Raw genomic sequence first — 288,358 nt, forward strand, 5'->3', positions numbered from 1 at the left:
AATGAACTTTTGCACGATATTCTAATTTTTCGAGTTTCACCTGTATGTGTTAATTGTGGCTGGTTTAGCTCTAATAAGGACAAAAAGTAACATAAAACCACAGTAAATGTGATCAATATGAATCATCGGGGGCATACATTTCTGGTCCCCAATAATAAAAACAAGCAAGTACAACCCCCTCAATATTTATACCATGATCAATGGAAACATGTAAATGCTTCACGCTGCAACCTAAACTAAATTTCAAATCTTCTGAAGCCATACAATGAATTTGTGATAAGAACTGAAGGAAATTTAAGGCGTTATTCACTCTCAAATGAAATAAAATCAAATAATCGCTAAATACATGGCAGCTACATTGATAACATCAAAGGTTACAACAAAGGTCATCGCATCTCATGACCAAACGGCATGACACATGTATGCGTTAAATCCTTTTACTGTGGTTTTATGGTGTTTGTGTCCTTTTTCAAGACAGACTGGAACCACTTTTTACTTTCATTATGTGGAAAAAATTTACCTTTTGTGTTCTACAGAAGAAAGAAAGTCACACAGGTTTGGAGCAACATTAGAATGAGTAAATAATGACAGAATTTTCATTTTTGGGTGATTTATCAATTTGTTTTTCTTAAAGGGACAGTTCAACCCAAAAAATAATATTATCTCATTATATACCCTCTTGCCAACCAATATGTGTTTGATTATCATTCTTCTGCTGAACACAAATGAAGATTTTAAGTTCTGAAAAGCACATAAAGGTAACATAAAAGTAATCCATAAGTCTTTTTTTAACAATAAATTATCTTCCCTGTTTCTCACCCACACCTATCATATCACTTCTGAAGATATAGATTTAACCACTGGAGTAGTATGATTACTTTTATGCTGCCTTTATGTGCTTTTGGAGCTTCGCAATTTTGGTATCCATTCACTTGCATTGTATGGACCTACAGAGCTGAGATATTCTTCTCATAATTTCCGTTTGTTTTTATTAGAAGAAAGTCAAACACATCCAAGATTGCATGAGGGTAAGTATCTTTTTATAGTGAACTATTCCTTTAAGTACTGTATATGTTAAAGATAATCTCATTACTTTCCTGTAACAGTCCTCTTCCTCTGTCCTGAGGTCAAGACCATGCAGAGCATTTGCAAAATATCAATCATCACCTTTTGTTCTCTGATTTGAGCTTCAGTACAGAGACAAACTGTTATAATCTTTGGGCTGTATTCTGGTTAGTATAGATGGAACTTGTTAATACTTTTTAGTAACTGGTCTCTGTTGTGAGTTCAGTGTTCTTGGTTAGTAACAGGTCTCTCTCATTTGTTAACTGTTTAATCTTTGTATTGATGTGAACACATAGCGATATGATGACAGCCACCAGAAGAACACACAGAAGCCCCAAACACACTGCAGCTGCTCTGTAGCTTCTGGTCCTCACAAAGACACTTCCTAAACATAAAAGACATGAAAGTAATGTTACTTATTTTTACTCACATTTACAATATGTTTGTGTGTGTTTTGTTGTGTTATTATGAAATTAGTCTCAGTACCTGTGTATTGAGGTGTTTGATGCCTCTTTAAGTTATCTGTCTCTGTCCTTACATCCTTACAGCGTATAATGTCTGCATTGTATACTGCAGTGGTATAGATATCCATATCCTCTCCATCTTCTGTGTCCATCACCCATGTTTCAGCAGTATCCACATTGCCATAAGCATACTCAGACATCTCCGGTCTCTTAGAGGCACAGTACTATGTTGGCATAGAGCAAGGAGAAAAAAAAAGAAAAAGAAAAAAAAAAAGAGGAAATTGTGCCTGGTCTGTGGTTTCGCTTTCTCGCACCTCCTGCAAAGCAAGATAAGACAGTTTACATGACAACTATTTCTACAGAAACGTGTTTTGTACTACATGTTTTTCAGACCAAAGTTGCTTACATTTAAATTTATATTTAGTCATTTTGCAGATGCTTTTATCCCAAGTGACTTACAAATGTAACACATTGCAAGCAATTTTTCATACAAAAGTCAACAATATCTGCAGTACCGCACTGCCAAGTTCTCAAAGTAGCTGGAGTAGTATAGAAGCGAGTGCAGAAAAAGAGAAAGACAGGGAAAGGTTTATTAATTTAGACATTTATTTTGTATTATTATTGTTAAATAGTAAGTGCAGTTAGTGTTGACTTGTTAAGTGCTCATGGAACAGATGTGTTTTCTGCTGGTTCTTGAATGTTGAGATAGTATCAGCAGATCGAGTGGAGGTTGGAAGCTCATTCCACCACAGAAGAATAGAAAGTGAATGATTGTGAAATGGACTTTGTGCCTCTTTGCCATGATACCTACAGGTGCCACTCAATCATTGAGATTGTAGTCTGCTGATGCTTGCTACTTGTCAGTAAACAATGTGGTAAAGTCATCACAAATCAGAGAAGCAGTGGATGATGTGCAGGTGGATAGCGAAGAGAAAGTTGAAAACAGAGAACTGGATGAATAGTTTTACTATTTCCACCAACAACACATATAACAAGATTTCAATGTTCATAAAGAAGGAGGGATTGTGATCCTAACTGAGCAATTTATATTTCTGCTTATTCAGTTTGTAATTCTGTGTGTGGTTAGAAATCTAACAAAGCACTGAATAGCAACCCAAAATCAATTTGAGCTGGATAGTAGCTTTTGCACCATTGCATCTTATTAATTGAAACAAATCTCTTTAAACAATATCATTGCTAACACCAAGTGTCTGTCTTTCAATGTTTCAAATAACAAAGCTTGTCTAACTAAATGTTTGCAGCAGTTCTGTTTTGGTTGGCTACATTACTTTGTTACTTTTCTCAAAATAAAACACCCTCACAATCTGCAAAGAAGTACAAGATCATGCAACATCAAACCGCTAAAGTTATGCAGAATGTATTTACACTGTTTTAAAAACAAAATGCTTATTATTGATTTCATTCATCTCTCTAAGGTTGCCAATCACAGAACCAGCTGGTAGTTAGCTGTTAGCTCCCCGGCCTCAAGAGGCGCTCTAGCGACTGACACTAGAAGCTGTAGCCTGTAGCCTCCTTTGGGGCTTTTCCACTGCACGGTACAGCTCCACTCAACTCGACTCTGCTCGCTTTTTGGGGGTTTTCCACTGTGGAAAGTACCTGATACTTTTGTTAGTACCACCTCGTTTGAGATTCCAAGCTAGCCGTGCCGATACTAAATGTCGAAACCCTGCAGATCACTGATTGGTCAGAGAGAATCGTCACTAACAGCGTGACTGGATTTGGATTTGCGACGCGGAACATCAACCCGCTAGTTTTAAAGTAAGCAACAGCTATAGCAGTATCATTTGTTCACGCAACTTTCGAATTGTAAAAAGAAATGTCTGTACGCAAAGCCCCACCATGGTCGATAAACAAGGTTTACGACGAACGAAATGATGCGAAATGAAAAAGTCTTTCAGGAAGTATCTCAGCTGTTGTCCACACAGCTAATACCGGACCAACCAATAGTGTAGGGAAAAGTAAAGAAAAACTAAAACAAAACTTAAAAGTGGCTACACAACCATCAAGGACCACAACAGCCGTAGTGGTTCTAACAGAAGAAAGTGGAAGTGGTTCGACGAAATGGACGCTATGGATGGTACATTAACTCTATACTCCGCTTGAAAGCTTCTATGCCGCCCTTAGTCACAACGAAGGCTGAGGTTCTTTTCTTACAGATGTTTAATGCATTCATCGACACCAACACCATAGAACTGAATAAAAAAAAGTGTATATTAAAGAATACATCAGTAACACATTGGTTACAAAAAACACACATATGACTTTAGACTCAAAATAAACAGAAAATAAATCTACATACCACTTTTGCCTGCTTGTGTGCTAAGAGAAGGATTTGTGTCTTGAAGTTACTTAATCAGATGGCTTATGCTTGTAGAGAAAAACACCTTAAACTTAGCGATGATAACATCATAAAATCTCTTCATGCCAGAATGCACGACGGGAATAAAATAAAATATAACCAAAAACTATTAGAAAGAATGAATCGTTCTCAAATAAATGACAGTTGAGTTTAAAATTACAATAAGTATAATGAAATAGTCAAAATATAAAAACAAAAACAAATTAAACTAATCATATGTTACTGAAATAAACGAGGGTTTAAGCACACACATGCCATCTAGTGGACATAAACATCATAGACACATACGTCTTTGTGACTGCAATTACAGCTTCACTTTATTTAGTTGACCAGCTACTGGAAAGCTTGCTTGTAAAACAACAACAACCAGGCCAATTTAACAGTTACACTTGTGTAAAATCACCATGCAAGAATTGCTTTATGCAGCACAATGTGCTAGTAGCTAACAGCTAGCGGTTGTTATGTTGTCTTATGGTTCAAGTTGTCTTGAAGAATTTGTATGGTCCTTCTTACCTCTGGTCTTTGGGAAAACCTTTGGATGGGGGTTTGAGATATTGCTAAGAAACCACTAATGGACCAATGAGAAGTCTTTTCTAATGTGTTGTAAGGTCGAGGGTCTTGTTTTTGAAGTATCTGGTAGTTGTCCGAGCAGCTTATTGGATGGCTGTACTTGGCGTTGGTTTGTGTTGGTCCTGCCACAATCATATCAAAATGGAGCCACTCTTCTTTGCCTTGACATTTAGAGAGGGGCTCTGCCATAAACTGTCATAATCTATAAACATATAGCACACCACTGTACCAACCTTCATGACAGTGTGTTATACATCTCACTGGCACTATTAGGGGCTATTTAACACATTTTTGGTTGAATTTATTGGGGCCTAAGCTACAGATCTCCTACTTGTTTGAAGAAATATAGATTTAACAACATATGAGTAACAATGCGTCTGTAATTATTGCATGGGACATCAAAATGCAGGACACAAAAGGCTTAGAGTAAGGAAATTAGGGTAAGGATCTCTTCTATCAAAAAGGCATTTTGTTTCTCTTTTTTACTGTGAGACAATTAGGATGATCAATCATGTACATTCATTAAAAAGCATAACTTAATCAACTTAATTTACTTTTAAATTAAAACATGTGTCAGCTGTTATGAGTTTTGCTAACCACATGCAACTACAGTATTCTTCAACAGTTTTCTTGTAATTGACTGTTAAAGCTATGTTTCATTTATGCCCATTGTTTAGGCTAAAATAATCATTCGCTAGCAGTTTAATGCACTCGGAATTTACATTTGTATATGTAATGTATATTGTAATGTATATTTGTATATTGTATATGATGGTGACATCATATTTGACATTTGAACTATTGTTTTAAAGTACAACCATATCACACTCCAGATGTTTAAAGTGTCAAAACCTTTATTTTTCTATACAGTGTAAATTGCCAACATCTTTAGGATTCTTGTAGAAAATTTTGTTACATACTCCACAAGCCAAAAGTTTGGCCACACATATTAATTATTTTTAGCCTACTATTTTCCACATTCATTAAAGCACAGTCATCAAAACTGTGAAATAACACAATTTGAGGTGAAAAGAATTTTAGTGGCCGACTAAATAAATTCAGTTTTGTAAATTGAGTTATGCAAATAATTTTTTTTGCACGATTTATATTTGTCTGTAAGATTAATTTCAAGCATTTGAGCATAAGCTTTTAGATCAGAAGCTTTTTAAGAAACATAATTTCAGTCAATGCTTCCAAACTTGTTAGGCTACTGAGAGTGCGTGTCTTAAATGGCCACATGGTGGCACTATCTACTAGCAAATTAAAGAAAGTCGTGTTCCTGTAGCGCTCCGCCTCCACCTTGCACGCATACCCAATCTAGAGCTGAGTGTCGTGATTATTGTCAGTTGGAGAAGGCAGATGAAGACCAGGATTTTTCTCTGACCAAATCGTGTACTACATATAAGCCGGTTGAGTATAAAGAGCTACCTAACAGAAGGCTTCTGATAATGGATGCGTTCAAAAAGACTACGATTGAATTGATTTTCTCTACATTTTTGCTCTCCTATGCGATGTCGAGGCAGATTGTTTATACGGTGTCCGAGGAGGTGAGTCCAGGAACATTTGTTGGAAATCTAGCAAAGGACTTAAATCTGAGAGTGGATGACCTAGAATCACGCGGGTTTAGGATTGCTTCAGGGTCGTCTAATAATTATTTTGCAGTGAATTTTAAAAATGGTGCTCTCTATGTTACAGAGACCATGGACAGAGAACTGTTGTGTCCCAATATTCACACTTGCACAGTAACTTTAGAGACCATAGTTAATGATCCTTTGAATGTTTACAACATAGAAGTGAAGATATTGGATATCAACGATAACTCACCACTTTTCCCTGAAAAAGCACAATATATTCTAATATCTGAGCTTACATTACCGGGAACAAAATTCCCTCTGCTGAGTGCAGAAGATCCAGATGTGGGAATCAACTCGGTTACCACATACAAAGTGTCAAATAATCCCTTTTTCAATCTGGAGGTGAATACAGAGGCAGACAGTCCTTCTCCTGAGCTTGTGTTGCAAAAAGCTCTGGACAGAGAGAATCAGTCTACAATACACCTGACTCTGTCTGCAATCGACGGAGGAAAACCTTCACGGTCAGGCACGACAAATATTATTGTAACCGTTTTAGATGCAAATGACAACGCACCAGTGTTTTCCAAGGCTGTGTACAAGGCGCAAGTCTTAGAAAACGTGTCTCGTGGAACAACCGTTATAAAGCTGAACGCCACCGATCCAGATGAGGGCGTCAATGGCGAGGTTGTGTTTGGGTTTAAACAAGGCCAAAAAGGAATTGCAGATAAGTTCGCCATCAACAGCAGCAGCGGTGAAATATCGGTTATTGGTACATTGGATTACGAGGACATTACTGCGTTTGAGATCCGCGTGGAGGCCCGAGATAGGGGTCACACTGCAAAGTTCTTGTAGAGATACTTAACGTAAACGACAATGCGCCAGACATTGCACTCTCTTCGCTGTTGGATAGTGTAAGTGAAGATGCAAAACAAGGCACTGGAGTAGCCTTCATCACAGTCCGAGACAAGGATGGGGGTAAAAATGGAAAAGTGCATTGTTCCATTCCCAAGGACTCTCCTTTTGCATTAGAGTCCACAGAAGGGAAATACTACTCGCTTGTTTTAAGGGAAGCCCTTGACAGAGAACACATCGCACAGTACAATATTTCAGTTACTGCTACAGATGAAGGCACCCCACCTTTATCAAAAACCTCAGTACTAACTATTGATATTTCTGATGTGAATGACAACGCTCCTCGGTTCCAGGAATCTATAATCAATATCTATGTAAAAGAGAATGGCCCAGCTGGTGGTCATATAGCCACTGTTTCTGCCCAAGACCATGACACTGGTGAAAACGCTCATGTGACTTACGCATTATTTGACAGCTCCAACATGCCTTTATCGACAGCCATCAGCATAAACTCTGTGACTGGTGAGATCTACTGCATGCAGACCTTCAACTTTGAGCAAGTAAAGACCTTGCAGTTTCACGTTCAAGCAACGGACTCTGGCGTTCCACCCCTCAGCAGTAATGCATCTGCAAACGTTTTTATTCTTGATGAGAATGATAACGTGCCAGTTATTTTGCCACCATATGCTGAACCCGGATCAGTTAATACAGAGAACATTCCCTACTCTGCTGAAGCGGGATACTTTGTGGCCAAGATCAGAGCTGTCGATGCAGACTCTGGATATAACGCACTACTGTCTTATCACCTAACTGAACCCAAAGGAACGAATCTTTTCCGAATCGGAACCAGCACTGGAGAAATACGCACTAAGAGGCGAATGAGTGACAATGACTTAAAAACTCATCCTCTTATTATTACAGTGTCTGATAATGGAGAGCCATCACTCTCAGCAACTATGTCTATGGATGTTGTGGTTGTTGAGAGTTTAGATGACATAAAGACATCTCTCAGTCCAGTTCCAGTTAAGGAAGACAGTTTTTCAGATCTGAATCTGTATCTGCTAATCGCTATTGTCTCTGTGTCAGTCATCTTTTTACTGGGTCTCATGGGTTTAACAGCAGCAAAATGCTTCAGGACAGACGGCGGTTTCAGCAGGTATGGCGCTCCAGTGATCAAAACACATCCAGATGGGAGCTGGTCCTACTCTAAATCCACACAACAATATGACGTGTGTTTTAGCTCAGACACAATAAAGAGTGACATGGTGGTTTTCCCATCGTCGTTTCCACCAGCAGACGCAGAACTCATCAGCATTAGTGGAGAAGACACTTTAACATGCACCCAAACATTTACAACAACAGAGAAGGTAAGATACTTGGTACTTCAAAATTTAAACTTGCTTCAAACGTTCAGGTTTCACGTTTAGCGTTTTGATTTTCTAACCTCTTAACATGTTTTTAGTTTGGTTGTTTATGTTTTTAGTTGTTTATAACATTTTTTTTAGGTTTGCGCGCACCCAAAGTCAAACGACTAGGCCTTTTTAAAAAGTAAAAAAAAAAAAAAGTTAAAGCAAGTAGGCTAATAATAATAATAAACACTCATTAAAAGTGTTGAGGCCTGTACCATGAAGGTTGCTGAACGAACTCAGGGTTTCATGATTGGTTTATGGTAGACAAATTCAAACCAATCCAATCAGGTTTAATTGCTACCATGATGCAGCTCATCACTTTCTGTGTCTCGTTTGGAAGGCTGCGTCGGAGGTCTCATTTATCGGCCGCATACGTCATCTCGTTTAAATTGTTATTTTATTATTTTTTTTTTTATTGGGAATGCATTAAAGGTTGACAATTGTATAAATGTAAGTGCATATACATAAAAGGCATTGACAACAGATTAAAAAAAATTATAAGCAGAAAAAGACGTCGATGACGTATGCGGCCGACAAATACGACCTTCGAAGGACGCAGCCTTCCAAACGAGACACCGCTGTCGATCCTGAATATAAGGTTAGAATACACGCTCGTGCACATGAATGATTGACGTTTGCAGCGCACAACCAATGGTCTGAGAGAAAGTGATTTGCTTCTCGCGAGAGACTCAGCGGGATTTACCTCTCTGCTGAAAGCTGATGATTATGAATTATGAACTGTGCAAAAGACATTGTTTTAAAACAAATATAAAATAAATAAAATGCATTTATACTGCTCAAGAGTTCAGAATGAAATTATGAAGACTTAATACACATTATTTACACAGTGCAGGGGATAACTGTAAAATTATGAAGCAATTAAAGACATTTATACAAGAAGAAACAGCGGCTGGTACGAGAGCTCAGGAGGACTGCTGCAATTCAATTCTTAATGTGATTTAAAAAAAATCAATGAGTAAGTGAATTCATAGGCCCATAACAAGAACACACAGGCTTATTAATTTTAAAAGCTTAGATTTATTTAAAATATAAAAGCTTTTATATTTCTTTGAATTTAAAACTTTATATATAATTAAAAACTATTACAAATAAATATAGGCTACTATTCATTAAAAAACGAATTTAGACAACAGAATATGCTACCTTGTAAATAAATATGGGATAATAGGAAACCTTAAAAGTCTTAAAATTCTTAAGTTGTCAAAAAAGGCTTGGAGGACTGGAATTTGCAGATTTAATAAATTATTAGAGGAAGATGGACATTTATCATATGGGGGATCTTATTAGTAGCTATATCCCTGTTCCTACCCAAAACAAAGCAACACATTTAAATCAATAGATTATATTTGTATTAATAGTACTTTTAGAAGTTGGTTAGAAAGATATAGTTAATTTACAAGAAATTTCTAAAGATCCTGATTTCATGCCAAATAGATTAGATAATACATTTAAGTTTTGGGCAAATAGAGGTCTGAAAAGATATCACCAACTGGTCACTGATAAAGGAATGGATACATTTTCAATCCTAGCAAAAAAAAGTATGAGCTTCCAAATTCACATTTATTTAATTATTTACAGGTAATAAGATTTTTATTAACAGAAGTTAAAGTAAAATAAATAAAAAAGGAAATGCATCCATAAATAAATTATATAACTGATACGTACAACAACTAATACAAAAAACATCTTAGGAATCTTAAAGAGTGCACTTGAAAGAGATATACAGGACACAGTAAAATGATATGTAGGTGGAAGGATGAATAAAAATAAAGTTTAGTCAGCAAGACTGGAAGAAATCTCATATAATGCATTCATACAGCTCAATCCAGAGTTTAATATGCTTGGAAGGTAAAAATTATATATTTTTTATAACACCTGTTATTCAAAGTAAATACAATAGCATGGTAAAAGGGGTTTGTTTGAGAAATTGTGGAGAAAAAAAGGCTCATTACATTCAAATTATATATGAGTTCCCTTACTTGACAACTTATTGGAATGAAGTGATTAGACGGGTTAATTTAATATTTAACTTCACAATAGAAATACATCCAGAAATCCTTATGTCGGGTAAAATGCCATTGTCCATAAGAAATAAATATATTTTAGGTAATCAGAATAGCAGCTTTGAAACATATATATGGCTTAAACCAGAACCCTCACAATTTCAAAGATGGAGAGAAACGATTTTGGAAATGTAACATTTATAATTAACCAAATAACATTTATAATTAATAATACAAGTCTGGAATGTGAACAAAAATGGTATTTGCTTACAGATATTACAAATTAATTTAGATCGTCTCCTTCAGATTCTTTATTGTTGAACAAAATTAGTTAAATATGAGGTATGATGTCAGATCTCATTTAATATAAAAAAGGAGGTGATGCCTTAACTTTCTTTCCACTTTATTTGAAATAAAATGCAATATGTAAATTAATTAATTACACATGTTATTTATCAAATATGGTGTTAATGGTTATTTGATATGGTTATTCAAAATAGCATCGTTTTTTTTTTTTATTTCTCTTTCTTGATATACAATTTGAGTATTGGCTTTAGTGAAACAAAATACAAAAATAAAAAGCATAAAAAAGGCTACTATTGATTAATAAAAAAGTGAGTACTTGCAATACTGTATGCAAAAAAATTGGTATACAATAATACGAATTTTGTGTACTGCTTGTATTGCTTATTCCTTATATTATTATAAATTAAAGTAAAATACTGTTAATCTCGAGTCCATGAAGTTCCATAGCAATCTTGAGCTTTTAATATTTTAAAAACTATTATTTTTTGCTGGTATCATATTAATCCATCTTGCTGGCTGTTTTATAGATGGTCTAATATATTATGTTTAAAGATTTTCAAAAATATTTTTGTTAAAGAGTGTAAATGAAAATCAAAATACAACACTATCTGCTGAAAATCTACATTTATATTCTCAAATAAATAATTTTTCATAATGGGTCAATTTTGTGGATTTCTAAGATTTTATTTGTGTATGTGTGAGTGAGTGACTTGATTGCGTCAGAGATGCCATTTTACTCACAGCTGATTGGTTCAGCATCTGTTAGCGATCTGTAATCCAAAAGGAAAGCTGCTACGGAGCAGGTTAGCCGTGTACCGTAAGTTGCTATGGCGATGAACACCACTAAAAACCGACCAACTTTCATGTTACTTAAAATCTGGGGTTGAGGCAAACTAAGCTAAAACTTACCTGGCTATCCACCGAAACCGGCTTCATGGTACAGGCCTCTGGAATTAGTGGTTTGGAATATTAAACATATGCAATTAAACTATTTTTTGTTTTTGTATATTATTATTTGAAAAACATTTGTCTACCATGTCAAAGACAGATTGTGTAACCATAGCCATTATGGCGTCATGTCAAAATGATTAAATAAATAACAAAAGAGAGGATCCATTTAATTAATTATTTTACCTTGAAAAATAATTTAGAAAAATATGTTTGTAAAAAAAATAATTAATTATTCAATTGTTTACGTTTATTAAAGGTGCAAGAAGAGTATTTTCAAACCCTTACTGGATGTTTTCACCAATTCTACAAATATCTTTTAAAAATGTTTGAAACCAACATGGAAAAAAGATTTTACTGAACTTTCTGTTTTTTAAGGATGATTATTTTTATTATAATGTTGTATACAAATTACTGATACAATACTGCTGTTTGTTTGTCACTGAGCTTGCTTCATTGCTTAACTGCATTTAAAGAATACAATCCCTTCAGTACCATGGATAGCGGTCGCCACGCTATATTTATTAACGGTTATCTAAAACTGATTTGGAATCGGATGTTTCTTGAAGATAGTGATACATTTAGTTTACACCTTTTCATGTAGCATATAGAGGTTGTTATATCTCCTTTTCTTCTCACGGTTTCAACACGTGGTGGCACTGCAGACCGTGACTTTGAGGGAGTTTTCATGGCTCCTCCTACGGTACAAAGATGTCAGTGTCAGTAAGCAAGGCTTACAGAAGCATCTGCATCGTGATGCTAGATTGTATCGAGATAAGCCTGATAATTGGTCGTACATTAAATAAATCTTAGGACAATTTATCGAACAGTCATGGATTTCATAGAATCGTATTGCGTCTGGATGGTTTTATTTGTGTGTTTATGGGAGTGTTCGCTTGGCCAGATTGTAAATAAAGGAACCGTGGTCGGAAATATTGCGAAATACCTAAAAATCGGTTCACAGGAACAAGAACCGCGGATGTTTCAGATTATGCCTGGATCGCATACAAAGTATTTTGACGTAAAGCTGAAAACACGGGCAATGTTTGTGAAGGAATAGGATTGCTCGTGAAGTCCTGTGTAGCACTAATCAGAAATGCATCTTAAATTTAGAAGCCCTCGTTCAGGATCCTCATTGTCGGCATGAAATTACAGTTGTGGATGTGAACGACAATTCGCCATTTTTTCAGGGTAATTCTTTTATTGTGAACGCTACAGAAAATGCAAATGAGGGGGACAGATGTGTGTGTATGCTGAGCTAGTACTACAGAAGGTTTTAGACAGAGAGAAACAACACGTCATTTATTTATTGCTTTCGGCTATTGATGGAGTAAAACCACCCAAATGTGGAACCTTAAGTATTGCTGTAGACGTCTTGGATGTAATAAGCCCATTTTCAGCAGACCTTTGCAGGCTACAAACTTAAAGTGAAGGAAAACACACCAATTGGATCTAAAATAATATCTCTTTCTGCCAGTGATTTGGATAAAGGCATCAATAGTGAAATTCACTATTCAATCACCGGACATATCAACACGAATGAAATGAGCTTGTTTACCTATATACATTCAACCTCAGCAGACAAATTTGTTCATGGACAAATTGATTACGAGGAACAGACTGCAACTGAGTTACGTGTTCAGACGTGGGATAAAGGCAGTTCTACTAAAAGTACACACTGTAAAATGTTTATAGAAGTTGTGGATGAGAATGACAAGGCCCAGAGATTGTTACAACTCCTTTGAGGGAAAGCGTGAAAGAGGGCGCAAAACAGGGAACTGTTGTTGCTTTAGTTGCAGTTTCTGATAGAGAAGGGGGTAAAAACAGCATTGTGCTGTAGCTGTACAAGGCTCTTTTCCTTTCAAACTCGAATTGTCATATAACAACCATTAGTCTAGTGGTAAAAAGGACCTCTGGCAGAGAAGATGTTTCTGTGAACATTATCACAATTACAGCTACAAAAGAAGTAGCTCCGCCCCTTTCAAGTTGCAATGTTATAACTATTTCCCGTCAGTTTGAATATACTAACTGGTTTGAATGGAGACATTTTTCACGCACCCAAACTCTTTCTGCAATGAAAAAGTGTTGTTTGGATCATTTATTATTTCATTCATTCATTGTAATTTTTAGTTTATGATAGCCTGGTGTCTCTAGCATGTTTGTTGTTTTTTTTGTTCATTTTTTCTGCAACTGAGCAACCTACTATTTCAGCACTGCTGTAGTGGACAGCGCCCAGCTTCTGACGCTGAGTGCGCCGGATTCACGAAACATTCTTAAGATCTACTTAACTAACGTCAGAAAAATATTTAATAAATTACAGATATTTTACTTCTTATTTCGTACTACTTTTAATGTATCTTACGAACTTTCTTAGTTACCCCCTGTTCTCTGACACTATGTAGGCCTGGTTTAGAAACTCAATGAATTAATTAGGAAACAAGCTTCTGAGTTTATTTTTAATTTTTTGGAAGTGTAGACTAAAGAATATGGCTTGTCTTCTCCCACAAAAAAATACGTATTTTAATGTAAATTATATTAATAAACATTAATTATCTCGATTACAATATAAAGGTAAATAACTATTATGATGTTTATCATTATTGTGCTGCCCTGGGATACTATGATACATTTGGTGAACACATGAGATCGGATTAATACAAGGTAGAATAAAAAAACGGTATAGGCGCTCATTAGTTAGATTAAAGCGACTTTGTTGTTTTAAGACATTTTGTTGTTGCAATGTTTTCAGCAATACCGCAATTGTAACCGTTTATATTCTCGATGAGAATGACAAAAGTCAGTTCTTATAGGCTCTTTATAAAACTAGAAAGGATGCTGACATTGGTTGTTTATATATATATTTTCATAGTTTGCTCATTTGTGCTTCTTTCACGACACAAATTCGACCGAATAATATTAAGTAAATAGTTTAATAGTTAAAAGACCCCCCCCCCCCCCATTTTCCCCCATCGACACATTGTTTGTGTCAATGGGGGAAAAAAAGTTCGTTGTTATATTTTACACGTCATACTGAATGTGTTTAATGTTGCACCTACTTATTCAGCGCTAATTCGATTCAAAGTTATTTTGCGCAGGTGTGTTGTATTTATGTGGTGGGTTTCTCAAGCCATTGTAAGCTCAAATATGACGGGTCGGGCATCATGAGAATTTGGGCGCATTAATTAATGTTGAGTAATTTCAACGGCAGTGGTTGGTTAATAGTAGCAATACTTCTAGGCTACTTGACTTGTGCTCTGACTAGACAGACCTGCACGATGGACAGCAATATTTTGTATGTATGTAACAACCATCTCTTAGCTCTAAAAAGCCTCTGTACATTTCCATGTTGGGATGTTGCTACATACGATTATTATGATGTTTTATGTTGTGCACGTTGATTACTATTTATTGTGGTTGTTTCGTCCCAATATTCTTTTTTTGTTTTTTTATTTATGGTCAAAGATATTGAAGATTCGGAAAATCGTTGTTATTACTTAGTTCCAGCACATGGTGTCACTGCAGACCGCCATTTATAAGTGCACCGTCTGTACTCCGCAGGCTCTCCTTCTGAGTCTTGCTTCGTGCATTTGTTGTGTCGTATTTCTTCAATGCTAAGGATCGATGACTATGCGCTCGCGTTTTTACTGTCCTCAAACCAATCCATGAAAGACCGTGACTATGGACCTTACGAGATGTTTCGGGTGCGGACTTATATTTTTTCTTTCTTTTTTGGATTCTGCATTTGCTCAGATTGTCTATTCCGTCCCAGAGGAGGTAAATAAGGGAACCGTTGTTGGGAATATTGCGAAAGACCTAAATATAAATGTTCACGAGCTTGAATATCGTATGTTTGAGATTGTGGCTGGATCTAATAAGAAGTACTTTGACGTAAATCTGAAAACTGGTGTGCTGTACGTTAGTGAGAGAATTGACCGTGAGGAGTTATGTCTGACGAGTCAAAGATGCTCTTTGAATATAGAGGTCCTAGCTAAAAATCCTCATAATCTTTACAGAGTGGAAATTAAGATATTGGATGTGAATGATAATGTACCACAATTTCCCGTCAAAGTATTTACTTTGAATATTACTGAAAACGCCAGCCCAGGAGAAAGATTCCCTCTCCCTGTGGCCGAGGACTCTGATGTTGGCAGTAATTCGCTGAAAGAGTACAAACTGAGCCCGAATGAACATTTCAGTCTAGATATGCAGACCGAGGAACAAAGTGTGTTTGCAGAGTTGGTTCTTAACAAGGCTTTAAACCGAGAGAAGCAAACGAGAATTAAATTGGCTCTAACTGGTGTGGATGGAGGGAAACCACCTAAATCGGGTTCTTTAAATATAATTATAAACGTCATGGATATTAATGACAATAACCCAGTGTTCAGTCAACCTCTTTATAAAGTAAAACTAAAGGAAAATGTTGCTGCTGGCACTAAAGTCATATCTGTCTTTGCGTCTGATTTGGATGAAGGCATAAACAGTGAAATTGTGTACTCGTTTGTTGGTCACGGAAAAAAGCAAGACTTGTTTTCCATTATCCCAAACACCGGAGATATTGTTGTGAAAGGGCAAATAGATTACGAGGAGAATCCAGCTGTTGAGTTGCGAGTTCAGGCTAGCGATAAAGGCAATCCTCCAAAGAGCACACACTGTAAAGTTTTAATAGAAGTTATGGATGAAAATGACAATGTGCCAGAGATAAATATGACTCCACTGTTAGAAAGTGTGAGAGAGGACACAAAGTCAGGAACTGCAGTTGCTTTAGTTACTGTCTCTGATAAAGATGGAGGTAAAAATGGCATTGTACACTGTGCTCTGAAGGACTTGTTACCTTTTAAACTGGAGTCGTCGTATAGCAACCATTATTCTCTTGTGGTAGATGGACCTCTGGACAGAGAGAATGTTTCTGTGTATATTATCACTATTACAGCTGTAGATGAAGGAACACCATCTCTTTCCAGTAGCAATGTTATAACTGTACATATTGCTGATGTTAATGACAACTCCCCACATTTCCCTGCATCCGTTATTAATGCTTATGTGAGTGAGAATGGCCAACCTGGTGGTCTTGTGACAACAGTGGTAGCTGTTGATTTAGATGCTGGTGAGAACGGTGCACTTTTATATTCATTGTTTGATATTTCCAGCTCCAATGTCCCTATAACGTCAATGCTAAATATAAACTATTTAAGTGGTGAAATATTCAGTTTGCAATCATTTAATTGTGAAGAAACAAAAAGATTCCAGTTTCAAGTTCTGGCAACAGACTCTGGCGTTCCTCCTCTGAGCAGTAATGTGACTGTGAACATTTATATTGTCGATAAGAATGATAACAGTCCGGTTATTTTGCCACCATATGCTGAACCCGGATCAGTTAATACAGAGAACATTCCCTACTCTGCTGAAGCGGGATACTTTGTGGCTAAGATCAGAGCTGTCGATGCAGACTCTGGATATAACGCACTACTGTCTTATCACCTAACTGAACCCAAAGGAACAAATCTTTTCCGAATCGGAACCAGCACTGGAGAAATACGGACTAAGAGACGAATGAGTGACAATGACTTAAAAACTCATCCTCTTATTATTACAGTGTCTGATAATGGAGAGCCATCACTCTCAGCAACTATGTCTATGGATGTTGTGGTTGTTGAGAGTTTAGATGACATAAAGACATCTCTCAGTCCAGTTCCAGTTAAGGAAGACAGTTTTTCAGATCTGAATCTGTATCTGCTAATCGCTATTGTCTCAGTGTCAGTCATCTTTTTACTGGGTCTCATGGGTTTAACAGCAGCAAAATGCTTCAGGACAGATGACGGTTTCAGCAGGTATGGCGCTCCAGTGATCAAAACACATCCAGATGGGAGCTGGTCCTACTCTAAATCCACACAACAATATGACGTGTGTTTTAGCTCAGACACAATAAAGAGTGACATGGTGGTTTTCCCATCGCCGTTTCCACCAGCAGACGCAGAACTCATGAGCATTAGTGGAGAGGACAGTTTTACCCAAACTCTTCCTACCATAAAGAAGGTAAGACTATATGGAACCCTAGTTGTGAAAATGTTTATCATTTAAGCTAATTTAAGCCATTCAAACAGAGTTTTGCTTTACTATTTCGTCCTTTTCTATCATTGTCAGAGAAGTTAGTGTTTGTGATGTATTTATATCGCTGAATTAAATTACACTGACTTCTTTGCCAATGCTTTTTGTCATTGACATGGTGTTTGAATTTTATGACCATTGACACATGCACCAAGGCCTACGTTGGAATTCTTTATATGGGTATTTCTTTATTTTTAGTAGTCTTCAAATGCCTTGGCATTTATGTGTAGATTTGACTTTCAGTCTTGTCCCATACCCGGGACTTTCAATATCAAATTATGAAAATCTTTCATAAAAATAGGCAAAGTTAGGTAAAGGTAAAGTAAGCTTTGATGTGCTGTTGTTGAGATGGTCAGATGCAAATGTCTACCACAGTGTGACATCAAAATGTGGAGGAAGTAGAGAACAAGTTGTTTTGGCAGCTTGGCTTCAACAAATTTCCTTTTTGCAATGAGGAGGAAGTTGTGAGCTCTGAAACTTACAGTATGTTTTTATAATAGGCCACAATGATATCTTGTATGTCAAAACAAAAAGGAAATTGTGATTCCTCATGTCATGACCCATTTCAACAAAGAGTGAATCAAACATAAACCATTTAAATATTTATTGTCTAAAAATGATTTCTGTTACTTTATTATTATTATTATTATTATTTTTTTGGCATCATTACCTCCACACAAAACAATTTTAACCCTATTTGTTTTTTTTAAGTTAGTGTAGCTACTTGTTATACAAGTCAACAAAAGTGTCAGTAAAGAGCTCCAGATTACATGTGACAACTGATTTCTGAAGGAAACAAAGAAAAATCAAGGTAAATATTAATAGAATATATAGGGTGTCTTTTCTAATAAAGCTGTAATTTTACCAGATTATGCAATGAACATATCATATAATTGTGTGTACTTTACATAAATTGCTACATATAAAATGCCATGCAATTAGCCTGAGCAATACAAATTAGTCAGCATTTAATTTCAAATTCCAAAACTTTAAAAATGGTATTTCCATCACTGTCATTTCGACCACAGAATTCAATTTAACACAATACAGAATTTGAGATGTGGTGGAAATGACACAGTAGTGGGAATTTTCATGACTTTTAGAAAAACTGACAAAAATGACATCAATCTCCTGTGATGCATGTATGATTGGACATTAAGTAATGATAATAATAACAATACAAAGTAAAAGTGTGAATTTATTTTATTTATTTATTTTTAAAGAGAGTTTTCTTACTGGAAGTTCATAGTAAATAAAGGTGCACTCAGAAACTTTCGTCATCTTGGACTTACACTGACACCTAGCGGCTTGGATGCAGCATCATTTTAAATCAATAGTTTTCAGTTTCAGATGTCATTGTAGAAATGTATTATTCACAGCCATGATTACTTTAATCAATGAGTGAAAGTGTCAAATAACAGGAGGGTTACTGAGATTAAGCGAGAAGTATTCAGCAAGTCATGTGATTCTAACATGGCAGCCCCCATGTGCGGACCCTCTCCATGTAGAATAAAACAACTTTTATAAAGTTACTGATATTACTGGAGTCTTCATTTTAATGAGAGTGCTCATGATTTCCTGCATATTGTAAAAAAAATTAATGTCTTCAGAAGTGAAACTTTTTAATAAGAAAAAAAAACGACTGAGTGCAACTTTAAAATGCCTGAATTTGTAGTCACAAGTAGTAAGCAGTTGTAAGATAAAGGAATATGAAATGTTTGACGACACGCATGATGCAAAGTGCAAAAAGGATGCGATTTAACAAAAACATGAACAAACATCAAAATACTACTACTAGCTACAACTACTAACAGCCTAATAATAATAATTATTATTATTTTACGTAATTAAATTCTCTTTAGCTTAGATTCTATATAAAAATTATCAGTGCTGTTTAATATATATATATATATATATATATATATATATATATATATATATATATATGGGGTTGTTTCATTTGCTTCCTATTTCGATCTGGATTTATGTTAACCAGTACTGCATACCTTTATAAAAAAATAAAATAAATTAATTAATTAATAGAAAATTATATTTGTAGGCCTATGCTTTGCAATCCACTGCCTTCTCATTTAATTATTTGTATTATATAATTTTATACCATTATCATGCTGAACATTGTACGTAGTATAAATAATACAGGTGAAACTCGAAAAATTAGAATATCGTGCAAAAGTTCATTAATTTCAGTAATTCAACTTAAAAGGTGAAACTAATATATTATATAGACTCATTACAAGCAAAGTAAGATATTTCAAGCCTTTATTTGATATAATTTTGATGATTATGGCTTACAGCTTATGAAAACCCCAAATTCAGAATCTCAGAAAATTAGAATATTGTGAAAAGGTTCAGTATTGTAGGCTCAAAGTGTCACACTCTAATCAGCTAAACACCTGCAAAGGGTTCCTGAGCCTTTAAATGGTCTCTCAGTCTGGTTCAGTTGAATTCACAATCATGGGGAAGACTGCTGACCTGACAGTTGTGCAGAAAACCATCATTGACACCCTCCACAAGGAGGGAAAGCCTCAAAAGGTAATTGCAAAAGAAGTTGGATGTTCTCAAAGTGCTGTATCAAAGCACATTAATAGAAAGTTAAGTGGAAGGGAAAAGTGTGGAAGAAAAAGGTGCACAAGCAGCAGGGATGAACGTAGCCTGGAGAGGATTGTCAGGAAAAGGCCATTCAAATGTGTGGGGGAGCTTCACAAGGAGTGGACTGAGGCTGGAGTTACTGCATCAAGAGCCACCACACACAGACGGGTCCTGGACATGGGCTTCAAATGTCAAACGTCTTACCTGGGCTAAAGAAAAAAAGAACTGGTCTGTTGCTCAGTGGTCCAAAGTCCTCTTTTCTGATAAGAGCAAAATTTGCATCTCATTTGGAAACCAAGGTCCCAGAGTCTGGAGGAAGAATGGAGAGGCAAACAATCCAAGATGCAGAGTCAATGCAGCCGTCTACCGGGACATTTTAGAGCACTTCATGCTTCCTTCAGCAGACAAGCTTTATGGAGATGCTGACTTCATTTTCCAGCAGGACTTGGCACCTGCCCACACTGCAAAAGTACCAAAACCTGGTTCAATGACCATGGTATTACTGTGCTTGATTGGCCAGCAAACTCGCCTGACCTGAACCCCATAGAGAATCTATGGGGCATTGCCAAGAGAAAGATGAGAGACATGAGACCAAACAATGCAGAAGAGCTGAAGGCTGCTATTGAAGCATCTTGGTCTTCCATAACACCTCAGCAGTGCCACAGGCTGATAGCACCAATGCCACGCCGCATTGAGGCAGTAATTAATGCAAAAGGGGCCCAAACCAAGTACTGAGTGTACTTACTGAGAGAAACAGAGCTCACGTTGCATGAATCAATCAAAATTTGTCAAGCCAGTGAACTTGCTCAGCTGCATGTGAAAACATTTGGTGAAATGATGCCGAAAAGCGTGTCTACGAGCTCAGATGCAGTAATCGGTGCAGTGTCATTCAAAGGAAAGCGATACATGTCTAAAGCTGTAAAACAGACGGATGATGTGTACAATTGCAAACGTTGTGGTACAGAACATCAACCTAAGCAATGTCCAGCTTTCGAAAAGTACTGTGTGAAGTGTAATGGTAAAAATCATTTTGCAAAACAATGCTTTTCCAAAAGGAAAATGAGACAAAAAGAGAGATCTGTCAAGATGATAGAGGAGACTAACCTCAGCGATACCTTCTTCGTCGGCATGGTTAATTGCCAAGAAACACAGGATTCTGAAAAAACTGAAAAGTTGATAGAGCATGTACAAAATCAAGAGGGTGCTGACAGAAGTGACAAATGGAGAACACCGCTAGAGATCAATGGAACGCTGGTTGTTTTCAAGCTTGACACTGGTGCAAAAGCAAATCTAATCAGTATGACAGACATCAAAAGGATGAAAGAAAAACCTAAAGTAAGGAAAAAGTCGATACTTCTCAAAGACTATAATGGACAAATCATTGACTCTCTTGGCGTATGTAAACTGAAAGTAACGGTGAAAGAGAAAGTGCACCACCTGCTGTTCTCTGTTGTGGCTGAAGGGCTGGAATCTCTGCTAGGTGACAAAGCATGTGAAAACCTGAATCTTGTCAAAAGGGTGTATCACATCAACCAAGACTACTCAATGGTGAGTACAAGTGATTCTGTGGATGACATAATGGAAAATTTTACAGACGTCTTCAAAGGGTTTGGTGTTTTGCCTTATGTTTACAAGATCCAGTTGAAAGAAAATGCGATCCTGTAGTGCATTCTGCTCGTCGAGTTCCTGCACCTCTCAAAGATCGTCTAAAAAAAGAGCTAGACAGGATGATCGCACTTGGGGTAATCAGAAGAGTCGAAGAGCCTACAGACTGGGTGAATTCCATGGTGTGTGTAAAAAAAAGAATGGAGAGTTACGAGTATGCATGGATCCAAAAGATCTAAATGATAATATAAGGCGTGAACACTTTCAGATACCAAAACGTGATGAAATAATGAGTGAAATGTCAGGTGCCAAATATTTTTCAAAGCTTGATGCTTCACAAGGATTTTGGCAAATACGTCTGGACGACGACAGTTCAAAGTACTGCACCTTCAATACTCCATTTGGTAGATATTCGTTCCTCAGACTACCTTTTGGAATTGTCTCTGCATCAGAAATATTTCATCGAGCGATGGAGAATATCATCGAAGGGCTTGAAGGAGTCAGAGTATATATTGATGACATCATCATTTGGGGATCTTCACTGCAAGAGCACAATAGAAGACTGACTGACGTGTTGCAGAAAATAAAAGTGAGTGGTTTGAAACTCAACAAAAGCAAATGTCAGTTTGGAGTGCAAGAACTGGTGTTTCTTGGAGATAAGCTATCAAATCAAGGAATACAGCCAGACAGCGAGAAGATCAGGGCCATAATTGAAATGGAAAGTCCCACTGACAAAAAAGGTGTGCAGCGAGTAATGGGCATGGTGAATTACATAGGAAAGTTCATTCCGAATCTTTCTGCAAGAACATCACACATACGGCAACTCTTACAAAAGACATCAGACTTTAAGTGGACAGATGAACATGAGACTGAGTGGCAGCAGTTGAAAGTAGCATTGACATCCGCACCTGTACTGCAATTCTTTGATCCCACAAAGAAAACTAAAGTGTCCACTGATGCATCAAAAAATGGTCTTGGTGCTGTTCTATTGCAAGCTGATGATGAGGTTTGGAAGCCAGTAGCATATGCGAGTAGATCCATGACTGATTCTGAGTGCAGATATGCACAAATTTAAAAAGAGTGTTTGGGATTAGTTTTTGGGATGGAAAGGTTTCATGGCTATGTGTATGGTCTTCCTACTTTCGTGGCAGAAACAGATCATCGTCCATTGATTGCAATAGTGAAGAAGAATCTGACGGAGATGACACCAAGGATTCAAAGGCTGATGATGAAGTTGCAAAGGTATGATTTTGACTTGGTGTACATGCCTGGCAAATACCTGGTGATGGCAGATACACTTTCGAGAGCACCGACAGGAAATTGTGTGAGTGCAACAGAAGATGATGTAGAGATACATGTCAACATGGTTCAGTACTGCGCTTCCTGTATCAGATGAAAAGTCAAAGCTGATAGCACAAGAAACCAGAAAAGATGCTGAACTGCAAGCTGTTGTTGACAACATGCATAATGGATGGCCAATGGGTGAATCTTCAAAATATCGTGAAGTCAGGGGTGATCTGAGCGTAGTGGATGGAATGCTTTTGAAACAAAACAGAATTGTAATTCCACAAAGTTTAAGGCAAGACATGTTAAGCAGGATTCATGAAGGTCATTTAGGAATGGAAAAGTGTAAAAGGAGAGCAAGAGACACAGTCTTCTGGCCTGGGATGAATAAAGACATTGAGAATCTGGTGAAAAAGTGTGAAACATGTCAGAAATTCAGAAGCAAGCAGATCAAAGAACCAATGATGATACCAGACTTACCAACATCAGCCTGGGAGAAAGTTGGAATGGATCTCTTCCATCTGAAAGGTAATAATTATTTAGTGATAATTGATTATTACTCAAATTACCCTGAACTAGCCTTACTTTCTAACATGTCCACAAGGTGTGTGATAACACATGCAAAATCGATTTTTGCGAGACATGGAATACCACAAACTGTCATGAGTGACAATGGTCCATGTTTTAGTAGCAAAGAGTGGCAAGATTTCTCAGTGTGTTATGACTTCAAACATGTTACCTCGAGTCCAGAATATGCCCAATAAAATGGCAAGGCTGAGAAAGGTGTTCATATTCTCAAGCAACTGCTGAAGAAAGCTGCAGATAGTGAGTCTGATCCGTACCTCGCTTTGCTCAACTACAGAACATCTCCTTTGGAATGTGGTATGGCTCCAGCTGAAATTCTGATGAACCGAAAAATTCGTACTACATTGCCATGTTGTTCACAGCAAAGAAAACATGTGAAGTTAAAACAGAAGTTCAACCAACTGAAAGGAAAGCAGAAGCTCTATTATGACAGAGCTGCAAAACATTTGCAACCATTGATGATGGATGATGTTGTGAGAATCAGAAATTATGAGAACTGGAGCAAGAAAGCTGTGGTCATGCAAGAAGTAGCTCCGAGATCTTTTCCGGTGAAAACAAATGATGGACAAATTCTCAAAAGAAACAGACGTGATTTGTTGAAGACTGAGAAAGAGTCACAAGTATTGAATCAAAGCAATCCTGAATCTGTGTCGACTGCATTGTATGCAAGTGTTGAATGTGACACTAATTCAAACACAGACAGTCAAACATCAAACAGTCATACAGTTACACTTAGAAGATCTGCAAGACAAATTAGAAAACCTGAGAGACTGGATTTGTGAGAAATTGCTCAAAGTTATAGCAATGAAAAGTAATTTTGTTTTAGTTTAACAGTATACCTTTATTTCGATAGGTGTATACAAACTTTGAGTTAAGATGTTGTACTGAATGCAAATTTAGACATATAGGAAAACATTATGTTACTGTTTTATGTTTTCTTTAAAGAAAGGGGGATGTAACGATATCAGTTTATGTTGTTTGTAATGATATCAGTTTATGTTGTTTCCTGAGAAAACCACTAGAGGTCACTGTGTGTGAAGGGTAGGGGTAACATGAAAAAGACAAAGAGAGGCTTGTAGTTACTGCACTGCAGATTGTTTAATAAAGAAAGAATTAAACAAAACACTGAGTACATATGCATGATTATACTTTTCAGAGGGCCGACATTTCTGTATTTAAAATCCTTTTTTTTTATTGATTTCATGTAATATTCTAATTTTCTGAGATTCTGAATTTGGGGTTTTCATAAGCTGTAAGCCATAATCATCAAAATTATATCAAATAAAAGCTTGAAATATCTTACTTTGCTTATAATGAGTCTATATAATATATTAGTTTCACCTTTTAAGTTGAATTACTGAAATTAATTAACTTTTGCACGATATTCTAATTTTTCGAGTTTCACCTGTACATGTCTAATCATCATGCGCTTAAAACGCGCGATGTCGCTGCAGACCGTGAGTTTGAAGAATTGTTTTATAAAAACGAGGCTCCTCCTCTACAGTTCCCACACAGTGCAAGAGGACCCACGTTTAGTGAAGGGAAAACGAGAAGGTATTATTGCAGCTTAAGTGACGAAGAGTCTCACAGCAACGGGACAAAAATTTCCCACTTTCTTGTTTTAATCGAAATAAATCTGTAAGGCTTGGAAGAAACAACCATGGAAAGCTTAAGATATTTTTACATCGGAATAGTGTTCTATTTTTGTTTATGGGAACCTTCATTCTGCAAGACTGTCTATTCTATCTCAGAGGAGGTAAATAAGGGAACCGTTGTCGGAAATATAGCAACAGATCTTAAGATCAGTGTCCAGGAACTGGAAACTCGTGTCTTGCAGCTTGTGTCTGGATCCAACAGAAAATATTTTGACGTGAATTTTAAAACGGGATCGTTGTTTGTGAATGAAAGAATTGATCGAGAGGAGTTATGCGTCTCTCATCAGCAGTGTGCTTTGAATTTGGAGGCCGTTGTTCAAAATCCTTACAGTCTTAATAGAATTGAAATTATTATTCTGGATGTTAACGATAATTCCCCATATTTTGTGGACAGCCTTATAACTATAAACATAACCGAGGATGTTGTTCCAGGAGCTAGATTTCACCTTCCTGTAGCTGAAGATAATGACGCTGGCATTAATGCTCTCAAAGACTACAAACTGAACAAGAATGAACACTTTTCTATTGATGTACAAAGTGAGGAGCAAAGTGTGTCTGCTGAACTGGTGCTCCAAAAACCTTTAGATCGCGAAAAGCAATCAGTAATTCCTCTTGTACTGACAGCTACCGACGGGGGAAAGCCTGCAAAGACAGGAACATTAAGTGTTATTATTAATGTGTTGGATATAAATGACAACTGGCCTGTCTTCAGTAAACCTTTGTACAAGATCAAGGTGAGAGAAAATGTTCCTGTCGGCACAAAAGTCACATCTTTGACTGCCACTGATTTGGATGAGGGCACAAACAGCGAGATGATTTACTCCATAGCTGAACATGGAATCATAAAAAAGCAGAGTCTATTCACTGTGATTCCTGAAACTGGGGATATTGTTGTGAAGGGCCAAATAGACTATGAGATAAATCCTGCTATTGAATTGCGCGTTCAAGCGAGAGACAAAGGTAGTCCACCAAAGAGCACACACTGTAAAGTTTTAATAGAAGTTATGGATGAAAATGACAATGTGCCAGAGATAAATATGACTCCACTGTTAGAAAGTGTGAGAGAGGACACAAAGTCAGGAACTGCAGTTGCTTTAGTTACTGTCTCTGATAAAGATGGAGGTAAAAATGGCATTGTACACTGTGCTCTGAAGGACTTGTTACCTTTTAAACTGGAGTCGTCGTATAGCAACCATTATTCTCTTGTGGTAGATGGACCTCTGGACAGAGAGAATGTTTCTGTGTATATTATCACTATTACAGCTGTAGATGAAGGAACATCATCTCTTTCCAGTAGCAATGTTATAACTGTACATATTGCTGATGTTAATGACAACTCCCCACATTTCCCTGCATCCGTTATTAATGCTTATGTGAGTGAGAATGGCCAACCTGGTGGTCTTGTGACAACAGTGGTAGCTGTTGATTTAGATGCTGGTGAGAACGGTGCACTTTTATATTCATTGTTTGATATTTCCAGCTCCAATGTCCCTGTAACATCAATGCTAAATATAAACTATTTAAGTGGTGAAATATTCAGTTTGCAATCATTTAATCATGAAGAAATTAAAAGATTCCAGTTTCAAGTTCTGGCAACAGACTCTGGCGTTCCTCCTCTGAGCAGTAATGTGACTGTGAACATTTATATCGTCGATGAGAATGATAACAGTCCGGTTATTTTGCCACCATATGCTGAACCCGGATCAGTTAATACAGAGAACATTCCCTACTCTGCTGAAGCGGGATACTTTGTGGCCAAGATCAGAGCTGTCGATGCAGACTCTGGATATAACGCACTACTGTCTTATCACCTAACTGAACCCAAAGGAACGAATCTTTTCCGAATCGGAACCAGCACTGGAGAAATACGGACTAAGAGACGAATGAGTGACGACTTAAAAACTCATCCTCTTATTATTACAGTGTCTGATAATGGAGAGCCATCACTCTCAGCAACTATGTCTATGGATGTTGTGGTTGTTGAGAGTTTAGATGACATAAAGACATCTCTCAGTCCAGTTCCAGTTAAGGAAGACAGTTTTTCAGATCTGAATCTGTATCTGCTAATCGCTATTGTCTCAGTGTCAGTCATCTTTTTACTGGGTCTCATGGGTTTAACAGCAGCAAAATGCTTCAGGACAGACGGCGGTTTCAGCAGGTATGGCGCTCCAGTGATCAAAACACATCCAGATGGGAGCTGGTCCTACTCTAAATCCACACAACAATATGACGTGTGTTTTAGCTCAGACACAATAAAGGGTGATATAGTAGTTTCCCCCTCGCCATTTCCGCCAGTAGACGCAGAACTCATCAGCATTAATGGAGGAGATGATTTTAATCAGACTCCAACACTTCCAAGTTCTTTCAAGGTAAGATAAAACTTAAATCATAAAGTTTGAAAACATCTTCATAATGCACATTTGAAATGCATAAATTCTTTTTTGGTAGTTTTGATGGGAGGGTAAGGAATGTGCCCCCCAATGTTCACATGAAATCTATGCCACTTGTTTAATGCAAATTTCATAGTGACAACTTAACCCCATATAATGAGAAACCTTGCCCTGCTATTGGGGCATGTTGTCACAGAAGGTGAAAGTGTGTTAAATGAACCATCTATTTTTTTGTTCTGGGCAATAATGAAGAGAATGCTTAATAGGTTTTGTTTTTGTAGCCAAGACTTCAAAGTATATTGTTATGCAGAAATTGACATAAATATAAACCTGTCCTGAGAAATATTCAATAGAGTTAAAAATTTGACAACTAGTCTGGTCTCCCCTATTGTGATGTACTGCAAATGCATTAGACGCTTGTTTCCTTAATGCACAATATGGGTGGCCAGAAAAAATAAACCTCTCATTTGTATTGAGAGGTTTATTTTTTCTCAACGATAACGTTTACTGATCTCAACGATAACGCTCTAGTTGTTCGCAGTTTACTTTCTAAGGTCCATGTGACAGAGAACACACTACAAGGAAAGAAGATAATTCAAATGAATGTTACTGACATGGATGAAGGTCCAAATGGTGAGGTAACATGTATTTAGCAGGCATGGCCAGGAAAATTATTTTGATACACTGTAAACAAATGTCTGTAATTTTAACGGTAAAAGACTTTAAAAATGCAAAAAAATAAATACAATGTTAATTGATTAATGAGTATTAACTATAAAATATACAGTAAAAATTTTAATATATTTTAAAAGACAATACAGTAGTTTTTACAATAAAATATTGTAAAAATCAAATTTTTAGATGTAAAAAGTATGATGTTCCTGTATAATTTATGGTAAAAATTTACATTGTTTAACAAGAGATGTACTTTTTACTGTAAATTATTGTAAAAGTACAGTAAAAAACAATCAGGCGTTCCCACAATTCCCTGCATGACCCATCATGTTTCTTTATATTTTATGGGAATAGTTGTTTCTTCTTTTGTATATATATATATATATATATATATATGTGCATTGGTGTGTTCTGTTTTATATTTAAATATAATTAAGTTAATGTTTAATTAATTGTTTAAATTTGACATGTGTTACCCTGATGGTGTTTAGTGTTTGTGTGAGTGACACTGAGCATGTCTCTAAATGTTCATTGGTCACTGCTCCAGAAAGAGACAATATTGGTGAACTTCATGTCATCATGCGCTCTTCTGCAATTTTTACGATGAATAACAATACCTTATTAAGTAAAAATCAAAATTTTTACAGTTTCAGAAGGTTTGCATCAAGTTTATGACAAGTTTTTACTGTAAATTTAACATTATATTTTTTTTATTTGATTTTTTTACCTTGCCAGTGTGGTCATGTAAATTACAACAGTTTTAAATAGTAAAATTTACAGGTTGTTCTGTGAAGTTGTTTCATTTTTTAGTGTATATGTTACATAATTATTCTGGCAAACACAGCTGCCAACAACAGAATATTTTTTACAGTGTAAATTTGCAATCATACCTGATACAGGGGAGATTGAAGAAAAAGGAATGATTGATTTTTAGAACAGAGCTTTTTATGTACTCCAAGTGGAGGCCCATGATATGAGGCCCTAATTGCAAAGTAGGCCTACTAGTCCGAAGTTATAGATATTAATGATAACGCACCAGACTTCTTTAAGGGAATATGTGACTGCACTGCTCTACTGTGACTCATAACAGTTTCCTACATGGATGACAGAATGAATGGGAAAGTGAGTTGGAAGTTGCTTGGAGACTTGCCTTTCAAACTCGTGTCTTCAATACAAAAATTATCACCAGCTCGACAGGGAAACCATCTAAGTGTAATGCTACACTCATAGCTGTAGATGAGGGAACCCCAACTCTTTCCAGCACCAGTGTGCTTTATGTTGAGGTTTTAAATGTGAATGACATGCAATTTAAAGATAAAAGCATTAACGTGTTCTTGAAAGAAAACACCCCGGGAACCCTCATTCACACTGTGTTAGCAGTTGATAGAGACTCAAATGAGAATACCGACAGTTCTTATTCCATTGTGGACAAAGCAACAGGCATTGATTTTGTTAGTTGAAAAACTAACAGTCTTTCAGTGTTGAAGAACAGAATATTCTCAGTTTCCATGTTCAGGTGTCCCTCCTCTAAGTAGTAACGCAACTTTAAATATGTTTATTTTCGATGAAAATTATTATTTTTTTGCCTCCTTATTCTAAACCCAGATCAGTTAATACAGAGAATATTCACTACTCTGCTGAGTGTGATATTTTAGCCAATTTCAGAGCTGTTGATGGAGACTCTGGATATAACACACTACTATCTTATCACCTAACTAAACCCAAAGGAACAAAACTTTTATTGACTCAGTGTCAGTCATCTTTTTACTGGGTCTCATGTATTTAACAGCAGCTAAATGCTTCAGGACAGATGACGGTTTCAACAGGTATGGCGCTCCAGTGATCAAAACACATCCAGATGGGAGCTGGTCCTACTCTAAATCCACACAACAATATGACGTGTGTTTTAGCTCAGACACAATAAAGAGTGACATGGTGGTTTTCCCATCGCCATTTCCACCAACAGACGCAGAACTCATCAGCATTAATGGAGAAGACACTTTAACATGCACCCAAACATTTACAACAACAGAGAAGCTAAGACACTTTAACGTAAACCCAACCTCTTCTTACCAGTGGGAAGGTGAGGACTATTTCAGAACTTGCAACCATTATTTTGACATATTTAAGTTTATAAAGTAATGAAAACATGACTAGACATATGGAGTTAATCATGAATTATTTTTATTTGTGTTAATAGTTGGTAGTTGGGGTACAACGGGGCTAAAGGCACCTCTTAAAGAACATGTGCCCTTTTTCTGGTCGCAAAGTAAGACTGAAAAAACAACAACAAAAAACAAACAAAAACAACAACAAGTTATTTGTATTGAACATTGATGGAGCATGATCTTTTTTTCTTCTTTTAAATAAAACATATTAAAAAAATGTATTGGATCAGTCGATGCGAGCCTACTTTGAACATTGTTCATAACAAATACACCGGTCCACCTGTTTTGGGTGCCTCACTACTTTATTCTACTTTATAGTTTGCTTTTTAGTATTATGCTAAAATGTAGCCAAAATCATGCACGTTTGTTGTAACAAGCAATCTATTCTACCCAAGCTAACAAATATTCGCCCTTTTAACCACCCTCCCCAAATAAGATGAAATAAAAATAAGAGGTTTTTTTTCTTTCCCTGTGTTGATTATTACCGCCACTCTTGCCCGTTAGTATCCTCCACTAATGTTCTGTGCATTGTGGTTTCAGCACCAGCAGTGCTGGACAGCGTCACCTCACTGCCATTCAGCCTCTTCAACAGTTTAATGGCAATTCTGCTGTCATTTCAAACTCAATCTTTAATGATTTGATTATTAATTTATCAAAGAAATCTGTTTTAGTTATAACTCTTTAATGACATTAAACTGTAGTTGCAGAAGCAAGCAATTTCAACAGCTTTGATGCTGCTCAGTCTTCAAAGAGAATTTAAATGATCTCTAATAAGCTTCACAAACTGCTTTCAGCCCTCATAATAGATTTGCGTTGGTATATTATTGAAGGGTTTCGTAGAGTTTGCATGTAGAAGTAAAATAATTCCAGACTTAGACTTTCTGTAACAGCCTCAGTAGAATGTAGAAGTAAAAGTGTCAGTACATTCTTCGTTTTGTACGTGCATTACATTCTCGCAATGCACGTAGTGATGCTCATGCATTTATGCTATCAACACATACACAATCAGACTTTTCATGCTCCCTTTTCTAACTGTGTCCCTCTCTCCAAATTTCTCAGTGTTCCTACTAGCTTAGTCTCACTGGGCGAGGACAGGCCTGTGTAAATTTCTGTGCAATTGGGTCAGTATTGAGTTCTGCTTTCTGCAGCTGGCTGACTGAGATAGATGGATTAAAAGTCTATGAGTCTCTGGGCTGCTGGAGTGCTGCAGTCCCTCCTGCATTATGCTGAGACTTCTCAAGCCCCCTCTCACTCAGTGCATTAATAAGGGAGAGATACTGCAGAGTCTATGAGTGAGAGGCTGAAGTTGTGACTATGGCCTTAGAAATACAAGTTCTGTCATCATTTATTCATACTCATGTCATTCGAAACCTGTACGACTTACTTTCTATGACAGCCTCTGTCATCATTTACTTAGCTTTTTTTCCTCCCCCATATCAGGAAAGTGAATGGTGACTGAGGGTATCTGTCCCCAACTTTTTGTATACAAAAAGTAGATCTGGCGCAACTTTACCCACACACATGGTGCATGGATATAAATCAGCAAGTATAGAGGAATCCAGCAGCACTTATGGTAAATAAGACTTCAATTAAATAAATAAAACAAACCAGCACGTTTCAGCACATAGGCCTTCATCAGGTATGAATGATAAAAATCCTATGTGCCAAAATGCATTGGTTTGTTTTATTTATTCAATTAAAGTATTTTTTTACTACAAGTGTTGCTGGATTCCTCTTCTCTATCCTTACATTCTGCCTAACAAATCTTTTGTGTTTCAAGGAAGAAATATAGTCAAATGGGAAATACGTAAGGGTGAATAAATGACGACAGAATTATAATTATTTTAATCTATATCCATTTATGTTGTATTATTTCACCATCTTTTTCAAGTTCTATCTGCCTTGTTTCTTTCTTGTTCTCTCTCCTGAGTTTGACAGATGGAATAGTGGCTCCTTGGCATTTTACTCTCCACTCCTTGTTTCTTAAGTTCCCATTTAATATTCTTTTGTAGTGGAAATTATGTGTATATTTTTGGATTTTGTAGATTTGAGCTGTCAATGTTTCAGGTACTTTCATTCCAGCATCTGTACTAAATTTCCCTGCTGCTCCCCAAGCTAATTTGAAATGACATTTGATATCAATGCATTATCATCACTAGAACCCTAGAATCACTAGAGCTTATTTTAGTGACTAAACCAAGAATATAGTTTTCTAAGTATTACATCTCTGTCAGGATATTTTTGATCATCCATTAAAAAGCAGTTATCATTTGTGGCAGCACACCTGGATACAGACAAACTGTATGCAGCACATCACATTTATGTTTAACAATCACTTTATTTCTCCTAGACATTATTGACACATGAATGTGATGCAAAAATTGTTATTGGTATTTGGTATATTCTTGGAAATCATTTAATTTATGCTCTTTTATAGATCTACAGTAGATCAGGTTTGACAGAATCTCAGTTTTGTTTAATAGCACCTCATTTGTCCTCAATCTGTGCACATGAATATCACCTGCTTCCTCTACCGCTCATCACATGTATTATTTAGTGGGAGTCATAAGGATTGTGTTTTAGTTATGACAGTACTGCTGTGGATAATGGGCACACTTTAATGTCTATTTGAATGTAATGCACTGAGGTTAATATATGAAAAGTATGAGTCTTTGTGCATTTTATTCATAAAAGGCTTGGCAGAGTCTTGGATTTGAGTCAGTGCTTTAGCATTGTGATAGACTATGAGTCATAGTACAGACTGTGGGTAAATACAGATGCTATCATCACTTCAGTGTTATTTATTGTGAGCTGACTGTAAACGGCTAAGCCTGTTGTCTGCATGGTGCAAGACATAAACAGTGCTTGTGGCTGGCTTCTGTTTTATCAAACAAAGAATGACCTAAGACTTTTGTTAAGGTCGCACTGGGATTTCTCTCCCTCTAGCTGTATCCTTACTAGCAAACAGAGTGCATGCAACAGATTGCCATGAATGACAAATGTTCTTTTCATGGTTTCCTCAAATTCCCTTTTTGTCTTCAAGTCTCTGCTCATTTTGAAATGTCAAACAGGTTATGTAAATTCCCTAAAGCTCACATTTGTGAGGATTGATTTGCATAATTTCTCATTTTATGAGGATGTCAACAAGGATCCAGCAGTTATAGATCATCTCTGTCACCAAAAATATCTTCATGTTCACAATATTAACATGTGATTTGTAGCTTTGTAGAGATTCATTAGCTTCCCATTATTGTTAAAAATAAAACACTAATGCTTTCTGCAAAACACGTAGCACTTGATCGTGCTATAAATGTGTTACTTAATTATGTCACCTTTCATTTGTATTTGTGCACATGCATGCTGGTTTACAAATCAATTTTTCATGTTCAGTTGCAGCACACATTTTCAGATGCATCTCCCATGTTGCTGGGTTTGGCAGTAGAAGGAACATTCCATGATTCCCTGCAGTGTGTATAAGTGAGAGGATGGGTGGGTCATCTCTGCAGAGGGCTGCAGGTGGCAGAATGAGTCAACTGAACAGAATGCAGAGAGAGAGAGAGAGAGAGAGAGAGAGAGATAGATAGAGAATATGGCTTGCTATCGCCCTCTGTTGGCTAAGATGATTTCCTGAGACCCCTAATGTATAGTCCTTATTTCCTGCCTCAGCCAGCAGAGGTCTATCTCTTACTCAATTCATCTCAATCATTTAAGATGCCCCTTCTCTCCCTCTCCCTCTTTCTCTCGAACTGTCACTTTGTGTTATATGCAACATGCCAGCTGCTCCCTTGATGCTTTACTGCTCTCTGTTTTGAGGATACACATTTATTTTACACCCCTCCCTCTCTTGTTACTGTATCTTATGACAAAGCTTCTTTGTGAAAAGTGTCAATTATAGCAGTCTATGGAGGTCTACTCATGTTCCGTCAAAATGTCTTATTTAATTTTCTATTTATGTATGTTTTTGCAGCATTGTAACCAATCACAGACAAGTCTGTTGATCGTTTCTGTGTATAATGTATTCATCATTTTAATAACCGCATTTTATTTCATGCTTCTAATAGGGCTAATGTGAAGTTGACAGTTTAGGCACTGCCTGAATTTACTGATAAAACCGGTATAAAGTAATACAGTAAACAGTTCTTGTGTTGTTTTGGATGTGTGGCCTACCTAAAGTATTTGACATACGGTTGATCAACCCAAAATAAGTATATTATAAATAAGTGATTTATTTAATTAGTTGCAATTACAGTATCATGGAAAATAATTGACAATAAATAATTTTACTTTTCAGAAGTGTAGAAGAATATAAAGCATCTGATCTTACCAGTCTGTTCTCATGGCCTACATCATCAACACCAAACACAGCCACAAATGGCAGAATAGAGAATGAGGGAGAAATATAGAATGAGAAAGTGAATGAAAGGGGGATAGAGATTTTTAAGCTCACACTGCAGTTGGTGATGTGCCTCTGGATGACCTTGCTGAGGGCAGTGTTTGTGCAGGCTGTCTGTGCGGTGTCTCTCAGATGGGTGCATCTCTTTTACAAATCTAGCACACTTATGTAAGTGAGGTCAGGAGAGGAGGAATATGTCTTTGCAAATGGAGCTCTGCCCTGCCTAAGGTCAAAGTTCACAACTCAAAGCGCATATTGCTGACAATCAATAGTAGTGAATTAATATCATTCAACAGTATAAAAAGCTACAAGATAAGAGGAGAAATGTTTCTTCTATTGCCTTTCATCGTATAACTTGTCAAGCCCCCAATTAAAATGCAAAATGTCCCCAGTATTTATAGCCAGCTAGATTATGTCATTAGGATGCAGGGAGGAAACTTTGCTATTTATCTCTTTTGTTAAAAAAGTGGTGTCTTTGTCCTGGTATTTTCTCATGAGAGGAAGTGATGTCTCAATTTGTTTCACCGATGCAATTGCAATAACAAAGGAACTAAACCTTAAACACCATTAAATGTAGAGCAGGTGAGAATTTGATGATGTCGCAACATAGGAACCTTGTTTTGGAGTTGTACTGTGTAATTGGCAGGCTTGCTCTCATCCATTTTATAGATCATTCACAACTAAACAAACTCAATTCCCTAAAGCTCCAAATCACTTCTGTAAATGTCAAGGCTGTCCTGTTACTGCACAGTGATAGTACATAGAGACAAACCCATGCATGTTAGGACTGCTTGAGCTTTAAACGGCACATGTTTGCTGAATGAGAGACCATGTGCCCTTGAATAGATCCAATAGAGCATTTTTAGTTGACAATTGGCTTCGGAAACCAAATCAATCTAAGCTGTTGTGAAATGGATTGAGATTACAGATGATACTTGTAACTGATTGTCATGAGTCTGCTTTTTAACATTGTTTTTGCCAGTGCAATAAAGTGTTTCAAATAGACATTGTTAACTATCTCTTTAAGAGATGCCTGTTTAATGTTATTCAATTAACAGTTTTATATTCAGCAAAAAATTTAAATTAACAACAAAAAACCCCCCCCACATAAATCAATGTGCATTTCTTAATGGAATCCGCATTCAGTTTGGATAAACATGCATATATGTATTGGGTGGGTTCGGGAGAGAGAAAGCAGGTGGGCCCAGAAGCTAAATGTGGAGTATACTTAACTTAAAGTCATAAAACAAAAGTGTAAACATTTGGCTACATTTACATTTATGCATTTGGCAGACGCTTTTATCCAAAGCGACTTACAGTGCACTTATTACAGGGAAAATCCCCCTGGAGCAACCTGGAGTTAAGTGCCTTGCTTAAGGACACAATGGTGGTGGCTGTGGGGCTCGAACCAGCATCCTTCTGATTACCAGATTACCAGTTATGTGCTTAGACCACTACACCACCGCCACTCCTAGCCGACACAGTTGCTTACACAGGTGCTGAAAGCAACTTTTCATTGCATTATGAAAATCGCTGTTTTCCCCATTTTACAGTACCACACAGACTATTTTATACACTGATTAATCTGTGCTGCAGTGGAACATTTTGGAAACTTGAAGTGCATACAGTACATATATATTCAGCAGTCAGGGAGCGAGCAATGATTTGATTGTCATGTGCTGTTCTGAGTTTCAGTAATATTGCAATACCAACTGATATGAAAACTAAATATTATCATCAGCTATATTTGTACTGAGCCAAAGCTTTGACATCCATGGAAGGCCTGCTTTATTCACCAAATATAATGTTCTGAAGGAAAGTAAATTTGATTGTACTAAAAGTTGATGTTTCTCTGCAGAGTCTGTAGCACACAGCTTTATTTCCAGCCGAGGAGTCACACATCTCCAATCTCCATATTTATATTTAGATGTTACCACACAAAGCACATTTAAGATTTACTGATGTGATATTAATATTTCATTCTTAATACATTTATGGAATGTATGTATCCTTGTTTATAAGTCTGAATGTTTTAACTGTAGATGTGACAGAGGAAACATAGTCCACTGAGTGATTATCCAATTTACGATCTTGGGATGCCTGTATAAGCATCTACACTCTTTGATTCACTTCCAATTTTAAGGCAAACAAGTTTATTATTTTTACTTTTTGTCATTTCCAACTGGTGCATGATATTAGATTGAGATTATGAAATGTAAATTTCCCTCACATCAGTAAAATGTAAATGTGCCTCATATGGTAACATCTAAATTATGTCAAAAAATATTTAGCATAATTGAATAACCTGACTGATTAGGTTATGCTAGCAGAAGTAATTTAGAAATTACTAAATCAGTTAGAAAGCGCTTTGAGGTAACAACTGCAACTGTGTATGCTTTGGAAAACGTTCAATATTACCTTAATATGTCAGGGGCCTGGGTAGCTCAGCGAGTATTGATGCTGACGCAGTTGCGAGTTCGAATCCAGGGCGTGCTGAGTGACTCCAGCCAGGTCTCCCAAACAAGCAAATTGGCCCAGGATTTTACATAGAAACTGGAGTTGAGCGTGGATTGTGGAGAGTAGCATGAGCCTCCACACGCAGTGAGTCTCCACTGTGTCATGCACAGCAAGCCACGTGATCAAATGCGTGGATTGACAGTCTCCGAAGCGGAGGCAACCACGAGGAACACTAAGTAGTGGGAATTGGGTATTCAAAAAAAAGGGGGATGCAAAAAAATAATAATATAATAATATCTTAATATGTCCAGTTAATGTTCAACACAAAGTTAAGTATAATAAAAAATAAGCAGAAGTCTTTTCTCAATGAAGATAGTACTGTATCATGCCTGCTTTGTATGGATATGACATGAGGGGACCCTAATGCGACGGGTTTATGCTTACAGCGTCAGCATCAGTCTGCCCTGACTTAGTTTATGTCATCGGTTTCAGAGTGACACGCTCCCTCTCTGTGGCGCATTTTGACGGATGCACAGCGATCGCGCCTGGGGCGCGCACGCCCGAATGACCCGGTCTGTCTGAAGTCAAAGCCACAGACGAGGGAGATTTACAGTAGATGAAGAGAAAAGCGCATGCTGTGGTGATACTACTAATAATAATTATATTATATTTGTTTTCATTATTATTATTATTATTATTATTATTATTATTATTATTATTATTATTATTACTGGAGTATTGCCTCTAAAAAAGAATATTGAAGACACGCAATTTGTTTTTGTTTTTTTACATTTTGTATAACACTTGCAAAGAGAGCCTCCTGGTATAGTGATTTGGTTTGCTGACAATCACAATCATGTTTGAGAAGTCTGAGCGAGATTGGCAGAGGTTTATTTGAGAGCAGCAACCTAAAAATGATTATTTATGGAAAGCATCACAGCCAATCATATGAATCAAAAGCAGTCTCTTTCAGAAAACCACATGAACGCATTTCATTTCGAGTGTTTATTGAATCCGTGGCTCTCCTAAAGTAATGAACTCAAGTTTAAAAACGCGTTGTCCTCGTTCTGGGAAATTCTTTCCAAATTAATGTGTAGCTGAATTATTTTTTTTCCCACCAAAATTACAGGGAACCTTTAAACGACGATGATTTGATAAATGTCGATGTTGATTTTTGGTTGCTTCCATCTTTTCTTACAAAGATTTGAAATTCAGAATGTTTTATTTGAGTAGGCAGCCCTTCCCCCGGTGTGCCGCAACAACACCATTGAGCATGAAGAGGAGCAGGAAAATGTATTCGAATGGGAGGGGTGGCTTGAGAGAGAGAGAGAGAGAGAGAGAGAGAGAGAGAGACAGAGACCGACCAGTGGCAAGGAAACACACCCGTCAGCGGCGCGCGCAAAGGGGAAAAAAGGATAAGTGCGGACAAAGAAAACATGGGCGCATCCGAGAAGTATCCGTGCGCTTCTATAATGGACTTGACACTTAGGCCATTGTTAACATAAATGGAAAACAAATTAGTTGCATTTAATGCTGAAGTGGGAGGCGAGGTATTGCAAACTGAAAAGGCGGAGTGCTGTTTTTAATCCATCTGCGGATCCTATGATCTTGCGATGGCTGTTGCAGGGATATGTGATTGCCTAGGGAAAAAAGTGCCTCTTTCGTTTTTGTTATTTTTATTATTTTGTGGCCTTGCTTTTGGACAAATACGATATTCCGTGCCAGAGGAATCCGAGAGTGGAACGATTGTAGGTGAAATTGCACAGGATTTGGGTTTGGATATTCGAAAGCTCTCCAACCGAAAGATTAAGGTAACCTCTAACAGCGGCAAAAGGTACGTGGATTACAAGAATGGAAAATTATTGGTGAACGAGAGAATTGATAGAGAGACACTGTGTGATGCGAGCACCGCGTGCATTTTAAATCTAGAGATTCTTCTTGAAAATCCGCCTGAAGATCATAATGTCGAAGTGGAGGTAACAGACGTGAATGATAATACGCCGCAGTTTCCCAGAGACGAGTATCAATTGGAGATCACAGAGTCGGCTTTGCCAGGCTCTCGTTTTCCAATCGAGCACGCGCAAGATCCAGACATCGGCATCAACTCGGTCCGGTTATACCGGCTCAGCCCAAACGAGCATTTCGCTCTTGATTCCAACAAACCCTCGTTGAATACCAAGCACATCGAGCTGGTTCTCAAAAAGCCCTTGGACCGCGAGCTCACCCTTTACCATCAGTTAATCCTGACAGCGACAGACGGTGGCACACCAGCACGAACAGGTACCGCAAAAATTAACGTACGCGTCTTAGATTCTAATGACAATAACCCGGTGTTTGACAGTACAGTATACAAAGTGAAATTGCTCGAAAATTCGCCAAAAGACACCCTGGTTATCAAACTGAATGCCACGGATCAAGATGAGGGAACAAACGGGGAGGTGCTTTATTCATTCAGCAGTTACACCCCAGACAGGGTCAGGCAAATATTCAGCATGGACACCAACACTGGAGAAATCCGAGTGAGGAGCAATGTGGACTATGAGGACACCAATTCATATGAAATGTATATTCAGGCCATGGACAAAGGCCCAGCTCCAGTGGCAGCCCATTGCAAAGTAGTGGTGGAGGTTGTAGACATGAATGACAACGTGCCAGAGATTGTGCTTTCCTCTTTGTCCAGTCCAGTGCGTGAAGATGCCCGTGCAGACACAGTGGTGGCCCTAATCAGCGTTACAGACCGGGACTCGGGCCCAAACAAACAGGTGACCCTTGAAATCCCACCTGGCCTTCCTTTCAAAATCAAGTCCTTTAGAAATTACTACACCTTGGTGACCTCTGCCTTCCTTGATCGTGAGACCACAGCAGCCTATAACGTAACGCTCAGTGCCACCGATGGTGGTAATCCTCCCCTTTCTTCTAAGAAAACCATTCAGGTGGATGTTGCAGATGTGAATGACAACCCTCCACGCTTTGAGCAGACGTCCTACACTGTGTATGTCATGGAAAACAATGCACCTGGAGCTTCGCTCTGCACCGTCAAGGCTCAGGACTCCGATGTCAATGAAAATGCTCGCATCACCTACACTGTCCTCAATGACAACAATCATGGCATCCCTGTCACCTCTTATGTGTCAGTAAAAGCAGACACAGGTGTTGCCTATGCCCTTCGCTCCTTTGACTACGAGTCATTACGAGAGTTTCACTTCCAGGTTAAAGCTCAGGATGGGGGTATTCCACCTCTAAGCCGTGTTGCCACTGTCTACATCTACATAATGGATCAAAACGACCACCCACCCGAGATTGTGAATCCCCCTGCCAATGGAACCCGCTCAACAGAAACTGTGCTAAAAAACGCAGAGCCTGGTACCCTGATCACAAAAGTGGTGGCCTATGATGCTGATGCAGGACAGAATGCATGGGTAATCTATCTATTGGACCAGGCCAGTGATCTGGACCTATTTAAAGTGCACGAGCATACAGGAGAGATTCGCACCACACGTCGCGTCTTAGAAGACAACTCCACTTCTTTTAGCCTTACTGTATTAGTAAGGGACCATGGCGAACCATCCTTGTCATCCACCGCCACCATCAACGTTGCCGTCATGGAGGTCCCACCCAAAGTCATGCCTGACCCCAAACGAATCATCCGCCCTCACAGCACTCTTTTGTTTTCCAACGTGACTTTGTACCTCATTGTGGCTTTGAGTGCCACCACCTTTGTGTTCCTTGTGACTGTGGTTGTGCTGGCTATTGTGCGTTGCCATGCCTACTGCACCCAACCTGGGTCCTGCTCACCCTGCTGCGTGTCCCAGAAGGCCCAAGCAGAGGGTGGAACTGGAGGGGGAGGTGGGGGTGGTGGCTCTCAGCCCAATAACAATGTAGTGCTCCGCCGAGACCTTAAGGTTGAACCTCATTATATTGAGGTCCGTGGTAATGGCTCGCTGACCAAGACCTACTGCTACAAGACCTGTATGACTGCTACTTCAGGCAGCGACACCTTCATGTTCTACAACACAGGCCGACCCATCAGTGGCACCTGGGGCTCCGAGCGCTTTTTTACAGGAGGGAGCGGATTTGTTCGCAGGCTCAGTATGCCAGATGCAGCAATGCAGGTGGGTCTCACCTTAGTATTTCTTTCTATGATTTAGTTTCTTTAAAATGAACATGCATGACTTATACGCTACCCAGATAACACTTGCATGTCTCCAGTATGTCTGTTTTAGAGTGTTTCATATTGAAGGTATTGCATTCTAACTGTACACATCTGATGAACATTTTAAAAAGAGCAGATTTGCAAACATTCTAAATTCTAAACATCTTAAATGTATCTGCTGAATGCCATTTGGGAGATGTACATGTGCTATCTGGGTAGCTCAACTCCTGGGTAGATCTAGTTTAAGTGGAAAAAGTAATTTATTGTGAAAATAAAGAGGAGCAGTCACACCATGGTTTGAGATTAAGCTCTGTGCCCACGTGTCAGATGCTTTTGACCTTGTCATCTCCTGTCGCACTGTGTAGTTATCTAGAGCAGCTTTACAGTGCTTTGCTTCAACCTGCATAAGTGTCAAGCATCAAGACTTTCTGGAGTAGCAAACTGCATTTCTGATGAATCAGGCATTTGCTCCCACATTTGAGGCTGTCATCACATTTTCCTGTTGAGGATCTTTTCCTTCGTCCTTCTGCTATACTGTCCATATCACAGTGTCTTAGACAGCCACTGTGTATGCACTGCATTCAAGAATATTGTGTGCATACTAAGGCAATGACCACATTTACAGTATCTGTTTTTATTTGAAAACTCTGTTTTCACTTTCCTACTGACATTGCTTTCCAAAGTATGAATTATTTAGTAGCTTTTTTGAAAGTCTCAGTTTCTGGTGGAGGAAAATGCTGTTAGTGTAAATGAGATATACAAACAAAGCAAAGTCAATGTGTTTTCCAATGAAAACATTAGTGTGGGCATGGCCTAAATGGTTTTAAAAATGTTCTATGGCTCGTTCCACAGCTGGTGATTTTACACAACTTTAAAAGTTTTTACGTCATAAAAGGTTTTATGAAGATAATCTTTTTGCATTTACAGTTTTTTTTCTCTTTTAATTTTTTGTCAAAAACTCATAGTTTATGAGTTATAGTTCACCCAAAAGGTTTATTCTAAAAAATTGACACTTATGCCATTTCAAACTTGTATGACTTTCTCCTGTGGAACACAAACAAAATAACTTTTTCCTTATTTTGAAGGATACAATATACTGTATTATGTCTTTGTGACTTTTTTGGAGCTTAAAAGTTAATGACCCCATTGACTTGCTTTATATTGACAAAAAGGCAGCATAAAGGTAAACCTCATGACTTGAGTGGTTTAATTATTTCCGGGTGATGCAATCCTTCAAAATAGCTCTGTTTGTGTTCCATAGAAGAACGAAAGTCATTCGGGTTTGAGACAGCATAAGGGTGTCTAAATTATGAGAGATTAATCATTTTTGGGGGAACTATTCCTTTAAGATAAAACATGCCATGTTTTGGTGAAGTGCTTGTGCAATGCATTTGCTGTCATAGAGATTTGTATGTGTTCCATTGATGTGTTTTTGTCTTTGTTTAAGTATGATGGCAACAAAATCAGAATATTATTTTTGCTGCTCAAGAATAGCTAAAGTTCACAGGCTCAACATCATCAGATTTTTTCAGATGTGTTGTGGTGGTTGTAAGAGGCTACCCCATCACTGCAGCACAGTCGACACTGCATAGGATTTAGAGCAAAAGCCGTCTGCCAGAGAGGCAGCAATGAAATTAACCTCCAGCCTTTGATTCTCAGCCCTGTAAATTATATTGTGAGAGAGAGGCAGAGTTGCTCTGCATGCTTTCCATCCCCCCTGAATTCACCTGATTAAAGAATGTTATTTACTCAAATTATCTGGGCCATTCTCTAATGCCTCATCCTATCACATATTCGCCAACCCAGTTTTTACTAGGGCAAATATAAAAAGTGTGGCTTGCTTTAGCTCAGAAATTACAGGCTTGTGCTCTCCCTCTTTCTGTTGGACCAATTAATGCTTTGCCTGTGAATTGCTGAAGGAACAAATTACTGTCTTATATTTGGGGATTTCTTAATGGGGGTTTTGTATTAGGTTACAAGGTAAATGGTCTTCTTTTGACCAGTTCTTAGATTGATTATTTGGCAGGAAATGCTCAAGTATCATTTTACAGTTGGTCAGCTTGTATTGCAGGATGATATCATTCTTGTACCAAGGGTTTGGTGTGGATGCTGGGAAAATAGAAAGATGTTTATGGACTTGATCTTGAGAAAAGTTGGACATTTAGGGGGGTTGGGGGGTAATTAAATATGTGTGTGGTAATGAGTTGTGTATGTTATTAGATGAACGTCAAGGGTGCTTCATGTGCTGTATTATTATGTATCCTCTATGCAAACACACACAAGCACACACAAGTTATACCAGCAAGTCATGGGCCATGGCTAAGTGCCAGTACTTTCTGTAGGCCTGGTCTCTTTCAGCTGCAGTTCATATTAAAATGCAAGACAGAGACACACAAGTACCATGATTTATGCTCATTGAGTATTGATGCTGACTACCACCCTTGGAGTCACGAGTTTGAATCCAGGGTATGCTGAGTTACTACAGCCAGGTCTCCTAAAATACCAAATTGGCCCAGTTGCTAGGGTGGCTCCACGGTAATGTGCTCATCAAGCCATGTGATAAGATGCGCAGATTGACAGTCTCAGATGCGGAGGCAACTGAGATTCATCCTCCACCACCCGGATTGAGATTTGTCACCTCTTTTATATTCAATATACACAGATGATTGCACATCACACACTGAATCTGTTAAAATGTTTAAATTTGCAGATGATACAACAATAGTGGGGCTCATTTCTGGGGATGACGATGTTGCCTATAGGAAAGAGGTCCTCGCACTGATTGAATGGTGTTCCAACCACAATTTAGAGTTAAATGTCTCCAAAACTAAGGAGCTAGTGGTTGACTTCCGTAGAAGGGGGAAGTTGTCCCAGCCCCTGTACATTAATGGGGAGGTGGTGGAGCGGGTGGACAGTTTTAGGTTTTTAGGTACTACGATATCATCATCTTTAAAATGGGATAATAACATAGCTACCATTACTAAAAAAGCTCATCAGAGGCTTTTTTTCCTTCGACAGCTGAGGAAATTTGGAGTTGCTTGCAAGGGTACCTTGCAGTTCTACCAGGCTGCCATCGAGAGTGTCCTTACTTTTTCTATTACTGTCTGGTATGGCAACTCTACTGTCCAGCAGAGGTCTCAGCTAGACAGGATAGTGAATACAGCCTCAAAAATCATTGGCTGCAAACTCTCCCCAATCTGTGAGATCTACTGAGGCCCGTGATTCGTCGCAAAGGCCTTAGAATCCTACAAGATGACACTCACCCTGCCAACTCCCTTTTCTCCATACTTCCATCAGGAAGAAGGTTAAGAGCTATTAAGACAAAAACCTCCCGCTTCCTCAATAGTACATATTGCAGAGCTATAAAATCTCTTAACAGCCCTCAACCCATGAACCAGTCACTTATGGAAAAAAGGCTCTCTTAACGAGTCTGCAGTATTTGCATATTTTTGCATTATTGGCACTCATTTTTTTATAGTGTTTTATTATACTTTTTATATATTTTATGACAATCATCAGTGTTTTTTATCGATTCTATCTATCTATTGTAGAGTTGTGGATTTTCGCTCTGTATTCATATGTAATTGTCACTCATATCTGACATCAGCCACTATAGTATCCTGGACTGTCATCCAAGTACGTGGTGAGCGATGTATTCCTTTTACTTTTATCTGTCTGTGTTAAGTGTCATCCCGTAGGGGATATCGTTGTGTATATAATTGTTCTATGTCTTTGGTTGCATTTTGTTGTTATGAGCACACTGAAGCAAATCCCTAACAACTTGTACTGAGTTGTATGGCAATAAAGTATTGAATCTTGAATCTTGAGGCGAGTCACTACACAACCACGAGGACTTGGAGCGCATTAGGAATTGGGCATTCAAAATTGGAGAGAAAAGTGGAAAAACAAGTACCATGATTTATAGATGAGAATATATCTAACCCTTTTCTGTCCTTCTACCCCTTCTTCTTCCCTCTCTCTCTTTCTCTTCCTCTCCAGCCCAAAGGGCCAAATGCTGACTGGCGTTACTCTGCGTCGTTGAGGGCAGGAGTACAGAGGTAAGCACTTTTGCTGTTAATAATGTCCTCAAAGAGTTTATTAATGTTATATTATTAGCTTATTAATAATCTGGCCTTTCTTTCTGAGAAACCTGAGAAATTACATACTTTTGCACAGTAGTGGTCTCCTTTTGTTTGTTTGTAAGAACTCAATAAAATAACGTGGGATGAAAGATTTCAGAGGACAGCAGGTAAATAAGAGAAACAAACAGAATGTCAAGTTTCCATTCAAGTTGCAAATGTAATTAATGACCAAAAATATGAAATATTGCAAAAACCGATTTGCAAAGAAAGCAGCGTTTCCATGTGTTCAAGAGAACAAAATCATCACTTCTGGGGAAATTGGCACAAAATAGAATGGAAATGGAAGTTGTGGCCTCTAGGGAAGCCACTGAGGCTTTTTTATTTAATGTAATAAATTACTCGTTGTTTAGAGTGCATTTTATGTTTGCTAGTGATCGGCAGGTCAAAATTCCTACACTGCATGATATTAAAACATGTTTAGCATATATTTGTAGAAATGTTTGTAAAATACAGTAAATTATTCTCTCTTTTCACAATCGTACACATGTAAAATGAAAGCTAGCTTTTCATTGCTACTATTTATCCTCTGCAATTTGGTCGCTAAAAGACATTTCTGTTGACAGTCAAACATTTGCTAAGCTAATGCAAGTGATGCAGTACATAATTTTCCAAGCATTGGTTAGTGGAATGCCTTTATGGTTGGAGATAAGCGATATCAAGTAGTAATATCGCCCACCCAACTTTGAATGGAACAAAGCATAATGCTGCATTCCATTCAAAGTCAGATGTGGGATATTCCTATTTGATATCTCCGATCTCCGACCATAATGGCATTCAGTTGCAAAATGCTCTGAAGACGATGGCAAGGAAACAAAACTACAATGCTCCCGTTTGGTTAGCAGGTATTCGACTGTCACCAGAGACATCACCTAACAACCTATTTTTGATAACTAACTCTGCAATGCTAGTATTTGTGATACAGGTGCACAATCATCAAAAGAGTGTGTCATTTACCACGTTTTGTACACCTGTCCCTGCAAAAGTTTTTTTTTTTGGCAGAACACAAATTAAGATTTTTAGAAGAATATTTCAGCTCTTTTGGTCCATACAATGCAAGTGAATAGAAAAAAAAAAAAAACACATAAATCAGCATAAAAGTAGCCTAATCCATGTGACTCCAGTGGTTAAATCAATGACTTCAGAAGTGATATGATAGGTTGGGTGAGAAACAGATCAATATTTAAGTCAATTTTTGCTAGAAATTCTCCTCACTGCTCAGTCAATCTCCATTTTAAATTTCACTTTCTTCTGTAGAATCTGTTTCTCATCCACACCTATCATATTACTTCAGCAGTCATGGATTTAACCACTGGAGTCACATGGATTAGGCTTCTTTTATGCTGCCTTTATGTGCTTTTTGGAGCATAAACATTTTGTCATCCATTCACTTGTATTGTATGGACCAGAGCTGAAATATTCTTCTGAAAATCTTAATTTGTGTTCTGCAGAAATATTAAATTTACCTATCTGGCTTGAGCAAGTTAAACTCACAAGATTTGATCATGCAATTGGCCTTTTTCAATGCAAAAAGCCCTTTCAGGTGCTGCTGTTATGTTCAGGTGTTGAACTGTGCTTGAGGCATTCTCCACAGTTGGCACCAGATCCGCAGCTGCCGTTCAAGTTTTTTATGTGTGATTTGATTTGACGGGAGACACGAGACTCTCCCTAGCCAATCACATTGATAGATAACAATAAACTCAGGACAGGGAAGTAGCAAACACAGATGGATGGAAAATAGCGCAGTAAAAGTACAGTTACAGCACTTAAAATCTACTCAAGTAAATGTAAAAGTAAATAAAAATTTTAAACTACTTCAAAAAGTACAATTCTTGGGAAAAAGTAGTTAATTACAGTACGTGAGTATTTGTAATTCATTACTTTACACCCCTGTGAACTGATTATTCATTCTCATGACTTGCTTAGGCGAAGTCTCGCAATTTATTGGCAAATGTGTTTCCATCGTAATTGATGTGAATGTCTTTTTACCGGATAAAAAATGTATCCGCCTATAGAAAGTGTATGCATTTTTGTATGCACATTATGGAGATTGTATTTGCATTGTGGCATTTCCATCCATAATTGTTGCTATATCCCAAAATTTGCATACAAATACTGGAATGGAAACCCAGCTAATGACTTGCAGTATCTACATTATATTAAAGAGCAATCTAGACACCAGAACAATGACCACCAGGAGCTCTCTGACTTCATCCTGACCCTCTGCCCTTTCTTCTGTGGACCAACTGTGCACTGTCTGTCTTCATCATACACAAACACTAGCTCTGGAGCGTTTGCTAAGGGCCTTTCCCTGGCATTGTGGCTCTCTGCAGTCTGGTCTTGAGTATGTAGGTCATCAGCATTCTCCACAGCAGATGCACAGTCCTTCACTACCAAGCATAAAGGACAAGCTAGCTGATGAACTGAGCATGTGAACACACACACACACACACACACACACACACACACACACACACACACACACACACACCTAATACAAAGGCAAGTCAACTCTCAGAGGAAGCATTTAGACGCATAAATATCGACAAAATGAGTCATCTCTAAACCTCTAAATATTTACACACACACACACACACACACACACACACACACACACACACACACACACACACACACACACACACACACACACACACACACACAGATATATATATTTAGAGAGAACAAGACCCCCTCCCATCACACACAGTTTCCAAAGGTTGAAGGGCTGTCTGTTTTTTTGTTTTTATAATGTTCTGCTACCCCATGGACTCATCTCCAGGCTGTGTGTTTGTGTGTGCTTCTCTGTGTGTGAAGGCTGGTGCAAAAATACACAAGGGACATCACACACAGGGTACATATTAAATGAAATTTCACTGACCCATTCAGAGCAATAGTACCATATAAATACAGTACAACACTGAATACAAATAAACTACATTATTAATTATTTCAAGTTCAACCATTGCTTGAGGCTTAATTCCAGGAGAAGCTATTATTTGTTTGTTTTATGTTATGTTTACATTATTTACTTATGATCATTTTCACTGACACCGAGGGGCCAAAACTAAAGGAATAGTTCAACCACAAATTACATTTATTTCATCATTTACTCATCTCATGTCATTCCAAACCTGTATAGCTTTCTTTCATGAAACTCAAAAGAAGACGTCAGGCAGAATGTTAGTCTCAGTCACCATTTGCTTTTATTGCAAGGAAAAGAGATCCAATTAAAGTGAATGGTGACTGAAACTAACATTCTGCCTGACATCTTTTGTTTTATGAAAGGAAGAAAATCATAGAGGTTTGGAAGAACATGAGGGTGAGTTTCACCATCCCTTTAAGATGATTCCTAATGTACCGAACTGAACTCTGTGTCAAATTTACTTCAATTTACGCTCATTCCAAACACCTCAAGTATTTTCTCTCAGTGTATTTACTCTCAGATTTGCCCTCCCCGTGAATTTAATCCACACCCCTCAATTGACAAGCTTTTCCTCAGGCTAGAAATTCACTGATTTACTCAGCCACAGTGAACTGGGTGCATTTCAGCTTGAAGGGAATTAAAAAGATCTATCTTGCTAACAAACACAGGATCAGAGTTATGAGAGCTGTAGAAGGCAGGGCACACCCTGTGCTGCATTGCAGATGCCCTACTATACCCACTTCCTTTCTTCTCTTCATGGCTGTACATTTATAATGGATGTATAGGAGTGCTTTGGCACAATTCACAGTCCTGCTGATTATGTAGGTGCTTGTCTGATCGTGGTTTCCATGGCGATGAACACAGTGAAAAGCTGGAGCCCGTCAGTTGGAAGTGTGTATAGAAAATTAAATGTCCCTTTTAACGTAATGCTTTCTAATATATACTCACAGCTCTGGGGTACAGCTTGGCATTCGTTGAAATTTTAAGTACATAGTACATCTTCAGCTGTCCACCACAAATTTTCAGGCATATGTTATACTGTACATAGCCTGCTGAGAGAGCAAGAGAGAAATGGCAGAATGGATGGAGGATGAAGATGGTAAAGAAACTAAACAATGAATTAGGGAAATCAAATTATGAAATGGGTCTTTGCGTATAGTGTTAAAGGAGAGAGAGATGTTCGGAATTGAATACATTTATATTGAATCCACATATATTTCTCTCAGATGAACGTTTTTCATTCATTAAAGAATAGTTCACTTAAAATGAAACTTCTGTCATAATTTACTCACCTTCATGTCGTTCCAAACCCATATGACCTTCTTTCTTATGTGGAACACAAGAAAAGATGTTTTAATGAATATTCTGGTCTGACTCAAAAATATTATACAAGTAGTCCATGTGACTGATGCATATACCAAGTATTTTGAAGACATACGATAGGTTTTGTTGAGGAAACAACCTGAAATCTAAGTCATTTTTCAGTGCTATTTTTTGTTCATAAGTACTATAAGAGAAGCTCATTCATGTTGCATGCTTGTTCATGTGAGATCTTGCATTTTTAGCATTAGCCCGCAATGGACACAAATGATAAATAACTTAAATTTTGTGCGGTTTCTCACTAAGACCAGTTGCATGCCTTCAGAAGATTTGGAATATGATGCACGACCCACATTAATTTATTCTATCAATTACCATTGTATTGAAAAGATATATTGAGCTATTCATTAAAATGTTTGTATTTCACATAAAAATGAAAGTCATATGGGTTTGGAACGACAAGAGAGTGACTAAATTATGACATAATATTTCGGTGAACTATTCCTTCCTATTTCCACATCTATTTCATTGCCATTCTTCTCTTCCTGACTTCTTTCCTGTGTCTATTTAGACACTTTCTCTGTCAATGTGCTGTATAGCTAACATGTCTGAAGGAGTTAAAGTATCATAGAGACACAATGCAATGACCCATGACAAGTCACACTACACACACACACACACACACACACACACACACACAACACCTCACGCACAGACATATCAGATCACATACAGACACATCAGATCACACTCACTCCAGGACACATTGTCACATGTACATTCGCCATCTCACACACCTTCAGGCCTAAAAGCTCAAAGAAACACAGCAATTCTTGACACATAACCCAACTGTCCCTCTCACATTCATTAATGTTCTTTCACGGCTAAAAGCCAAGCCTCATTTTACTGTTCAGACTGTTCAACCAAAAATAAAAAAAATGTCATAATTTATATGTGGTTCCAAACCTGTATGACTTTCCTCAGTGGAACACAAAAGCAGATGTTCTGGCAGAATGCTTGTCTCAGTCACCATTCATTTATATTGTGTTTTTTTTATCAAATGGAAGTGAATGGTGAAAGGCTAACATTTTTCCAAAACATCTTGTTTTGGTTGAAAGAATTTTCCTTTTTGGGTTGAACTATCCTATTGATGTGAAATTTGTTCCATGTTTTAACTAAAATAAATATTCTAGGTTCAATACAAGTTAGGCTAAATCAGCAGCATTTGTGTCGCTCCTTTTCTTTATAAAACAAAAGCAAATAAATGAGGTTACAGTGAGGCTCTTACAATGAAAGTGAATGGGGCCAATCTTAGGAGGGTTTAAAGGAAGAAATGCTTATTTTTAAATGCTTATTCTTATAAAGTTCTTTATGCTGTAATTTTTTTCAGTCATATAGAGGTTTATGGCATTACGTCATCATTGCAACTAAGTTGAATGGAAATAACTTTACACAGTAAAGGTTAGGAAGCGATTTTATCACATTTAAATCATGTTAACGCATATTGTTTACATCTTGTGGCTATGCTTTTAAAACAGTATTTTAGCATTTATGGATTGGCGCCCATTCACTTACAGTGTATTGTAAGTGCCTCAATGTAACCCAGATTGTTGCTGTTTTTAAAGAACACGAAAGGAAATGCGAAATATATGTTTGTGGTAATCAACATTTTTCAACAAATGCTTTCGATTGAGTTTAAATTGAACCCATTTCTTTAATTTTCAAATTCTTAATTTCATTAAGCATTTTCGATGCATTTCTTAATATTTAATGGATATTTAGTATTACAAGACAAATGACATTTTGCTTTCTTTTTAGTTCTGTGCATATGGAGGAGACTTCAGCTGTGATGCAGGGAGCACAAGGCATGCTTGTCCAGAACTGGCCCACAGTCTCCAGTGCTGCAGGTGGGGTCACATCTTAAAGACGTCCACACTGTAACTAACTGTAATTACACAGAAATCCTAATCAACTGAAACTGGAAACTTTATCATCTTCTGACAGAACTTCATGCTCTTGCTAATCTGAAGTAATTTGCCCTCTAGCAAAATCATCATGTTAATCAACCTATTACATCTGTCCAAATTAATATGCCCGATTCATACACTGATTTAAGATTAATCAAGAATCTCAGAATGAATCTAGGCCAACAAAAATGCCTAAAACGTTTGACCCAAAATGAAGCTGACTTAAAATGACATGACTTCATGCATGTTTAAAATAACATGTCTAAGGTTACATTTATTCATCCACAATTGTCAGCTGAGTCTCTCTCTCTCTCTCTCTCTTTGTGCATACCTCATGCTCTTTTACTGTCTGCATGTACTGAAAGATCTCAGATGCAATTACATGGCGTTTTTCCCTTTGTCTCTATGTATTGTTCACTCAGAATATAGTATTTGAGATTCAAAATGTGAACCCAAAATAAAACATTCACCCAAAATGAAAATTCTGTAATTATTTACTCACCTCATGTTGTTCCATTGCCATATGTCTTTTGTTTTTCTTTGAAACACAAAATGAGATTTTTTTTTAGCTGAATGTTAGCCTCAGCCACCATTCACTTTGATGGTTTGGAAAAGAGATGCAGTGAAAGTGAATGGTAACTGAAGCTAACACGTATTAGAAAAAACGAAATCATAAGGTTTTTGAACAACACAAGGGTCAATAAATGACGAAAAAATATAAATATTTGGTGAACTAAACCTTTATTCAAGCAGATACTCTCCAACTTGTATTTCAAGTAAAATCAAGTAATTTTTATTTGTGTAGCACTTTTCACAACACAGATAATTTCAAAGAAGCTTTACAGTGTGCTGTTTTTGTTTATATCGCCCGTGCTTGAGGGAATGGACACTAATGCTACAATAACCGGAGAGGAACCTCTGAATTAATTTGCACTTGACCCAGTCCATTAGTGCGTTACATGCACAATTTCACCAATCCCACTTGCACCTAGACTTGGCGCATGCTTGCACAAAAATACCTACATTTCATGGACTTGCCCTTGGCCATGCCCACTGACTTTGTGCTTATGACTTAAGGTATAACACTGCGGTTAGTGCTAGTGCTCTTAAAAGAGGGCCCTAAATGTCTTTGAAGTCCATCCTGAATTAACTGCAGAAGTTAACTGCCATTCTCAAACATCTGCAAGTATATTCTCATTTACTTCATACATAGCTTACCCATATAAAATAATGTTTTTATTAGTTATTATACAAGTAGCGACATATCAAGACAAATCTTCACCTGACAAGGTCTAATTTGTCATTAAGTGCTGCTTCTCTCAAGTGGCCATTTTTGTCCTGGCCTATTACTAACACATAATTATGCAACATAAGCACCTAATCATTAGTTGACACAATGAACCAAATGTGTTTATTTTGGGTAAGACCACAACGTGCAATTTTCTGGTGCCTTAGATCATATCTTTCAACTATACTGCTGTAGCTGAGAAAATATGAGGTTTATATCTAAATATTGTGAATTTTCCAACTATAGGCGTGTTCGGGGTTGGTAATTGAATTTGGATTACTCAAATATGCTTCTCCTTAAAGATCAGCCAGATAGACAGAGAATGATCAATCTAATGTGCCATTTGAGAAATGAAGGAAGAGCAGCAAGTCTCCCGGGTGGCGTATGGTAGCAATATTGACAGACTGATAGAGCAGAGCTGGACAGAACTGATTGTAGTCAGGGGAAGAAATGGAGTATGTGGGACAGATGGCAAACACAAGAGTGTTAGAGAAAGAAATTGTAATGCATTGATTCTTCATTATTGAGCTGTAGAGAGTTTTGACTGCATACTGCTCTAATGTGTAAAATTGGATAGACTTATAAAACTCAGCTAATGTGCTATGTTTATTAGTAGGCCAATGCTCTAATATTGAGCCAGTGCAGGTGTGTTTTATAAGCTCTGGTTTAGTACTTGTAGGTTGTAATGTCTTGTGCACTTGAGGGTGGCGGAATAGCAGGAACAAGGAAAAGGCCAGAGGAGATTAGCAGGGAAATGAGGCATAGATTAATGTGACATAGAAAGCAAAAGATGTATGAGAATGCATACTGAGAGTAATTTGACATATAAAGCATGTGGGATAGAGAGAGACAGCAAGTAATAGAGAAGAGCAAAAAAGATGATAGAATGAGAGTGGTGCTGAAAGAGAGAGAACGGGGATGCGGGGGTTGGAGATGCACAGAGGTTCAGGATTGGCAGACCCCTCCGGTGGTCCTGTTGCTAAGAAACACTGTGTGACTTGTTGCCTGGCAACAACAATGAATCTTAGATACTGCAGCAGCTGGGAGTGGGCGAGCAGGGATGGGGGAGGAGGTTTCAATGGCAACCATTCATACTCAAAATGGAAGAATGAGCAAGGTGTGGAAGGGGAGAAGAAAAGATGGTAGAAAAATAGGGAGGTAGAACCAGCAGGAAAAATGGATGGGAAAAAATTAGGACTGGGGGCTAAAGACCTAAAAGGGCCAAAAATAGCACATATGACCTCCAACACACAAATGCATATTAGAACACTTATGTGTCTGTAAATGTAGTTTATCCGGCTGCATTTTTAAATATTATATAAAAGAGCAAATAATACAGAACATTTGGATGCTACAAAAAAAAAAAAAACATTTTTTTAAGTTATTCTGTCAGCGCAAAAAGAAGGGGTGTGGCTAGGGTTGGGAACCAAAAACCAAAATAAGAAATATGAATATGAACCGGTTCCATAAAAAAAATTAAAATAAAATAATAATAATGGAACTGAATGAAGTTCAGGAAGTTTGGTTCAGTTAACGGTGCGGACAGAACACTGTACTACAATACTCTGACATTGTTTCCATCGCTACCATTCAGTGACACTGCAACACCCTTACTAAATCAGCAGCACAAAACTTTTCCAAATTACTCTTACTGTATGAACCCTTTCATTGGGTTTACTGAATTATCCTTTGTTCACATAACTTAAAAAATGCGTTTAACCAAGTAAACTTACTGTAATTTAACTGAATGCCATGAAAAAAGCTTTAATCCATTTGTTAGGATAATGTGAATATTTTTTGTTTAGTTAACTCAAACTGGGCAGGGGGTTCCCAGCATGCTTTGCATGAGAATTGATAGGGAGATTATATGTTAAAATTTGTGTTATTTTATGAGTTTTTGCGCAAGATGAATAGAAAGAGTGTTTAAAGAGATTAAGGGAAAGGAGGCAGCGAGAACCGGCTTGACAATATAAATAATATTTAATAAAGAACTTGAACGAAAAGACACAAATACACACACATGATGGACAGCTGTCCGTAAATGCTCTCTCTCTGTCGCACCACCGTCCGCAAACGGCCCTTATCCCTCTCGGAGGCTTGATTAGCCTGATAAGGGACTGGGTGTGTAGAATCACGACCCGCCCCCGCCCTCCGCCCTGTCATATAGTGATACATGTTTTTGTTTAATGTTTTGTTATGTTGAAATTTAGAAGTATTTTATTTATGTTGGAATGTTGGGTGTTACAAATACAGTGAGGAGTGGAGCTTGATCTTAGGATCAGGAAAGGAATGAGGGTGTGTGATATTTATTTTTCTCTTTATTCAGCAGTTGCTGTGCTACCCATAGAATAGTCACCAAGCTGCACTCTGTAGTGCTTCACATTAGCATGTTTGCTAACATTCACTGTCACTAGCTAGTATAGAAAGAAATAAAAGATTCATTTGAGTTGCACTGACATGTCTAATTTCTTTTTGTCTAATTTTGATTTTACAATGTAAACCATGCAGCGTAACCAGTCTGATTCCTGAACGAGTGACTCTTATTGGTTCTTTTGAATCTACACAGCAAAACATTAAGCGTTTTATCCTGAACAAATGACTCTTATTAGCCGGATCTTTATTGTGAATATCTTACTGAACTGCAAGTCGTTAATTTTGTGATGACTGGAAATACAGTATACCAAGATTTGTTACTGTGCTATGTGTGCATAAGACCTTTAAGACTTAAACCAGAGCAATAACTAGATAATTACTGTTATGAGAGTGTGTTATTAAAGATACATATTATGAGTTTGTTAACTGATTAGTAATTAGTGATTATTGAAGATGTCTTAATTAGTCTATGTGAATACTTTTTGCAAGAATCTGTTCAAATTTAAAATGATCTTAACATTGTATGTACTACTTCCAAATAGCTCTTCCTCTAAAATAATATAATAACAGTTTAATGGAACTGTTAAGATACCATAAGCATTCAGAGGAATCAAAACTGGAATTGTTCATTTTATTTTACGATGCCCATCCCTTGCAAACTTGATAGAGTTTTGTGAATACCTAATTAAAGGGATAGTTTTCCCAAAAACTTAAATTCTGTTATCATTTACTCACCCTCATGTTGTTGATTTTCTTTCTTTCATGGGACACAAGAAGAAATGGAGAACTGAGTAGCTGTGGCTCAGGTGGTAGAGCGGGTCAGCCACTAATCGCAGGGTTGGCGGTTCGATACCCGGCCCACATGACTCCACATGCCGAAGTGTCCATGGGCAAGACACTGAACACCAAGTTGCACCCAATGGCAGGCTAGCGCCTTGCATGGCAGCTCTGCCATCATTTGTGTATGAGTGTGAGGATGAATGGGTGATTGGGACACAGTGTAAAGCACTTTGGTTACCGCTAAGGTTAAAAAGGGCGCTATATAAGTGCAGACCATTTACATTTCTCTTTTCCTTGAAAAACAAAAGGAGATGTTTGGCAGAATGTTAGGTAACCATTCAATTTCATTTGACCTAAAACAAGGTATAACACTGTTCTCAAAGGAGAAAACCATCAAGCTATAAAATCTACAACATGTTCTTGGAGCATTAACAAGACCGAAGATAAAGTCACAGTGGGTTTACATGTAAGAAACAGAAAGAAATGCAATGAAAGTCAGGTTTTGGACTGTCATTTCCAGCTCCACTCTCCAGATGCACTCTCTGATCTTATGAGGAAGAGAGCTAGTCTGCTCAGTTGACCTGCTCTGACATGCAACTTAACACACAGACACACATGCACTGATATTACTGCCATAATGAAAGCCATGGGGAGATGGAGTGAGGTGTGACTAACACATGAACACATGAGTTACTCTCTCACCAGAGATTTGACCACTCTGCAAGTAAACGCTACCAATGTAAACCACAATATCTGACCTTCTCAGCCAAATGTGCTCTGTCAAGCCCAGAGGGCAGCACCCAGCACTCTTGTGTATGTGTGCGTATAAACGCTCCCTCATTGACTCTTTGCTGTACCATCTGTGCTCCATGAGAGTTCTGGACACATTAGAGGTGGTGTATTTTCAGCATGGTCAAGAATTTTCAGCATGTAATACAGAGTGAAGAGAAAAAGAGCTGCTTGCATATTAATGGCAGGATTTGACATGTCTAAATTTAGGGGACTGCTTGAAATTGAGAGCGAGAAGAATTCCTAATTTAGTCTAGTGCAGCACACTCGCATTGTCACACAATCCACCCATGCAGATTCATATACTTTAAGCTGAGGAAAGAATATCAAAATGGATAATCCCTGCTAGGTTTGGCATTTATTGAAATAGGCAGTGTGGCACAATCATAAACCTACGGATAAACAAATTCAGGGCCACAGTTAGATCTAAATAAAACAGAAATGAAAGTAGGTCATAGTACAACTGGTGTGGCAAAGAGCCCTGCTTCTGTAGAGAAAGTAGTACATAAGTCTCTCCCTCATGGGGTAGTACACTTTTAGACATGAACAAGTGCACTGAATGTGTATGTTATCTGTAGGTTTAGATCAGTGTTTAAGCAAACCAAGCCATGCTCTGTTGCAGATTTATTTTACCATACTCCAACATTTTACAGCACTGTCCTGATTTAGAAATGCCTTTTATTGTGACAAAACAACTACCCAGTTTTACAATTTAGAAAGTCTTATTTCCAAAGACTGTCCTTTCTTTGGAAACAACTGTATGGAGTGGTGTTTCCACAACTGGCTCATATGGAGCAATTGCATTTGAACATGGTCAGGGTTGGGAGGGTTACTTTTGAAATGTATTCCACTACAGATTACAGAATACAAGCTGTAAAATGTAATTTGTAATGTATTCTGTTAGATTACTCAAGCTCAGTAACATATTTTAAATACTTTGGATTACTTCTTCAGCACTGGTAGATTTCTTCACTTGTTTTGACTATAAAAATTCTGCCAGTATAGTAAGACAAAATATACATGTTAAAAATACATTCTCTGAAAAAAAACTAAATATCTTATGCAGTGTTGTTTCTAAAACAAGATCAATCAAATTGATCTAATTTTAAGGATTTTTAGATATTTTTACAGGAAAACAATAAAAAAAGTATTATGAAGTATATGATTTTTGCCCTAATATCAAAGGTCTTACTAGAAACAAATAAATTATGATCCACATGTGAATTTTCTTGATAAAAAATATGATTGTGTCTGGTAACATGTGCATGTAAAATGGCTAGAAATAAGATTTTAGATTAGCGTAAAGCTGACAATTTACACAAGTTTTATTTCTATTTCTTCTGCTCAACTTACTTCAGACTTACTTCTCTGTCTGCTTGTATGAATGTAACACATCATAAGAAAGTGTTTCACCGCTGTTCAAATGCACTTTAGATCACATCATTTATATGTGTAAATGTTTTCCATCTGAAAGGACTCAATATTAAATGAAACAAATGACAATAAAATGCAAAGTAATCTCTTCGGTTATCAAAATACTTTTAGAATGTAACTGTATTCTAATTATCAATGATTTAAATTGTAACTATAATGGAATACAGTTACTAATATTTTGTATCTTAAATGCGTAATCCCGTTACATGTATTCCGTTACTCCCCAACCCTGAACATGGTGCATTTTCTCCCTCAGTTTGGTTTGTTGAGGCATATGAACATGGCAATCACACTCAGTTCTGCACCAAAACAATCAACTGATACCACCTCAATGATATAGTTTTGTCAGATATCGAGCAAAGTCTGAAACAGTTTACTTGAGGTGGTGAGTATGCAATCCGAACCCAGTTGACCAACGAACCAACCAGTATGCCTATGATAACCATGTATTTACCAAAAGTATCTTTGGAGAATAAATCTGTGATCAATACATCACTGAATTTCACATTAAACACAGATTAGATTTATCCTACCATTAAATAGGGAAACTTTTTTTCAGACTATGGAGTATAATAGATATAATTGCACTTTTAATTCCTGATGTAATTTACTCAGTGCGATTCTTTCCGTGTTTGCGGCAAAACTCTTAAAGAGTCTTTGAGAGCTCTCCAAGAAAGACACTTTTTAAAAGCAGAAATAAAGCAAAAGTCGATAAAGGCCGATAAAATTAACCATGACGGACATTTTGCAACTCGATATAAACACAAAAGAAAAACTTTAAAATTGTAATTGTTGACACATTTCTACTGGTATACCTTCACCCCCCACACCCTTTGTGGGTGCTTTCTTCATCCAAATCTACTCATAGTACTACAAATGCAAGTAAATCCCCCTGGAGAAACCATAAGTGTCTATGTCTCAAAGACATAGAGTTAGTAATAAGGTCACTTTTGGTTTTTAATCTACAACAAGGATCCTAAAATGATGATGATACAGTCTTACAATTTCCACTTTTCTTTCTCAGATGGAGAGGGAGATGGACAGCTGTCCCCTCCTGTTGGAGCCGGAATCAACAGTAACAGTTGGAGCTTCCGCTATGGAGCCGGCCCCGGCTACGGGCCTCCACAAGCCCTGAAGCCTGGCGAGATTCCCCCTGAAGCCTTCATAATTCCTGGCTCTCCTGCCATCATCTCCATCCGACAGGACCCAGGTGCCGTGGATGATAAGGGTGAGTTCATCACCTTTGGAAAAAAAGAGGAGTCCAAGAAGAAGAAAAAGAAGAAGAAAGAAAAGAAAGACAAGAAGGAGAAAGGAAAAGAGGATGGGGACGAGTAATGAAGACTGGGCAACTTAAAAATTTGAGCTATCAACTCGGTTGAAAAAACTGACCGAATGAGAGAGCCAAAAATATGGAAAATGAAGGCAAAATCTCTTTCTACAATGTCCAGTCCTGGCCAGAAGAGGATTTGTGCTCTATGCACAAACGTTCAAACCACAAATTTAACCTGCAAACATGTCTCCATGACATTTATTGGCTATTTTCCTTGTTCTAACACTGACTTGGTGCAAGAAAGCAACCCAGTCTGCAAAATGTTAAATAAACATACTTGTACCTTTGTAAATCTTCCTCTTTTAAAAGGATTTAACAAAGTTCCAGTTAAGATGGATATGAACTCTCATGCCTTAAGTGGCATTTTTCTCTGACTCCATCCCTGCCTCCCTCGCTCAACTTTCAAAGGAGAGGAAACTCCCATCCACCCCATCTTATGCCTTGATCTGCTACAAACAAAGCTGTTACAGAAAAAGACAAAAAACCTAACTGAGCTGGACACAAATTATGTGTATCCAATTGCAAATAGAGCAGATCTAAATTAAATGCCTGCAGAGATAGAAATCTAGCAGTGTACTCCAAGACAATTGCTTTTGCAAAACATCCTAGAACAGGGTACAGAGATCGCTAACACCCACCTCTTTCTTACTGAAATCTCAAAAAGAGGGCTTTATCCAGTACAATTTATAAGAGCAAATAAATGTCTGCTTATTCAATCCAACAATCATGCACACCTGTGTTTACAAATTTGTACACACAGAAGGATGTGCATACAGCTTCAAGAGAGTTTCTTAATTTCTAATGCATAACACCTACTTTAGATGGGACTACAGGCCGTTCACACCCTGTACAGCTAAGGCCACCATAGGACTGAAGCACAGCAGCCTTTGTAGGCATTCCAAAACACACCTACTTCCTTGCCACTGTTTTGAGTGTTTGATTGATTTTCATCCTGCTTCCTGCTGGAGTTTTGTCTCAGTCCTGCTATTTATTCTCACACACTGCATGTCATTTCTGCTAATCTTAAATTGCTGACCTCCCTTACCAATGCTGTGTGCTGGCCTAAGTCAGTACTGCCCCCTGGTGATTCATATTGTACAATGCTACAAGAAGGACCAGAAATGTCTTGTGCTGTAAACACAATTTAACGAATAGTTCACCCAACAATGATAATTCTGTCATCATTCAGTCACCATTCTCTGTCATTGTATGGAAAATAGAGGCAATGTTACTGAATGGTGACAGAGGCTAACATTTTGCCAAATGACTCCTTTTCTACATTTGGCAAAATGCCTGTATCCAATGTTAATGGTTTCAGTTTCCAAGACCACACTTTTCCTGGAAAATATTAGCACATCATGGCCCCTATATGTACACACAATCTCAGACACACCAATGTTTCTCTCTCAGCAGTGGAAACACCATAGTCTATGCAGCCATACTTGTGGAGATGGCAGGATATTTTGCGTCTGTATTATTGTGCTTTCTAAGGCAAAGATGGAGGGTGAGCAGAGATTAGACTGGGACTTGAGCAGACTAGTAATGGGCAGTAAAGTTTTTTGTTTTGTTTTTTACTGTATATAGCAACAGTTCCATAGTTATTGATTCAAATTTTGTAAATAATCAGAATGTTTTCTTAACATTCAGATATGCTTTAATTTTATTTTGTTTTTTAGAGAGTGCACATGTTGTTTTTCTTTTCAGTTTTCCATCTTGTCTGTAGAGATACTGTTTAGTAAGTAGAGATGTTTGTTCTGCTATGAGGATGCATCATCGCAAAGCACACACACTGTCACTTAAGTCTCTTTCAGGTGTGGTTTAGTGCTGTCAGATCACCAAGTGACTGTTTGCATGTTAAACGCAGTTAAAACAAACTATATATATATATATATATATATATATATATATATATATATATATATATATATATATATATATATATATATATATATATAAATGAACAAATATGTTTTTCATAATTATTTTTTTTCTAATTTATGATGAAATTGGAGATGCGTATTGTCTCTTGAAGTATGTGGACATAAATCGAATTATTCACTCAGACATACACAAACATACACTGATTATGTACACACATAGAGAAAGAAACACACAGAGCATAAAAAGATGACACAGGAACCATGTCGGCTCTGTGCCAATCGACGTTGACATTAACATTCTAGGTATATGTAATGCTGTAGTGCTATGGTCTAATGCTCTTTTCTTTACAACCTTATAATTTTAGCAATTGGAAAGAAACAATCCTTCGTTTTATGATAGGCTTTTAAATCAATAACACTGTAATGTGAAACCAATTCATACATCCCTATAATATAAACATATTAAAAAAAAAAAAAAGAAAGAAAAGAAAAATATTCAAAAATTATAAAAGGAAAAATAAAAAGGGTCTATGTATTCTGCCTGTGTGTGGTAATTATCTATCAATTCATCCAGTGCCAAGGTGGCACGATGCTTTTGACTTTGACAGTGCAAATCTGTTGAAAACATTTTTTGTACACCTGCTCATCAGTGTAATAGTGCTTATTATTTTATATATTTTTTGAAATCTGGTAATGTGTTTTGTTTATAAATCACAAATAAAGGTTTCTTTCATAAGTATTGAAGATTTTTCTGCGTTCTTATTTCAATAGCCTATATTTAATAATAACAGCTAATAGTAATAACAACAATATTGCTCATTATAGTCATTAGAGTATAGCAGAGTAGCCTATGACGTTCACTCAATACCTTCAGGTCTTCAGGTATTATCATTTTTTACTACTCTTATAAAACATATAAGCAAGGGTAAGAAGTGTTTACCAAACGAAAGGACAAAACAATGACAAAGAAATAAATGTAAATAAAAATGACATGGAATATTCAAATAAAATTGATAATATTAACTGCTCGTCTTTATTACAATTCGTCATCTGTAATCTCAGAGCATGAGAACAGGCACTAGCGCCACACTTCGGTAGAAGCACTTCATTTCATGGTTTCTCTGACTTACTGGTAGAAGTTGCATTGTTCACCACCTTGACATTCAATACTGTGCGTTCATTCTGATCAGTGGTTCTCAACCTTTTTGACTCCAAGGCCCTCCATTGACCAAGAGCTATCTATCCATCCATCCATCCATCCATTGCATGTGTGAAGTTTGATCACGTCTTACACGCACACATGTAAGAACTGTGTGTGTAAATTTAATATTAATCATATCGTATTTAATTATTTATAGCCCATAGTGCTTTTCAAATAAGTGTAATAAGGGTTGTGTGTGAAAATGTGAGAATTCTTATGTTTTAAACTGTTGTACATGTCCTTAAAGACTGGTTTAAAATATATACAAATCTTTGAGTGATATGAGCAAGTGCTAGTACATACAATTACAATTCTGTCAGTATGAGCATGTATTAAGGTGATGTATGCTGAAACATATGGGCAGATAATGCCTTGTTTGTATTTTCTTTTGATATTAGCCTCTACAGAGAGATTATAACTATAAACTGATTTTCATTGATTAAAGTCTCTTTTAATACCTGTTCTGTTATTTATAGTATTATCCAAGCCAAGTTATTTTTTGTAATGTAGGGCAAACTAGCAGTTATAGCAATGAATAGTATAATAAACGTTTTGTACAACAGCCCTTTTATACAAAGCTTAACCATATAAACCCTAACATATTAAATAATAGGCCAACAATTCTAAACCTATTTGTCTATAAAAGAATTAAATGTTAAGCACACGTTGCTTGAATTCAATAAATACTCATTCTGAAATATCAGTAACAATAAAAACGTAATTGTTCATTTTACTTTATCAAAATCAGCAAAGATTTCACATAAAAAATATGAGTGCATCAAAATATGAAGGTAGCTATTTTGAAAATTATTTTACAAGTTCTTCTGCTTCCAGAAGAGCATGGAAACTTTTACCAGGTGGCGATATAATATTTCAATGTGGCTTAATTCGGCCCGTTTCGCGGCCGACCCACCGGCCCGCTCGATTTTCCCGATGGCCAGTCCGTCCCTGATCGGCCCCAAAGTGCGGCGGCCCACCCGGAAAAGTCCCGGTTCTCCCAATGGCCAGTCCGCCTGCTCCACATGCTGTGAGTCTCCATGGTGTCACATACGAGCCACGCGATAAAATGCGCGGATTGACTGTCTTAGAAGCGAAGGCAACTGAGACTTGTCTTCCGCAACCCCGATTGAGGTGAGTAACCGCGCCACCACGAGGACCTACTAAGTAGTGGGAATTGGGCATTCCAAAATTGGGGAGAAAGGGGATAAAATAGGGGGATCTTAAATATTATATACGATTATATAATGTAATATCACACTAATATAAGTAGGCCTATAATAAAACATTGGTTTTAAGATTGAAAGATTGATAGGCTAACTGATGGCAAATTTTTCGCGTTGAAAACAATGGGGTTACCCACCGTAACAATGAGAGGACGCCAGGGGGCACAGTATATATATTCGACCGGCACATTACGATATATATATATATATATATTGCAATTGCAGTTGTATGCAAATTCTGTTCCAGCATACTGAAGTTTTGTTCCGCGACACTGGAGTTCCCTGTCCATGGTGCTGAAAATGCAAGCTCTCGTTTGTGGAGGGTGTATTCAAATGGAATACATGAACAAAACACTCTGTCAGCTACCAAAAACAATATTTAATAATTCTTATTATGTTGTTTCGAAGTTACAAGTGATACAGAAATTGTTGAGAAGGTATCAAAATATAAAAGCCTTATCGGTCCGTAAGCTCATACATACTAGGCCTACTTTTGGTTTATTTATGACAAACGCCTAAAAACACAACAAAAGTCTATTTTGTTTGTATTGAATTTGAATACGAAGCAATTAGCATATCCATATTTATTTATGAATTCATTATTTTAAAATGGTCGATGCATTAGATTAAACCTGTCGTCATTTTATTGCTTCTAAAGGTGGTGTGTCAGTAACTCAAATTTGAAATATTTAATATTAATCAGATATTTACTTACAAGATTTTATTCTCTTCTTTGAAATGACAGGCCAAAACGCAGCTGTGATTTAAACCCACATTGACAACATTTCCATATTTCTAAATACTCTGTATTTATGCGTGCACGAACTAAAATCTCACAATGCGTTTACGGTATATAGGCTATTTCAAAATAACCACACAGCGTCTAACTCTGCTTTCTTGTGCAAAATAACAGGGTAGATCCGATACATAAATCAGTTGTTTATGAGAGGGATTTCATACAACTATTTAGCTTCAGTACACATAGAACATATGGCAAAGAGACATTAATTTGGGTGTAATAGCAGCTTTGCGTATCATCACTTATCTTCTGCGTTTCTGGTGCAGACATTCGTTAATTTGTGCCAGAAGAAATGAAGACAAAATACGTTATTTGAATTCTGAGCAAGGAACTTCATTTGGACCCTTCAGCTTTGGAAAACCCCATTGGTTTACCAAGGAGATGGCAATCCAATCGTAAGGTTTTGTGGTTTTGTGAATTAGATACGGATTTTGGAGATTTTGTTTGGGAAAGGATCGACCGAGATGTGTAACTTAATTAACCCACCTTGTCTCACACATTTCGAATTTATTCTTGTAAATCCGTTAGAAATTCATAACGTTGTTTTGGAGGTCCAGGACAACAATGGTAACCCTCCCTTTACCCAAATAATTAATAAAGCTTGAGATGACTGCATTCATTCAGTTCAAAATGACTTTCTCAGCCAAAGCGAACTTTTTGTTCTGGATACAATATTCAATAAAGACAGAAACACGCATATTGTTTTAAAAAGTAGCCTGGATCGAAAGACAAAGGGGGAGCGTTCCTTGATATTGTCTGTGGTCGATGGGGAAAATCCTAGATCTGAAACTGTTGTCATTGACGTATTTGTGATAGACGTGTCACGTGAATAAAAAACTAGCGCTGGCTCGTTTGTCTGAAAATATAAATAACATGTATTTTCCATAATCGTGGAATTCAAATATGTAGGGCGAATATGGGAAGTGAAACAGTTAAGCACGATATTATATCCGTATGCATTTTCTAAAATGATAAAAATTACTATTACTAAACTAATCTATGGGAAGCACACAATTCACTTTTTGGGTTCCAAAGTTGATGATGCAACATCGGGGGTCGTAGCAGAATTCGTTTCACGACCACCGGTGTGGAAAGCAATTGTATGGAAAATGACAAACATCTAAGCTTCAACTGGTTAAGGTTATACAAAAGTAAAAGTTGACAATGTTTGTAAATGAAACATATTATGAGTTATGATGTGAAAGCGTATCAGAAAATATATAGAGACATTCCAAATAATTTGTAATAATTTGTTAATTTAAATTGATTAAATAATATTCATGTAAGCCTATAAGTTACAAATGTATATTCAAGTACAGGCTCTTGTCTAGCTTGTTTAAGAGGGGGGAAGTTAAGTGTCCCACTTTACCAGTATATTGGCTGAAAAATTTGGGATTTGGTCAAAGAGGGTCTTTAAAAGGTTCTTCCTAGTATTTAATATTTTTAAATGTTTGATTTTGACTAAGGTAGAAGGCCATTTTGCCCATATTTATTCTATGTTATTATTATACTGTTTCTTAAAATATGTTCATACATGACCATATGGTTAATGAATAATAAGTTGAAAAAAAAAAAAAAAATAATAAACTGTCTGGTAGGACTGATAAAAAATCTGACCTATAAAAATTCATAAACGAGGTGTTTACTTCTGCCACTGAATCTGTTGAACTCGATACTTATTTCTCACAAGTTATAGCATCTTAAAATTATTTTAGACAAGAGTATCCACAAAACTTAAATAAACAATAATATTTATTAGTATTGATAAATCATAATTATTAGGCCTACAAATATTATTATTAATAATAATTATTATTATTTATGTCAATAATAATAATAATAATAATAATAATAAAAAATTAAAAAATAAACGTGTTTTATATATCATACTTAAATATCAAAGGGACATTTGCACTCTTGACTTTTACATATAATTTCGACTTCAGATAGGTTTACACTACACAGTGTGTCGCTGTTGACCTGCACTGGGAATATTCTAATGGGTCCGCCCACGACTTGTTCTGGCATCCTACTTTCAGATCACATTTCTCCAACTCTACTATAGTATTATATAGTAAAACACTGATGTCCTGACAATAATATACTTTAGCCAATTAAACTGTCTTGAAGTTTGTGTGTGTGTGTGTGTGTGTGTGTGTGTGTGTGTGTGTGTGTGTGTGTTTTATAGTTTATAGTTATAGTTTTAGACATATAATAAATAGTATTTTTATAATGAAGTTTTGTTGTCTAATATTGAAAGTCAGGCACAATAATTAAACATTAAAATAAATACATAAAAGGCATCTAAGAAGTGCCAAAAATAAATTAGATAAGGTAAAAGTTTCACATTCAGTTTTAATGTGAGCTTAATAACAAAACAAAAAGTTAAAATCATTAAGTTTTAATAAATAAAAAACTTTAGGACATGAAATTGCCTGAAGTTAAAGAAACACAAATGTTTACAAATAAAACCCATAGCTTGTTTTGTATGATATTGTTATCACCTCCCTTTTCTTCTGTCAGTGTAGCAATAAAACAGGTCTGCAACTGTAGATTGTTGTCATATTACCCACAATGCTTTTCCAAACCCTTTTTAATATTGTGTCTTTGAAATCTGCCAACTCTACAGTTTTGTGCATTTGTTTTTGTGATTTACTGTTGATGTTTTGAGATCACATTGAGGCTTGTGTGCAGTTCACATTATTGAAGTGAAAACTTACTATAGGATAATGTTTGGTAAAAGGTCAGAATAGAGTCATTCACTCACTATATTTAAGATTGATACCCTCGTGTTTACTATTTATAAATTTAAAGTCACGTTTGTATTTTCTCATTCATTCTCTCTGCGGAGATTTTAATTTTCAGCACCACACAGATGGACAGCGCCCGTGCTGACTTCAGTATTTTTGCTAAGGATTTCACCATTGTTAGTTATTTTATAACATAGCGGATTTTTTAAAAGCCACATAAAAATGTCATATTAAAACTCTTCAGGGAACAAACAGACTAACTTGGTCGGTCCCTGTCGTCTTTTGAGAAAATGCCCGAATGCTGCAATGAACAGAAAATCCTCAGAGTGTCGCTCTTTACCAAGAGTGCAGACTGAAGCGTCTCTCCTCCCACACTTAATGTATGCAATAGAAACTCTGTCTGTTAGAAGAAACGCAGCACAAAATGGAGTAAGAGTCCGTGTATACCGACAGAATTATTAGAATATCACTCGAAAAAGAGTTGCTGTATAGCAGTGTTGGGCAGATCAACCATAGATGCAACATCAACTCTTCAAATATGGATTGCAAATTATTTTCCGTTCCTTTGTGTTTCGTGGCTCTCCTTCTCTTCCCTCGAGGACCGTCTGTGCAGATCTGAACTACAATATTCCAGAAGAAATGAAGCGCCAATATGTGATTGGGAGTCTTGCCAAGGATCTTAAGATTGATGTTAAACAGTTGTCTGCTCGAAAGGCTCGGATTGACACAGAAGATAGCAGCAAGCGGTATTGTGATATTAATGTGAATACTGGTGATTTAATTGTGGCAGAGACAATAGACCGAGAGGAGCTTTGTGGTTCTCGAATCTCCTGCGTTCTCAGTTATGAGCTCGTCCTGGAAAACCCTCTTGAAATACACCGTGTGTTCCTGAATATTCAGGATATAAATGATAACGCACCTCGTTTTCCAAATGATCGTATTAACTTTGAAATCACAGAATCAGCAGATAAAGGTCAGAGATTCCGTTTGCACGAGGCACATGACTCAGATATTGGACAAAACGCAGTTAAAGGATATTCACTGGAGAAAAACACACATTTCGTTTTGAATGTACATGATACTGCAGATGGAGGAAAATACGCCGAACTTGTTTTGGAAAAGGAGTTGGATCGTGAACAACAGAAGGTGATTGAATTGATACTCACAGCAACTGATGGTGGTACATCACAGAGGTCTGGCACTGCTGTCATACACATCACTGTTCTAGATGCTAATGATAATGTTCCAGTATTTAGTCAGCCTGTTTATAAAGTGTCTCTGGCTGAAAATACACCAGCAGGAACAGAAGTAATCCGAGTGAGCGCCACTGATGCTGATGAAGGTCCAAACGGGGAAGTAACTTATGAATTCAGTCGAATATCAGATAAAGCTGCAAAATTATTTTCCATTGATAAGACAACTGGACAAATTGTGGTGATTGGAGAAATTGATTATGAAACAGAAAATAAGTATGAAATGGGAATTCATGCACAAGATGCCTCTGGATTATCATCAACTGCTAAAGTTATCATAGATATAACTGACGTTAATGACAATGCACCTAAAATCATTATTAAATCTTTGAATAACCCGGTACCTGAGAGTTCTGTGCCAGGTACTGAGGTGGGTATCATTAATGTTCAAGACAAAGATTCAAAAGAAAACCGGCAGATTCGTTGCTCTGTTCAGCAAAATGTTCCTTTCAAGCTGAATCCATCTGTTAAAAACTATTTCTCTCTAGTAACAACAAACGCTCTAGATCGAGAGCAAGTTTCAGATTACAACATAACTGTCACAGCCACAGATGGAGGATTTCCACCATTATCCACTTCAGTGATAATACAGGTGTTTGTCTCAGATGTGAATGACAATCCTCCTGTATTTGAGCAGCAGTCCTACAGTGCTTATGTAAGTGAAAATAACAAACCAGGCACCTCTATTTGTTCTGTTAGTGCAAAAGACCCAGACTGGAGACAGAACGGCACTGTACTTTACTCTCTGGTATCCAGTGAAGTCAGAGGTGTTCCAGTATCCTCATTGCTATCTATCAATGGTGATACAGGAGTGATCCATGCTGTGAGGTCATTTGACTATGAGCAGTTCAGAAACTTCACCGTCCAAATTAAAGCCAAAGACAATGGTTCTCCTCCCCTCAGCAGCAACGTGACTGTGAAAGTCTTCATAACTGATGAGAATGATAACTCTCCACAGATATTATATCCTGTTCCAGACGGAAAGTCTCTGATGACTGAAATGGTCCCTAAAACGGCTCTTTCAGGCTCTCTAGTCTCCAAGGTGATTTCTGTGGATGCTGATTCTGGACAGAATGCATGGCTGTCCTATGAGATTGTGAAGTCTACTGATCCGGGACTTTTCTCCATCGGTCTCCATAGTGGACAGATCAGAACACAGCGAGACATTTCTGAATCTGACAGCATGAAGCAGAACCTTGTCATTTCAGTGAAGGACAACGGGGAGCCCTCTCTCTCTTCAACCTGTGCTGTATATTTACTCCTTTCTGACAATCTTTCTGAAGTCCCAGAACTTAAAGATATGACTTACGAGGACAACAATTCTAAATTAACGTCATACTTGATTATTGCATTAGTTTCCGTGTCCACCTTCTTCCTCACATTCATCATACTCATCCTCGCTGTGAGGTGTATTCAAAGGCGAAAGCCCAGAATGTTGTTTGATGGAGTCGCAGTTCCCGGCACATATCTCCCTCCCAACTATGCAGAGGTGTATGGAGGAGAAACTCTCCGCAGTTCTTACAATTACGACACATATCTAACAACGGGCTCAAGCACCAGTGACTTCAAGTTTGTTAGATCTTATAATGAAAACACACTTCCTGCAGGTGGAACTCTGAAACACGAATACAACAGACAATTTGGCCAAAACATGATAACACTTGAGGTAACAGGAAATGAAGATGAGGTAAGAGAGGTTTAAGTCCTCTGGATGCTCATTTATCACTGCAAACTATGTTGTCTCAGTTGATTAGATTATAAATATATTTCCAGCTTCTTTAATGAGTCAGTTCTTTTTTTTCTTCAAAACTCAGTTTTTTCATAATTCATCCCAGGCATGCTCTGCAATGAAACTTTTTCAACTTGGTAAACAAGTATTCTGTATTTTTGAATAAAAAAGATTTGGGTAAAATTGGTTAAAATAGTTTAAAATTATATTTCCATCTTCTCTATTGAGTCAGTTCTTTATTTCTTCAAACATCACTTGTTTTATATTTTACATAAAGCGTGTTATTCTCTGACATTTCTGTTCAATTTCTTAACAAGTATAGTCTGCTAGGTTTTGGCAAAAGTAACAATAAAATCAATCTATCTATCTATCTATCTATCTATCTATCTATCTATCTATCTATCTATCTATCCTATCTATCTATCTATCTATCTATCTATCTATCTATCTATCTATCTATCTATCTATCTATCTATCTATCTATCTATCTATCTATCTATCTATCTAGAGTGGGCAAAGTAACACAGACATTGGAAACAGATAATTGGAAAAGAGTGTTATGGATCTTAACCCCATTGAGTGTTTGTGGTATCAGCTAGACTGTAAGGTGCATGAGAAGTGCCCGACAAGACAGACACATCTATGGCAAGTGCCAGGCACCTGAGTATCTGTACAATCTTACAGCTAGAATGACAAAGATCTGCAAAGCCGTCATTGCTGCAAATGGAGGATTTTTTGATGAGAACTCTTTGAAGTAGTTTAAGAAGTTCTGAATAATTTCAAAATTGTAATAGTCATTTTTCATGTTATTAAAGTCCTGAACATACATTGTGATCAGTTGAATGCCACTTTGGTGAATAAAAGTACCAATTTCTTTCCATAAGAGCAAAATCTGTACATTATTTCAAACTTTTGACAGCCAGCATGTATGTGTGTGTGTGTGTGTGTGTGTGTGTGTGTGTGTGTCTGTGTGTGTGTAAAAATTGTATGATGTGATGGAAATGACTCCCCAAATGGGATATTCATATTAAAAATCTGATATAAATAATTTTCACACAATAAAACTTGTAATGGTTTATGATTATTTTACCCTTTGTTTATATTATTATAGTTTTAGACATATAATAATAAGTATTTTCATAATGGAGTTTCGTTGTCTAATATTGAAAGTCAGGCACAATAATTAAACATTAAAATAAATACATAAAAGGCATCTAAGAAGTACCAAAAATAAATTAGATAAGGAAAAAGTTTCACATTCAGTTTTAATGTGAGCTTAATAACAAAACAAAAAGTTAAAATCATTAAGTTTTAATAAATATAAAACTTTAGGACATGAAATTGCCTGAAGTTAAAGAAACACAAATGTTTACAAATTAAACACATAGCTTGTTTTGTATGATATTGTTATCACCTCCCTTTTCTTCTGTCAGTGTAGCAATAAAACACGTCTGCAACTGTAGATTGACCAGATTTTTGGACAGCCAGTATTTGATAGCATTTGTTTTTAAGCCTACACATTCAGCACTGACATGAGGAAATTCAATGTTGTATTAAACAATTCAAGTTAAAAAAATATTCACAGGTCTACTTTTGAGACATTTCTCTGTGTTTGTTTGTTGTTTTTAATTAGGGCCCAAGCCTTGAAAAGGCAAGGCCCTATTGTTTTCGTTAGGATGACTATGATTATTATTTTTTTTACGACTATTGGGGCACTTTTGGGGCTCTTAACGTGCTCGAAAACTCTTGAAACTTTGCACACGGGTCAGAACCCGTGGCCATTAGGGCCGGGCTGAAGCTGGTACCGGGGCGTGGCAGGGGGGCTCGACGGCGCCCCCTGGAACGGGGTCTGAAAACTTGGTCCATAAATCAAACACGCTTGCATGTAATAATATGAAACTCGGTACACATATAGATCTCATCGTTTCATATATCCTTCATACTTTTACTTTTTACCTCAGCCCAACAGGAAATTGTCTATTTAGGGTTTTTGGAAACGCATGCAATGGAATTTGAAATACTCCTCCTGGAGAATTCCACCAATCGCCACGAAACTCGGTCAGCATGAAGTCAAGACATTGAGGATGAAAAATTGCCGGTGGAATTTTGATATGTCGAACGGTTTGGCCGTGGCGAGAAGCGAAATGATGGCGTGAAAAGAGAAACAGGAAGTGAGTTATAACTTCTGCATACATTAATTGATCTCGATGAAACTTCAGTAGTGTGTTCGCTGTAACAGGCCGATCGCATGGATGTGACTATTGTGAGTCAAAGTTATAGCGCCACCAACTGGCAGAAGGACGTGTGTCACTTTCAAAATGCTTTGAAATCACCCTCTTATTTTTACCCGATTTACTTAAAACTTTTGGTGTGTAATGTAAACACACGGCAGATGTAGACATGGGAAAGGATTATTGATATCTTGGATACTGTTGCCGTGGCAATGCTTCAAACTCGAATATTCTTTTTTGATGCTTTTGAGACTCTTAGCATACTTGAAATTGCATGAAACTCGACAGACACATCACATTTATTAGCCAGTAGACATGTGCAAAGTTTCAGAAACGGGCGTGGTGCAGGGGCTCAGTAGCGCCACCTTTGACAAAAGTGAGGGGTTGGTTTTATACTTTGACCCACAGTCACAAAACTCAGTAATTATATTGATCTCATCGAGCCGGACAACTTTCTAATTTACAGTCATTAGCTCAGACCAACAGAAAGTCAGATATTTTGGTTTGAATGTGGATTTTTGGAGAATTTTCTCTGCCTCTCTCACTGACCCTACGTCTCTCTGTGTCTGGGGGAGGGGCTGATTTTGCTGATGAGTGAAATGCTTTTATTTTTGTTTTCAAGGTTTTGGGGCCCTTAACGTGCTCGAAAACTCTTGAAACTTTGCACACAGGTCGGAACCCGCGGCCATCAGGGCTGGGCCGAAGATGGTACCGGGCGTGGCAGGGGGCTCGACAGCGCCCCTGGAATGGTATTCGAACACTTGTCCGTATATCAAACACGCTTGCATGTAATAATATGAAACTCTGTACACTTGTAGATCTCATCGGGCGAACAACTTTCGTGCTCTAAGTTTTACGCCAGCCCAACAGGAAGTCGGCTATTATGGGTTGTTTGGAAACACATGCTCTGGAATTATATATATTTCTCCTAGAGAATGAATCAATTGCCACCAAACTCGGTCGGCATGAAGTCAAGACATTGAGGATGCTACATTCGGACGGATTTTTGATATCTCGAACGGTTTGGCCGTGGCGAGGAAATTGATTTAGGACTAAAAAGGACACATGAAGTGTGTTATAACTTAGTTAGTTCTATCTACAGTTACAAAACTCGGCGTGTATATTGTTCTCGTCAAGCTGAACAACTTTCTAATTTACAGTCATTAGCTCCGACCAACAGAAAGTCAGATATTGTGGTTTGAATGTGGATTTCTCTGAATTTTTCTCTCTCTGACAGACAGACCTGCGATTCTGTGTGTGTGTGTGTGTGTGTGTGTGTGGGGGAGGGAGGGAGGGGAGGGGAGGAGAGGGATTTCTCTGTTGGGTAAGATTTGCATTAAGATATTGTTTTTCAAGGTTTCTGGGACTTTTGGGGCCCTTAACGTACTCAAAAACTCTTGAAACTTTGCACACAGGTCAGAACCCGCGGCCATCGGGGCCGGGCTGAAGCTGGTACCTGGGCGTGGCAGGGGGCTCGACAGCGCCCCTTGAACGAGGTCTGAAAACTTGGTCCATATATCAAACATGCTTGCATGTAATAATATGAAACTTCGGTACACTTCTATATCTCATCGGGCTGAACAACTTTCGTGCTCTAAGTTTTACGCCAGCCCAACAGGAAGTCGGATATTATGGGTTGTTTGGAAACACATGCTCTGGAATTATATATATTCCTCCTAGAGAATTAATCCAATCGCCACCAAACTCGGTCAGCATGAAGTCAAGACATTGAGGATGCTACATTGCCGACAGATTTTTGATATCTCTAACGTTTTGGCCGTGGCGAGAAATTAATTCATGACTAAAAAGGACACATGAAGTGTGTTATAACTTAGTTCTATCTACAGTTACAAAACTCGGCGTGTATATTGTTCTCGTCAAGCCGAACAACTTTCTAATTTACAGTCATTAGCTCCGACCAACAGACAGTCAGATATTTTGGTTTGAATGTGGAACACATTGCAAATTAATCTTTGAAGCTCCAGAAAGCACATAAAGGCAGCATAAAAGCAATCCATACTCCATTGGTATAATTCATAATTCCACGAGTGTACTTGCTTGTTATATTAGCTACTACAAAATATATAAATACATTTACTATCTTAACTTTAATGATGTACTTAACATAATGATAAATAATCTTAAAATATTATATTGTATGCTATGTATTGTGAATACACCCATGTTAAACATAAAAATGTACTTCCATTGCATATCATAGGAACACATAAGCGTAAATTATAATTACATTAATAAACCTGTACAAAGACCTCCAGATAAATACTGGCCTTCTGGATTAACACATTTAAGTGCTGCAAAAGATATTGACCTATGACATCCATTGACATAAAAATTTATTCTACATTTGAATTGTGACTATTGTGGTTCACGGTCATAGGCCCTGTCCCAAATGGCACACTTCATATGAATTTTCAGTCTTGTGTACTTATTTCATGTGTCCATTAACTCCATGAGACCGTAGGGTGTCTCATTTTTCATTTTAGGTATCGGAAGGGTGCTCACGCATACTTTGTGGTCGATATGTGCCCTCAATGCGCACTTTTGCAGTGCAAGCTCTACAGCACACATCTTCTCGACAGTTAAATCGAGGTTACGTTATTGCCCATCGTGCACAGCGACCCTAAAGGCACGGGGGTGGCGGTGCCACCAGCGCCCCTAAAGGCACGGGGGTGGCGGTGCCACCGGCTTGGGCCCGCCATCGCTGCTTGCAGCTATATTTATTATTTGTGTTCTTTACTAGTCAGTGTCATATTACCCACAATACTTTTACAAATGCTTTTTAATATTGTGTCTTTGAAATCTGCCAACTCTACAGTTTTGTGCATTTGTTTTTGTGATTTACTGTTGATGTTTTGAGATCACATTGAGGCTTGTGTGCAGTTCACATTATTGAAGTGAAAACTTACTATAGGATAATGTTTGGTAAAAGGTCAGAATAGAGTCATTCACTCACTATATTTAAGATTGATGCCCTCGTGTTTACTATTTATAAATTCAAAGTCACGTTTGTATTTTCTCATTCATTCTCTCTGCGGAGATTTTAATTTTCAGCACCACACAGATGGACAGCGCCCGTGCTGACTTCAGTATTTTTGCTAAGGATTTCACCATTGTTAGTTATTTTATAACATAGCGGATTTTTTTTAAAAGCCACATAAAAATGTCATATTAAAACTCTTCAGGGGAACAAACAGACTAACTTGGTCGGTCCCTGTCGTCTTTTGAGAAAATGCCCGAATGCTGCAATGAACAGAAAATCCTCAGAGTGTCGCTCTTTACCAAGAGTGCAGACTGAAGCGTCTCTCCTCCCACACTTAATGTATGCAATAGAAACTCTGTCTGTTAGAAGAAACGCAGCACAAAATGGAGTAAGAGTCCGTGTATACCGACAGAATTATTAGAATATCACTCGAAAAAGAGTTGCTGTATAGCAGTGTTGGGCAGATCAACCATAGATGCAACATCAACTCTTCAAATATGGATTGCAAATTATTTTCCGTTCCTTTATGTTTCGTGGCTCTCCTTCTCTTCCCCTCGAGGACCGTCTGTGCAGATCTGAACTACAATATTCCAGAAGAAATGAAGCGCCAATATGTGATTGGGAGTCTTGCCAAGGATCTCAAGATTGATGTTAAACAGTTGTCTGCTCGAAAGGCTCGGATTGACACAGAAGATAGCAGCAAGCGGTATTGTGATATTAATGTGAATACTGGTGATTTAATTGTGGCAGAGACAATAGACCGAGAGGAGCTTTGTGGTTCTCGAATCTCCTGCGTTCTCAGTTATGAGCTCGTCCTGGAAAACCCTCTTGAAATACACCGTGTGTTCCTGAATATTCAGGATATAAATGATAACGCACCTCGTTTTCCAAATGATCGTATTAACTTTGAAATCACAGAATCAGCAGATAAAGGTCAGAGATTCCGTTTGCACGAGGCACATGACTCAGATATTGGACAAAACGCAGTTAAAGGATATTCACTGGAGAAAAACACACATTTCGTTTTGAATGTACATGATACTGCAGATGGAGGAAAATACGCCGAACTTGTTTTGGAAAAGGAGTTGGATCGTGAACAACAGAAGGTGATTGAATTGATACTCACAGCAACTGATGGTGGTACATCACAGAGGTCTGGCACTGCTGTCATACACATCACTGTTCTAGATGCTAATGATAATGTTCCAGTATTTAGTCAGCCTGTTTATAAAGTGTCTCTGGCTGAAAATACACCAGCAGGAACAGAAGTAATCCGAGTGAGCGCCACTGATGCTGATGAAGGTCCAAACGGGGAAGTAACTTATGAATTCAGTCGAATATCAGATAAAGCTGCAAAATTATTTTCCATTGATAAGACAACTGGACAAATTGTGGTGATTGGAGAAATTGATTATGAAACAGAAAATAAGTATGAAATGGGAATTCATGCACAAGATGCCTCTGGATTATCATCAACTGCTAAAGTTATCATAGATATAACTGACGTTAATGACAATGCACCTAAAATCATTATTAAATCTTTGAATAACCCGGTACCTGAGAGTTCTGTGCCAGGTACTGAGGTGGGTATCATTAATGTTCAAGACAAAGATTCAAAAGAAAACCGGCAGATTCGTTGCTCTGTTCAGCAAAATGTTCCTTTCAAGCTGAATCCATCTGTTAAAAACTATTTCTCTCTAGTAACAACAAACGCTCTAGATCGAGAGCAAGTTTCAGATTACAACATAACTGTCACAGCCACAGATGGAGGATTTCCACCATTATCCACTTCAGTGATAATACAGGTGTTTGTCTCAGATGTGAATGACAATCCTCCTGTATTTGAGCAGCAGTCCTACAGTGCTTATGTAAGTGAAAATAACAAACCAGGCACCTCTATTTGTTCTGTTAGTGCAAAAGACCCAGACTGGAGACAGAACGGCACTGTACTTTACTCTCTGGTATCCAGTGAAGTCAGAGGTGTTCCAGTATCCTCATTGCTATCTATCAATGGTGATACAGGAGTGATCCATGCTGTGAGGTCATTTGACTATGAGCAGTTCAGAAACTTCACCGTCCAAATTAAAGCCAAAGACAATGGTTCTCCTCCCTCAGCAGCAACGTGACTGTGAAAGTCTTCATAACTGATGAGAATGATAACTCTCCACAGATATTATATCCTGTTCCAGACGGAAAGTCTCTGATGACTGAAATGGTCCCTAAAGCGGCTCTTTCAGGCTCTCTAGTCTCCAAGGTGATTTCTGTGGATGCTGATTCTGGACAGAATGCATGGCTGTCCTATGAGATTGTGAAGTCTACTGATCCGGGACTTTTCTCCATCGGTCTCCATAGTGGACAGATCAGAACACAGCGAGACATTTCTGAATCTGACAGCATGAAGCAGAACCTTGTCATTTCAGTGAAGGACAACGGGAGCCCTCTCTCTCTTCAACCTGTGCTGTATATTTACTCCTTTCTGACAATCTTTCTGAAGTCCCAGAACTTAAAGATATGACTTACGAGGACAACAATTCTAAATTAACGTCATACTTGATTATTGCATTAGTTTCCGTGTCCACCTTCTTCCTCACATTCATCATACTCATCCTCGCTGTGAGGTGTATTCAAAGTCGAAAGCCCAGAATGTTGTTTGATGGAGTCGCAGTTCCCGGCACATATCTCCTCCCAACTATGCAGAGGTGTATGGAGGAGAAACTCTCCGCAGTTCTTACAATTACGACACATATCTAACAACGGGCTCGCGCACCAGTGACTTCAAGTTTGTTAGATCTTATAATGAAAACACACTTCCTGCAGGTGGAACTCTGAAACACGAATACAACAGACAATTTGGCCAAAACATGATAAAACTTGAGGTAACAGGAAATGACGATGAGGTAAGAGAGGTTTAAGTCCTCTGGATGCTCATTTATCACTGCAAACTATGTTGTCTCAGTTGATTAGATTATAAATATATTTCCAGCTTCTTTAATAGATCAGTTCTTTTTTTTTCTTCAAAAATCAGTTTTTTCATAATTCATCCCAGGCATGCTCTGCAATGAAACTTTTTCAACTTGGTAAACAAGTATTCTGTATTTTTGAATAAAAAAAGATTTGGGTAAAATTGGTTAAAATAGTTTAAAATTATATTTCCATCTTCTCTATTGAGTCAGTTCTTTATTTCTTCAAACATCACTTGTTTTATATTTTACATAAAGCGTGTTATTCTCTGACATTTCTGTTCAATTTCTTAACAAGTATAGTCTGCTAGGTTTTGGCAAAAGTAACAATAAAATCTATCTATCTATCTATCTATCTATCTATCTATCTATCTATCTATCTATCTATCTATCTATCTATCCTATCTATCTATCTATCTATCTATCTATCTATCTATCTATCTATCTAGAGTGGGCAAAGTAACACAGACATTGGAAACAGATAATTGGAAAAGAGTGTTATGGATCTTAACCCCATTGAGTGTTTGTGGTATCAGCTAGACTGTAAGGTGCATGAGAAGTGCCCGACAAGACAGACACATCTATGGCAAGTGCCAGGCACCTGAGTATCTGTACAATCTTACAGCTAGAATGACAAAGATCTGCAAAGCCGTCATTGCTGCAAATGGAGGATTTTTGATGAGAACTCTTTGAAGTAGTTTAAGAAGTTCTGAATAATTTCAAAATTGTAATAGTCATTTTTCATGTTATTAAAGTCCTGAACATACATTGTGATCAGTTGAATGCCACTTTGGTGAATAAAAGTACCAATTTCTTTCCATAAGAGCAAAATCTGTACATTATTTCAAACTTTTGACAGCCAGCATGTATGTGTGTGTGTGTGTGTGTGTGTGTGTGTGTGTGTGTGTCTGTGTGTGTGTAAAATTGTATGATGTGATGGAAATGACTCCCCAAATGGGATATTCATATTAAAAATCTGATATAAATAATTTTCACACAATAAAACTTGTAATGGTTTATGATTATTTTACCCCTTGTTTACATTATTATAGTTTTAGACATATAATAATAAGTATTTTCATAATGGAGTTTCGTTGCCTAATATTGAAAGTCAGGCACAATAATTAAACATTAAAATAAATACATAAAAGGCATCTAAGAATTACCAAAAATAAATTAGATAAGGAAAAAGTTTCACATTCAGTTTTAATGTGAGCTTAATAACAAAACAAAAGTTAAAATCATTAAGTTTTAATAAATAAAAAACTTTAGGACATGAAATTGCCTGAAGTTAAAGAAACACAAATGTTTACAAATTAAACACATAGCTTGTTTTGTATGATATTGTTATCACCTCCATTTTCTTCTGTCAGTGTAGCAATAAAACACGTCTGCAACTGTAGATTGACCAGATTTTTGGACAGCCAGTATTTGATAGCATTTGTTTTTAAGCCTACACATTCAGCACTGACTTGAGAAAATTCAATGTTGTATTAAACAATTCAAGTTTAAAAAATATTCACAGGTCTACTTTTGAGACATTTCTCTGTGTTTGTTTGTTGTTTTTAATTATTATTTGTGTTCTTTACTAGTCAGTGTCATATTACCCACAATACTTTTACAAATGCTTTTTAATATTGTGTCTTTGAAATCTGCCAACTCTACAGTTTTGTGCATTTGTTTTTGTGATTTACTGTTGATGTTTTGAGATCACATTGAGGCTTGTGTGCAGTTCACATTATTGAAGTGAAAACTTACTATAGGATAATGTTTGGTAAAAGGTCAGAATAGAGTCATTCACTCACTATATTTAAGATTGATGCCCTCGTGTTTACTATTTATAAATTCAAAGTCACGTTTGTATTTTCTCATTCATTCTCTCTGCGGAGATTTTAATTTTCAGCACCACAAAGATGGACAGCGCCCGTGCTGACTTCAGTATTTTTGCTAAGGATTTCACCATTGTTAGTTATTTTATAACATAGCGGATTTTTTTAAAAGCCACATAAAAATGTCATATTAAAACTCTTCAGGGGAACAAACAGACTAACTTGGTCGGTCCCTGTCGTCTTTTGAGAAAATGCCCGAATGCTGCAATGAACAGAAAATCCTCAGAGTGTCGCTCTTTACCAAGAGTGCAGACTGAAGCGTCTCTCCTCCCACACTTAATGTATGCAATAGAAACTCTGTCTGTTAGAAGAAACGCAGCACAAAATGGAGTAAGAGTCCGTGTATACCGACAGAATTATTAGAATATCACTCGAAAAGAGTTGCTGTATAGCAGTGTTGGGCAGATCAACCATAGATGCAACATCAACTCTTCAAATATGGATTACAAATTATTTTCCGTTCCTTTATGTTTCGTGGCTCTCCTTCTCTTCCCTCGAGGACCGTCTGTGCAGATCTGAACTACAATATTCCAGAAGAAATGAAGCGCCAATATGTGATTGGGAGTCTTGCCAAGGATCTCAAGATTGATGTTAAACAGTTGTCTGCTCGAAAGGCTCAGATTGACACAGAAGATAGCAGCAAGCGGTATTGTGATATTAATGTGAATACTGGTGATTTAATTGTGGCAGAGACAATAGACCGAGAGGAGCTTTGTGGTTCTCGAGATCTCCTGCGTTCTCAGTTATGAGCTCGTCCTGGAAAACCCTCTTGAAATACACCGTGTGTTCCTGAATATTCAGGATATAAATGATAACGCACCTCGTTTTCCAAATGATCGTATTAACTTTGAAATCACAGAATCAGCAGATAAAGGTCAGAGATTCCGTTTGCACGAGGCACATGACTCAGATATTGGACAAAACGCAGTTAAAGGATATTCACTGGAGAAAAACACACATTTCGTTTTGAATGTACATGATACTGCAGATGGAGGAAAATACGCCGAACTTGTTTTGGAAAAGGAGTTGGATCGTGAACAACAGAAGGTGATTGAATTGATACTCACAGCAACTGATGGTGGTACATCACAGAGGTCTGGCACTGCTGTCATACACATCACTGTTCTAGATGCTAATGATAATGTTCCAGTATTTAGTCAGCCTGTTTATAAAGTGTCTCTGGCTGAAAATACACCAGCAGGAACAGAAGTAATCCGAGTGAGCGCCACTGATGCTGATGAAGGTCCAAACGGGGAAGTAACTTATGAATTCAGTCGAATATCAGATAAAGCTGCAAAATTATTTTCCATTGATAAGACAACTGGACAAATTGTGGTGATTGGAGAAATTGATTTTGAAAATGAAAATAACTATGAAATGGGAATACAAGCTAAAGATGCCTCTGGATTATCATCAACTGCTAAAGTTATCATAGATATAACTGACGTTAATGACAATGCACCTAAAATCATTATTAAATCTTTGAATAACCCGGTACCTGAGAGTTCTGTGCCAGGTACTGAGGTGGGTATCATTAATGTTCAAGACAAAGATTCAAAAGAAAACCGGCAGATTCGTTGCTCTGTTCAGCAAAATGTTCCTTTCAAGCTGAATCCATCTGTTAAAAACTATTTCTCTCTAGTAACAACAAACGCTCTAGATCGAGAGCAAGTTTCAGATTACAACATAACTGTCACAGCCACAGATGGAGGATTTCCACCATTATCCACTTCAGTGATAATACATGTGTTTGTCTCAGATGTGAATGACAATCCTCCTGTATTTGAGCAGCAGTCCTACAGTGCTTATGTAAGTGAAAATAACAAACCAGGCACCTCTATTTGTTCTGTTAGTGCAAAAGACCCAGACTGGAGACAGAACGGCACTGTACTTTACTCTCTGGTATCCAGTGAAGTCAGAGGTGTTCCAGTATCCTCATTGCTATCTATCAATGGTGATACAGGAGTGATCCATGCTGTGAGGTCATTTGACTATGAGCAGTTCAGAAACTTCACCGTCCAAATTAAAGCCAAAGACAATGGTTCTCCTCCCTCAGCAGCAACGTGACTGTGAAAGTCTTCATAACTGATGAGAATGATAACTCTCCACAGATATTATATCCTGTTCCAGACGGAAAGTCTCTGATGACTGAAATGGTCCCTAAAACGGCTCTTTCAGGCTCTCTAGTCTCCAAGGTGATTTCTGTGGATGCTGATTCTGGACAGAATGCATGGCTGTCCTATGAGATTGTGAAGTCTACTGATCCGGGACTTTTCTCCATCGGTCTCCATAGTGGACAGATCAGAACACAGCGAGACATTTCTGAATCTGACAGCATGAAGCAGAACCTTGTCATTTCAGTGAAGGACAACGGGGAGCCCTCTCTCTCTTCAACCTGTGCTGTATATTTACTCCTTTCTGACAATCTTTCTGAAGTCCCAGAACTTAAAGATATGACTTACGAGGACAACAATTCTAAATTAACGTCATACTTGATTATTGCATTAGTTTCCGTGTCCACCTTCTTCCTCACATTCATCATACTCATCCTCGCTGTGAGGTGTATTCAAAGGCGAAAGCCCAGAATGTTGTTTGATGGAGTCGCAGTTCCCGGCACATATCTCCCTCCCAACTATGCAGAGGTGTATGGAGGAGAAACTCTCCACGAGTTCTTACAATTACGACACATATCTAACAACGGGCTCGCGCACCAGTGACTTCAAGTTTGTTAGATCTTATAATGAAAACACACTTCCTGCAGGTGGAACTCTGAAACACGAATACAACAGACAATTTGGCCAAAACATGATAACACTTGAGGTAACAGGAAATGAAGATGAGGTAAGAGAGGTTTAAGTCCTCTGGATGCTCATTTATCACTGCAAACTATGTTGTCTCAGTTGATTAGATTATAAATATATTTCCAGCTTCTTTAATGAGTCAGTTCTTTTTTTTTCTTCAAAAATAAGTTTTTTCATAATTCATCCCAGGCATGCTCTGCAATGAAACTTTTTCAACTTGGTAAACAAGTATTCTGTATTTCTGAATAAAAAAAGATTTGGGTAAAATTGGTTAAAATAGTTTAAAATTATATTTCCATCTTCTTTATTGAGTCAGTTCTTTATTTCTTCAAACATCACTTGTTTTATATTTTACATAAAGCGTGTTATTCTCTGACATTTCTGTTCAATTTTTTAACAAGTATAGTCTGCTAGGTTTTGGCAAAAGTAACAATAAAAATCAATCAATCAATCAATCAATCAATCAATCAATCAATCAATCAATCAATCAATCTATCTATCTATCTATCTATCTATCTATCTATCTATCTATCTATCTATCTATCTATCTATCTATCTATCTATCTATCTATCTATCTATCTATCTAGAGTGGGCAAAGTAACACAGACATTGGAAACAGATAATTGGAAAAGAGTGTTATGGATCTTAACCCCATTGAGTGTTTGTGGTATCAGCTAGACTGTAAGGTGCATGAGAAGTGCCCGACAAGACAGACACATCTATGGCAAGTGCCAGGCACCTGAGTATCTGTACAATCTTACAGCTAGAATGACAAAGATCTGCAAAGCCGTCATTGCTGCAAATGGAGGATTTTTTGATGAGAACTCTTTGAAGTAGTTTAAGAAGTTCTGAATAATTTCAAAATTGTAATAGTCATTTTTCATGTTATTAAAGTCCTGAACATACATTGTGATCAGTTGAATGCCACTTTGGTGAATAAAAGTACCAATTTCTTTCCATAAGAGCAAAATCTGTACATTATTTCAAACTTTTGACAGCCAGCATGTATGTGTGTGTGTGTGTGTGTGTGTGTGTGTTGTGTGTGTGTCTGTGTGTGTGTAAAATTGTATGATGTGATGGAAATGACTCCCCAAATGGGATATTCATATTAAAAATCTGATATAAATAATTTTCACACAATAAAACTTGTAATGGTTTATGATTATTTTACCCTTTGTTTACATTATTATAGTTTTAGACATATAATAATAAGTATTTTCATAATGGAGTTTCGTTGCCTAATATTGAAAGTCAGGCACAATAATTAAACATTAAAATAAATACATAAAAGGCATCTAAGAAGTACCAAAAATAAATTAGATAAGGAAAAAGTTTCACATTCAGTTTTAATGTAGAGCTTAATAACAAAACAAAAAGTTAAAATCATTAAGTTTTAATAAATAAAAAACTTTAGGACATGAAATTGCCTGAAGTTAAAGAAACACAAATGTTTACAAATTAAACACATAGCTTGTTTTGTATGATATTGTTATCACCTCCATTTTCTTCTGTCAGTGTAGCAATAAAACACGTCTGCAACTGTAGATTGACCAGATTTTTGGACAGCCAGTATTTGATAGCATTTGTTTTTTAAGCCTACACATTCAGCACTGACATGAGGAAATTCAATGTTGTATTAAACAATTCAAGTTTGAAAAATATTCACAGGTCTACTTTTGAGACATTTCTCTGTGTTTGTTTGTTGTTTTTAATTATTATTTGTGTTCTTTACTAGTCAGTGTCATATTACCCACAATACTTTTACAAATGCTTTTTAATATTGTGTCTTTGAAATCTACCAACTCTACAGTTTTGTGCATTTGTTTTTGTGATTTACTGTTGATGTTTTGAGATCCACATTGAGGCTTGTGTGCAGTTCACATTATTGAGTGAAAACTTACTATAGGATAATGTTTGGTAAAAGGTCAGAATAGAGTCATTCACTCACTATATTTAAGATTGATCCCTCGTGTTTACTATTTATAAATTCAAAGTCACGTTTGTATTTTCTCATTCATTCTCTCTGCGGAGATTTTAATTTTCAGCACCACACAGATGGACAGCGCCCGTGCTGACTTCAGTATTTTTGCTAAGGATTTCACCATTGTTAGTTATTTTATAACATAGCGGATTTTTTTAAAAGCCACATAAAAATGTCATATTAAAACTCTTCAGGGAACAAACAGACTAACTTGGTCGGTCCCTGTCGTCTTTTGAGAAAATGCCCGAATGCTGCAATGAACAGAAAATCCTCAGAGTGTCGCTCTTTACCAAGAGTGCAGACTGAAGCGTCTCTCCTCCCACACTTAATGTATGCAATAGAAACTCTGTCTGTTAGAAGAAACGCAGCACAAAATGGAGTAAGAGTCCGTGTATACCGACAGAATTATTAGAATATCACTCGAAAAAGAGTTGCTGTATAGCAGTGTTGGGCAGATCAACCATAGATGCAACATCAACTCTTCAAATATGGATTGCAAATTATTTTCCGTTCCTTTATGTTTCGTGGCTCTCCTTCTCTTCCCCTCGAGGACCGTCTGTGCAGATCTGAACTACAATATTCCAGAAGAAATGAAGCGCCAATATGTGATTGGGAGTCTTGCCAAGGATCTCAAGATTGATGTTAAACAGTTGTCTGCTCGAAAGGCTCGGATTGACACAGAAGATAGCAGCAAGCGGTATTGTGATATTAATGTGAATACTGGTGATTTAATTGTGGCAGAGACAATAGACCGAGAGGAGCTTTGTGGTTCTCGAATCTCCTGCGTTCTCAGTTATGAGCTCGTCCTGGAAAACCCTCTTGAAATACACCGTGTGTTCCTGAATATTCAGGATATAAATGATAACGCACCTCGTTTTCCAAATGATCGTATTAACTTTGAAATCACAGAATCAGCAGATAAAGGTCAGAGATTCCGTTTGGATGAGGCACATGACTCAGATATTGGACAAAACGCAGTTAAAGGATATTCACTGGAGAAAAACACACATTTCGTTTTGAATGTACATGATACTGCAGATGGAGGAAAATACGCCGAACTTGTTTTGGAAAAGGAGTTGGATCGTGAACAACAGAAGGTGATTGAATTGATACTCACAGCAACTGATGGTGGTACATCACAGAGGTCTGGCACTGCTGTCATACACATCACTGTTCTAGATGCTAATGATAATGTTCCAGTATTTAGTCAGCCTGTTTATAAAGTGTCTCTGGCTGAAAATACACCAGCAGGAACAGAAGTAATCCGAGTGAGCGCCACTGATGCTGATGAAGGTCCAAACGGGGAAGTAACTTATGAATTCAGTCGAATATCAGATAAAGCTGCAAAATTATTTTCCATTGATAAGACAACTGGACAAATTGTGGTGATTGGAGAAATTGATTATGAAACAGAAAATAAGTATGAAATGGGAATTCATGCACAAGATGCCTCTGGATTATCATCAACTGCTAAAGTTATCATAGATATAACTGACGTTAATGACAATGCACCTAAAATCATTATTAAATCTTTGAATAACCCGGTACCTGAGAGTTCTGTGCCAGGTACTGAGGTGGGTATCATTAATGTTCAAGACAAAGATTCAAAAGAAAACCGGCAGATTCGTTGCTCTGTTCAGCAAAATGTTCCTTTCAAGCTGAATCCATCTGTTAAAAACTATTTCTCTCTAGTAACAACAAACGCTCTAGATCGAGAGCAAGTTTCAGATTACAACATAACTGTCACAGCCACAGATGGAGGATTTCCACCATTATCCACTTCAGTGATAATACATGTGTTTGTCTCAGATGTGAATGACAATCCTCCTGTATTTGAGCAGCAGTCCTACAGTGCTTATGTAAGTGAAAATAACAAACCAGGCACCTCTATTTGTTCTGTTAGTGCAAAAGACCCAGACTGGAGACAGAACGGCACTGTACTTTACTCTCTGGTATCCAGTGAAGTCAGAGGTGTTCCAGTATCCTCATTGCTATCTATCAATGGTGATACAGGAGTGATCCATGCTGTGAGGTCATTTGACTATGAGCAGTTCAGAAACTTCACCGTCCAAATTAAAGCCAAAGACAATGGTTCTCCTCCCCTCAGCAGCAACGTGACTGTGAAAGTCTTCATAACTGATGAGAATGATAACTCTCCACAGATATTATATCCTGTTCCAGACGGAAAGTCTCTGATGACTGAAATGGTCCCTAAAACGGCTCTTTCAGGCTCTCTAGTCTCCAAGGTGATTTCTGTGGATGCTGATTCTGGACAGAATGCATGGCTGTCCTATGAGATTGTGAAGTCTACTGATCCGGGACTTTTCTCCATCGGTCTCCATAGTGGACAGATCAGAACACAGCGAGACATTTCTGAATCTGACAGCATGAAGCAGAACCTTGTCATTTCAGTGAAGGACAACGGGGAGCCCTCTCTCTCTTCAACCTGTGCTGTATATTTACTCCTTTCTGACAATCTTTCTGAAGTCCCAGAACTTAAAGATATGACTTACGAGGACAACAATTCTAAATTAACGTCATACTTGATTATTGCATTAGTTTCCGTGTCCACCTTCTTCCTCACATTCATCATACTCATCCTCGCTGTGAGGTGTATTCAAAGGCGAAAGCCCAGAATGTTGTTTGATGGAGTCGCAGTTCCCGGCACATATCTCCCTCCCAACTATGCAGAGGTGTATGGAGGAGAAACTCTCCGCAGTTCTTACAATTACGACACATATCTAACAACGGGCTCGCGCACCAGTGACTTCAAGTTTGTTAGATCTTATAATGAAAACACACTTCCTGCAGGTGGAACTCTGAAACACGAATACAACAGACAATTTGGCCAAAACATGATAACACTTGAGGTAACAGGAAATGACGATGAGGTAAGAGAGGTTTAAGTCCTCTGGATGCTCATTTATCACTGCAAACTATGTTGTCTCAGTTGATTAGATTATAAATATATTTCCAGCTTCTTTAATGAGTCAGTTCTTTTTTTTCTTCAAAAATCAGTTTTTTCATAATTCATCCCAGGCATGCTCTGCAATGAAACTTTTTCAACTTGGTAAACAAGTATTCTGTATTTTGAATAAAAAAGATTTGGGTAAAATTGGTTAAAATAGTTTAAAATTATATTTCCATCTTCTCTATTGAGTCAGTTCTTTATTTCTTCAAACATCACTTGTTTTATATTTTACATAAAGCGTGTTATTCTCTGACATTTCTGTTCAATTTCTTAACAAGTATAGTCTGCTAGGTTTTGGCAAAAGTAACAATAAAAATCTATCTATCATATCTATCTATCTATCTATCTATCTATCTATCTATCTATCTATCTATCTATCTATCTATCTATCCTATCTATCTATCTATCTATCTATCTATCTATCTATCTATCCTATCTATCTATCTATCTATCTATCTATCTATCTAGAGTGGGCAAAGTAACACAGACATTGGAAACAGATAATTGGAAAAGAGTGTTATGGATCTTAACCCCATTGAGTGTTTGTGGTATCAGCTAGACTGTAAGGTGCATGAGAAGTGCCCGACAAGACAGACACATCTATGGCAAGTGCCAGGCACCTGAGTATCTGTACAATCTTACAGCTAGAATGACAAAGATCTGCAAAGCCGTCATTGCTGCAAATGGAGGATTTTTTGATGAGAACTCTTTGAAGTAGTTTAAGAAGTTCTGAATAATTTCAAAATTGTAATAGTCATTTTTCATGTTATTAAAGTCCTGAACATACATTGTGATCAGTTGAATGCCACTTTGGTGAATAAAAGTACCAATTTCTTTCCATAAGAGCAAAATCTGTACATTATTTCAAACTTTTGACAGCCAGCATGTATGTGTGTGTGTGTGTGTGTGTGTGTGTGTGTGTGTGTGTGTGTCTGTGTGTGTTAAAATTGTATGATGTGATGGAAATGACTCCCAAATGGGATATTCATATTAAAAATCTGATATAAATAATTTTCACACAATAAAACTTGTAATGGTTTATGATTATTTTACCCTTTGTTTACATTATTATAGTTTTAGACATATAATAATAAGTATTTTCATAATGGAGTTTCGTTGCCTAATATTGAAAGTCAGGCACAATAATTAAACATTAAAATAAATACATAAAAGGCATCTAAGAAGTACCAAAAATAAATTAGATAAGGAAAAAGTTTCACATTCAGTTTTAATGTGAGCTTAATAACAAAACAAAAAGTTAAAATCATTAAGTTTTAATAAATAAAAAACTTTAGGACATGAAATTGCCTGAAGTTAAAGAAACACAAATGTTTACAAATTAAACACATAGCTTGTTTTGTATGATATTGTTATCACCTCCATTTTCTTCTGTCAGTGTAGCAATAAAACACGTCTGCAACTGTAGATTGACCAGATTTTGGACAGCCAGTATTTGATAGCATTTGTTTTTAAGCCTACACATTCAGCACTGACATGAGGAAATTCAATGTTGTATTAAACAATTCAAGTTTGAAAAATATTCACAGGTCTACTTTTGAGACATTTCTCTGTGTTTGTTTGTTGTTTTTAATTATTATTTGTGTTCTTTACTAGTCAGTGTCATATTACCCACAATGCTTTTACAAATGCTTTTAATATTGTGTCTTTGAAATCTGCCAACTCTACAGTTTTGTGCATTTGTTTTTGTGATTTACTGTTGATGTTTTGAGATCACATTGAGGCTTGTGTGCAGTTCACATTATTGAAGTGAAAACTTACTATAGGATAATGTTTGGTAAAAGGTCAGAATAGAGTCATTCACTCACTATATTTAAGATTCGTGTTTACTATTTATAAATTCAAAGTCACGTTTGTATTTTCTCATTCATTCTCTCTGCGGAGATTTTAATTTTCAGCACCACACAGATGGACAGCGCCCGTGCTGACTTCAGTATTTTTGCTAAGGATTTCACCATTGTTAGTTATTTTATAACATAGCGGATTTTTTTTAAAAGCCACATAAAAATGTCATATTAAAACTCTTCAGGGGAACAAACAGACTAACTTGGTCGGTCCCTGTCGTCTTTTGAGAAAATGCCCGAATGCTGCAATGAACAGAAAATCCTCAGAGTGTCGCTCTTTACCAAGAGTGCAGACTGAAGCGTCTCTCCTCCCACACTTAATGTATGCAATAGAAACTCTGTCTGTTAGAAGAAACGCAGCACAAAATGGAGTAAGAGTCCGTGTATACCGACAGAATTATTAGAATATCACTCGAAAAAGAGTTGCTGTATAGCAGTGTTGGGCAGATCAACCATAGATGCAACATCAACTCTTCAAATATGGATTGCAAATTATTTTCCGTTCCTTTATGTTTCGTGGCTCTCCTTCTCTTCCCTCGAGGACCGTCTGTGCAGATCTGAACTACAATATTCCAGAAGAAATGAAGCGCCAATATGTGATTGGGAGTCTTGCCAAGGATCTCAAGATTGATGTTAAACAGTTGTCTGCTCGAAAGGCTCGGATTGACACAGAAGATAGCAGCAAGCGGTATTGTGATATTAATGTGAATACTGGTGATTTAATTGTGGCAGAGACAATAGACCGAGAGGAGCTTTGTGGTTCTCGAATCTCCTGCGTTCTCAGTTATGAGCTCGTCCTGGAAAACCCTCTTGAAATACACCGTGTGTTCCTGAATATTCAGGATATAAATGATAACGCACCTCGTTTTCCAAATGATCGTATTAACTTTGAAATCACAGAATCAGCAGATAAAGGTCAGAGATTCCGTTTGCACGAGGCACATGACTCAGATATTGGACAAAACGCAGTTAAAGGATATTCACTGGAGAAAAACACACATTTCGTTTTGAATGTACATGATACTGCAGATGGAGGAAAATACGCCGAACTTGTTTTGGAAAAGGAGTTGGATCGTGAACAACAGAAGGTGATTGAATTGATACTCACAGCAACTGATGGTGGTACATCACAGAGGTCTGGCACTGCTGTCATACACATCACTGTTCTAGATGCTAATGATAATGTTCCAGTATTTAGTCAGCCTGTTTATAAAGTGTCTCTGGCTGAAAATACACCAGCAGGAACAGAAGTAATCCGAGTGAGCGCCACTGATGCTGATGAAGGTCCAAACGGGGAAGTAACTTATGAATTCAGTCGAATATCAGATAAAGCTGCAAAATTATTTTCCATTGATAAGACAACTGGACAAATTGTGGTGATTGGAGAAATTGATTATGAAACAGAAAATAAGTATGAAATGGGAATTCATGCACAAGATGCCTCTGGATTATCATCAACTGCTAAAGTTATCATAGATATAACTGACGTTAATGACAATGCACCTAAAATCATTATTAAATCTTTGAATAACCCGGTACCTGAGAGTTCTGTGCCAGGTACTGAGGTGGAGTATCATTAATGTTCAAGACAAAGATTCAAAAGAAAACCGGCAGATTCGTTGCTCTGTTCAGCAAAATGTTCCTTTCAAGCTGAATCCATCTGTTAAAAACTATTTCTCTCTAGTAACAACAAACGCTCTAGATCGAGAGCAAGTTTCAGATTACAACATAACTGTCACAGCCACAGATGGAGGATTTCCACCATTATCCACTTCAGTGATAATACAGGTGTTTGTCTCAGATGTGAATGACAATCCTCCTGTATTTGAGCAGCAGTCCTACAGTGCTTATGTAAGTGAAAATAACAAACCAGGCACCTCTATTTGTTCTGTTAGTGCAAAAGACCCAGACTGGAGACAGAGCGGCACTGTACTTTACTCTCTGGTATCCAGTGAAGTCAGAGGTGTTCCAGTATCCTCATTGCTATCTATCAATGGTGATACAGGAGTGATCCATGCTGTGAGGTCATTTGACTATGAGCAGTTCAGAAACTTCACCGTCCAAATTAAAGCCAAAGACAATGGTTCTCCTCCCTCAGCAGCAACGTGACTGTGAAAGTCTTCATAACTGATGAGAATGATAACTCTCCACAGATATTATATCCTGTTCCAGACGGAAAGTCTCTGATGACTGAAATGGTCCCTAAAACGGCTCTTTCAGGCTCTCTAGTCTCCAAGGTGATTTCTGTGGATGCTGATTCTGGACAGAATGCATGGCTGTCCTATGAGATTGTGAAGTCTACTGATCCGGGACTTTTCTCCATCGGTCTCCATAGTGGACAGATCAGAACACAGCGAGACATTTCTGAATCTGACAGCATGAAGCAGAACCTTGTCATTTCAGTGAAGGACAACGGGGAGCCCTCTCTCTCTTCAACCTGTGCTGTATATTTACTCCTTTCTGACAATCTTTCTGAAGTCCCAGAACTTAAAGATATGACTTACGAGGACAACAATTCTAAATTAACGTCATACTTGATTATTGCATTAGTTTCCGTGTCCACCTTCTTCCTCACATTCATCATACTCATCCTCGCTGTGAGGTGTATTCAAAGGCGAAAGCCCAGAATGTTGTTTGATGGAGTCGCAGTTCCCGGCACATATCTCCTCCCAACTATGCAGAGGTGTATGGAGGAGAAACTCTCCGCAGTTCTTACAATTACGACACATATCTAACAACGGGCTCGCGCACCAGTGACTTCAAGTTTGTTAGATCTTATAATGAAAACACACTTCCTGCAGGTGGAACTCTGAAACACGAATACAACAGACATTTTGGCCAAAACATGATAACACTTGAGGTAACAGGAAATGACGATGAGGTAAGAGAGGTTTAAGTCCTCTGGATGCTCATTTATCACTGTAAACTATGTTGTCTCAGTTGATTAGATTATAAATATATTTCCAGCTTCTTTAATGAGTCAGTTCTTTTTTTTTCTTCAAAAATCAGTTTTATAATAATTCATCCCAGGCATGCTCTGCAATGAAACTTTTTCAACTTGGTAAACAAGTATTCTGTATTTTTGAATAAAAAAAGATTTGGGTAAAATTGGTTAAAATAGTTTAAAATTATATTTCCATCTTCTCTATTGAGTCAGTTCTTTATTTCTTCAAACATCACTTGTTTTATATTTTACATAAAGCGTGTTATTCTCTGACATTTCTGTTCAATTTCTTAACAAGTATAGTCTGCTAGGTTTTGGCAAAAGTAACAATAAAATCTATCTATCTATCTATCTATCTATCTATCTATCTATCTATCTATCTATCTATCTATCTATCTATCTATCTATCTATCTATCTATCTATCTATCTATCTATCTATCTATCTATCTATCTATCTATCTATCTATCTATCTATCTATCTATCTATCTATCTATCTAGAGTGGGCAAAGTAACACAGACATTGGAAACAGATAATTGGAAAAGAGTGTTATGGATCTTAACCCCATTGAGTGTTTGTGGTATCAGCTAGACTGTAAGGTGCATGAGAAGTGCCCGACAAGACAGACACATCTATGGCAAGTGCCAGGCACCTGAGTATCTGTACAATCTTACAGCTAGAATGACAAAGATCTGCAAAGCCGTCATTGCTGCAAATGGAGGATTTTTTGATGAGAACTCTTTGAAGTAGTTTAAGAAGTTCTGAATAATTTCAAAATTGTAATAGTCATTTTTCATGTTATTAAAGTCCTGAACATACATTGTGATCAGTTGAATGCCACTTTGGTGAATAAAAGTACCAATTTCTTTCCATAAGAGCAAAATCTGTACATTATTTCAAACTTTTGACAGCCAGCATGTATGTGTGTGTGTGTGTGTGTGTGTGTGTGTGTGTGTGTCTGTGTGTGTGTAAAAATTGTATGATGTGATGGAAATGACTCCCCAAATGGGATATTCATATTAAAAATCTGATATAAATAATTTTCACACAATAAAACTTGTAATGGTTTATGATTATTTTACCCTTTGTTTACATTATTATAGTTTTAGACATATAATAATAAGTATTTTCATAATGGAGTTTCGTTGCCTAATATTGAAAGTCAGGCACAATAATTAAACATTAAAATAAATACATAAAAGGCATCTAAGAAGTACCAAAAATAAATTAGATAAGGAAAAAGTTTCACATTCAGTTTTAATGTGAGCTTAATAACAAAACAAAAAGTTAAAATCATTAAGTGTTAATAAATATAAAACTTTAGGACATGAAATTGCCTGAAGTTAAAGAAACACAAATGTTTACAAATTAAACACATAGCTTGTTTTGTATGATATTGTTATCACCTCCATTTTCTTCTGTCAGTGTAGCAATAAAACACGTCTGCAACTGTAGATTGACCAGATTTTTGGACAGCCAGTATTTGATAGCATTTGTTTTTAAGCCTACACATTCAGCACTGACATGAGGAAATTCAATGTTGTATTAAACAATTCAAGTTTGAAAAATATTCACAGGTCTACTTTTGAGACATTTCTCTGTGTTTGTTTGTTGTTTTTAATTATTATTTGTGTTCTTTACTAGTCAGTGTCATATTACCCACAATACTTTTACAAATGCTTTTTAATATTGTGTCTTTGAAATCTGCCAACTCTACAGTTTTGTGCATTTGTTTTTGTGATTTACTGTTGATGTTTTGAGATCACATTGAGGCTTGTGTGCAGTTCACATTATTGAAGTGAAAACTTACTATAGGATAATGTTTGGTAAAAGGTCAGAATAGAGTCATTCACTCACTATATTTAAGATTCGTGTTTACTATTTATAAATTCAAAGTCACGTTTGTATTTTCTCATTCATTCTCTCTGCGGAGATTTTAATTTTCAGCACCACACAGATGGACAGCGCCCGTGCTGACTTCAGTATTTTTGCTAAGGATTTCACCATTGTTAGTTATTTTATAACATAGCGGATTTTTTAAAAGCCACATAAAAATGTCATATTAAAACTCTTCAGAGGAACAAACAGACTAACTTGGTCGGTCCCTGTCGTCTTTTGAGAAAATGCCCGAATGCTGCAATGAACAGAAAATCCTCAGAGTGTCGCTCTTTACCAAGAGTGCAGACTGAAGCGTCTCTCCTCCCACACTTAATGTATGCAATAGAAACTCTGTCTGTTAGAAGAAACGCAGCACAAAATGGAGTAAGAGTCCGTGTATACCGACAGAATTATTAGAATATCACTCGAAAAAGAGTTGCTGTATAGCAGTGTTGGGCAGATCAACCATAGATGCAACATCAACTCTTCAAATATGGATTGCAAATTATTTTCCGTTCCTTTATGTTTCGTGGCTCTCCTTCTCTTCCCTCGAGGACCGTCTGTGCAGATCTGAACTACAATATTCCAGAAGAAATGAAGCGCCAATATGTGATTGGGAGTCTTGCCAAGGATCTCAAGATTGATGTTAAACAGTTGTCTGCTCGAAAGGCTCGGATTGACACAGAAGATAGCAGCAAGCGGTATTGTGATATTAATGTGAATACTGGTGATTTAATTGTGGCAGAGACAATAGACCGAGAGGAGCTTTGTGGTTCTCGAATCTCCTGCGTTCTCAGTTATGAGCTCGTCCTGGAAAACCCTCTTGAAATACACCGTGTGTTCCTGAATATTCAGGATATAAATGATAACGCACCTCGTTTTCCAAATGATCGTATTAACTTTGAAATCAGAGAATCAGCACTTAAAGGTCAGAGATTCCGTTTGCACGAGGCACATGACTCAGATATTGGACAAAACGCAGTTAAAGGATATTCACTGGAGAAAAACACACATTTCGTTTTGAATGTACATGATACTGCAGATGGAGGAAAATACGCCGAACTTGTTTTGGAAAAGGAGTTGGATCGTGAACAACAGAAGGTGATTGAATTGATACTCACAGCAACTGATGGTGGTACATCACAGAGGTCTGGCACTGCTGTCATACACATCACTGTTCTAGATGCTAATGATAATGTTCCAGTATTTAGTCAGCCTGTTTATAAAGTGTCTCTGGCTGAAAATACACCAGCAGGAACAGAAGTAATCCGAGTGAGCGCCACTGATGCTGATGAAGGTCCAAACGGGGAAGTAACTTATGAATTCAGTCGAATATCAGATAAAGCTGCAAAATTATTTTCCATTGATAAGACAACTGGACAAATTGTGGTGATTGGAGAAATTGATTATGAAACAGAAAATAAGTATGAAATGGGAATTCATGCACAAGATGCCTCTGGATTATCATCAACTGCTAAAGTTATCATAGATATAACTGACGTTAATGACAATGCACCTAAAATCATTATTAAATCTTTGAATAACCCGGTACCTGAGAGTTCTGTGCCAGGTACTGAGGTGGGTATCATTAATGTTCAAGACAAAGATTCAAAAGAAAACCGGCAGATTCGTTGCTCTGTTCAGCAAAATGTTCCTTTCAAGCTGAATCCATCTGTTAAAAACTATTTCTCTCTAGTAACAACAAACGCTCTAGATCGAGAGCAAGTTTCAGATTACAACATAACTGTCACAGCCACAGATGGAGGATTTCCACCATTATCCACTTCAGTGATAATACAGGTGTTTGTCTCAGATGTGAATGACAATCCTCCTGTATTTGAGCAGCAGTCCTACAGTGCTTATGTAAGTGAAAATAACAAACCAGGCACCTCTATTTGTTCTGTTAGTGCAAAAGACCCAGACTGGAGACAGAACGGCACTGTACTTTACTCTCTGGTATCCAGTGAAGTCAGAGGTGTTCCAGTATCCTCATTGCTATCTATCAATGGTGATACAGGAGTGATCCATGCTGTGAGGTCATTTGACTATGAGCAGTTCAGAAACTTCACCGTCCAAATTAAAGCCAAAGACAATGGTTCTCCTCCCCTCAGCAGCAACGTGACTGTGAAAGTCTTCATAACTGATGAGAATGATAACTCTCCACAGATATTATATCCTGTTCCAGACGGAAAGTCTCTGATGACTGAAATGGTCCCTAAAACGGCTCTTTCAGGCTCTCTAGTCTCCAAGGTGATTTCTGTGGATGCTGATTCTGGACAGAATGCATGGCTGTCCTATGAGATTGTGAAGTCTACTGATCCGGGACTTTTCTCCATCGGTCTCCATAGTGGACAGATCAGAACACAGCGAGACATTTCTGAATCTGACAGCATGAAGCAGAACCTTGTCATTTCAGTGAAGGACAACGGGGAGCCCTCTCTCTCTTCAACCTGTGCTGTATATTTACTCCTTTCTGACAATCTTTCTGAAGTCCCAGAACTTAAAGATATGACTTACGAGGACAACAATTCTAAATTAACGTCATACTTGATTATTGCATTAGTTTCCGTGTCCACCTTCTTCCTCACATTCATCATACTCATCCTCGCTGTGAGGTGTATTCAAAGGCGAAAGCCCAGAATGTTGTTTGATGGAGTCGCAGTTCCCGGCACATATCTCCCTCCCAACTATGCAGAGGTGTATGGAGGAGAAACTCTCCGCAGTTCTTACAATTACGACACATATCTAACAACGGGCTCGCGCACCAGTGACTTCAAGTTTGTTAGATCTTATAATGAAAACACACTTCCTGCAGGTGGAACTCTGAAACACGAATACAACAGACAATTTGGCCAAAACATGATAACACTTGAGGTAACAGGAAATGACGATGAGGTAAGAGAGGTTTAAGTCCTCTGGATGCTCATTTATCACTGCAAACTATGTTGTCTCAGTTGATTAGATTATAAATATATTTCCAGCTTCTTTAATGAGTCAGTTCTTTTTTTTCTTCAAAACTCAGTTTTTTCATAATTCATCCCAGGCATGCTCTGCAATGAAACTTTTTCAACTTGGTAAACAAGTATTCTGTATTTTTGAATAAAAAAGATTTGGGTAAAATTGGTTAAAATAGTTTAAAATTATATTTCCATCTTCTCTATTGAGTCAGTTCTTTATTTCTTCAAACATCACTTGTTTTATATTTTACATAAAGCGTGTTATTCTCTGACATTTCTGTTCAATTTCTGAACAAGTATAGTCTGCTAGGTTTTGGCAAAAGTAACAATAAAAATCTATCTATCTATCTATCTATCTATCTATCTATCTATCTATCTATCTATCTATCTATCTATCTATCTATCTATCTATCTATCTATCTATCTATCTATCTATCTATCTATCTATCTATCTATCTATCTATCTATCTATCTATCTATCTATCTATCTATCTATCTATATATCTAGAGTGGGCAAAGTAACACAGACATTGGAAACAGATAATTGGAAAAGAGTGTTATGGATCTTAACCCCATTGAGTGTTTGTGGTATCAGCTAGACTGTAAGGTGCATGAGAAGTGCCCGACAAGACAGACACATCTATGGCAAGTGCCAGGCACCTGAGTATCTGTACAATCTTACAGCTAGAATGACAAAGATCTGCAAAGCCGTCATTGCTGCAAATGGAGGATTTTTTGATGAGAACTCTTTGAAGTAGTTTAAGAAGTTCTGAATAATTTCAAAATTGTAATAGTCATTTTTCATGTTATTAAAGTCCTGAACATACATTGTGATCAGTTGAATGCCACTTTGGTGAATAAAAGTACCAATTTCTTTCCATAAGAGCAAAATCTGTACATTATTTCAAACTTTTGACAGCCAGCATGTATGCTGTGTGTGTGTGTGTGTGTGTGTGTGTGTGTGTGTCTGTGTGTGTGTAAAATTGTATGATGTGATGGAAATGACTCCCCAAATGGGATATTCATATTAAAAATCTGATATAAATAATTTTCACACAATAAAACTTGTAATGGTTTATGATTATTTTACCCTTTGTTTACATTATTATAGTTTTAGACATATAATAATATAGTATTTTCATAATGGAGTTTTGTTGTCTAATATTGAAAGTCAGGCACAATAATTAAACATTAAAATAAATACATAAAAGGCATCTAAGAAGTACCAAAAATAAATTAGATAAGGTAAAAGTTTCACATTCAGTTTTAATGTGAGCTTAATAACAAAACAAAAAGTTAAAATCATTAAGTTTTAATAAATAAAAAACTTTAGGACATGAAATTGCCTGAAGTTAAAGAAACACAAATGTTTACAAATTAAACCCATAGCTTGTTTTGTATGATATTGTTATCACCTCCATTTTCTTCTGTCAGTGTAGCAATAAAACAGGTCTGCAACTGTAGATTGACCAGATTTTTGGACAGCCAGTATTTGATAGCATTTGTTTTTAAGCCTACACATTCAGCACTGACATGAGGAAATTCAATGTTGTATTAAACAATTCAAGTTTAAAAAATATTCACAGGTCTACTTTTGAGACATTTCTCTGTGTTTGTTTGTTGTTTTTAATTATTATATGTGTTCTTTACTAGTCAGTGTCATATTACCCACAATACTTTTACAAATGCTTTTTAATATTGTGTCTTTGAAATCTGCCAACTCTACAGTTTTGTGCATTTGTTTTTGTGATTTACTGTTGATGTTTTGAGATCACATTGAGGCTTGTGTGCAGTTCACATTATTGAAGTGAAAACTTACTATAGGATAATGTTTGGTAAAAGGTCAGAATAGAGTCATTCACTCACTATATTTAAGATTGATACCCTCGTGTTTACTATTTATAAATTTAAAGTCACGTTTGTATTTTCTCATTCATTCTCTCTGCGGAGATTTAAATTTTCAGCACCACACAGATGGACAGCGCCCGTGCTGACTTCAGTATTTTTGCTAAGGATTTCACCATTGTTAGTTATTTTATAACATAGCGGATTTTTTAAAAAGCCACATAAAAATGTCATATTAAAACTCTTCAGGGGAACAAACAGACTAACTTGGTCGGTCCCTGTCGTCTTTTGAGAAAATGCCCGAATGCTGCAATGAACAGAAAATCCTCAGAGTGTCGCTCTTTACCAAGAGTGCAGACTGAAGCGTCTCTCCTCCCACACTTAATGTATGCAATAGAAACTCTGTCTGTTAGAAGAAACGCAGCACAAAATGGAGTAAGAGTCCGTGTATACCGACAGAATTATTAGAATATCACTCGAAAAAGAGTTGCTGTATAGCAGTGTTGGGCAGATCAACCATAGATGCAACATCAACTCTTCAAATATGGATTGCAAATTATTTTCCGTTCCTTTGTGTTTCGTGGCTCTCCTTCTCTTCCCCTCGAGGACCGTCTGTGCAGATCTGAACTACAATATTCCAGAAGAAATGAAGCGCCAATATGTGATTGGGAGTCTTGCCAAGGATCTTAAGATTGATGTTAAACAGTTGTCTGCTCGAAAGGCTCGGATTGACACAGAAGATAGCAGCAAGCGGTATTGTGATATTAATGTGAATACTGGTGATTTAATTGTGGCAGAGACAATAGACCGAGAGGAGCTTTGTGGTTCTCGAATCTCCTGCGTTCTCAGTTATGAGCTCGTCCTGGAAAACCCTCTTGAAATACACCGTGTGTTCCTGAATATTCAGGATATAAATGATAACGCACCTCGTTTTCCAAATGATCGTATTAACTTTGAAATCACAGAATCAGCAGATAAAGGTCAGAGATTCCGTTTGCACGAGGCACATGACTCAGATATTGGACAAAACGCAGTTAAAGGATATTCACTGGAGAAAAACACACATTTCGTTTTGAATGTACATGATACTGCAGATGGAGGAAAATACGCCGAACTTGTTTTGGAAAAGGAGTTGGATCGTGAACAACAGAAGGTGATTGAATTGATACTCACAGCAACTGATGGTGGTACATCACAGAGGTCTGGCACTGCTGTCATACACATCACTGTTCTAGATGCTAATGATAATGTTCCAGTATTTAGTCAGCCTGTTTATAAAGTGTCTCTGGCTGAAAATACACCAGCAGGAACAGAAGTAATCCGAGTGAGCGCCACTGATGCTGATGAAGGTCCAAACGGGGAAGTAACTTATGAATTCAGTCGAATATCAGATAAAGCTGCAAAATTATTTTCCATTGATAAGACAACTGGACAAATTGTGGTGATTGGAGAAATTGATTATGAAACAGAAAATAAGTATGAAATGGGAATTCATGCACAAGATGCCTCTGGATTATCATCAACTGCTAAAGTTATCATAGATATAACTGACGTTAATGACAATGCACCTAAAATCATTATTAAATCTTTGAATAACCCGGTACCTGAGAGTTCTGTGCCAGGTACTGAGGTGGGTATCATTAATGTTCAAGACAAAGATTCAAAAGAAAACCGGCAGATTCGTTGCTCTGTTCAGCAAAATGTTCCTTTCAAGCTGAATCCATCTGTTAAAAACTATTTCTCTCTAGTAACAACAAACGCTCTAGATCGAGAGCAAGTTTCAGATTACAACATAACTGTCACAGCCACAGATGGAGGATTTCCACCATTATCCACTTCAGTGATAATACAGGTGTTTGTCTCAGATGTGAATGACAATCCTCCTGTATTTGAGCAGCAGTCCTACAGTGCTTATGTAAGTGAAAATAACAAACCAGGCACCTCTATTTGTTCTGTTAGTGCAAAAGACCCAGACTGGAGACAGAACGGCACTGTACTTTACTCTCTGGTATCCAGTGAAGTCAGAGGTGTTCCAGTATCCTCATTGCTATCTATCAATGGTGATACAGGAGTGATCCATGCTGTGAGGTCATTTGACTATGAGCAGTTCAGAAACTTCACCGTCCAAATTAAAGCCAAAGACAATGGTTCTCCTCCCCTCAGCAGCAACGTGACTGTGAAAGTCTTCATAACTGATGAGAATGATAACTCTCCACAGATATTATATCCTGTTCCAGACGGAAAGTCTCTGATGACTGAAATGGTCCCTAAAACGGCTCTTTCAGGCTCTCTAGTCTCCAAGGTGATTTCTGTGGATGCTGATTCTGGACAGAATGCATGGCTGTCCTATGAGATTGTGAAGTCTACTGATCCGGGACTTTTCTCCATCGGTCTCCATAGTGGACAGATCAGAACACAGCGAGACATTTCTGAATCTGACAGCATGAAGCAGAACCTTGTCATTTCAGTGAAGGACAACGGGGAGCCCTCTCTCTCTTCAACCTGCGCTGTATATTTACTCCTTTCTGACAATCTTTCTGAAGTCCCAGAACTTAAAGATATGACTTACGAGGACAACAATTCTAAATTAACGTCATACTTGATTATTGCATTAGTTTCCGTGTCCACCTTCTTCCTCACATTCATCATACTCATCCTCGCTGTGAGGTGTATTCAAAGGCGAAAGCCCAGAATGTTGTTTGATGGAGTCGCAGTTCCCGGCACATATCTCCCTCCCAACTATGCAGAGGTGTATGGAGGAGAAACTCTCCGCAGTTCTTACAATTACGACACATATCTAACAACGGGCTCGCGCACCAGTGACTTCAAGTTTGTTAGATCTTATAATGAAAACACACTTCCTGCAGGTGGAACTCTGAAACACGAATACAACAGACAATTTGGCCAAAACATGATAACACTTGAGGTAACAGGAAATGACGATGAGGTAAGAGAGGTTTAAGTCCTCTGGATGCTCATTTATCACTGCAAACTATGTTGTCTCAGTTGATTAGATTATAAATATATTTCCAGCTTCTTTAATGAGTCAGTTCTTTTTTTTTCTTCAAAACTCAGTTTTTTCATAATTCATCCCAGGCATGCTCTGCAATGAAACTTTTTCAACTTGGTAAACAAGTATTCTGTATTTTTGAATAAAAAAAGATTTGGGTAAAATTGGTTAAAATAGTTTAAAATTATATTTCCATCTTCTCTATTGAGTCAGTTCTTTATTTCTTCAAACATCACTTGTTTTATATTTTACATAAAGCGTGTTATTCTCTGACATTTCTGTTCAATTTCTTAACAAGTATAGTCTGCTAGGTTTTGGCAAAAGTAACAATAAAATCAATCTATCTATCTATCTATCTATCTATCTATCTATCTATCTATCTATCTATCTATCTATCTATCTATCTATCTATCTATCTATCTATCTATCTATCTATCTATCTATCTATCTATCTATCTATCTATCTATCTATCTATCTATCTATCTAGAGTGGGCAAAGTAACACAGACATTGGAAACAGATAATTGGAAAAGAGTGTTATGGATCTTAACCCCATTGAGTGTTTGTGGTATCAGCTAGACTGTAAGGTGCATGAGAAGTGCCCGACAAGACAGACACATCTATGGCAAGTGCCAGGCACCTGAGTATCTGTACAATCTTACAGCTAGAATGACAAAGATCTGCAAAGCCGTCATTGCTGCAAATGGAGGATTTTTGATGAGAACTCTTTGAAGTAGTTTAAGAAGTTCTGAATAATTTCAAAATTGTAATAGTCATTTTTCATGTTATTAAAGTCCTGAACATACATTGTGATCAGTTGAATGCCACTTTGGTGAATAAAAGTACCAATTTCTTTCCATAAGAGCAAAATCTGTACATTATTTCAAACTTTTGACAGCCAGCATGTATGTGTGTGTGTGTGTGTGTGTGTGTGTGTGTGTGTGTGTCTGTGTGTGTGTAAAAATTGTATGATGTGATGGAAATGACTCCCCAAATGGGATATTCATATTAAAAATCTGATATAAATAATTTTCACACAATAAAACTTGTAATGGTTTATGATTATTTTACCCTTTGTTTACATTATTATAGTTTTAGACATATAATAATAAGTATTTTCATAATGGAGTTTCGTTGTCTAATATTGAAAGTCAGGCACAATAATTAAACATTAAAATAAATACATAAAAGGCATCTGAATAGTACCAAAAATAAATTAGATAAGGAAAAAGTTTCACATTCAGTTTTAATGTGAGCTTAATAACAAAACAAAAAGTTAAAATCATTAAGTTTTAATAAATATAAAACTTTAGGACATGAAATTGCCTGAAGTTAAAGAAACACAAATGTTTACAAATTAAACACATAGCTTGTTTTGTATGATATTGTTATCACCTCCATTTTCTTCTGTCAGTGTAGCAATAAAACATGTCTGCAACTGTAGATTGACCAGATTTTTGGACAGCCAGTATTTGATAGCATTTGTTTTTAAGCCTACACATTCAGCACTGACTTGAGGAAATTCAATGTTGTATTAAACAATTCAAGTTTGAAAAATATTCACAGGTCTACTTTTGAGACATTTCTCTGTGTTTGTTTGTTGTTTTTAATTATTATTTGTGTTCTTTACTAGTCAGTGTCATATTACCCACAATACTTTTACAAATGCTTTTTAATATTGTGTCTTTGAAATCTGCCAACTCTACAGTTTTGTGCATTTGTTTTTGTGATTTACTGTTGATGTTTTGAGATCACATTGAGGCTTGTGTGCAGTTCACATTATTGAAGTGAAAACTTACTATAGGATAATGTTTGGTAAAAGGTCAGAATAGAGTCATTCACTCACTATATTTAAGATTGATGTTTACTATTTATAAACTCAAAGTCACGTTTGTATTTTCTCATTCATTCTCTCTGCGGAGATTTTAATTTTCAGCACCACACAGATGGACAGCGCCCGTGCTGACTTCAGTATTTTTGCTAAGGATTTCACCATTGTTAGTTATTTTATAACATAGCGGATTTTTTTTAAAGCCACATAAAAATGTCATATTAAAACTCTTCAGGGGAACAAACAGACTAACTTGGTCGGTCCCTGTCGTCTTTTGAGAAAATGCCCGAATGCTGCAATGAACAGAAAATCCTCAGAGTGTCGCTCTTTACCAAGAGTGCAGACTGAAGCGTCTCTCCTCCCACACTTAATGTATGCAATAGAAACTCTGTCTGTTAGAAGAAACGCAGCACAAAATGGAGTAAGAGTCCGTGTATACCGACAGAATTATTAGAATATCACTCGAAAAAGAGTTGCTGTATAGCAGTGTTGGGCAGATCAACCATAGGTGCAACATCAACTCTTCAAATATGGATTGCAAATTATTTTCCGTTCCTTTGTGTTTCGTGGCTCTCCTTCTCTTCCCCTCGAGGACCGTCTGTGCAGATCTGAACTACAATATTCCAGAAGAAATGAAGCGCCAATATGTGATTGGGAGTCTTGCCAAGGATCTCAAGATTGATGTTAAACAGTTGTCTGCTCGAAAGGCTCGGATTGACACAGAAGATAGCAGCAAGCGGTATTGTGATATTAATGTGAATACTGGTGATTTAATTGTGGCAGACACAATAGACCGAGAGGAGCTTTGTGGTTCTCGAATCTCCTGCGTTCTCAGTTATGAGCTCGTCCTGGAAAACCCTCTTGAAATACACCGTGTGTTCCTGAATATTCAGGATATAAATGATAACGCACCTCGTTTTCCAAATGATCGTATTAACTTTGAAATCAGAGAATCAGCAGATAAAGGTCAGAGATTCCGTTTGCACGAGGCACATGACTCAGATATTGGACAAAACGCAGTTAAAGGATATTCACTGGAGAAAAACACACATTTCGTTTTGAATGTACATGATACTGCAGATGGAGGAAAATACGCCGAACTTGTTTTGGAAAAGGAGTTGGATCGTGAACAACAGAAGGTGATTGAATTGATACTCACAGCAACTGATGGTGGTACATCACAGAGGTCTGGCACTGCTGTCATACACATCACTGTTCTAGATGCTAATGATAATGTTCCAGTATTTAGTCAGCCTGTTTATAAAGTGTCTCTGGCTGAAAATACACCAGCAGGAACAGAAGTAATCCGAGTGAGCGCCACTGATGCTGATGAAGGTCCAAACGGGGAAGTAACTTACGAATTCAGTCGAATATCAGATAAAGCTGCAAAATTATTTTCCATTGATAAGACAACTGGACAAATTGTGGTGATTGGAGAAATTGATTATGAAACAGAAAATAAGTATGAAATGGGAATTCATGCACAAGATGCCTCTGGATTATCATCAACTGCTAAAGTTATCATAGATATAACTGACGTTAATGACAATGCACCTAAAATCATTATTAAATCTTTGAATAACCCGGTACCTGAGAGTTCTGTGCCAGGTACTGAGGTGGGTATCATTAATGTTCAAGACAAAGATTCAAAAGAAAACCGGCAGATTCGTTGCTCTGTTCAGCAAAATGTTCCTTTCAAGCTGAATCCATCTGTTAAAAACTATTTCTCTCTAGTAACAACAAACGCTCTAGATCGAGAGCAAGTTTCAGATTACAACATAACTGTCACAGCCACAGATGGAGGATTTCCACCATTATCCACTTCAGTGATAATACAGGTGTTTGTCTCAGATGTGAATGACAATCCTCCTGTATTTGAGCAGCAGTCCTACAGTGCTTATGTAAGTGAAAATAACAAACCAGGCACCTCTATTTGTTCTGTTAGTGCAAAAGACCCAGACTGGAGACAGAACGGCACTGTACTTTACTCTCTGGTATCCAGTGAAGTCAGAGGTGTTCCAGTATCCTCATTGCTATCTATCAATGGTGATACAGGAGTGATCCATGCTGTGAGGTCATTTGACTATGAGCAGTTCAGAAACTTCACCGTCCAAATTAAAGCCAAAGACAATGGTTCTCCTCCCTCAGCAGCAACGTGACTGTGAAAGTCTTCATAACTGATGAGAATGATAACTCTCCACAGATATTATATCCTGTTCCAGACGGAAAGTCTCTGATGACTGAAATGGTCCCTAAAACGGCTCTTTCAGGCTCTCTAGTCTCCAAGGTGATTTCTGTGGATGCTGATTCTGGACAGAATGCATGGCTGTCCTATGAGATTGTGAAGTCTACTGATCCGGGACTTTTCTCCATCGGTCTCCATAGTGGACAGATCAGAACACAGCGAGACATTTCTGAATCTGACAGCATGAAGCAGAACCTTGTCATTTCAGTGAAGGACAACGGGGAGCCCTCTCTCTCTTCAACCTGTGCTGTATATTTACTCCTTTCTGACAATCTTTCTGAAGTCCCAGAACTTAAAGATATGACTTACGAGGACAACAATTCTAAATTAACGTCATACTTGATTATTGCATTAGTTTCCGTGTCCACCTTCTTCCTCACATTCATCATACTCATCCTCGCTGTGAGGTGTATTCAAAGGCGAAAGCCCAGAATGTTGTTTGATGGAGTCGCAGTTCCCGGCACATATCTCCCTCCCAACTATGCAGAGGTGTATGGAGGAGAAACTCTCCGCAGTTCTTACAATTACGACACATATCTAACAACGGGCTCGCGCACCAGTGACTTCAAGTTTGTTAGATCTTATAATGAAAACACACTTCCTGCAGGTGGAACTCTGAAACACGAATACAACAGACATTTTGGCCTAAACATGATAACACTTGAGGTAACAGGAAATGACGATGAGGTAAGAGAGGTTTAAGTCCTCTGGATGCTCATTTATCACTGCAAACTATGTTGTCTCAGTTGATTAGATTATAAATATATTTCCAGCTTCTTTAATGAGTCAGTTCTTTTTTTTTCTTCAAAAATCAGTTTTTTCATAATTCATCCCAGGCATGTTCTGCAATGACACTTTTGGTGTAATGTATTTGGTTAACTTGGTTTACAAGAATACCATTTTGTTGATGAATATGACGCCCCATATGGATATTCGTAATCTTTAAAAACCTGACAGAATTTATTGTCACACAATACAAATTTAAATGGTTCATGTATTTTTCCGTCTTTGTTTAAATAATTGTAGTTTAAAATGAACAATAATTAGTATTTTTATAATGAAGTTTCGTTATTATTGAAAGTTTAGGTTTGGGTCCTGGGATAATGCTTAGACAATAAATTCTACACAAAAAGGCGTCTGAAATTTAAGCTGCCAAAAGTAAATAATTTAAGTTATAAAAGTTTCGAATTTCAGTTTAAGCATGTGGATTTCTCAAAAGTAAGTTTCGTTAAAGCATTTTTTATACTTTAATAATTAATTTGTCTATGTTCAACTTTGCATATGCATCACAGTAGATGTGGCCAATTTTTTTCTGAAATAAAAAAAAAAAAAAAAAAAAAACGTTTTTCCAACCAAAGTTTCATCTCAAGCATTCTCTTCACTGACACATTTGTCTACTTTTTTAAACAAGTATACTGACTTTTGAAAAAAAAAAAAAATATATCCCACTTTGTTTAGATTAAAATATATAGTAGTTTTAGACATGCACTATTTATTTATTTTTTTTTTATAATAGATTTGCATTGTTAATAAAAAAATGAAAGCATCTTTGGCACGACTAAAACAATAAAAAAGCTACACCAAAGAAAGGTATATGAAAAGTACCTAAAACAAATGAAGGCATTGTATTAAAATGTTTTAAGACTTTTTTCAATAAATAAATAAATAGATAGAAATCTTTGTAGATTTAATAAAATCACTCCCATGGAACATGCAATTTCCTGAAGTCGAAAAACACCCAATTATGAAACTTCAAGTAACACCAGTTACATTGATTTACAGACGAAAGAAACGGAATTCTCTTCACCTGGCATTAACATTTTGCATTCACAAACAAAGGTGTCAAAATACAATTTATTGAGAAGAAAAGATGAGCCAATCAACTGCTTGAAATACTGAAAATCTGATATCTGAAAACTCATGGCCTCAATTAAAAACTTTTGGAATAGTTTGGTCACATTATTATTCACCCATGTGTGTCTGACATAAAAATGAAGTTTTAATATAGGACTATGGCAATATCTAGATATTCTGTGAGGAAAGAAAGAAAGAAAGAAAGAAAGAAAGAAAGAAAGAAAGAAAAGAAAGAAAGAAAGAAAGAAAGAAAGAAAGAACGAACATTCAGTACATTCAAACATTATGGATTATTTGAAGGCATTGTTGCATTGATTGCTTGATTTGTGTACTATGACATTGACTGCATCATGCCTGTATGTATGATTAATTTGATTAAATCTGTTTAGCATCAAAATTATTTTCCTTGCAGCTTTAATGGCTTGGTGGTTGTCTTTATTAAATATATGAACACGATGTATAATTTCCGTTATCTTCATTTACAATGATAGCACTGTGTATATCTATTAAGTATTGATTGAGGTTTTAGTCTGAGATTGTGAGTCGATTTCTCCGGCGCTGTTCATTCCGATGGTGCTGAAATGGTCTGGTTTCCCCTATTTCAATAAATCAGACAAGTGTGGCTCACGTAAATCATATGTTTTCATTGTCAGCATTTAATTTGCCCATTGTTATTGTTTATATTAAATAATGTTGCATACATAATTTAGTTTCACATGTATAATAATGATTATTTTGTAGTTTTATTGGTATTTATGTAGGCTATTATAAAGTCTTTTTAGGCTATAAATACCGCATCAAGACCACTGGTCTTGTTTTTGCAGCATCTGAACTCTAAGTGCCGCTGTTGACTATAAGCTGTGGAAGAGAGCGTGTCTTGGCTCAGCACTCTGTCCCTTATTGACGCGTTTCTAGGTTGGGTTTCTAATGCAACGTTTTTTTTATTTGAACAGAAAGAACATAACTGTTATTTTGGATACGCTATTTTCATGACTCTTAACTTCATTTGAAGACACAATATGGCTTTTTTATGCTCATCCAGCGGTTCACACATCCCATGGATGGTTATCTCCACAAGTTTAAAATGGCAGTCCGTGTTTTTCATTCTCTGCTTTTATGGAATGGACGTCGTCTATTGCAATGCGCGATATTCCATCCCGGAGGAAATGCCACAGGGATCTTTTGTGTGCAACATCGCCAAAGACCTGGGGATAGAAATAAGTAGACTCGTCTCTGGAAAAGCTCGCGTTGTAACAAAGGGCGGCCGACAGTATGTCGATCTGAGCAGGGACAAAGGCACTCTAGAAGTAAAAGAAAGGATAGATCGCGAGGAGCTCTGTAAACAAACAACGCCTTGCAGCTTCAGTTTTGATCTTATCGTTGAAAACCCAATCCAGCTGCATCGGGTCACAGTTGAGGTGCAAGATATAAACGACAATGCGCCGTTGTTTCCAAAAGAACATGTTAGTTTGAACATAACTGAAAATGCAGTCTTAGGAGCTCGCTTTCCTTTGGATAGCGCTATAGATACAGATGTAGGCCTAAACGGTATACAGAGCTATAAACTACATCCATCCGATAGCTTTAAATTGGAGGTGCATAGTCAGACCGATGGCAACAAATACATTGAGATGGTTTTACAGCGAGAGCTTGATCGGGAGGAACGCGATGAGATCAAATTGGTTCTCGTTGCAACTGATGGTGGGTCGCCTCATAAATCGGGCACTGTAAGAATTCATGTTAAGGTGCTGGATGCTAATGATAATGCCCCGGTGTGCAAACAGTCGGTTTTCAAAACTGAAGTCGGGGAAGATTCTCCTGCTGGCACTGTAATAGGAACTGTTAGCGCTGCTGATGCTGACGAAGGTGTAAATGGCCGCGTTTCATACTCCGTCGCTCTTGCAAACAAAGAAGCAAGGGACCTTTTTGAGATAAACCCAGATACAGGAGAGATTAGACTTCTTGTAAATTTAGATTACGAATCTCAAAATAGTTATCAATTAAACATTAACGCGAGAGACAAAGGAGGCCTCTCGGATACTTGCAAAATTGTCATAGACGTTATTGACGTCAATGACAACTCCCCAACCATACAACTCATGTCTTTTTCAAACATCCTTCTTGAAAATTCCCCAGTAGGTACAACTGTTGCTGTCATTAATGTAGAGGACACAGATTCGGGTAAAAATGGCGTTGTTCAGTGCTCAATAAACCAAAACATACCATTTAAAATCGAGTCATCTCTCACGGATTATTACAGTTTAATAACCGATGATGTGCTTGATCGAGAAAGTCTTACTGAATACAACATAACGGTCTTCGTATCAGACCAAGGAAGTCCGGCACGCCACGCAAACAAATCGGTCACTGTTAAAATCTCCGACGTGAATGACAACCCGCCCATTTTCGATTCGGAGGAATATCAAACATTTGTTAGTGAAAATAATTCTCCTGGTCAGGCCGTACTGACAGTTAAAGCAAATGACGCAGACTGTGGACACAACGCACAACTATCCTATTTCCTAAAGGATGATGATATGCGTGGGGCACGGCTAAGTTCCCTGGTGTCTGTAAATCCAGATACTGGCGCCATTCACGCTGTTAAATCATTTGATTTTGAACAGCTGAAATCCTTTGCCTTTAACGTGACAGCTCGAGATGGGGGATCCCCGCCCTTGAGCTCTGAAGTGACAATCACCATTAATATTCAAGATCAAAATGACAACGCTCCTCAGGTTCTGTATCCAGTACAGACTGGTGGTTCTGTGGTGGCTGAGATGGTGCCTCGTGCTGCAGATGTTGGATATCTCGTCACTAAAGTGGTGGCTGTTGATGTGGACTCTGGACAGAATGCCTGGCTCTCCTATAAACTACAAAAAGCCACAGACAGAGCGTTGTTTGAAGTTGGGTTACAGAATGGAGAAATAAGAACAGTGCGACAAGTGACTGATAAAGATGCTGTGAAACAAAAACTGACTGTTGTTGTGGAAGATAATGGACAGCCGTCTCGTTCAGCTGTAGTCACCATTAATGTGGCCGTTTCTGACAGCTTCCCTGAAGTGCTGTCTGAGTTCACGGACTTTACGCATGACAAGGATTACAACAACAACCTGACATTTTATTTAGTTCTCGCATTGGCTGCGGTCTCTTTTCTTTTCATTACGTGTGTGGTTGTCATAATATCAGTTAAGATCTACAGATGGAGACAATCTCGCTTCTTATGTCAGTCTAATCTTCCGGTAATTCCTTACTATCCGCCCCATTACGCAGATACTGGAGTAACTGGAACTCTTCCACACGGGTATAGTTATGAAGTGTGCATGACGACTGACTCGAGGAAGAGTGACTGCAAGTTTTCTACACTCGGTGGTCAGAATGTTTTAGTGGTGGACTCAAGATTCACTGAGACTTTGCAGCGCGCAACGAAGGAAAATAACGTTTTGGATGGGGACTATTCGACAGCATCGGTAAGAGCAAAGTTTACACATTACACATACATAAGTAAGTGTGTATTATACTAGGTGAAAATCACTCTACGAAATTCAAGAATTTCCAGTCTTACTTTTCACTTCCGTATTTGTCGACGTGCAAATGTATATTCCTTCATTTATTTAGGCCTAAATTAAGCTGAAAATATGTATGGTACTTCTCATTCTCCTGAGAGATATTTTGATTTTATTTATTTGCTATTTGTGGACATCAATTTCTAATTGAAAAAGGTTAATTCACGTGAATTATTTGCGAATACAGTATATTACTGTGCATTGCGTCTTTCATTTACATTTACATTTATTCATTTAGCAGACGCTTTTATCCAAAGCGACTTACAAAAGAGGAAAACATAAGCGAATCATATTAAGGAGACAGTGGTACAAAAGTGCCATATTACAAAGTTTCACTATCATCATAACAGTATTGAAAACAGATTAAAGTGCAACAAAAAAATATGTATTTATTTATTTGTATTAGTGACTAAGTGCTCATGGAAAAGATGTGTTTTAAGTCGTTTTTTGAAGACAGTGAGTCAGCTTCACGGATGGAGTTGGGAAGGTCATTCCACCAACGTGGTATGATGAAACTGAAAGTCCAGGAAAGTGTTTTGGTGCCTCTTTGTATCGGTACAACAAGGCGACGTTCCTTAGCCGACCGCAGGCTTCTGGTGGGTGTGTAGCTCTGCAGGTCTTTCAGCACCACTTTTGCTGAAAAGCATCTTATTGGATACATTAGTACTAGTAGAGAGTAGCCTAGTCTATGTTTCTGATGTATTTATTATTGGGGGAACCGGGGTTGCTCGAAACACAGATTACTTCTGGTACATTTGTAATTAATTTCACAAAAGAGTAACATCTATATGTTCACCTTCTTGATCTACACTGATTCATTATGTCATGGCATTTGAATGTTAAAATCTCTTGAGACAACTTTTCATTTTATGTTAAAACAAAAATGTAAACTTAAAATGTTATAGAAATAATGCAGAGAAAGATTTTAAATTATAGTAATTTTAGTTAATAGTGAATAGTGCATCTGTTATACATAACATTTGTAATTGGATGATAGCTGGCTGACATACTGTAATTTACAAAAAGAGTGTGAGTGGAGTAGGTTGGAACATTGATTTTGGGGTTAGTTGGCACGCACAGTGGGTAAACAAAAATAACAGATAACTTTCTTTACTTAACACACACACACACACACACACACACACATGTTGTGTTTCCATGTTTTATGGGGACTTTCCATAGACATAATGGTTTTTATACTGTACAAACTTTATATTCTATCCCCTAAACCTAACCCTCACAGAAAACTTTCTGCATTTTCACATTTTCAAAAAACATAATTTAGTATGATTTATAAGCTGTTTTCCTCATGGGGACCGACAAAATGTCCCCACAAGGTCAAACATTTCGGGTTTTACTATCCTTATGGGGACATTTGGTCCCCACAAAGTGATAAATACACGCTCACACATACACACACACACACACACACACACACACACACACACACACACACACACACACACACACACACACACACACACACACACATCTCTTTACTTAACACACACACACACACACACACACACACACACACATACACACACACACACATCAACTCCACTATGGGTTGGTTGGCACAAATGCTCTACAGAAATTAAAACATTAATTAACTGAAGTCAATAAATATTTGGTGACATTGTCAGATTTCTTTTAACCAAAGATCTTAGCCATTCATTAGCGTGTGCTTGAGGTATGCTAACGTTCATTCCACCAGATATATTTTTACAAAGAATGAAAAGTGTGCCAACCAGCCCAGGTCTCAGCTGAGGTATTGTAATGTGCTCAAAATCTCATTATGATTTTACTTTAAGTTTTCTTTTCCATGGCACTCCCAACATTTCCTTCAGATGTGCTTTATTTAATCTGCAAAATGTATTGGAAAAAGGACTGTAAAATAGTTCATAATATGTTATTAACTGCTTTTATTTGCAGTGCAATATAGGCTAGCTACAGAAGCCATAGAAAATAATGCAATTCGCCTTTTAGGATAGAGCTATAACTTTGATATGTAGTTCCTAGTTTACACTCAGAGGGCCGCTGTTCGTCGATGAAAGGCTGAAAATGTTTATTTCACAGACCCACCCTCCAACATCCCATAGCATCAGAGAAAAAGCAGTAACGGAACCGCAACAGAAATTATTTTGTGCACAGTATTTCTATGCGAAACTTGTCGTCGTGTTCGGAAATGACTTACGTTAATAAGTGTGGAATTGTATACATTTACAGGATATAGTTTGTTACGGGTTGAATAGGCTTTTGTTTCATTGATTCATCCGTGCAATTGAGAAAATGTCTGAAGCAAGGATATGGTACTCGGTGCTGTTTTTAATTCTTCTGGTTCATACTACGCGAGGACAGGTCAGCTACACCATTCCAGAAGAAATGGCAAAAGAATCGATGGTCGGAAATATTGTTCAGGATTTGGGTTTAGATCTACAACGCTTGAAGTCAGGAAAAGCACGCATATTTACCAGAGACAGCACGGAATACATCAAACTGAATAGAAACACAGGCTTTCTTCTGATCGGAGAGAAAATGGATCGTGAGTCTCTTTGTGCAAAAACAACTCCATGCGCTTTGCATCTTCAAATGATTTTGGAAAACCCGATGGAATTGTACACAATCACTGTTGAAATAACGGATGTAAATGACAATGCTCCCACTTTCCAGAAAAAGGACTTTCGATTTGAGATCAGCGAATCGGCCGTGGCGGGTGCCAGCTTTATGCTCGGGAGGGCCATCGATCCGGACGTTGGACAAAATGCTCTTCAAAGCTACTCGCTTAAACCGACTGATAAATTCCGGCTTGAATTGCTCAATCAGGCAGATGGCACCAAGAACATCGAGATGGTGCTACAAAGTACACTAGATAGAGAAACGCAAAGTTCGTTTACTTTGTTGTTAGAAGCGTTTGATGGAGGCGATCCAGTGCTCTCGGGCACAGTACATATACACATTACTGTCTTAGATAATAATGATAATGCTCCTGTTTTTACGCAAAAAGCCTACAAAGCAACCATAGTGGAAAACGCAGAAAAAGGTACAATATTAACAGCTGTGAGCGCGTCTGATGCAGATGAAGGGTCCAACGGTGTTGTTACGTACTACATATCTGACACAATAGACAGCAATGTAGCCGACATGTTTCTTATGAATGAAAAAAGTGGAGAACTAACATTAAATGGTCAAGTTGATTATGAAAAACTGAGCCATTATGAACTTAACATACAGGCAAAAGATCAAGGAGGACTCTCTAACGCATGCAAAATAATTATCGATGTGTTGGACATTAATGATAATTCGCCAAGTATTAATATTCTGTCCAGTTCCCATTCCATATCCGAGGGCTCTAAGTCTGGTACTGTTGTCGCAATGCTAAATGTTGATGATCTTGACTCAGGTGTGAATGGTCAGGTTCGGTGCTACATAACGGACAATATTCCTTTTGCTATAAAATCTCCTTCTAGCAGTTTCTTTAGCTTGCAAACAGAACAGGAATTGGACAGAGAGCGAGAAACTGAGTACAATATCAGTGTAATATGCTCTGATGAGGGAGTGCCCGCGCTCTCCGGCAGTGTCTCTCTCCGTGTGCAAATAGCAGATGTAAATGACAATGCTCCTGTCTTTGAGACGCGTAATCATGAGGCCAGCGTCATCGAGAATAACACACCTGGTCTCTCTATATTTACTGTTAAAGCCAAAGATGCTGATTGGAATCAGAATGCTCGTGTTTCATATATTCTGGAAGACAGCACTGTTAATGGGGTCTCTGTCTCATCATATGTCTCAGTTCACCCTGACAGTGGAGTGATAACAGCTATGCGCTCTTTTGATTTTGAGCAACTGAAAGATTTCCACTTCCTAGTAAAAGCGCAAGATGGAGGCTCTCCTCAACTCAGTAGTAATGTGACAGTGAAAATTAATATTCAAGATCAGAATGACAACTCTCCTCAGGTTCTGTATCCAGTACAGACTGGTGGTTCTGTGGTGGCTGAGATGGTGCCTCGTGCTGCAGATGTTGGATATCTCGTCACTAAAGTGGTGGCTGTTGATGTGGACTCTGGACAGAATGCCTGGCTCTCCTATAAACTACAAAAAGCCACAGACAGAGCGTTGTTTGAAGTTGGGTTACAGAATGGAGAAATAAGAACAGTGCGACAAGTGACTGATAAAGATGCTGTGAAACAAAAACTGACTGTTGTTGTGGAAGATAATGGACAGCCGTCTCGTTCAGCTGTAGTCACCATTAATGTGGCCGTTTCTGACAGCTTCCCTGAAGTGCTGTCTGAGTTCACGGACTTTACACATGACAAAGAATACAACAACAATCTGACTTTTTATTTAGTCTTGGCTCTTGCAGTAGTATCACTGCTCTTCATCGTATCAATTATTGCAATAATTTCGGTGAAAATCTACAGGTGGAGGCAGAATAAGTTATTTTACAAATCTGCTGCAAATCTGCCAGTAATTCCATATTACCCACCAGTTTATGCGGACGGCACATTGCAGCAAGTGTATAATTATGAAATGTGCGGGACTACTGACTCAAGGATGAGTGACATCAAGTTTGTCAGGCCCTATAGTCAGAACACACTGGTGAGCCAGAGTCGCTTGGGGACAGTTCAGAGAGAACCGAAGGAACAGGAGGATGATAACTTAAAATTGGAGGTGAGACCTTTAAATGTCCCTTGCTCAATGTTTTGAAATTATCATTAATAATTTTTGACACACACACACACACGCACGCACGCACGCACGCACGCACGCACGCACACACACACAGTTCTCATATTTGAGCATATACTGTATGTAGACCTACATATATAAATTCCACTAATATTTGGGAAAATATATAGGCCTATTACTCATGTGAAAACAGTCATTTTTGTAGTATTATGAAATATATGCTGCAAATATGTACAAGTATGTGATTTATACCAGTGAAAAACATACATGAACTTATATTTCAGATATGTGTTTTGTATATATTTCCAATAGATTAGATTTCTGTATGTCAGGGATGTTTAGCTTCTTTTAAATATTTCAATCTTTGGCACTGTATTCTGCAGTGCTGTATTTGGACTCTAAGTGTCGCTCCATGCTCACTCCAGTATTTTCATCCCTCCCTTAAACAAAACCCAAAGCAATGCTAAATTCAGACCACATCAACGTCTAACATTGGATGCTACACCAACACACTGCCAAATCACTTTTCAATTACATCTGCAAGTTTTTTTTCCTCCCCACAATAAGAGGTAGCTATTTGAAAGATTCTCTAAAATCAGCATATTTTTGCTTTAAATGCTTCTTTTCAGTCTTTGTTGATCAAAAATGGAGTCGGGAAGAAAAGGCTGGTTACATGGTTGGCTATTCTACACGGTATGTGCGCTGGCTTTATTTGCCGCTGATGTGAATGGACAAATTCGTTATTCCATACCCGAGGAAATGGCTGTGGGTTCGGATGTTGGAAATATTGCTTTGGATCTCGGGCTTGACCCGAAGAGACTGATTTCAGGAAAAGCGCGTGTGTTCAACGCGGACAGCAGTGAGTATATTGGACTGGACAAGGAGAACGGACATCTGGTTATTAAGAATAAAATAGACAGAGAAGAATTATGTGGAGAGATATCGGCCTGTAGTGTCAGTTTTGATGTCATTTTGGAAAACCCTATGGAGCTTTATCGAGTTACGGTTGACATACAAGACATCAACGATAACAGTCCCGTCTTTCCGAAATCGAAAATCGAACAGGAGATCAGCGAATTAGCGGTACTTGGGGCGCGTTTTCCATTAGAGAGCGCAATAGACCCGGACGTGGGATTGAACACGCTCCAGAAATATACTCTTCATCCTACCGATCATTTTAAACTGAATGTTCAGAATAGCGAGGATGGTAGCAAAAATGTCGAGATGGTTCTTCATTCTCCCTTAGACAGAGAAAAGAAACAACATCATAATTTGATTCTAACGGCTTTCGATGGTGGAACACCACAAAGATCTGCAACTGTGCAGATTAATATAGTTGTACTTGATGTCAATGACAATGCACCTGTATTTAGCCAGTCGTCGTACAAAACATCAGTCGTTGAAAATGCTGCCAAAGGCACAATCGTGACAATAGTTAGTGCGACCGATGCTGACGAGTCAAGTCACGGTATACAGTACTATTTTGAGCACGCGACCGCTACTGTAAAAACATTGTTCACAATCGATGCGGACTCTGGCGAGGTTAGAGTCATGGGTGATATTGATTATGAAAAAAACAAGCAGTTCAAAATAAAAGTCAAAGCTAAAGATCATGGTGGATTGACTGACTCGAGTGAGATAATTATCGACGTCATTGATGTAAACGATAACAAACCAAAAATTACAGTAATGTCTTTTTCCAGTGCAGTATCTGAGGATGCAGCACCTGGAACCGTTATAGCAATGATAAACGTTCAAGATCTGGACTCAAGTGAAAACAGTAAGATTGCTTGTTCTATTGATCTTAACTCTCCATTTAAAATGGTTTCATCTTTAACCAATTATTACAACCTGGTGACAGACTCAGGATTAGACAGGGAACAGACACTGGAGTATAATATCACTATAACTGCTGTAGATGGAGGCAACCCACCTCTTTCCAGTAAAGAAATTTTGAACCTTAAGATATCTGATGTGAATGATCACGCACCTCAATTTGAGAAAGAATCATATCAGGCCTTTATAGTTGAGAATAACCCACCATCTACAACTATTCTATCTGTTAAAGCAGAGGACATGGACTGGGGAACCAATGCCAAGGTTTCATATATTCTTATTGATGGAGATTTGAATGGGGCACCATTGGCGTCTTACATTTATATAAATTCAGAGACTGGCGTGATCTCTACAGAAAAATCATTTGATTATGAACAGCTGAAATCATTCAAAATACAGGTTAAAGCTCAAGATGGAGGCTTACCTCCTTTATGCACCAATGTGACTCTGGACATCATCATTCAAGATCAGAATGACAACTCTCCTCAGGTTCTGTATCCAGTACAGACTGGTGGTTCTGTGGTGGCTGAGATTGTGCCTCGTGCTGCAGATGTTGGATATCTCGTCACTAAAGTGGTGGCTGTTGATGTGGACTCTGGACAGAATTCCTGGCTCTCCTATAAACTACAAAAAGCCACAGACAGAGCGTTGTTTGAAGTTGGGTTACAGAATGGAGAAATAAGAACAGTGCGACAAGTGACTGATAAAGATGCTGTGAAACAAAAACTGACTGTTGTTGTGGAAGATAATGGACAGCCGTCTCGTTCAGCTGTAGTCACCATTAATGTGGCCGTTTCTGACAGCTTCCCTGAAGTGCTGTCTGAGTTCACGGACTTTACACATGACAAAGAATACAACAACAATCTGACTTTTTATTTAGTCTTGGCTCTTGCAGTAGTATCACTGCTCTTCATCGTATCAATTATTGCAATAATTTCGGTGAAAATCTACAGGTGGAGGCAGAATAAGTTATTTTACAAATCTGCTGCAAATCTGCCAGTAATTCCATATTACCCACCAGTTTATGCGGACGGCACATTGCAGCAAGTGTATAATTATGAAATGTGCGGGACCACTGACTCAAGGATGAGTGACATCAAGTTTGTCAGGCCCTATAGTCAGAACACACTGGTGAGCCAAAGTCGCTTGGGGACAGTTCAGAGAGAAAAGACGGAGCAAGAAAATGATGTCCTAACTTTAGAGGTGAGACTCTTTATAAGCACTTGTTGACGCAGCAGGAGTTTACTTTAAGATAATTCGCTATTTGTACTTTTAGTAGTCATTGTTTTTTTGTTTTGTTTTTGTAGAGAAACCTTACATTCTATCATTTTAAAACCTTATATTTTGTAGTGTGTTTTTCAAGAGCAATTTGACCACTTTTTCAAACTCTCATCACCATGCTTGTGTAAAATGAACCAGGTTCCACCCACACACCCTCTTTGAGAGAGCGAGCTCTATTAAACAATAAAGCTCTATCACAGTAAAAGACAAAGCAATCAATGTGTTCACTCTCTAATCAAATCAAATCATAAATTAAACTACTGAAAGAACATATGGTGGCTTTGTTGGCAATATCAAACCCTATTGGCTCTTGTGAAAAACGTTTGGTCATGAGACACAATGAGAACCAAAGGGATTTGATGTTTTCAACATACTCACCATATTTAATTTCAAGGTAAGTAAATAATAACATAAAAAATGTGTTGGTAAACAAATATATACATATAGTGTGTGTGTGTGTGTGTGTGTGTGTGTGTGTGTACTGCCCTTCAAAAATATATGTAAACTTATGAGACAATGTGGGCTGCAAACTTAATTCCAGACTTTCTGAGGGATTTGCCATAATTGCTTTTTTAATTCTCCATATGTTTCCCAGTTGAAGTGAGCCCTTAGCTTCAGTTATGTTGAGATCAGGGCACTGAAGTGGCTTAGTCTAATAAGTGTTTGTCTGTCATTTCTGCGCCAAGTGGGTATTCTATGTGTTTGCAGTGTTTTAAAGACTGGTACCATGCTGAAATATTGATGTACATTTTTGACAGAAGTTTTCTAGAGTATTTTACCTGATGAATAAAAATCTGTATATTTATCATTTTGTAAACTTTGACCAAATCCTCTACATCAGCTTAAATGCCCCAGGCCATAACTGAGCTGCTACCATGCTTAACAGACAGTCGCATACAGTGGTTGGCCTTTATGTGTGGAATATAGCTTTTTTCACATACTGTAATTCTTTGTGTCTGTTAGTGCTTCCAAAACATTTTTATTACCTTACAAAGTTGAAGTTTATAAATTATCATGTCCAATGGGTCTATCAAATACAAAAGTACAGCTATACTGTACAGTTAATGGAAATAAGTTGCTGTTCGGCTCGTTTCAAACAGTCCAATGCGTTTCTCTGTCTTGTGCTGAATCAAAACCCAAAACCTTAAATATCAGTACAAAGACACACACATGCCACACCACATCATTTGCAGTGTCTTTATATGAGAAAACAAATACTTAAATAATTACAAAAGCCCTGTGTCAGTCTAAACTTGCCTTAACATAACTACTTGTCATATATGTTTTTACATTTTTAGCTTTAGTGTTTTATTAACAGCAGTGATGTATTGGCCTTTTACTGTCATCTACAAAGTAGAGGATGGTTTATTCTCTGGTGCTTGCTGCTTTGCCGTTAATACATTTATTGCACATTTGAAGCTTTAGCATCCTAAATTATTTTCTTAAATCCTCATACAGATTAACTATGACCACTGTAGCATCATTTGTGTTGTCTGTATTATTATCATTATCACAGCTGCTAAAGGTCTTGGTGTCAGCATTATACTCTATTTGGTGCAACTATCTGTCACAGTTTAAGCACTAATCCTGTCTCTAAGGCTCACAGCTCATAAAAATTACATTTATTTTAGGAAACATCAAGGAAGAGATTGGCATATCCCTTACTATGATGTTTACACAGTATGACAAACATGTTTTGTTTGGATTGTTGCTATTTGTTGGCTTTATTATTTAGGTTTATTTATTAAGAAAAAAGTATCAGTAGTGTACAATACATCTGTAACAAAGAGCAACACTGGCATATGATTCAGTCTATCAACAAACTCTTCTAATTAAAGCAGCCGTGATATTTCATTTACATTTTGTTTGTTGCCAAGTACAGACATGACATACGCTTCCCATAGAGTAAAATGGTGTCTCAAAGAATTTTGAAACTTGAACCATAGCAAGATAATTTTTGTGTGTGTACTGTAGCTCAAACAACAGATGAGAACTGTGGTGGTGTTTGTGAGAATGCTGACTTTCACACTGGGGGAAAGAGGGGCGTTTTCTCTCTGCAGAGAAATTCTTTGTCCAGTTTTGCTTTCTCAGACCTTCTTGTGTTTGTGTTTGACTACAAGGGCAGGGCTGGATTACATGCAAACATTGATACTGTCAAAAGTCTTGAAATTCTATCACAAACCTCTGTTAATTTTGTTTGTCCTAATAATTTTTTTTGTGTAAGTCCTTACATATATAACATACTGTATATAATGTTTATATGCAATGAAAGTTTATATGTTTATATGCAATAAAAGTGTATATGCTTTCAAAACATTTAAATTATCTGCTTTCTCCACTTTGCTTTGACAGCTTGAACACAACCCACTCCACCTACAGACATGCGTGCACATACACTCTCACTTGCTCCTCTACATTACTCTCTTGACAACATGCATTTCCATGACAACAGACCTGGTCACAACAAACTATTCCATCCATGTGATGGTGGGGGAGGGGGGGGGGGGTGAGATTTTTTGTAGTGGGTTCTGTGAATTCTGAGCCTAGTTGCAAGAAACCTCTTAAGTTAAGAAAAACATTATATATTAAAATGGAAGTGTATTGTGACTACAGGTTTTCTTAACTTATAGGGTTTCTTGAAACCAGGTGCTGCACTGAGTCAAGGATTCAGGACTGTACATGTGCTCCCTTTCTTGTGCACCCCTTCTCTGTCTCTCCCATGCTCCCTCTTGCGCTCAATGGAAGTGTTTACCATGATCAGTTTTATCATTAGCAGATTAGATAAGATTCAACTATTTTCATTGTTTACAAAGTAATGAAAAACAGTTATAATGTAACCAGAGATACAAATACTAAAGTAGTATATAAATAAATTATGCTTAAGTGTGCAAAATGTCATGTAGTCATGTTATGGCAATAGTTATGTCAGAAGTGTACAGTCAGTGCAGAGGGGAAAATTTATTAATAAAGTGATTTGTGGCCTTTGTTATGATTTGCATTTATTTTGTTCATCATCCATTTCTTAGGATTTCAGTGTATCTGAATTCTGAATCAATCTTAAAACCAGGTAAACCTGCAAATGTCAGGTAAATGCAATAAAATAATGTAACGACAATACTAACCAAGTTTTTCTTCTCTTCTCTTTTCTGGCACATCCCACTTCTGTATCCTGGCTTTCACCAACAAAGGTAAGAGCAATTTGGTTTTCTGTATTTTAGCATATATTGACCTAGCAAGTAATTTATAAATAGTTTCAATGTGTGTATATACTGTATACAGATACACATATTCCCAATAGCAGGGCATGTTGTCACACTATATGGGCTAAGTTGTCACAGTGGAACATGCCATTAAGTCATCACAACCACCAAAAAATCTATACATTTTTTTAATTCATAACTTTATTAAGCAGGATATTGTAGGCTTTACACCTTAATTACAAAATGAAGAATAAAACAATTATGCAACAAAATGGAAAAAGTTACTTACAAAAATATCATTACATTTACCACACATGTGATAACCTGCCCATATTAAAATGTGACAACATGCCTCAGCCTGACTTTCATAAAAATCAACATTGTTCTGAGAACACATTTAAACCTTTCTGTAAAAATCTGCCTTCATAGTATAGTTAACCCTTGCCTGAATGTCTGCCAGTATGGTTAGATTATGTTCACTTGTTTGCCCAAGAACAATAATAATAATACGTAAGTGAAAATTTACTTTGAAAGGTGGAATTCACAATAATTACTCTAATTTAAGGGGGTGTTGAATTATATGTTTAAAACCAAATACTAAACTGCTGCTGAGAAAACACACATTTTCACATTTTGACTTTTCTCGTTTTCAAAGTGAGAAATATTTCTCTGGGACTAGCCAATTGCCACTTCTTCCAGATGTCATCCATTTGCTCATGTTAAGGTGACTTATTGTATTTTCAAATTACCAAAATACCAACACCCTTAACAGATATGAATGATAAATAATGTACAAAATGCAGACTGGAAAACTATCAGTGCACAAAAAAAAAAAAAAAAAAACATTAGCAAAACAAAATGTGGTCTGTTGTCACAGAAACAAATAATTAATTATTAAAGTTAATTAATGTTCACATTAATTTTGGTGCTTCAATAATGCATTTGTATATAATTAATAGTTTGTAGTGACTGCAAAAACACACTTCACACTTTCCCAAAAACAGTGGATTTAAAAAGCACATTTCCAGGTAAGTGCACAGCTTACAGGTCAGGACCTTTGTTCAAATTGTTTTGTGGGAAAACACTTCACCTTCTTTTCAGCCATTTCTGACTGACATTAAGATCATTTTAAGAAGACTTTTTGGAGCTTCAGTATATTTGACAATAAGTATTTTAGCAGAGACATTCTGTCATGCAGCAGAAATGAAAATAATGAAAATATACAGTATCTCACTCGAGTTATGCGAACACAGGAGTGCAACTGCTGGAACTGACCAACTGTGTGGCGCTGTTCACCCGTGTGGTGCTGAAACGCTCACTTCTCAGTGCAGCAGCTCGTCTATTCTCTCTCTTGCTGCACATGGTTGGCTCTTTTGTTGCAGTAGGATCATACAGTCTTGTGTAGATAATAAAAAAGCTTTAACTAGAAATATGGGAATTAATGTATTTATAATATATATTTTTAAATATTAACATATGTCTGGCTTATTATTAAGACCTTTTTTAAACAGCCATTGAATATCTCATTCATCATATCAAAGGGATGGTTCACATAGAAATGAAAATTATACACAAGAGGAGAATTTTCTTTTCTTTTGGCAGAAATAAAAACATGATAAATCTCTGGTCTATTTCACTCGAGTTATGCGAACACATAAGTGTATCTTCTGGAACTGGCCGCCTGTGTGGCGCTGTTCACTCGCGTGGTGCTGAAACGCTCACTTCACGCAGCAGCAGCTTGTGTGTTTGCTGTCTCTACCACAGCTTGTGGTTAGGTCTTTTTTGCAAGAGGATCATATAGAAATGTACCTATACATAGGGCACTTTAAGGTCATAATAATAGGGAGTGAATTATTTTGCATTGTCATTAACACATTTTCGGCTTTTTTAAAAATGAGACTGTATGTCGCATTGATTATAACTAAAGTATTGTCTTGAGCCTCCAGCTATAACCTCCACATACAAATTGCTGTGCACACACCGCATGCGAACACATGAGTGCAGCTGCTGGAACTGGCCGCCTGTGTGGCGCTGTTCACCCGCGTGGTGCTGAAACGCTCTTCACGCTGCAGCAGCAGCTCGTCTATTTGCTCTCTCCCTCTGCTCACGTTTTGGTCCTTTGTTGCAGTAGCATCATACAGTATTTTACGGATACAAATGGCACTTTAAGGGCATATTAATAGGGAGTGAATGTTTTTGCATTGTCATTTTTAGAAACATTAACTCATTTTCGGCTTTTTTGTTAAATGAGACTGAATATCACATTGATCATATTAAAATGTAGAATTATCTTGAGCCTCCAGCAATAACCTCCACACACAAACCTCAATGCACACCACTGCTGCGCTTCTCTCTGTCACCACATGACGGCAGCATTCGGATCTTTATTTTTTTATTATTATTCATGAACATGAAATTGTGCAAAACATTTCTGTAACAGCTACAAATAAAGGTTAATTTACAACAATAATGATAATAACATATAATATTATATTTTATAAAAATATATAATAATAACATATAATGATAATAGTTGTTATTATTATTATTTAATTTTTATTAGCTTTAAATGTCTAGATGGGTGCTCTGAATCTCTTTGTGTTTGTGGGCCTGACTCTTACTACCCCTTTAAGAGATTTATGGAACTGGATTGGTTTAAAAGAGATGTACAGTCTACCAATGAGGTACAGACTTGGACAAAGAGATCCACTCCCTCCCATTGCTGTGGCATCTTGCTGAGCTTAGAGCATAGAGAACGCGTGAATTACACAGTTTAATGAAACGGACCCATAACACTAAATGGAAAAATGCCATCAATATATCGTTTGGGATTATGCAGCTGTTGTAAATATTTTGAAACCATAAGAAAGGTCGGATAAAACGTCTATAGCTTGAAACCAGAGATGGAATCGTTATTCTTTCTGAAGAGAAATTGGTGGTGGTGCATCTTCATTCTTCTTTGGAGTACAATAGAAGCACAGATTCGCTACGCAATACCAGAAGAGCTAAGGGAAGGATCCGTGGTCGGAAATATCGCTAAAGACCTCAGTTTGGATGTATCTAAAATTGTAAATCGTAAACTACATATAGCATCTGAGACTGGTAAGCAGTATTTCACTGTGGATGTGGAAAAGGGCGACCTTATTGTGAATGGGAGAATTGATAGAGAAGGTTTATGTGGATATAATGTCCCGTGTGTTTTGCCTCTTCAAGCCGTTTTAGAAAATCCTCTGCAGATGCATCGAGTTGAGATTGAAATACAAGATATCAATGACAACTCGCCCAATTTTAAATCTAATGAGCGCATTCTAAATATTCCAGAATCTATTAATTCTGGCGCTAAGTTCCTCTTGGAGAGCGCTATTGACTCAGACGTAGAGTCAAATTCTTTAAAATCATACAGTCTGAGCAATAATGAAAAATTTGGTTTAAATGTGAAAACTCAGGATGGCGTCAAAATTCCGGAACTATTACTGAAACAACCTCTTGATCGAGAAAAACAGGCCGTTCACAAGTTAATATTAATGGCGGCTGACGGAGGAAATCCAGTGCGCACTGGCACATGTGAAATCACAGTTGTGGTTTTGGATATAAATGACAATGCTCCTGAATTTGAAAAACCCTTCTATGAGACTAATGTTGATGAAAACGAATTGATTAATAAAGAAATGTTAAGAGTCAAAGCTATAGATTTGGATGATGGATTAAATGGGGAAATTGAGTATTTCTTTGCGGACCAAACATCAGATACAGCACTGTTTAATATTAATCAACAAACAGGTGCCATCACAGTTCAAGGAGAATTGGACCATGAAAAGGCTAACTTGCATAAATTTGATATAATTGCAAAGGACAAAGGGAATCCTCAAATGGAGGGCCACTGCAGCGTTAAGATAAAGGTTAATGACGTAAATGACAACGCACCTGACATAATTATTACCTCTCTATCAAGTCCAATTCCTGAAAATTCATTTAATGGCACAGTAGTTTCGTTAATTAGTACAAAAGATGCAGATTTAGGAGAGAACGGGAAAGTGAAGCTTACGATGGCCCCTGGCCCACCGTTTAGACTGAGCACTACAGTTTCCAATCATTACGCATTGGTTACAAATGGTCCTCTAGACAGAGAGAATTTTTTCGAGTATAAAATTGAATTGAACGCAGTCGATTCAGGCTCGCCCCCACTGTCCAGTAGTAAAATAGTCACAATCGGCATTTCAGACGTAAATGACAACCCTCCGTTGTTCTCTGACAAGTATTATACAGTTTATGCTAAAGAAAACAGCGGCCATGATTCGATATTGTGCTCAGTCTCCGCCCATGACCCAGACTTGGGCGAAAATGCCAAAATCTCATACACCATTTTGGACTCAAAAGTTCAAGACATGTCTGTCTCCTCCTTTATCTACATTAACTCAGATAACGGAAGTATATTTAGCATGCAATCCTTTGACTATGAGAAAATCAAAGTGTTTCAGATCCATGTGCAGGCTAAAGATCATGGCTCTCCATCTCTAAGTAGCAACGCCACTGTCCATGTGTTTATTCTGGACCAGAACGATAATGTGCCCGCTGTCATTTACCCATCCTCAGTAACAGGATCTGTCTCTCATCAGAGGATGCCCCGATCTGCTAAAGCAGGACATCTTGTTACTAAGGTAACAGCAGTGGACGCTGATTCGGGTCACAATGCCTGGCTATTCTACAGGCTCGCGGAGGCCACGGACGCGTCTCTGTTCAGTGTGAATTTACATACGGGAGAGGTGAGGACTAAACGCTCTGTTTCAGAGCAGGATGACTCCTCCCAGAGACTGCTGATTGAAATAAAGGATAATGGATATCCAATGCAGTCCACCACAGTCACAGTGGAGATATTAATAGAGGACGGGTTTCATGAGCCCATCTCTGACTATCGTTTGAAAACAACAGAACACAACAAAAAAAGTGGTAAAATCACTTTGTACTTAATAATTTCTTTGGGAACGGTGTCAGTCTTGTCTCTGTTGACATTTTTTGCGTTGATTGTGAAATGCGTTAAAAACAGCGTGAGAAGCGCAGGTTGCTGTGTCAGCCGAACCGATTCTGGATATAAGAACCCCAACAGAAACCTTCAGATCCAGCTCAACTCTGACGGGCCCATTAAGTATGTGGAGGTTCTGGGAGGAGACATGATGTCTCAGAGTCAGTCTTTTGGGTCCTATCTCTCTCCAATGTCAGAATTCAGTGATTTGACCCTCGTTAAACCCAGCAGCACCACAAACTTTACAGACACGCTAAACGTGCTTGATGCGTCATTACCAGACAGCGCGTGGACATTCGAGAGCCAACAGGTGAGCGCTTTTAATTTTAATATAATAATTGGCATTACTGATGTCAGTATGCAGATGATCTAAATATATATATATATATATATATATATATATATATATATATATATATATATATATATATATATATATATATATATTTATTTTGTATTTTTTAAAGATTCACACATTTCAGATCCATAACAAATTACAAATTGAATTCTGTAACCTAATCTTTAATAAAACTTTATTAATAATACAAAACATGTATTGTTTATTTTTATTTTATTTGTATTCAATTCAATTTGAAGGATATTTCGAATTCAGTCGAAATGCATAAATAATAAAATTACTTTTGAGTGTAACATACGGTGGCCAAGAGAGCTCAACGTGCTGCAACCTAAAGAAGACGCATGCAAATAGAAAAAAAACGCATGCAAATAAAAAAACACCCGCAAATTAAGAAAACATCTTCATCAGTTTCACAACACAACCAAATACAGAAACGCGCTGCAAAAGTTCACAACACAACCAAATACAGAAACGCGCTGCAAGTAACACAGACCACAACGGAAATGTTTCCGGGGGAACCAAATAAGTGACGAACCCGGCTGGGACGTGCTTACAGCAAAGAACTGATATTGACAAGAAGTGAAAGCCTATATTTTTTTTTTTATAAATAAACTATAATATTAAAATAATATTGTAATATATTGTATATAGAAATAATATTATAATAATATATTTGTAATATTATTCTTTTTTATAGTTCTTCTACTCTTTGCTTACAGCTCAAAATTCTACTTTATTTTATTTGATCTATTTTAACTTTTTTTTCCGCAAAACATACAGATATTAATTTTTTATGACATACAACTTGTATACAATATACAAACAGAGCCGGTTCTAGACATTTGGAGGCCCTAGGCAAAATGTATGTTGGAGGCCTCCCGCCATGCCCTCCTCCCCTCCACCTTTCAGAATTCACGAGTTCACACTTACATCAAATTAAATAGAGTAAAGATCATGCGTATTTGGCATGCTGTCCAGGGGAGGGCTCCAGGCTCTGAATTTTGGCCAGATTTACACATACATTGGATTGCATTGTATTTTGGATTGTGTTGTTTACATCCAATAAGAGATTATTAAAATTCAAAGTGAGGAGATGGGGGCGGTGGAGGGATGCTGATAAACTGTCAATGAACAGAGGTAAGTCTGCAGTATATATACCTCTTATCTCGTTGATTATCTGAATGTGCTCCTCCCGAAATTTGTTAATAAAACATCATTTAATAAAAAAGACTTGAAAACAAATATGATTCCTAACCATTTTATTTATACAAAACCTATTATCAGTATTTTTATTTTTTTACTTAAATGTGCATATTAATGTAACTTTAATTAAGGTAAACAAAAAAAATATGTTTTGGAGGCCCCGCCTCCAAGGCCGAGGCCCTAGGCAACTGCCTAGTTCGCCTATAGGTAGCGCCGGCCCTGTATACAAAATGTATTAACAATATGTTCAATGTCATCAGAAATGAGAAAAGAACAATGAGCTGAAAACTAAAATAAATAAAAAAGATAGAAAAGAAGAACATGAAGGAAAGATATTAATCTTTACATTCTCTCCATGGCTCTGAGTTACACTATACAAATTGTTTCATGTTATGTTTAAATTTTCATAAAGAAAAGTTTCATAAGAAGGTCTAGGTAATGTAGGGTCCAATGTTTTAAAGTTGAGACACTGACACACAGATATATAACGGATATATAAAACGCATATTTTAACAGTTTTTTTGTAAAGTAAAAATAAATTTATTTGCAACCGTAATGTTAACAGCATTATATTTCTGTCCTCAGAACAGCTATTCAGCTGATGGACAACGTGCTGCGTTGTCATGGGAACATCCCAGGTGAAAATAATTACGTTGGAAGTTGTCTTTCATTGCTCCCTTCCTCAAGTGCGTTCCAAACGGCTACATAAATGGCACATAGTGCCATGCTCACTCCAAAGTCCCACTTGAAGAGCTCTGCCGTCTGCCCTTCGAAGGGAGTAGGGCATAGGGATGCTCACGTGCAATAAGCACGTCCCAGCCGGGTTCGTCACTTATTTGGTTCCCCCGGAAACATTTCCGTTGTGGTCTGTGTTACTTGCAGCGCGTTTCTGTATTTGGTTGTGTTGTGAGCTTTTGCAGCGTGTTTCTGTATTTGGTTGTGTTGTGAGCTTTTGCAGCGCGTTTCTGTATTTGGTTGTGTTGTGAGCTTTTGCAGCGTGTTTCTGTATTTGGTTGTGTTGTGAACTTTTGCAGCGCGTTTCTGTATTTGGTTTTGTTGTGAGTATTTGGAGCACACGTGTGTTGTGAAACTGATGAAGATGTTTTCTTAATTTGCGGGTGTTTTTTTATTTGCATGCGTTTTTTTCTATTTGCATGTGTTTTTTTCTATTTGCATGCGTCTTCTTTAGGTTGCAGCACGTTGAGCTCTCTCGGCCACCGTAGTAACATCATTCCAATACAGTTTACTACAAAGTACTGCACATGCAGCAATATTTTACTTTAATGTGAAACTGTGTATGTGATACGTTTGAGCATTGCAATTATTTTAAGAACATTATTTTTAAGAATACCGAAACATGTCTTGCAGTTTAACGTTTTTTTATTGGTTTCGAAGCAAATTATAAAGAAATTCGTTTCTCAATGTAACATGAGGTGTAAGTGAATGGTATATTTACAGAATGGGCTTTGAGCTTGGCCCTGCTCTGTTTCTTTTAAGGCATGACTGGAGAGCGCTTAACCAATAGCGAGGTCGATCTGTAAAAAAGGGATCTACTCCCTCACCCAGACGTACTGCACACCATAATGCACAGACCTGAGACACAATGCACTGCACCCGCTGCAACATTTGCATCAACGGAATATAATTTGTAGTCCTATACATTTTAAGATGTTAAATTAATTTGTTTGTGGGCGATTACTTGCATAGGATGTATGTCTGGACACTGGAATTACCGATAACTTATCGTTCATGGAAATGAGGACTCAAATACAAAGAAGGATTCTGTTCTGCCAGGCGGTATGGCTGTTCTTTTGCGCTGTCTTTTGGAGAAATACAGACGCGCAGCTTCGTTATACAATACCGGAGGAGCAGAAAGAGGGATCTGTTGTTGGAAATGTAGCTAAAGATCTCGGTTTGGATGTATCTGAAATATTAAATCGTAAATTACGGATAGCATCTGAGTCTGGTGAGCAGTATTTTAGTTTGAATTTGCGAAATGGTGAGCTGCTAGTGAGTGAAGTCCTAGACAGGGAAAACCTGTGCGGACAAAGCAAGAGTTGTGTGTTACCACTACAAATCATAATCGAGGATCCACTCCAGTTTTACCGTGTTGAGGTGGACGTCCAAGATATTAATGACAACTCTCCAATTTTTCTTTCGGAAAGAAACATGATTGAAGTGCCAGAATCAACGCAAACCGGAGCGAGGTTTCGTTTGGAACCTGCTCAGGATCCTGACGCTGGATCAAACTCATTACGCACATATGCTATTAATAAAAATGAGCATTTCGTTTTGCACATAAAGAACAATAAAGACGGAACAAAAGTCCCAGAAATTGTTTTAGAGAAAGCTGTCGACAGAGAGAAACAGTCTGTGCACCATCTAATCTTGACAGGTATTGATGGGGGTGATCCAGCGAGGTCAGGTACAACCCAGATCACTGTAAATATACTTGATGCTAATGATAATGCCCCTATATTTGAACAGGAGTTATATGAGATTAAAGTGATGGAGAATACAGTCCCTGGTACAATGATACTTACTGTAAAAGCAATTGACTTGGATGACGGCGTAAACAGTGAGCTTGAATATTCATTTGGGGTGCATACACCTGAATTAATTCAAAATGTGTTTGCTATTAATCAAGAGAAAGGCGAATTAGTCGTATCCAAGCACCTTGATTACGAAATCAGCACTTCCTATAAATTTGACATACGTGTAAGAGACAAAGGACAATTAGCAATGGAGAGTCATTGCAGAATTCAAGTAGCTGTTCTAGATGTGAACGATAACGCTCCAGAAATCACCATCACCTCGTCTCCAAAACCTGTGCGAGAAGATGCGCCCGCTGGGACTATGGTAGCGTTAATAAATGTTAAAGATTTGGATTCTGGAGTAAATGGAAACGTAACACTTGACATGTCACCGGGCACCCCTTTTACATTAAAGCCAACGTTTTCAAACCATTATGCACTGGTTACAAATGAACACTTAAATCGAGAAGACTTTTCAAGATACGATATTGAGCTCAAAGCGTCAGACTCTGGAACACCTAAACTACAATCGAGTAAGTTTATTACAGTAAATATACTGGATGTAAATGATAATCCTCCCGTTTTTTCTGAGCCTGTATATACGGTTTATATAGAAGAAAATAGCGCCCCTGGATCAATTTTAGCATCAGTGACAGCATCAGATTTAGATACGGGAGAAAATGCCAAAATTGTCTATTCAGTTCTGGACACTAATAATCGAGACATACCAGTCTCTTCTTATTTATATGTAAATTCAGAAAATGGTAGTATATTTAGCATGCACTCTTTTGACTATGAGAAAATTAAGGTGTTTCACATTATTGTTCATGCCGAAGACCATGGCTCCCCACCTCTTGGTAGCAACGCCACTGTTCATGTTTTTATTATGGACAAAAATGACAACGTCCCCGCTGTTATTTACCCTTCATCAGTTACGGGGTCTGTCTCTCATCAGAGGATGCCCCGATCTGCTAAAACAGGACATCTTGTTACTAAGGTAACAGCAGTGGACGCTGATTCGGGTCACAATGCCTGGCTATTCTACAGGCTCGCGGAGGCCACGGACACGTCTCTGTTCAGTGTGAATTTACATACGGGAGAGGTGAGGACTAAACGCTCTGTTTCAGAGCAGGATGACTCCTCCCAGAGACTGCTGATTGAAATAAAGGATAATGGAGATCCAATGCAGTCCACCACAGTCACAGTGGAGATACTAATAGAGGACGGGTTTCATGAGCCCATCTCAGACTATCGTTTGAAAACGTCCGAGAACAACAAGAAAAGTGGCAAAATCACTTTGTATTTGATCATTTCTTTGGGCACAGTGTCAGTTTTGTCTATGTTGACATTGTTCACCTTGATTGTCAAATGCGTTAGAAACAGCATTGGCAGATCAAGTTGCTGTGTCAGGCGAACCGATTCTGTATACAAGAACCCCAACAGAAACCTTCAGATCCAGCTCAACTCTGACGGGCCCATTAAATATGTGGAGGTTCTAGGAGGAGACATGATGTCTCAGAGTCAGTCTTTTGGGTCATATCTCTCTCCAATGTCAGAATTCAGTGATTTGACCCTCGTTAAACCCAGCAGCACCACAAACTTTACAGACACGCTAAACGTGCTTGATGCGTCATTACCAGACAGCGCGTGGACATTCGAGAGTCAACAGGTGAGTGAACTGAAATATTGTTTGTTCGTACTTTTGTACAACTTTCCTGAATTTTTACTGTCATCTGAGGGGAAAAAACAAATGATTAAGAACTTTCTAAACTTCAAAGAGTTTTCTGTATAATAGTCTTAATTCCTATTTTGCTTTAAAAATATGAGACTTTTTGGACACGGAACTAATCTTAAGTTGTTATCGGGTTGACTTTGTTTCCTTCCATGCTGTGTTGGGAATTTTTCTTATATGTTAGCGATTGTGTTTTTATGTTCATTAAAATCTGTAATTGTGAAGGAATAGATCTTGATCCTGTTGCATGCCTGATAACCTGTCGCTGACCAATATGGTGGTGCTGAACTGTTCTTTTTCACTTTCTTTTATCTCACACTCACTGGCATTTTACCTCTCAGATAATGTAACATTGTTATTTTCCGTCATACATTTTCAGAATCAGCTTTATTGCCAAGTATGCTTACACATACAAGGAATTTGTCTAGGTGACAGGAGCTTCCAGTCAACAACAATACAAACAATACCAAAAAAAACAGCAGCAAGGCATAGGTAATTAAAAACAAAAAAGAACACAAAATAAATAATTATACATATACGTACATAAACTCACCTTCATACATACCCACATACACACACGTAGTGCAAATCTAATACAATCTGTATATAAAGAACAAAAAACAGTATATTATGTACAGAGCAATGTAAGTAATGGCAGAAGTGGATAAGTTGGATAATATAATTTAAATTAAAATTAAACTGTGTATTGCACATAATTATTGCTCAATGGGGGTAATTTAACTGTTCATTAGATGGATGGCCTGAGGGAAAAAACTGTTCCTGTGTCTGACGGTTCTGGTGCTCAGTGCTCTGAAGCGCCGGCCAGAAGGCAACAGTTCAAAAAGGTAGTGGGCAGGGTGAGTGGGGTCCAGAGTGATTTTACCAGCCTTTTTCCTCACTCTGGAAGTGTATAGTTCTTGAAGGGAGGGCAGGGGGCAACCAATAATCCTCTCAGCAGACCGAACTGTCCTTTGTAGTCTTCTGATGTCTAATTTCGTGGCTGCACCAAACCAGACAGTTACTGAAGTGCAGAGGACAGACTCAATGACCGCTGAGTAGAACTGTTTCAGCAGCACTGGTGGCAGGTTGAACTTCCTCAGCTGGCGAAGGAAGTACAACCTCTGCTGGGCCTTTTTCACAATGGAGTCGATGTGTATCTCCCACTTCAGGTCCTGTGAGATGGTAGTGCCCAGGAACCTGAATGACTCCACTGCTGACACAGTGCTGTTTAGAATGGTGAGGGGGGACAATGTTGGGGTGTTCCTCCTAAAGTCCACAATCATCTCCACTGTTTTGAGCGTGTTCAGCTCCAGGTTGTTTTGACTGCACCAGACAGCCAGCCGTTCAACCTCCTTTCTATACGCAGACTCATCATCATCTCGGATGAGGCCGATGACAGTGGTGTCGTCTGCAAACTTCAGGAGCTTGACAGAGTGGTCCTTGGTGGTGCAGTCATTGGTGTACAGGGAGAAGAGTAGTGGGGAGAGCACACATCCCTGGGGGGCACCAGTGCTGATGGTACAGGTGGTGGAAGTGAATTTTCCCTGCCTCACAAGCTGCTGCCTGTCCGTCAGAAAGCTGGTAATCCACTGACAGGTAGAGGTGGGAACAGGGAGTTGGTTTAACTTAGTCCGGAGTATATCTGGTATGATTGTGTTGAAAGCCGAGCTGAAGTCCACAAAAGGATCCTTACGTATGTCCCCGGTCTGTCCAGATGTTGCAGGATATGATGCAAACCCATGTTGACTGCATCATCCACAGACCTGTTTGCTCGATAAGCAAATTGAAGGGGGTCCAGAAAGGGTCCAGTGATGTCCTTCAGGTGGGCCAACACCAGTCTCTCAAATGACTTCATGACCACAGATGTCAGGGCGACAGGTCTGTAGTCATTAAGTCCTGTGATTTTTGGTTTCTTAGGGACGGGGATAATGACTGAGCGTTTGAAGCAGCATGGGACTTCACATTGCTCCAGTGATCTATTGAAGATCTGAGTGAAGATGGGGGCCAGTTGGTTAGCACAGGAACGAAGGCAAGCTGGTGAGATGCCATCTGGTCCTGGAGCCTTCCTTGTCCTTTGCTTCCGAAAGACACGGCACACATCGTCCTCACAGATCTTTAGTGCAGGTAGTGTAGCAGGAGGGGGAGGAGGGGGTTGCAGGAGGTGTTAATGGTTGTGTGAAATGAAGGTCCGAGTGCATGTGGGGTGTGAAATCGGGCCTTTCAAATCTGCAGTAAAACACATTCAGGTCGTCAGCCAGTCGTTGGTCCGCCACAGGGTTGGGGGTAGGAGTCCTGTAATTAGTAAGTTGTTTCAGGCCACTCCACACTGATGCTGGGTCGTTAGCTGAAAACTTGTTTTTCAGCTTCTCAGAGTAGCTTCTTTTAGCCACTCTGATTTCCCTATTCAGTGTGTTCCTGGCCTGATTATACAAGACTCTATCCCCACCCCTGTAAGCCTCCTCTTTGGCATGACGAAGCTGTCTGAGTTTTCCTGTGAACCATGGTTTATCATTGTTGAATGACAAAAATGTCCTAGTAGGGATGCACATATCCTCACAGAAACTGATGTATGATGTCACAGTATCTGTGAGCTCGTCCAGGTCTGTAGCTGCAGCTTCAAAAACACTCCAATCAGTGCAGTCAAAGCAGGCTTGTAGTTCCAGCTCTGCTTCAATAGTCCATCTCCTTATAGTCCTTACAACTGGCTTGGTTGATTTTAATTTCTGCCTGTAGGTCGGGAGAAGATGAACCAGACAGTGATCAGAGAGACCCAAAGCTGCACGTGGGACAGAGCGATATGCATCCTTTAATGTAGTATAGCAGTGGTCCAGTATATTCCTGTCTCTGGTGGGGCATGTAATGTGCTGTCTGTATTTGGGCAGTTCGCGTGTGAGATTTGTTTTGTTAAAGTCCCCAAGAATAATAATGACTGAGTCCGGGTATTGTTGTTCTGTGTCTGAGATTTGATCAGCCAGCTGTTGCAGCGCTAAGTTCCCAGACGCGTTTGGAGGAATGTAAACACTCACCAGAATAAACGAAGAAAACTCCCGCGGCGAGTAGAACGGCTTACAGTTAATAAAGAGCGCTTCCAGATTAGGACAGCACATCCTCTTTAGTGTTGTTACATCTGTACACCAACTTTCGTTGATGTAAAAGCATGTTCCACCACCTCTCGTTTTCCCCGTTAACTCCGCGATGCGATCCGCTCTGAACAGCTGGAAGCCCGGCAGATGTAATGCGCTGTCCGGAATGGCTTCACTCAACCAGGTTTCAGTGAAGCACAGTGCAGCAGAGTTTGAAAAGTCCTTATTAGTATGTGTGAGGAGATGTAGTTCGTCCGTTTTGTTGGGAAGAGAGCGGAGATTCGCGAGATGAATGCTCGGCAGTGCTGTTCGAACGCCGCGCTGACGGAGTTTAACCAGCGCGCCAGCTCGTCTCCCTCGCCTGCGTCTCGTAGCGCATCTAAACAACACAGCAGCGCCTCCAACTAAAATGTCCAGCAAAACGTCCGAATATTGAAAAACCGGGAAAAGATTATCTGGTATGTGCTGCTGAATGTTCAGCAGTTCGTCCCTGGTAAAACTGATTGGTAAAAGATTGCTAAACACAGGACAAACTAACAAAAACAACAAAAGAATTGAAGAGCTCCACACCGAGGCGGCCATCTGCGGCGCCATGTTGTATGTTTTGCTAGTCAACCAGAACCATTATCTACAAAATCAAGATATTCTGTATTTTAATAAATATACTGATTGGTTCTCACCGAATGCGATTGTGCACCGTTATAAATATCTAAATTATTGCTTGATATAAGAATGATGCTTAGGGTATAAGACAAGCATACAAGTAAAGCAGTGGAGACTGTCTCTTTAAAAGCATAGCTCTGCTCGTTTCAAGTCATTGCTCGGTCATCAGCCAATAGAATCCTGACATGAACAAAGAGATCCACTCCCACCCATTCAGTTTCATTCTACCAGTATTCTCTAAAGGAGGCTTCACTCGAGCTCATCGGCTAAATTGAAATCTAGAGGCGAACATATTAGATTTATTTGTAATTATTTGAAATGTATTATGACTCAAACTCTCTTATATTCAATCGAAGTTACAAGACATGGAGACTATGAGGGATATGCAACGAAAATGGAGATTTACATTGCTGTTTCAATGCATTGCTTGGAATATAATCAATGCACAGATTCGCTACACCATTCCAGAGGAACTAAATAAGGGCTCCGTGGTCGGAAACATAGCCAGAGATCTTGGTTTGGAGATTTTTGAGGTTTCTGGACGAAACTTACAAATTGCAACCGAGACTGGTAAACAGTATTTTAGTGTGGATTTAGGAAAGGGTGATCTAGTCATCATTGACAGAATAGATAGAGAGGTGTTGTGTGCGCAAAGCGCGATTTGCCTTCTACCTCTAGAAGCAATCGTTGAAAATCCCTTGCAGCTATATCGTGTTGAAATTGAGGTGCAGGATATTAATGATAATTCCCCCATTTTTCAGAACCATAAACACGTTATAAACGTAGCCGAGTCAACTTTACCCGGCGCGAGATTTCGCTTAGAGTCTGCACAAGACGCTGATGCTGGCTCCAATTCGTTGCACAGTTACACGCTCAGTAAAAACGAATATTTTGTATTAGATATAAGAACATCAAAAGATGGCACGCAAGTTCCAGAATTATTACTGGAAAGGTCTTTGGATAGAGAAAAACAGTCCACGCTTAATCTTTTGCTGACTGCCTTAGATGGCGGAAAACCTGCTAAATCAGGAATTGCAGATATCCATGTTGTTATTTTAGACAACAATGATAATTCGCCAGTTTTTGAAAATAATTTATATGACACGCAGCTAGCCGAGAACACACTGCCAGGAGCGGTGGTTTTAACAGTAAAAGCAGTGGACCTAGATGAGGGTTTTAATAATGAAATAAATTATTCCTTTGGACCTCACACAACAGATAAGGTGTACAAACTGTTTTCTATCGATCAAGTCACTGGAGAAGTCAGAGTTAAAAGTGAAATAGATTATGAGACCGACAAATCCTTTGATTTTGATATTGTCGCCAGAGACAAAGGCTCTCCACCGATGGAGGGGCTCTGTAGTGTCCACATAGACATTTTAGATATGAATGATAATACACCAGAGATTATTCTGAAATCATCACCCAGTCCTATACGAGAGGACGCCCCTGGTGGAACTGTTGTGGCTCTGATACGCGCAAAAGACTTAGATACAGGCGACAATGGAAAAGTTGTTTTATCCCTTTCACCGGGAGTGCCATTTAGTTTGAATCCATCGATTTCCAACCATTACACATTAATTACTAACAAAACGCTTGATCGAGAAATGCAACCTTTTTATACTATTGACGTAATTGCATCCGATTTGGGAACACCACGACTTACATCGAAAAAGGAGATAATTGTCAATATTTTAGATGTGAATGACAACCCCCCAGTTTTCTCCCAGGCTTTATACACAGTTTATATTAAAGAGAACAACTCCCCTGGATCAATATTAAACACATTCATTGCGTCTGATGTCGATCTCGACGAAAATGCAAAAATGTCTTATTCAATTGTAGAGTCTAAGATTCAGGACACACCCGCATCCTCTTTTGTTTACATTAACCCTGACAATGGCAGTTTATTTAGTACGCATTCTTTTGACTATGAAACAATGAAGGTGTTCAAGATCCAAGTGCAGGCTAAAGATCATGGCTCTCCATCTCTGAGTAGCAACGCCACTGTTCATCTGTTTATCCTGGACCAGAACGATAATGCCCCGATTGTTATTTACCCCTCCACATCCATGGGGCCTATTTCTCATCAGAGGATGCCCCGATCTGCTAAAGCAGGACATCTTGTTACTAAGGTAACAGCAGTGGACGCTGATTCGGGTCACAATGCCTGGCTATTCTACAGGCTCGCGGAGGCCACGGACGCGTCTCTGTTCAGTGTGAATTTACATACGGGAGAGGTGAGGACTAAACGCTCTGTTTCAGAGCAGGATGACTCTTCGCAGAGACTGCTGATTGAAATAAAGGATAATGGATATCCAATGCAGTCCACCACAGTCACAGTGGAGATATTAATAGAGGACGGGTTTCATGAGCCCATCTCAGACTATCGTAAGATTCTCGAAAGACAAGAAGGCGACAAGAAAACCGGCAAAATCACATTATATCTGATAATCTCTTTGGCTTCTGTGTCCTTGTTGTGTGTAATGACGTTTTTCATCTTACTGGTGAAATGTGCGCGAGGAAGTAGCGGCAGCTCGAGCTGTTGTATCAGGAGGACAAATTCTGGATATAAGAATCCCAACAGAAACCTTCAGATCCAGCTCAACTCTGACGGACCCATTAAGTATGTGGAGGTTCTAGGAGGAGACATGATGTCTCAGAGTCAGTCTTTTGGGTCCTATCTTTCTCCAATGTCAGAATTCAGTGATTTGACCCTCGTTAAACCCAGCAGCACCACAAACTTTACAGACACCCTAAACGTGCTTGATGCGTCATTACCAGACAGCGCGTGGACATTCGAGAGTCAACAGGTAAAAACAGACTTTTGCTACCTTAGCAGGTGTAATTTACATTGTATTTGAACCACATCGTTACAATGACACTTTTTCTGTTCCATGAGTTTACAGGTCCTTTTTTATTTTTTATTTTTTATTTCTACCCACAGTCTAAAAACAATCGTGTCTAATGTAAAAAAGAAAATAAAAAGTTGTGTCAAAGAGCAATTCATTTAGGAAATTTCAGCACTACCGCTAAAGACAGCGACAAGATCATAACGTTCAAGAAATCTATTGAAACACTTTGTTTTGAACTCAGAAATGGAGGAGGTTTGTTAATTAGGATATCTAGTTAAAAGTGAGTTCATTTCAATAGTTTTAATTTAGACTCCAAAACGCAGGCATGGTCTCAAATAATTAAGTTATCATAGATTACTGGCTTTCTTTTTAGATGGATTTGTTTAATTTGTTTTTATATTTATTTATTTATTATTTATTATTTTTTTCATCATATATCAGACCTACATCTTTAACCTAAAAAGAGATTCACTAAGATTTAATTTACAGTGTTAACATTTAGTGTAAAATGTACAGCAGAACACACTTGCAATTTATAAAGTTGAATTTGTCTTGATAAAAAATCCTTATTTTGTCTGAGGAACGCATTAGTATGAATTATATATAACTTTATACACTTTGTGGCTTGTAACAACACACAACTGGCATTTTCTGGAAAAAAGTAAAAAGCGTATTTACACCTTTAAGAGAGACTCTCTCGTCCATTGGACAACAGGGCACTGAGCCCAGTGCCAATGATATGCGGGTCTGCACAAAGGGATCTACTCCCTCCCTCAGTAGGGCAGCACTACAATGACTGACTGATAAGAGCTGTAGAGGAGAATATACACGCGGTTATGAAGCTGATCACCACAAAAACGACCACCGGATCTGACTGGATTTACAATCTTAAAATAATGAGACACATTTCTTTTATCTCGGGATTTAAACAATTCGTTAATTGATGGAAAGGTTAAAATTACTGGGGAAATGAGAAGCATCCGGGCGTGGAAACGGACAGCAATTTGGCTGTTTGTTTTATCACTATTATGGAACATAGTCCGTGCTCAAATTCGCTACACAATACCAGAGGAACTAAAAGAAGGATCTGTTGTTGGAAATGTTGCAAAGGACATTGGTCTGGACATTTCAGACATCGCAAATCGGAAGTTACGGATAGCCTCTGATTCAAGTACGCAATATTTCAGTGTGGATACAAGAAATGGTGAGCTTGTAGTCAATGGTAAAATTGACAGAGAGGCGCTTTGTGGACAAAGCAGCAGTTGTCTGATGCCATTACAAATTGTTGTAGAAAATCCATTACAGCTACATCGTGTTGATATAGAAATACAGGATATAAACGACAATGCACCGAATTTTCACACTAAAGACAGCATTTTGAAAATAGCTGAATCGGTAACTCCTGGTGCACGTTTTCCCTTCGAAAGTGCGGAGGATTTAGATGTAGGTAGCAACAGTGTCAGTTCTTATTCTTTGAGTAATAACGCATTTTTCCGTTTAAATGTAAAGACTCTTGAAGATGGTAAGAAAATCCCAGAGCTGATTGTTGATAAACCACTTGATCGAGAGAAACAGTCTGTGCACAAGCTTATTTTAACAGCAATAGACGGTGGTAATCCAGTGAAATCAGGAACTATTTTGATACAGGTAATTATTCAGGATACTAATGATAATGAGCCTAAATTTGAACAACCGCAGTATAAAGCGTCTGTGCCGGAGAGTAGTCAATTTGGTTCAAACGTCTTAACCGTACAAGCCACTGACTTAGATGAAGGTCCCAATGGTGAAATACAGTATTTTTTCGGTGCACGTACACCAGATCCCGTGAGGAAATCTTTCAACATCAACGCTGAAACGGGAGAAATTACAGTGATTGGAAAGCTGGATTTCGAGTTAACAAAATTATACACGTTTGATGTCTGCGCAAAAGACAAAGGGAGTCCAGAGCAGGAGGGCCATTCCTCAGTGCAGCTGCACATCATTGATGAGAATGATAATATTCCCGAAATTATTTTGACATCTTTACCCAGCCCAGTGTCAGAGAATGCATCTGTTGGTACTGTTGTGGCTCTAATCAACGTAAAAGACTTGGACTCTGGTAACAATGGCAAAGTAAATATTAACATCTCTGGTCGTGGTCCTTTTAAGCTAAAACCAGCATTTGATAATCACTATTCTTTGGTTACTGACTCTCTCTTGGACCGTGAAGTCAATGCAGAATATGATGTAGAATTAGTAGCTGCAGACTCTGGTGTACCATCCTTAAAATCTACGAAAACTGTAAATGTGAAAGTGCTAGACGTTAATGACAACCCTCCTGTATTCTCTCAATCCTCATACATCGTGTACATGAAAGAAAACAGCCCGCCAGGTGCTTCATTGTTTTCTGTATCTGCGTCTGATATTGATCAAGATAAGAACGCTATTCTCACATACTCAATTATGGATTTAAGTTCAAATCACATTCCAGCATCATCATATTTTTATATAAATTCTGAGAATGGAACCATTTACAGCATGAGCTCATTTGATTATGAGAAAATGAAACTGTTCAGTGTTGTAGTTCAGGCTAAAGATCATGGCTCTCCATCTCTGGTCAGCAACGCCACTGTCCATGTGTTTATCCTGGACCAGAACGATAATGCCCCGGTTGTTATTTACCCCTCCACATCCATGGGGCCTATTTCTCATCAGAGGATGCCCCGATCTGCTAAAGCAGGACACCTTGTTACTAAGGTAACAGCAGTGGACGCTGATTCGGGTCACAATGCCTGGCTATTCTACAGGCTCGCGGAGGCCACGGACGCGTCTCTGTTCAGTGTGAATTTACATACGGGAGAGGTGAGGACTAAACGCTCTGTTTCAGAGCAGGATGACTCCTCCCAGAGACTGCTGATTGAAATAAAGGATAATGGAGATCCAATGCAGTCCACCACAGTCACAGTGGAGATACTAATAGAGGACGGGTTTCATGAGCCCATCTCAGACTATCGTAAGATTCTCGAAAGACAAGAAGGCGACAAGAAAACCGGCAAAATCACATTATATCTGATAATCTCTTTGGCTTCTGTGTCCTTGTTGTGTGTAATGACGTTTTTCATCTTACTGGTGAAATGTGCGCGAGGAAGTAGCGGCAGCTCGAACTGTTGTATCAGGAGGACAAATTCTGGATATAAGAACCCCAACAGAAACCTTCAGATCCAGCTCAACTCTGACGGACCCATTAAGTATGTGGAGGTTCTAGGAGGAGACATGATGTCTCAGAGTCAGTCTTTTGGGTCCTATCTCTCTCCAATGTCAGAATTCAGTGATTTGACCCTCGTTAAACCCAGCAGCACCACAAACTTTACAGACACCCTAAACGTGCTTGATGCGTCATTACCAGACAGCGCGTGGACATTCGAGAGTCAACAGGTGAGACACAGAACATTATCTATTAAATTAATATAAATAGAGAAAAAAATTAATAATGTGTGTTAACTTTATTTTCGAGATTTAATAATTTTAATAACATTTTTCACCTCAGAAGTTTTCACTTATTTTGTGGTAGATAACTGTTTGAAACGTTGTTTGTACACTTTATTAAGTGTATGTATGTTAGTGTATAAATAGGCGGGTTGGAGTGGACATTTTTTTAGGTTAAAACTGGTAATTTCAAGGGTACTATGCTATTAATGTGGTTTATGGGGATATTTGTAGTGACCCCATAATTCAAATCACTTAAAAAAAATATACTAAACGATGTGATTTTTATATAATCACATCATATATATATATATATATATATATATATATATATATATATATATATATATAGTAACAATGCAGAACGTTTTTTTGTTAGGGTTAGGTTTAGGGAAGGGGTAGGAGATAGAATCTATAGTTCGAACAGTATAAAAAATCATTATATCTATGGAGAGTCCTCATAAGGACAGCTGCACCAACATGTATGTTAATGTGTGTTTGTGTAAGAGAGAGAGAGAGAGAGAGAGAGAGAGAGAGAGAGAGAGAGAGAGAGAGAGAGAGAGAGAGAGAGAGAGATGCTGTAAGAAATAGTGGTTTCTTTCAGCACCAACATTGTGGACAGTTTTCTTTACGACTTTGAGGAAATGGTCAAACAAAGAGAGATGTTTTAATGGAACACGTTTTTGATAGCCTATTACATAATGCTTTTAACAATGCGTTATTTAAGGGTGTTTCACAACTTAGAGCTCTTTTAGCATTGTGGACTTACAGAGAGAAAATTTGGTCATACTCTCAGTTTATTTATATGTATACTAACAATATCCAACAATAAACGCACCAGAGGGAATCTTTCAATAAGTCATGATAAAAATCATTTTCAAACAATAAATATTGAACTAGTACATATTTTTTGTATTCATTATTCAAATGATCATAGACAAATGTAATAGTTCATACATTTGTATTTAATTTCCATGGTTAAATATTGAAATTTGGGTCAAGGCTAAAACAATAAACTATATACAGAAGGCATTTGAAAAGTAGCAAAAATTAAATGGTAATATATATTTATATGTAGTTAAGTTAGTATAAGTTAGTTTCAATGTGAAATGCATATACAGTTTTTTAGAAATATGTTAGTTTGCAAAAAAGAATAATGATAATAATAATAATAATAATAATAATAATAATAATAATAATAAAATAAATATATAATAGTAGACAACATACCGAACTTCTGAATTGCACTATGACATGTGCTCAAATAATTTTTTCCCAATTATTTCGAATGAATTTAAGAACACATAAAGAAAATGTTATTACATTTGATTATTCTATCTTATTTTTTAAATGCCCATCTTAGAAATTATTCTGAGACACTTGCTATAGTTACTATTCATCTTTGAGAATAATCCTTCAAGACAGAAGAAGAAGCCAGAATCATATAGGGCTGGATACTGGATGAGTGTTTAGCTCTGAACCAGTAATAATTTAGACCATACAAAGGGATCTACTCCCTCTCCTAGCCAAAGGAGGAGTACAATGGTGAGAGCCATAGAGCGCGAGGAAACGAGCACTGTTTTCAGTGCTGGGTAGTAGCGGATTACATGTAATCTGTATTCCGTTATAATTTTACAAACATCAGGTACTTGTAATTGGAATAAATTAAAATGTATAATACTCATAATCGGACTATAGTTACTTTTTATAGATTAAATTATTACATATTATATTGATCAACCTAATCATTCTCTTTTTTTCAATCTTATACATTTTTTTTTCATTCTTAATCAGCACACCACTGATATACGTTTGGGAAGTCTTTGAAAGTTTTTGGAAGTGAGGGGGAGGGTTGTGTGTATTGCACTCAGAACTGATACTCGCTACTAGCCAGCCAGGTGAAGATGGAGCAGACTACCTCAGCATTAACCACTGGTTCTAGAGGTAATTTTACTGTTAGGAAGAAAATTACACCAATGGTGTGCAGCTCACTCATTGAATGTAATTGCTTCAGTGCCATCTCTAAGGGTGCCCGCAGGGTACACAATAGTTCAATTGCAAAATGTGTGGCAATATGAAACAAAGCCCATCACTCTACTCTTGCTGCTAATGCAGTGGAGTCCACTACATGAAACTTGACACAATTGTTCCTTGTGTGTCTCTGTGAAACTCTGCTGTTTTAAAATATTCTACTCTTTAAGAATATTCTTGCTGTTCAAAAGATAATATCTTGTACCTCATCTTTGGAATAGGTGATGGACTATCAGTAAGCAGTAAGGGTTAAAGGTGTTTCAGTGTTTTGACCTTGCAAATTCATTGCTGTAGATGTTTATGATCATTCATGTTCTTAATGTTGTTTTCTGCACTTAAAATGAACTGGAGTTCTCAGTGTTTTGAATTATAAACTTTGGACACACACTGTAATTTCTGTTAGATTTAGTGTTTATTTAATTCATGTAATGTGTAATGCACTTTTTAAAAATGTCATGAGCTCTTTTTGTGGGGCTCTTTTTGTTATTAATACAGAATGGAATACTTTTCTTCCTCTTTGTACTTTTACGTTAAAACGATTATCCAATTCAAATGCATGTGACATAAAATAAAATAGAATTAGGTTGAAACGGAAAGTAATCCAAAAGTAATCAGATTATTTTACACCAAAAACGTAATCTACAAGATTACATTATTGACTGCATTTTTGTCATGTAGTTTGTAATCAGTACCGATTACAATGACTGTTTATGAAGCTTATCAAGCCAGTGAGCATGCGCTGAGTAGATGTTTTATTTGAAAATTAAGAGTAATATTTTGCTTATCTGTGGATTTATAATAGAGTGGCGGCCAGTGTAAGAGTGCATAGTTCCTCATCAGCTTCTCCTACAGTGAAAGATGAACCACTGAGCTACAGGGCAAAATCGATGTATTGAGCCAGACTGAGGGTAATCCGACCATCAGGCATCATGGAGTAGACCGGCTCATTCAAGTCTGCACAGAAAATGTCTTTGAGGGCAATCTCATTAAAACCAACCTTGAAGGTCAGGGTGCAGAAGTCCTCCACATACTCTTCAATGGAATGGTTTCCTTTGACGTAGTAGCTGAACTGCTGGGTTCATTTTGAGAAAAGAGACACAAGAGAACCGGAGGGTGTATGTGGGCACCGCTTTGGCTGTTTGGTTTCTCTCTATTGTAGAAGACAGTTGGAGCACAGATTCGCTACACAATACCTAAAGAGTTAAAGGACGGATCTATTGTTGGGAATATCGCTAAGGATCTTGGTTTGAACATCTCAGCTATTGCTGGGCATAAGTTACGGATTGCATCTGAGTCCAATAGCCAATATTTTAGTGTAGATTGAGGGAAGGGTGATCTGGTGATCTGGTATGACAAAATAGACAGAGAGACGCTCTGTGGACAATTCACACTCATTATGATCTTCAGTTGTCTAATACCACTAAAGATCATAATTGGGAATCCATTACAATTGCATAAGTTAGAGATAGAAATACAAGACATAAATGACAATGCATCAAACTTCAACAAAAAAAATATCTGAATTGGTTGTTTCAGGTACGTGATTCCCTGTGAAAGTGCAGAGGATCTCGATGTTGGCAGCAATAGCCTGAAGTCCTATTCATTGAGCAACAAAAAATAAAAATAATAATAATTTCCGGCTTGATGTAAAAACTCTAAAAGATGGAAGAATCGTACCAGAGCTTGTGGTTGAAAAACCTTTAGATAGAGAGAAACAGTCCATTCACAAGCTAATATTAACAGCTCTGGATGGTGGTAATCCAGTGAAATCTGGTACATCTATATTGCATGTAATTGTTCAAGACATCAATGACAATTAAACAACATTTGAAGATGCTGCATACAAAGCATCTGTTCTAGAAACAGCCATTGTTGGCTCAAGTGTGACAAAAATAAGCCACTGATTTGTATAGTCTACAGTCGTGATGTCTTTACTTGTGCCTGAAAATGCAACAGTTGGAACTGTAGTAGCATTGGTTAACATCAAAGATTTGGACTCTGGTGAACATGGCAAAATTGAGCTATTTGTCTCCCCAGGTGTTCCTTTTAAATTGAAACCAATATTTTGATAACCATTATTCGTTAATAACTGGCTTGTTTTTAGACCGTGAGGTTTATTCTGAATATAATGTAGAAATAGTGGCCGTGGACGTGGCCATACCACCTTTAAAATCTATGACGACTGTAAATGTGAAAGTACTTGATGTGAATGACAACCCTCCAGTATTCTCACAGATCTCATATAATGTTTATTTAAAAGAAGATAACCAGACAGGTGCTTCATTGTTTTCTGTGTCTGCATCTGATCAAGATAAGGACACTTTTCTCACACTCCATTCTGTATTAAAGTTTAAATCGCTTTCCGCCATCATCTTATTTTTATATAAATTCTGAGAATGGAACCATTTACAGCATGAGCTCATTTGAATATAAGAAGATGAAACTGTTCAGTGTTGTAGTTCAAGCTAAAGACCATGGCTCTCCATCTCTGAGCAGCAACGCCACTATTCTTGTGTTTATTCTGGACCAGAACGATAATATCCCAGCTGCAGGGCTGGAGTGCGATTCATATTCACCCTGAGATTTCATGTCCAATCAGACAATACCCAAATGGCGATGGGGGTTGGCGGTGAAAATTGCCCCCTACTGGGCAGAGAGAAGAATTTATAATAATAAAGGACTTAAATATTGATCTGTTTCTGACCCACACCTATCATATCACTTCTGAAGACATTTATTAAACCACTGGAGTTGTGTGGATTACTTTTATGCTGCCTTTATGGGATTTAAAGGGGGTTAATCAAATTCAGTATAAATGGAAGTTTACATTTTTACAGGCCGAACATCTAAATAACACCTAAAATGTTCCCCACTTTATAAACAACTAAACATAATTGGCCTGCCTACACGTCTTCATCAAATCCTGTTATGTATAAATGCTTATAACCATTTTATTTAAACATTGTTTGCACACTCAAATATTTGCTTTTGTCTATTTAGCTATAAGAAACTAGTATGAGACCAGCTGCACTAAACATTTTAGAGCACAAATATCCACCAGATGCAGACAGTAACAGTAACCCCAGAGGCTTTTTATCTCCTTTAGAAACGGAAACGCATCTATTGGGCGAGTGAGGGTTTAGCTCTGAACCAATCATGCTTTAGACCGCACAAAGGGATCTACTCCTTCCTCTGGGCAAAGGAGCAGTACAATGGTGAGAGGAAGAGAGCTAGAGGAAACATGCGTGGTATATTTGGCTGATCTCCACAACGAGGATGCACTGAGTAGACATCGTTATTTGAAAATGAAGAATAATAATTTGTTCATTTTTGGATTTAAGATACAGATTTGTTAATAGGAATATCAAGCGCAGCAGAGAAATGAGATACAAGAAGATCGCGGGGTGTAAATGGGCAGCGCTATGGCTGTTTGGTTTCTCTCTATTGTGGAATACAGTTGGAGCACAGATTCGCTATACAATACATGAAGAGTTAAAGGACGGATCTGTTGTTGGAAATATCGCCAAGGATCTTGGTTTGGACATCTCAGATATCGCCGAGCGTAAGTTACGGATTGCATCTGAGTCCATTAACCAATATTTCAGTGTAGATTCAGGGAAGGGTGATCTGGTAGTTAATGGCAGAATAGACAGAGAGACGCTCTGCGGGCAAAGCGCCAGTTGTCTAATGCCACTTCAGATCGTAATTGAGAATCCATTACAGATGCATAGAGTAGAAATAGAAATACAAGACATAAATGATAATGCACCAAACTTCCATACGAAAGATGGCACATTAAAAATACCTGAACTGAATACTCCAGGCGCACGATTTACCCTTGAAAGTGCCGAAGACCTCGATGTTGGCAGCAATAGCCTGAAGTCCTACTCGTTGAGCAAAAACAATTTTTTCCGGCTTAATGTAAAAACTCTAAAAGATGGGAGAATAGTACCAGAGCTTGTGGTTGAAAAACCTTTAGATAGAGAGAAACAGTCCATTCACAAGCTAATATTAACAGCTCTGGATGGTGGTGATCCAGTGAAATCTGGTACATCTATATTGCACATAATTGTTCAAGACATCAACGACAATGAACCACAATTTGAAGCTGCTACATACAAAGCATCTGTTTTAGAAACAGCCATTGTTGGCTCAAGAGTGATTATAATAAAAGCCACTGACTTAGATGAAGGTCTCAATGGTGAAATACTGTATTTGTTCGGTGTGCACACGCCAGAACTTGTAAGAAATGCTTTTAATGTGGACGCAGATACCGGCGAAATTACAGTCGTTGGAAATTTAGATTACGAGACAAAAAAATCATATACGTTTGACGTTTGTGCTAAAGACAAAGGCAATCCAGAGCGAGAGGGGCAGTCGTCTGTTCAGATAGATATCGTAGATGAGAATGACAACGCTCCAGAAATTATCCTGACATCTTTACCGAGTCCTGTATCTGAAAACGCGACTGTTGGAACTGTAGTAGCGTTGATTAACGTCAAAGATTTGGACTCCGGTAACAATGGCAATGTTCAGCTAATTGTCACCCCGGGTGTTCCTTTTCAATTGAAATCTTCATTCCTTAACCATTATTCGTTGATAACGGACTCGTTTCTAGATCGCGAGTTTAATTCTGAATACACTGTAGAAATAGTGGCCACAGACTCTGGCATACCCCCTATAAAATCTGTCAAGACTTTAAATGTAAAGGTATTTGATGTGAATGACAACCCTCCAGTATTTTCACAGTCCTCATATAACTTTTACATAAACGAAAACAGCCCGCCAGGTGCTTCATTGTTTTCTGTATCTGCGTCTGATATTGATCAAGATAAGAACGCTATTCTCACATACTCAATTATGGATTTAAGTTCAAATCACATTCCAGCATCATCATATTTTTATATAAATTCTGAGAATGGAACCATTTACAGCATGAGCTCATTTGATTATGAGAAAATGAAACTGTTCAGTGTTGTAGTTCAGGCTAAAGATCATGGCTCTCCATCTCTGGTCAGCAACGCCACTGTCCATGTGTTTATCCTGGACCAGAACGATAATGCCCCGGTTGTTATTTACCCCTCCACATCCATGGGGCCTATTTCTCATCAGAGGATGCCCCGATCTGCTAAAGCAGGACATCTTGTTACTAAGGTAACAGCAGTGGACGCTGATTCGGGTCACAATGCCTGGCTATTCTACAGGCTCGCGGAGGCCACGGACGCGTCTCTGTTCAGTGTGAATTTACATACGGGAGAGGTGAGGACTAAACGCTCTGTTTCAGAGCAGGATGACTCCTCCCAGAGACTGCTGATTGAAATAAAGGATAATGGAGATCCAATGCAGTCCACCAAAGTCACAGTGGAGATATTAATAGAGGACGGGTTTCATGAGTCCATCTCAGACTATCGTAAGATTCTCGAAAGACACGAAGGCGACAAGAAAACCGGCAAAATCACATTATATCTGATAATCTCTTTGGCTTCTGTGTCCTTGTTGTGTGTAATGACGTTTTTCATCTTACTGGTGAAATGTGCGCGAGGAAGTAGCGGCAGCTCGAGCTGTTGTATCAGGAGGACAAATTCTGGATACAAGAACCCCAACAGAAACCTTCAGATCCAGCTCAACTCTGACGGGCCCATTAAATATGTGGAGGTTCTAGGAGGAGACATGATGTCTCAGAGTCAGTCTTTTGGGTCCTATCTTTCTCCAATGTCAGAATTCAGTGATTTGACCCTCGTTAAACCCAGCAGCACCACAAACTTTACAGACACGCTAAACGTGCTTGATGCGTCATTACCAGACAGCGCGTGGACATTCGAGAGTCAACAGGTGAGACAAACTCAGATTACAGAAAGATAATCATGTATAAATTGTTACATGTAGCTACGGAATCGTTTAGAAGTGGTCGAGTGACGTTAGTTTCAGCACCACCGCATGAGTGGACAGCAACTTGGGTTTGTGTGTGTGTGTGTGTTTTTGACTGAGCTAAGTGACTTTCCTCCAATCGGAACATTTTTACACATACCTTGTCTACCGGGTTTTTCCCCACCCTTTTCTTTTTTAAAACATTACGCTTTTTCGCACATTTAGAAATGAGTTTTGTCCGTATACGTCTGGAAAAATATTTTAACTTGGGATATTATATTTACACAATATTGTGTCTGATTGTATGGCCTCCACGTTTGTTTATAATATGTGAGCTGTGTTTGAGCGTGAGTGAGATTTTGTGATCCTCATTTCACATGGAGAACAGTCCTGCTGGGCAGTCATACAAATAGTTATATTATTATGATTATAAAACTGAAAATATGGCATAAAAACTTGTTTGTCATATATTCATGGTTGGTTAAAACATAAACATCTAACTTAAGCTTATGTTTTACTTCAACTAGAAATTTGTAACTAAAATTCGTTTAAATTCGCTCGAAGTAACCTACAAGAAATTAGACAATAAATTATGATTACATACATATTCCGTGCTTGCCTGTTGCTTTTTGTGTTCTTGTGCAAACCACAAGAGAAAGTAAGGTGGGCTTCATGTGCATTAAAATTTAGACAAGTCGTACAGTATAAGCCCTTCACAAATGTTGTGCGAGAAAGGATCCTTACAGAAAAATATAGATGTAGCCTACAATGTTGAGAGTTGTTAAGAAAGAGAATACAATGGTGGTTATGAAGCTGGTCACAACAAAACGCCTCGACATTAATTGTTTCATTAATAAGTAAAATGTTACTGGTTTGAGACACATTTATTAATAGAAACGATTAACCCATAGGGGGAAAAGTGGATCAGAGTGTGAAAACATGCAGCGCTTAAGCTGTTTGATTTCTCTCTCGTGGAATACAACTGGAGCTCAGATTCGCTTCATTATAACAGAGAAACTGAAAGAGAGGAAAATGAACTAATTAAAATCAGCAGCACCACAAACTTTACAGACACGCTAAACAAGCATGTGCTATATATCACGTGGACAACTGAGAGCCAACAGATCAACTGAACTGACAAAACTCATTTAAAATATAAAACCATAAAAGGCCAAGGCTGTATCGCGAATCTCTAAGTTGAACTAAAGTTTTTTCAGCAAGTCAGTCCATTTTAGGCAATTTTAGGAACGCTCCAGGGAGGCTATATTATTTCCAGTAATGAAAGTGCAGCTCCTATCTACATGAATGAGAGGACACCAAAATCTAAAATACGGCTGGTCAAGATTACGATAAAATGGCATATTTGATATCAGCAGTAAACTCGGAAAACACTGGTATCATAAATTATGTTTGTTATCCTCATTTTACGCAAAAAAATAAATAAATAAAAAAAAACTTTTCCCCGGCTTGTATAGCTAATGCGTGTTCTCGAGTTGATTGACTTGTGATGGCTGTGTCTCATTTGTTAGGCTGCGTCCTCCTGAGGTCGCATTTCTCGGTCACATACGTCATCGAGGTGTATCGTTCCTGGGCACTCACAACCCTAAATTCTTTGCTTCAACGGAAATGTTTAAAAAAATAAAAATGCCGCCAATGTGCCCTTAAATATGACGTTCAAACGCAAGTAATGTTAATTACCAAGTTGAAGTACCTCAGTAGATGGGTGCAGAGTATATAAAAGTACTAATGTAAAATCTATCTTTAAAACTCTCCTAAAATTTACCTCATACATTCCCTTCTAGGGACTTTGTTACCTTCTCACTCAAAGTGTTGCGCTTGTTAAAGAGTGGCATGCTGTCAAAGCAATCATGTTATGTTCCGGTTCCATTTGTCCTACAAAGGCCGTCTCGTTTAAACTAAGCTTGTTTAAAGGAGGATACTTGGTATACTGCAGCCTTCAAAGAACACGTCCTACCTAGCACGCAGCCTTCGAAACGAAACACAGCCAATGTCTGTCTTTAAAAGATGATTGGCTCTTTTACCTGTAAGGCGGGATTTCCTTTCTACATCCGTTGACCATGAGTTCCTTGGTTGGGCATTCCAGTTTCTTCCATTAATTTTAATGAAGTGGCCCGTCTCTGCTAAATAATCTCTGTTAGGACGTTAGTAGCACTTAGGTAGTACTTAAAGGTGCTATAAGCGATTGTAGCATTCTGAAGCTTTCACTTGATTGAGCAACGCCCCTCATTCCAAAACTCCTCCCTCCACCGATCATTTTGAGTTCAAAACTGAGCAAAAGATAGTGTTGTTTGTTCCTGTGACTGTCAAATTCAACAGTTGCACAATAGCGCCCTCTACTGACAAACATTATGAATCATAGCCTCAGTGATTCACTTCTAATACAACACTATGAGAAAGAGCAAAATGATTGACAAGTGAAAAGTGTCAATGTCTGCAGTCTGCGGACACATTTTTGTTTGCTGTTTATAAAGTCTACAGCTATCACAGAGATATCTCAGGGCACTTATTTCATTTATATCTTTAAAGGAGTAGGAACATTTTTGCACACTTTTCCAGGAAAATATAGCTTACAGCACCTTTAATCTCTACTGCATGTTTCCCTTGCTTTAAAGCTTAAGTTGAAACGTTGGGAAACCCATCCAAAGTTCAAGTGTGCATAGAATGACCTGTCTTGTCTTTTTCTTTTTTTTAAATTCTATTTTATTAAGTTTTTTTTAACATCACTTAAAGACCTTTAAGCTGTGTCCATGATTACGATGATGATGATAATAATTATAATATTAATAATAATTATTATTATTACAATCATCATCATCTCACCATCCAAATATTAAATAGCCCACTATTTTAAATCCATAATTTTACACTAAAATAATTGATCCTAAATTGAACCCTTTTCACAGACTGTGATGCCGTGTTTCCGCCTTATTTAGCAGAATAAAACTTTTTCTTATATTTTCAACTCTACATAATTTAAAGGTAATTTCTTACATAATGCTGAGTGTTTTATTACCCTGGATTTTTTTTAAGCTGTTACTTATGTCATATAAAAGTGTTTATATATATATATATATATATATATATATATATATATATATATATATATATATATATATATATATATATATATATATATATATATATATAAAATAAACAAAATAGTTAAGCAAAAATATTGTTTTGGGTGCTCCATTTACAGCCATTCAAGTTTATCCTGCAATAGTTTACATGTTCGTTCCATAGCTGGAAATATGAAAAGGGTCTATAATAGCGGTTCTCATTGGTTCTTTGTTGCGAGTTTTGGTGCTAGTGCTGCAGCTTATGCTGTAACTTGTGCCTTTAAGAGACAGCTGTCTTGCTATTGGTTATTGTAGCTGATCTCTGCACCAATGAGATGCAGAATTGTACAAAGAGATCTACTCCCTCCCCCACAGACATTACAATGTTCAGAGCAAGCGGAGAAGGACGGAGGAAGCTCTAATCACTAAAATAGATCAAATGAACAGCATTGTATTTTTGAGACTAAATGGACGAGCTAAATTGCGATTGTGGGATCCGTAGGTTTTTATCAGCACGGTGAATCGTCTGGATTTGACACCAAAATGACAAAAAGAGTGTTATTTCGAGGGTGGAAGCTTATTTTATTCTTCATCTTTCTTCTTTTGTGGAGTACGACGGAAGGGCAGACTCGATACTCTATTCCAGAGGAACTAAATGTGGGCTCTGCTGTTGGAAATATTGCTAAAGATTTAGGCATGAAAATATCTGAACTGAACGACCGTAAATTGAGAATAGCCTCTGAATCAGGTAAGCAGTATTTCAGCGTGGATTTACTTAGAGGTGAGATTGTAGTTAATGAGAGAATCGACAGAGAGAGCCTTTGTGGAAAAAACGCAAATTGTCTTTTGACTCTTCAAATCGTTATAGAGGATCCTTTACAACTTTATAGAGTAGAAGTTGACATACAAGATATTAATGACAATTACCCGCATTTTCAGTCAACGGACCGTGTTTTAAAAATAGCGGAATCGACTGCACCTGGCACTCGCTTTCCTTTAGAGAGTGCTGTAGACCCAGATGTTGGCAGTAACTCTTTGAAGTCGTACACTTTAAGCAAAGACGAATGCTTCAGTTTGAGAGTCAAGGATCTTGGAGATGGCCGAAAAGTACCTGAATTAGTATTGGAGAAAGCCCTGGATCGCGAGAAGCAATCGATGCATAATCTGATGTTAACTGCCTTAGACGGAGGGAACCCGGTTAGATCTGGAACTTCACAAATTAATATCACTGTGCTGGATAACAACGACAACAATCCCACGTTTGAGAAAACCGTTTATAAAGTGGCTATTAACGAAAACACCAAAAAGGGCACTTCATTTTTAATGGTTCAGGCAACAGACTTGGACGAAGGTCCTAATGGAGAGATACAATATTCTTTAGGGGAGCACACGTCTGATACCCTGCACTCCTTGTTTCGTATTGATGAAAAAACCGGAGACATTATTCTGAACGGGGACTTGGACCATGAGACCACTCCTATGTACAACATTGAGATACGTGCCAGAGACAGAGGGGTTCCTGAAATGGAGGGCCATTGTACAGTTGAAATAGAAGTCTCAGATATTAACGACAACGTACCACAAATAGTGCTTACGTCAAAACCGAGTCCTGTTCGCGAAGACGCTCCAAGTGGCACGGTTGTCGCTTTAATAAGCGCACGGGATATTGATTCTGGTGTCAATGGAAAAGTCACACTGCAGACACAATTTGACCTTCCGTTCATTTTAAAACCATCTTTCTCAAATGAATATTCGTTGGTTACAAACGGTGTTTTAGACCGCGAAAAGTTCCCAGAGTACAATGTGGAAATCACTGCATTTGACTCAGGCTCGCCCCCTTTAAGTAGCAAAGCAATAATTCCAGTTAAAATTCTTGACGTAAACGATAATGCCCCGAAGTTTTCTGATAACGTGTACTACGTATACGTAACAGAGAATAACACTCCGGGTTCTATTATTTGTTCGGTATCCGCCCAAGACGTTGATGACGGCCTAAATGGAAAAATATCGTACTCTATTGAGAACCCTAAAATTTGGGCTACACCTGTATCGTCATATATGTATATAAACTCGGATAATGGCAGCATATTTAGCATGCATTCGTTTGACTTTGAGAAAATAAAGGTGTTTGAGGTTATCGTTCAGGCTAAAGACCATGGCTCTCCATCTCTGAGCAGCAACGCCACTGTTCATGTGTTTATCCTGGACCAAAACGACAATGTTCCGGCTATTATTTACCCTTCCGCTCTCATGGGCTCTATTTCTCATCAGAGGATGCCCCGTATTGCTAAGGCAGGACATCTTGTTACCAAGGTAACAGCAGTGGACGCTGACGCAGGCCACAACGCCTGGATTTCCTACAGGCTCGCGGAGGCCACGGACGCGTCTCTGTTCAGTGTGAATTTACATACGGGAGAGGTGAGGACTAAACGCTCTGTTTCAGAGCAGGATGACTCTTCGCAGAGACTGTTGGTTGAAATCAAAGATAACGGAGAGCCGGTGCAGTCCACCACAGTCACAGTGGATATTCTGATTGAGGACGGGTTTCATGAGCCCATCTCAGACTATAATAAGAAAATTGTAGAGCCCAGTAAGAAGAGTGGAAAAATTACCTTATATTTGATCATTTCTCTGGCCTCCGTGTCTTTGTTATCTTTAGTGACGTTTTTCATCTTACTGGTGAAATGTGCTCGAGGCAGTAGCGGCAGCTCAAGCTGCTGTAACAATCAAAATGAATCTGGCTATAAGAATCCCAACAGAAACCTTCAGATCCAGCTCAACACTGACGGGCCCATTAAGTATGTGGAGGTTCTAGGAGGAGACATGATGTCTCAGAGTCAGTCTTTTGGGTCCTATCTCTCTCCAATGTCAGAATTCAGTGATTTGACCCTCGTTAAACCCAGCAGCACCACAAACTTTACAGACACCCTAAACGTGCTTGATGCGTCATTACCAGACAGCGCGTGGACATTCGAGAGCCAACAGGTGAGACAAACTCAGATTTATAATAATAATAATATAGATAATTTGTATATTGCTAATTATAACAGTTTGACTGATTCGGTAAGAGGTGCCACCGCATTTCAGCACTACCGCATGAGTGGACAGCAACTTGGATTCGTGAGTGCATGTTTTTCTCTGAGCCAAGTAACTTTCCTCCAATAGAAATGCACGTTTTTTTAACCCCACCCACACACGCTTGTTGCTTCAAAGAACTGTGGCGTTAGTTTCAAAACTTACAACAAATGATGTAGACCTTCATCATAGCACAATCATCCAGACAAAAAGTTTTCCTTTTTACTCGACTACGTCTTGCGAGGTCTAGATTATGTAGGCCTATAAATTAACACACCGATGAAGTTTACGCTACTCGTGAAAAATACCCTCTTAAAATGGAGAGTAAAGGGCATTTTAAAAGATCTTTGGACCAGGCTGCGATTTGGATTTGTCTGTATGTTTTGTTTTTTGCGACACACGCTTCGGAACTATTATATTCCACAGCGGAGGAATCTAAACCTGGAACTGTTGTTGGATACTTGTTTAAAGATTTAGGGATGGACATTGAAATGATAAATCCAAGAGATATGCGAATAATCTCGGAATCTAAAGATCAATATTTTGACTTGGACCTGGCAACTGGAGCTTTGGTGGTCAAACAAACAATAGACAGAGAGCCACAGTGCGGAGGAAGTTTACATTGTCACATTCGGATTCAGATTTCTTTTCAGAAACCTCTGGAAATGCACAGCGTCACGATAGAAATTGTGGATGTTAATGATAACGCGCCAAATTTTCAGAACAATAACACGTCTTTGGAAGTTTCAGAGGCGGCCTCGCCTGGAACGATGTTCCGTTTAGAAAGTGCACAAGACCCCGACGTGGGTATAAATTCACTGCACTCTTACTTTCTCAGTCAAAATGATTACTTTACTCTTAAAGTAGAAACTAAAAGTGATGGAAGTAAAATCCCCGTTTTGGTCTTAAACAAGCCTCTTGATCGTGAAAATAAGAATACATTTAGGCTGATTTTGACCGCAGTTGATGGTGGCAGACCAGAAAAGTCTGAAAATACTGTCATTTTTATGAATATTCTTGACGTCAATGACAATGCGCCAGAGTTCCATAATCCTGTAACAATTGTCACGCTTTTAGAAAATTCACCTCACAATACGTTAGTTACAACCCTTAATGCTTCGGATGCGGATCATGGTCCAAATGGGGAAATATCTTACGCTTTTGATAAATACACCCCTGACAATGTTTTAAAACTTTTTAGCGTGGATTCTTCTACGGGCGAAATCAGAGTTACAGGACTTGTCGATCACGAGCTCAACAATATTTATGACGTCACTGTTCTCGCTCGAGACAAAGGCATACCTCCCATGGAGGGTTCTTGTAACATCAAAATAGCGATTACTGATGTGAATGACAACACCCCTGTAATCAGCATTAATTTAGTTTCTCCTGTAATCGCTGAAGATGTGAATTCAGGCTCTGTCATTGCCCTCATCAGAGTTATAGATGAAGACACGGGGGAAAATGGTGAAGTGAGTGTGCAAATCCCTAGTGGATTGCCTTTTAAGATGAGTTCTCCATATAAGGGGCTCTTCACTTTAATGACTGATGGCCTCCTGGACAGGGAGGCTGTGGCTGAATACACCATCACCGTGACAGCCACAGACTCTGGTTCCCCACCACGTTCTTCTCAGGAGTCCTTTGTGTTACGTCTTTCAGATGTTAATGATAATCCCCCAGTCTTTTCACAGCCTTCCTACTCTGTGAACATTGTTGAAAACAATGCCCCAAATGCTCCCCTTCTGTCTGTGTCTGCATCAGACCCAGATATGGGTGAAAATTCCACCCTCTCTTTCTCAATTTTGGACGCTTTCGGCACTTCAGTGTCTTATGTATATATAAACCCAGAGAGTGGCCAGATATATGCCATGAGAACATTTGACTACGAGCAGATGAACATGTTCCAAATTGTTGTGCATGTTCTCGATAAGGGGTCTCCGGCTTGGAGCTCCAACACCACAGTGCACGTGTTTATTATAGATCAGAATGATCATGCTCCTGTCCTTATATACCCTGCCCTCCCATCTGATGGGACCCTACAATGTTTGGTACCTAGCACTGCTGGCATTGGACACCTGGTCAATCGGATAACATTTGTGGATGGTGATAGTGGGCACAATGCTTGGTTATTCTACAGCTTTTCAGGGTCAGACACTGGAATGTTTCACATTGGTGCCCATACCGGGGAGCTACGTGTTGCTCGTAAACTGGTAGCAGAGGAGGGCAAGTCTTTCTTTAACCTCACTGTGACTGCAAGAGATAATGGCAGGCCCTATCTATCCACTAGCGTGGCAGTTAATGTAACTCTGGCTGAGAAAGCCTCAGACATCTCTTCTGAACATAGAAGCTCTACCTCCAAACAACAAACTGGGTCAGACCTCACTCTATACCTTATAATTATTTTATCTTTCATTATTGCTGTTTCTTTATTGACAATCATTGCAATAGTGGTTCGCTGGCTCAGCCACCAAGGCTTTATTATGTGCCTCATGCAAAAATTTGGTTTCAAACACACACCCCGAGAGCACCGACACAAAAACCTTCACCTTCAGCTAAACACTGACGGTCCGATTAGATACATGGAGGTTGTGGGGGCATCTCAGGATTTCCACAAACACACATACAGACCTGGTTTCTCCACCATCTCCAGCAGGAGCGACTTTGTGTTTGTTAAGACACCACAAAGCAATCCAAGCATGCGTCTACCCAAAAGACTCTTTGCTCATTCACTCATGAAGGTGAGAGCTCCAAGAAATGTAAACAATGTTTCAGCTCTTAACAATATGCTAAATGGATCATATGGATGTGTTTTTTATCTATTTTAAGCATATATATATATATATATATATATATATATATATATATATATATATATATATATATATATATATATATATATATATATATATATACGTATATGTTGTTGCCAAAACAGCTAGAGTAATATGTAAATGGTGATGACTGTGTGTGTGTGCATGTGTGTATGTCCACTGATTGCTACTGACTCTTGATCATTTAGACTATGGCTTCAGTTGCTATGACTCATCTAAGACTAAGCACTCCATAATGCCAAGTGTTTTTTAGGAATGATCTGCAGCCAGTTGCAACAAAGGACTATGGTTAAGAAAACCCTAGTGATAATCCCATTACTATTGTAACTAAGGGTTTTCTTAAATTAAGGGGTTTGTTGCAATTTGACCATGAGCTATTCCCAGGCCTGATGACAGAGCAGTGAAGTCAACATATAAATATATTATATGGGTTCTGTTCAAATGCTCATGTTTGTTTATTTCAGTGATATGTTTTATAAAGCAGAAGCAGTGGGATGAGGTTGTATGCATGCTATTCAGTCACAAATATAAAAGTGCAGGCTATTACTGTCTGTTTTTGAGGGTTTAATGTGTCAAGTCTATTCTAGGGTTTAGAGGATTGTTTCAGTGCAATGTTTGAGGCATGTGCACTGCTCTTTTGGCACATCGTATCTTATCTCAGTGTAGAGAAGAAATATGTATGTGGCAAGAGTTGTGTGGAATACAGAAAATGAAAATAAAAGGAAGTAACTTTGTCCAATGAATTTTATTTACATAATACTAATCTGTGAACTTGAAAATCCATAGTGTATGCAATCATAAAAGTTCAATACATTCGCATATGTGTTTTGAAATCAGACTTTATCAAAATATGGTTGAGGACTGCAGCCTTTTCAGGTAGTTATTCTGGTTTTAGTCATAATCCACCCACAGATGAGCTCATATTTTGTTTGATACAGACCTGTGTGTATTCTCCTCATGTACACGCACTCACGTGTGACAGCAGCATAATCGATCTTTCAATTATTCACACACTCTATCCCTCTTTTTGTTGCACTGTTTCTCACTACTCTTCTCAACCTATTCTTCCTTTTTTGACAAAGGTGCTGTTTCAAACAGTCAAGAGGGTAAGAGAAGGATGTGCACCCTATTGTGCCATGATGCTCTGACAGAAATTTGTGTTTCAGAATTCCAAACCTCTGACATGATGGAGGGACCTGCTTTCCAGAGTGGGCAATAAGTGCATATGAATTTCAGTGCTGAACAAACGTTTTGACAAAAATATTTTCTTATTTTCAGCAAAAGCCACCAAACACTGACTGGCGATTTCCCCCAAACCAGAGGCCTGGACCCAGTGGGTGAGTGTTTGATTCAGTTTAGTTAATTTTGTGAACTAAAACAAATGTGGTATTAATTTTTTGAGCCAATATTTTTGGTGGTCACTGTCTTCTGATCCTAGTCAGCAGTTTGAGTTTGGGAATTGGGGGTTTATGACAATGTCTTTCTAGATCCAAAGAAATTCATAGACAAAATCAACAAGAATAAAAAATCATCACGGGTAGAATCTGAAATATTTTTATAAAATTTCTCTCTATATTTAGTTCAAACACCCAAACCTGACATCAAAGCAACCATCAGCTGAAAACATATAAATGCTAGCTAACTACTTGTGATATATGTCTTATTCTGGGTTCAGACAGTACAATTTTACAATCAGTGACAGATCAGGGATTGCAAAAGATTTATCTTTCGCAGGGCAAAATCAGCAGTCTTTGATCGCATATTGTAACATGTTCACCAACAGTCAATTAATTGCCTTTTTGCAATGAATCTTAGCCTTAGACAAAGTTCTGGCAATGTCTGAAAATTGAGACATGCAGTGTGACTGCTCCTACAACAGCCAGATGAGATAAAACAGGCAGTCAGTGCCATCAAGCAGGATGACTGCAACCCATGTCTTGGCTATGATGTGTATCGTACTGATATAATGTCGCACAGTGTGCCATGGATTTTACCAAAGATATCACTGGGATACAATGGTAGCCTGACTTGCAACTGTTGTAAAAGGCTGTTAAAATGATACAGTGTAAACCAGGCTTTATTTCAATGTGATCTTAAGCCTAAAAATGAAACACAAAGACCTCCTCACCAATCTATATGCACTGGTAGTCTCATCCTCATTGGACGCAAGGTGATTGAGTGACGGCAGCATGCTCCTGTGCTTATGTTTCAGCCAACACAGGTTCCACACCTTGCAGCAGAGATGGACTCCCTACGAGAAGTCCAGGTAGAGTGGTGGAGAGGAGAGGGCTAGTGTGTGGTAGACCTTGGCTTCACCTAGTGTAGCCGTCCAGTGGAATGTTGTATTTAGGTCTTTCAGAATATGTGTCCCGTAGCTTCCAGCGACATGGTGTCCTGTCTGTTCCTGAGTGTGTCTACAACTATAAATGTGAACACAAATTACATTCAGTTTGATTAATTTCAAGATAAGGCTTTTGGATGTGTGCAACGCTGATAGCTGTTTGTTGCATCTTGCTCTGCAGGTTGTTATTGCACTGTGTATAACTGTGCTTGGTAAATGCATTTTACTTGTTTGTTTGAATTTGATTTATTTTGGCTTTGTAGATCAAGTCTGTGAAGTCTGTTCTTATGGAGCAGAGAAATATTTCTGTCCTTATATATGGACTAAGCTATCAATCTGTTTGTGCGGAGAGGAAAGAATACAAATTAAGGCTGATTAATTTTTTTAACATGTTATTTTGAAACAGAGCTAACCGGATGTACCTTTTAAAAAGAAAGCTTCATGTTTTGATTTGAGAGGCAGAGTGTATGTGTGGTAAATCTCTTAGGCCAGGTCCACACTTATACATTTCCGTTTGAAATCACATTGATTTTGCAACGTTTACACCTCTCATTCACACTAGATCAGTATTTTAATCCACCAAAAACTTTCAAGAATGCTTTATAGCACCACAAACTTTTGAGAATGATGAATCAAAAATATATCAGTGTGGATGTGGCCTTCAACAGACATGTCACATAGTGTAAACAGAAAAAACTGAACTCCCGTGTATATTCCGATAGGCTTGCCTGTCTGTTTACATCATGGTCACCTTTGCTCTGTTCTTCTTCTGTCCTGTAAGCTTCCATTTTCTGACTGCACTGCCCTCACACAAAATGTCTGTCTCAGCTTATAGATGGGGTGTGTTTATGCTAGCAAACTTCCTGCTGCTGTTCGCATATGTTGAATTTATGTGAGACAAAGAGGTAGTAAGAGAGTGAGAAAATGTTGATAGCAGTGTTTACACATGTATGTGAAAGCGTCTCTGTATGCTTGCAAGTATCGAGTCACTAACTCCGTTCTCTGTTGCGTAGGGCTGGAGCCCATCCTGAAGATGCAGGTGCCTGTGCTGGGGTGATAGCAGGAACAGGACCATGGCCCAACCCCCCTACTGAAGCTGAACAAATCCAGGTTCTGATGGCAGCAGCGAATGGTGAATTCCTATTCTTGATTTGTCCTCCAATCCAGACCTAATTCTTTCCATTTGTTTTTTCACCCTTCTTAAGCAATCTCTCACTCTGTCTCATGATTGTAGCTCCTGTATGTAGCAGCATTTTCCATTCCTTTTTATCAAGCTGCAAAAGAAAGAAAAATATAGTTGGAGTTACTTTATTAAAACATGTACTCAGTTCACTCAATACAATCAGCAAAAATCTAATAAAAACTATCTTCCTTAACAGATCATAATATACCCTTATATTTATAAGAATATTTAAAACACTCAATATACCATATATAAACCTTAAAAACAATACAGTTGAGAGCATGAGTTTGCATCCTCCTTTTTTACTTTTGTCTCAAGTTTACACAAAGAATGTGAAGTAAATAGAGCCACTTCACTGTTCAGGAAATGTAGGGACGAACAATTATCAGAAAAGACACAACAGTCATTGATCATCCAGGAAGCAACACACTGTATTAAGAACCATGGGGATGTAAACTTTTGAACAGGATCATCTGTGAAAATTGTATTATTATTTTGTTTTTTGGAAAATATCTGTAATGTCAGATTCATCAGGGCAGTACTAAATGCAATTTGTATGATCCCTCTTAGTAATAATAAAAAAAAAAAAGTCTAAACATCTTGCAGATTCTGCAAGGGGGGATATAAACTTATGCATTCAACTGTATATAAAATAGTGTGTTATTCTTACTTTTTTAAATACTTCCTACACTTCCTGTCCCTCCACCTTCTATTTTATTCATTTATTAAGCAATTTTTGCTTAATTAATAACAAAATTGACCAGTTGTGCTATTTTTAATACCTAAAAATCAGCAAAAATAAATTATGCTTTAAAAACAAAGATTTTCGTCTGTCCCAATGTACAAAACAATAAAAAAAAATCTCTCGTTTGCCATAGAAACAACACATATGAACAATTAACCTACTTCTTACACTAGTGAAAGTGTTCACAGCCACAATCCTATGTGAGAGAATTATCATACCTAATGTTTGTTGGGTTCTCAAGAACATGGTTTTGAAAAGCCGGCTGAAAAGACTTAGACCAGTCCTGGTCTAGGCTTGCTTATGTGTGTTAGTGATGGTCCAGCTGGTTGAATAGCTTTTCATGCTGCCCTTGTAGATTTATGAAATCTTTTGTGGGCAAACCAGTACACAACCAAAACACAACATATGCTAGTGACCAGATTTGTTGGTCTTTTCAGCAGGGAAGCTTGTCCACATATTCAGTATTTGATCCATCAGTCCTCAAGGTCAGAATCTGAAGGGAAAGTTAGAGAGAGAGGACAGAGAGTGCAGCTTCCACACAGTACAATGGATCTCACTATTTATTGACTGTTGTAGAGTCTAACTAATGGAGTGTAAAGAGATAGAGGAGCCTTTTTTACTCTCCACAGTGCAGCTGCATTGAGAACGAAAACACTGTACTGATGCTTTAGTCTAGCTATGATGAACATTATCGTTTTAATAAACAGATCTCAAGAGTCTAACTACAGTGAATGTAATTGAGTAGCCAAATATAATTAAGACAATTTTTTGTGTGGTCTGGGTAAAAAGGACCACATTTTCAATTCATTGTGAATTTGTAGAAAATAGATTGATTTATAATGCTGTGCAGATAAAGGCAAGCTTTATCTGCATGCCACAAGCACCTGCCTCACTGCAATGTAATGTAATTTGCCTTTGCAATGCATTTTTATAAAAACTGTGAAAAGAATTTGCTCTAGTGTGATGTTCTTGTATATAAATGCACTTATGTTCCTGAAAGAGCGGTGCTGAGTATGTGATTTGTGTGCGTCAATGTTACGCCATAAATAATGCATGGGGGATAGGCAGGCAGAAGCAGGTCACTGATGGAGCTGCAATGCGGTTCTGGAATGACTGTGTTTGAGTTATGAGCTCTGTGCTAAACCGACCCTTTTATAAACTTACCAGTCTCTCCTTTTCTCTTCCCTTCTTTCTGCTTTCTTTCTTTCTTTCTTTCTCTAAGCAGCAAGCGAAGCCACTGCAACTCTCGGCCCTCGCTACAATCCACAGTATGGTCCTGACTACCGCCAGAATGTCTACATCCCGGGCAGTACCGCCACCCTCACTATCAACCCTCAGCAGCAGATACCCCAGCAGGCCCTGCCTCCTCCCCAGGCTTTGCCCCCCGCTGAAGCCCCCAAGTCAGCTCAAACACCCGCCAGCAAGAAGAAGCCCACTAAGAAAGACAAGAAGTAAGACAAGTGGAAACACTATCAGAGCTGCAGGATTCTGTTCCTGAAATCTGAGCATCTCTCCTCACTTTGTGTCTTTTAATCCATAATCTTGGTTGAAGAATGCAACAATCCCTAGGTTCAAAGATATCGTTCACGTCTGTGGTTATCGTTTGGGGTTTTTTAAATCTCCTTTTTATTTATTGTGTTTTTGATGATACTACAGTATCTTTCTCAATAACCCAAGCTGAGTATTTCTTGCCCTCTTGCTTAAACGGGACACTGATCAACTGAGCAAGATGAGATGTGTTCAGATTCCATTAGCTCTTTCTTTGACAGATAACTGTCCTGTAAATAGTATTACTAAAAGAAGAAGAAAACAAACAGTTCTTCTTTATTTTTTTCAATATGTCATGTTTTAGGCTTTTTTGCGTGCTTTTCAGAGCAAAAGTAGATGCTTCTTGTGGTTACTATAATGAAATTCTTTTAGACTTTTTGGAGATGTGCCACAGCCCTCATCTTTACTGGAAAAACTATTGAGTATTGAGCTGAACTATGCAGGGTAAAGGAGATTGTTCCAAAACAGGGGACATGTTAAAATATATTAAAGTTTTTTTCATAGTAAGAGAATGCATTAACATTGTCTAACAGCAGGAGGTAAGACATTGTACTGTTGGCATTGCATATATAAAAAAAAAGTTTAGCAATACCCAGAAAATTCGGTTAACACAGTTTTACTATTCATTTTTATTATTTACTGTTAGTGTGGTATATGAATCCTTTGGGATTGCACTCAGTAATGTAAGCAGTGTTATTAACCTTGGAAAAATTGGCTGGTTTCCCAGCCTTCATAAGGTCAGTGTTAGAGAATCATTTGGCTCACAGTGAATAAGAGTTCTGTATAATGCTTAAGGAAGTGGATTGGTGAGGTCTTTGTACCCTGACTTGTGTTGAAGTTGGTGAAAAAGATAAGAGATGTGAACAGTTGCTCGAGATGCCTAGGAAAGAAACAGCTCATGGTGAATAAAATGGTTGAAAAGGACTTCAGCAAACCAAGACAGTAAAATTTTTTATTGTTGAGCTGGCAGTGAACACGAGAAGCACAGAGGATTTACGAATGTTCAACTTAGGAGTCATTCAGACTGAATGCGCTCTTGTGCTACAAAGGCTAGATGCAGCGCACTTAAAAAGTTTGGGTTAACTTGATATGGTGCCTAAAAAATTATGTGAGACTTGGTGCAATGGTCAAAATATCAAGCTATCATCAAGGTAAAAATGTATATGTGTGAATGGTCCCTTAGACACTGCATTGTCCTTGAATGGATCCTATATTGAAAAGGAATTCGATCCATTGATCTGCCCCAACATTTACCACAGTGTATATAAAATGTGCAACCTGTCTTTACAAAAATTAGTGCCACAAAGGCTGGCCATTACAGGAATGTTTCAGTATTTTTTAAAAAAGCAACAAAAAGACAATATAAAAAGGTAAAATTGTAGGACATAAAGCTTCAAGATCATTGGTTAACCAAACTGTACATACTACTCAAAACTTCTGAATACATGCAATCGTAGCTTAAGGCTTGTGGAGTCTGTGCATATTTTGTGTTTTTCCCTAGATTAAACTTTCTTTCCTTTTCTCCAATCACCTAAAATTTGAAAAAAAAAAAAAAAACACATGCTACTTATAGTCTTTAGAGTAACACCCTCCCCACATGTTATTGTACTTTTCTGTGCTTGTATTTCCAATCAGTCAGTAATGATACTGGAATGCCACCCCTTGTCTGTTTGACTCTCAATATCTATCTATCTATATATATGTCTGTCTGCTGCTTGGCTACATTTCTGTATTTGACTGTGATTCCTTTTAAGAAATTCTTAGCACCTCATGTTACACTTTTATTTTATAAGCTAATATTTACATTGCTGTTGATTTAAGTTTTACTTTATTAATGGAACACTTAAATTTTAAATAAAAACTTTTGTCAGAACTCACAGTCATGGCTGAACTGTATCATTTTTTCAGGTGAACTGATCTGTGGCCAGGATGTGCTGTATATTAGAAAACTGGAGTTTACTACTTTCATATTTGTAACAATTCTAACAATTAAAAACAAAATCACATTTCTTATGTTATTTTTGTTGTAAAATCAATCATGTCTCATATGCAACCTATCCAAATTAGATATTTTCTATACCTGTGGTGCAAAGCAATATGTACCTTGATTTTGTACATTGAGATTTTGTAATATGTGTTGAGATTTGGAGCAATTATGAAATAACCCATTTTTTGTTTTCACCAAAATGTGTTTTAAGAAAATCCAAACGTTCATGTCTACAGCTTTACAACACATGACCTGTTTAAAAAAATCGTATTGATTCAGCTCGGAATGAAGTATTTTTGTGTCAGAGTGAGGGAGATCTTCAGAGATTTATGAAGTGGGACATCAGCACTATTCTCTTGTGCATCCATACAAAGCAAGGAGGTATGTAAACGGAAGCTCTTCACCATATTGTTATATGACAGAGAATTCTTAGAAAATCTAGTGAGATGAACAACTAAATGACCATTCAAATCGCTGTCTTACTCTGAATCTCCAACCTAAAGCACAAAAATGGAAATATATATTTACTTCACAAAACAATTAGCCAAATATGCTATTTCTTTTTTTAGGGACATTTTGTTTAATAGCAGTTTTGTCAAAATGAAGTATGGAATTGTTTCATCACTTGAATCATGATCTTATTTTCTGCCTCAGGAGTTACAGACATACACACTGACTTTCCAGCTGTTATATAACATAATGTATTGAAATGTTATGAACAAATTGTCTGTCATGCACAAAATTGTGTGTTCATTTTTAAAGTGACTATATGATGTAACTGGAGCAGTTTACTTACCACTAACATTTGAAAGCCGTTTAAACTTCAATGAAAACTGAAGGTCATGTGTTTCTTGATTCACTTACTCAATTACACAATAGATCGTATTGAGCACAGCCAAGAACATGGTTAAATTAGATGAGTTACTTTAAAGGCTTAACTCTCCATTTTATAAAGTAGACCAGCAGACCTGCACAAAGCAAAGCTATTTCCTCTCTCCCACAAAATGGATGACACTTCACACAACTGCAGCGGTTGCCTTGGTGATGAGAGAAGGACACCAATGTTCTGAGAAACAGCAGCATGCAATCTCAGTCAGTTAGGTGACAGACGTACAACACTCCAGCTCATGGCAAATACAGCAAACACAAATCACTGACCTCGTCTGTTATGCGACTGGTGTGCCCAACAGTAAAATATAAACAACAACGTTAGCTTTCCATTTTCCCAGGCAGTGAAGATATCAGCTCAGCTCTTAAGAAACTCTCATGTGTTATTAATGGGCATAATCTCATCTTAAAACAATTATGGCTGCTTTAGTTTTAAAACCACTAAGAGATTCAGAAAGATACAGCTAGATTAGTCATATGGATGGCTTCTTTTAAACCAAGTAAAAGCACTGATCTAGCTCCATTTTAAGTCCTATCCAACAGAAAATATTATGGATACAGGAACCAAATAAGCTGTGTGATGCATAAGATACATAAGCAGCTAGTAAAGATGCCATGTTGGGACATGACATCATTAGAGCATTGGCTCAGATGGGCAGCTCTCCCAGTCAGCAGTTGCTTTAGTGCTAAACCCTCCTTTTCCTCTCTACCACTGAGATTATGCAGCCAATAAGGGAGAAAATCATATGCTTAATGATACACACAGAGCTGTATCAAAGACCAATTGCCACTGCTGTCAGAGAGCAAACAACATATTCTACACATAGAAAAGCTCTTTAAAGACTAAAAACAAAGCATTTTATACTAAAACACCAACAGTCACAACTGGTACAGATATTAACAAGGTGACAGCATACATATCCATATTGTTTACTACTATAAAATTGGATTGTTCAGGTCATGGATGCTGATTGGTCAATACAGTGATCCAGCTGTGTAGAATTCACTATATATTAGCAATAATGATGTGAAACACCTGTTAAGCATATTAAATACAACATAGTCTAATGAGAACGTCCAAATAATTAATATGAGGTGGAAAAATCGAGATATCATATGTCTTGGCTTGTAAGAAGAGGTACGACTTTTATTTCCATAGAGACCAACAAATCAACAAACTGAACAACTTCTTAACATATATTGTCTTTATCTCAATTCAAAACAATATAGATAACATATATGATTCATGTTTGCAATTAATCTCTGCTAGATCACATTTGACAATGGAAGTGTCACTCTTTTTTGTGCTAAAATTATAATTGATGTAAAAAATCCAATATAATATAGACTTGGATATCTTCAGAACAGAATGTCTTAGAGACTTGCAGATTAGCGCCTTTGAGTCAGGTTAGTAAGCAGCTAATAAGAATCACTCTGTTTAATGGTAAACCACTCCCTAGCAACCATTTAAAGCACCCTAGCAACCAGCCCCATTGACATCCATTCAAAAATGCTGAGAGGGATATCTTCGGATCATAATATCCTAGACAGTTGTGTGAGCAATCAGTCTTCAAGTATCATCATGGAAACTACTTAGCCATGCCCTAGCAAACATTTAGAGCACCCTAACAACCAAACCCCATTGACTTCCATTCCAAATCGCTTAGATGTGTATGTCAGGATCAGAATGTTGTAAAGACGTCATTGTTGGCTTGTATGACTCAAGACAGAAAGCATTCTTCTTAATATCACCCTGGCAACTGCCTAGCAACCACATTGGCTGACCCTTGCAACCAAATAACAAAACACATATCTCTGCACCAGATATATCTGAATAACTGTTTGTGTGTGTGTGTGTGTGTGTGGTGTAAGGAGGGTTTCAGGTTGAAAAATGTTTTCCTTGTTTCATTTTTCTTTTAGTAAAAATGTGAAATGGGTCAATTTGACGCGGTCTTTTAGCGGAATGATGGTACCTTTTAAATGTGCTTCAAAAGAACATTCCAATTTATGTTCTTAATATTTTTATTATGTAGTATCCATTTTATAAAATCAATTGTGAAATCAAGGCAACATATATTGTGTATATAGTCACAGCTGAAGGGGTTGCCAGCACTCTGCTACGTCATGTCTTCAACACCCTTTAGCTGTGATTATCTTCACAATAAATTGTAGCACACATCTCGTACTTAATTGCTTAATAATACCACAAAGCGATTCTTAAAAAACATAATATGTACCTGTGTGGTGCACACAGTAAATATATATATATATATAGCTATAGCTCAAGCATCTCTGAATTAAAAATATTCAATGGTGCTGTTCATGTCATTCAATCAGATTTGTCTGTTAAACAACATTAACAAGGTCATTGATCAGAGATTGTGGACCATGTGGACTTGCCAGTTAATGCCATGTACAAACAGAGGCATCGACACACACTTGCAGGGCAGATGGTCTTTTCAGCTGCCATTACACTATGCCATTGGTCATTCCATTAGGCAAAGGTCAGTTCCTCTTAAAATACTGCTAACTATTTGTAAAAGGTCAGCTGACCAATGACTCAAAAGTAATTTTGGTCTAAACCAGAAGGTTTCCTCTTTCCATTTTCAAAGAACTACTTGAATCCCTTTAAACATAACTTGATCACTGTGGCAAAGCTTCCAGTAGTCCGTGCATTAAAAAACTTGGATTAATAAACTAATTTGATCACAAAAATTCCAGACAGGTGGCTTGTGTTTTTGGACACTGATTTGTTGTTTCTCTTTGCTTTGTAAGACAGCACTGAAGTCATTCATAGAGAGAAAGCAAGAGAGAGAGCATTTTTGCCAGAATAAAAGGACTCCATCTGCCAGGCGAACAAGCACCCGCACTGGCACCCCTCCACTCCATTCCCTTCCCCCTCCCGCCCTGCTCAGACAGTGGGACTATAGAGTCTGCAGCCTCAAAAAAACCTCTGCAGCTGCCGTTGTCATGGAAACAAGGCCGTTAGCCAAGCCCTCCCACCAACATAGGGGTAGCACAGAGGATTTTTAGCATCCAAAAAAGACATTTTTAACACACAGACAGAAGAGGCTTCATCAAGCCATCTGTTAAAATGCCAACACATTTATTAATCTACTTTGTAATTCCCATGGTAATGTCAAATGTGACAAATATAATTGAGAGAAACAAGAAGTTTTAAGACATTAAAGTCATAGTTCACCCAAATATGAAAATGCTGGATGTTGTTCCAAACCTGTGTGACTTTTCTTTCTTTCAGTGCTTGTGATTGAGGCTAACATTCTTCCTCCTTTTATGTTCCATTGAAGAAAGTCATATGGGTTTGGAACAACATTAAGGTGAGTAAATGATGACACTGTCCCTTTAATGCGACAAAAAAAGAACACTAGGCAGAGACCATCCTTTCATCCCCTCAGGCATGCCCTGTAGATTGCAAAAAGTGTAAAAGAATAATGAAGTCTTCTAAGAAAAAGCAATGCTTCATTGCCCCTCTTGACGCCTAGCTAAGAGATGCAACATGACATCACCTTTCCCTAAACCTCCAGCAGCATCTTTCTTCTTTCCCCAGTCTTGTTTTTCTCTCTCTTTCTTCCTTCTCTATATCCAAATATCTAATTTAGTTTTCTGCTATACATTGTTCCTTTCAAAGCCTGTCTATATTTATAGATTCATGTCAGAACAGTGGGTCCTTGTCCTATATAATAATCATGGAGCACAGAGGCTCTGCAGAGTATAGGTTCATAAAACAGGACTGTACCCAACCTTAACTCACTTGTGCAGCAGCTGTGTGAATGTTGCAGGTCAGTGGAGTATGAAAAGAACTGAAATTGTTTTTATGCCATCCTGTCAAGTCTGTCTCACTGTTTCCTCCCTCTTTCTTATTATTTTTAGTGTATCAGCTTTCCTTTTGCTCAGTGTTAAAACTAGCATGCTTAAAGCTGATCACAGTGTGACATCACTGTAAGAAGATTACTGTTGGTCTCCGTTTCTACCCCCCATTACTCCTTCTGTCCATATGCTTTCGGATTCTCTGTGTGTCTGAGTTCCCCCACCCAATTTATTTTGTTTCCTTACATATGTATGTTTTTTAAATTGTTCTCTCTTTTTTGTTCTTTTCCTTTTGATATTAAAGTATTGTATTATAACGCACATGGAAAGATGCCTGCAGCAAGTACATGCTCAAACAAACACACAATCACACACACACAGGCTGGGGGAGAGGAACCTCATCATGAACAAGGAGCAAGGTAACTATGGCAACAGACAAAGAAGGGATGACGACATTTTGTATGGTGAACGGTTGAAGGAAATGGTTTATAATAAGATCTTGATTTTGATTGTTATGCTTTGTGTCAATTAACGTAAAAAATGCAAAACTTCTTTAAGCCTATCTTTATTCTTTACTGTATATTTAAGATTTTGAACATTTTGAAATTATCATGTAATGTTTTATTTTAAATCTTGTATGGCATTAAAAATCAGATTACGTTTTATTTTGTAGAAATGTTTTAATTATTTTACTACCAAATTTACCAAAATACAAGTGTAGATGTTCATTCTGGCTAAATGAAATAAACATACTAAAAACCTCCTAATGCATGCTGTAACCATGCTAGTAATGAGTATATTTGTGTATAGAGAATCATTATTGATATATTTTGGCCTATATATATTAATTAGTCTAAACTTAAAATGTTCATAGTTTTAAATGATCCTTTGAAAATAATTTAATTTGTAATTAAAGTAATTTTTTTATTCTTTTTTTTTTATTTATTCTTTTGACTGTAATGATAGTACACACGTTCTGGCACTATAAGGAAGGAAACCTCTAAAACACTACCATGCTGGTTATTTCAACTGGATATATTTGTGTACAGTGAGTCATTGTTTGATATATGAATGTTTTGGTCTTGTGTGCTTTTTTTATAAGCGTAGAATAAACAGCTGTGAGTGGGTGTGGGGAAGTGTGTGGGCAAGGTCTAAGAGACTGAGGAGAGCTGTAATTCAGCAGATAATCGTTCAGTTGGTCACTAGAGAAATGTGCTGTTGTTTGTGCATCGCCTCCCATCCCTTTTTTATTTCTGTTGTCCGTCTCTGTCTCTCTGCCATCTGCACTGATGTAGGTTGAGCGACTGACTGGTCTGTTGTTACATACAAAGAAAAAACGGAGAGAAGATGTACTGTGATCTAGTACTGTCAGTCAGAGTTTCACAGTGTAGCCAGACATAAAAAATACATTAACAGATACTCATACAGTACAGTTGATTACAAAAGTACACACAGCCTGAAGGCTGCAAGAGGATGTGACCCACCCCACCATCATATCAATCACATCAGTCCTGACTATGACCATGAAAACTGCCCCAGATTAACACACAAAACCACCCCAACCACAAAGACCACAAAATAAATAAATAAAAAATATTAATAATAACAACATAAAACTTTTTTGCCAAAATGATCCAAAATGTAAAAATATCAACAGTATATCATTATATTGCTTTAGAATCTGCTTCAGAACAAACTTTCATTAATGTATCTAAATTTGTAAGGCCGTATATGGTTAAAAACCAGATATATGAGGCTCAATGTGGCTGCATCCTTAAAATGTCAAATATTATCTTATTTTTTTTTTTTTTTACAAAATGTGGGTAACATGGAATGAAGTTATGTTTGAAAACCAGAAAGAGCCTATATGTCTTATTTTGAACACTATATCAATTGTTTAATCATTTAAACCCTAACAAACATGTTTTGATTCACAATTGTGCAGATACTATCTTTCTTTCAAATAAATGCCACTTTATTTTGTTATATATTTTGACATACAATGACGTTCATTCATTCTTGAAGGGATAGTTCACCCAAAATAAAAATTCTCTTACAATTTTAATAACCCTCATGCCATCAAAGAAGACTTTGTTTATTCTGCAGGACACAAATTAAGATTTTTAAAAGAATTTCCTCCACTCTGGAGGTCCACACAACTCCTGTGCGTGTGCCCAAAACCTTGAAGCTGCAAAAAGCACATGAACCTTGGATGTATGGATTAAGCCTCAAAATACTTTTTGCAGTCTTGAAAAGGCACCTGGTAAGTGTTAAAATCAAAGTAAATATTATGCTGTCAATCTCATTTTATGTATGTAAAGAAACCCACCGTAATCACCAGCTTCTCAATATTTCTGTGAGAACACTACATAAGGTGATGAAAAGTGTACGGATGCCATTTTGTGGGGTTAACCTGAAGCTAATTGAGTTGTGACAGACTGACAGATGAAGGGCAGGGTGATGAGATAAGATGCCTCTCTCTCTCTGGTTCTGCTCTAAACAGCCATGGAAGTGTAATTCCACACTGTACATACTTTACACACAGCCATGTAATCTGCAGTGTATGTTTTAGATTGCTCTTATAAAGGCTAATGAGCGTGACTGTAATTTAACAGGGATGAAGACGTACCTCCAAAAGGACCAGAGCTGACTTATAATTATGAGAACATGTATCTATCTATCTATCTATCTATCTATCTATCTATCTATCTATCTATCTATCTATCTATCTATCTATCTATCTATCTATCTATCTATCTATCTATCTATCTATCTATCTATCTATCTATCTATCTATCTATCGATCGCCTGGCTATATAACAGGCTTCAACATAGGGGGTGGGTGGATGGATGGGGTGGCAACAGTGGTAGCAATGTTGTTTCTCTCACAAGGGTGAGTTGTTTTACCTGGAGACTCCCACACACCTCCTCCAATCATTTTCCATTTAAATCCAGTTCTTAAATCCGATTGGCTGTCTGTGCCCTCAGGCAGAATAATGTGTTAAAGTAATGACTGAAGCAGTGGGGGGCAGTTTAAAGGAGACGGTCTGCTCTAGTTGTGACCCCGACATGTAATAAACAACCATTTTATTTTTCAAGACACTGGTGAAATGGATTGAGAAACATATTTGTCAATCCATTTCAACATTAAATATTAAAATTATATAAATTTTACCTGAAGCACACAGTAAGGATTTGGTTGTCTGAAAATGAGTTACTTTTATTACTTTAAATCTACAGTGTGTTTGGCATCATAAGTAGAATCAGTCTAAGGAATCATGTGTCTTTTTAGGATCACATGACGAAAATTTGGACTGAAAAATATGTTAACTAGAGCACAGTGAAGGAATTTAATTTCTTCTCCGGTATGCAAACATTAGCTCTGATGGGTTTGTGTTAACTGAGCCTGTGAAGTGTATGTTATCTGATTGACCTGTTTCTGAGCTGCAACAATCCCCAAATGAGATCAGACTGATCTGACATCGAAGACCTTTGGTATTTAGTTCTCTTGAACTTGCTGTCAGAATTGTTTCACAGTTTGAATCTTAATAATGTACTTTAGCAAATGTGAAAATAAAATGTGAAACAGTATACAATTTTTAAATATATATATATATATATATATATATATATATATATATATATATATATGTGATTTTGGCCCGGAGGGCGAGGTCGGTATCTGAGCGCAGTTCCTGCAGCACATCAGGATCAGGACTACCCAAGTGTAGTTCTTTAAGTGCCTTGGCCTGGTGGGTTTGCAGGAGGGCCGTGGCATGCAGAGTGTAAGTGGTCCGTCCGCCGAATCCCTTGGGAAGGAGGCGCGACGCGGGGGGCGCCTGAAGTTGCGTTTCCTTTAAGGAAGTAAAGCTGTGACCGCAACGTTGACATGGTCACGCTCTCGCAATGAGAACATGAACCATTCCTAAATGCTGCCTCGGTGTGATCACAGCCCATACACGTGAGGCAGCATATATGACCGTCAGAAGCAGAGAGGTATCTACCGCATCCAGGAAATACTCAAAGGTGGAAAGGCATCTTGAAAAAGACACGTCTTTAAAAAGATGTTCAACGCCAATATGTAAACTCTTTTAGAGGAAATATACTCTTTTAGAAAACGCTGTCGAAGTGCCCAGGCGCGTGGACTGCACTGGTGTGCAGAGAAGGGAGAAAGCCACTAGAAATGCGCCGTAGGATCCAACAGCATTGCTCTTAGAGGTGAGTGGAAAAGTAGTGAGTGTCTCAGCTCGCTGATCACACAACAGCTCGTCTCCAAAGAAAGAATCTGGCTGAACAGATGCACGATCCCCGCCTTTTATACCCGTATGTCCGGGGGCGGGACATGCTAATTTTGTTCAATATTTTCATATTCAGAGGTATCCAAGGGTCCCAGAAAGAAGCCCCTTGTGTCACTACAATCGACACAACGTCAAGTGAGTGACAGAAGGGGAACTGCAAGTTTTATAAACACCAAATTTGTTTATGAACTAAAATGCGCTGTGCACTGCACAATGGAAGCCCGCAGGTCACAGCAGCTTGCATAAACTGCTGCCGGTGTCCTCTCTTTAGCTTCTCCAAGACTTTTTGCCTGTCACTAAACAAGAACAGTAATACTGTGATTTTCAGAATATTTTATTCTGAAAAGGTACATGTCTAACCACTGATCAAACTTCACTTGTTTCAAGGTAGACAATGTTTTAACTGTCAAACATTAGCACAATGTAGTTTGACATATATTTGGGGATATCTTGTTTACTTACTACTATATACGCTCCGCTTCTATCAGTCCGGATTTAACTCCCACGTTAAATTCTGTAACTGTCCGCCCCTCTTGTTCAAAATAAACTATCCTAGTTTGCATCACACTTGCTCGTGGTGCTGTACTGTACTCCCCTGTGCTGCTGTTTATCTGTCTAAAAAGCCTCACCTGCTAGAGGCCAAAAGTGCACAAGGGATGGAAGTTGTATAAAGCAGGTATGAGAAATCACAAAACATAATGTATCCATATGCTTCAATTTACTTTAGTATTATTATCTCAATATGTTACATTTTATTTTTATGTTTTTATTTTTTAATAACTTTATTATTACAACTGTAATATACAGAAGAGCCACGTTTAGTATTTGAATTAGTCACATCTTTCACTTAACTGCCTTATTTTATTCAGTTGGGATGCAGGAGATGACAACAGTTTGCTTAATAATCTCATTCCATATCTGGATTAATAACTTTAATATCATAGAGTATACATTTCCTCTATGAAATTGTATTAAATTAGTTTTGTACAGTATGTTAACTTAATTTCCAAAATACTTGGACATACGTGTATGAGCAATGTGTTTCAGTCACAATTCACATTATCTAGTTTAGAGATATTTAGAATGTTAGAAATGGCTATTTTTATTTAAATGTTGTATTCAAATTCTGTTTGTCCAAGAATCCTCTTGCAGCAATGCAGGTCTTTGGCATTTAGAAACTGTTAGTTTAGGACATTGAGGAGTCTGTTTCTCAAACTAGAGACTGTGATTTACTTGTCATGTGCATCTGGCCGTCCACTGTCCACTTCCCTCTCTATCCTGGTTAGAGATTCTTTTTTCAAAATGGTAATGCGGAATAGCCTTCATCTCTCAAACTGTAGACTCTAGGAGAAAATAGAATTACAGGAGAAATGTGTTTCTTGCCTATTTTTAAAACCAAAATTTGACTCGGAAGTGTAAAGCAACTTGTAAGATCTCAATACCTCAGCAAATGTGTTGAAAAACCCACTGTATTGTGATTTCAGCATGGTAGCACAACCATTTTCAATTGTTCAAATAATAAGAGAATTTAGTACCAATTTAGCACTTTAGAATGCTTTTGTAAGGAATAGGTGACTGTATGTTTGCCATCACGGGTAAAGAAATTGAATAAATACAAAATTATTAATTTGCAATTTAATGATTTTGGCAGAATTTTTGACCAATTTAATGCATCCTTGGTGAAAGGAAACATCAATTTCTTTCAAGAACAAAAATGTATTATATACGGAAGCATTTTAATTTTAATGAAGTAACTTGTAACGTAATTGAGTAGTTTTTTTAAATAACTACTTATTTACTCTTACTTGAGTCATAATATTTCTCCATACTTCTACTTTTACTTAATTATTTCTTCAGTAACAGTACTTGAATTAATAAAAAATTGTACTCTTTCCACCACTGGTTGTTGGCGTGTGTCATGAGGAGAGGACTGTTGCACTAGATGTTGCCCTTGGACTTCATGAAATTTTGTTTTTAGTTTGTTTTTACCCCGTTTTTGCCTGTTCCAGTCAAGGCAACACAGGTGCCTTTTATAGGGTACCACAGGTGTAGTTCATCAGATAAATATGAACCAAGTTTTACAACCAAAAGGTGTACACCTACTTTTTGTCTTCATTTTTAACATTATAGAGTCTTATAGTGATAAACCAAACAGACTTTGTGAAACATTTTGCTTAATCTGTGCTTGTGCTAACTTTCTGTAACTCAAATGCAACTTGGTTTGATGTTATCTAATGCTATGACGTTCATAAAAATTGTTAGTGTTGCTGATATCCCAGGATATAGTTTTGTCACTTGTACAAACACTTCACATGATACAGGCAACAGACAAGAATCAATAAATAAAAACAGCTCAAACAAATGGATTATCGACCAGTTTTTTTTTTTTCTTCCCTTCAGTTATGTGGTTTAAACTCTGACACACATTTAAACATTCTGAAGCTGAACTTCCAACCGCATGTGCTGAAAATCGCAAAAACCACAAACTTATGATCTGTGTTAAGCTCAGAGACGGAGGATTAACAGAGCTCATCCCTGCAGAGAAACACAGTGACACACACATTAATCACACAGCACAGCCAAACACTCCTGCTGTGAACTCCAAACCCCTGACAGAGACCATAGGTCTTTAAATCTGCTGACAGCAACCTCATATATCCATCCAGCACATCCCTAGAATGCTACAGCTGAAGACAAAACTACCATTACAAAAAAAATCATACTTAATAAACCACACAGATATACAGTATGAAGCCATAACATATAAGCATATTAAAATTATTGCATTTCATAGCCCTATATAGCATTAGAGAATAAGGAAAGAGGAAGGAAGAGAGGGAGAGCAAGTAAGGGAGGGGTGAGATACATTTTCATATATGAAGCTGCATAGCAGCCATCTTGGATTATTTAGGTCACATCAGATTCTGACTGGGTGGGGTAGATTCCTTAAACCCTGATTACACCTCACTGTTCATATGTGTAGGTGGAGGGAGGGAATGAAAGATGGAAATAGGGAGGGCAAAATATAAATAAACACAATACCCAGCTAAAACAATGTTGCATGGTGAGACTCGAAATGTTGAGACACACAGTCCACTTGTTCTGTGTATGTATTCGGATGACTGCCAAGATGAACAGTGTCTTAGCAGACAAATGTATTGTGGTCAGCAGATGTCTGATTTAGGTCAGATTTATTTACAAAGAACCATCATAAAAAGACCACAGCACATCTCATACAGCATAAATTCTATTAAATATCATGCATAAGAACAGAATGGCACAGAAAAGACAGATTAAGAAGACAAAGAGAGAAACATGAAAAGAACAAAGATGATTGTTGTAAAAACTTGTGAGATGACGAGTGGAGGGAATGGGAGGACAAAAAAGATACAGAGAGACGGGAGTAGAAAAAAATAGTGCTGCAAGCTTGTGATGCTTGGGTATATTGCAATGTCATTGCCACCATAACAGAAATATATGTTTAATCATGTATATACTAGTATTATGCATGTGTTTATGTGTGTAGGGTGAGTGTGCACGTGCGTGTGGTCTCATGTAGTCTTTAACTGGTCATTCACCCATAAGGCTGTGCAGTGATAATGTGTAAAAGGCAGAGATCTGTGACGTCACCTTCAATCCACTGACTATATTTAGTCCAGGCTCAAAGAGTGCTTTGTGTTGCAAGGCCTTAATGCACTAATGGTCCATCTGTTCCAAAACAGGCTGAGTGAGCCAGGACAAAGCAATTCTGCAATTCTCTATTTCTTTCTGTATCTCTATTTGTATTGTTTTTGCATGAAACAGGAAGCTTGCCTACACGCCACCATGTGTACTGCAATAGGAGAATAGAATAAGTACAATTTCTCCAAAACCACTTCTCGAGATTCTATTCTGGGAGCTGACAGTGTTCAAACTCCATTAACACGTTGTTCCTATGAGGATTACTGTTCAAATGCCAGCAGAGAAAAATAAGAGCAACACTAACTTAATTCTGCACAAATGATTTTGTATTAAGTGAGTCTCCAAGGCTACAATACACCGGAGAACAAAACTTTAAGTCACACAACACTGACGTTAAACATTTAAAGAGATTTTATATATAAAACAGAAAATAAATAAATCGAGAACACTTTACAATAACGTTCTATTTGTTAGCATTAGTTAATTACATGTGAATTAATGATGAATAAAACTTTTACAGCACTTATAAATCATGGTTAATATTAATTGCAATAATACTGTACTTTTTTTCAAAGTTGTACATGTTAATATTAATGCACTATGAACTAACATGAAATAAAACATCACCTAATGCATTTACTCATGCTAACAAATAGAACCTTATTGTAAAATGTCATCAAAACAAAGTTTGAATATCCAGAAGGCAGTCACTGCGTGGATAAACATCTGAGTAAACAGAGCTGTCAAAGTCTCTTTGTGACTTTGTCAGATATACTACTACATTGGCAGAAATGTTTTTCCTGTAGTTCAACAAAAAAGGTGTATTTGCCAAAATGAATATAAGAGATCAAATTTAAGCATAAAAACAAACATAAGAGGGTACAAATATTTATAATTTATTACATATTGATCCTAAGCTCAGTGCTGAGTGATACATTCACAATGGCTCTGCAGAAATATGTATGGCTATGAACCACTGCCATTATTATGGTAATTGAATTGTTATTCTGTGCCATGTGCAGATGTCCCTTTCATTGAAAGACCTATGGCACTTTCAGTATATGACCCATTAACTTCATTCCCTCACACACACACACACACACACACACACACACACACACACACACACACACACACGCTTCATTCCAACACAGAACACAGCAGGCCAGGCTCTCTTCTGTGGCACACGCTCTTCCTTTGTTCTCCAGCATAAAGCTGGAGGAGTGAGAGAGAAAGGGATCCTGATTTTGAGAGAAAAGGGAAGTGTATCCGAGAAGTGGCTGTCGTGTGGAATATATTAGTTTCACAAAGAGCAGCCTGTTACCACAAATGTGACCATTATCCCTGCTAAAACACCCACAAACAAACAAACACACATTCTTAAAGAAGTAAGGATGCAGAGTCTGCCAAAGAAGGCATTTATTTGCAAGAATTAAAGACTACACAGGTGTTCTGTTAAGTAAATTCTGAATAAATATATATGATCAGACTAAATTATATATATATACACCCCTCACATTTTTTGTAAATATTTTATTATAATTTTCATGTGACAACACTGAAGAAATGACACTTTGCTACAATGTAAAGAAGTGAGTGTACAGCTTGTATAACAGTGTAAATTTACTGTCCCCTCAAAATAACTCAACACACAGCCATTAATGTCTAAACCGCTGGCAACAAAAGTGAGTACACCACTACATTAAAATGTCCAAATTGGGCCCAATTAGCCATTTTCCCTCCCCGGTGTCATGTGACTCATTAGTGTTACAAGGTCTCAGGTGTGAATGGGGAGCAGGTATGTTAAATTTGGTGTCATCGCTCTCACACTCCCTCATACTGGTCACTGGAAGTTCAACATGGCACCTCATGGCAAAGAACTCTCTGAGGATCTAAAAAAAATAATTGTTGCTCTACATAAAGATGGCCTAGGCTATAAGAAGATTGCCAAGACCCTGACACTGAGCTGCAGCACGTTGGCCAAGACCATACAGCGGTTTAACAGGACAGGTTCCACTCAGAACAGGCCTCGCCATGGTCGATCAAAGGAGTTGAGTGCACGTGCTCAGCGTCATATCCAGAGGTTGTCTTTGGGAAAATGACGTATGAGTCCTGCCAGCATTGCTGCAGAGGTTGAAGGGGTGGGGGGTCAGTGCTCAGACCATACGCCACACACTGCATCAAATTGGCATGCATGGCTGTCATCCCAGAAGGAAGCCTCTTCTAAAGATAATGCACAAGAAAGCCAGCAAACAGTATGCTGAAGACAAGCAGACTAAGGACATGGATTACTGGAACCATGTCCTGTGGTCTGATGGGACCAAGATAAACTTATTTGGTTCAGATGGTGTCAAGCGTGTGTGGCGGAAACCAGGTGAGGAGTACAAAGACAAGTGTGTCTTCAGGGGCGTAGCACCAAATTTTGGGCCCTGGGTACAAACCATCTTGCTGGGCCCCCGTACCAAATATGTATGTATAGAAAACTGACTTCTAAGGGGCCCCCCCTGCCTCGGGCCCTGGGTACTCGGTACCCTTTACCCCCCCAGTCCGACGCCCCTGTGTGTCTTGCCTACAGTCAAGCATGGTGGTGGGAGTGTCATGGTCTGGGGCTGCATGAGTGCTGCCGGCAATGGGGAGTTACAGTTCATTGAGGGAACCATGAATGCCAACATGTACTGTGACATACTGAAGCAGAGCATGATCCCCTCCCTTCTGAGAATACAGGGCAGTATTCCAGCATGATAACGACCCCAAACACACCTCCAAGACGACCACTGCCTTGCTAAAGAAGCTGAGGGTGAAGGTGATGGACTGGCCTAGCATGTCTCCAGCCCTAAACCCTATTGAGCATCTGTGGGGTATCCTCAAATGGAAGGTGGAGGAGCACAAGGTCTCTAAAATCCACCAGCTCTGTGATGTCGTCATGGAGTGGAAGAGGACTCCAGTGGCAACCTGTGAAGCTCTGGTGAACTCCATGCCCAAGAGGGTTAAAGCATTGCTGGAAAATAATGGTAGCCACACAAAATATTGACACATTGGGCCCAATTTGGACATTTGAAATTGAAAATGAAAGCCATGTTTTGGGGTTTGGTTTTCAGATTATTTTCAATTAATGCACTCACTCGAAGGAATGTGCAATAGCCTACTGTGCAAAAGTCTGCACATTAGACTTTTTACCAAAATATTTGATGGTTATTTTGTATCTTCTGCCTTTCTGTGTCAATGGGAAATATCAGTTTAAATTTCCAAACAATCCCTTTGCAAAAATAATAAATAGAAAAAGAACAAGAAGTCAGTCATGGATTACATTAAAAGACAGCCTAAATAAATAGAACTGTGACATGTTCTCCAAGATCTTTGGAACAACCTTGAACAATTGTGCGCAAGTATATCTAGGAGAATTTGTGCTTTTTTAAAGGCATATGGGGTAACAACAAATATTGTTTTCAGGTTTTATTTTTTTATGTTTACTGCTCTTTGTATTTTGCTTACTGATAAATAATTATTTTTGAAAACATTTTTCACAACTGCCTAAATCACTCCAAGTCAGGGGTATCAAAAACACAGCCCAGCAGGCCAAATACAGCCAGTGAAGGAGTGCAATATAATTTGCATAATGATTTGACAGAAACAAAATAATTTAATTGTTAAAATAAATTCACATCCATATTAACATTAACATGTACTATATGTATATGTAGTCTAATGGCATCTGGTGAACAAAATTATTAAATTCCATGTGCTCCTTCTTTTACCTCAATATTAGTAATCAAAAGCAACATCCAGGTCACTACAATTGATACTGAACTTTATACACATTTTATGTGCTATCGTTATATGATGGTTAAGGAGGAAACGAGAGCCTGTTTCACAGTCCATGTGAGTCAACTTTCAATAATTGTTCAATTGCTTTTCAGCTTTACAACAACAAAGGGGCTTTTCAGCACACACACATCAGTATTGGCTTTCCTGCACTCAAAGAAAACTCTCTCTAGAACACACACTAATTCTCTGGTCTGTATCTCTCTTCCTCGTTCTGTGGACTGGGTGTCTTTTATCTACACAGACAGGCCCTCAACTACACCCTCACCTCCACATACACCCACCGACCGACTCAGGCCAGGGGAACCATCCGGACAGCCCAATCCCACCTTTTCTTCAGAGGAAGTCCCTGACAGCCATCTCTGCTCCCGGTCTGTGGACCACCTCAAACTTAAATGGCTGGAGTGCCAAATACCAACGGGTGATCTGGGTATTGGCACCCTTCATGCTATGGAGTCATTGGAGCAGGGCGTGGGCCGAACAGAGGGTGAATGCTCATCCCAACAAATAGTAGCGGAGAGTGAGGACTGCCCACTTGATGGCCAAACACTCCTCTATGGTGCTGTACTTCATCCCTCTCAACTAAACTTTCAACTAATTGTAGCAAGTGGCTCAATTTTAGCGACTACGCCACCCCAGGTTAATGGGGACAACAACCCAAATAAAGCACACAAATACGTTCCACATAGAAAAGGCAAGAGGCATGGGCTTCTGTACAAAAAAGGGTTTTATTAATGCTAAAAGTTGATCAGCAATGATTTAAAACCAGTAATTCACATGGGTCATGATTGAATTGAACACAGTCACGAAAATAATAAACAAAACAAAAAAATAAACAAGACTCACAATACACCTTCACAAGATTCACAATAAACCTTCACAAGATTCACAATACACCTTCACAAGATTCACAATACACCTTCACAAAATTCACAATACACCTTCACAAGGGCTGAGGCCTCCGGACTGGAGCAGGCTAGTGTGCCGGCAACAGGTCCACCATAAGAAGCACGCCAACCCATTACACCCACCAAATTCACTGCAATTAGCCAAAGATAGTGACACGGCAATAATGAAACTGCACTAACACTCTTAGTGAAACAAAACCTGCAGTGAGACAGACAACCAGCCCGCTCCAGGTAGTCCTCAGCTCCTAAAGGAGAGAAAAATAATATAGAAAATTAATACACTAAATAAACAAAAAAACAAAATATTCAAAGTCAATTTATTGACTTTAACGAAAACCGAAAAAAAAACAATTTACAATGCACCCAAAAATAAACAAGATACAAATACTAGTAACAGAATAAAGACAGACAATAAACAATTACAATGACTGCTGCAGGAACACCACACAGAATGAACTGCAGTATGCCCAGGGGTTATTGCAGGCAGAACGGCCACTCAGAAACAAATAATAAATGCACGATAAACAGGACAGATTAATTCAACAACAAAACATATATATAAACAGAACACATTCAAAGTCGGTCTATTGACTTAACAGTCCAAAGTGACCGACACAAAAACAGAGACAACAATATTTACCTTGACCCAAAACAACCCAAAATAAATACTCTAAACACTCACGTTCACATCCAAACAAACAATGAACAACACAGTGACCGTAGCAGAAACTCACACCAAATACAGAGTTAACTAATAACGAGAAAACAAATCTACCAACAACAAAAAGAATTGCCAAAAAAACAAATAATCCTTCAACCCCGCATAGACATACTTAACTTAAACGTAACGATGTAGAAAAGCAGCAGCGTGGCTTTAAAGAGCGAGGGGCGGAGAGGGAGAGCGCGCTGTTTAATGCGACTGCTCACTGGGCCCGCTTTAGCGTCCACGAAGACCTTCAGACAGTAAACAAGAAAGATTACGACTAACAAAGTAATCGACCAGTTACCCGCCCGACAATGCCATAAAGTACTATCCCAGTTTACCTACCAGAGAGAACGATCCAGTTACACGTCAACAAATACATCAGAGAATCATTTAACAGCCTTGTTGACTGCAACAGCTGGTATTCCAATCAGTTAAGCTGCAATGCCACACCGATGGAAGCCCTGAAGGCGCATCATACTAAAACAAATTACCACAACCTAAGTCAGGAAAAAAAGAAAACTTCCCACTACGCCCCAAGATGGTACCAAACCTACCTGGGAGTAAGCAGCAACCCACGCGCACAAACCCTCGGCAACCCAGCGGCACACTCAGTCTGTAGTTACAACGTAAGGGGCGAGCTTTCAACCATGATGCACCCCAAGAGGCCTGAATGAACGGTTTATATACTCCAAATGAGCGATTGCTCATTGGCCACCTACCAAATGGTACTGACGTCACCCGACTTCACTACATAATGTACAGCAACGGGTGCTCCTCGCCCTCCACCACTTGGGAAGAAGAGCACCCAGCCCCCTATCTGATGTGTCCATCTGCAAAAGAAAAGGGACAGAAAAATTAGGAGAATGCAAAAGCGGACCACCACAAAGTGGAGCTTTTACCTGTGTGAAAGCCTGTTGGCACGTCTCCTTCCACTGGACCGGGTCTGGAGCTCCCTTTTTAGTGAGATCAGTCAGCGGGCTGGTGACGTCCGAATAAATAGGCACAAATCTTCGATAATAGCCAGCCAGCCCCAAGAACTGTCTCACCAATTAGTCCCAATTAGTCCCGAAGGGGAAAAATTCAAATTCCTCTTTGCTCTTGAAAGTTATTTCTTATATTTAAAATTATACCTATTTTATTAATCAATGTTCAGTTCTCTTTTCCTAAAAGGTACATGTAATATGTATGTAATTTGAGGAGTGACTGATGGTCTGGCCCATGTCAGAAGTGCAGTAACAGTGTTTGCTCATTTAGCCCAGCATCCAGAGAATGTGCGTTTTATATTGTATTGCATTTATTCCATTTCTATTCTATTCTATTTTTATTACATAATTAATCATATACCCTATTTAACCATTTAATTATATTGATTAATCACAAGTAGTAATGTAAGAGAGAGAATTTAGTTATGATTTTTCTGTTATTATGATCTAACTCATGTCATCAATGCAATGAAACTATGTTAATTTACTATAATAGTAGATGCAGCAATGGTGTACTCTCTTCTGCTCTTTTGTGCCCTTTTGTTTCTCTCTGTGCTCTGGCCTGACCTTCCAGCAAGGTTGGGGAGAAGGTCTCTATTTCTGAGAAGGAGATAACACCTACAAATTGCATGTCTAAATATCTGTTTCTCTGAATTATTTACAGTTATTCTGCCCTCACAGTTGTGACTTTGCCATAGTCGAAAACAACTTCCAAGGATTTGAATTGCTATCCTTGATACCCCTTTGATGTAAAGAAACAAGGAGTAGTCATAACTGATAGCTAACCTCTGATATATGACCATAAGTTGTTTCAACCAAGGATGGGACCTTGATTCATGTTGTGGCTAACAATTATTATTTTGCACAAAGATGGAAATAGTTCATATTTGTATGTTAAAATGTTTGAGGTAGTTGGCCTGCCATAATGTTAGAAATTGTGGTACGATGACACCCTTAATGTAATTTGCATATGACTATAATTGCTTCGGAGAGTTTGTAAAACTGCACTCCGAGTTACTGTCTTTCTAACTGTTGTATGTTATTGACTTGTGATGCCAATTGAACATTCAGTAAACTCTCTCTCATTTGATTATTGCAAAACCTGACTCTGAGTTTTTATTCTTCAATATCCATATTGAGGACCCAGCTGTCACCCCCTACATTCCCAGATCGAGCATGGCCTGTAATTCTTCCTGTACTACTTGTTTATTTAGTTCGGGTAAACAGTAGGGCCAACTACATACCACTACTCTGTCCACTACTACTGTCTCGATGTGGTGTTCTGTGATGTTAGTGCGGTCAGGGAGAGACGAGAACACATCAGAGAAACTTTTTTACAGTCAAGCAAGCTCCGTGCGTTGTGACGGCAAGAGGTGGTCTCCACAAGGGACCGGAGTGAACTGATTGGCTTTTAGACTCACCTCCGGACCAAGCTCCTCCCTCTCTGGAACTACCATCGCCAAAGGATACAGGGACCTTGGCTGGACTGGTAATCTGGCATACCGGGCACTTTGGGGCTGATCAGGGGCAGACTGGTCATCGGGAGAACCGAGTGGGCGGGTGGGTCGACTGTGAAACTGGCCGAATTGGCCGCGATAAGCTAAAATGAGCCGTGCATAATGCAGAACGGACCACAAAACGCTGCCGAGATATGCAGTAAAGGCCAGTGAACCCCCGCCCCCACACTCTACAACTTTTGGGCCAGTTGCTATGTAAAATCCTGGGCCGATTTGTCTTCCCAGTCCAGCCCTGATGGGGACCATCTCTCTCCATGGTTTTAGTAGGTTGAAGTGGTAAATTTGACGAGCACCGCCCCTATCCATACGCACTACCTCATAGTCGACTTCCTCAACTCACCATGTGACCTCAAAGGCCTCTTGCCACTTTGCGAGCAATTTAGAGCTCAGTGTGTGTAGTAATACAAGTACTTTATCTCCCTGTGCAAACTCCTGTAGCCATTCCCATTATACAGCCAGGACTGACATTCTTGAGCCTGTAGCAAATTCTCCTGTGATGGACACCCCAGTGTATTAAATTTTGCTCTCAGGTCAAGAATGTAGTGAATTACATTTTTGCTTTGTGAAGTTCCCTCCTCCCAATGTTTTTTCATGACTTCTAATAAGCCACGGGGCTACGCCCATATAATAATTCAAATGGGGAAAACCCCATATAGGCATGCGGGACCTCTCGCACTGCGAATAACAGAGGTTCAAGCCACTTATCCCAATTCCGAGCATCTTCCTGCACTAACTTACATATCATATTTTTTAAGGTTTTATTAACTCGTTTGACCAAGCCGTCCACTTGTGGATGGTACACGCTTGTCCGAATCAATTTAATACCTAATAATTCGTACAGCTTGCGTAGTGTATGTGACATGAAACTAGTGCCCTGATCAGTGAGGATTTCTTCCAGAATCCCCACTCGGGAGATTATTCTGAAGGGTGCCTCCGCAACACTGCGTGCTGAGATGTTGCGCAGAGGTACTGCTTCCGATTATCACATTCCACACATTCCACCAGAACCAACACAAAGCAATGCCCATGTTCTGACAATTCTAATGGCCTGATGAAGTCCATGCTTCCAACCTCGATCAATGGAAGAGGGTGTAATGGGGCTTTTGGAGTGGCCAGCAGATTCACCAGCTGACATTTGCAGCATGTCGCACACCACCAGCTAAAATACCCCCGAATGCACGGCCAATAGAAACGGGCCATGAGACTGGTTAGTGTGACCTGACATCGGACTATGATGAGCTTCCTGGAACAACATTTCTCTATGCCATAATTAGTGGAGGGGTGAGGCAGGAACCAACCACAACCTCAATGTTATGCTTTTGACCCCAAAATAGAATAGTGACAGACACTGCAGGATAATCGTAAATATCCCTGTGCACTAATCTACGTATTCATGCGATTATCTAATCTGCCAATCGTGTGGCAGCAATGAAATGTATAAAATCATGCAGATATGGGTCAGGAGCTTTAGTTAATGTTCACATGAACCACAAGAATGGGGAAAAATGTGATCTCAGTGATTTAGACCACGGCATGATTGATTGAGTTTTCAGTAACTGTTGATCTCCTGGGATTTTCATGCGCAACAGCATCTAGAGATTATAGAGAATGGAGTGAAAAAAAAAAACAACTACCAATGAGCAGCAGTTCTGTGGATGAAAACGCCTTGATGACAGAGGTTAAGAGAGAATGGCCAGACTGGTTTAAGCTGACAGAAAGGCAATGTTTACTCAGATAACCCCTCTGTACATTTGTAGTGACCAGAATAGCATCTCAGAATGCACAACATGTCGAACCTTGATTCGGATGGGCCACAACAGCAGAAGTCCATGTTGGGTTCTGCTTCTGTCAGACAAGAACAGAAAACTGAGGCTGCAGTAGGCCTACCATTTGTGTAACAGATTTGTCAGACCAGGCGATGTTTTTACAATTGTCAACTGTCCAGTTTTGTTAAGCCTTTGACCACTGCAGCCTCAGTTTCCTGTTCGTAGCTGACAGTAGTGATACCCAGAGGGGTCTTTTGCTGCTGTAGTCCATCTGCCTCAATTTTCTATGTGTTGTATTTTCAGAAATGCTTTTCTGTATAGCAACTTTGTAATGCATGTTTATTTTGGGTTACTGTCACCTTCCTGTCAGCTTGGACCAGTCTGGCCATTCTCCTCTGACCTCTGTCATTAACAAGCCATTTTCATCCACAGAACTGCCACTCGCTGGTTATTTTTTGATCATTGCACCATTTACTTTACAGTCTAGAGACTGTTGTGCTTGAATATCATAGGAGATCAGCACTAACAGAAACACTCAAACAAGCCCGTCTGGCATCAACCATCATGCCACTGTTTAAATCACTGAGATCGCATTTTCCCCATTCTGATGGTTGATGTGAACATTAACTGAAGCTCCTGACCCGTATCTGTATGATTTTATACATTATACTAATACCACATGATTGGCTGAGGCACGGGGAGGGACAGATAAAATAATGTAAAGGTGGTAAAAATGAAAACTGATACCCAGTATCAAAGAAAAAAAAAACGCAGTTTAGAAATCCCGACCAGATGTTTTTTTAAGATCAGGAAAAGAGGATAAGCACAATGAAAATATGAGGTATGGTCACCTAAAAGTAACATGTGTCCTTTTTTATCAAATGTATTCAGTTCTATTTCAAGCACACACACACAAATTTGAGTGATGCTGATAAGAGTCTAAAGAGTCAGATTGGAGTCTTTATCAGATTACAGACCCTACTAAATGATCTGCCCAGAAGCAGTGCCGGATGAGAGAGTCATCTGGCAACAGAATAGGATGTGATGTGAATCTCAACCTTGGAAGAGGCCAGCACATTTGAATGAGTTTTGAAAATTACTTTTAGTACAGGGGTGTCAAACTCATTTAAGGTCGTATACAAAAAGTTGCTTTATGAAGGCTGAATTTATCGTTTGTTAAACATTCTATAATCTGTATTCAGATGAACAACTGATCCACCACTGCTCCTGGGCAGATAATTTAGTAGGGTCTGTAATCTGATAAAGACTCCAATCTGGCTCCACAGGCCCTGATCCCCCGATCATTTCTGCCATCCAGTTACATTAGAGAGCACACAAACATGGTGATTAGTGATCATGTGACTGAGAGGAGACAAAAAAAATAACGAAAAACCTCTAATACTGTGATGAAAACATTTGGCACATCCCTCACTTCCACCATATGAACTTAATAATATTTAATTTGTCAAATTACTATATTATATAATTATATTTCCACATATTTTCCCATAATTTAGCTCATGGCCTACTAGCTGATGGTTTTCCTTTAGACTGGAGGATAAATAATATTAAAATATCCACAAAATTTAAGACATTTTAATCATTTTACCAAAGTCTCTCATTCCCTCTCTATCCTTCCATATATTCTTTGATGCAAAATAATAATTGATTCAACAGTTTATTAACAAATCGCTTCTTTCTGTTGCAGGTCATAACTGCATTAGACACAGTGAGCAATGATGGGGTTTGTGTGAAACAGGGGTACGGAACTGTAGGAGGTCCGCCTATTACTGTTTATCTCCGTACAAAAATGAAAAGATGCATGAAGAAAATACAATACAGTATTAAATTGACTTTAACCAAAGCTAAATTTAAAGAGATAGTTCAACCAAAAACGACAATTCTCTCACCATTTACTCACCCTCGTGCCATTTTTAACAGTATTTTCATTTTTGCTTTAACATTATTCCAGCCCTGTTGGTCCTCACTATACAAGTGAATGGTGACCAGAATTCAGTAAACCTATTCTTGTAGACCCCCCAAAATAAAATGATGAACCTGTGAACAAGCATATTGTGGGCTCTTTAAAGTGTGTTGAGTAAAATTTAAATGTAATGTTCTCTATACATCAATTATGAGAATAACAAAAAGTTTGGCAATGTAAGAATCATAAAAAATGCAAATATTTAAATATGATACTCCACATGTATTATAGACCAGGCTTCAAATGCAATATTCAGTTTTATACACTACACAAGGGGCCCTGCTCAGCCTCTCTGTAAAACAGGGGTTGCTTGTCCTGAAAATGTTTGCAAGCCCCTGGTGTAAACCATACAGGTATGCCAATGCTAAAACAATCTGATCTGATTCACTTATTATACAACGCAACACAAAACAACATTACACAGAATTAAGCTACTTACCTCTAAACCAGTGTTTCTCAACCAGGGGGTTGGGGCACTTGGGGTCTCAGCCCATTTCCAAGAGTGCCACAAGACAATTCAAAATGATCAACCAAAAACATAATTTTTTTTAATATTCAAACTAAAAATGCTAAAAATCAAGATTTGGTCCCAACTTATAAACTGATCATTCTTGAAACTTTCATAATCATGAAATTAATCATGATCAAGTATTTTTATCAATTGGCACTCCTCATTTTTAGGGTAAGCGGGCCTTTGACTATTGTGTTGGACAATGAGAGGCCAAACTAATGATGATAATCCAAACCAATATTTTAAATATTTTCAGGTCAATGTCAAAAACCAGATAGGACAATTTCATTCATTAAGAAACTCAGAATGATGTGACATACTTTTATGTGGCTATTTGCAAATGTAAAGTAATAGTTCAATGCAAAAACAACATGTAAATTCATAACACCACATTCACTGATAACGATGGATTTTCATAGCAATTGCAGTAAATCCCAAGAATAAGGACTTTACATTGTTGTTGTTGTTTTTTTTAAATCACAAACAGACATGCCAATCCAGCATATAAAGATCAAAACATTCTCTTTCTTTGTCTAGATGAGAGCTCTTTTGATGAATGTGCTATTACAAACTGACACAGCTAAAAGGAATCCTCTCTATTTAACATTTTCAGATTGTAAGGTGCAATGTACACGGAGTACTCAAAAGTTTGGGGTCACTTGACTGAAATTATTCTTCTGATCTTAAAAACCTTTTGATCTGAAGGCGTATGCTTAAATGTTTGAACTTAGTTTTGTATAAAAAAATATATAATTGTGCCAACATATTAATGTATTTCATTATAAAACTAAACATTTAAAAAAAAATAATAATAATTTAATTGATGACTTGGACCAAATAATAAAGGAAAGCAGCCAATAAGTGCCCAACATATATGGGAACTCCTTCAAGTTTAAAAAGCATCAAAGGGTGATACCTCAAGAAGTAGGTTGAGAAAATGCCAACAGAACATTTCTGAAAATTCTAAGCAAAGGGTGACTACTTTGAAGATGCTAAATATAGCATTTTTTTTTTCTATTAATTTTGGATTGTTTTTTTTTTTTTGTCACAACATAATTCCCATAATTCCATTTCTGTTATTACATAGTTTTGATGACTTCACTATTATTCTAAAATGTGGAGAAAACTGTATAATGAAGAATGAGTAAGTTTTGAACAGCAGTGTACCAAAAATTAGAGTCCAAAACCTGATCATGACATTATTTAGGCTGGTGTAGATATACAGTAAGCTTTAGCCAGCATCAACATCACTACATGAAAACAATTAATAATTCCCATTATTTAACAATCACAAAATCAAATATTAAACAAGCACTCCCTCTTTCTTTCAGCTCACTCTTTATCTCGATCCTTTCACATAATTTTCACACTGACACACCTTTAGACTTTCAGGCATCTCTCCCCCCACTGCATCTCTTTGATGGTCTCTCCCAAATGACATCAGCACTCTCTTACTGCAGTACAGAGCCTACAACCCATCTAGTGGGCAAGCTCAGATTTTAAAATCTGAGCACAAATAAAATATTCTCATTTGTTTCAAAATGCGCAATACACTCACAGCCACATTTAAAAAAAAAAGACACACACACACAAACACACACACACACACACACACACACACACACACACACACACACACACACACACACACACACGTTGGTCTACCTATCATTATGAGGACTTTCCATAGACATAATAGTAGTTATACTGTACAAACTTTATATTCTATCCCCTGACCCTAATCCTACCCCTAAACCTAACCCTCACAGAAAACATAAATTTAAAAACATAATTTAGAGTGATTTCCAACGTAAACAATTTCGGGTTTTACTATCCTTATGGGGACATTTGGTCCCCACAAAGTGATAAATACACGCTCACACACTCACACATTCTCTCTCTCTCTCTCTCTCTCTCTCTCTCACACACACACACACACACACACACACATGGGGTTATACTTATGAGGACCCCCCAGCAGTGTTCTGCAGAGTTACATGCTTTACATATTCAAACAAAAACAATTTTTCTTTCTCATTCTTGTATAACTACTGTACATTATATAACCTAATTTAATTTTGAGATTGCATGGAATTGTCATCACGATGGAAAATATTGTTTAGATTTGAACAAGGTAGATTCCATAAACTTGACTGGTCCAGGTTTAGCTTCTCAAGCAACAACAAGAGCACCATCTGGCTGAAATTGTGATAATCTTCACAGCCTCATACAGTAGTGCCATTGCTACATACACTTCCCTACAGTGACCACCACAGGACAAATAGAGCTACTACAGCTGACCTACTAACACACACATGTCCACACATACACAACCATACAAAGGTACACACTTCAATCATCTGACACATCTGCTCTTCTCAAAGCAACACTAACCTCTACTGGTAAGAGCAGGAAACTACATTTAACTGGTCTATAAAATAAAGTCGGAAAATCTAACCACTTCTGAGATTGGTCACAAGCATTTCTAGAGTGTGTTCTCTCTCTTTTGCATATCTGGTTTCTCTGTTGGCCAGCAATCAAACAGAGGATGGAAAAAACTTTGACTCATCATGAGGCGGGAAAAATCCATCACAGGATTTCCTTCTCTTACCATGTAATACAGTACACCCTAAAAATGGATAAACAATGAAGGAAACTTTTTTCAGATTATGAAGAGCAACCTGAATTCATTGTACAAGTTATGCTGCAAGATTGGTAAATGTAGGAGACGAGAAGGTTAGTTAACACACAAGAAGTCCAGTTAACACACACACCAGTCACAATTTAGAATGTAAAACTAAGATAATTGGGACTGCAGCATTAGTTTAGCAACTATTATTCTTCAGGTACAAAATGTACTTTTTTGGCCACCAGCCTCAGAAGCTAGTGAAATCTAAAAATTACCACCCACTGTTTGACAGTGTGTGTCAAACAAGTCCTCATTAAAACTCAAAAAGTGCATTATTGGTGCCTCATTTATAGAAGTGCTGAAAGATCCTAAATCTGAATATATGACAATTTCCAAAATGTTTCTAATGATTTATAATTTCTATGCATGCTTTTCAGTTGGCATACACATAAGAACATTTTCACATCCATTTCTGGGTTTTTATATCCTGATTTGAACTTACTTTTGATGATCAAATCCACAACATTTAGTATTAAATCTGATAGTATGTGCACTTTTAAAATGAGGCCCCTGGTGTCTCAAGTGGACCTGTGTGGTAAGTAACCAAATGTGTAATAAAATTCTCTTTAACAAGAGCTTCTAATCAAAACCCAATCCAAGACAGGTCACCTGCCAGAGTGGCGAAGAGGAATAAACACTTTTGTGTAGGCATTCATGCTACAAAAGGAACAAAATGGTTACTGCAGTGTCTCTGTGTCTCTGCAGAGCTGTTCTGAGCAGAGAAAGGACACCGCAGTCCCACCATTTCAGCAGGATAAGTGGATTAGATGCTCTCATGCCTTCTCTTTTCATTCTTTTTTTTTTTTTGTCTCCACCTGACTCTTTGCTACTTTCTCTCCAGAGACACACTGTCTTTGTTTTATTTGCAACTTCACTCCCTTGCTCTCCAAGAGGTTTTGAGAGATAGATTTGCTCTCTTTTGGGCCTAAACAGCTCAGCTGAACAGGGAGTCTTCACCGCATTCCCAAACACTTCATCCATCCATCCCAGTGTGGGTGTCCTAATCCTGCCTGCTCATCCCACAAATGGATCTCAGCTCTGGCCCAGTCTGATAAGCATGTTTACAAGCTAGAGAAAAGAGCCTCCAGCAATATTTTTCAAGGTCTTTGCTGACAAACAGACCACAGTGTAATAGCAATGAGGAGGATATACACTTGTATCAGCCATAGAAAAGATGCATTGTGATATTGGAGTGCCCCCAACTGTCCTTACAATTAAACTGCAAAGAAAGGAAAGAGGTGATTGAGATTGTTTAAAAAAAAATGTTTTTTTTTTCTAATAATGCATTTTGAGTTAACAATTCAAAGAATTGTAATTCATATAAAAGATATCACATTTTAAACAACTAAAATGTTTCAAACACATTGCATAAGAGCAAAATTGCATTTAAACATCTCTCAACATAATGCCTCATTTGGGCACGGTTCACATTGTCAATGCAAATACCCACTTTTATTTGCAAATCCACAAAGTTTGTGACCCTACATGCAAACACATTTATATGTATCCTGGTGAATGGAATGTACAGGCTGGTTTACATAGACTTTGTGGGCAAAAGAAGGGGAAATGTGCTGTTCATATTTTGTTGAGTCAAACACACAACATTATTTTCAAGCCTGAACATGCTGGTAGCTTTTTAACCAACAGCAAAACCTACTTTGCACAATAGCATGCTGACAAACTGCACACATTTTTTTAAGACTAGTTAATTCTTGAATATTTTCCACTGGTTTTGTTACACTCAACCACCCACCCATGCCATGACACAGTAGCAGCTGCTCCAGGAAAAACCCTGACACTATTGGGTCAAACAAGCCACTGCAACCAGTGGCATTGATACTAAGGGAACCCCACCCCTCACACACAGTGGATGAATTGGCAACCACAGGAATGTCAAATTCCATCTGTTGACTTAGCATGACCCTAGGCAAAGAGGGTTTGTATGATTTAGAATAAATAGCTACTACTTAATGCAAGTACCATGGTATATTGTTAAAACAAAGGTTGAGTGTTAGCAGTGTAAAACATTTGTGATATGGCTGAAACTTTTTAGGGGAGATACAAAGCCTTCATCCGTTGATCAATAGCTCCCTCTACTGACTGCAAAGGAGATGATGTGGGGGGAGGGGGGAGACATATAGAGAAGTAATTCTAAACCAATGTGATTTATTCAGACTCAATAATATAAAATAGAGTCATGTGATCAATAGTGACATCAGCAGATTGCATTCATCAGAATAAATCGCATGCATGTTTAAAGCATTAAAGGAAAATTCTGGGTTCAATACAAGATCAATCGACAGCATTTGTGTCATAATGTTGATTACCACAAAAAATCATTTAGTTCCTCATTAAAAAAAAAAAAAAGCAGCAAAAATCTGGGTTACAGTGAGGCACTTACAATGGAAGTCAATAGGGCCAATGTTGAAAGTTAAAATGCTCACTGTTTCAAAAGTACTGTATAGCCAAAATTCATAAAAGACCATCCTGCAGACTATACAGGCAGCCGCCTAGGGCTCCGACGTACCTGGGGGGCCCACAAACATGAGCAAAGTAAATGAACATGTCATTAAACTCGAAAACATTAATGACGTTTATTTTGAAAATCTCCACAATTCAATTGTTTCTAAAGCAATATCCACACATGTGGACATGATCTTTAACATATAATTCACAATGACAGTAAAAACTAAAAACAACATATTAAGTATAAAATGAGCTCTGAATAATTACGAAAAGACAAATAACTGAAAGTTACAACAAATAAAATAACAGCAGTATATCTAAAATTCACAAGAAGTAAAGCAGTACACACTAATCTGCATAATTTATACATAACGCAAAGCATTATTGGGAACTGGAGCATGGCTTCTTATAACAGTATTAGACACAGATTGCACCTTGCTGAATAATGCTCATGTCTGACAGAAACATAGGAAATAAGTAATGAAAAATAATGCTTTGGGCTATATGAATATTTGAGGCTTATTTTATGTAAAGGATAGCAGAAACAGAACTTGACAAATCATTAGGGCTTTTCACGTTTTCTCAACAATAATCTGCTGGGGAAGGAATTCAGACACTATGGATAAAAACACGCAAAAACCACCCTATATGAAAAGATCTATGCTCTGTAAGAGGTATGTATTTATAGGCACTATTTAAAGTATGTAATTGTTTAAACTTTTATTCACTTTTGCACACAATCTGGACAACTTTTTGTTTTCATTGATTTTGTTGCTCTAAATAAACTTTTACGCATAGTTATGTGGGTTGAACTGGAATTTCATGCATTGTCAGCATTAAAATTATTTAAAACAGCATTTTCTTATTTTAACTTTTATGGGTAAAACTAACAGATGTAAAAGTTAACATTAGTTAATACAATATGAACTAACATGTAAACAGTAAGCAATTGTATTTTTATAAATTGACATTAGCCAAGATTAATAAATGCTGGAAAACTGTATTATACATTGTTATTAATACATAATGCAAACCTTATTGTACAGTGTTACCCAGTAATTATACGACTTACAGTTTCCATGACCTCATATTAATTGAGACACTGGTTTATTTGTACTTCTAGAGAAAAGTTTGAAAGGCGATCAAAATAAGGAGATAAAATGGAGACTGGTCACAGTACCTAAATACACATATTCACTTATGCATGCATGTTAACCTAACATCTTCATATTGGGAAAAAAGCTATTGGACACATTATTTGTCATCTACTGACCTATACAGTATAGTGCTTCCTTGTTAGTGCTTTCTATTAAAAAATCTACTTATAACATTTGCAGTGGTTCTATGGATGTTTTAAAGTTATGATAATTTTCACACCGGGGGGCCCATTTTCATGATTTCGCCTAGGGGCCCACAAAACCACGGGCCGGCCCTGCAAGAAAACATGATTTTATTGTGATAAAACTACTTGCTAACCTGTTCTGTGTAAAGTTCCAGCGCATATTACATTTACATTTATGCATTTGGCAGACGCTTTTATCCAAAGCGACTTACAGTGCACTTATTACAGGGACAATTCCCTCAGAGCAGACTTCGTTACCATGATGATGTAATGTCAACAAACACTAAAACCTCAAATAATACATGAGTTTTAACAGAAGAATTAATGTAAGTGATTTTATAAAATTATAATCTTAAAACCCTCCAAAAATGTTCCACATTCACTTTCATTGTCCTTATTCACTTGTATTGTAAGTGCCACTTTGTAACCTTGATTTTTGATTCTTTTTTGTTTTTAAGAAAAGAAGGAATGAGACAAAATTACTTTTTTGTGGTAATCAACATTGTCCCAAATGCTTTCGATTGAGTTTAACTTGTATTGAACCTGGAACATTCCTTTTAAAGTAGGGCTTTGTAATCAATGTGCTAAAGCTGAGCTCAAAGAACACCTTTTCACTTTTGTTTTTCTAAAAGTAACTTTCACAAGCAGATAACATGGACATTTATTTATCCTGATGATTTAGTACTGTTCAGTTCTTCCCCACTATTTGAAAACAAATGAATGTGTAACATTATTATAGATCTGTCTGTATAACTTTCTCCTGTCCAACTCTTTACTTTCCTTAAAAGGCCTTGAGCAGAGGACTTACTCATGATGCCAAGATGGAGGGGGGTGGGACTGACCTAGAATTTCAGTCCAACATATAATGGAAAAATCCTGTTCCATCCAGTTTCAACTCCCCAACCAAGTTTGAAATAATGTAATTGTTTGTCTCATGTGATTTTGATGGGGCATTTCTTTGAATACAACTGATACATACATTCTTTGAACTAAATCACTTAGGTCACTATGCAAGATTATGCCTATGTACACTATATCACATTGCTAAAATAAAGAGTCCAGACAGAAATCAAGAAAAGTAGGGGGATGTCACTCTGTCTTTTAAAGTTGTATTTGAGAAAACAATATAGGTCATATGGGCTAAACACGTTGGGTTTGGCAGATGCAAAGGGCATACTCTATGTTTAATGTGTATAAAATGTTTTCCATTGTGTCACTTTAAACTTTTAAAACCCAAACAATACCTCTCCGCATGCAGTCGCTTGGCGCGAGGACAGCATGCTTGTTTTACGCGGAATTTTCCAGTTACTCGTTTCCAGGGGACACAGACTAAAGGAAAAGAGGGCGGAAGGGGGTCGATGGATGAATAAGATCCTTTCATCCTGTTAGCTGAAGAAAAGCAGGACGAGAATAAACTTAGGTCTGGCAGCTGGAGTGCAGGAAATGTCGGTTCTGTGGCAGATGGTCGGGTGGGGCCTGGAGAAGGGGGAGAAATTGGGAGGATCTCCAGCAGGAAATGGGAGGGCCAGACAAACGAAGTCCGCCCAGGAGGAGTGGTTTCAGAGCGGCTCACTTGCGCACATCTGGTGTTTGATCTGTGTAACTGCAAGTGTACATAAGTGTTTGCATTTCTTAGAAAATATTTTTCTGTTACAAACGGAGTAAAGTTAATGGAAAATATGTAATATTGGCACAAAACATCCAATGCAGACTGGTACATGTATTTATTTATTCATTCAAACAAATTCCTATTGATTCTCTTATGAAATTGGTCAAAAATAAATACTTTCCCTTTAAGCTCACATTAAAACAAATTTAAAAAAGCATATAGATATATTCTACAATATAGAATCTGCTTTGTGGTGGGAAAAAAATTAAATTATTGTAAAATACAATGGAATACTGTTTATTTATTTTATATATATATATATATATATATATATATATATATATATATATATATATATATATATATATATATATATATACATACAAACATATATTTATTTTCCACAAAAGCATCTGATTTAAATGTATTATCAGGTCCTGAATGCTAGCATCATTTAGTCAGAATTCATACTAAGACACGCATACAAATACTTCCTTATTTATTGATTAATCAACCTTCATTCAGTCTGTGACAAACATACAACAGGAGTGTGCAAAACTCATCATTATACTTCAGAAAAACAATACTTTCCATCTCAGGACCTGTTCTTACTTACTGTTATCTCTTTTTCTCTAGCGTTTGTCTGTCTGTATGATACAAGTGATTGTTAAATATGTTAAGTGGAAAGAATCTGCAGAAAGTATTCTAACTTGAAAAAGAAAACAAACAGCAAAAACTGGGCCGTTTAATTCCAGAAAAATAGGTCTGAGAAAGAGAAAGCTCTGAGAAATGAGAAAGAGCTCTTATGATCAGAATAACCTGCTTCTGCACATCAATGAATAATTGGCTATTGGATCTGCATGTTTTCCTGCCAGTCTGTGATTATAAATCTAATCCTCAGTAACAATGAGGCCTATAACGTGTCCAGTATTCAAAATGTTGTTGTCTCCATAGGGCCTGATACCTTTGAAATGAGATTTCATTCAGTCCCTGCCTTCATGTGCTTCATTTTGTCTGGTAAATTGGAAAAATGTGACAGTCCTCCCGATAGCCCTATTGTTTATTGGTTTCATTTAAGCAAGTTTAAAAGAAATGATCTGGAAAAGACTGGGAGATGTGGTGGTCTGTAATTTGTAGTGAGAGAAACATGCACTTCAGCTCCCATTATTATCCACCACGTCTATCATAAACTTGCCTGTACACAGAAACACACAGCATGACATTTTTTTTGAAGACATTAAATGAAGGTTCCTGGCACAGCTGTACCAATTAATTTAATATGTTTTCTATGTAAATAATATGAAGGTGTTTTCTTAGACTTTGCAAATCAAACGGTACCAGCTAGAGAAGACAGTCATTATCCATTACTAGGTTTGTTGTATACAATGCATTTTTATTCTCTAGCATTCAAAATGTTTCTCCTTCCTTCAAAGGCACATAGAGTACAAGTGAAATATTTTTTCTAAAAAAACTGAGATATAAAATACTATATTTTTGTGTTTTAAACACACACTATTTTTTATACTTTCAATCTGTTAAATAGTGTGCATTTCAATGCAATGATGAAATATATGATTAAACTATGCTACATTACTATTTAAGATGCACATTTGAATGTAATTTTGGACTCATCTCAATTAAAATCAAAACAAACAAACAAACAAACAATAATTAAATGGGCAAGATAATTGTTTTAGTATCAAAAATATCATCCACTGCTCTTCCCAATCTCTCATGATTGACAGCCCGACTTTCATTTTTAGTAAAGGGCGACCTCTAGTGTTCTTTATGATGCACTGCAGGTTACAATGTCTTTGCAGCATACCAATTTCCATAACAAAGCAACAGTAGACAGATGGTTTATGTTTTTTGCAGCAGATCCAATAATGTTTTGTGTTCAAATTAATCGACAATGCCATTTAATAAGCACTTAGTAACTAAGCAGTAACAAACCCAAGAGCAATATAAACAGAACTTTAGCTGTGGAATTTGGCTTCACTGTGGCTTTATTCCTTCGTTTGATTGGATGACAAATATCTGTCAATAGTGGGTATAAATGATTAACTACCACAAAGCATAAAAAGACGATAAGTGTTATTTCCATAAATGTATATTTCTCTGAAGATCAGGATGAAAGTGATTGTTGCTCTACTTCTGCTGTGCTGCCTGTGAGGGACAAACCTAAGTGCAAGAATTACCAGACAAAGGAAAAAGCATCCAGCCCAACATCTGGAATGACATGAGGGATTTGATTGAGCTCAGAGTTGAGTTAAAGATGCTGAAGATAGAGAATGCAAGTCAGCACTAAATATGATGCTTGCTTCTTTTGTTAAGCTTAAAATGGTTGTCTCTTTGACAATTCATCTCACCTTGCCTTTGTTGCAGTGCTTAACAAGCGATTGATGGTCAGTGAAATCCAGCTGGAAGAGCTTAGAAGAGTAAATGCAGCTAAACTGACACCATTTACAAATGTTTTATATGTGTTGGTACAATATAGGATTGTTCAAATCAGATCAAATGTAGAATTCAAATTCATTTTTGTTATTGTTACTTCTGCATGCAATAGCCTATAATGTTGTTTCTTCGACTCCCCTGCCAACAACAACCAAACGTGGCATTTTCAGCTAGCTTGTGTGAGATGGAACACTTAGGTCCCTATGACATTGATCCTTATACCCTGGATAAGGATGAGCATTGCATTACTTTTGAATTGTAAAGCATATTTAAAAAAATAAATAAAATAATAATAATTAAACATCTACTACAATCTACTTTAATTAAAAAACTTGTTGATTTAGATGATAATAATTATTTATTCTTTAATTTATAATTATTTAATAATATTTTGTTTTAATCTATTTTGATTATAATATTTTAATGCCTCACTCTTTTCTTATTATTCCTCTCATTATGACTACTATTATTATTGTTTTACTAATATGAGTAAATAAAAGACTTTACCGTCACTTTTTTTTGTCTATAACTATTTAAAATAAATAAATATGTGATTTGTAGGGAAATCTATCTGACTGCATCTCTTCTTGTGGCAGAATGATAATGCTTGGGTTGATCAGACTGAGAGATCAAGAAGCTGCAGTGGTGCTTCACAATAGTTCTTCCATCATTTTAAGCCATCTACAAAGGTGGCACTATAGCTGCATCTGAAGTGCCATTTAGTTGTATTTATACAGACTATTTAATGCTTCTCAGAGCAGGCATACATGCATTTACACAGATACAAATGCATAAATGATTATATGAATAAAATGATTATAGAAATATTAAATTAATGAAAATATTAATTTATAGGCTACATCTTTAAATTTGAAATGAAATCATGAAATATATGCTCTATCACGACAACATGAAAAAGAATTTCATTTACACAGAACCTAAGCAGCATCAGAACTGTCTTAGGGGCTCTGCTGGCTCAGAGTAGGCTTAATTAAGTCTGGCTTTTGCATCTTTCAACAGAATTTTGAGCAGGCACACAGCAGGCTTAACTCTGCAGTGTAAAGAAACCTTCATTTCTATTGGGCAGACTATTGACCACATGAGCAGAAACAAAAACTGTATGCAATAACAATCAAAAGTTCTGGCACACTTGACTGCATTTATATTTCTCATCCTCTAAAAAATAAAACTTCTGATCTCAAGGTTTTGATCTGTAGCTTCCCAGGACTTGAATAGACGCACGCAATACAAGTTGTACTTCATCTACTGGGGAATGCAGTCAATTGCCATCACACTAGGTTTTTGTTTTGTAATACTGTTTTATTCTCCAGCGTTCAAATCTTTTCTGTTACATATTTGGTTTTACGAAGTAATGCCAGTAAAATTACATGAAATAAGTTAATTGTCATGTAGAGGTTGGAACATTTTTTTGTTCATTGAAATTCTGAAGAAAATCAACAGCAAAATGTTTCGCGGGAAGGGGGGCAAGACTGGAAAGTATTATCAAAGAAATGTAATATATTGTGTTATTGGAAAACAGAGCTTTACAAAGATGTGTAACATTTCATCTTCAATAGATTGGAACCTATTTTGCTGATGATTTGTTTCCTTTTTTTTATAAAATTGTATTCACCCAAGCAAACTCCTTTTAAAGCTAACAACCCAAGGTAAGACCCAAGGCGAGCGAGGGCAAGAGGGCTGCGGTTGTCAAGTTCCATGAAGAGATATTTAAAAACGTAACCAACTGCACAACCTTGGGACTCTCCCAAGGAGTTAAACCTACTTGAAACAAGAAAAACAACCTTGATTGAGTACACAGGTTCATTGTACCCAACACTGTAAAATCAAATTAGTTGACCTTACTTAGATTTTTCAAGGAATTTTTTTGCATGCTTTTTCTAAGTTAATGTACTCAATTGTAAATTGTTAACTTAACTTACATTTTTAAGTAACATTGATAAGTTACAAGTAAATGTAACTAATCTCTGATTATTTTTTGATTTGTTTATTTAAATTGGGTTACAACATGTCTCAAACAGTGTTAAGGAAAATATGACTGGAATCTCAGTTAGCCTTAGCCATATGACACATTGGACTCAGCTCAGTACTTCATAGTGCACATAAATCTGCTCTTTTGTAAAGTACATTTGAGTAAAGAAAATTGACCAAGTTCACCAGAAGCAACATTAATCACCCTCATGGTGACATCACAATAATCTCAATTATCAACCTGCTACAACAATACAACAACAATAGTGATAAGAAATATAACTATATACATTTCAACATAAAATAAAAATCATGTTTTTTTTACCAAATATACATAAATTATTCAAGAGCAAGGGGTTTTCCACACAGCCTCAATTTTGTACTTACCAAATTTTAAAGAAAGTAAATATTTGAGTTATGATTCCAAAAGGTGACATTTCAAGTACTGTTTCTAGGATCACTCAAATGTTTTTATTAATGACAACTTTAGCATTTAGAGAGTAACGGTAACTTAATTAAAACTAGTAAGAATAGTAAAAGCGTAAGATTAATTTGACTGAACTATTTATTTATTTATTTTACAATTTGAGATTACTATTTAGAGCGAGTGAAGAATGGACCATGCATTGCCCAAAAATATGTATTTTATTTTATTTTTTTGAAACAAAACAAACTGGAGTCACTTTATAGACAATAACATACTTCTTATATACAGTACCACATAGGACAAAGTCAATACTTTTTCTTTAAAAAGCTTCTGAAAGAGATCTGGCTTGTTCACGCTTGCACGCATATACGCACATATACGCACGTTGTTTGGGCTAAAAAATAAATCGTGAGGAATTTAACCAATAACAAACCCAAGAGCACATGACATTTGAGAAGCACAAATAGAACTGTACCCCTATAACTTGGGTTCACTTAAATATTTTATTCTGTCATTTGATTGGATGATATATTTTGTGTCAGTAGTGACTAATAATAATTAACAACCAGAAAACATATAAGGTGAGAACTGTTGTTTCCTAGAGTTTTGTCTCATAGACTCAGGATGAAGGTGGTTGTTTCTCTACTGCTGCTGTACTGTGTGCTGCTCCATGATGTACAAACTGAGCTGGCAGATTTAACTGCCAAAGAAAATAGCAACCAGCCCAATATTTGGACTGAGGTGAGGGATGTAAGACATGATGGTTGAGCTAAGAGTCAAGTTAGATATGGTGATGAAAGATAATGCAAGTCATGGTTGCTTCAGTAATCCTTTAAAATAGTTGTGTTCTTCAAAATTGTGTAGTATAGGAGGCATATATAGTATTTATACTATTCAATGGGGCTAACATACTGTACAAAATTATGTCAGCAAACATGTATTAAAGTGTTTCCTACATTTGTTTGATTATTTTATAGAAATAGCAGAGCACATGCAGCAGGTCAAATTCAATGTAATTCATAAAATACAAATAAAAATGCTTTTTGGAGATCAGCTAAAATGAATTATTTGCATAATTTGAGGGATGAATGACCCACTGAATATCAGTGAAACCCAGTTGGAAGAGTTTAAGAGAGATATATTGGAATAATCAAAATGCAAACATGAAGGATTGTCTTATATAGTGGTGATAATTAATTATTTTGTTATTATTATTGTTGCTGTTGTGTGTAATCTACGTATATAATGTTTTTATGTATGTTGTATGTTGATCACTTCTTGGACTGTGACCAGTGAATGGTGTAATATTTTCTGACTACAGAAAAAGCAAAAGTGGCATTTTCAGCTGATTTAGGGATCTGTGGTGATGTAGGTCCCTACATTTACATTTACATTTACATTTATTCATTTGGCAGACGCTTTTATCCAAAGCGACTTAAAAAAGAGGAGGAACATCAGCGAATCATCTTAGGGAGACAGTGGTACAAAAAGTGCCATATTACAAAGTTTCACTATCATCATAATAGTATACAAAACAGATTTAAGTGCAACAAGAAATGTAAATAATTATTTTTTTTAGTGACCGGTTAAGTGCTTTTGGAAAAGATGTGTTTTTAGCCGTTTTTTGAAGATAGAGAGTGAGTTAGCTTCCCGGATTGAGTTGGGAAGGTCATTCCACCACCGTGGTATGATGAAACTGAAAGTCCGGGAAAGTGTATTGGTGCCTCTTTGTTTTGGTACGACAAGGCGACGTTCCTTAGCCGACCGCAGGCTTCTGGTGGGAACGTAGCTCTGCATAAATGTTTTTAGGTATGCTGGAGCAGACCCAGTGACTGTTTTATATGCCAGCATTAGGGCCTTGAATTTAATACGTGCATGAACCGGCAGACAGTGGAGAGAGACAAAGAGTGGTGTAACATGTGCTCTCTTAGGTTCATTAAAGACCAGACGTGCTGCTGCATTCTGGATCATTTGGAGAGGTCTAATAGCACATGCAGGAAGGCCTGCAATGAGAGCGTTACAGTAGTCCAGTCTAGTTATGACAAGGGACTGAACGAGCAGTTGTGTGGCATGTACAGAGAGGAAGGGTCTTATCTTCCTGATATTGTAGAGTGTAAATCTACAAGATCTTGCAGTTTTTGAAATGTGGTCTGTGAAATTTAGCTCATCATCAATGGTTACCCCTAGATTTCTGACCGTTTTGGAAAGCTGAAACTGTAGTTGGACCCAGCTGCACGGTGATGTTGTGTTCAACAGCCGGGTTGGCTGGAAAGACAAGGAGTTCGGTCTTGGCAGGGTTGAGTTGAAGGTGGTGTTCCTTCATCCAGGCTGAGATGTCTGCCAGACAGGCAGCGATTCGAGCGGTCACTGTGGTGTCGTTGGGCTGGAAATACAAGTAGAGTTGCGTGTCATCAGCGTAGCAGTGGTAAGAGAAACCATGTGACTGGATAATGGGTCCCAGTGATGCTGTGTATATGGAGAAGAGAAGTGGCCCAAGCACTGATCCCTGAGGTACCCCAGTAAGTAACTGGTGTGGCTTGGATACTTCCCCTCTCCATGCTACCTCAAAGGACTTTTCTGAGAGATAAGAGTTGAACCAGTCAAGCACAGTTCCAGTGATACCCAGTTTAGAGAGGGTGGAGAGAAGGATCTAATGGTTGACTGTGTCAAAGGCAGCAGAAAGGTCCAGCAGAATCAGAACGGATGATTTCGATTCAGCTTTCGCCTGTCTCAGCGACTCGATGACAGACAGCAGGGCAGTCTCAGTGGAGTGTCCACTTTTGAAGCCTGACTGATTGTCATCCAGCAGCTTGTTCTGTGAGAGATAGGCGGAGATCTGATTGAAAACTGCCCTTTCAAGTGTTTTTGCCATGAATGGGATGAGAGAGACTGGTCTGTAGTGTTCTATCTGTGTGGGGTTAAGTGCAGGTTTTTTCAGCAGTGGGGTTACTCGAGCCTGCTTGTATGTAGTGGGAAAAGTGCCTGCAAGAAGGGATGTGTTAATTATGTGTGTAAGTGCCGGTAGGATGGACGGAGAGATGGCCTGGAGAAGGTATGATGGAATGGGGTCAAGGGAACAGGTTGTGGGGTGGTTGGAGAGGAGGAGTTTAGAGACCTCAGTGTCAGTTAAAGGAGAGAACATAGGGAAAAAAGGGTTGCATACAGGAGCCAGGTGTTTGACAGGGTGTGGTGCTGTGAATGTATTGCTGATGGCTGTAACCTTATCAGTAAAAAATGTGCGAATATATCTGCTGTCAGTGATGTGTCAGGTGGTGGAGGGGGAGGGCAGAGAAGTGTGTTAAATGTTCTAAACAAGCTACGAGTGTCAGTGGTGCTGTTGATCTTGGTCTGGTAATATGAAGTTTTTGCAGTTTTAACGTTATTTGAAAAAGTTGCGAGCAGAAGCTGATATTTACCTAGATCAGCTGGATCTTTAGATTTCCGCCATCTCCTCTCAGCTGCCCTGAGATCAGTCCGATGTCCCTACAACTCAGAAATCACACTGATATTTAGTAACGTCTTCACCAATATTGGCTACAACTACAATCCAACCACATGTATCCTGAGCTGCATGTCCACTGTCTTGATGGAAACGTTCCATGCCATGCTAGGAAACTGCACAGAATTTATAGAAATGCAAATTCTAATTTTGAACAGTTATCAATTATTCAGCAGACCCACTTTATTTATTTATTTATTATTGTTTCGTAAAGAGATCTTCAAAGCATCAATTAAAATAATCTACTATTTCAGATTCACTGTGTGTGGTACTCAAAGTGCAAAGTCAATGGGTAGATTATTGTATAAAAATGGTGCAAAAATTGTATCAGCAGGACAGGCACAATGACAATCAGCACAGATATGCATCCAATGCAGCTGTCCTGCAATTAGAAGTGGGGGATTAGATTTACCCTTTGTAGTCACACAACATTGCACATACTAATTTTAAACTGCAACTGCAAAAAAATTTACGAATAAGAAAAAAGTGAAATATGACCTAAGTAAAAGTAAAAAGCATTTAAAGTATATTTTTCTGAACATTCGGTGTTCAACAAAGGTTGCACGAATGTTTCCATCCTTGTTCTAATTCATTAAATGAAAGTTGCCTTTCAAGATTTAAACGACAAAGAATGTTTAAGAATGCAAAAGAGGCCTTTTGTTTTTTTTAATCCTTACTGCTATGTTCGACTATGCCATGTACAGGGTGGGGGAGTAACGGAATACATGTAACAGGATTACATATTTAAAATACAAAGTATAAGTAACTGTATTCCAATACAGTTAAAATTTAAATCATCGGTATTTAGAATACAGTTACATTCATAATTATTTTGATTACAGAAGAGATTACTTTGTGGTTTCATTAAATATTTAGTCCTTTCAGGTGGAAAACATTTATTCATATAAATGATGCGATCCAAAGTGCATTTGAACAGCGGTGAAACACTTTCTTATGATGTGTTACATTCATACAAGCAGACAGAGAAGTACATCTGAAGTAAGTTTTGAGCAAAAGAAATAGAAATAAACCTTGTGTAAATGGTCAGCTTTAAGCAAAGCCAAAATGCTATTTCTAGCCATTTTACATGAAAATTACCAGGCAAGATCATATTTTTTTTTTATCAAGAAAATTCACGTTAGATCATAATTTCTTTTTTCTAGTAAGACCCTTGATATTAGGGCAAATTATGATAATAATAATGATAATTATGTTTGTATTGTTTTCCTGTAAACATTTCTAGAAATCCTTAAAACAAGATACATTTGATTGATCTTGTTTTAGAAACAACACTGCATAAGATATTTAGGTTTTTCAGAGAATCTGTTTTTAACATGTGTATTTTGTCTTATTGTACTGGTTTTTATATGTACTGAGTTTTTATAGTCAAAACAAGTGAAAAAAATCTATCTGAGTTAATGCATTTGGTATCCTGAACTAACAATTAACAATATATATTTTTTATACAGTTTATTATTCTTTGTTAATGTTAGTAGTTAATTAAAAATAATTATTGTTCATTATTAATCAGTGTGAGTTCATGGTACATTAACTAATGTTAACAAATACAAATCTTGATTTAAAAAATGTGTTAGGTACATGTTTAAATTAACATAAACATTTTTTAAATGCTTAATGAGTATTGTTCATTGTAATTTCATGTTAACTAATGTTGTTAAAGGTGCATTATGTAAGATTCAGAAAACCTTGTTATTAATGACACCTGTGGCCGTTAAGTGAACTGCAGGCTGCTACCTGTTGCTCGTGCTCACGCTCACATACACAGAGACTGAACCTGATTCACTAACATCATGCTGGCAGATGAGGTAGTATAATTCAAATCACACAGTTATGATTCTTTTACTACAAACTTTGAGACTGTATATTATATTTGACTCTCCAGTGCTGAAACAGGGCTTAGACAAAGTGTGGATATAGGTCTGACTATGTGAGACTGTAGTTTGAAGTAATCACTTTTCTTTGCATGATACATTGACTGCATTTATAAAATAGCCTATGTCGGTGTTAGCTAGCTAGCCAGCTTTATCAATGGCTGTTAGCTAAATTTGGTGGATGATGACAGAAGCTGTTTATAAAATTGACTGTACATTATAAATATTTTGACACAATTCAGTATTGATGTGATTCATCACAACTGTCATTTTGATATATCAATGTGCTATTGTTTTATAATAATAGATTGTATATATTTTCTGTATAAACAAGTTACGTTACACTAATGAATTGGTGTTTTTGCATTAGCTTGAACATTGTCTAGCATTCATTTCATGTGTTAATGTAGTTTACCTTGCTGAATATTTACAGATTAACATTGACATTATCCTGACTTTTTGTATAAAGAGAAGACAGTTTAAATTATTTGAAAGTTAAGAAGTAGCTTGCAATTCTTCAGCGTTAGCAGGCAAGATCAAGTTAACAAAAATTATACAGATCAATCCTTATGGCACTATATTTCACATGCTTTGCAGTTATGTAAGCTTACCTGTCCAATAAGAAGAATGCCAATCCAGGGTCAGTTTTGATCCCCAAAAGTGAACAAAGGTCCCTCCAGGAATCAAATGCCTTGCCGATGTTCACTCTAGTTTTTGCTCGACCATGATCATGATCCTGCTTAGCCAGACTGGATTCAGTACATAAATGTTTTTTTTTTTTTTGCCTTACTCTGAGTTTGTGTAGGAGTCAGTTTTGTGCTGGGAGCAGGATATTTTATGGATTCCATCTCTAAGATAACATTACCTAGTTTTGCAGTCTGTAGACGCTGTTGAATAGCGGGAACACTGAGGCAAGGCTCTCGGGAGCGTGCATAAACGTCACATCCTTTGGATTTTCCAGGCAAAACCAACCCGCTCCCTTCGCATGAAAATCAATCTACAGGCTTTTAGAGGGAACCTACGAAGTCCAGGAAGGGCTCATATTTTAAATTGCATTACAAGCCGTTTACACATTCGCAAACAAAAGGTGAATATTACATAACATTTTTAACATATTGCACTTTTAACTAATGTTAACAAATGAACTTTATTGTAACTATAGATTTTGAATTTATAATATATAATGTTTGTTATTTTCTATGCTTTTTTTCTTACAGCAGTTTTAAAATAACATTGTGTTGCACTGTGGAAAATGTTTACAGTAAGTAGGCATGCCTTAACTACACATTTTCTGTAATGTTGGTAATTTTAACGCAGCCCCTTGGAATGCAGAACCTCTCTCTCTCTCTCTCTCTCTCTCTTGCTCTCTCTCTGTCTCCCTCTCTCGCCCCCTCCCTCCCTGCCTAATTTCAGCTGAATTTAGGATGCCTCTGACCCAGCACTGGATATACATATGTGAATGAGGTTGAGACAGGGAGAGGGCGAGGGATAGAGAAGTGACTGAGAGAGACTAAGAAAGAGGGAGAGAGAGAGTACGTGCGAGGCTGAGGACACAGATAAATTCATCTTTGTTCTTGCTGCCTCAGCAGCGAAGGTGAGAGCAAATCAAAACAAATCGAAAGCAAACATCTCTGGAGAAATGCAGCTGAACAGCATCCTCTCTGAGGGACAATGATGACTGTCTGCAGAGAGTTGGAGGAGTGAGTGTGAGGGCAGGTGCTGCGTTTGAACACAAGCTCATGCATGGATTTGAGTCATCTTTAAGATTCTCCTCACTGCCCCCACTTACTGGACAACAGGACTGCTTCTGTATATTGAAACCTACAGATAAATACCTGCAATATGTCATGTACATGTAGAGTTTGGTTCTCTAGATGTAACTGAAGGTAAGTCCCTGTATATGCACAAAATAATGGGTATTGTTTTGTGTTTTGTTTAAGTTTATCATAGCTACTAGTTAACATTTATTTGCTGTTTAGCCTGGGCTGTGGCCTAGCTGTTAGTGTGATAATATGCGCTGTGGTGCTAATGGGGATGACACAAGATTGAATCCTGCTTGCAATATTTCCTAATCACATTTCTCAACATTTATCAAAAAGTAATTTGTCACCAACTCACAAATACACCAAAAAACAGACACACACATCAATGTTGTTGCTGTTCACTCAAGAGTAAATAGACCGCAGTTTCTCAATATTCACGAAAACTTTTAAGTATTATTTTTTTTAACAGATACAGTAAGGTAATGGCATTCAAATATGTCACGGAATAGTTAATCTAGTAATCTTACTGATTACAAACTGGTCTCTCTCTCAAATTCCAAATTCAAATGTGCTTTATTTGGGTAATTGTGCAATAGCACGATGTTGCCAAAGCATTGTTTAACAAAGAATGTAGCACCATGTCTCTCACCCAATGTCATCTATCTTTTATGTATATAAAATAAAGGCATATAATAGAGGTAAAAGGTAAAAAATATTACTTATCTAAGACCAAAGAAGTCTAAAGGAAGCAGATGTGAGTGTGTTTTATGTGAGTTTGTGAGTTTGTTCATTATCCTTCAAAGAGAGTTCGGGCTGTTGTCATTTTTGTTATGTGTGGTGCCACAGCCAGGTGTCATCCAGAGGAGTCAGCTGCCAAGGGGAATGAACAACAAGATTATCTGTAATGTTTACATATAGCCATTCAAGCCTGGGAGTTTGTGTTGGAGGCTCAGGTTTCATGTACATTGAAGGGACCAAATGTTCCCACAAGAATAGTTTGTACAAGCTGAAATCACCATAATTTTGGGGACCAGCCAACAGACACCATGAGGAAAACGGCTTTATAAACATACTAAATATTGTCTTAATGAAAATGCAAAAAATGCTAAAAAGTTTTTGTGAGGTTTAGGTTTTGGGTTAAGTGGTGGCTCGGTGGCTCAGTGGTTAGCATTGTCGGCTCAACTGGGCCTTCCTGTTTGGAGTTTGCATGTTCTTCCCATGTTCGTGTGGGTTTCCTCCAGTGTTCCGGTTTCCCCCAAAAGTCCAAAAAGATTAAGTGAATTGGAGACTATAAATTGCCCCATAGGTGTGAGTGAGAGTCTTCCAGCCACTGGGTGTCGTGTCAGGAAGTGACACAAAAACCTGTGCCAAGTCAAATATATGTGGATGGTCTGCTGTGGTGAGAAGAAGAAGGGTTTAGGGTAAGTGAAGGGTTAGTTCAGAATAAAAAGAAAACTGAATTCTATAGAAAGTCCTCACCATCAGTGTTTGCTGTAAATGTGGTAATGGCTAAAAATAAGTGATTAAGAGAAAGTGATGATGTTTGGCTGAAAGTCACAGTGCAGTTTTCATGTCTTGTTAACACATCTCACACATATACACACATGCGCTTGGTTTTAAAGCAGCATTTTCTGAGAAAGGTTCATTAAAAAATGTACAGTCAGTCACTGATTAATATCCTCTTTGTCAGGATATTGCATAAATTATTAAGGTGCGCAAGGTGGGTTGAATGAGAGAGCGGGCAGCTGAGCCTTTCTGGCAGGGGTCCAGGTGTAGAAGTGGAAAGGAGAGTCAGGTCAGAGCAGAACAAAACGTTTGTCAGTGTGTGAAATATTTAATTAGTCACCCACACAGGCATAGACACACACTCATATTGACACTGTTTAACTCAGAGCAAGGAGACTGCAGCTTCTTTATATTCATGAAAATTTTAAGTATTCTTTATTGAACAGATAGATCAGAGGTAATGGAATTCAAATATGTTAGAGTACAGTTGTAATTATTGCACATTTTGCTCTCTCTCTCTCTCTCTCTCTCTCTCTCTCTCTCTCTCTCTCTCTCACACACACACACACACACACACACAATTAAATAAAATAATTATATAGTACATAAAGAAAATATGAATCAATCAATCAATCAATCGATAAAACTCTCTCTCACACACACTCCCTCTCTCTCTCCCTCTCTCTCTCTCTCTCTCTCTCTCTCCCTCTCTCTATCTCTCTTTTACTCTGTGCTTGTGATTTCACTTTGTTCTCTCTTTCATCTGTTTTGCTTATACTTTCCAAATAGGAATCAGGAAGTTCCTTTGTGTATTCTGTTTTGAGGCTACTGTATGTGCTATGCAACAGCACTGCCATTATTGAAGCGTTGCAATATTTTTTGGTTGGCATCATACCTCTCATAATGGATTGTATGTCTGCTTTTGTGGTTCTGCTTTTACATCCAATGACCTTATATTTTTCTTTCAAACTAAATTGCATGCAGTAGCAGATGGTTGACATTTGCAGTTTTTGTATGTGGGTCATTGTCAGATGGTGCCATTTGTGTGCCATGTGTGAGCTATGTGTGCCCCATAATTTCATCTGTGCTCAAAATCAAACCATTCTTTCAGATCATACACACAGATTTATTAGACACTTCATCAGAAAATCGAGAACACAGCGTCCAGGGTATGTAGTTCTAAAAATAATGTTTATTGTATTATAATTATTGTAAAAAAATTATAGTAATCACAACCAGTGTTGGTATAATGCATTACTAAGTAATTAATTACTGTAATTTAATTGCTTTTTCATTTTGCATTACTCTTAATTTTTCAGTCCTTTAATTACATTTACTTCTGATGTAATTGTGTTAAACACTGTCTTGACTATAGAACCATTCTAAATAAACAATAGTGAATTTAAAATTGAAATATATTTTTTGATTTAATGCAGGCCCCTTACATCTTTGACTAGTTCACAAATAATTTATTTGATTTATTTAAAAGAATGAAAAGAACAATTTCATCTTATATTTTTCATCTGGTCGAGGTTGATAAGGGTTTTAGAAAGTAATTATAAGTAATGCAATTACTTTTCAGACCGAAAATTGGTACAGTAATCTAATTACACTGAAAAAGATGTATTTACAATGTATCTCCATTGATTTCTCCAAACTCAGGTCACTGCTCTCAAAACAATGAACACAGCCATCTGAACACTTTGTAATGGTCCTAAACAGACTACATTTTCTTGATTTTCATGAAACACAAACATATTTCTCTGATCCAAGATTCATGCTTTTAAAACAGTAAAAAAGACAACTACAGTTTTTCTCAATCGCTTAAACCCATTTGTCCACTCTGACCAGGGCTGGACTGGTAATCTGGCATACCGGACATTTTCCCGGTGGGCCGACGCATTTTTGGGCCGATCAAGGTCTGAATGGCCATCGAGAGAACCGAGCTGCCACGAAACCTGCCGAATGGGCTGCGTTAAGCAACAATGAGCCATTTTCACATTTTCAAAACATTTAACACACAGGCTAATACTGAAGCTCACTGGCCAAAATGACTAATTTTGTTTTCAAAATGCTCTTAACACTCACAAAACGTAAAAAAATGTTCATTACACAATGGATAACAATCAATCATTACACAATGGATAACAAAAGCTATCAATATGAAATATGATAGTTTTCAAACTCAGAAATGCTGAATACTGTAAAAAAGCAACCAAAGGAAACATATGGGTGGAAATATCTAAAAAACGAAATAAAGAGTTGAAATAATCAGAACTTCACATTTAGTACATTCGTTCCTGACGATTATGCCACAGGTTCTCATCAACATCGCATTGGATGTTTTCCCTTGCAATGCACCGAGGGAAATACCTCCTTGCATGGCATAGCCATCCCTGGGAGTCCTCTGCACCTATTGCCAGGCAACCAGCATTCATTGCCTCCAGGAGGGACATTTGCTGATATGGCACCTTCCATCTCCAAGCAGAGAAGAACTCCTCAATTGGGTTCAGAAAAGGAGTGTATGTAGGAAGGAATAGTATCATCATACTAGGCTGTGCTGCAAACCATTCATTCACAAGGCGAGAGTGGTGGAAGACAACATTGTCCCAAATGATGACATACAGAGTCATGCCAGGCCTCAACAGCCCTCTCGCTTCAGGTGGAACCAGTCTTTCATTCAGTGCATCAAGATATATGATGAGGCGTTCTGTATTGTTTGGGCCAATAGTTGGTATGTGGCAAAGGACACCATCATTGGAGATGGCAGCACACAATGGTTATTTTGGTGCCCCTCTGACCTGCCACTGTAACAGTGGCCCTCTGCCCAATGATGTTCCTCCTGCGTCTCCTCACTTTACAGAGGTTGAAGCCGGCTTCATCCACATAAATTAATTTGTGATGTGCCCTTTCAGTTTCAAGCTCCATTATTCTCTAAGAAAAAAAACTAAATTTAAAAACCAATTATTTCAGTTGCATGTAACTGTATGGTATAACAAGGCATTACAATATCAAATCAGTACCTGCACATACTAGAATCTTGCCTACTTCATGATGTCAGAGTTTCTTTGGAATGGAACTCTGTACAGCTGGTTTATTCTGACATGGTTTCATTTAAGGACTCTATCAATAGTTGCCAAACTCACACTGTTGATATTTATAAATGCTCCCTGATCTGCAAATACTGCTGCCTGGATTTCACACAGTCTGATCACATTGTTTGCCATGACCAAATCTATTATGGCAGCCTCCTGTTCAACAATAAAGATATTTCCTCTGCCACCAGTGTGATAATGTGTGGATTATATAAAGTAAAAGCATGTCAAAATTGACATTATGACAGTCACATAAATGGGATTGATGAAACATCTGAATTACTGTAGACACAGTTTGTTCTGCCAACAGGACAATACAGTAAAAGCTGAAATACACAGTGGTATACAGAAACATTGTGACATACCTGTTCTCATTCCAAAAAAGCCTGACAATAGATGCCCCAGTGCTCTGACTCAGAATGTGCTGGACCCTTTGTCCAGCCTCTCTAAAGGACAAGCCATGATTGATGACATGGTCAATAATTGTTTTTGAATTTTATTTGAAACTTGAGCTCCATTTTCTCCTCTTGCTGTGGCTCCTCCACCACACATGCAAACTCTTTTTCCTCTGGCTTCTCTGCCATGGCCTATTACTCTCCTTCTGTGCCAACACGGAGGTGGCATCTTTTATAGATGGAAGGATGATTGCTGATTGAAGAGTTGTGCAAACGAGTTTCACACAGGTGCATTAGAGATTCCTAATTATGCAAGTACTTTCTATCAGCTGTGAATAGATGTTTTTCTTTTGTTCAACACAGTTAATCCGATAGAGTTTGGGTGCTTTCAATGTGTTACGTGTGTAGGAGGAGGCAGACAGGGAGTGAGGATCTACGTGCAGGCTTTATTAAACAAGAATGAAAAACATGACAAACAGGAACAAATGAAACATCCACGGTGGGAAAAACTGAAACTAAAACATGAAAACATCGGGGGGTACACGAACTGGTTAAACACGGCAAGGCAGGCAAGATAACTACATCCAGACACATCAACGATCGACAGGGGAATGGAGAAACAGCAGGGTTTAAATACACAGGAGACATGATGATGACAAACGACAATCAGGTGAGCACAATGACACAGGGCTGGCAGTGATGAGGGCCGGGAATCATGGGAAGTGTAGTGCATGACAATAGACAAGTGAAACACGGGGCAGACAACAGGGGATCGTGACATAACCCCCCCCTCAAAGGAGCGGCTTCCAGACTCTAGTCAAAAAAACCTGAAAAGGGAATACCCAAAAAAAACAAAAATTGTCCAAGGAGTGAGGGGGGGCAGGCAGACCAAAGAGGGTACAAGGGGCAAACAGACAGACCAAGGGAGCACAAGGGGCAAACAGACAGTCCAAAGGGGCACAAGTGGACTGCTCAGGAGGCGACGTCGTAGAAGGCTCCGGAGGCGGAGCTGAGTGAGGCGGAGCCAAGGAAGGCTTGGGAGGCGGAGCCGTGGAAGGCGGAGCCACGGAAGGCTCGGGAGGTGGAGCCGAGGGAGGTGACACCATAGGAGGCTCTAGAGGCGGAGCCCTGGAAGGCTCTGGAGGTGGAGCCGTAGGAGGCTCTGGAGGCGGAGCCAAGGGAGGTGGCGCCGTAGGAGGCTCTAGAGGTGGAGACCTGGGAGGCTCTGGAGGCGGGGCTGAGGGAGGTGGTGCCGTAGGAGGCTCTAGAGGCGGAGCCATGGAAGGCTCTGGAGGCGGAGCCGTAGGAGGTTCTGGAGGCGGAGCCGAGGGAGGTGGCGCCGTATGAGGCTCTAGAGGCGGAGACCTGGGAGGCTCTGGAGGTGGAGCCGAAGGAGGTGGCGCCGTAGGAGGCTCTAGAGGCGGAGACCTGGAAGGCTCTGGAGGTGCAGCCGTAGGAGGCTCGGGAGGCGGAGCCATAGGAGACTCGGGGGGTGGAGCCCTGGGAGGCTCGGTAGGTGGAGCCCTGGGAGGCAGAGCCGTGGAAGGCTCAGGAATTGAAGCCATGGGAGACTCGAGGGGAGGAGCCAAGGAAGGCTTGAGGGGCAGACCCCTGGGAGGCTCGAGAGGCGGAGCCCTGGGAGGCTCGAGAGGCGGAGCCCTGGAATGCTCGAGAGACGGAGCCCTGGAAGGCTCGAGAGGTGGAGCCCTGGAAGGCTCGAGATGCGCTGGCTCTGGGACAGTTGAGGCTACAGGTGCTGGCTCTGGGACAGTCGAGGCTACAGGCACTGGCTCACTGGGACGGTCGAGGCTACAGGCACTGGCTCACTGACGTTCAAGGCTTCAGGCACTGGCTCACTGATGTTCGGGGCTGCAGGCATTGGCTGGTTGGCCATGGTATGCGTTGGCTCTGGTTTGTTGGACACAGAGGGCAGAGCCACAAGAGGTTCTGGGGACGGAGCCGTGGAAGGCAGAGGCTGGGGAGCAGAAGCCTTCCCTCTTCTCCTCCTTCTCCAGGCGGGCGAGGCTGACAATGCTGGATCGCTGACCGTGGCTGTCGTGGGCTCTGGCTCGCTGACCGTGACTGGCGCGGAAAGCTCAGAGGCGGGAGCCGGGATCAAGAGTGGTGGTTCCCCGGCAGCGAATTCCTTCACGATGAGTCCCACGTACTCCTGCCAGGTGTAGTCTCCGGCATATCCCACCATTGGTGTTTGGGTACACCGAACAGGTACGCTTCCTTCAGGGTCTTGTTATCCCAGCAGGTGTAACTGGCCACGCTGGCGAAGAAGTGGGTGAACTCCCGAACTGATAAGTCCACCTGTGTTAGCTCCTTGAGGAACACCGCCAGATCCATTATTGGTCGATCGTTCTGTTACGCATGTAGGTGAAGGCAGACGAGGGGCGAGGATCTACTTGCAGTGGTTTTATTAATTAAAGGAGAAAACAGACAAAACAGGAACAAAGGAAATACCCACAATGGGAAAATAAAACAAAAACACGGAAGACATTCAATGGGTTCACAGGCAGGATTAACAATATAAACAGACAAGTATCCACAAACATCAACGATTGACAGGGGAATGGAGAAACAGCAGGGTTTAAATACACAGGAGACATGATGATGACAAACGACAATCAGGTGAGCACAATGACACAGGGCTGGCAGTGATGAGGGCCGGGATTCATGGGAAGTGTAGTGCATGACAATTGACAAGTGAAACATGGGGCAGACAACAGGGGATCGTGACACAATGAGATCTGTGGTAACATTTTTGACAAAGGGTGTGAAAAATGTGTTAAGACATTTGCAAGAGAAGACTTCTGCTGTGCTAAGAAGGTGATGATGAAGATCAAGTGGATCCCAGTTTCATTAAGTGTGTCTTATTGTGGTGTTGTGGTGGAGGATAAAGTAAACACTAATACTACAAGATGAGCAAGTTAGAAAAGATGAATATGCCACCCCATTTCTGTGAACAGAGAAATTACTACCCAAAATAAGGCACACAGATTCGTTACAACAAAAGGCAGGAGATGACATGGGTATCAATACAAAAATACTTTTATTTCACAGACAATAAATATATAAATGACAGTGACAGTGGTTTAAACATTCATTTAGACCCTCTACAATGCTGCTAAATGCAATGACACCACTCACCCAATTACACTTGGGTAAAATAGAAAACAAAACAAAACAGAGAGGACATATGAGTTGAGGCTTACCAGTAGGGCGGCCAGCTGAGAAGTGAGTAACCTAAGACCACACCACTCACCCAATTACACTTGGGTGTAACAATCACACTCACTACGTGAGAGAAAAACTGTTGCAACAAAACACTCTGTGAGCGAAACATCACCACCAAAGGGCAAGAACAGCTAGCCTCCCTACCCCGGGCCTTCTGCTACTGAAATAAACAAAAAGATTGCAGTTAGCCACCAGACACATTCATCTACAACAGATTTTAATAGAACTCAAACATAAGAGGTCCACATTTCGCTGACAACAAGCTACAAATAAGTAGTAACTCAATAGGTTCACATCGTATGACCAGCAAAGCCCAGACACAACTGGTAAGGTAGCTAATTGCTACAAAGAGAACGTCTCGGGTTACTTAAATGTAACCCCTGTTCACTGATAAAAGAGATGAGGAACGAGATGCTGCGCTGATTTAGAGCTTTGGGAACATCTTTAGGAGTGACCAGTTGTGAATATGTGTGCAACACGTCAATGAAATTGACTAGAATGTATAGCCTCTGCCAATGACATCATCAGGATGTACAGGGGCTATAAATAGATGCGCCACAGGTGCATCATCAGATCTTTTGTTTTCAGATCACTCTGTGTGTTAGGCTTCTTGACCTGTCAGAACTTTCTACTTTCCTCTGTTAGGAGTTAGAATTTGTTATTCAGTGCTCAGAAACCTTTCTCTTTAAAAAAAAAAAGAAGAATCACTGATAAACAAGGCAAGCGGTGTGTGTTCCCATGTTTATGCTCTATGGCTGAGAGGGCACACACCAGTTTTGTTTTGTGTGTTTGAGGGAAGAGCATGCTGCTCTTGCGTTGGGACGGGGCGGGTGCGAGCATTGTGATCTGTTCTCAGTCAAAATGCTTTGCACTTTTGCTTACTTCTAAGAGTCAGCGCCTACACTTCCATCGTGGGGCTATCGTATGGATCTGGCTGAGGAGCAAGAGCTACCCACCTCCGAGCATTCCGCGCAAAATAATAAAGCGGCGGAGGAATTACTTGAGGTGGTTACTCGTGCGGTGGCCAGGCTTCAATTATACTGGCCACGTGAACAAGAGACCCCCAGGCACTCCAAACTGGATGACAGAGGTGTCTGGTGGCCAAGGGAAGGGAACGCCTCATCAGTCCCTTCCTTTCTTTGATGACCTCCATGATGAGCTCTCTCGTTCATGGAGGAAACCTTATACATCCTGTGTCTTCGTGCCAAAGAGCAAAAGAGTCACGAGGAGGCCTTCGGGCAATTCCTTCCTCGCCGCACACAAATTGTCTCCCGCTCGAATCGTGTGAATTCAGAACACCCTGAGCAAAGTCAGGCTAGGCCAAGGTTGCACTGTTCATCAATATCAACGAATACTAGAAAAAGCTACAAAGTGTAGCTTTTTGATAGGGAACGTCTCGGGTTACTTAACTGTAACCCCTGTTCCCTGATAAAAGCAGAACGAGATGCTGCACTTTATTCCCGCACTGAGGATGCCCCAGGACTGCTCTTCAGACAAAATAGCTGACGATGCACCTGTGGCGCATCTATTTATAGCTCCTGTACCGGTGCATCCTGATGATGTCATTGGCAGAGGCTATAAATTCTAGTCGATTTCATTAACGTGTTGCACACATATTCACAGCCGGTCACTCCTAGAGACGTTCCCAAAGCGCTAAATCAGCGCAGCATCTCTTTCCACTTTTAGCAGGGAACAGGGGTTACAGTTAAGTAACCCGAGATGATCTCTGTTGGAATAAAAATCCTTTTCTTACACGCCAATTCGACTTGGCGTGTAAGAAAAGGATTTTTATTCCAAGTAGTGTTGTAATGATAACAAAATGTAAATAATCGTTACTGATACCAGTGAAATGTTACAATTCTCGATTCCAATTTCAAAGCCACAGCAAACATTTGCTAATATGGTAATTTGCTATTGAACACACAACTTTAGCCTATTTAAAGTCATATTTTAATGTAAATAATACATTAAAATATATGGATGTTTCCTTCAAATGCTTCTCAATTAAGCATGCATTGCTCAAGTGTTTTTAAGCAGGGTCCTACTGAAAATTGTTTCAATATCTCAGAAATCTTTAAAATATCTTTTCCAGAATTCCATGTTTTAAAGTTTAATTTAATTTCATCATCAAAATGGTGTCTAATCAAATTAATTCTAAGAACTTCTACAAACTTTTAACAAGCCAAAAATAAATACAAAATAGAACAATTACTTTTCATCACACCATTGCAATTTGTAACAAACATTTATTCAGTACAAAAGCACTCTTGCCTGTAATATATTGCAACATTTTTTATCATAATTATTATTGTTAAATAATCATTATTATTTATTACTATTATTTTACTACTACTACTCCTTCTACAGTGAATTTTACATTGTAATATACAGTTGTAATATATTTCTGTTGCAATTTTTTCAAATTCAGGGGCCAAGCTTTTATTTTGACGTGGTTTGACAGAAGCTTAATTTCTTCTGACAGATAAACAGTTTGCCTAGTGTCATCGTTAAAGTGCAAATGCTGTGATTGAATTATCTTAATATATAGTCCACATGTAATATGTGGTTCACAGTGGATTAGTGCTCTGCTCTGTCATCTCATGCAATGCAACTTTTGACAACACTAGTCATACAATATCTTGCGATTTCGCCATTTTGTATGAATTATTGAGAGTTATTAGAAATTGTTTCGCAACGTCCCTATTCATCCGCATTATGTTTAATGAGTTACACAGAATAATGTAAATAAAACTTCAAAGAGTTTGTCCCTCACTTTCTGTTCAGTCAAAAAAAAATTAACCACATGGTTCAAACTTATTTTCCATTGCAACGTTTATGATTACTACTGTATATCATTATATTTGCACTTATATCATAAAGCATGCTGACCACCTGCGGCTGACTGCATCACAGCAGTGCTGAAGTAGGGCCATATAGCACTTTTGTGTGATATTGCTTATATACAAATAACAGTTCAGTGAGTACAATCATAAAAACACATTTGTGCATGGAACTACTTTATTACGCGCCGAAGCAGAATCTGCCATTGCTGGTTCAAAACAAAAGATGTGTCCAAGCCTCCGTTAGTAATTAAAAAATGTCACTTCAGAAATAGTATCACGGCTTGTGCTGTTTCTACCAAGTTATTGGATAAACAAGGATGGATGTGAGTGCGTGCGTGCGTGTGTTTGGGGAGCGGTAGTGTAGCGGTTAGCGCACTGCACTACGAACCTGGTGACCTGAATTCGATTCCCACTCATGGCCAACACCAGTGACGATTATCTGAACTGGTCCCAGGCCTCCCCTAGGTCGACTCAGCCTAAAATGAGTACCTGGTGCGGTGTGTAAGACATCGCCACTGGGGAGACAAAGGCAGTCGGGCATGGTGCTGGCCACCCACCCCCTTGTGTACCGCTCCGGCCTTCATAGGTGCTCGCTAATAGCACTTGCCCCTACAGTCTGTTAAGGCTAAATGGGGGATCTTTGTCTTTGTTGTGTGTGTGGCCCACGATCACAAATCGCTCTTTAATTCTATCAAGAAAGTTACTTGCAGCGCCACACCTATAACCATCATTAGGGGAAAGAACGGTGATCCAATCTCCGACCCCCAGGAACAGGTTTGCAGATTTTCTGAGCATTTCTGTGAGGTCCTGGGGGAGGAGAAGTCTCAGCCTCATCCTGGAAAACATTGTGGGACAGGTGAGGTGCCTCAAATATTGGAGGAAGAATTCACTCCTGTGGGTGGCTGGCTGAGGTGCCATCTTGGAGAGAGAGAGAGAGAGAGAGAGAGAGAGAGAGAGAGACATGGAGCGTGTGTGATCACCTGTTGCCACATCCAAGCAGAGTTGCTGTTAGCTTTTGGAAGATCAGCTTTTTCAGTGGAAAATTAGCTGTCCAAGTGGGAGGTAATTCTCCCTATTTTCCGGTAGCCGGTTTGCATGAGTCATTCACTATAGAAACCGCAATGTCCTCCGTCATTTTGAACAGTACTTTTTCTCCAGTGTGGAAACTCCAATAAGAGGTAAGCGCCTTGAGTTGTGTAATTAATCTGTCTGTTGTGTAATTAATCTGTCTGTTGTGTCTCTCAGCTGTGATGCTGAAGGTGTTAATTTAAAGCCGTTTAAAGCTCTTTTCTAGCTGTAGTAGTGTAGTAGTAATACAAGCGATCACGGAGCGCTGTTGTATGTAAACAATGACTGAAAGGATTCACTTCACATCACCAACTGCTCATATTACACAAAAATGTATCTTTTGCCACCACCTGCTGGCTAACATATGTAATGTAAACAAATTTAATACAAAAATACATGTAAGAGACACTTCTACAGTTACTCTTAACGCATATGCACTACTCTTACACTTTAGTTTAGAACAGCACAAACACAAGCAGAGTGAAACACACAAAGTGAAGCGTTGGAGTGCTGATGGTGTCTGACCATCAGTGCTCATGGAACGTCTCTCGTCCAATCAGATTCGAGGACCGGAACTAACTGTTGTATATATATATATATATATATATATATATATATATATATATATATATATATATATATATATATATTATTTTTTATATATATATATTTTTAATTTCAGGCACAAATGGCAGCATTTCCTGAGAATGGCCCATGTGTTATTTATACCCAAACATTCATTACATTCACATATGACTTTAAGACCTAATGTTTGCTTTGATCAGTTCAAGAGTTATCCTCTTCTTCCCTTTCAGGTGCAGCACACTTTTCAAACTCACTGATTTCCACTCAAGCCTGCCTGAGCAAGTTATACTTGAGATGGGTAGACGGGCAGCTGATCACACCACCCCTGTACCAGTTCTCGAAGAGCCTGCTCTGGTAGGGACACGTGGTTGGAGGACATTGGCCAATGGGACCAGAAGTATGGCTGCCTTGATGCTGACTCATCAGTGTAATGTTGGGGTTCAAACATCACCTGCAATACGAAAGAATCAACTACAGCTGGATGACAAACATATGGGCACCTGTACCAATCAATCAGAAAACAAAGTGTTCTTGCCATCAAATGGCCACATTCCAAATGAGGCTGGGAAAAAGGAGGAAGTCAGGAAAGAAAAAACAAGAAGTATAATTACTAAACGAAAGAGTCTGGAGACAAAAAATAAAAAGGGTGTAACATTTGAGGGATTGGGGATAGAAATCTCTGAGGATAAGAAAGAGGTTCAATGCCATAATCGTCCAATCAAAACCAGTCCTCCTCTGTTGAGGGGAGTGGCTAACAGTACACTAAAGCTAAGAAGAAATTGTCTTTTTACCAATGGGAGTGTGGTTGACTCTGAGATAATGGGTGGTATCAGCAGTGATGTCAGTGAAGGGGAGGAGTTTGCCACAGGACAAAAACAGCATAGGCATTCTTTGAAGGTAACGTTACCTTCAAGCTCACCCCCTCACAGACCTCACATTATGATCTGCTGCACTTGCGGAGGGAGCCAGAATCCAGCACCTCCTGGAATCTACAACCAAACCAGGGCAATTACCTCTCCAACTTCCATTGGTTCTTTGGGACACCAGCCCAGCCATTCATCCCCTCTTTACCCTGTGAATGACGTAGGAGTTAACATGCATATAGAAAGACACACTGACCGCAGTATTACTCAGTCAGACCAGAATCCCATAAGCCGTAACATTCATTCTTACCTCAACATGAATATAAACAAAGACTGGCAGCTATCTCTGCTGCCTGCTCAGCAGGGTGAGGCATCTAACCTCACTAATCATCATGCTGTCAAGAGGGACTCTTGTGCTGACGCACACATTAATCATACCGGTCGCACATCAGCTCCTCTTACGCACAATCTCGCTGTAACCACAATAGAGGATAAAGCTCCTTCAAGGACCATAAACACATACTTGATCTCTCACAACCCTCCTGTACAGACTCAAATGCCCAGACCCCCCATGACACTGCACCCTCTACATACACACAAACACGGCCCGACTGAGAAACTAGCTGGCACACAGATGACAGCTGCCAGCGCATCACATGAAAACACACACGTCAAACCAAATAACCATCAAACCCCTAATAGCAATCCTCAGAATCAAACAGGAAACCATCTCAAACACTCAGAGTCTCTGAGTACACCCCAATCACAAAACAAAGCACACATCAAACTTTTGAAAACTACTACGAAAGAACAGATGTTGCCCCAAACCAATGTGAAAGCTGAAACTAGTATAGGCACACTGCAGATCTCCAAACTGCAAAGCATTGAAAATGATAACACACTTCCCAAATGCCCAAATTATTTACAGCTGAATCAAACAAGAGTCCATTCTAAATCTTCTGTCTATTTTCATTCACATTCAAATGTTAAACACCAAACTACAGCACAGAATTGTATGAGTCAAAGTGTCATATCCTCCACTGCTTCAAACACCCAGAGACAGATACAATTTCCTAATGGATTAGAGTCTAAGTTTGACACGCACAATAAACGATCAGTGTGCTCACACACAAATTCCAGCATGAAACCTCAAAGCGTTGCGCAAATCTGTACTGACACGGACCCTGTATTCGCCACTTCACCCTCTGCTTCACATTTTCCATTGGCACCACACACACATAAACAACCTGGATCTTACTCAGGTCATCTTGCATTGATACACAACAACACTAGTCCACCTAAAAATGCACTTTATCTCACAAACACACCCAAGCAATCTTCATATACTAACATGCACAAAACAAACACCAATAGCACATTATTGCAGGGTATATTCTTGCATAAAGACACACAGTTATACCCTCATCATGAGTCAAAAAGCCAGAATGACAATCTCTTGTTTTCACATGCCCCAAATATGTCAGTTCATCACAAAGCAACACTTAAAGCGCAAACAATAAACCATCAGAGCCTCACAAAAGCATTTACAACAACTCAGACTGAGGGGCATGAAGTGCATTCGAACACCAAAGAACATTCTCAAACAAGCCCCAGGGTCAAAACAGCATCAGAAAGTCTATGTGTTCATTCAAATACGACACAAAGACAGACAGAGCCTGAAGTTGTCAGACGGTCTGTCCAAAATCAGCTTAGTAATAACACATGTGAGTCCTCATTCCTAGCCATTGCTTGCACCAGGGCATTTCCTCAAGCCGAGACATGCACCAGGACTGGATTTAAGTCTTTGAGTGACACAGAGTCAAAGAAGCAAGCTGATTTTGAAGCAACAGGACCAGAACATCAAACAGTCAATGCCTCACAACACCAACATGCACTTCAGCCGCCAAACAAACCACCCCCCTATGTGTCCCAGAGAGCTCAAAATGCATGTCAGCCTCCTAAGCCTTCTTCTGCACCTCCGGTAGCCCCAGTTTTTAAATTTGTAATAGAGGGCACTGAAAATAGAGGCTTAAATGTGGCCTCTAATCAAAAGCCACTTGTGTCACCCTCAGGCACTGTCATCCTTCAACACATACAGAAAGCTGAAAGTCTCCAGAACACAAAGGCACAGATGGAATCTCAATCCAGTTCCATCTCACAGGCTGGTGGCTCTGTCCCAAATGACCACTGTTCCCTAACACACGACCACCCTCATTCTGCAGTCCGGTTGCTGCCTGCATCGCCACACTGCAGCAGGCCACAGGACTCTAAGCATAGATTAGAAATGGTAGAGGCAAGTCAGCAAGCCAACAAGGAAAGAATCACAACTCTGCTCAACATCATTCAGGACCTGGAGAAGAGCCATGCCCTCAGCAATGGGTGAGAGACAGAGAGAGGGTGCTGTTCCAAAATTAACAGATAACTGACAAGTGTGACTGGGGAACCGGATGTGTTAATCATAATAGAAGTGGTGAATTAATTAAGGGCCTGACCCCATGAAACAAAATAGTACAGGACAGAATTGTTTTACATTTTCCTTTAAAGTGTGGCCATGATATTAATGTCATACTTTTTACATATGTAGTACCACAGTGGTTCTAAACCTTTTCTGAGGACTGAACCCCCATCATATCTCAAACAAGACTCAAGGACCCCCTGAACCACCCACATTTTTACTTACACTCACCAGCCACTTTATTAGGTACACTCTACCTCTATACTTATTCATGTGATAATCTAATCAACCAATCCTGTGTCAGCAGTGTAATGTAAAAAATCATTCAGATATTCGTCAGGAGCATCACATTAACCATCAGAATGGGTAAAAAAATATTTCTCAGTGATTTACAAAAAATAAAACAAAAAACATCCAGTGTGCGGCAGTTCTGTGGACAAAAATGCCTTGTTGATGAGAGGTCAATGGAGAATGGCCAGACTGGTCCGAGCTGACATAAAAGCTCAGATAACCCCTCTGTACAATTCTAGTGAGCAGAATCTTGAGGCAGGTGAACTACAACACCAGAAGACCATATTGGGTTCCACTTCTGTCAGCCAAGAACAGAACATTTAGGCTACAGTGGGCCTATCATTTGTGTAGCTCAGCAGAAATTCAGATTTGTCAGACCAGGCGATGTTTTTTCCAAACGTCTGCTGTCCAGTTTTGGTGAGCCTGTACCCAACGCAGCCTCAGTTGCCTGTTCTAAGCTGACAGAAATGGTACCCAGAGGGGTCTTCTGCTGCTAAAAAAATAATAATAGCTGCAGCACCAAAAAGTTTTCATTACACCGACGGCCGTGACCCTTGACTTTGTATTGTTGACAGAATTTGGCATTTGGTAAAAATGAATTGGGGAACCCTTCTCTACACACTCTAGAGCAGGGGTTGGGAACCTTTTTGACATGGAGTGCCATTTTATATTTTCCTGCTCAATGGCTATGCTGACAAAATACAAAACATGTTATGTTTTTTGCACCTGCAATCCAATCTACATCTTTATTTATTCCTTCCTCGTGATCATGCAGCATGTTGCTGAATGCTGATGAAAATGCGGACCTGAAAATCCTAAAGATTTATTTCAAGATTTAATTTATAATTTACTTGAAAATAGTTTTGAACCACATGATGTGGGTTTATGTTTTCACTTTTAATCGTTTCATGATATTTTGAGTGTGACCATGGTTTAAGTAGGGTGTAGTCTACCTGTATGCTGAGTTGGAAATCCAAGGATTAATAGTGGTGTTTTCCTTATTACATTGCGTGTTGTTTGGAAAGCAAAAAGAAACAAATGAAACACAGAATATAGGCTGTCATCCACACAGCCTGACCGAAGCAAAGCGGGCACATTTACTCGTGCAATTAACCGAAGTTGGCCAAACACACTGCACATCAAAACGCATATGGTTCCACACAAACATTAACATCAGTCATGGAGGCAGTAGCATTTTTTGCCTGTAGCTCAGTTGGTAGAGCGGGTTGGCCACTAATCGCAGGATTGGTGATTCTAATCCTGGCCCACACGACTCCACATGCCGAAGTGTCCTTGGGCAAGACACTGAACCCCAAGTTGCTCCCAATGGCAGGCTAGCACCTTGCATGGCAGCTCTGCTGTCATTGGTGTATGAATGTGTGTATGAATGGGTGAATGTGTCACAGTGTAAAACGCTTTGAATACAGTTAAGGTTATAAAGGCATTATATACCATTTACCATGTATCATGAAACATAAATAGAATATGAAAAACAAACTAAACTATTACTTAAAACAAATTCTCCTTTGTGATAGAATGTGTAGATGTTGAGGTAATCTTCACAGAGTGCGTCTTGACATCCGAGTGGCTGAAATGGATGTCGGGCGGCTGTTCCAGGATCCTAATGCCTATTTTACAATCTCTGTCAGTGCGACTTTTACACAGATCAGATGCTTCTTCTTCTCTCTCTCTCTCTCTCTCTCTCTCTCTCTCTCTCTCTCTCTCTCTTCTCTCTCTCTCTCTCTCTCAACAATGCGATTTTCAAATATTTTTTCGATTATTCTATTGACGTATGCAATTACGCCACGGAACTCTAGGGGACCCCTAGATGAGAAACAATATAGTACCACATCAGATGTCCAAATATGTTGTCAAATTATTTTTTTTACTTCATATGGGTAACTAAATACAGACAGCAGATTTGGGCCCTTCTTTAATTAACCCTTCCATTTTTTAAGAAAATACTGAACAACTTTTCTGTTCGGGTCTAAAAAGTCCTGTTAGAGTACAGTAAATATACAGATATTGCAGATATACCTCCCTTTTGATAATGAACATCAAAATGAACATAGGCTTATTTTTCACACCAAACACAAGCTTTTGTAGTAGCTTTTCATCTGGAAAGAGTGCCACTTATACAGTATGCCAGCGGTGGTACCATGCTATCACATTAGATAAACTGTTCAGTAAACCCTTTATTTTGAGAGAAAAAGATGATTAAACTTAAACTCTGTGTCTGTTTGAAACAAAAACCAAATATTAGTTTATACTTAAAAAAATATTCTTATTTCAGAATTAAAATGTCTGCCCTGCAGATAGATAAAATCCAATAGACTTCCATTGAAAAGGTCCCCACACATATTGATTAAGATTTAGATGACTTTTTAACTGTTTTAACTGTTACAGTAAACAGGTCAACTATGACCTGAACTTCAAGAGCTGAATCTTCTAGATGAAGGGATGAAACATGTCTTGTTTCTCAAGAATAATTTTATTTTAAGACAAATTTTCAAAGAAATGACAAAGAAAAAGAAAATTTTCACCATAAAATATTATTTTCAATTACAGACATTTTGGCTAATAGAATGAACTGTGCTGCTACCACCACAATGGGTAATGGGAGAACAATTTGTTAAATTAGCACAATGTGACAGTTTTGCACATTTATTCAATGAAGTTGGGACTTTCTTGTACACAGTTCTAAACATTATTACCAAAAGAGCACAACACATGCATGCTTTTTGAAAATATGTGGAGCTGGGACATAAGTAAGTTTAAGCAAAACTCAATGTTTTTTGTCTTTTTTTCCCTTTTGCTTTCCATGTAGACGGCGATGCTTTAGGACTGGCCAAGACCTTAGCAACTGCACCACTTGTCAGAAGACCGCATGTGCCATCTACAGGTGACAACACCCAACGAGATTACCAACTGTTGTAAAGAAACCACAAGAACCATAAACTATGAGAAATAAAAGTAACATAAAAATACAAATACATGATGTTCTTTTTCCATTTCCCTATTTTTCCCCTCTCTCATTTTCTCTCTACATTTCTTACTCAATCTTTTTCCTAGTGTGGAGTATGACTTCCGGCAACAGGAGAGAAGATTCAGGGAGCTGAATCTTCCTCCATCTCCAGAAAGGAGAGAAGAACAATGTGAAGAATCTCTTTCTTTACTTAGCTTACTCATTCATAACCGCAAATTACACCAGCTGAACACCAATATTATAACTCATATTCAGTCTGAGAGTCAACATCAGATTCAGCCTCAGATAAATTCTCAGACTCAATCTCAGATTCATTCTCAGTCACAGCCACAGATTCATGCTCAAATTCAGTCTCAGATTCATTTTCAGTCTCAGACTCAGCCTCATATTATGTCCCAGGCTCAATCTCAAATTCAATCTCAGTCTAATTCACAGATTCATTCTCAAATTCAGTCTCAGATTATGTCTCAGATTAAATCACAGTCTCATATTATGCCTCAGATTCAGTCTCAGGTTCCATCTCAGTCTCATATTATGCCTCAAATTCAGTCTCAGATTCCATCTCAGTCTCAGATTATCTCTCAGATTACATCTCAGTCTAAGATTACGCCTCAGATTCAGTCTCAGATTCCATCTCAGTCTCAGATTATCTCTCAGATTCCATCTCAGTCTCAGATTCCCTCTCAGTCTCAGATTATGTCTCAGATTCAGTCTCAGATTAAGCCTCAGATTCAGTATCAGATTCCATCTCAGTCTCAGATTATGTCTCAGATTCAGCCTCAGATTAATTCTCAGTCCTGGAATCAGTCCCAGTTCAAGACTAAACTCAAGAAGAATAAATTCTGCAGGAAACTGTTTGACTGGCTACCACACAAAGTCCAAAGGAAATGACGATACCATGTCAAGTATCTGATTTTCATGCCTGGCTCTCCACCCTCTGATATGCAGAGTCACAAAATATCTCAAACTCAGTCTTAGATTACAGTATGTCTCCGATTCTGTCTCAGTTTAAGCCACAGACTATTTGACATATTCATGCTCAGTCTCAGATTATGCCTCAGATTCAGACTCAGATTATGTCTAAGATTCCAACTCCTGGAGTCCCGGAATCAGTTTCAGATCAAGACTAAAATCAAGGGGAAGAAATTATGCAGGAAGCTGCTAAACTTGCTTCCACACAAAGTCCAAAGAAAATGACTATACCATGCCAACTATCTAATTTTTATGCTTGAATCTCCACCCTCTGGTATGCGGAGTCACAAATCCTTCTGGTTTTAATGCAGTAAAAGGTCTGACTTTTGATATTTTTTGCAATGGAGAAATCTTCCATGACATCTGTGACTGTAAACTACCAAGAAGTATTTGCACTATGAAATTAGAGAGAGCCAATTCTAGAATATTACCATTATTATTTCATTACTAAAGTTTCAGAGTTAAATTTAACATGATGCTTGTCTTGACTAGTTATGAAAGGTTTTGCCCCTAAGATGCAGATGAACATTTTAGGACATGATGTGATGTGAGGTTGTGGTACACTTCACTTCACTTCACTCTTGATCTCCCAAATAGACAGCTATCATCTGTTAGGTCAGAGCATTATGATGTACTATGGGACTGACATATGGAGCTTCAATGAATGCATTTTAGCTAAATAAACCACAGATCCAAGGTTATGCAACAAAGATGGATGTGTTGCCTTGTTTTATTCCAAACCAAACCAGTCTTCCTCCCCACACATATTAAAATATTAATTGGCTACTCACAGAGTTATGCATTGTAAGCACATGCTATGCTAACTGTGAATCCAATTGATAGTCTTGGTACACAGTGAAGAGAGACAGGCAGTTGGTCTCAAAGTAATCAGCTTCACTTCTGGTGCTCCCGAAGTGAAATGGAAGCATGCTCCAAGTCTCCAAAGTCCTAAACAACTCTGTGTCTTTGCAAGCTTTCTTAAAAGGGTTTGAGTGTCAAAAAATGAAGGAAGTATTCGGTGAACCAATAAGAACCTATCATTAATTTAAACTGGTGGCATCCCCAACACACTCATAATGTAGCTTTATATGTAGAAACACACTTTTAAACACAAATACACTCTAGAGCTATTCATGCCCTGGTAGCTTCCTTTGATTATTACGCCACTGCCAGGGGCTATGCACTATTTTGAACTAGATTCTGTCTCAACTTAGAATCTACTACAAAGTAAGTCAATGCAGTGAGTGTAATGTGAAAGGAACCCCAAATGTCAGCATCTCTCCACAGCTGCGCTCGAGGGGTTGGGTACTCTCTCCATGACAAAGACCCAGTGGACCTCACAGCCAACCCAAATCCAAGAGACATAGAGAGAAAGAGAGAGAGGGAGATGTACCTTTAGCAACTGCATTGCACTCATGTTATGAGCCTGAGACTCTGAAACACAGCAAATCAAGTGAGATCAGGTCACTTCATGATGTTGTACTGTATGCTGTTAGTGAAGTTAATTTGCATGCATAATGTATGGTTTAGTTTAAAAGATGAATTATTTAGTTTACTTTCAGGCATTGTGTTAAATAGGCATGCAGCTGAGAATGTTCCAGTGTTCCTTACAGAAATCCTGAGCAGCTTTTAGTTTATGACAGTCAGGGGTGTACAACCCTTAATTTTGATCCAATCCTAAAAGATCCTAATGAAGTCAAATAAGAATCCTATTAGAATCATTCTGCATAAACTGAAGTTCTTACAGGATGTGTTTTTCTTTTCTTTTTAGAGTCCTTTTTGATATAATCTTTAATAGAGCCCTACTTGTATTGTTTTGGAATAATCTCTTGCTTGGTGATTGGAGCAGCATGCGTCTCTGGAGATATAAGGTCAGCCTTTAGTTGGATAAGAATATGACATGACAGCTCCCAGCGGAGGGCCACAGCTCACCGACTTAGAGCCACACACACATGCTCACAGATACTGACACACAAGAGTGCACAGACATTCAGCTGCAAAGCCACAAAGGGCAAAAGACTACACATCCAAATAGCAAACAGTTGCAGGGGCTGACCTGAAATCCGTAGCTCACTAATAGTTTTATTTAGCTCACTATTTCTAAATATCTGAATATTCAAAGAGAGGTCTTGACAGGCATGGGGTATTGAAGATAGCTTGTTGGTAACAGCTCTGAGCTGTTTCTGGAGAGGTTGTACATTTGGTGTCAAGGTTGCTAAGAGGTGAGGATGAACCAGAACTTTGAGAGTCACTGAAATCACAGTCCTGCTGTATCACTGTTTTCTCACTGAATAAGACATTTAACATCATGCTACTTCAGGGAAATGGTCAGTCCAGCATATAGGTCACTTTGAATAAAACATCTGTTTACTTTTTTAAGCTTTTATTGAGATATTATTCGTCAGATCTTGTTGGTAAGTAAATAGTTATTTAGCAGTCACTTTTATTCAAATCACTGTACAGTACACTTATTAAGCTATCCGTTAGCAATCCCAAGCAAGAATCTGCTATAATAAACTAAAATATTTGTGATTTAAATGTTCCTTTAAAAAAATAAATACATACAAAATCTGAATACATGGCGAACTTCGAATGGTGGTCAATATGACAAATGCTTTTTGGCACAGAATGATATATTTACAACATCTTTCAGCAGGCGGCAGTGAAAACCACACAAACCCTGTTCCCTCAACTACAGTATATCATAACACTCTCCATCTCCTGAAATTGAAACAATTTCTCTGTATGTCAATATTTAGGCAAGCAGGTGGTTGAGCCAGTGTTCGCTTGCACAAACAGACCAATGTTGAAAGCACAATGGAACCACAGTGTTTACACTTTTAAGGAGAGACCAACACACTGTATAAATGGCTTACTTGAAGTGATCTATGCACATTAATCAGGCATAGTAAAGGGTATTTTAAAAGAATAGTTCACCCAAAAGAGAACATTCTTTCATAATACTCACTCCCACGTTGTTCCAAACCCATACGACTTTCTTTCTTATCTGCAACACAAAAGGTCATATTTTAATGAAGATCATGGGCCGTCTTTTCAATATAATGTGCATGTTCACATGAAACTAGTTATTAGCTCAACACAAGGTATTGTGTGAATATGGAAGCCACTGTAAAACAAGCTTCTCTTAGAGCACCCATGAATGTACAAAGTATGTCAAAATTTTGAATCCAAAATGACTTGTTACAGGTTGTTTCTCATATGACTTCAGACAATCCGTTCTCTCTCACAAGGCCTCAAAGACTGACACTTGTGCACGAGCCCAGCCTATCAATACATGCCAAAAGCAGGCTTTGATGTCTGTTTCCTGACGTAGCATGCCAAGGGCAGTCTTAAAAGGGATGTGTGACTGTCAATCTTGAGATATTATCACTTTTAACCACAATATACTGTATTTTACAATATTTGTGTATTACATTATGCAAACAAATCAATATTTTAGATTCACTTACCCAACCCTGTTCCAATTATCAACAATATAAAACATGTAACAGACTGGTGAATTTAGTCACAGTAATTTTATTTGGGCACCCAACCCCAACCATGCAGCTAAACCTAACTAATTCTCAACTATATAATTTTTTTTTTACAAGCAGATAAAAATACAGTCACAATAATTTGCTACAAAAAAGCACTATAAAAGTATCCAAACCATACATAGCTTTGTATGAGGAACAGAGCAGAACCAAAGGTTTTAATCACTGAAAACCTTTCCCCTCCATGAAGGCAGTCACATCTTAATCAAAAAATAACTTTCTCACTTAAGCTTATCGTAATCATTCACGAGACACCCGAGAACCAATATTTGACATCACTGACATCATACCTGTGTCGTAACGCTTTGGGGTGGCAATTTATAATTGTTAAAATTAGTGTGGGTTTTGGTGAGGCGGATGACCATAAGTGTTAAATAAAGACTTAAATATGGGTCTCTTTTATACACAAATTGATCAGAAGAATTAGAATGTCTTAGAATGCACTTTCCTTAGAAGGAAACAGGTCACATCAGCAAAGCGGAATCTGTACTGAAAAGAACGGATTAAACATTAACCAGAGCAAACAAATTAATGCTGTTGATTAAACATTAAACTCTGCAAAAATACATTTGCAGAGTTCAAATTAAATGAAAATCATACAATTTTAAAATTATGATGCCCTTCGTGTTAGCCTATCGATGTCAAATATTTCTATCAGAACGCAAAGCACTTGCACAAGAGTCAGTATTTGACTCATTGTTAGTGAGAAGACTTGGAATCTGATGCAGGACTCGCATGGACTAATTTTATGATTTGGTATTGTTTAGGCCAAATACTGTTTTTTATGTTAGGTACTATCCACAGCCATCGGATTTAAGTGACAGCCCGCAGTATTTTTTTGGTTGGACTTTTGCTTAGCCACATGCCATCCCAGATGTGTATGACATTCTATCTACTGCTGAACACAAATTAAGATTTTTAGAAGAACATTAAGACAATTTTAAAGCTTCAAAAGCACATAAAGGCAGCATAAAATAATCCATATGACTCCAGTTTTTATATCCATACCTTCAGAAGCGATATGATAAACGTTGGTGAGAAACAGATCAATATTTAAGTACTTTTTAAGTTCTCCTCCCTGCCCAGTAGGTGGCGATATGCATGAAGAATGCAATCAGCAAAAACTAAAAAAGAATATAGTGAAAGTGGAGATTTATAGTAAACACATATTATATCACTTCAGAAGATATGAAATTAACCACAGTCTTATGGATTAATTTTATGCTGCCTTATTGTGTTTTTGGACCTTCAAAGAAGATTTGTTTTTCTTTGGTTCTTCTCTTAACAAGGCATCAGAAAAAAGTGTGAACACAGATTTAATCATGTTGAGCAAGCAAAGTCCCTTTTCCACAAAAGAAAAGAATTCACCAGAATGATAAGCCAAGATAAATCTCTCTTCTCTCTCCACTCTCGCCTTGGTTAAAAGCCTTTACTCTATCTACTTATGATATTCCATCATGATAGAACAAAAAATAACAGCTTTCAAGTTCTCCACATATGATGTTGTCTGGGAAACATGCTACTGATACATGCTTCTGTTTTTTCTCAAATCATCTTTGCAATCCACATTCTGAGAGGAATATAAGGGGCTTGTGGGAGTCTGGAGTTGCTAGGTGACTCTAGACAGCAAGATCAGAGAACAGACGTGACTATAAACCCTCAACAATGAGCTTAGTGCTGCTGAGACATCATTGGTTGTGTTGTAGCTTGTTAATGACAAAGAACAGAGGCTCCTACTGGCCTGTTTGCACACACATACACACTCAGATGAGAATGATATACATAGACAGGTTCTAAGCACTAGAAGATATTTTGAATCCTTGTTAATTGGCCCAGAAGAGGCACTGAGCCAAAATAATTCAGCTGACATGAACATCCTTCAAATAAACAAACACACACCCCTGCAACATCGATGCAGAAATTGTATTCTTTAAATGTGTACTCAGTATTTTATTTTTTTCCTCATTAAAAAGTTTTGTTTCTAAATAAATGAATTGTAATATTGAAACATATGTATAAAATAATGACCACTCATTTGAGATGAAGAGTTCAGTTAATTCATATCAGTAAACTTATGTTTTATTGTGAGCTGTTTTATTCTCACAGGATCTTTTAGCACCTCTCCACTGGTTACCGGTGCATTATAGGATCCATTGTAATATCTTGTTATTTGTTTATAAAGCTTTAAATGGCATGGCCCCTTCTCTGTCAGAACTCCTGAGCTATCAACAATCCACTAGAACCTTCAGATCTTCGGACAAATTTATACTGCAAATACCTCGCTCTCGCCTATGTTTAAAGGGGATCATGCTTTTTCTGTTGCTGGCCCTAGACTATGGAACAGTATACCTCTGGAAGTTAAGTCTGCCCCTTCCTTTCCTGTTTTTAAATCACGCCTGAAGACGTATCTGTATTCCTTGGCATTTACATGAATGTTTATTGTAGACTTTATGGGTAATTTCTTGTTGTGTGTTATTTTTCTTATTAGTCTTTTATTCCTCTGTGTCCTCTGTTCATTTGCATATGTACAGCACTTTGGTATACACTAGTTGCTTAATATCAGTAACTGCCTTGTTATTGGACACTTGTGCATAGTAAGTTTCTACAATGGCATTGGTTACTGGAAACTACTCTGTTTGAATGATGCAGCATCCATGTCACTTGGTATCAGTGTAAGCCAATGTAAGTCACTTCAACATACTTAAAAACAAATACAGTACAAATACAGTCCTTTGCTTAGTGCCATTTGTATGAAATAGATTTGTATGTGTTATGTTTTAAGTACACTGAATAATGCATAGGCTTCCTTAAAAAAATGGCCTTCATTTATTTGATTGTTTCTAGTACACAGAACTTTGTCTTTTTTTGTCATTTCTGACTCTGGAAATGAGTGTTGGAGAATTGCCTGGTGCTTAACTTGTATTCCATTGGTTTGGTGCTTTAAATGAAATGTACTACAGGTATTGAGATGGCAGATATGAACACATTTCATTTTTTTTTATTTTAATTTTTTTGTCTGCTGTTACAGAGGTGAGCATTTTTACTTTCTGTGGTCTTGTTTGATTTGGCTTATTGACTAAGTCTAATTCTGACTGTTGTTAATAGATCTTGAGTTCTTTGTGAGTGTGTATGTCACATTGACCTTAGCCTCATCTTTACTCATCTGACTTAAGAAAGTGGCCTGCTGTTAGTCTCTCTCAGGTCGAATATCATCAACACCAAAAACATCTGTGCTTTAGGTTTTTACACAGTCATATAAGCCTGGAACATATCAGCACTTCCATGTCTCTAATGAAAACCTGCTGTTGTATGTTCTTATCATTCCACACTGTATTCTCCTTAATTACACAGATAAAACTAAAGCACAAGGTACTAATTCACCATCATTAAAGGTCATGTCAAACACTTATCAACTAATAATTAATAAACTTGCAGAATTGTTAAATCTTTTTATGGAATCCTTATCAGTTTGATTGAAAACAAACACATTCAATTCAATTTCACTGAAATAATCAAATAACTTTGTCATTAAATGATTACTAATTATTATGTTGCCATTTTATGGCATTTTGGAGGAGAATTTAAATTAAACACTACATAGAGAGTTTACACTTAATGTAGACATTAGCCAAGGGCATAGCAGCCACAAGGACACGTCTTCCGCACTCTTTAAAAAGTGATTTTTGTCCCCGCACTTTTCCAAGCAAAACCCAAACAGAGTCCAAATGGTTTGTATGCAGTTTTTTTGCGTTTTGTTACTTTGGGCTGAACGAATCACAGGTGAGGTTCATGAGCCGAAACAACCCATGCGTAATGGCTCTGTGCATTTCTACAAAGTTGCTTTCAACAATGCTTTTTTATCCATGTTTTTGGGTTGTCCTTTTCTGCATATCGCGGCGGCGTTTGGTGGTCCGTTCTACATAACGCAGCGGCTCATTTTAGCTTATAGCGGCCAGTTTCCGCTCGGTTCTCCCGATGGCTAGTCTGCCTCTGATCGGCCCAAAAGTGTGTCGGCCCACCGGGAAAATGCCCGGTATGCCAGATTACCAGTCCAGCCCTCCGTTCACTGGTAATACAGCCAACATTTCATCCAATGGATTTTCTGTACCTACTGCACTGTACATTTTTATTTACACTATTAATTTAGCAGACGGCTTGTTAGTTTTGGAGGTTGATCGGATTGACAGGGATAGTAGAAGGGACATTCTTTACTATTTCTAGCTGGCTATTTACGCCAGTGGTTTGATTCACTCTTAATTAAAGGGGACAAGATTGGAACATTCATCAGCCTCACATTTTCACACTCTGTTTTTCAACACTAATTTATTTGGGCATGATTAACTGAAAGAGTGAATATGTGCTGTGCATGAACACATTTCTCTGCACGAGAAAGGGCCAAAGCATGTGATCTCTTAGCAGAGGTGGTTGACAGGACTCATGTAATGTAACTGATCCATCTGTCAACCTGCTATATGTAAATGTTAATGCAACTAAAATAAGGGGGGAAAATGTAATTCATTATATAATGTGTTACTTAATATATGGTGAGCTTAGAATTTTGTCATGGAAAAATGTTTCAACTCATGTTTCTACACTGTTGAGAATGCTGAATGAAAGTCTTGAATTGTGCCTGAGGTATCAGCTGTGTGAAATGGAAATGCTTGTTCTTGAGTAAATACATTCCTGGTAATAAACTATGGTTGAGAGAGACAGATGGTGTTAACTATTGTGCAGAGACATGCTTACAAAAATGTTTAAGGAAAAAATTGCACAATACAGAATGCTTTTTTTTGTCATACATTTATTCACTTTGTCTACAATTGCATTTGCTTCCTTTTCACTGAGGAATGAGGGAGAAAAAAGCTGTTATTAGACATTTATTCATTGAACGTCGACCCTCAAACATTTAGAATATAACATGTTTGTATCAAAACATTTTTTAGTAGAGAAATGTCATGGGTAGTGCTTTTTGTTTTGTTTTTGTTTTTTCAATTGTATGTGATTTTTTTCTTTCTTTTACCATGCATTGAAAGTACCAGAATTTAGTCATTTGAATGACCCAGGTCTGAATTGTGCAAAGTTTTAGTTTCAGCTGTGTAGCTGGTAAAGGAGAGACATGAGACAGGATGGCAAGTAAACAACCCCCAGAGGGCAATTTATTAAATCGACATACTTTTTTAGAGAAGGAAGTTAACGGTGAAGGAGCATGTGAGGTGACGGGGAGCTCGTGCTGGTAGGGGCGGAAAGTGCACTGGGTATGAAAAATCTTCTTGAGCGTCTTGGGCGTGGGGGCGGAGGAGACGAACGCCGGCTGGTTGAAGAGCCAAGTGCCGTCAGTTGCTTCCAGTCCTTTCATGTGTGTTTTCCCAAGATCCTTCTCTCTCTTCCGATTCTCCTGCCGGTGTTTATATCCCTCTCCTCTAGATGAGAAGATCCGTGGCATGTGTGAGCGATCAGCCCGAGAGGCTCCGTTCATTGCCATTGCTAGTGGTGTCGCTGATTGCTGCATAGTCATATCAACACAGTTGCATAGGGGACAAACAACACTCCATATTTTCCCTTTACATAAATTCATAAGACAGTCTGACCATCATATGACAGAAACAATTAAATGCGGAAGATCTAACTGGTCTACCACCTGCTGTCGTAGACCATATCAACCAAGCCAGAGCTCCCTCTACCAGGCAAGTGGCGCTTGTTCACAAATTGGGGTTCTTCCCAATCTGAAGACCCGCAGAGATGCGCTGTCAGGTCTGTGCTCTCGTTTCAGCAAGAGAGGTTGGAGGGGAGTCTTTACCCCTCCACCTTGAAGGTCTATGTACCCGCCATATCGGCTCACCACGACGCAGTGGATGATAAGTCCCTAGGGATGCACAATCTGATTATCAGGTTCCTTAGAGGTGCCCGGAGGCTGAACCATCCCACACCATGTCTGTTCCCCTCATGGGATCTCTCCATGGTCCTTTCAGGCCTTCAGAGACCCCCCTTCGAGCCGCTATAATCAGTCGAGCTCAAAGCCCTCTCCTTGAAGACGGTCCTCCTGATCGCGCTCGCTTCCATCAAGAGGGTTGGGGACCTGCAAGTGCTCTCTGTCAGCAACATTTGCCTGGAGTTCGGTCCAGCGGACAACCTGCAAGTGAAACTGCCCATGGAGGAGGCAGACCCAGCCTTTTCGTTGCTGTGTCCAGTGCGTGCTTTGCGTATCTATGTGGACCACACACAGAGCTTTAGATGTTCTGAGCAGCTCTTTGTCTGCTTTGGTGGACAGCGGAAAGGGAAAGCTGTCTCCAAACAGAGGCTTTCCCACTGGGTCGTTAATGCCATTGCTTTGGCATCACACCCAGGCTGTGCCCCCCCCCTTAGAGTTCGAGCACACTCGACGGCATCTCCCTAGCAGACATCTGCAGAGCAGCGGGCTGGGCAGCACCCAATACATTTACGAGATTTTATAATATCAGGGTTGAGTCGGTCTCGTCCCGTGTTCTCTCAGGTCCGAGCATGTAGAACTTGGGAATGCGGAACATCTGACCAAGTGTTCCGCTTGCACATAGCGCCTTTCCCCTCTACTGAGGTGATCACGTGCGCTCTTTTCCCCCAGGAGAGTCCACTAGATTTGCGCTCCCTGGATGTTCTTCTTCCCTAGCCCTCTGATCTGCAAATTCAGCTGAGGAATTCCCCGACCAGACCCACTACGTGTACTAAAATTACTCTGTACTGGAATAGGTGCTCCAAAGAATGGGCCCTTGTGGATTAATTTCCCTTTGAATATTTTCTGTGGTACGGTCCCCCCCTGGGGGCGGACCCGTGTCTCCCTTGGGCAGTCCCCGCTGCTCCCCGGTTGCCGTGTTTGTAGTAACTCCTCCTTTGCAGCAGGTAGGATCTACCTCCACGCCATTTCCACGTGTGGCCTTAAAACCCATGTGACATATTTCGCCACTCTTTACCTCCCCCCAGCCTGGGCAGCCTCTTTTCCCCCTGAAAGAATAGGAGTTGGAAAATAACACCTTCTTCGATGCGTGTGATAGCATTAAAATGGCCCCAGCCGCTTTAACTCTATGCGAGAAGCATAGAGAAGCTTCGGGGGTGCCGGGAATCTAAGAAGTTTAAGGCTGAACCGAGCCACTGCTATGGCCGAACCATATTCTCCTCAGTGCAAAACCTGAATGACAGATGCATGATTTCCTCCTTTTATAATCGTATGTCCGGGGGAGGGACATGCAAATTCTGTCTGCCAATTTCTCATTGGCCTTTTCTCAAGTTCAGAGGTAACCGAGGCCTTCAAGAAAGTCCTCAAGTGTCGCTTCACTCTACACAACGTCTCGTTCCCTCCACATAAATGTGTTTGATGCTCTACAGTGTTGTCGATACACATGTTTTGCATTTGTCTTTATTTTTTGTCTATTATTGCATTTCTGTGAACATTTGTGTAAACATGCTATATAAAACCACAACTCTGCTGCTGTAAAGTTCACATGGATACCAATAACTCCAATTGTCTCATCAGTGTTTAACAATGGCAACTCATGGTATGAATGTTAAAAATAAAAAAACAAAAGAATTAAGGTTCAAATACCACTTAAGTTAAAAATTAATATTTAAGTCATTCAAAAAAATTTGAAAAGAAAAATGTTATTATTTGAAGGCAACTTTTCCCTTTATTTCTCTCTTTTTCATCTGATTCTTAGAGGACTTGTACTGTGGAACTTTTTGTCCTTGCAGAAAATAGGGGCCAAAGCTTCGCATTAAATTTGCATTAAATTTAGTTGGTGACCTTCCAAAAGACATAATACCACAGCATATCAGACAAGTGCATTAATTAACATTTCTTGGAGCTAATACATGCATTTCTAAATATAAATGGCTGAGAATAACCTTCAATGAAAATGTCTATCCCTCTGTCCATCTGCGGTAACTGTAAATCTCAGCTAAATTAAATTATAGATGACACATTTTGGTTAATAATTTCACTAAATTAATCACCTGGTTCACATTGATCAGCTTGCTTTACCAGTAACTATGTTCTTTCTCTTGTAGAAATTAACCTGGCCTAAATTCAGGGAAGTGGCTATAGGTGTCCTTATGTCAGTTCCATAGCCATTTTGTCCAGCAATTTCCAATGAGATGGTCTTAAAAATGTCCTTTAAATATTTGAGATAAAATGATGAGGAGTGTATTAGTGTCTGGACTATTTTGGACATCAGTCTGACCTGAGGGACAGTAAGCTCCAAGGTTTCCTGTTTCAGCAGGAAACAAGAATGTCCACAGTCCTGTGCTGGGTGATGCTGGTGACCTTCATCACATTGACCATGTAAAAATGTGCTGGTTTGTCTGGCCATGGCCACCGGTCAGAATCTGTGCCAGATCAGTTGCTGTTTTACAGCATCACTGGTCATGACAGACTTGCTGCTGTACTTACTGGGGGTAACATCTAAATATCTCTAGATGTGATTGTCTGCACTTCTTCCATCCTCACTCTCCTGGCCATTAGTGTTGATTGTTATAATGGCATCTGCAGTCCCCTCTGCTTTCCTAGGAAAGTTACAACTTTACGGGTGGCAGTCACTCTAACAGCTATCTGGATGTGTTCTCTGGCTGTGTTCTTTTTTCCATTCACTTAGGCTGGAACACACCTGACTTCAGAGTGCAAAATCAGGACTGAGACATGTGGGAAGAGGGAGAGGAAGTTATAACCTGCTATGATTGGTAGAATAACTGTGTGATCTTGAATGCATTTGGGCATTTTTACCTCCCTCTACTGGTCATGTGTGGAATGTATTATCGGATATTATGTGTTGCACGTATTGTGTTCACTAATTTATTTTTCCAACACCAAGATTTTAGGTTAAAATGCATTCATTTGTATATACGAAAGTATTTTAGATGGTTTGACTGGACAGCATTTCTTTAAAGTTTTAAATTACTACATTAGTTCATTTAAATGGTCCTGCTGTGTGACAAATACATTTTTGAAGTATGAATGTCTTTCAGTTGTTATGAGATTATAAAAATCACATGGATAATAATCATAATAAACGTTATAAATGCTGTTTAAAGTAGTTTGAGTTCATCTTTTGCACCAAAGGACAGTGCTTTCACACTGCAGGACATATCAAGTTATCAAGCTATTTTGACAAATTTTTTCTAGCTCCCGTATGATAGCATCAACACAAATAAGTATATTTTTAATGTATTGTTTTCTTATTAATGCTGAAAATATTTATATAATTGAGGTGTCACACTGTATGACTGAATAAATGAACATGCATGGAAGTAGTTCCACATAAACATGAAGAATTTAAATAATGGTAGGAGTTAAAATTCTCTCTTACTAACCACCTTGAAAAATTTACTATTTACTTCAGGTTTGGGTTCTTGATGGCAACATGTATAAGGATCCCCAAGATATTATCTATTTAGAAAGGGAGTTTGCAAGTAACTCTATTTACTTACTTTTACTTATGCCTGCTACCCCTCCTGGGGCATAGGCCGCCAACAAGAGCTCTCCAGGCATCCCTGTCTTGGGCTTTTCTCTCCAGTTGGCTCCAGGTGTATCCAAGTTCTTTGGTATCAGCTGCCAGATCTCGGCGCCACGTATTTCTTGGCCTTCCTCTTTTCCTTTTGCCTTGGGGATTCCAGGTGAGCGCTTGCCTGGTGATGTTGGAAGCTGGCTTGCGGAGCGTTTGGCCAATCCATCTCCAGCGTCGTTTCAGGATCTCATCTTCTGCAGGAAGCTGATTGGTTCTCTGCCAAAGGTCCTGGTTGCTGATGGTGTTTGGCCAGCGGATCTGGAGGATTCTTCGCAGACAGGAGTTGATGAAGGTCTGAGCTTTCTTCATTGTCGCCACTGTTGTCCTCCATGTCTCTGCACCATAGAGAAGGACCGCCTTGACATTGGTGTTGAACAGCCTGACCTTTGTCCTTAGGCCCAGTTCCTTTGAGCTCCAGATGTTCCTCAGCTGTAGGAAGACTGCTCTTGCTTTACATATTCGTGCCTTGACGTCAGCGTCTGTTCCGCCCTACTTGTCGATGACACTGCCCAGGTAGGTGAAGGCCTTTACTTCTTCTAACGCCTCTCCGTCCAACTGGACTGGGTCGTTGTTGGTGTTATTCACCTTGAGGATCTTTGTCTTCTGTTTGTTGATGTTCAGACCTACTTGAGCGGAGGTGGCAGCTGTGCTGTTTGTCTTCTCCTGCATCTGCTGTCGGGTGTGGGATAGCAAGGCCAAATCATCCGCGAAGTCCAGGCCGTCGAGTTGTGTGAAGGGTGTCCACTGGATTCCTGTTCTTGTACGTGCTATTGTAATCTTCATTATCCAGTCGATGGCTAGCAAGAAGAGAAAGGGCGAGAGCAGACATCCCTGACGAACCCCGGTTCTCACTTCGAAGGTCTCCGTAAGCTTCCGTAAGCTTCATGGACCACTCTGCTGGTCATACCGTCGTACGAGTTTCGGATGATGTTAACGATCTTGGCTGGCACACCATAATGCCGGAGAAGGTTCCAAAGGGCACTCCTATCCAGGCTGTCAAAAGCCTTCTCGTAGTCTACGAAGATGATGTAGAGGGAAGAGTTCCCGCCATGGACGGTCCCAAGCCCGGTCTGAGAAAGGAGGAGGGTTAGGCGTGGGGCTAGCAACCCCACCCTGTAAGAAAACCTTTTGCTACAGAAACGCAAAGTAACTCTATAGGACTAAATAATGGATGATAAAATTGTATTTAATTATTTTTTACCATTTTAAAGGTAATGTTTAAAATTATAACCTTTAATAAGTTAAATTAATAAATTTAATGAATCCCCCCCCAATTAGAATACTGCTGCTACATTGTATGTTATGGACAAATATGTGTTCTTTGCTCCAAATTATAAAAATATAAGTATAAAACAAATATTGGCCTTTGTCTTTAAGAAAAGTTAAATTACATTTCAGGTCAACTGCTTGTGTACAGTTTACCACCACCTCCAGGGATACAAAGCAAATATCTTATTGCTAACCAAAGTGATTGCTGATTACTGAAAGATCAATGACTCTAGCGTATTAATGGCAGTGACAACAATTCAAATGTAGATTAAAGCATCCAAAAGTACTATTTCTCATTAAACTATTATAGTCATGAATACACACAAGTATTAAGATTATTAAGTTTCCTAGATATATGTGCCTGTGAAATTTCACGAGATAGTGAAGTGAAAAATATATTTTTTGATAATATAATGATGGCTGCTACTGCAAGGCTGTCCTCCTCGTTCAAAGGATCACTGCGTGGATTTGTTTAAGTGATGAAAAACTAATCTAACAATAAAAGCCTGTGTCTATCAAAAGATGGATACAACATATTGCATTTACTGGAAAAAGTTGAAAGGATAATGGTTAAGTGAACAGAATGTGTCTGGTAATGTATAACTTTAAAATACAGATTATTAAACCAACCTGGTCTCATTGCAAAAATGTGACTCAACCTACATGTCTGCTAAACCCCATAAGTAACTCCACATGCAAATCAATGCAGATTCCAGGTATAATGAAAATTAGTGGCACCACTGGCATATAATTGGGGGAGACGGTGGGCACACATAGTAGTATGCAATTCCAAACTCAACCTCACAGTCGTTTATTATTACTGAATGAAGATTTTAAAAAATGTGAGGCTGATTTGCATTCACAGGTACGAATCCTTGCAATTATCATTTTTATTAAAAATAACTATCAAGTGTAAAATGTCTCACAATGGATATAAAACTGTTAGGGTTACCTTGTCTTGTTTTACCGTTGCCCCTTTGGTTTCCATTTTTGTCCCTTTTGTTTTCCATAGGTTCACTTTTGTCCCTTGTTTAGCTCCACTGTCTCACTAGTCTATTGTTTAAAGAACTACACTTCCCAGTATCCACCTGTCATCATCGCTGCCATTTTGTGTCATTGTTCACACCTGTTTATCATTTGTAATCATCCTGTCCTTGTGTATTTATATCCTGGTTTTTGGTTCAGTCCTTGTCTTTTGTTGAATGTTGTTAGCCCGGTGTGTGTGTGTGTGTGTGTGTGTGTGTGTGTGTGTGTGTGTGTGTGTGTGTGTGTGTGTGTGTGTGTGTGTGTGTGTGTGTGTGTGTGTGTGTGTGTGTGTGTGTGTGTGTGTGTGTGTGTGTGTGTGTGTGTGTGTGTGTGTGTGTGTGGCGCGTGTGCGTGTGCGTGTGTGGCGCGTGTGTGTGTGTGTGGCGCGTGTGCAGGCGTCCTGCCTGTATTTTCTGTGTTATGTTTATTTCCCCTTTGAGGGTTTTCCTTTGTGTTTCAATAAAGTAAAGCTTGCACTTAGATCCGCTCTCCTCGTCTGCCTTCGCTGTCTGCATCCGTAACAAAAACATTCTTACTGAAGATTTAAATGCGGACGCATGGAGGATTAAGTGTTCAGAGCGTCGAGCGCCACGCAAATCTTTAGTATGAATTTAGATAACATGAAATACATCACATGAGTCATATGTGAAAACATCTATAGAAATGATCAGTTGTTTTTCATGGTCAGGAAAGCAGACAGGCATTTCAGACAAGCAGGTAAGAAAAGTAATTTTCTGAAAGGAATTCTTTAATAAATTATTAATCGTAATGCTTTTTATGAATGTTTTATATGATACAGTGTATACATATTTAAGAGTATGCATTGAATTAGAGATGACACGATTATATGGTTTTACTATTATCCGTGATTACAAATATCACGGTTAATTTAACTGTAACCTTGAAAAGCTTTATTTACACATGACAAAAATATTATATGTAATGTATAAATATATAATATAAAAGAGTTTTTCATAAGATCTTGTAAGCCTAAAAGGGAAAACTCTTGTGCCTGTGTGGGTACTGGAGCTGTTGCTATGGTTACGAACGGCGGCCATGTGGTGGCCACTGGTCAGGTGTCGCAAACTGAACATGTAATTTAATTGACATGAAACTGAAGCTTATGCTGCCTTCACGTGCTCTCGGAATTATCTTAAATACAAATTTCCCCTTTTGGAAGTTGCAAATGAACGACCCCTTAAATCGTAATTACGACTGGGAAACTCTGAGATAATTTTGGTACCCGAGTTGGGATGAGTCGTAAAAGTTCAACATGGCAGAGAAGATTACAGTTTCTGAAGTGAATGACAGGTTTTATGCATTTTTCTAAATACAACTTATTGCTAGCGTTTGCCGTTTCGGTTATATTCATTTATTTATATCAGCAACCATTTGATGCATTTTGTACATTTTTACACTGTGAAAATAGCTTGTATTGACCAAAATTCCATTATTGCAGCAGGCAAACTGAGTAATGTATTATGCTGTCAAAATAAAACATGTATGAATGAACCTGGCATCGTCCATGTTTCCTGTTCTTTCAGACAACGAAGTACTCATAATTACCACTTCAGAAGTGGGAAGAAGGCATAAAGGCATAAAACACTCAAATTCAAAAATTTCACAGAAGAATTTGATCTACCAGATTCATATCCATCAAAAAAGCTCCTTAAATAAGCTTTTTGGCAGCATTTAAATGACTGACTGAAGATGATGAATGTAAAACATACAGACAGAAGTCATAGAAAGACACATTCTACAAATCTGACAGGGTGCCCCCACAAGTTGTCCAACAATAAACTAGTACGTTTAATATTTTTAGCTGTGTTGATTTTAAAGTGATGAATTAAATTTGCCACTTTTTGTATTTGTAAAGGGATTCATGGAAAGGAGGAGGCAAGAACCGACTTGATAATATAAATAATATTTTTATATAAAATTGAAACAAAAAGACAAACACACAAAGGTGTCGGACAGCTGTCCATAAATCTTTCTCTCTCTCGCACTGCAGCTTCCAGTCGGCCTTTATCTCTCTCTCTGAGGCTCGATTAGCCTGATTATGGGCCGGGTGTGCGGAATGCCCCGCCTTCCACCGTTACAGTATTGTTTAAGCTTGCTGACAGCGTGCGGTGCATTTGCGTGTGGCTACTATCAGCGTGTAAACTTTGAAAAGTTGTGTCTTAAATAGACATCATTATTTTAAGCACTGCTTCTGTTAACATTAAATGTCAATTTTAGTCATGATCGGACTTTAAATTGCCTGCTGTAAGCAATGTTCACTTTATAATGCATAATACAAAGATTTATTTGTAAGGTGTTGAGGACATTATTTAGAGTCTGTTGCCAATTGTTTATGTTGGGGTGTTTGACAGAACAACGGATTGTTTTAATAAACTGATGCTGAAGAAAAAACTGTTTAATGCCATGAACTACATGTTGCACACCCAAAATAATAATACTGTAATGCACTTTTGAAGTACTCTGTTCATACTTAAGCACATCACTTAGATTGGGATGCACATAAGCATTTTTTGCATCAGTGCTGTTGCATAATAAGAACATTTGCAAACAATTTTAAAACCGGTTACCCGCGATTTATTTCTCAAATGGTAATCTAATCATCAACAACTCACACTGCGGCATCACTGCATTGAATATACTTTTTTATTTATCTGTGTATTAACTTGAACTATTATTATGCATTGTGTAATGTGTTGTAATGAATCACGGGTTATTTTGCATAGCTACATTCTGCATGACTTATTTGATGATATATTTTAACAAAAATTAAGAAAATGTTTAATTGACATTACAGTAATTAGTCTATGTTCACATACAATATTTAATAATTATTTTGGGTATAAATGATTGTTTCTAATACAATACAAAGTGATACCTTTGAGTGCTGACCACTCTAATGGCCCGACGAGGTCCATGCCAATTCTTTCAAAGAAGTGAATATCCCCATGCACACACTTCACCCTCACCCTTTTGTTAGTGCCCAAAGCCTCATGTTGAACCAAGCATTGGTGTATAGTGGTCTGGTTACAGGCCATATCCACCAAGGCTTGATGAGTACTCCCCTTGACACTTTCCAGTATTCTGTAAGCTCAGGCTCAATCGGGGGCAGTCCGTGGAGTGTCGGGAATCTGGACTAAAGTTCCCAGCTCCATCACAGGGTGATGATCCCGGAAGTGTCCTGGATCCCCGCAACTCCCGTGGACTCCCAAAAAATCCCGCAGGCTGGGCAACTCACAGGCATTTCGCCTGTACCTGTGGCAGCAGGCACATCCACCTGAGGGGGAGAGCAATGAAGCAGTGAAGTTCCTGGGGGAATCAAACCCCCATGGATGGGGAACTGGCTTCGGCGGCGAGCCTCCATGCCCTTCAGGGTACTGGGATGGGCTGTAGGGAGAGAGCAGAGTGAGTGGGGGTTGGGGAAAACATAGTGGGAGGGGAGAGAGATTGGGAGGGCTCTTCCGCCCTCTGATACTCCGAGATATGGTCCTCTGGCAGTGGCACTGGACCTACTCCGCCGTTCCTTTCAGTAGCTTATGGATCAGCTGCTCCAGCTTCATTCACACGGTGACACAGTCCTCAGCAAGCAGACACTTTCAGCAGTCAGCCCAGAGCCGTTGGGTGGGGCCAAGGTTCAGCCATCACCTGCCATCTCCATTGACCGAAAAGCTGTCGGTAATGCTCCAGGCTTCGGCCGACCCACTGCAGGATGGTCTTCCACATGTCATCATACACCAGGAGATTCACTGCCGGCAGTTGTGGTGCCGTGAGTTGAGCTTCTCCGGACACCAATGGGATGAACTTGGCTGCCCACTGGGCACACGGCATGCCCCGGATCTCACCCGTCCTTTCAAAGAGATCCAGGAAGGCCACAGGATCGTCTTCAAGCCTCATCTTCATAAGAGCAACCAGGGGCATGGGGTTGCTGGCTCAGGGGTTGTGGCTGCACAGCACCTCCTGGAATCTGCAATCCTGGTCCTGGCATAGCTCAAGCAGGGCCTGTTGTTGCACCTGATGCATACTGGCGATGGACTTGATGACTCATGCCAACTGCGAGGACTCCATGTCGGTGTATTTTCTAAAATATTCCCGGGTTTCGGCACCAGTATAAGGAAATTCATAGTTAGAGAACAGGAGGGCATGGGAAACATTGGATTGAAACTCAAGGTAAGACTTTAATTTCAATACTCAAAATGGCTCTACAGCTTAACAGGCACAGCACATTTCAGTCTGTCTGTCTGGAACTCTCTCTCCCCATTCTCTGGCGTGGTCGCTCTTTATCACTCTCCCCACTGCTTACTGCAACTAGAAACAGGTGTTAGACATTATCAGACTCAGGTGTGTGCACCAGACACTCGACCACACCCCCGCTGCCACGTGGACATATAATGCCATTGAAATAGCATTGAAATAAATTACTGAGTTTTAGGGGTGGAAAGAGTACTGAAAAATAAGTAGAACTAAAAAAGTAGAAGTACTGTTACTTCCCAAAAAGATTTTGTCAGAGTAGAGTAAATGTAGCTGTCCTAAAAATTACTCAAGTGAGAGTAGCTTTTTAAAATTACTCATGAGTGGTGAGTATTGAGTACTGAGTTGCAAAATCTATGCCCCATTATAATGAACACTGTATGCCAACTTTTAAAATACATCACTTATCTATGATAAACAATACATGAATCTGATTCCAAAAATTAAAAGGGAGACATGATAACAGAAATTTAAAGATTAAAAAGTTATTTTCAATACACTGATCACCATTTTAAATCGTAATGTATGAAACATTTACATTACAATCAGTTTATGTGTAGGGTCTAAATTTAATGCAGACAGAGCGATATTGTTGTGCATAAAACATGTTCAAACAATGCAAGGAATGCAAAACATGCTAAATAAACAGGATCACTTGGCACGTCATTTCCTGCACAATAGAGGAGGTAGAGCAGACATGGGAAAGGTTGTTTGGTACAGGGGCTACATCAGGCTTAAAAAGGAATAATTCATTTACTCACCCTCATGGCAACCTGGATGTGTATGACTTTCTTACTTCTGCAGAACACAAATTAAGATTTTAGAAGAATATCTCCATACAATGAAAGTGAAACGGTGCTAAAATATTGAAGCTCCACAAATCACATAAATCAGCATAAAAGTAGTCTAATCCATGTTAAAGATCATTTTTTAATTCCTTTTTTACTAATTATCCTCCCTGCTCAGTCAATCTCCACTTTAACATTCCCTTCCTTCTTGTGTTTTTGGTGATTCACATTCTTCATGCATATCGCCACCTGCTGGGCAGAGAGAAGAATTTCTAGCAAAAATTGACTTAAATATTTTCATAGCAATTCTGAAGTCATGGATTAAACCACTGGAGTTATATGTATTACTTTTATGCTGCTTTTATGTGCTTTTTGCAGCATCAACATTTTGGCACCCCTTCACATACATCAATTGTACCTACAGAGCTGAAATATTCTTCTAAAAATCTTAATTTGTGTTCTGAAGAAAGAAAGTCATAGACAGATGGCATGAGAGTGAGTAAATGATAAGAGAATTTGAATTTTTGTGTGAATTATTTCTTTAAGTACACAGGGGGTGGGGTGGGGCACATTGTCCTCCTTTTGAGATACAATGTTCAGCACTGATTTAGTTCTTGTAATTTTAAGACAAGAAATAGCTGTGTTCCCTGTCTGTTGCTCACTTCGACGTTGTGTCGAATTAAGCGACACTAGGACACTAGGGGACTTCTTTGAAGGCCTCGGTTACCTCTGAACTTGACAAAAGGCCAATGAGAAATTGGCAGACAGAATTTTCCTGTTCCGACCCCAGACATACGGGTATAAAGGGAGCGAATCATGCATCTGTCCATTCAGATTTGTTCTTTGGAGCCAATAAGTTGTGCGATCAGTGAGCTGAGATCACTTACTGTTCCACTCACCTCTGCAGAGCTAACGCTGTTGGATATACGGCACATACCTACCACCCGCCCCTAGTACGCTCGTGGTGAGAGCAGCGTGCCTCACGGCCAGTCTGTTTAATCCCTCGGACTCCGCGAGCTGGATGATGATGGCTAGATGATTGGTTCCCTGGGTCAGGGCGCCACTCACAGCCACAACCACGGTTCGTTTCTTCCCGGAGGTGCATGACGAGTTGACGATGCCGTAGAAGGCACCTTTTACTGCGCAAAACCGGCTTCCTCGCCCCTCCGCTCTCACTAACCTCGACGGCGGAGCAACTACAAGCTGTCTCCACCCTGCATGCCATGGCCCCCCTGCAAATCCACCAGACCAAGGCACTTAAAGATCTGCATTTGGGTAGTCCTGATCCTGATATGCTGCATCAACTGCACTCGACAACCAATTGTGCCCCCTGGGGCCACAAAGGTCACAGCGCCATCACTCGGATGGGCGATGGCCACCCTTGTGGTCCAGGAGCGTCATCAATGGCTGGACCTGGTCGAGATATGGGAAGTAGACAAAGCACGCTTTCTCAATGCCCCCGTTTTCCAGCTCGGTCTGTTCGGCGACACCGTTGAATACTTCGCCCAGCAGTTCTCAGTGGTGAAGAGGACCACCGCTGTATATACACGGGCCGTGCTCCGTCTGCTCGCCGAAGGCGTCCTACTGCGGCTTCCAAATCTCAGGCAGCTCTGCCTCAACCTGGGCCCAGCTCTCAGCCCCAGCATTGCGTGCCCCGCAGGAAGCGCACAACCCCCGTCTCCCGAACGTCCTCGAGGACCCGGAAGACTCCCTAGAGTTCCTGAGACGGACGACCCAGGGAACGAGGTGTTTGCTCTAGAGCTGGCGAGCAGACCACTCCATCCCCCGGTGGAGGGCCTGGAGGAGAACCTTCAGTTAAAGACATTGTCTTTACTGCACCCCCTTTGGGCTGCGGTTCCCACATTCTCAAAAATAGAGCAATTTCCTCTTTTCCTGGGTCACCTGGCCCTCAAATGCCGTTCTCACGGCAACCCGGTGCCACACTCCAGCAGTCCCGGCATACCCGGACCTCTCGCCTCCAGACCCACGACTGCTGCCCCCCAGCCGACCGGTTCTTACTAGTCCAGAGGACGCCTACACGGGACCTCCTCCTCATTCACTAACCCGCCCCTGCCGGGTGTGTGGAGCAAGGTAAGTGCTTTGAGACATTTCTCAGCACCAAATCCTCGGGACACGCTTTTTGCCTCCTGACGCTACACTACTTGCTCCGCCCTGCTGCAAGGCCTCACCAGGTATGTCAAAAACGATTGTCCCCTTAGTGCCCCTTGCACAGAGCTTGGACGCGTGGCTCTCACTTGCCAACCCATTGCGCTGGCTGGCCAGGACCATTCGACTCGGCTACACGATTCGGTTCACCAGGCCCCCGCCCCCTTTTCACCGGCGTCCGCTTTACCTCGGTGCACGGCGAAGACGCCAACACCCTGCATGCAGAGAGCACGACTCTTTTACCAACAAAGACACGATAAAGCCTGTCCCTCCAGCCGAGATGAAGAAGGGTTTCTACAGCCCTCACTTCATCGTACCCAAGAAAGGCGACAGCTTACGTCCGATCTTGGACTTCCGGGTTTTCAACTGGGCCTTACACAAACTCCCGTTCAAAATGCTCACGCAAAGACACATTCTAACTTGCGTCCGCATCAAGATTGGTTTACAGCGGTAGACCCGAAGGACGCATACTTCCACGTCTCTATCTTGCCTCGACACCATATCTTCCTAAGGTTCGCGTTCGACAGCCAGTACAAAGTCATCCCCTTTGGCATGTCCCTGTCCCCTTGCGTCTTCACAAAGGTCGCAGAGGCAGCCCTTGCCCCGCTAAGGGATGTGGGAATTTGCGTACTCAATTAAATCGATGACTGGCTCATCCCAGCCCACACTTGAGTGTCACTATGTGCCCAGGGCTTCAGGTCAACTGGGAAAAGAGCAAGCTCACCCCGGTTCAGAGCATCACTTTTCTTGGCATGGAGTTAGACTCAGTCTCAATGACAGTGCGTCTCACCAAAGAGCATGCTCAGTCAGTGCTGAAATGCCTCAACTTATTCAAGCCAGGCACAAATAAAACAATTTCAGAGGCTCCTGGGGCATATGGCATCCTCCGCGGTGGTCGCGCCACTGGGGTTCATGCATATGAGACCGCTTCATCACTGGCTTCAGACTCGAGTCCTGAGATTGGGCATGGCGGCGCAGCACGTACCGTGTGTTCATCACCCCGTTCCCGCCCCTGGACAGACCTCTGCTTTCTGCGGACAGGAGTCCCCAGCAGGTGTCCCGACAGGTTCTGGTCACCACAGATGCCTCAAAACAGGGCCCCGTCCAGGAGCCGGTGGCTGCGTGCCAATTGCACACGGCGCCCCGGCTGGGTTGGCACATCAATTCCTAGAGTTGCTGGCTGTAATCCTTGCCGTGAGGAGTTTTCTTTCGCTAATACAGGGCAAGCACGTCTTGATTCGATCAGACAGCACCGGTACAATAGCGTACATAAATCGCCAAGGTGGCGTGCGCACTCGTTATATGTCACAACTCGCCCGCCATCTCCTACTTTGGAGCCAGCAGCGAACCTCAACAAGCCAGCGGACGCGCTGTTGTGACTAGGTACACTCAGCAGAGAGTGGAGGCTCCACCCCAAAACGGTCCAGTGGATTTGTGAGGGGTTCGGCAAAGCACAGATTGAGGGGTTCGGCAAAGACCTGATTGCTTCCCAAGAGACCACCCATTGCTCTGGTACTCCCTAGCGGAGGCTCCCCTCGGGACAGATGCACTGGCACACAGCTGGCCCCGGGGGCTGCGCAAATACGCATTTCTCCCAGTGAGCCTAATTTCACTGGTGCTGTGCAAGATCAGGGAGGACGAGGAACGAGTAGTCTGGTAGTCCCCTACTGGCCCACATGGAATTGGTTCTTGGATCTCACACACCTCGCTACAGCCCCTCCCTGGCGAATTCCCCTGAGGAAGGACCTTCTTTCTCAGGGACGGGGCACACTCTGGCATCTGAGCCCAGACCTCTGGAACCTCCACGTCTGGTCCCTGGACGGGATGCGGAAGAACCTGATGTTGTAGATATGATCAACCAAGCCAGAGCTCCCTCTACCAGGCAACTTTACGCCCTTAAGTGGTGCTTGTTCGCAAATCAGTGTTCTTCCCGGTCTGAAGGCCCCCAGAGATGCACAGTCGGGTCAGTGCTCTCGTTTCTGCAAGTGAGGTTGGATGGGGAGGCTGTCCCCCTCCACCTTGAAGGTTTATTTAGCAGCCATATCGGCTCACTATGACGCAGTGGACGGTAAGTCCCTAGGAAAGCAGGATCTGATTATCAGGTTCCTTAGAGGTGCCAGGAGGCTGAACCCTCCCAGGCCATGCCTGTTCCCCACGTGGGATCTCTCCATTGTACTTTCAGGCCTTCAGAGAACCCCTTCGAGCCACTAAAATCAGTCTAGCTCAAAGCCCTCTCCTTGAAGATGGCCCTCCTGATCGTGCTCGCTTCCATCAAGAGGGTTGGGACCTGCAAGCGTTCTCTGTCAGCGACACTTGCCTGTATTTCAGTCCAGCAGACACCCAAGTCGTCCTTAGACTGTGACTGGGCTACGTGCCCAAGTTTCCTATGACCCCCCACGGGGACCAGGTAGTGAACTTGCAAGCGCTGCCCTGGGAGGAGGCAGACCCAGCCTTTTCATTGCTGTGTCCGGTGAGTGCTTTGCATACCTATGTGGACCACACGCAGAGCTTTAGATGTTCTGAGCAGCTATTTGTCTGCTTTGGCGGACATTTGAAAGGGAACACAGTCTCCAAACAGAGGCTTTCCCACTGGGTCACTGATGCCATCGCATTGGCCTATCACACCCAGGCCGTGCCCACCCCATTGCGGGTTCAAATATGAGGGGCGAGGAAGCCGGTTTTGCAGGACCCAAATATGACATTTCTGTCAAAATTTACTCACCCTCATGAAAGAATTTGCTCCGTTTAGTGTTAAAAGCAACGCAAGTCCTCACATGCATACCTTTGTCAACAAGCTTCTCACATCCACTTATAAACACTCAATGGACATCAAGATTTTGAATGTAAAGTTACTTACATTTTGGGAGCTTCTCTTCAGAAAACGTTAAATATGACGCACAAGCTGAACGGACTCCCTTGCAAATTCAAGAATCCTGGCTAACCCCTGAGGCAAACCTGCTACTCATTATTTCACATGCAAATGTGCTTTGCGGCAAACTCTTGATTGTTGCCACAGATTTGCCAGCAGTGGCAAATTGTTGCTGCAGGTTCACCAATACCTGTGAAGAGTTGCCAACTTCTGTCAGAAATTTGCAGTAAATCGCAAGGTCATTTGCATGTGAAAATTATGAGTGGCAAATTTGTGGCAAGTTTGCCAGATCTCTTGATTTTTTAAAAGGGGCTACTTTAATAATTATTTGGGTCCTTTGGGTCTTTAAGGTGACTCAATATCTACTGCCATTATATTAAGAAGACAGACCGGGATATTCATTAAAAATTATTCTTTTGTGTAAATCATTTGGGTTAAGCCGGCACCTCACTAGATTATTTTTCCAGTGATTTTCAGATGTGAGCGTCATTAACATAATCGCCGACCAGTGGTGCATTAGAGTCTGCTAACGGGAGGTCAATAATCACTTGACCTTCGGGAATCCCTGCTGAGTGAATGGTTACAGAAATGGGGAAAAAAGATCCAACATGAAAGAAAAAATCATTCTGTCGCCAGGGCGGGCTCTTGTGTTTCTTCAAGTGACCAATAAACTTCTTATTGTAAATCACTTTTAAAATTGTTTATGCCAGTGCTTTTTAAACTTGTTTAGCATGGGGCCCTCCTTGTGTAAGGTGCATCCGTTTGTGGCCCATATCATTGAACCCATACCATATCAAAACATATAATTTAAAAATTAAACATGTAAAATTGGAACATCAGTTTAACATCACTATAAATATGCACAGGTTGTCCTAGTGAGAAAGCAAGGTAAGAGTGTCTTTCCTTGCAGAGCCTGTAAATCAAGTCATCCTTTACGTTAAGATGTGCCCTGTATTTTGTCATCATGGTTAAGAAAGATGTCTCACAAAAATATGTGGTTAGGAAAGGCAACAATATTCTTTTGTTAATATTTATAATTATAAATATGACACCTGAATTTATAATCTTATATAGCACCATCAGAATAAAAATTCCCTAATTAATCTATCCTAATGCAAAATCCTTTTAAAAATACACTTTTTTTTTTTGCATCAAAAACAAGGTTTCACTCTCACACATGGATGCGTGCCAGGCCCTGCTCCAGCTCTAAGATATAAGGTGGGCCATCTTAGTGGGCCGAACATTTGGAGGAGTGGGTGTAGATGTCGAGGTGGGCCAAGCTCATGAATGGAGCCAGGCCTGGTGCTCTCTCTCTCTTTCACACATGCAGACTAAGAAGAGATTGAGGGTGAAGCCGAACAGTCTAAAGGAATAGTTCAATAGTAGTTTAATAGGAAATGTCATTCACACCATCATATCACTCCAGAAGATATGTATTCAACAACCAAAGTCGTCTGGAGCACTTTTATATTGCCCTTATGTGGATTTTTGAGTTTCAAAATGTTGGCACACATTCACTTGCATTGTATGGACCTACAGAGTTGAGATATTCTTCTAATAATCTTCACATGTGTTCTGCAGAGGAAAGAAAGTCATACACACCTGGGGTGGTCTGATGGTGAGTAAATAGTGTCAGAATTTTCATCTTTGGGTAAACTAACATTTTAAGCAGTTTCTTTTGTGCTTGTTTTTTAAGCAGATAATTTTGAACAATCTATCAATGTTTTTGTGGTAAACCTATCCATATGCCATCCATATGACTCCAGCGATTAAATTAATGTATTCTAAAGCAATATGAGGGATTTTGTTGCAAAACAAAATCAATAATTAAGTAATTTTTCATTATAAACCATCACTTTCGGTAAGCTTTACGAGAGGGCGGAGTTCCCCTTTCACTTGTGTGACGAATTTGCGATGTTACGGACATAATCTCACGTTCTTCTCTCAGTTGAGACATCCAGGATAAGCACACAAATACACCATTAAACAATCAGATGCAAATACAGATATACACCAAAACCAACTAAGCTTTTGTACAGTGTTCCTTCTACTCAGTTGTAGAGTGTCGCACATGCATCAGTTCTTGTGTGAACATGCCAACGTAATTACGTCATCCGCACATACCGCTGTTGACCGGAAGTGATGCTTTATAGTTAAAAAGTACTTGGATATTGATCTTTTTGACACCAAAAGCATTCGCGTCACTTTAGAAGACTTTAATTTAACTGCTGGATTTGTATGGATGTTTATTCTGACTGTCTGTTCTTTTTGTAGCTTTTCAAAAGTCTGATCACCATCCATATGCATTTTAAAGACCTACTGAGCTGAGATATTTTTCTATTTTTCATCAAATGTGTTCTGCTGAAGAAAGTCATACACACCTGGGGTGATCAGGTGAGTAAACAATGAGAGAATTTTGATTTTTGGATGCACTAACCCTTTGACAACTGCTTGTGTATATATTGTAGTGAGAAAAGTATTTAAAAAATAAGACTAAAAAATGGAATTGGTTCTTGGATCTCACACACCTCGCTACAGCCCCTCCCTCTGTGCTTAAATCTTTGACTTGAAATTTTTGGAATTTGTAAAAAATTTACTTAGTGACACGAGCACTCCAAAACAAAAAAGTAAATGTAGCCTAAAAGGTCTTTTGTTGTAGTTTTCTACCTGAAAAAGTGTGACACCCATTTTTAAAGTAAAATAGTTCACATAATGGGGTTAACAGTTAACAGTTAAGTGGTTTCTGTGTTGAATTTTGTATTTATTATTTAGTAAGTTTGCAATACACTAGTTCTTATTTCACTTGCTCTAGTGTAGTTTATGCAGTGGCAAATATCTGACTTGCTGGAGAATGTTTGTGCATCACAGGTTAGTTGTAACATTGGGGAAAGTACAAATCGAAAAGAATAATTATAAAGTCATAGTCAGATAAGAATATTTATTACCGTAAACCTGTATTCAGATAGGTTTTAGTGACAATAGTCACATTAATAAGGAGAGAAATATTACACAAGGGTATTTCAGACACTGCAATCAATTAAAATGTACAAATTCTTGTTTTTCTAACCTCTAGTAAATACGGGATGCAAATACAGTATAGCCATAGAAAATGTCAGAGTATTGGGAAATATTTCAATCAATGTAATAAAGAAGCTAAAAACAGAGAATTACTGTTTATACAAATGCAAGGGAAGAGAACAATTTATGCGAACATTGGGCTAAGGACTGAGATTTTTCTCAGGATTATATTTCAGCACAGACTCAGAGCAGGGACGGATTATGACTTGCAAAGGCCCAATAATCTCAAGCCCCCCCCTCCAAAAGTTGTTGGCCAAAAAAAGGGGGGGGGGGGGTTACATTTTCATTGTTGATGGGTATACGAGTGGGGGGGATTGCCAAACTTGATGCCGCATCCTTAAAGCCCAGCCCCCCAGTCAAGTACCCCCTCGGTACATTGGCCCGGTCGGTAATCCATCCCTGACTCAGAGATTTGTTTTGTGTTATCTCAGTTTTTTTTCATGTATGAGGAAGATGCCCCAGCCTTCATTGTTATGATTATTTCCTAATAATTCATGCTAGTATATATTACACCTGTGTGTTCAGCTTCATCTAATCAGTGTAATAAAACAGTAACAAAACAGTTGCTGTCCTTACTGGAAAGTTATTATGAATTCTGGGTAAGCCTGTACATCATTGAAGATTACAAACATGGATGGGTTGCTTTGGTTATCAGTCACACTGTTATAGAGATCAACACTGTTTGAGCTCTTCGCAGGGGGAGTGACAAGGCCTGGTTTTCCTAGAGTGAAGTCCCCAACAAGCACCCTGGCGAGATACATGCGTCGGAGTCCATTGGCATCAGGTTTAGAGTAGCCTTTGGCTGAGTAACTTGGATCAACAGCAAAATATGAACCATTCCCATACATGGCTCCTAAACCACAACAAGAGCAGTTGACAGTTAATTCAAATGACAAATTAATACAATTGCAAAAAAAAAAAAAAAAAAGACACTGAATTCTAGCTAGTACCATGCATGCCAGCGTAGCTGCGATTGAAGCCATGATGGTTGATGTGATCGGTCTTATCAGGGCCAGTGCCATGGAAGAGAAGCTTCTCATTGTTTTTGTGCTGGTTTTTATCTTCCAGTTCTTCCTTTTTGATCATGTAGTTCTTCCAGAGTGTGCTGTTTTGGACTCTTTCAATCTGTGCATGAAACACACATGTAAGCAGAATAACTATTCAGCTTAAACAAACATCACTATTACATTGAGGTACTAAATGTAGTACAAAACACAGCAACACTAGAAAGAACTGATCTGAACCCTTTAAAAATGATATATTTACATCTATTATGTGAGTTTAGGCCAAACATATATTTAACCTTAATTTGCACAGTTAAATAAATATATATACTGTATATAATAGAGACTATGGCAAGTTGCAATATAAGGAGGTTGTCACAAGGGCTACATCTTAGTAAGTTTTTGAGTCAAAAACTGTTCTCAGCACAAGAGTATTTTTCATAAATGTCATGTCAGGGCAAGTTTTCTCATGTATTTTAAATAGTATAAAAGAATGCTATTTTTAAGTACAGTATTCATTGACCAAAACAATGGTTTAATATTTTTGGTTTCACAATTGTTTTACCGTTTACTTTTAGCTTAAAAGTCTATAATAAACCCTGTACACACTGCAGCGACTTGTGTACATCGCTTGGGCGTTCCCACTGCTGTCACTCAACGTAATTGGTGGACTGCTCGTCTGGCCATATCTTTTAAATTGTGATCACAGAGAAGATATATTGCCCATAAAACCAAGATATAATTCTAATTATTGTCGCAAAAAATGATATTCTGCTATGGAAAGTGTTGTTACATAAACTACAGCAGTGCCCAATGCATTGAATCATTAATCAGATTAGCGATCTATCAATGTACAAAATCTATGAGTCAAACCCTCTCAGACTGAAGTACAGAGCTGCCACAGAGCACTAGACTTAGTACCTAAATACACATATTCACTTATGCATGCATGTTAACCTAACATCTTCATGTTGGGAAAAAAGCTATTGGACACATTATTTGTCATCTACACGGTATAGTGCTTCTTTTTTAGTGCTTTCTATTTAAAAATCTATTCATCACATTTGCAGTGGTTTTATGGATGTTTTAAAGTTATGAGCCATTTTCATGATTTCGCCTAGGGCCCCACAAACTTGCCCTGTATATGGTTATAGACAACCAGTCCCGCCAGAGGGGGGGGTCAAATGGTACAAGGGCCCATGCTAATGTCTATAGTTGACCCTTAATGGGATCAAGTACAACAATTTACTTACTGACTTATATCACTGAAAATAGAATGCATATGTATTAACATGATAAATACGTAAATGTTTTTGTCATTAAAACACAACTTGTCATCTGATTCTGATACCCCATCCCCCGCCGTTATTGTGAAAATGGTTCGGTCGAAACACCTGGCCAATCAGATGTGCGGAACACACACGATGTGCATTGTTCAAAGCGAGGACTGACTAGAGAGTCAAATCGCCTCATCAAAGACTAAAATCAGTGGCACAAAAAAGAAAAGAGAGCAAAAGTGAACGAGAGAGGCGATGGCCAAATATCTTGCCACGCTTGAAGCACTAGGTATGACAGACGAAGATGAACGTGGCAAAAGCGAGGAGCTAGTGTAGACAAGCAAATAAAACTGCAGCTAGATAGCTTAACCTTTAAATAACATTAGCACGTTCACTTAACTAGATAAGATATAAATATTAGATAGATATAAATGCCCTTTTAAGTAGGGATGGGTACCAAAACCCGGTATTAAACGGGCCCGGTGCTTAATTATTAATGTCCGTTGTAATGATAAGCTCCGACATTACGTTTCTTTTTAACATTTTGGTGTAATTTATAAGTCACGCTTCGGCAAACTCTCTACTCTGTTTCGGAGCTGCGCTTCATACACAAACGGGGTGACCAGATCCAAACAAACCAAATGTGGGACACGTTACCAATGCTGAGAAGTCATACATTTTTTATATGACGTCTATCTAAATAAAAAAATAAACATCGCAATTTTCCCTGGCGCTATGTAGGCGGCAAAGACGGTGACAGGTCCACCTGCACTTGACCCACAAGTGCGCAGTTTGATTGACATCAAACACAGCCCCTTGATGACAGCCTTCATTGCTTTCTTCACAGCCAATGGATACAATTATTTTATTGACATTTTAGATTTATTTCCAGTGAGATATTGACTTTGTATAGTGAATTTGCTGTTCATATTACTGTTGCTACACTAGAAACAACATTCTTTTAAAAAATGATATATTTTTATCAATTATTTAATAATTAATAAAAAACAAACCGATAACGAGTATCAATCAGAGTAATAGTATTGATAAATTCCTAACGATACCCATCCCTACTTATAAGGCAATTATATTGCAACCTGCTGGAATTACTAAAGCTTGCAATTAGCTCATTTTTAGGCTTTAAGTCAGCAAGAAAATAATCAGAATCTCCCTATGATGTCACCCTCTATCAGAGGGAGAGACAGAATCCCCACCATGCAGAGCAGGTCCACTGAGTGAGAGACTAGCATCCCTATACAGTGAGTGAGTGAGTAACACGGTGGGTGTTGGTGGTAGAAGGTGCTGGAGTGGGTGTGGATGAGGGCAGTGCCGTGGTAAGTAGGGGTTGCTGTTTTTTTTAATAAATAAAACAAAAATCATTAAGAGGAAGAAAACGCTCTTTATTAGAATATTAGTTCTTCATTAGATCTTCCTAATTTGGAAAATGTTGTCCCCCCGTCCATAAATCCTGATGACAACTCGTATAGAACAGTAAATTGCTCCCAGAAACTTTCATTTCTCATCTGTCTTGCCTGAACGCGACTACATTACCACAAAGGAAACAGGTGACATGAGCTCCACTGAACACCGTCTTCACTCCTATTGGCTGTCACTCAAAAAAGTCGCTATACATTTGCATAGTTAAACTTTGAAAGTTTAAACGTTTTCATCTTTCGCGTCGCTCACCACGCTCACATACAGTATAGTTGGCAGAGGTCGCAAGCTCTCATTGAAAATGAATGGGATCATGTCGCTGGATGTGTGTACGGGGCTATATGCAGTTTAAAGACTGATTATGACAACTTACACTTATAATGTAACAACAAGCCCCACTATTATCACAAGAGTTCCATTTGTGTTCAATTAACGGTTTCTTTTTCCCTGGGTAATAGTGGTGGAAATGTTCAAATTTTTTATTTATTTTTTTTGTCAAGACTTTGAAAGAACAGTTCACATAAAATGAAAGTAAATGGTGACATTCATTTCGCTGGAGAAAGAAATACAGATTTCTGAACACAAAATGAAATGACAAAATCTGCCTTTTTGGGTAGACTACCCTATAAGTTATGTGCCCTCAGAAAAACTGACTGTCAAAAATAAACCTACCATGAAAAATGTTCACAGGGGAAAATGTTGTGACAACTTGCCCCAGTCTTCCTGTATATACTATTATGTAATTAACCTTAGAGGATTACATATTAATTTCTCTTTAGCCAGTCTTACTGTAATGATGTTAAAGGTCAGTCCAGTTCTGCTGAAAGCATTCTCCACATCTGCATATTCCTGTGAGCCTGCTGTGAGTTGTACCACAACAACTGACTGTCCTTTCATATCATCCCAATGTGAAGGCAAAGTGTTTTGAGTTACTGAAGCAGGCAAAAAAAAAAAATAATATATGAAAAACCCCAAAATTGAGTAATTAATCTTTGCACATGAAGACCTTATAAGTGTCTAAACAGAAAGAGAAGTTTCACCTTCAGCATTGCTACACATAGCTAACTTTAATTCCAGCTTTACCTATTTTTATTAAAAAAAAATACTTACCTTCCAGATCTACTCGCTTTACTTCGAACTTCTTCCTCTGTCCTATGGCAACTTGGCGAATAAAATTGACATCAAATTCATCATCATCAAACTTGATTTTCACTGAAGGTTGTTTATTCTGAAAGGCCATTTCCAGATCAAAATTGGTGAGCATATCAAAGGATTTGAGGTTTTGCCCACGATCCAGATATTTCCACTCAACCATGCTGCTGACCATAAATGCATCACGTTTTCGTTTTTCATTCCTCTCCATCTTACGGATCATGTCCCGAATACGATTCTCTGCAATGTGTACGTCTCTTGTCAGTCCCTCCAATGTAATGACTGAGTCTTGGCCTTTCTTCTCAAGTTTGAAACTAACTGTGAGCTCCCTCTGCATGGTGTTCAGCATTTCTACATCCTCTTTGGTGAAATGAGCAATGGCTGGATCACTGATGGAAATTTTCATATGCTCCTTTATTATCAAGGTGTTGATCATTTCGCTGGCATTTCTTAAGTCCTCTGCTGTCTCCCCACAAAGTTGGAACACAACTGGCTCAATTTCCTTGCTCACTATTACAAACTCTTCATTTGTGGGATTTTCAGAACTGTACCCAAATAAGAAATCTTATGTATGTCCAGGTACATGTTTGATGGAAAGAAACATAAAGGGATCAATCATATTAAACTCACTAACAAGAATTTATCAAATATAAATTTTTTATATAGATTTATTTACTGACTTTTAATCTTGCCAAACATGCTTTTATCTTCCTCCACTTTCTCACCGGATCTTCTGAGCATGCTTTGATGGAAGTCAGGTACCATGCTTGTCTGGAATATAAGGAACTTCACAAACTTCACATGCACCGCTTTCTTTTTCTTCACAAAGTCAACAAATGCATCAACCATTGCATCTGCAACATCAGCTGGATTTGCACCACCTTGACCTAAAGGGTTAGAGGTATATTTCAAAAGTAGATGCAGGGATGTAGATGTAAAACTGGTAATACACACATAATGCAAGCAAAAGAAGAGTTTGATAAAAGTAAATAATCACTGTTACTGCAACTATGTAGAAAAATGAAATAACACACAGAATGTTAGGAATGTTGCCATTGTTACCTGTGCCAAGAGCTGGGAATGCAACGGAGGTAAATTTGTTTGCCTCACACAATTTAAGAACAGACAAAACACCATCCTTTATGTCCGCTGGACTATTACGCCAATAATATGGATGATGTTTCCACATGGGAGCTGCCCAGCTGAGGTCACAATCTCTGTTTGCTGACTGTTTGATGAGCGCACTATGGAAAACAAATATAACAATAGCATCTCAACAGCATGGTTCATTAAATCTATAGTAATGCATAAAGTGTTTAATTAAAATTGTTATCAAAATAAATAGTAAATCTGAAGAAATACAAACCAATCTGTAAACAATCCTGTTCCACTTGTAATCCAGCAGCATCTAAAATGGCCTTGGAAACTCCTGAATTACAAAGGGAAATAAAATGTTATATTATATTGTACATCTTACTAGTAACATTATTATATTGTCTTTGAATTTAAATAAGACATTTCAATTATAAATTAAACCAACATTCATCAAAACCAGTAATACTATGTTTGAAGTTGGATTTACCTGCTTTCAGAGAAAATGTCTTATTTGAAGAGTTGACAATGGCATCAGTTTTTTCTTTAGTTATGTCTCCTGATGAAACCTCTAGGATCACTTGACCCACATGCAAAGTGTGAACTCCGAGAGAGGGAGTGGAGACTTTGCCACGCAGTTCTAATGATAAGAAGAAAACAAAAAAACAGAAATGTATGGAAAAATATATATATATATATTTTTTTATTTTTTTTTTATTCTGTCACTAACCTGATTATATAACTATCCTGTGACACTAGATTTATTGAACTGAATCTATTTCATACTGTGAGTGCAAATGATTAAAACTCATCCTAGTTTGTCAGGTATGTTAGAACGTTTCCTAGTGACCACTTGGGGCAGCAGTGTATGTTTTGTTAGAATTGTTTTGAATTTTGAAACTCTAGACTGTTAATTTCTTCTTTGGTCCCTGATCCACCCATTTGTTTTTTATCTGTGCATGCTTAAACTATTATTATTATTATCTCTTTTCACAGGTTGTCTGATGTAATTCTTGAATGCCCAATATGAATTTCAAAACCCCATTTAACTTTTGTAAATAAAAAAAGCTCAGTAATAATTTCGGCTAAAATCTCTGTGACTACTCAATGAATCTCTCAATGAAAAGATTTAATCAGATTTTGTTTTTTTGTTTTTTTAATTCTTCAAAATATTGCTTTTATTTTAAACAAAATAAGAACCATTAGTGGTAGGTGATATACCGGTATATACAACTGTTAGTTCCGGTCCTCAAATCTGAATGGACGAGAGACATTTCATGAGCACTGATGGGTCTGACACCATCAGCACTCGGACGCTTCACAGTGTGTATCACTCCGCTTGTGTTCGTCATCCTAAACTAAAGTGTAAGATCCGTGCATATGTGTTAATAGCTAATGTAAGCTATGTGTCTCTTTTTACAGCTTTATTTTTTTCTTCATTACATATATTAGCCAGCAGGTGGTGGCAAAATATAATTTTTGTGTGTAATATGAGCCAGTTGGTGACGTGAAGTGAATCCGTTAGTCATTGTTTACATGCAACAGCACTCCAGGACTCGGCCTACGGACTTGTACCTGCGGCCGAATCACAGCAGTGCTGATGTAGGGCCATATCGCACTCTTGCTCATGTGATATTGCTTAAATACATGATAAACCAGTATTTGCAACCAGCATAAATTTTGGATTATCACCTGTATCACGGTAATACAAAATCGCCACCAAGTGACAAGAAATGTGCACCTCATCCTATTCACGTCACAAGTACGTGGTACACTGTTGGAGAAATGGAGGAGGCGGCAGAGTGGCTTCTGTTGAGCCTTGAGAGAACTGAGGAAATAGGGTTTTTCAGGTGGGCTATCTGACATGTGAAAATTTGGGGCGCCGAAGCAAATTCAGAGACATTCATCTTGCGTTCTAATTAAACAAGCTTCTCATCAGACACACACAGCTGTGTTTTACATGATTATCACGTATGCTATATCTGAAGCATGAAAGTGTGCACAAATTCATGCTTCACCCTTTGTGCCCCACAGACCGGAGAGCTAAAAGTGGGATACCACTACTCAATGTTTTCTCTCTATCGTGGCACAAAGTTCAAAATTTGTGTGACCCATTTGAATTCTACCAAAGTCTTTCTAGCAAGTCAGTCCACTGTCGGCCATCTTTGGACTGGTCTCGGAAATCTATTTCCTGTCATGCCAGTGCAGCTCCTATCTACTTGAATAAGGGAACACCGAAATCTCAAAAACAGTTAAACAAGATTAAGATCAAAGAACATATTTCAAATCAGCAATTAAATTTGATAATATTGGAATAAATTGTTCTTCTTTACCTCATATTATGCTAAAACACACAATTTCCCAGCTTATATAGCTAATGCTCATACGCATTAGTGAGTTTACTGACTCGTAGTTTAAACCCGTTGTTTATCCGCAGATTAAAAAAATGGCATACCTGGCCTAAATAGTCATTTTCTAATCTTCTTACTCAAATTTTGATGAGCAAAATTAACACAACACAGTATGGTGAAAGACTGGACTTGATTAACTGGAGACGACAATCCTGACCTAAAAAAGCCTGCTCAGTGGAAAATTAACTTACAAGCACGCAAGTGAGAGATGGAAGAAGAATGAGCAGCCTTCTTTTTTAATAGGGACAGTAATTTAAGAGTAGACTTAAATCTGTAAAAAATGTTCAAACAGTTTAATGGGGAAATATATTAACCAACTAGCAATTCCAGTGTTGACTAGCTGTATCAGAACCATTTAGTCGACTAGCCTCGCACATTCCTATATAGTATATTTACTAATGGATTATTTCCTTTGTTGCATTGCTTTCAGAAGATGTTTACAATAAACTAATACTACTAGTCAACATCAGACTGAAATGTGGCATAATGTGAAATGTATAATTATGGTAAGGTTGAATTTAGTAATCTAAATTTAGTTGTTTTTGTTTTTTTTCTTTTTACTCTGACTATGTTTGTCATGTTTTAAATAAAGAAATAATTATATAAGTGGAAGTCATTTTCTTTTATAAAGTACTTGATTAAATTACCATTATTATTAATACAATTATTTTGATTATTCATAAATAGTCATTACAATATGGTTATTTAATATATCAACAAATTTTTATTGACTTAAAAATGTTTTACTATATCGTGATATTTGGCGTTATCGTGATGTAAAATGATTCATATCATGATATAAGATTTTGGTCATAACTAGTCACCATTCACGTCATTGCATCTTTTTTCCACACAATGAAAGTGAATGGTGGATGACTGAGGCTAACATTGCTTAACATCTCCTTCTGAGTTCCACAGAAAAAATAAAGTCTTATGGGTTTGGATCAACATAACAATAATTTAAATTTTGGGGTAAACTCTTCTCTCAAAGGTGCTGTAAGTGATTTTGTTTCATAGAAAAGTAAGCAAAAGTGTTCCTACTCCCTTCAAGATATTAATTAAAAAAGTGTCCTGAGATATCTCACCGGTCTCTGTGACAGCTGAAGACATTGTAAACAGCAAACACATTTTTTTCCGTGGACCACAGACATTGATGCTTTTCACCCGTCAATCATTTTGCTGCTCCTCATAGTGTTGTATTAGAAGCTAATCATTAAGGCTACAATTCATAATGTTTGTCCATTGAGGGTGCTATTGTGCCACTGTTGAATTTGACAGCCACAGAATGCTGCTCTTTTGCTCAGATTTGGTCTCAAAATTATGTTTGGAATGCTTCAGAATCCTAAAATCGCTTACAGTACCTTTAAGGTTTAAACTGTTTTTAAGTAAGTGTGAAGGACATCAGATAAAAAAGTTTTACCAGAGGTCTGTAATGAAGAATTTGCTTTAGGCAAGAAATGTTGATTTCCCCCTTTTGTGATGGGACCCTGAATCCCATGTCTAAAGCTGTTGGTAAAGCACTGCAAGATAAAGCACAAAATGGCATTAACATGACATTAACAAGATGTAGTTTAAACAATTACAATTTGGTCATACAGTGTAGGAAATGATAAAAATGTGGTTTATTGTTTCTTTGGCTTTGAATAGCTTCCTATCATGTAAAAACTCACCGCAGCAATTTCTTTGTCAGAATGGTGCACAATCACAGTTACCTCACGAAGGTTTTGAGGCGTAAATTGCTGGAATTCACTCAGCATGATCTTGGCCACTAGATCCTTGGGAAAGCCAAGGTTCCCAGTACCAATAGCTGGGAGGGAGATTGAGGTCATCCCCTGAGCGTCTGATTTTCCCAGGCAATCTCTAATTATCTGAATTAGTACCTTTCATCATTTAAAGAAAAACATCTGTTATACTCCTTTAAGAAGTATTGCCAAAGTAAACAAGTAAAGCCTACACAAGTCAATTTGCAATATCTATTTAACAATTTCAAATCAACCAATTGCATTGCAACGCTATTTCTATAAATATTAAGATTTAAAAACAAAAAAGGTAAAGGCTAAAAAAACATTACTAGGCTAAAATTGTTATTCTCTCTAACCTCATCTTCTGAGCGCTGTCCACCATTCCAAAAAGGGCAAATCACATGGAAGACCTTTGTACATTTTAGGTTATAACCATTTGTGATGACTGTGTCTCCATATTGTGGAATGTCTAAGCGAGCAGTTCTAGTGACGTCTGACTGAAGCTGATGACCAGCAGTCTGAAGGATTGATCTGGAAACAGCACCTTTACTAAGGTCCAAGTCTTCTGATATAGTGTTTACAATTACATCAGCCTGTGGGTGAAACAAAGGAGGCACTTCTTAAGGTCCATCAATAAACAGACTACAAAAACATTTCCTCATGAAAATGACTTCATCAGCTTAAATTGAGAATGTGCGTATGTGCATTAATGTATTGGGTATATACAGAATGTTGTTTGATTACCACCAAACAAAAGAAAATTTAAATTTGAGCTGACTTAATGTCTTGTACTGCAAAGTACATAACTAAAAGCAGTAGTTCTTCAATAATGTTCTACAATTAAAATAAGAAATATAATGTCAGTTAGGTCCGCTTGGAAATTTGTTAAGGCCTTGTGATTGAGAAACATAAGTAATCTAGTTCATTAGTAATCTAGGACTCACTTACACAAGCATCCTGAATGTTCCCTTTCCTCAAGGTGATTTTTAGTCCCGCTTGTGTTGTTTTGGTCTCAAGAACACCTTCAACGTTCTCTGATCTAGTAGGATAAAATGAGCCTTTGGTTTCTCCTCTACCATGTGCTTGTCTTTCAAAGTCTTTATTACCATGTTCATTTTTTGGTTCATAATTGTGACTACTAAAGTCTTTGTTTCTATGTCCACGATTACCATATCCATGATTACCATGGCCACGACCACGAGGGCCTTGAGCTTTGTGTCCATGGTTGCTTTTCCAAGGAGGTTTAGATGAGGGATGATGAGGGAAAGTCATTTTAGGGTTAAAAGCAGCAAACTCCTTTCTAACGGCATGAGCCATGGCTTTCACAGTGCTGTCACTGTTGTCAACCAAATGGATCTCAGTCAGGCTGCTCCTTGATCCACTGCGGTTATGATCTTCGATGTATTCATGCACCTCCTTGGCGATTGTCTCAGTGCAAAGTTCGAGAGGACAGCCAAATATCCCTGAGCTGATTGTAGGAACCGCAATGGAGGAGCAATTTTTGCTTGAAGCCATGTTCAAACTTTCCCTTACAGCATGTCTTAGGCATTTCACTGCAGTAGGTCTGTCTGAATCACTGAAGCGGGGTCCAACAGCATGCACCACATATTTACAAGGAAGTTGACCAGCCTCAGTGATGATGGCATCTCCAGCTCTTAGACGTCCATTTACTTTAGTGTAGAGATCACAACATTGCTGCAGATGTGGTCCAGCAGCTTGGAGAAGTGCTAAAGCAACACCACCAGTGTGCTGCAGATCTTCATTAGCAGCATTGACCACAGCATCAACATTTAACTTGCAAATGTCTGCCTTTTTGACTGTAACAGTTACACCTCCTGTCATCTGAACCTCACAAGACAGCTGCCCGAAATCTTCAGAACTACCTTTGTAAAATTCATCCTCCTCATCCTCTGTCATGTGATCTTCCTGGAGCACCACCACAAATCCCTTTCCCTTCAACAACATTGAAAGCATAATTCTACCTTGCTCCATGAAGTACTTCTTTGCCCCTGCTTTCTTAATGATCAATGTGTCAGTGTAGAGAGCATCTGCCATTTTTATGAAGGAGGTCATAGCTGGCTGGACAAATGCACGCTCGCCGGATAGTTTGATCCAGGGTCTCTTTGAATTAAAATTTACTTCCACCTTATCAGATTTTAAAAAACTCATCCAGTCCTGTGATTTTTTGTCTTTTATGAATTCAACCACTGCGTGTGATTTGACACGAACTACATCTTCAATTCTACAGTGATTCGCAATGAAATCTCCTAAATTTAAACTGACCTCTCTTACTGGTTCTCTGAATCCAGACACTATTACTTTGTCTCTCTGTGCTGAAAAGTTTATCAGCACAGTTCTCTTTTTGGAAGTGTTGTATGAATTTTGCAGTTTTTTATTGAGATCCTGCCACTGTGGCAATGCAAGGACACCCTGATCTTCTACAGTGAGGATGTTGAATATAAGAACCATTCCTAGCTTCTTCTCTGCATCAGCAAGTGCTCTTTCTGTGCTCCCAAACAAAAGAATATCTCCATTTTCGACTGTGTAGGCAGCCCTTATTCCATGAGATATAAACAAATCTCTGGACATCTCATCACAATTCATTGATCTCAAGAATTCCAGGATTGAACGGTCCATCCTTAATTGCTTCTGTTTCATTTTTAATTTCTTCTCAAGGATATCGTTCTTGAAGGTGAGAATTTCCGTTTTAAGACCTGATAAAACCAATTTGTTCAGGTCTTTTTTGTAGTCAATGTGCAGTTTTGGAGAACTCGTAGTAGCACCTTGCATGTCATCGTGCACAAGCAGAAAGTACATGGCAGGGGACATATCCATGTCTTCTGTAACACTTTTCCTCTCTCTCTCCATCTGAGTTGTTGCTCTTTCTAACATTTTCTCCATGATGGATTTCAGGCCAATTACATCATGGGCCGCCCCTGCCAGTGATACAATCCCTTTAGAGCCATCCATATCTATAAAAACCATATCTGTCACTACTTCCTTAATTTCACCCTCCACTTTGGTCCACAAGGTGTTCAATACTGGCCACTCAAATGCTGTGTAGTTGGAGATCAATTTATTGAAGGCATCTGAGGCATTCTTACTCCAGCCATCAATGTGTCTTCTGGTTATACCTTTCTCTTTCAGCAATGCTGGATCAGGACTGAGAAGAACATCAGGTTTGTCCATGTTTATTTGGCTGAAATGCGAGCTCATCTCGTCTCTGATAAAGGAAATCAGCCCTTTCTTTAGAAGGAACTTCCTGATTGCAGGATGTACACTGACTGTGATGGGATCAGGCAGCTTCCATGTTGGCCTGTTGCTACCATACAATGCCGTACCCAGTGATTTAAAATATGGATATATCTTGACTGGAACATTGCAGATGGTATGCTCAATCTTCAAAACTTTATCCTTGGCTGAAAAAGAATGAAAGCTGCAGGTCAAATGAAAATTTACTGATGTTGTGCAGAGGTAAAGAAATGATGACCACAAAAAAATGGATCAGAGTAGTTGTGTCTTTGAAGTAGAATGGTCTGCAGGTATTTTGAATGTTAACAGACACTAGCTATATAAAAAGATGCCTCCTTTGAGAATCAATAGGCATCATACTTTATGAGATATAAGAGAACATGCCTCTTGAATTCCATGTCATCCCATAAATAAATAAAATGTTAAATTTCATATGCATCTCAACCTGTGTGTGACAGCAAGGACAAGCAACAAATGAAATTAAATGTTTACCTTCTTCCTTCTTGAAGGTCATAATGGCTGCTTTCTCCGATGGAACTGTGATAATGTCTTCTACTGGACCACCCCATTTTTCAAAATACAGATCCAGCAACATCTCATTCGCCTCAGCTGGAAGATTCTCCACCCTCACACATGTGCTTCTCTCCAGTTCACTGGCCCTCATATTGTACTGCTGGAAAGTTCGATTTGTCCTGGTTTCCTCAAGGAACTTTCCTGCAGCTGTCAATGTAGCAGACACGTTTAATGAAGCTGTAAAAACTATACAACTATAGCTATAACAAGATGTACAACTATACATAAGGAAAGTTTGAAATGGGTTTTTTAATGTAATCCATACGACTCCAGTGTTTTAATATGTATTTTTAAGTTCAGCTGGTTTTGGGTGAGAACAGACCAAAATATAACTCGTTTTTCACTGCAAGACTTGCCACTGCAATCTTTAGGCATGATCATGATACCAAACTTGATTACACTTCCTAGTGCTTGACGAATGCACAGAGTACTAAATGGCACTATAGGAAGTGTAATCAAGCTTAAAATCATGATTGCCAAGGAGACTGTGTCAAGATTTATAATGAAAAAGGAGTTACATTTTGGTCTGTTCTCACCCAAACCAATTGGATCGCTTCAGATGACTTGGATTCTTATGGGTTATTTTGATGTTGCCTTAATCGGCTTTTTAGACCATCAAAGTTCTGGCCACCATTCAATTGCATTGTATGGACATACAGTGCTGAAATATTGTTCTAAAAATCTTCGTTTGTGTTCTGCAGAAGAAAGAAAGTCGAACACATCTGGGATGGCATGAGGGTGTTTAAATTGACATAATTTCTTTTTTGGTTGAACTAACTCTTTTACAATCAAAAAAATATAAAATATAGTTCAATATGCTAAGCTTTAAAAAAAAGTAAAGCTTTCATCTTGAATACAGCTCATTCTGAAATTTGTGACATTGTGACATTACAAGGAATAATACCACCTAACCACATTTACACATCATTGATTCTCATTCTGTGTTCAACAAATTGGCCCACTCAGTTTTTTGTGAAGAAATATGAAGGATAAGATATTGTTTGTTAAGACCTGAAAATGAAGATGATTTTATTGTAGCTGGAATTTAACTTATGTGGAAAATCTCCAAATATTATTCAGTTTCTGGCACCCAGTGATAGAAACATGGTATTTGTGGCAACTTTTCAAAGGTAAATCCCCTAAGCAAGTATTTTTACTCATTTCACAAGAAAAAGGGCATCGATAGAGAAGTCGTAAAATTACAGTAGCAAATCAGTACAGCCTGTTTGATTCTAAAGGGTCAGAGACAGGGTGCAAATGGTCTAGCTAAATTAAGATTAAGCTAAATAAGGCTTTTGGTTTTGCAAGGAATCTGTATGTTTTCCACATGTGGGGAAATAAAATTATTTAAGAAATATGATATGACCCCTTTAAAGGTGCACTCAGTAACTTTTTGCTTGTGTCATCTTGGACTTACAGTGACACCTAGTAGTGTGGATGCAGCATAATTTAAAATCAGTAGTTTTCAGTTACAGATGCCTTTGTAGAAATTCACTATTCACAATCAGTCATGATTAATTTAATCCAAGAGTGAAAGAGTTAAATAACAAGATTAAGCAAGTAGTGTTCAGCTGGTCATGTGATTCTAAAATAGTAGCCCCCCACACATAATAAAACAGCTTTTATAAGGTTACTGATATTAATAAACTCCTAATCTCATGTGAGTGGTCATGATTTTTTACATATGCTCAAAAATTACTATTAATTTCTTTGATAGTGAAACTTTACTGAGTGCACCTTTAAAGTGAAGCTTTCCATTCCAAATATGGTTGTGTAAAGAATGTAAACTACACTCTTTTATATGAGTAAACACATGTCACAGAACAACTTACCACTGGGATTTTTAAAGGTCACAACTGCTTTGTTTAATTCTGGTATTAACTCCATGCTGATGTCATGCTCTGAATGTTTACTGATATTCTCCACCAAAAGAATCAAAACATCTTTTTGAGCATCATGAGGAGTATTCTCCAGTACAACAGCACTTGACTCTTGAGGGTCCTTCACATCCAACTCAGTTTGAGGGGCACTTTGATCTTAGGGCAAAATAAAAGTGACATGCATATTTATCCAAAGTCATACACATATATTATAGTAAATAATAAAAATGTGTGTTTGTAGGTACATCGCAATAACATGATAACCAAACCAATAAAAGATCACATGGATCTACACAAGCAGCCAGAATACAAAGTCCAAATAAATTCTTACTTGGTTCCTGATATCCGCATGCCTGCTCCTTCTGAAATTCAAACAGGTAATTAGGTAAATGTTGAACCCAATCAAACAAGTATGGTGAGTCATTTGGACTCCTCCCCACCATTTTCAGTGTTAAAAAACAAGAATCCTAGTGTCCTACAGTAACTCTACAATGCTAAGTCTCAAATTATATTGCTTGTCAATCATTTAGGCTTTTTTATTTTTATGATACTTTTACAGTAAATGTTCAATGACTAAAACAGTCTACAAATAGCAGATGAGAAGGGATTTGATTTATGGAGCATGGCCTATAGATTGTGCCAATATTTTAAGAAAACTCCCACCTTGATGGGCAAGTCTAAAACTCACCGGTTGTCCGATGTTGTCTGGCTGTTCCACTACATCGCTGGGTTTACTCACTTTCAACTTGACTTCGCACTTTTCAATGGTAATCATGTGTTCCGCCTTGGAGAGAACACCGTCTCGGGCTTAAACATAACAATAATACTTTAGTGAAATACATCACCGTGTCGCACTTTCTATATTTAAGCTTCCGTTACGCTCTAACTGCTTCATTAAACAACAAAATATACAAAATGAGCCATTTAAAAAACATTCCAGGCCTATGTTTGTTTCGTGTTTAGCACTTACTGTCAGATGATTTGAACAGAACCGTAACGGTGCTACTTTTCTCATCGTATTGCACAGCGCAGTCTCCTCCATTAGATTTCTTCTTACTTTGAAAGTAAATCTGAAGTTTACTTTTTATAGTTTTTGCGTGTTCAGTTCGCCAGTCTCCCTCTACGATGATCGGATAAGGATAATCGTCCATCATGAACAGTCTTCACAATGAGGAAATGACTGCGAATCTGTGTGTATATAGTTGAATCACTCCCTCCAGTTTATTTTCGCTTTCGTTTCTCTGATAACTAGCGTGAAACTGGAATACTTGTTGACTACAGCGAGATTAGGGATGGGACTGAGAATGTTCATAAAGGCTACCTTTGGCCCGATAAATCTAATGGGAAAGAATGCGAACACTTTCTCATAAAATCGACAAGCTGCAGCTACGTATTATTTTTCTTTTACCAATGACTCATAATGATGCTTACAAACCCAAAACACCCATTGGGTTTTAAGTCGTGTAAAGTGACCGCAGTGAGTTTTTTTTTTCAAGACGAGGTAGATGTCACGTGACGTCATCGCTTAAGTTTCGTTCGGTGTCGTGTGTGTGTGTGTGTGTGTGTGTGTGTGTGTGTGTGTGTGTGTGTGTTTAGTAAAGTGAATGTTAATAATTATTTTACGTTGATAATTATTTTACATTGAAAGAAAACATTTCATTTCATGGGAATAAAGATATGGGTCTTGAGTTTATGGTTAACCTTTTAATTTTGTTTGATACATTTCTTATTCATTAGCAAAAATGTGCACACTTATCCCCAACTGTCAAGATTTTAATTTTAGAATTTGAAAATTATTTGCAACCTGTTAAATAACAAAAAGTCAAAAGTTTGAGGTGATATGTTCACAAATCCCCCTTAAGTGATGTAATTTTTATGACTCTGATGTTACAATGCTATGTGTGTGCTATTATGTACCTGTTTGTGTAAACTTTGTCTCGAATAAAAAAAATTAATTATAATAAGATCGCTTTTGGCAATAAGTGTAGGCCTACCCTACAAAACCAACAGATGGCGGTATGGCCTTACTTGCACTGTCTGATACAAGAAGTCCTGTACTGATAAAAGCCTAAACGATTAAGCTTGAACGCATTACAAAAGTACTGGTACGAAAACTTTTGTAAAAAGTATTTGAAAATAATGACACTTAATTACTACACATAGGCTATATTAAAATGTTTCAAAAACTTTTGGAAACAAAAGTGTTGAATGAAATTGCATGATTGCGTTCTCTAGGCACAATCATGATTTCAAGCTTGATTACACTTCCTTGTGCTTGATGCATGCTAGAGTGTAATCAAACTTGAAATCACGTATGTCAAGGAGATTTCTGTATAGATTTATAGAGAAAAATGAATTACATTTTGGTCTGTTTGTTTATTTTGCAATTTCTCTGTATGTAGCCTTGAATATGTTCTATTTAAGCTGTCAAACCACAAAAAGTCTTTGTAAATTTACTTTGTAAATATTTGTAACTGAAAATGTGGTGCAGGCCATATAAAAGATACATATAGGCTACACAATATATCATCCTGTGATGGCTAGGGTAAATCATCTGTGTCCTTTGATAATGATTTGGGTTAATTAATTGGAAATCTTCGTCAGCTGCATCGTGAGCAGCCTCCGGAGTCGCAGCTGGGCGCCACAATGTGCGTACCTTCATTGAAAATAATAGTTTTTAATTTTAGAATGTGCCATGTAATCCGCTGGATGCCTACGGTATGCAACTACTTGCCATTCACACATTACCAAAGTTGTATTTAGAAATATGTATTAAGAGACAAAAACGATCGTGCAACGATTAGCTCTATTTATATCGTAAAAAAATGCAGATTCCGGTTGATAATCATTGGTCAAATTTTCTGAATGTCAATGTGTGAAAAAGGCATCGATCCCAAGCCAAATATCTACTGTAGGCCTATCTATAAATTTGTCATTTTTTTAGAAAGACAGGTATGTAAAAGTAATACTTGGGCTATTCTCTTTCATACATAAATCACTACAGGAATTTGGGTTCCTCTTATGGTAAAATGGAGCTGTATACATTTAAGCCTCTCATCCTCACTCTGTAATTAAACCTCAGTACACAATTACCAGTCAGCCAATCACATTGAAGCACATGCAGACTTTTATTATACCGTGTACCTCATGAGGTTTGGGCTCTTATAGGTTGTTTGAACTCCTGTAACCTTTTAAATGATAAGTTCGTTAACAGCTTTTCAACATCATTACCCTTTGCTCACCTAACTGTATAGATATGAGAGGACAGCGAAGGAGGGCAGCTTCTGTGTGAGTGCTGGTAAAGTACTGCTTTAATGCAAACACAAGGCCCTAAATAAATAATTATTACTGACAGTATTGGGCCCCAGCCCAACACAATGCTCTAGCAATTACCTTTCGCTCCACTCATGACAAAAGCATGGAGTGTGGAATTCACAGATGTTGTGTATCCAAATATGAAAAAGATTCTTCCAAACATACTAGGAAATGACAAAATAACTGAATAAATGTTGATGAAGCTTCATTATAGATCAAGAACCTGTCTATTTAAATAATCCTGACCTTTAGTCCTAAGCATGCAACCCATGTCAGCTTTTTGACAATCCTTCGTTAAATATGGAATTAAGGCCCTCCCCTACAATTTTGCCATCTGTATGTACAACAACACATTCAGCTCATCCTGAGAGAACAAACACATTGCTACACTGAGTTGTTGCAGAGATCTATGGGGTGGTCAGCATTCATTTTCTGCTCTTGTTTTTAGAGAGTAATGATGTGTAAGTAGTTTGTGAAACTCATCTTGATCTCCAAACGTGCATTACACAGAAACAGAGCCCTGGTAACATGCACAGGATAAAAGCTGACCTCCACAAGGATGAACTCTAAAGTAAGTCTTGTATGAATCTCTGGGCTGGATTAGGAGTCTCTCTCTCTTTCTCACACACACAATCACACGCACACACACACAAACACACACACACACAAACTGTTTGCATGCATTCTCATGTATTATATAAGTCAGCACAGCAGATGAGTTATGGCAGTCATAACCAAATATAAAAAATGAAGCACTATAATAATAATACTATAACTTTATTTTCTATAGCACCTTTAAAAGTTGCATCTCAAACCGCTTTACAAGATAAAAATAAAAATACATTGAAATACAAAAAAGAAAACGTGCAATCAGAACATTTTAAAAAGAATACAATAATAATCACAGAAAAGTTTTAAGAGAAGATTTAAAATTTTCAAAAAAAAAAGATTCAGCATGTCTAGCCTCAGAGGGAAGAGAGTTGCACAGTTTTGGAGCAAAAGAAGAATGTAGACGAGTAGGAGGAACAGTTAAAAAAACTGATTCAGAGGAGCGGAGATCACGCATTGGAGTGTAGGGGGTTAAAAGGTCAGACAAGTATGGGGGCCAAACCTTGCAAAACCTGCATGAAAAGCATGAAAAATATGCGACACAGATAGAGAGAGAGTTACTAAAAATGTCTCCAGCCCATTGAGGTATGAAACATTGGTCTAAAAGCTGTCTGTCTCCATTGGTTATGTAACTCTTCTGCGCATTCAAGTGTTAGTGTGATTGAGAGTCTTTATATTTGTGCTCTACGTGTAACTTTAACCCTAACATTGACACATCTCTCGCTTGAATCTCTCCGCCCTTTAATCCCGCAGAATTTATTTCCTTAAAGATCTCCTTATGCCAGCAACTTCATTGCTCACACTCAGTCTTTCATAATGCATGATCATAAAACTGTGCTCTATTTTGCTAGGTGGGGTGAAACATTGATGAACTCAATGTTTGTGTTCAGGGCAGCTGAAATGTGCTGATGTAGTGGTCACATAACATGATGGTCCAATCACTGGTGACCCAACTGTTAGTTCATATCATTGCTTGGTATACATATTACAAAACTAAAACTGACATAATGATACATAAGATTAAGTCAATTTTATTTTATGGCATTTTCACAATATATATTATTTCAAAAGTGTCTTTACAGAAAAGTATGCCTCAATGCCTTAAAGCCTTCAATGAGCAAGCCAGAGCCAACTGTGGCAAGAAAAAACCTTAAAAGGAGCCAGACCAACATTGTATCATGTTACATAACTCATACAAGATAGCAGAATTTCAAGATATCGTATGACTTGGCTCGTATGAATAGTTTTAGATTTTATTCTCATAGAGACCAACCAATCAACAAACAGAATATAAAATTGGTAATGCACATATCACATTTTATCCATCCTCATATCCAACACTTTATTTTATGAAATGACATGTCTGAGAATAGATTTGGTTGCTTATGTTTTATGTAATAATAATATTTGATTTATGTGAATATCACTGTTAGGTTTAGGGTTTGGGTAAGGGGTTAGATGTAATACGTCTCACTCATGTGTCTGTTCATTTAATAAATAATAAATAAATAAAAATTGTTAGAAAGGCAATTATTAAATTAAAAAGTAGTTTTACAAAAAGCAATACAGTACAGAGGTATGTGAAATAGATTAAACAATTTAAGCACAATGTTCCTCTTCCTCTACCATAGTTTCCTCAGACACACACACACAAAGCAAATATTCTTATTTAGCATATGGGACTGAGTTTGACACATTATTATGCTGCGTTCAATTTCTCCTGAAGTTCGTACCCATGAAGTCGGAAGTTGTAATTATGATGTAATGTGCGTTCAAGTGATTTTAATCAGAAAGAATGAACCACTTTTTATTCATATTTATTTCTAAAATTTGTACTTACTGACAAAGACAGAAAGATTTTTAGCACCAAAGCAACAAAATAAAATGCAAATCCACACATTAGGTGTGTAATTAATGCTTTACCTACTCTCTTTTATTATTCTTGTGTGGCCACATACAGTATAATGATTGGAAATTTTGTTGCACAAGCCTCTTCCCTCAAAAACCAGCTAAATTAGTCTAAATATTCTGGCAAGCTTTGTTATTGTTATTCTTTATTAACAGTACTATAAAATGTGCACAAACGAAACTGCAGTCAAAATTCACAATTTCCTTCTTCCGTTAATCTTTAATCGACATGCCTCCAAATCGGATAGTCCAGAGTTTCCCACTGATAATAATGACATTGTGGTTGCATTCATGTGCACTCAGCTTGTAAATATAATCATTCTGACATGACCTGAATGCACCATTAAACACAGTCTTTTGACTTGCATTTTTCTTGAATTCAAAGGTGTCCATTATTGATTCAGAAAAGCCAAACAGACCTTTATATTTATGAATAAAAACAAAGTTGCATTCTCCAACCAGCCCACAAAGCCCAAACTGCAAAACACCAGATTAAACAACAATGCACATCACATGAGGCCAGCAACCAGAAAAAAATACAACATGATTAGAAGCACATACTATACATATTCTCTCCTTCATTCTCTTTTTCCTTAGGGAACACAATAGGCTAAATGTGTGAATAGTAGTCAACCAGGAAAAACATTATGTCTGTCACAAATAATGTAAGATAAGGATACGGTCATTGATGGGACCAGAACAGACTTACATTTGTTATAAAGAACTGTTCATATAACTGAAATAGTCTGAGCTGGGTGGTATATCTCATTGGATCATCTATTCTTTAGAATGGTTTAGATTTTATAGAAAGAGGTCAAAGAGAAGTAAATAGTGAAAAAAGGGAGTAAGGGGGAAGGATGAACATGCTCATTCAGGGGCATGCAAGCGAGTCAGGATCTACTTCAGGTGGCATTGGATTTAGGACTCAAGCACAAATGGACAGAAAAAAGAAAAGATGATATTTGCTGCATTACAATTATTTCCTCCAATATTATTACCCTTCCTATTTTTTATTATGTAGGCTTTATGAAGACAGCATACTGTTATATATAAACTTTGTTTAGGGTTTTTTCAAATCCAACGAACACTAACTCCTCATATAGCTTTCAAGCTACATCCACCAAACTTGGCACAAACCTTCTGACTGTGCTGGAATAGTGTGCTACGTCTTTTCTAAGTGATTGAACTTTCAGTTTTCATACAGGGGACGATCAAAAACCTTAATAAACCTACTGACTTATATTGACGGAATGTTCAAATGGGCTAATTGAATACTTGTTAATTCAAACTTAATAGCTCCTTTCACACATGCAACCAGGTAAATTACCAGAAAAATTTGGGTTGCCTTTACTGGCAAATGCACCAAATGTGCTGTTCACATACCATTAACAGGGAAATGTATGATACAATTTCTCATTAAGGGAAATTGAGAGTAAAGATACCAGTATTTTCAAAAAGGTTGTGCTTACACACAACCTCTAACTTGAAAAATGCAGTACATTTCCTGAAAAAGGCTTTATGTGTGAAAGGAACTATTGTTAATCTCTGCCTATCTATCCAGCTCGCTGGTTTACTGTAATTTCTGTATATCCACAAAGTCTTTTTTAGCAAGTCAGGTCACTCCGCGGCCATCTTCAGAACACCGGGCAGCTATTTTTGTCTGTAAACAAGAAGTTCAAGATGTATCCAAATGCAGGGTTGGGAGGGTTATTTTTTAAATGTGTTCCACTACAGATTACATGCTGTAAAATTTGTAACATATTCTGTTTGATTACTCAAGGTCAGTAACATATTCTAAATACTTTGGATTATTTCTTCAGCACTGGTCGAGTTTTTCACTTATTTTGACTATAAAAACTGCCAGTACAGTTCGACAAAATACACATGTTAAAAATACGTTCTCTGAAAAACCTAAATATCTTATGCAGTGTTGCTTCTAAAACAAGATAAATTGAGCAGATTTATTTATATTTTTACAGGAAAAGGACACAAAAATTATTATCAAGAATACAATTTTTGCCCTAATATCGTCTCGTTTACTGACGTAACCTCCATTCCCTGATAGAGGGAACGAGACGTTGTGTCGAAGAGTTGACGTTAGGGGTCGCTCCTGCGGAGCCCTGACATCTCTGATCTTGAGAAAAGGCCAATGGAAATTGGTGTGTGGAATTTGCATGCCACTCCCCCGGACATACGGGTATAAAAGGAGTGACGCTGCAAACACACATCAGGTATCGCATTGAGGAGCCAAGCCAAAGACCCGGCCATTTCAGTGGTTGGTTCAGTGTTGTGGCAGGAGAGACACAACGTCTCGTTCCCTCCATCAGGGAACAGAGGTTACGTTAGTAACCGAGACGATATTAGGGCAAAAAATTTATTTTGTTCCCTATCTGTCACTCACTCGACGTTGTGTCGATGAGTTGACACTAGTGGTCTCAATGGAAAATGCCACAAGAGCTGAACCGAGTTACGCAGACTGCCGGTGCGAGACAGGCAGACCTCTCTGTGCCTCGTAGCCAGTGCAGCAAGCCGTCGCAACCCCAACACACTGGCAGGCATGAATCTGTCCCCTGCACCTAGGGGAACGGCTTACTGCTCAGAAGTATAAGGACTGGCTGGCCCAGCCGTGGCCTTCTCTCTATTGTTCTCCCCAAAAAAGGAACAAAATCATTCGGCATGGGGCCAAATATATGGTCCAAGCTGGGGAGTGTCCCTCCAAAGAGGAGAACACCACAGAGTCCACACCCGGCCCAGAGAGTGGGGGGGATTTTAGGTGGAATACAACAGATGGTCTTACCGGTTAGGAGCGGAAGCACATTGTGCGGAGCGGCATCGTGGTAGACCCTACCCAAGGGGGGAGGAGTTACTACAAACACGGCGACCAAGGACAGAGGGCCCTCTGCCCAAGGAAGATGCGGTTTACTGGCAGGGAAACCATTTTGCGGAATATACATCGCATGGGGTTGCCTAGGGGGACAACCAGTACATGTGGAGCACTTACCTCAGTACGGGGGCCTGGGTGATGCCCGTACTGGGGTGGCAGCTAGCCTCTCCAAAGACTTGATGGCCACTAGGCTAGGGAGGAAGAATGTCCAGGGTTCACACTTCTTGCAAGCGCAACTGGGGAAAGACGTCTTCGCCTCAAGGGAGGGAAAAGGCGCTATGCACAAGCGATACACCCGGCCAGCTGACCCGAACTTACCTGTTTGTGTCACCTAATAACACACAGGATGAAACTGGCTCAACCCTGAAGTTATAGAACCTTGCAAAGGTGCCTACATATGTCTTCTAGAGAGGCACCGTGGGACAACGTCTAAGAAGCCGCAACACCCCTGGTAGAATGGGCTCGTGCTGGGCATGGTATGCCATAGTGATGGCATCGACGACCCAGTGGACAATCCTCTGTTTGGAGACAGCGCTTCCCTTCCGCTGTCCGCCGAAGCAGACAAAGAGCTGCTCGGAGCTTTTAAAGCTCTGCATGCGATCCAAGTAGATGTGAAGAGCGCGCACTGGACACAGCAATGCCAAGGCTGGGTCTGCCTCCTCCTGGGGCAGCA

General features: G+C 38.4%; 4 protein-coding genes and 3 pseudogenes across 44 annotated transcripts; 5 read left to right on the forward strand and 2 right to left on the reverse strand.

Moving 5' to 3' along the window:
* The first annotated feature begins 5,927 nt into the window (after positions 1 to 5,927).
* Positions 5,928 to 8,440, forward strand: LOC127635521 (protocadherin alpha-8-like; annotated as a pseudogene).
* Positions 8,441 to 12,424: 3,984 nt separating this feature from the next.
* On the forward strand, positions 12,425 to 17,742 carry LOC127635522 (protocadherin alpha-2-like). Its single transcript, XM_052115612.1, has 3 exons — positions 12,425 to 12,499; positions 15,343 to 17,625; positions 17,734 to 17,742. The coding sequence occupies exons 1-3, from the start codon at positions 12,425 to 12,427 to the stop codon at positions 17,740 to 17,742; spliced, it is 2,367 nt and encodes a 788-aa protein (XP_051971572.1).
* Positions 17,743 to 25,348: 7,606 nt separating this feature from the next.
* Positions 25,349 to 61,887, forward strand: LOC127636054 (protocadherin alpha-C2-like). Of its 2 annotated transcripts, none has more exons than XM_052116425.1 (4): positions 25,349 to 27,805; positions 45,672 to 45,730; positions 51,876 to 51,964; positions 59,713 to 61,887. In XM_052116425.1, the coding sequence occupies exons 1-4, from the start codon at positions 25,442 to 25,444 to the stop codon at positions 60,021 to 60,023; spliced, it is 2,823 nt and encodes a 940-aa protein (XP_051972385.1). In that variant the 5' UTR covers positions 25,349 to 25,441; the 3' UTR covers positions 60,024 to 61,887. The 2 variants fall into 2 exon arrangements, with proteins under 2 accessions (XP_051972385.1, XP_051972384.1); XM_052116424.1 differs by lacking the exon at positions 25,349 to 27,805 and adding an exon at positions 38,900 to 41,631.
* Positions 61,888 to 68,497: 6,610 nt separating this feature from the next.
* On the forward strand, positions 68,498 to 169,171 carry LOC127635407 (protocadherin gamma-A12-like). Of its 40 annotated transcripts, none has more exons than XM_052115434.1 (7): positions 68,498 to 70,613; positions 78,785 to 78,902; positions 83,696 to 83,775; positions 162,760 to 162,818; positions 163,694 to 163,747; positions 164,836 to 164,954; positions 166,973 to 169,171. In XM_052115434.1, the coding sequence occupies exons 1-7, from the start codon at positions 68,511 to 68,513 to the stop codon at positions 167,203 to 167,205; spliced, it is 2,766 nt and encodes a 921-aa protein (XP_051971394.1). In that variant the 5' UTR covers positions 68,498 to 68,510; the 3' UTR covers positions 167,206 to 169,171. The 40 variants fall into 40 exon arrangements, with proteins under 40 accessions (XP_051971394.1, XP_051971392.1, XP_051971395.1 ...); XM_052115415.1 differs by lacking the exons at positions 68,498 to 70,613; positions 78,785 to 78,902; positions 83,696 to 83,775 and adding exons at positions 126,462 to 128,446; positions 133,901 to 134,290; positions 158,384 to 158,560; XM_052115401.1 differs by lacking the exons at positions 68,498 to 70,613; positions 78,785 to 78,902; positions 83,696 to 83,775 and adding exons at positions 131,933 to 133,795; positions 151,782 to 152,282; positions 158,384 to 158,560.
* Positions 169,172 to 246,418: 77,247 nt separating this feature from the next.
* On the forward strand, positions 246,419 to 247,539 carry LOC127635525 (histamine H2 receptor-like; annotated as a pseudogene).
* Positions 247,540 to 247,615: 76 nt separating this feature from the next.
* On the reverse strand, positions 247,616 to 253,897 carry LOC127635526 (uncharacterized; annotated as a pseudogene).
* A 9,105-nt stretch (positions 253,898 to 263,002) lies between these two features.
* On the reverse strand, positions 263,003 to 280,152 carry LOC127636077 (protein mono-ADP-ribosyltransferase PARP14-like). Its single transcript, XM_052116455.1, is given in 18 exon segments — positions 263,003 to 264,005; positions 264,103 to 264,277; positions 267,657 to 267,799; positions 267,978 to 268,583; positions 268,700 to 268,906; positions 269,082 to 269,180; positions 269,183 to 269,263; positions 269,386 to 269,448; positions 269,602 to 269,751; positions 272,943 to 273,042; positions 273,193 to 273,402; positions 273,621 to 273,857; positions 274,213 to 276,683; positions 277,009 to 277,236; positions 278,922 to 279,125; positions 279,301 to 279,331; positions 279,658 to 279,776; positions 279,940 to 280,152. Coding segments are annotated over 18 exon segments (5,589 nt in total). The 5' UTR covers positions 280,124 to 280,152; the 3' UTR covers positions 263,003 to 263,724.
* Positions 280,153 to 288,358: the final 8,206 nt, after the last annotated feature.

This window comes from Xyrauchen texanus, chromosome 43, assembly GCF_025860055.1.
Source record: "Xyrauchen texanus isolate HMW12.3.18 chromosome 43, RBS_HiC_50CHRs, whole genome shotgun sequence".
NCBI lineage: Eukaryota > Metazoa > Chordata > Actinopteri > Cypriniformes > Catostomidae > Xyrauchen > Xyrauchen texanus.

Bases quoted from the DNA above. Each gene is read 5' to 3' on its own strand.
- LOC127635407 (XM_052115402.1), top strand. From the start codon at position 132,014: ATGGAAATGAGGACTCAAATACAAAGAAGGATTCTGTTCTGCCAGGCG. The intron at 133,796-151,781 runs GTAACAGCAGTG...CTTGTTACTAAG, and splicing joins CAGGACATCTTGTTACTAAG to GTAACAGCAGTGGACGCTGA. The intron at 163,748-164,835 runs GTAGAGTGGTGG...TCTGTTGCGTAG, and splicing joins ACTCCCTACGAGAAGTCCAG to GGCTGGAGCCCATCCTGAAG.
- LOC127636054 (XM_052116424.1), top strand. From the start codon at position 39,133: ATGGCTGTTGCAGGGATATGTGATTGCCTAGGGAAAAAAGTGCCTCTT. The intron at 41,632-45,671 runs GTGGGTCTCACC...CTTCCTCTCCAG, and splicing joins TGCCAGATGCAGCAATGCAG to CCCAAAGGGCCAAATGCTGA. The intron at 51,965-59,712 runs GTGGGGTCACAT...TTTCTTTCTCAG, and splicing joins CACAGTCTCCAGTGCTGCAG to ATGGAGAGGGAGATGGACAG.
- LOC127635522 (XM_052115612.1), top strand. From the start codon at position 12,425: ATGGATTTCATAGAATCGTATTGCGTCTGGATGGTTTTATTTGTGTGT. The intron at 12,500-15,342 runs GTAAATAAAGGA...GCATTTGCTCAG, and splicing joins AGTGTTCGCTTGGCCAGATT to ATTGTCTATTCCGTCCCAGA.